General features: G+C 48.4%; 5 protein-coding genes, 1 non-coding gene and 3 pseudogenes across 33 annotated transcripts; 5 read left to right on the top strand and 4 right to left on the bottom strand.

The window, feature by feature from the left end:
- Positions 1-3,957: 3,957 nt before the first annotated feature.
- NDUFB11 (NADH:ubiquinone oxidoreductase subunit B11) lies at positions 3,958-6,961 on the bottom strand. The gene is made up of 3 exons (XM_010366120.2): positions 6,203-6,961; positions 4,355-4,485; positions 3,958-4,182 (listed from the first exon to the last, which is right to left on the bottom strand). Exons 1-3 carry the CDS (start codon positions 6,608-6,610, stop codon positions 4,059-4,061), a joined length of 663 nt encoding a protein of 220 aa, XP_010364422.1. The 5' UTR covers positions 6,611-6,961; the 3' UTR covers positions 3,958-4,058.
- Positions 6,962-6,968: 7 nt separating this feature from the next.
- Positions 6,969-49,470, top strand: RBM10 (RNA binding motif protein 10). 10 transcript variants are annotated; one of them, XM_030933704.1, is made up of 24 exons: positions 6,969-7,267; positions 9,095-9,236; positions 31,661-31,844; positions 33,372-33,602; positions 35,446-35,515; positions 37,320-37,393; positions 38,807-38,893; positions 41,433-41,493; positions 41,648-41,824; positions 42,210-42,370; positions 42,542-42,639; positions 42,749-42,836; positions 43,535-43,721; positions 43,824-43,963; positions 44,066-44,183; positions 44,268-44,359; positions 44,488-44,652; positions 47,714-47,863; positions 47,961-48,026; positions 48,101-48,289; positions 48,377-48,451; positions 48,728-48,834; positions 48,915-49,044; positions 49,131-49,470. In XM_030933704.1, the coding sequence occupies exons 1-24, from the start codon at positions 7,198-7,200 to the stop codon at positions 49,254-49,256; spliced, it is 2,988 nt and encodes a 995-aa protein (XP_030789564.1). In that variant the 5' UTR covers positions 6,969-7,197; the 3' UTR covers positions 49,257-49,470. The 10 variants fall into 10 exon arrangements, with proteins under 10 accessions (XP_030789564.1, XP_030789569.1, XP_030789567.1 ...); XM_030933709.1 differs by having other exon boundaries at positions 6,972-7,236; positions 42,210-42,367; XM_030933707.1 differs by having other exon boundaries at positions 6,972-7,236.
- LOC115898734 lies at positions 18,654-20,379 on the bottom strand (annotated as a pseudogene).
- Positions 49,471-53,556: 4,086 nt separating the features above from the next.
- Positions 53,557-78,189, top strand: UBA1 (ubiquitin like modifier activating enzyme 1). Of its 11 annotated transcripts, XM_030933571.1 has the most exons (28): positions 56,407-56,924; positions 59,269-59,382; positions 59,585-59,937; positions 61,746-61,862; positions 61,991-62,049; positions 62,152-62,320; positions 62,423-62,557; positions 63,868-63,974; positions 64,248-64,338; positions 64,450-64,582; positions 65,128-65,225; positions 65,334-65,480; positions 65,612-65,788; positions 65,913-66,017; positions 66,106-66,186; positions 66,511-66,666; positions 68,969-69,134; positions 69,269-69,465; positions 72,713-72,777; positions 73,018-73,213; positions 73,930-74,004; positions 74,129-74,318; positions 75,489-75,577; positions 75,838-75,930; positions 76,055-76,246; positions 77,390-77,491; positions 77,598-77,698; positions 77,855-78,189. In XM_030933571.1, the coding sequence occupies exons 3-28, from the start codon at positions 59,920-59,922 to the stop codon at positions 77,988-77,990; spliced, it is 3,195 nt and encodes a 1,064-aa protein (XP_030789431.1). In that variant the 5' UTR covers positions 56,407-56,924; positions 59,269-59,382; positions 59,585-59,919; the 3' UTR covers positions 77,991-78,189. The 11 variants fall into 11 exon arrangements, with proteins under 11 accessions (XP_010364425.1, XP_030789431.1, XP_030789433.1 ...); XM_030933573.1 differs by lacking the exon at positions 59,269-59,382 and having other exon boundaries at positions 59,863-59,937; XM_010366121.2 differs by lacking the exon at positions 59,269-59,382 and having other exon boundaries at positions 59,860-59,937.
- A 2,996-nt stretch (positions 78,190-81,185) lies between these two features.
- CDK16 (cyclin dependent kinase 16) lies at positions 81,186-92,972 on the top strand. Of its 7 annotated transcripts, none has more exons than XM_030934037.1 (17): positions 81,444-81,690; positions 85,255-85,336; positions 86,543-86,750; positions 87,372-87,505; positions 87,605-87,730; positions 87,821-87,877; positions 87,975-88,089; positions 88,748-88,842; positions 88,940-89,002; positions 89,254-89,377; positions 89,561-89,681; positions 89,790-89,887; positions 89,970-90,075; positions 90,157-90,199; positions 90,353-90,443; positions 91,541-91,618; positions 91,703-92,972. In XM_030934037.1, exons 1-17 carry the CDS (start codon positions 81,638-81,640, stop codon positions 91,738-91,740), a joined length of 1,632 nt encoding a protein of 543 aa, XP_030789897.1. In that variant the 5' UTR covers positions 81,444-81,637; the 3' UTR covers positions 91,741-92,972. The 7 variants fall into 7 exon arrangements, with proteins under 7 accessions (XP_030789899.1, XP_030789897.1, XP_030789898.1 ...); XM_030934040.1 differs by lacking the exon at positions 81,444-81,690 and adding an exon at positions 81,704-82,131; XM_030934041.1 differs by lacking the exon at positions 81,444-81,690 and adding an exon at positions 81,704-82,131 and having other exon boundaries at positions 85,255-85,374.
- Positions 92,973-95,825: 2,853 nt separating this feature from the next.
- USP11 (ubiquitin specific peptidase 11) lies at positions 95,826-111,625 on the top strand. Of its 2 annotated transcripts, none has more exons than XM_010366128.1 (21): positions 95,826-96,173; positions 102,600-102,709; positions 102,881-103,011; positions 103,324-103,441; positions 103,834-103,979; positions 104,122-104,183; positions 104,309-104,411; positions 104,812-104,985; positions 105,076-105,234; positions 105,616-105,840; positions 105,973-106,056; positions 106,161-106,255; positions 106,659-106,865; positions 107,759-107,811; positions 107,943-108,185; positions 108,278-108,348; positions 108,632-108,744; positions 110,341-110,490; positions 110,573-110,688; positions 110,914-111,002; positions 111,096-111,625. In XM_010366128.1, exons 1-21 carry the CDS (start codon positions 95,875-95,877, stop codon positions 111,231-111,233), a joined length of 2,886 nt encoding a protein of 961 aa, XP_010364430.1. In that variant the 5' UTR covers positions 95,826-95,874; the 3' UTR covers positions 111,234-111,625. The 2 variants fall into 2 exon arrangements, with proteins under 2 accessions (XP_010364430.1, XP_030789386.1); XM_030933526.1 differs by having other exon boundaries at positions 95,854-96,173; positions 107,946-108,185.
- Positions 111,626-114,650: 3,025 nt separating this feature from the next.
- On the bottom strand, positions 114,651-115,402 carry LOC115898586 (annotated as a pseudogene). Its single transcript, XR_004058275.1, has one exon. The product of XR_004058275.1 is annotated as a 60S ribosomal protein L10a pseudogene (transcript).
- Positions 115,403-137,843: 22,441 nt separating this feature from the next.
- LOC104664597 lies at positions 137,844-141,433 on the bottom strand (annotated as a pseudogene).
- A 205-nt stretch (positions 141,434-141,638) lies between these two features.
- LOC115898922 lies at positions 141,639-141,742 on the top strand. The gene has a single exon (XR_004058571.1). It is a non-coding gene; the product is annotated as a small nucleolar RNA U13 (small nucleolar RNA).
- Positions 141,743-203,348: the final 61,606 nt, after the last annotated feature.

Here is a 203,348-nt window from a genome sequence, read left to right as displayed (position 1 = left end):
AAAATACAAAAAACTAGCCGGGCGAGGTGGCGGGCGCCTGTAGTCCCAGCTACTCGGGAGGCTGAGGCAGGAGAATGGCGTGAACCCAGGAGGCGGAGCTTGCAGTGAGCTGAGATCTGGCCAGTGCACTCCAGCTTGGGTGACAGAGCGAGACTCCGTCTCAAAAAAAAAAAAAAAAACAAAAACAAAAACAAAAAAAAAGTCAGCCATCCCCAGCCTGACCAACATGGTGAAACCCCGTCTCTACTAAAAAAAAAAAAATACAAACAAAATCTTGGTGGGTGCCTGTAGTTCCAGCTACTCAGGAAGCTGAGGCAGGAGAATCGTTTGAACACGGGAGAAGGAGGTTGCAGTGACCCGAGATCGTGCACTGCATTCCAGCCTGGGCAGCAGAGCAAGACCCTGTCTCAAGAAAAGAAAAAAAAAAAAGTTCGGTAATCCACCAGAATGGCTACAGTGAAAAAGACCGGAAATGCCGAATGATGGGGAGTCACCTCTAGGAAAGTGTAGATTGGAAAATTGGCATGATTTACTGAAGCTGATTGGTCACATGTCTACCCAATGACTTAGCAATTCCATTCCTAGGTATATACCCAAGAAATGAGTGCATATGTCTATCAAAAGATGTGTACAAGAATGTTCACGGAATTATTCTTAGCCAGGCACAGTGGCTCACCCCTGTAATCCCAGCACTTTGGGAGGCCAAGGCAGGTGGATCACTTAAGGTCAGGGGTTCAAGACCAGCCTGGCCAACCTGGTGAAACCCTATCTCTACTACAAATACAAAAATTAGCAGGGCCTGGTGGCTCACGCCTGCAACCCCAGCTACTCAGGAGGCTGAGACACGAGAATTGCTCGAACCCGGGAGGTGGAGGTTGCAGTGAGCAAAGATCACACCACTGTACTCCAGCCTGAGCGACAGAGCAAGACTCTGTCTCAGAAGAAAACAAAATTCTTAATAGCCCCAAATTATAAAACAACTCAAATGCTCAGCAACGTAAGAATGGCTAAAGTCTGGTCTGTTCATACAATGAAATAGACTACAGCAATGAGGATGAACTAACTACTCACGTATGTGATGATGTTGATCAGTCTCACAAACATTGTGCAGAATGAAAGAAACTGGACACAAAACCAGACCAAAGTAACCTAACATTGTTAGAAGTCAGGAGAATGGCTACCTTTGGTGGGGAAGAGGGAAGACCTGAAGGGAGCTTCTGGGGTTTGCCATGTTGTGATTTTTGTTTGATTTTGAGACAGGGTCTCACTCTGTGGCCCAGGCTGGAGTGCAGTGGCATGGTGCGATCTCGGCTCACTGCAACGTTTGCCTCCTAGGCTCAAGCGATCCTCCCACCTCAACACCCTTAGTAGCTGGGACCATCAAGCCTCGTTAATTTTTGTATTTTTTGTAGAGACGAGGTTTCACCATGTTGCCCAGGCTGGTCTCAAACTCCCAAGCTCAAGACATCAGTCCGCCTCTGCCTCCCAAAGTATATTTCTTGACCTAAGTGTTGGTTATATGGGTGTGCCCAATTTATAAAAAGTAAATGAGCTTTGTGCACTTTTCTGCATGTATATTTTAATTCAATCATTTATAAAGTCAGCCAGTGTGGCTGGGTCACGATGAGGGAGGGAAAGATAGTATTGTAGTCAGAATGGGGCCAGGGCTTGGATTTTAGGATTAAGTCTAAGTGCAGCCTTTTGTTTGACCAGAATGGAGGCTTCTGGAGAGCCCTGGAGCTTGATGAGGCAGAGCAGAGGGGAATGAGAAGTGTTCATCTTCAGGGGGTGTAAGCCAGAAGGCAAGGATGGGTGTGGGATGTCACCCACACAGGAGGTATCAATACCAAACGTTTACCAAACACATACCGTGCCAGTCACTGCTGTAAGTGAACAGAACATATGTGAATACCTGCCCTTCTGGAATTTACATCCTGGGGGGGAGTGGAGAGAATGTGCTCTCTGGGCACCAGGCTGAGGCTTATTATAGGGGTTATTGCTCCAATATACCCAGGTACTTGGTGGCTGGGGTAACATGCCCCTTTCACTTCCATAGTCCCACTAACTTCAGGGGGGAGGGTAGAGAGTACTCCCTTTACACATCAGTACTCTCTGCTTTGGGGTACACTCGAGTTGGGAGACTGGCCCCACAAAGCATCGCTGGGGCAGGGGAATCCCTCAGGGTCTTCCTCACTTGCAGCAAGGCTCATGCAGATATGGCTCCTGCCTCAGCCACATGTAAGTGGATTTGGGCTCTCCTGAGACCCAGTAACTAGAAGTAGGGCATTGCCTCTAGTGGTGAATTTGGCAAGCCAGATTTTCTTCCTGTAGCCAGTGGCTGGAGGCTCCTATACCCTTCGAAGCCCCAGGCAGGGACAAGCACAGAGATTGTAGCAATGAATACATGAGGTGGTGATTTGAATGTGGGAGCTGTGGAAGGAAGAGATGCCAGGAGGGTGAAGGGAAGCCCATACTTAACAGAGATGCCTCTGAAAGAAACAAACTCAGCCAGGGCCAGAACAAGTCCCCTACTCCATCTGCCAGACTGAGACAGCAACCCTGGTGCAAGGAGACAGCCTATTTCCACAGAGGAAGAAAGTAAGGGAGAAAAGACTTCTTGATTTCGAGACACAGAAAGACAAAGACAGGAAAGGGGGTGAGAAGCAGACACACGTGCACATACATACACACACATACAGATGCGTACCTTGAGTTAGAAGTCATCCAGATTTGGGGCAGAAGGGAATACAGGCATCCAGACTCACCAACACACAGGACAGGGGCAAAACCCAAAGCCCAGGGAGAAGCAGAGAACATAGGGAGGAGAGACAAAACACCCACCCTTAGCAACAGAAAGCCCTGCACTCACTCTCCACCTTAATCCCTGGTTGCCCTGGCCTCTCTTCAAACGTAGGAGGTCCCAGTGAGGTGGTCTGGCTCTAAAGATAGGTGCCAACAATTTCTTCCCATGTGCCACACTCTCATCCAGAGGAGCCCCAAGCCATCATGTAAGAAGCCGAGGTTAGGCTGGGTGCAGTGGCTCATGCCTGTAATCCCAGCACTTTGGGAGGCTGAGGCAGGTGGATGATCTAAGGTCAGGAGTTCGAAAACCAGCCTGACCAACATGGTGAAACCCCAACTCTACTAAAAATAGAAAAATTAGCTGGGCATGGGGTGGGCGCCTGTAATCCCAGCTACTCAGGAGGCTGCAGCAGAATTGCTTGAACCTGGGAGGTGGAGGTTGCAGTGAGCCGAGATCATGCCACTGTACTCCAGCTGGGTGACAAGAGCAAAACTCCTTCTTAAAAAAAGAGGCCGGGCACGGTGGCTCACGCCTGTAATCTCAGCACTTTGGGAGGCCGAGGCGGGCAGATCACTAGGTCAGGAGATCGAGACCATCCTGGCTAACATGATGAAACCCCGTCTCTACTAAAAATACAAAAATTAGCTGGGTGTGGTGGCAGGCGCCTGTTGTCCCAGCTACTCTGGAGGCTGAGGCAGGAGAATTGCTTGAACCCGGGAGGCAGAGGTTGCAGTGAGCAGAGATCATGCCACTCCAGCCTGGGTGACAGAGCAAGGCTCCGTCTAAAAAAAAAAAAAAAGTCAAGGCTGTTCTGCTGGAGAGAGGCCATATGGAAGAGGACTGAAGTGCCAGACATGTGAATGAAGAAGCCATCTTAGACACCCGGCCCAGTTGAGCCTTTAAATGACTCCAGTCCCAGCCACCATCTAACTACAACTACCTGAGACCCCAAGAAGAGCCACCTTACTGAGCCCAGTCAACCCACAGGGCCATGAAAGAGAAGACTGGATTGTGGTTTTAAGCCACTAAGTTTTAAGGTGTTTGTCACACAGCAATATATAGCCAGAACACCCAGGGAAGGCTGCAGCAGCCCTTTTAAAGCTTCTGACACCCCTACCCCATATCCCCTTCACAACACAATCAACATTAGCGAGTCGGACTTTCAGCCCCTTTAATTAGGTGCTCTGAGAAGAGGTCAGAATGGCAGGCAGGAGGTGGGGAAGGTGGTACTTCTTGAGCCCCACTCAGCAACTGGTCACTCATCCTCTGGCAGCTGGATCTTGCTGGGGTCGAAGTAGTTGGATTCCATGATGGGAAGGCCATTGGCCTCTCGGTATTTCACAAGTCTCTCAGCTTCGCGGCGGGACCACTCTTTCATCCTGGCAGTGCAAACAGCAGGGGTAGACGTGAGGGAGCCTCAATTGACACCAATCCCTCATCTCAGCTCCCTATTCCCAATGGTGCAGGAATAAGACTCCTGCAGAATCCCCTTCAACCTCCATCCCTGCCTCTGCCTCCTACCCATCCCACGCTCTTGGACACCCCATGCACCTGTAGTCAGGCAGATAGGCCACATAGGTGCTGCCAAGGACCAGGACGATGGAGACGCCAAAGAAGAAGACAACTCGCATGTTCCAGACATCTAAAATGGGGTCCTTGTCATAACCATGGGAGTCTGGGTTCTGTGGAGAAAGAGAGGTCAATGAGGGCTTCCTGCTGCTCCACAAAGCCTTATTCTGGCCCTGCATAACTTGGTCTCCATACGCCCCTCTCACTAAATTCCTCTGTTTCCATTCTTGGGATATGTCAAGCTCCTTCCCACCGCAGAGCCACTGCACTTGCTGCTCTCTTTGCCTGGAAAGCCTTTCTTCCAGCTCTAGTCATGGCTGGATCTGTCTCCTCATTCAACGTTTTGGATTCATCACCACTTCCTTCAGGAGGCACTCCCTAGTTACCTTGTCTTTCAAAGTTGAAGCATAGGAAACTGCTATTTTTATAGGTCACAAATGGTTGAATACTGGCAATTTCTTATGGCTCAACCTAATGAAATAGCCCCCTACACCCAAGTCATCCTCTATCCACTTACCTTGCCTAACTTTGTCTTCACATCCTCTCTTCCTTCCGTGTCTCTTTCTAGCCTATGTTTACCTAAGTAGCACACCTTCCCCATTCTCTGTATATCATACATTCTCACATTATATTATCTATTATACTACTCTGTATTATTGTTTTCTAATATTTTACGTGTTTATTTTGTCTTCTGCACTATCATGTAAGCTCTATGAGAGCATGGGCTTTGTCTGATTTCCACACTGCTGTATCCCCAGGGCTCTGAACTGAGCCTGGCACACAGCAGGCCCTCAATACATATTTACAGAATGAACGAGCATCCTATACATCCAAGCCCCTTAACCAGAGGTTAGTATTGATGAAGTACTTATTATGTGCCAGTCTTTTCACATAGACAAACCTCACAATATCTCAGTGAGATGAAACATGGCAATAATAAACACATTCTAGTGCTGAGTACATACTTACGAAGCGCCAGCTGCTGTTCCGACCATTTTTACTCATTTAATCACATAAGGCAAGTGGGGTGTCTTACTTTTTAGGTGTCCTATTACTGTCCCCATCTTACAGAAAAAGAAACTGAGGCACCAAGGGTTTATGCTACCAAAATCACATGGGTAGGTAACTGTCAGTGCTGCCTGATTTCACAGCGTCTGCTATTAATACAGCACAGCAGACCTGGTAGCCCTAAATTCAAATACCAGTTCCACCTCTACCATGTATTCAGTTATGTGAGCTAGGGCAATCCACTTAACATCTCTGTGCCTCAGTTTCCTTATCTGTAGGATGAGTATAATAATAGTGCCTATCTCGAAATGGGGTTTGTTTTGAGGATGAGTTAATGCACGTCAAGTGTTTAGAACACAGATGGGGCCCAGAGCGGCGGCTCATGCCTGTAATCCCAGCAGCTTGGTAGGCCGAGGCGGGAGGATCGCTTGAGCCAGGAGTTCGAGACCAGCCTGGGCAACATAGCGAGATCTCGTCTCTATTAAAAAAAAAAAAAAAAGAACACAGCAACGAGCAAGTGCCATATCGGTGTTTAGTATTATCGTTGTTTTACTATATTGCTTCTAATGCGTTTTGAGCGCTGTCCACTTGAGGCGTGATTACTGTCTGCAAAATAAAATCAGTCCTGCCTCTGGCCCTGGAACGCGGATATCGACAGATAAAGGAGGAACACAAGGAAGGCAAAATTCCCAAGTCTTCTAGGCTTTCGCCGGCCGCGCAGGCCTCTACTGCCTAAGAACGTCCTCTACAGCGCCCCACCTGCCGATCCCGGATTGACCCCTTCAGGGTTCCGTTCCCCCCCCCCCCCCCCCCGCCTCTTACCGTCTCATAAAAGTTTTCGTCTTCGGGTTCTGGGTCCTCTTGCCACGGTGTGGTCGGTTCTGGGGCCCGCTTTCCCGCCACAGCGGACGGGGCGATCACAGTCCTGGTGGAGAAGCTAGATTCCCAGCGGACGCGGGCGGCCGGGAGCCCTCGCGTTGCCGCTGCCGCCAAAAGACGGCGAGCGCTCAAACCAAACAGCCCAGCCGCCATGACAGATGGTGCTGCAGGGTCTGAGGGGCGGGGACGGAAATGCGACTGTGCGCAGCTGCAGTGGGTGAGAGCGCGACAATTATCGCTCCCCCTCCGCCACGCTATATAGGTCCCAGATCTGATTTTGTTTTCCAGTGAGGCGGGGCGTTGAGCAACCGTCTTTGCCTCCAGTTGTCGTGGCTTCGTGGGGCCAACCATTCTCTCCCCCTTTCGGCCAGGCTGAGAAATTTCTTATTGATGGATCTGCTCATTTCCCGGATAGGAAGAAATCGGGGACATTGGGTGGATATAGTTCCCAGCCAATCGCCCAGAGCTCCCTCGCCCTTTGGGGAAAGAGGTGGAGCTTCCGCTAGTCTTTCATCTTCAAAGGAAATCAAGCTTCTAAAAAGCGGGCCCTGCCGGATTGGCCAATATCTACTCCTTTTCTCCACTAGGGCAGCGTTCGCACGGGTGTGGGGAGGTGTGGGGAGGTGGCCAGCGCTTGCCAATCAGAGGAGGCCAGGGCTGTCCCCTGGCGGGCGGTGACCAATCGCCGGGGCCGGCCAGAGCGCGCTTCCTTAGTAGGTGGATGGTGGTCGGAGCGCCGACTCCCTTCTCGTCGTCGCCATTTTGAGCTGGTGACTGTGGCCGGCTGGGAGTAGGCGGCAGTGAGTTTCCTTGGGAGGGCAGCGCGCTTGGCGCTTCTCCCCTCCCCCCGATCTGCCTGCAGTCTCGGACTTGGTAGTTGCGCGCTCCGGCTCCGGCTGAGCTGGGAGAGTTGGAGGAGGTGGCGGCGGGCCGAGGTGATGTCTGGGAGCCCTCCCTTGACAGCCCGGGCCGAGAAGGTGAGCGTCGACGCTGGTCGTGGGGGCGGAGGTAAGGGGCCCGGGGCGGGGACGTAGAGGAGGCGCGAGGGCGGACTTCGGGTCGGGGGGATGCGCGGAACGGAGGGGTTCGTGCAATGTCTCTACCCGGGAGGGTTTTTTTTTTTTGGTGGTTTTTTTTTTTTTTTGGTGTGAGCAAAGGCGCGTGCGCGACTGGGACATGGGATGGGTGCGTGCGGGTTGGGGGAAGGGAGGGACGGATGGGAGTGGGCTACTGTGGATCACTGTGTCGGCTACACCGAAGTTTATCAGTGGAGAAGCGGTTGTCTGCGACTTGTGCATAGGAGAGGGGATGCTGCTCTGTGTTACTCTGGTGTTTATCGATCCATTGGGAAATGTTCTGTGGTTCTGGTCTCTATTCCTGGGGGATCGGAAGGAGGATGCGACTCTGGTCTTTACCCTTTGAGGGGGGGTGTCTGTGACTCTGATCCTTATCCATGGGGCGGGGCTTGGGGGACGACTGTCTTGTGATTGACCCTAACCCACTTATTGGGTGGGGAGGGGGATGCAGGGGATGTGTGTGTGACTCATTGCCCCTTCTTTTGGGGAGTTTGTGAGAGTGACGCTCATCCATGGAAAGGGGACCCAGTGTGTAATTGTGGTCCTTACTGTGGGTTCCTTCTGTGATGTGGGCCCCTAGTTATTTGGGGCTCATGTCTGTGACTGGCCCTTGGCTGTGGTGGATGTTACTGTGTGACTCTGGCCCCTTTGCCAGAGTCTCTTGAGGGTTTTTGTGCTCTCAGCCGCCAGTGCCTCTGGTGTGATTCTAACTGTTGCCCACCTGGGAGCAGGTAATTCGGGTTCCCTGTGGCTTGAGGAGGAAGAGAAAGTTGGAGTGTGTGTCTGTGTGTGTGTATGTGTACGCGCGTAGAGCAAAGGCGTGGCAGCAACCTAGTGTTGGGCAGGTGCTGTTTTTGCCTGGCTTTACCTGATTCCTGTTCAGAGGGTGGGGCCTGAAGATCTGAGATTCATCCCGACCTCTGGCTGGGTCACAGGGTTCTCAGGACTCCTTGAGTTCTCACCACAGCCCTGAGGGTTGGATGAAGTGGCTGCTGCTCCATCCCAGTAGAAGAGCACAGTGGTTCAGAACAGCCTCCAAAAGGGCCCCTTTTGCCTCTGGAAAACGGGCTTGAGCCCTGGGGAGGGAACCACCTTGGGACCTGGCTGCACATAAGAGACAGGGCTCAGGGCTGAGCCAGTTGCTGTGTGAGGGCCAAGGCTGTGTTGGCCAGGAGCCCAGGGAGGTAGCAGCTGTTTCGTTGCCAAGTTAGCCCCTTCATACACACCCCCAAGAACCTTTCATGGTCTTTTGCTGCCTTATAGGGGACAGCCAGCAGCTTGTTGGGAGGATGAGATGGTCCCTTGGGGCCCATGGAAGGAGCCTGGTGGGTGCCTGGGGCCCCCATTGTTGTGAAGTCTTGCCTGATGTGCTGAATCTCAGGCAAGACTTTCAGCCCTGAGAGTATCCGTACCGCCACCCTGGGATGCAGCCCCAGGCTTGAATTTGTCTACCTGTCTTAGGTGGCAAAGCCCTGATCACACCGTGGGTGGCCCCGCCAGGTCTCTCTGCAAGATGCCCCATCTGCTGAAATCTTTGCTGTTTTCTAGGGCAGTGGGCTCTAGCCTCATGTTTGCGGGGAAAGGGAGGAGCAGGCCAAGTAGGGGCTACCTTCACACTATGATGCACAGGCGTGCTGGGAGCTAGAAGACAACGTCCCTGGGCTAAGGGGCGGCAAAGAGCCTTGACAACGAGGGTTTCTCAAGGAGGCCTTCTCTGTCCCAACTGTTTTGACCCCTTTTTTCCCTCCATTCTCTGCAGAGTCCCTGCAGGAAACATCACCCAGGCTGGCAGATCATGGTAGCACCAGCGGGGGTGGCTGGGAAGTGAAACGGAGCCAGCGGCTGAGGAGGGGCCCCAGCAGCCCCCGAAGGCCCTATCAGGACATGGAGTATGAAAGACGGTGAGTTATCCGTTCCCAGCCTCCCAAACAGCCTAGGCTTGCCTCTGTGAGAATTGATCCAAGAAGGTGCTAGGATGGGGCTTCTGGGTAGAGGAAACAGCAATAGCAGATGAGGAGTTTCTTTTCAGCAGACAGGTATTTGGCACCTGTTGTGAGCCAGGACTTGCGCTAGGCTCTGAGAGTGCAGTGATGAATGAGACATGAGATTGCATCCTTCTGAGTACTCATGGTGTCGCAGCGAGGCTATGCAGTTAACAGGTGGGAGGTTGAGGTTGGGGCTATAGCCTGGGGTGTGAGGGATGGGTGGGAATGGCACCATCAGAGTCAGGATTTGCCCAGTACCACTAGGGGACAAGTCAGGTTAGATAGTGGGAGATTCCAGGGACAGTATGGGCTACAGTTGGCATGATACTTGCTTGGAATGGATACTCTCAGACAGTTATTTCTTCAGCTCTGCTATGAACAAGGAATAGCTGGAACACTGGGTAAAATACAGAAATTCTGAGTAAAATTCAGTGATCCCTTGCCATCCAGGTGATTCCGAGGCAGGTGACCCAGCCATGACACTTGAAGATTGCCTAGAAAAGCAGACCTAACTCTCCCAGAAAGCCTCTATTAAGACTCAAGAGTCGATAGCTTCATAAAAAGAGAAAATAATTTTTAAAATGTCTTACAAAGGGTTTCCTCTACCACCACCCCTTTTAAAAACGTAGAATTGTAATATTTTGTTTTCTGAAAAATGAGCCCAAATTTGAGATAAGGTCATCACCTAGTGTTATTCAGTCTTGGCTTTCATTAGAAACGTTTTTTGAAAGACATTTGATTTTGGATGGTATTCACTAGAAGTGCTCTGTGGCCATATCTGAATTTGAGTAGCTGACATACATACTTTGTTCAAACTTTATTACCAAGTAAATCCATTGACTTTTAAAAGGCCTCAAGTGCAGAGGTTTGAATTCATCATACTTTCCAGTTCAAGGTAGGTTTCTGTCATAGGTCAGCACAAGGCTTCTTCTTGCCACGTTTATTTTTTCATTTTATTCCCAATTCCCACCTCTGTGGGCAGCTGCTCTGTGTGTTTGATATGTATCCTTCTATGATACATATCGTAGAAAATGTATCAGATTTATTATATACATTGTTTTCATATAAATGTATCATATAGATACATGTATCTGTAAATGTATCATAGATACATGTATCATATAAATATACATACGTATACAAATGTATCACATAGATACATGTATCTGTAAATGTATCATAGATACAATGTATCTGTAAATGTATCATATAGATACAATGTATCTGTAAATGTATCATATAGATACATGTATCATATAAATATACATACATATACAAATGTATCATAGATACATGTATCTGTAAATGTATCATATAGATACAATGTATCTGTAAATATATAGATACATGTATCATATAAATATACATACATATACAAATGTATCATATAGATACATGTATCTGTAAATGTATCATGTAGATACATTTTCATAGAAAATGGAAATATGAAGTGTTGTTTTGAGCGACTGTGTTTTCAGTTGACACACATGGCATAGTGCCACAGTCTTCATTTTGTTTCCTGAACTTTGTATTACTTAGAGTGGGAGTTTTTTTTGTTTTTTGTTTTTTGTTTTGAGACAGGGTATCTCTGTGTTGCCCAGGCTGGTCTCAAACTCCTGGGCTCAGGCAATTCTCCTGCCTTGGCCTCCCAAAGTGCTGGGATTAAAGGCATGAGCCACTGTAACTGGCCAACAGTGCTGTTTTTTTTTGTTGTTGTTTGTTTTGAGACGGAGTTTCGCTCTTGTTGCCCAGGCTAGAGTGCAATGGCACAATCTCGGCTCACCGCAATCTTTGCCTCCGAGGTTCAAGTAATTCTCCTGCCTCAGCTTCCCAAGCAGCTGGGATTACAGGCATGCGCCACCATGCCTGACTAATTTTGTATATTTAGTAGAGATGGGGTTTCTCCATGTTGGTCAGGCTGGTCTCAAACTCTCGACCTCACATGATCCACCCAAAGTGCTGAGATTACGGGCATGAGCCACTGCACCCAGCACAGTGCTGTATTTTTAACATCTGTCTGTATTGCCATGTGTATGTTACTGCTTTGTTTCCAATTGCTGGCAAGGGCATCATGGGGCATGTCTATTGCATTTTACTTAATAATTCCCCCAAGAGTAGATGCCTGTTGTTAATTTTGATGTGCTGACATCACTTTTTTTTTTTTTTTTTTTTTTTTTTCCGGAGACAAAGTTTCACTCTTGTTGCCCAGGCTGGAGTGCAATGACACAATCTCAGCTCACCACAACCTCCACCTCCTGGGTTCAAGAGATTCTCCTGCCTCAGCCTCCCAAGTAGCTGGGATTACAGGCATGCACTACCACGCCCAGCTAATTTTTTGTATTTTTAGTAGAGATGGGGTTTCTCCATGTTGGTCAGGCTGGTCTTGAACTCCTGACCTCCGGTGATCCACCTGCCTCGGCCTCCCAAAGTGTTGGGATTACAGGCGTGAGCCACCGCGCCTTGCCCAACATCACTTTTTTTGCCTTATCTTTTAACGTATAGTTGCTTTTGCTTGTTTGTTTTTTGAGATGGGGTTTCGCTCTGTCACCCAGGCTGGAGTGCAGTGGCACGATCTCAGCTCACTGCAAACTCCGCCTCCCAGGTTCACGCCATTCTCCTGCCTCAGCCTCCCGAGTAGCTGGGACTACAGGCGCCCACCACCAAACCCAACTAATTTTTTGTATTTTTATTAGAGACAGAGTTTCACCATGTTAGCCAGGATGGTCTTGATCTCCTGACCTCGTGATCCGCCCGCCTTGGCCTCCCAAAGTGCTGGGATTACAGGCGTGGGCCACCGTGCCCTAATGTATAGTTTTTACCTTTTGCATTCAGATCTTTAATCCATCTAGATTCCACTCTTGAATATGGCATAAGGTAAGCTCTGGTTTTATTTTCTTCCATATAGTAGGCAGTTTTTCTAGTACCACCTCCTAAGTAGTCCATTCTTTCTTTATTGATCTGTGGTACCGCATCTGATTTCAGGTTCCCTCATGTACATGGATTCGTCTTGAGCGATGTAATTTGTTCCGCTGGTCTATTTACACATTCTTGTGCCAGCACCTTACTGGTTTTATTATTATGGCTTTATAGAATGTCTTAATAGCTCCTTTGCACTTATTTTTCAAAGTTGATTTAATCATTCGTGGGGCTTTATTCTATATCAAAAGTTATCAAAGTCCCTCAACAACAACAAGAATTTTGATAGATATTGCACTGAACTTCTCTATTAATTTGGGGAAAATTATCTTTGTACATAGTCATCTCATCTAAGACCTGTGTAGAGAATATTTTGAAATTTATGTGAAGAGCATAAAAAGCTTTCATTTTCATAAATAGAAATACAAGTCTTATGTATTCTTTTTTAAAGTAATCCCTAGGTACTTCAGTCACTTTCATTATCTTTTTCTTTTTCTCGAGACTTGGTCTTGCTGTGTCACCCAGGCTGGAGTGCAGTGGCAACCTCCATAGGCTCAGGTGATCTTCCTACCTCAGCCTTCCAAGTAGCTAGGACTGTAGGCACCCGCCACCACGCCCAGCTAATTTTTTGTAGAGACAGAGTTTGCCATGTTGCCAAGGCTAATCTTGAACTCCTGAGCTCCAGCAGTCCACCCACTTTGGCCTCCCAAAGTTCTGGGATTATAGGCCGTTATCTTATTTTTTGAAAAATATTTTTTATGCTGGTATTTGCTGGGGTAGAGGAAAGCTGTTGATTTCTGTAAGTTACCCCTGCTGTATGCCCTTGTTATTTCTAATACTTCATTGTTGATTCTGATGTTCTTTCTAAGTAGTTGGTCATATTGTGTGCAAATCTATCCTGTCACTTATTTATTTTTCTTCATTTATAGCATTGTCCAGGACTTTTAGTACCATATTAAATAGTATAAGTGATACTGGGTGCACAAATTACGATTTACTTTGGCTAGTTATGGCAGAAAATCCAAAGAATAATGGCTTAGACAAGATAGTTTACTTTTCTTTCCTACAAAGGCAGTCTGCAGAAGAGCAATTAATCTAGGGCTGACAGGCAGCCCCTTCTGTGTAGCCATCCTCAGCACATGGCAGTTGAGATAGTAGAAAGAATGGAGAGGAATAAAAGGGAATGTGTCTAAAGTTTCTCCATTAAGTATGATGCATGCAGTAAGTTTTTAGAATGTATCCTTTAATAAATCAAGAAAATTATCTAATCTTCGTTTGCTAAGATTGACCATAAATAAGTATTAAACTTCAAAATCCTGTGCTTTTTTCTCCCCTTGTCCATTAATTTCATAAATTGTGGCCTGGCATGGTGGTGGATCACAGCACTTTGGGAGGCCAAGGTGGGCGGATCGCTTCAGGCCAGGAGTTCAAGACCAGCCTGGCCAACATGGTGAAACCTCATTTCTACTAAAAATACAAAAATCAGCCAGGCGTGGTGACGCATGCCTGTAACCCCAGCTACTGGGGAGACTGAGATATGAGAATCGCTTGAACCTGGAAGGTGGAGGTTGCAGTAAGCTGAGATCGTGCCACTGCACTCCATCCTGGGCAACAGAGCGAGATTCCATATCAAAAAAATAAATAAAAATTTCATAAATTGCATTAAATTATATCCTTGGCATTCTTGAGCTATACCCCACTTGATCATGGTATGTATGTATATGTTTATGACTTCTTACTTTGAAAATAAAAATATCTCAAATTTACAGAAGGGTTGCAAGAAAAAGTACAATGAATTCCCATATATCCTCTACTCAGAATTATTTATCGTATTTTGCCACATTTGCTCTATCACTCTATATCCTTTTTTTTTTTTTTTTTTTTTTTTTTTTTTTTTTTTTGAGACAGAATCTCACTCTTTCGCCCAGGCTGGAGTGCAATGGCGTGATCTTGGCTCACTGCAACCTCCGCCTCCCGGGTTCAAGTGATTCTCCTGCCTCAGCCTCCCAAGTAGCTGGGATTACAGGCGCCTGCCACTACGCCTGGCTAATTTTTGTATTTTTAGTAGAGACGAGGTTTCACCATGTTGGTCAGGTTGGTCTCGAACTCCTGACCTCAGGTGATCTGCCTGCCTCAGCTTCCCAAAGTGCTGGAATTACAGGCGTGAGCTGCCGCACCTGGCCCACCCTATAGCTCTATATCTTTACATAGACACACACACATACACACACAATTTTTTTTTTAATTGTTTGAGTTGGTGGCAGACATGCCTTTTTTTTTTTTTTTTTTTTTGAGTCAGTTTCACTCTTGTTGCCCAGGCTGGAGTGCAATGGTGCAATCTCAGCCCACTGCAACCTCTGCATCCTGGGTTCAAGCAATTCTCCTGCCTCAGTCTCCCAAGTAGCTGAGATTATAGGCATGCACCACCATGCCCGGCTAATTTTGTATTTTTAGTAGAGACAGAGTTTTTCCATGTTGGTCAGGCTGGTCTCAAACTCCTGACCTCAGGTGATCTGCCCGCCTCGGCCTCCCAAAGTGTTGGGATTACAGGCGTGAGCCACGGCGTCCAGTCTGACATGACCTTTTAAGTCTGGCAGCATGTATGTCCTAAGAACAAAGGTGTTCTCTTCCATAACCACAATATACTTATCAATATCAGAACATTTAATAATTATATAGTACTTTTATCGTATTCAGATGTTATCACTCTTCTCAGTAATGTCCTTTATAGCGGTTTTCCCCAACCCAGGATCCAGTCCAAGATCATGTATTGCATTGAACTCCTTGTCTCCTTTAATCTGAAACAGTTATTCTATCTTTGTCTTTTATGACCTTGTCATTTTTTTTTTTCCTGAACCTATGGATTATACTGAAAGCATGTTTTAAGGTTAGTTGTTTTGTAGAATGTCTCTCAGTTTGGATTTTTCTAATGCTTACTCATGAGTTTTTGGCAGAAATGTTAGTGATTTATGTGTATTTTTAAAACCTTGTTAGATTTTATTAGCTATTGTATCATCTAGGATATCTACACCTGTATTTATCAGTGAAGTAGTCCAATAGTTTTATTTTCAGTATTTATCTGGCATTGGAATTAAGGTAGCCTTATGATATGAGTTGGGCAGCCTTTGTTATTCTCTCTTTATTGGAGAAACTTGTAGAAGAATTATCTGTACCTTGAAAAACTTGGTAGAACTCACCTTTAAAAGCATCTGGAGGCTGGGCGCAGTGGGCCAAGGCAGTTGGATCACTTGAACTCAGGAGTCTGAAACCATCCTGGGCAACATGGCAAAACTCTGTCTCTACAAAAAATACAAAAATTAACTGGGCATGGTGGCAGGTGCTTATAGTTCTAGCTACTCAGGAGGCTGAGGCAGGAGGATCACCTGAGCTGGGAGGTTGAGGCTGTGGTAAGCCGTGATCATGCCACTGCACTCCAGCCTCAGTGACAGAGTGAGACCCTGTCTCAAAAAATATAAAAGCATCTGATGAGCTGGTTTTTGATTACCATTTCATCTCTTCTGCCAATTTTAACATTTTATATTTTCTAGAAATACTCATTTTGTGAAGATCCTCATATATGATTATTCAGTCCAGCATCCTAGAAATACTTTATAAAAGGGGTATGCCTTTGGAAGGTGTTTGTTCAGAGTGCTCTGGTGGCCAATTAAAAGTATTCCTTTCTATCCAAATATGTTCCCTTCCTGAGTTTAGATAGCAAAAGTTCAATACCTGAATTTATTTGGTTTGGATATTGGATGTCAAGAGAGTTCAGGATAATTTCGTCTGAAAATTTATAAATTTATTCGTATCTGTTCAGTTCTTGATTTTTTTTTTCCTTTTTTTTTGTTTTTGTTTTTGGAGATAGTCTCACTCTGTCTTCCAGGCTGGAGTGCAGTGGCGTGATCTTGGCTCACTGCAACCTCTGCTTTCCAGGCTCAAGGGATTCTTGTGCCTCAGCCTCCTGAGTAGCAGGAATTACAGGTGTTGCCACCACGCCCGGCTAATTTTTGTATTTTAGTAATGACAGGGTTTCACCATGTTTGCCAGGCTGGTCTCGAACTCCCTACCTCAGGTGATCCACTCGCCTCAGCCTCCTGAAGTGCTGGGATTACAGGCATGAGCCACTGTGCTGGCCCCAGTTCTTGAATTTTGATGACTGCAGTTCAAATCGATTGTATCAAGAACCTTAAAACTACTCATACCACTGACAGTGATTTCTTCTCCAGGCATTTACTGTAAGGAAACAATTTGGGGCCAGGTGTCGTGGCTCACGCCTGTAATCCCAGCACTTTGGGAGGCGGAGGCGGGTAAATCACAAGGTCAGGAGTTTGAGACCACCCTGGCCAACATGGTGAAACCCCATCTCTACTAAAAATATAAAAAATTAGCTGGGCGCGGTGGTGGGCGCCTGGAATCACAGCTAATCGGGAGGCTGAGGCAGGAGAATTGCTTGAACCCGGGAGGTGGAGGTTGCAGTAAGCTGAGATCCTGCCACTGCACTCTAGCCTGGACGACAGAGTGAGACTCCATCTCAAGAAAGAAGGAAACAATTTGGGTTCCAAGCTGAGTTCATGGGGACAGTGACTTCATTTTGTTCACAGCAGTATTCCCATCACCTAGAACAGTACTTATTATATAGCAAATGTTGGGTTAATATTTCTTGAATGAATACATGAACAAATAATTGTTTTAAAAATGGAAATCCACATTTTTTAAAGAGACAGTGTCCAGTGGTGTGATCATAGCTCACTGCATCCTCCAGTTCCTAGGTTCAAGTCATCCCTCCTGCGTCAGCTTCCCCAGTAGCTGGAACTACAGGTGTGTGCCATAACATCTGGCTTTAATTTTTTCTGTGGGGTCTCGCTGTGTTTCCCAAGCTGGTCTTAAACTCCTGGGCTCAAGTGATCCTCTGCCTCAGTCTCCAGAGTATATGGGATTGCATGTGTGGGCTACTATGTCTGGCTGTTCACATTTTTGAGCACTATTTGCTTGTGAAAAAGTATAATGAAGTGGTAGTTTTCATTTTTACTGTGTCTCATGTTTTGTATATTTTTGTTTTCATCAACTAAGATGCACTGCAACATATATGAAATCTGGATATATTATCAATGGTTTGTCATAGTTTTGTTAGCCATACATTACCTTATAGTGGTGCCTAAAATAATGGTATGGTTGTGAGGTGATCTTAGAGTTGATGAAGCATAGTATGCAGGTAGGCCTAATGGAGGAAGATGGTACTATAAAAGCAAGAAGTATTTTTTTTTTCATAATGACTGAACGCTGTTCTATGGATGACCTACCATTTCCTTTAAACATGATTCTCTCACTTCTAACTCCAAACTTGCTCAACTAATCCTTAAAAATAAACTTGAGGTGGAATTTGAAAAAAAAAAAAAAAAAAAAGGAAATCAGCCAAAATGTTTGGAAACATGTTTAATGGATATTTGCCCCATTTGTTACTTATTGTTATGGTGTTTTCCATATTTTAGTGTGAAATTTCAAGCGTGTAGCAAAGTTTAAAGAATTTTACAATGAACACCATGTATACCCATCCATTAGATTCTTTTTCTTCTTCTTCTTCTTCTTTTTTTTTTTGAGATGGAGTTTCGCTCTTGTTGCCCAGGCTGGAGTGCAATGGCACAATCTTACCTCACCACAACTTCCACCTCCCGGGTTCAAGTGATTCTCCTGCCTCAGCCTCCCGAGTTGCTAGGATTACAGGCATGCGCCACCACACTTGGCTAATTTTGTATTTTTAGTAGAGATGGTGTTTCTCCATGTTGGTCAGGCTGGTCTCGAACTCCTGACCTCAGGTGATCCGCCTGCCTCGGCCTCCCAAAGTGCTGGGATTACAGGCGTGAGCCACCATGCCTGGTCCACTAGATTCTACTATGAACGTTTTACCATACTTGCTTTATTACATATTTATTTCTAAGTTTCTCATATTTTTTACACTCTATAGAGATTTATAATTTTTACAAAGCCAGATTTATTCATTTTCCTTTTATGACTGCCGGGATGTGGCTTGCTGAGGAAGACCTACCCCACTCTTTAAAAGATACATTTTTTTCTTATGATTTCTTTCTAATATTTGTTTTCTTTTTTTAAAGTTCAGCTTTTATTATAGGTTAAAGGATGCACATACAGGTTTTGTTTTGTTTTGTTTTTTTAACTCAGTGAAGAAGTCTGCACAGCAGGAATCAGGTGGGATGGCCCTTTTCCCCTACGCTGGACCACTTGATGTTCTCTTCCATCTTCCCCCAACCCTCATTTAGATCATGACGTCAGAAAAGCAGGTTAAAAGTTAAGAAAAAGAATAATCAGATCATTAGGGATTCTCAGTAGTAGCAGTGCCATTGGGAGCTGCTAGCCTAGCGGGTATGCCCCATGCCACCCCTCTGGATCTTGGCTACATGGCTACTGGGAGGAGGTCTTGTTGGCCAGGGAGGCCATGCAGTGCTGCTAGAAGCTGGGCGACATGCTGGCGGTGCAGCGGAGTCTTGGGTGCGGCAGCTTGGAGGTACCACCCGCATAGGCGTTGGCCTTCCAGGTTGCGTCCTGGCCCATCATGCTGCTGCAGCAGCCGGGGCTGGCGCTGCATGTTCACTCGCCTGCTAGGTTGCCCACCGGCTTAGCCAGGAGCTTGCTGTGACTCAGCAGGGCCACATCCCCCATGGCTGCTGTGGCTGTGCTCTGGTCTTGCAAAATGGTGGTGATGTGGTGCCGGAGGTCTGTGAAGAGCTTGCTCACGCCCTCGTAGCCTGGGAAGGCGCTGATGTCGATGACGGCATGCTGCCCCATCTGGTTGTTGATGATGATGTCGGTGCCGAGCAGCAATATTCCCAAGCCTGCCGCAGGGCCTGGGGGAGTTCCCAGATGACCTTTTTGCTCGGCTGCTCTTGAACAGACCAGACCCCTCAATCTTGTCCAGCTCCGTCAGGACCAATGATGACTCCAGCTTTGACTCCTCGTGGCTATTGAGGAAGATGGATTCGCGGTCACATTGTGTCCATGGAGTTCTTGAGCAAGGGTGTCTGGACCACAGTGTAGGACTCGCCGACCATGAACACCTTGTACAGAACGGTGTTGTGGTTGATGAAATTCTAGACCACACAGGGTGACTGGATGCCGTTCAGGCCCTCCTGATTGAACGCAATAGCCATCTCGTGAGAGTTGGTGCTGTGAGCCAGTCTGGTTTTGCAAATGAACAGGAAAGCCAGGCCATTCTTCTCCAGTAGCCACATGGTGTCATCCCCGCACAGGCTCCTCCATGAAGGGCAGTGAGTAGATCCTACCATCTTCCATGTAGACCTCAATCTTCCAGATGTGCTTGCAGGACTTGGAGCGGTCAAGCAGGGTTCTGATGGCAGGGGAGGAGTCCAGGACGATGGTTTCAGGGTGGGCATCAATGTACTCCTGAAACCTGTGCACCAGCTCCAGGGACTGGCTGTCATTCTGGTCGGCTTCAAGGATGACACTGGTCAACTTGTGAATGATGAATTCCAGGGGTCCCTGTTCCTCAGTTGGTGGCTGGCTGAGGTTCAGCTGCATGACTTCTTTTTTTTATTTTTTATTTTTTTGAGATGAGGCTCACTCTGTCGCCTAGGCTGAAGTGCAGTGGCGTGATCTCGGCTCCTTGTAACCTCTGCCCCCCGGGTTCAAGCGATTCTCCTCCCTCAGCCTCCCGAGTAGCTGGGATTACAGGCGCTTGCCACTGGGCATTGCTAATTTTTGTATTTTTAGTAGAGACAGAGTTTCACCATGTTGGCCAGGCTGGTCTCGAACTCTCGACCTCAGGTGATCCACCCTCCTCAGCCTCCCAAAGTGCTGGGATTATAGGCGTGAGCTGCCACTCCTGGCCTCAGCTGCACTTCTGTCCTTCGCTTCCTGCACAGCTCCGCCAAGGCCTGGAAATTGAGCTTCTTGATTTTCTTCTCACGCAGCCATTAGCCAACTTTCTTCCCTTTCAGAAAAGTCTGCCATCTTCCTCCTTGGGCAAGGAGCCTGGGTCCTGAGGAAATCGCCCATAGGCCGAGTCTGTTGACCAGTGAGCACTGGGAGCATGTGGGCACCTCTGGTGGCAGGGATGTGGAAAGGGCTGGGGTGCGGGATTAGGGCCACCTGGTGTCACATTCTCCACCATCCCCCTCCCCACCCCCGCCCCAGGCCGGGGTGGCCCTGACCACCCAGCTGTAGCTCGCGGGCCACATACGGGTTGCTGTTGTTATTTTTTTCATACGCAGTTTCACTCTGTCACCCAGGCTGGAGTGCAGTGGGGCGATTGGCTCACTGTAACCTCCGCCTCCCTGGTTCAAGCAATTCTCGTCCCTCAACCTGCACAGTAGCTGGGACTACAGGCGTGCACCACCACATCCAGCTAATTTTGGTATTTTTTAGTAGAGACGGAGTTTTACCATGTTGCCCAGGCTGGTCTCAAACTCCTGACGTCAATGATCCTGCCCCCTCGGCCTCCCAAAGTGCTAGGATTACAGGCGTGAGCCACCACACCTGACCCGTACAGGTTTTTTTACATGGGTAAATTGCGTGACACTGAAGCCTGAGGCCCTGTTGATCCCATCACCCAAGCAGTAAGCTTAGTTCCCAACAGATGGTCCTTCAGCCCACGCCCCCCTTCCCACCTTCCCGGTCTAGTGATCCCCAATGTCTGATGTTCCAATATTTGCATTCATGTACATTAAACATTTAACTCCCATTTATAAGTAAGAACATGCAGTACTTGGTTTTCTGTTTTTGTGGTAGGTGGCTTAGGATAACAACCTCCAGCTCCATCCATATGACTGTGACAGACATGATTTTGTCTTTTTTATGGCTGCATAGTATTCCATGGTGTATATGTACCACATTTTTCTTTATCTTCTCCACTATTGATGGGCATTCAGGCAGATTCTATGTCCTTGCTATTGTGAATAGTGCTGCAACGGCCAGGCGCAGTGGCCCATGCTAGTAATCCCAGCACTTTGGGAGGCCAAGGTGGGTGGATCACCTGAGGTTGGGAGTTCAAGACCAGCCTGACCAACATGGAGAAATGCCATCTCTACTAGAAATACAAAATTAGCCAGGCGTTGTGGCGCATGCCTGTAATCACAGCTACTCGGGAGGCTGAGGCAGGAGAACCTTTTGAACCAGGAGGTGGAGGTTGCAGTAAGCCAAGATTGCACCATGGCACTCCAGCCTGGGCCATAAGAATAAAACTCCGTCTCAAAAAAAAAAAAAAAGAAAAGGAAAAAAGGTGCCGCATTGAACATATGGGTGCATGTGATAGAATGAATTATTTTCCTTTGGGTATATACCCAGTAGCAGGATTACTGGGTCGAATAGCCAAAGCAATCCTAAGCGAAAAGAACAAAGTCAGAGGCATCACATTGTCCAACTTCAAACTATTCTATAAGGCTACAGTAATCAAAATAGCATGGTCCTGTGCAAAAACAGACACATAAACCAGTGGAACAGAGTAGAGAATGCAGAAATAAACCCGCACACATAGAACCATCTGATCTTTGACAAAATCAACAAAAGTAAGCAAGGGGGAAAGGACTTCCTGTTAAATAAGTGGTGCTGGGATAGGTGGCTAGCCATATTCAGAAGAATGAAACCGGACCCTTAACCTCTCACCATATACAAAAATTAAGATGGATTAAAGATTTAAATGTAAGACTTCAGACTATAAAAGTCCTAGAAGGCCAGGTGTGGTGACTCATGCCTGTAATCCCAGCACTTTGGGAGGCCGAGAGTTCAAGACGAGCCTAACCAACATGGAGAAACCCTGTCTCTACTAAAAATACAGAATTAGCCAGGCGTGGTGGTGCATGCCTGTAATCCCAGCTACTTGGGAGGCTCAGACAGGAGAATCACTTGAACCTGGGAGGCAGAGGTTGCGGTGAGCCAAGATTGCGCCATTGCACTCCAGCCTGGGCAACAAGAGCGAAACTCCACCTAAAAAAAAAAAAAAAAATCCTATAAAGAAAACCTAGGAAACGCCCTTCTTGATACAGGGTTTGGCAAAGAATTTATGGCTAAGCCCCCAAAAGCAATTGCAACAAAACCAAAAATTGACAAGTTGGACCTAATTAAAGAGCTTCTGTCTGCACAACAAGAGAAACTACCAACAGAGTAAATGGACAACCTGCAGAATGGGAGAAAATGTTCACAAACTACGCATCTGATAAAGGTCTAATATCCAGAATCTACAAGGAAGTTAAATCAACAAGCAAAAAGCAAAAGTTCCAGTTTAAAAATGGGCAAAGGACATGAACAGATACTTCTCAAAGGATAACATAAAAGTGGCCAACAAACATGAAAAAATGCTTATCATCACTAATCATCAGAAATGCAAATCAAAACCACAATGAGACACTGTCTCATGCCAGTCAGATGACAATATTTAAAAAGTCAAAAAAAAAAAAAAAACCATTGGTGATGCTGCAAAGAAAAGAATGCTTATATACTGTTGGTGGGAATGCAAACTAGTTCAGCCATGGGAGAAAGCAGTTTTGAGATTTTTTTTTTGGGAGAGAGAGATTTCTTTAATATTTTTATGGTTTCTATTTGGGAATTTAAGTTTTCACCCATCCAGAGTTTATTTGGCATAAGAAGTAAACAACTTTGTTTTCTTTTTTTTTTTTGAGACGGAGTCTTGCTGTGTCGCCCAGGCTGGAGTGCAGTGGCGCGATCTCGGCTCACTGCAAGCTCCGCCTCCCGGGTTCCCGCCATTCTCCGGCCTCAGCCTCCGAGTAGCTGGGACTACAAGCGCCCGCCACCGCACCCGGCTAGTTTTTTGTATTTTTAGTAGAGACGGGGTTTCACCGTGTTAGCCAGGAGGGTCTCGATCTCCTGACCTCGTGATCCACCCGCCTCGGCCTCCCAAAGTGCTGGGATTACAGGCTTGAGCCACCGCGCCCGGCCACAACTTTGTTTTCTTAGCGGGCAACACTAAGTGGCAAAGAAGTAAACACCTTTGTTTTCTTAGTAGGCAACACTTTTCTGTAAAGGATCAGATGGTAAATATTTTTGGCATTGCATTGCAAGACCGTCTCTGTTGCAACTAAACTGAAAGCAGTCACGGACAATTTATGAATGAATGAATGGATATAGCTGTGTTCCAGTAAAACTTTATTTATTTAATTAATTTATTTTTTGAAACAGGATCTCGCTGTGTTGCCCTGACTGGCTGGAGTGCAGTGGCGCGATCAGAGCTCACTGCAGCCTCTGTCTCCCTGGCTCATGGGATCCTCCCACCTCAGCCTCACACGCCACTAATTTCTTTTTTTCTTTCTTTCTTCTTTTTTTTTTTCTTTTTCTAGTAGAGACAAGGTCTGACTACTGTGTTACCCAGACTGGGTCTGGAACTCAAGGGTTACTCCTGCCTTGGTCTTCCAAAGTACTGGGATTACAGATGTGAGCCACTACACCTGGCCTCCACTAAAACTTTATTTAAGGAGACTGGATTTGGTCCACTGGCTATAGTTTGCTGATCCCTAGGCCAGATAGTTATTGTAACTATTATTTATTGACTAATTCATTTTCCCCTTGTTAGTTTGAAATATAACCTTTGGCTTATACTGAACTTCCACGTGTGTTTTTGTATGCTGTAGATTCTATTCTATGTCACTGATCTGTCTATTCATGTTTTAATTCATTTACCTTTATGATTTTTGTTTTTGTTTTTGTTTTTTTGGGGGGGTGTCTGGCTTTGTCACCCAGGTACAGTGGTGCAATCATGGCTCACTGCATCCTTGACCTCCTGGCCTCAAGTGATTCTCCTGCCTCAGCCTCCCAACTAGCTGGGGATACAAACACACACCACCACGTGTAACTAAATTTTGTATTTTTTTGTAGAGATGAGGTTTTGCTATGTCACCCAGGCTGGTCTTGAACTCCCGGGCTCAAGCGATCCGTCCACCTCATCCTCCCAAAGTGCTGGGATTAGGGGCATGACCCACGGCCCCTGGCTTATCCTTTGTTTTTTTATTTTGTTTGTTTGTTTGGAGACGGAGTCTCACTCTGTTGCCAGGCTGTAGTGCAGTGGCGCAATCTCAGCTCACTGCAACCTTGGCTTCCTGGGTTCAAGAGATTCTCCTGCCTCAGCCTCCTGAGTAGCTGGGATTTCAGGCGCGCGCCACCACACCCAGCTAATTTTTGTATTTTTTGTAGAGACGAGGTTTCACCACGTTGACCAGACTGTTCTCCATCTCCTGACCTCGTGATCCGCCTGCCTTGGCCTCCCAGAGTACTGGGATTACAGGCTTGAGTCGCTGCGCCCAGCCTATCCTTTGTTTTTTTAAACAGTGCTACAGTAACTTTTTTGTATATGTGCAAGTATATGTATACTTTAAATTCCCAGAAGTAGAACTGTGGGTCAAAGGGTATGTAGATTTTTAGTTTTGTCAGCTGTTGCCAAATTCTCCTCCATAAGTATTATTCCATTTTTAACTCCTACCAGTAATATGAAAGTGCCTGTTTTCCACACAGCCTTGCTGTTTGTTTTCAAACATTGGACTGTTGTAAATCTGTTAGAATAAAAATGTTCTATCAAATCTTCCTTACAGAAGAATTCTAAATAATAGTGATTATTGTATAGTACAATATAGTATTTAATAGTTATTATAAATAATAATTTTTATGTAATTCCAAATAATGTAGATATTCCCTCCTCCAGGAGGTAGAGCACAATTACCCTCCTTTTGACTGTGGGCTGGTCTTGGGAGACTCACCTCTAAAGAATAGAGTATGGAGGCCGGGCGCGGTGGCTCACGTCTGTAATCCCAGCACTTTGGGAGGGCGAGGGGGGTGGATTGTGAGGTCAGGAGATCGAGGCCAGCCTGGCCAACATGGTGAAACTCCGTCTCTACTAAAAACGCAAAAATTGGCTGGGGGTGGTGGCGGGTGCCTGTAGTCCCAGCTACTCAGGAGGCTGAGGCAGGAGAATTGCTTGAACCCGGGAGTCAGAAGTTGCAGTGAGCTGAGATGGTGCCACTGTACTCCAGCCTGGCAACAGAGTGAGACTCCATCTCAAAAAAAAGAATAGAGTATGGAAAGAGAAATAGAGAAATTTTACAGGGGAGAAACCTGGCAGACACCACCTTAACTAGGTGATCATGGTTAACATCACCAGAGATAAGTCATGTTGTTATCATGTACTCTCTTCTGTGATATGATCGGAAGGGCATCTCACTATCTCCCTTCTGTTGTATGCTTCTCCAAAAAAAAAAAAAAAAAAAAAAAAAATCCATAATCTCAAGTCTAATCATCAGAACACATCAAACAAAACCAGTTAAAGGGCTTTCTACAAAATACCTGGCCAGTGCTGTTCAGGTCGTTAAAAACAAACAAGGACAGACTGATAAACCTTCACAGGCCAGAGGAGACTGAGGGAATGTGACAACTACATGTAATGTGATATTTAGGATTAAATCTTGGATCAGAAAAAGGGTATTAGTGAGAAAATTGGTGGAATTCTAATATAATCTGTAGTTTAGTTAATTCCTTAGTTTTGACAAATTTGCCCTAGTTTTGTTACTATTAGGGAAAGCTGGGTGAAGGGTATACAGGGATTCTTTGAACTTTTCTGTACATGTAAAATTATTTCAAAATAAGAAGTTTGACTTCATCAAAATTAGAAACTTTTGTTTATTTTTATTTATTTTATAGCAATGAGGTTCCGCTATGTTGCCCAGGCTGGTCTCAAACTCTTGGGTTCATGTGATCCGCCCGTCTTGGCCTCCCCAAGTGCTGGGATTACAGGTGTGAGCCCACCATGCCTGGCCAAGATTAGAAACTTTTGGAAGTCTCTCTGAACCTATTCTGGTTCAGGGACTGCTGGTAACAACAACAAAAGATTAGAAACTTTTATACTTCCAAAGACACTATCAAGAAAGTGAAAAGACAACCCACAATGGGAAAACATAATTGTAAATCATATATCTGGTAAGGGATTAACATCCAGAATAAGAACTCTTAAAACAACACAATTACCCAATTTAAAAATGGGCAAAGGGTTCATGACCAGCCTGACCAACATGGTGAAACCCCTGTCTCTACTAAAAATACAAAACATCAGCCGGGTGTGGTGGCAGGCGCCTGTAATCACAGCTACTTGGGAAGCTGAACCTGGGAGGCGGAGGTTGCAGTGAGCTGAGATCGTGCCACTGCACTCCAGCCTGGGTGACAGAGTCGGACTCCATCTCAAAACAAAACAAAAAAAAAAATGGGCAAAGGACTTGAATAGACATTTCTCCAATAAAGATATACAAATGGCCAGTAAACACATGAAAAGATGCAAAATAACAAGTGTTGGTGAGGATGTGGGGAAATTGGAACCCTTGTGCAACACTGGGTTCTGTGTAATGTAAAATGGTACAGCTCCTGTGGAAAACAGTTTGGCAGTTCCAGAAAAAGTTAAACATAGGATTACCATGTGATCCAGCAATTCCACTCCTAGGTATATACCCAAAAGAATTGAAAGCAATAATTCAGATACTTGGACACCAGTATTCATAGCAGCATTATTCACAATGTCCAAAATAACCAAGGGGTGGAAGCAGCTCAACTGTGTATGAACAGATGAATGAACAAAATGTGGTGTGTGCATACTACAGTAGAAGAGTATTATTCTGCCATACAAAGGAAGGAAATTCTAACATATTGCCTTGTGGATGAACCTTGAAAACATGCCAGGTGAAATAAGCTAGACACATAGGGACAACTATTATGATTACAGTTATATGAAGTACCTAGAATAGGCAAATTCATTGAGACAGAAAGTAGAATGGAGGCTGTGGGGTGGGGTGGGAATTGTTTAATTGGTACAAAGGTTTTGTTTGGGATGATGAAAATTTCCTGGAAAAGGTGATGATTGCATAACATTGTTAGTATACTTAATGCCACTGAATTAGATAATTAAGAATGGTTGGGTGGGCGCGGTGGCTCATGTCTATAATCCCAGCACTTTGGGAGGCCGAGACGGGTGGATCACCTGAGGTCAGGAGTTTGAGACCAGCCTGACCAACATGGAGAAACCCTGTCTCTACTAAAAATTAGCCAGTGGTGGTGCAGGTCTGTAATCCCAGCTACTCGGGAGGCTGAGGCAGGAGAATCACTTGAACCCGGGGGGGGGGGGTAGGTTGCGGTGAACCGAGATTGCGCCATTGGACTCCAGCCTGGTCAACAAGAGTGAAACTTGTCTCAAAAAAAAAGAGGCTGGGCGCAGTGGCTCACACCTGTAATCCCAGCACTTTGGGAGGCCAAGGCAGGTGGATCACCTGAAGTCAGGAGTTCGAGACCAGCCTGGCCAACATGGTGAAACCCCATCTCTACTAAAAATACAAAAATTAGCCAGGCATGGTGGCACACACCTGTAGTCCCAGCTACTTGGGAGGTTGAGGCACAAGAATTGCTTGAGGCCGGGCGCAGTGGCTCACGCCTGTAATCCCAGCATTTTGGGAGGCCAAGGCAGGCGGATCACGAGGTCAGGAGTTCGAGACCAGCCTGACCAACATAGTGAAACCCTGTCTCTACTGAAAATACAAAAATTATCCAAGCATGGTGGTACACGCCTATAGTCCTAGCTACTCGGGAGGCCGAGGCTGCAATGAGCCGAGATTGTGCCACTGCACTCCAGCCTGGACAACAGAGCAAAACTCATCACCAAAAAAAAAAGAAAAAGAATCGCTTGAACCTGGGAGGCAGAGGTTGCAGCGAACCGAGATTGTACCACTGCACTCCAGGCTGGGTGACAGAGCGAGACTCCATCTTAAAAAAAAAAAAAAAAAAAAAGGATGGTTAAATGGTAAATGTATATTTTACCACAATAAAAAAAAATCTAGAAAAAATATACAGAAATTAAAATTTCAAGTTTATTTTAGGCCATGTGCAGTGGCTCACGTCTGTAATCTCAGCACTTTGGGAGACTGAGGTGAGAGGATCACTTTAGTCCAAAAGTTCAAGATCATGCTGGGCAGCATAGTGAGATCCTGTATCTATAAAAAATTTGAAAATTAGCTGGATGTGGTGGTGCATTCCTGTAGTCCCAGCTAGTTGGGGCTGAGATGGGAGGATTGCTTAAGCCCAGGAGGTGGAGGCTACAGTAAGCTATAGTTGCACCACTGCACTCAGCCTGGGCAGCAGACCGAGACCTTGTCTTAAGTAAAATAAAGTTTATTTTAAAACAGTCTATCCAATGTAGTTTTAATTCTCATCTTTCTCTTGAGAGGGAGTCTCACTCTGTCACTCAGGCTGGAGTGCAGTGGTACACTCATAGCTCACTGTAACCTAGAAGTCCTAGGCTCAAGCAGTCCTCTCGCCTCAGCCTCCTGAGTAGCTGGGACTATAGATGTGCACCACCATGCCCAACTAATATGTTGTGGTGGTGATTGATGGTGGTTTTGTAAAGACGGGATCTTGCTATGTTGTCCAGGCTGGTCTTGGCCTCAAGCGATCCATCCTCCCACTTTGGCCCTGCAAAGTGCTGGGATTACAGGATGAGCCATCTCACCTAGCAAAATTTTCATCTTTCATTGTAAGTGAGATAGAGCATCTTTTCAGATACACACAGTTTATATTTTTATCTGTGAATTCTGTTCACTTCCTTTCCCCATATTTTTTCCTAGTTTATTGTCTTTTGACTTGGTTAATGACGTTTTTTGTTTTTCTGTTTTTTTCTCCAAGCAAAAGTATTTTATTTTTATGTAGTTGAATTTAGTAATCTTTTCTTTTGTGGCTTCTGGATTTGGATTATAGGTGTCCCCATTTCAAGATTATAAATAAATTATTCAATTATTCCATATTTTCTTCTTTTACTTTCATGATTTCATTTCTTTCTTTGTTTTCTTTTTTTGTTTTGTTTTGTTTTGTTTTGTTTTAAAAACAGAGTCTTACTCTGTCGTCCAGACTGGAGTTCAGTGGCTTGATCTTGGCTCACTGCCGCCTCTGCCTCCCGGGTTCAAGCGATTCTCCTGCCTCAGCCTCCCAAGTAGCTGGGATTACAGGCACGTGTCACCACACCCGGCTAATTTTTGTATTTTTAGTAGAGATGGGGTTTCACCATGTTGGCTAGGCTGATCTCGAATTCCTGACCACAAGTGATCTGCCCACCTCAGCCTCCCAGAGTGCCGCCCATGCCTGGCCTATGGTTTCATTTCTTTTTTTTTTTTTTTTTTTTTTTTTTGAGACGGAGTCTGGCTCTGTCGCCCAGGCTGGAGTGCGGTGGGCGGATCTCAGCTCACTGCAAGCTCCGCCTCCCAGGTTCACGCCATTCTCCTGCCTCCGCCTCCCAAGTAGCTAGGACTACAGGCGCCCGCCTCGTCGCCCGGCTAGTTTTTTGTATTCTTTAGTAGAGACGGGGTTTCACCGTATTAGCCAGGATGGTCTCGATCTACTGACCTTGTGATCCGCCCGTCTCGGCCTCCCAAAGTGCTGGGATTACAGGCTTGAGCCACCGCGCCCGGCCTTCATTTCTTATATTTAAATCTTTGAACTGTTTGAAATATATCCTGAGGCCGGGCGCGGTGGCTCACGCCTGTAATCCCAGCACTTTGGGAGGCTGAGGCGGGCGGATCACAAGGTCAGGAGATCGAGACCACGGTAAAACCCCGTCTCTATTAAAAATACAAAAAATTAGCCGGGCGCAGTGGTGGGCGCCTGTAGTCCCAGCTACTCAGGAGGCTGAGGCAGGAGAATGGCGTGAACCCGGGAGGCGGAGCTTGCAGTGAGCCGAGATTGCGTCACTGCACTCCAGCCTGGGCGACAGAGCGAGACTCCACTTCAAAAAAAAAAAAAAAAAAAAGAAATATATCCTGGTATATATGTGAAGTATAGTCATTATATCTTGCACATGTCTAGGTATTTAACCTTTTTGATGAATTGTACTTGGGACCTTTCTATTTTCTAAACAGCGGTTACATTAATTTGTACCCAGCATCCTTACTGATTTATTATTTATAACAGTTTTTTCAGTTGATTCTCTTAGGCTTTGCAGGTGTACTCTCTTTTCATTTACAAATAATGGTAATTTTACCTTCTCCTTTCCAGCTTTTAACCTCTTTTCTTCCTTCCCTGTTTAATTGTTTTAGCTAGTGTCTTTAGAATAATGTTAAGAATGCTGTTGATAACGGACATTCTCATGTTGTTCCCAACCAGAATTGGAATCCTGTTGGTATAGTAGCATTCTTCTATGTCATCTAGTTTTTTCTATTTTAAATAAACATATATTGGTTGCTCTTAGAATGCTTTTTTAGTCATTATTTGTTCAAAATAATTGTTGAGCGCCTACTGAGTGCTAGGGAATATGGCAGTGAGCCAAGGGTCCCCTCATTTCCTGGAGCCCATATTCTAATTTTTTAACTCATCAAAGAAACACAGATTAGGCCATGCACAGTGGTGGAGGCCTGTAATCCCAGCACTTTGGAAGGCTGAGGTGGGTGGATCACTTAAGCCCAGGAATTTGAGACCAACTTGGCAATGTGGTAAAACCCCATCTCTACAAAAAATACAAAAATGAGCTGGGTGTGGTGGCACGTGCCTGTGGTCCCAGCTACTCAGGAGGCTGAGGTGGGAGGATGGCTTGAGTCTGGGAAGTTGAGGCTGCAGTGAGCCCTGATCATGCCACTGCCCTCCAGCCTAGGCACCAGTGCCAGATCCATTCTCAAAAAGAAAAGAAAAATGCAGATGAAATCAGCTTTGAGATAAATATTTTCCAGTTATTGTGGTAGGAGAAATTTTAATGAAAGAGCTGCTAGTGTCGGCAAGGTGACAGTGAAGCAGGGGCAGAGGACGTGGTACAAGACAGGGAGGAGGGGCCTCACCCTTGGCGATCCTGCAAACTGCATGGGACCTTGGTGAGCATTTTGGTGTTTGATCCTGAGACTGAGGGGGAACCACTGAAGGGACTGAGATGAGTTTGAGTGGCTTTGCCTTAGAGAACACTCACATTTGGGATTTGGGATGTAGAGACTGAACTGAGGAGGTCCAGGTAGAAGTGAGGAGACCAGCCAGGCCACAACCAAGGTGCTCATGAGAGAAACCAGTGGCATGGACCGGAGAGTGACATAGGACCAGAGAGAGGCGGGTTGCACTTCAGAGATGTGGAGTAGGTATTTAGGAATCCCTGTCCCGGGGCAGGCCTGAGGGCTTCCAAAGAATAGAGTAGAGGGAGGGAAAATGAAAGTTTACAGGGGAGAAACCTGGCAGACACTGCCTTAACCAGATGACCAAGGTTAACATCACCAGAGCTAAGTCATGGTGGTAGCATATACTTCCTTATCTGATAGGATCAGAAGGGCACGTCACTTCTGTTGTATGCTCCTCCAAAAAAACAAAACCCTATAACCATGAGAACACATCACCTGGGCCTCTTGCACCTTTTAGAAAGGGCAACCTCTGATCCCTCCCCATCCTTCTTCCTCCACTAGTGGTGGTCGTGGTGACAGGACTGGCCGCTATGGAGCCACTGACCGCTCGCAGGATGATGGTGGGGAGAACCGCAGCCGAGACCACGACTACCGGGACATGGACTACCGTTCATATCCCCGCGAGTACGGCAGCCAGGAGGGCAAGCACGACTATGACGACTCATCTGAGGAGCAGAGTGCGGAGGTGAGGAGGGGGCGAGCTGCGCCAGGCCTGACTGGGATGGGCTCCCAAGGGCCCTCTGTGTCTGGCTGCAGCAGGGTGTGCAGGCGGCTCTCCACTCCCATGCCTTCAGACTGTGCTCGGTGGCTTTGCCTCACCTGGAGGGCCTGTTCCCACTCCCCTCTCTGAGGGCTGCTCTCCCAACCTGAGTCTCCCTGGCTTCCACATGCTTGGCTCTATACTTCTGAGGGCCCCTGGCCACCACTCTTTCCTTCTCCCTGTTGTTCAGTTCGGGCCCATGACTCACCGTGAACCCCGTACTGCCCGCTCCCATCCAACTTGGGCACTTGAAGAGCCTCTTCCATGGGACCCGGCGTCGGGGGTTGGGAGGACAACCAGGGGAATGCAGACTACCAAGCTGAGGAGCTCTGGGAGGCCAGCCATGGACATTCCCAGTGGTAACAGAGCCCCTAGACAGAAGGGAAGGACACTTCTGGAAAAGCCAGTGCCATGTTGGGTAGTTCACCCTAGCCTGAGGGATGAGGCATGATGTTTACACCATCAGGGAGCCCCTACCCGAGGGGAACAAACAGGCTTGCCTTAGGGGAATCCCAGTTGGAGGGGCAGTCAGGGCCCTGGTCCATGCAAGCAGGCAGCTCTCCTGTCCAGCAGGCTGGGAAGGGTGTTCTTGCAAGCCCAGCCCTAGGGGGCAGGCTGTGAGCTGCCCACTGCCCTCTGGAGGGTCCAGGGCGAAGACTCCTTTGGTGGACTGCCTGGCTTCTCCAGTGGCAGCTGTCAAGCTGTGCCCAGACGTCTCCAGGAGCACTGGGCCCTGGCCAGGGTGAGAATGGAGCACCAAGTTATCTGGCGCTTCCCCACTGTGGGTGGGAGGGCTTTGGCCCGAGGCCTGGTCTGCTTAGTCCTAGAATAGATGAATGGGCAACAACCCAGAGCCCAACAGCCATACCATTTTGAGCGTGGTGTGTGGTGGAGGACTGACCAAGGCTGAGGATCAGGGACTGAGGAGGGAGTGTCTGCAGCCCTCATACCACCTCTACCAGCTCCTGCTGGCTGGCTCTGGCCGAGATCTGAAGCGGTTCTTATGCCCCCAGCTTGGTTGCAGGGTGGAATCATAGGAGACACACAGCCTTTGGTGGTACAATGAGCAATTGAGCACACCCCCTGAGCTGGCCAGAGAGGAGGGGAAAATCAAGGGTGGGGTCTGGTGTGCTGACCCCAGGCCATCTTGCCTCAAGGAGGTTTAAGCTGTGTTTTGTCAGCTACCTTTGAGAGATCCCCCCCCACACCAATACTGCCACCTACCTCTCCCCACCCCCTGAAGGCAGTCCCCAAAAGGACCCCATGGAGAATTTCCAGCCCCAGAAGGATTGCAGGCCAGGGCCTACCCACCCTGCCTGCCCGAGCCTTTAGCCGGAGCCCGCACATCCCTGGCTTTCAGAGCCTGCCCGCCTCACAGAGCCAGCGGCCAGCTCCTAGGCCTGCCCAGACTGACTGCCCGTCTGGTGTCACTCATCTCATTCTGTCGGCCAGGATTCCTACGAGGCCTCCCCGGGCTCCGAGACTCAGCGTAGGCGGCGGCGGCGGCACAGGCACAGCCCCACCGGCCCGCCAGGCTTCCCCCGAGACGGCGACTATCGGGACCAGGACTATCGGACCGAGCAAGGGGAGGAGGAGGAGGAGGAGGAGGATGAGGAGGAGGAGGAGAAGGCCAGTAACATCGTCATGCTGAGGATGCTGCCACAGGCAGCCACTGAGGATGACGTACGTGACCCCCATGGCCCCGGGCAGGAGGCCAGGCTGGGTCTCCTCCAGGGCCCTCAACTTTTCCCCACCCCTCCCTCACCCGCAACCTCAGTGCCTTTCATCCCTTCTCCCCCTCCAGCTCCTATCCCCCAGCACTGATCCGTCCTCTGTGGGCAGGTCCCATTGGCCCCCCCTGGTCTGGAGGGAGGAGTGTCAGAGAGGCCGGCTTGGTCAAGGGGCAGCGGCTGTGGGTATCCGGCCGTGGTGGGTTTGGGCGGGAGAAGAGCAGTCCTGCACATTCCACTGGTCATCCAGCCATTTTGCATGTGTGCATCAAGGGCCAGATACTCACCGGGCCAGTGCTGGCTATTTCTGGTAGCAGAGATGACACTGGGGCCCTGCAACCATTGGGGGAGGGGTGGGATTTTCTGAAATTTCCTTTTCCTTTTTCCCCATCCTCTTTTGTCAGCAGCCTGGCCTGGCCTCAGAGCCTTGGGTGGTTGTTAACAGCCTCCCCGCCTGCCTCCCTTTCCTCGTGTTTCCTTTTCATACATACTTCTCATGACAGCCACACTGAAGCCCCATCAGGCCTACCAGAATAACCTCCAAGAATAGTCTCCCTGATCCTGGTCCTTCTTAGTCCACTCCGCCGCCCCTCAACCCCCACCCCCATGAATTCTCTGAAATTCCCCCACCCCCTAGCCCTCCTCTGAAATCTGCTAGCTGCTCATTTTGTAGCAGAGAAAATCCCACTTGTGTATTTGAGGGTTTCTAAGGTCTGGCCCACCTGCCCTGTCCAGGGTCAGACAGTAGCTGGTTGCTGACATTTGTTGAGAATGTATCTCAGGGTGGGCCATGTGTTAGGTGTGATTCAGTCCCCATGGCATCCCAACAGGGAAGGTACTGAGTGGGAATGTGAGTTGCCCGAGGTCTTACAGCCAGTGAATGGCGGAGTGGAGCTGGAGTCTGAACCCGGGCAGCTGGACCCCAGAGCACACTTTTTGCTGCTTCCTCAGCCTTCCCTGAGTTTGGAGTCCTGATAAGCTCTTCTGTGTGTTTTTCCTTTTCATCCTGTGTATGGGTGTGTGTAAGTCTAATCTCCTGTCTTGTTTAACCTGGTGGGGAAACTGAGCCCAGAGACATGAAGACTCCTTCCCAAGAATGGTTGGCATAGGCTCCTGGTCCTCTGTGAGAGACCTCACTGGCCTAGAGACCCTGCCTCACCTGGTCCAAATCCCGAATTGCCTCTGCAGTCTCCCTCTGGCCTACTCCATCCAGGAAGCAATCCCCAGGACTATATTTTTTTGCTTTTTGTCTCCACCCTAAGTTATTGCTGCAGTCATGGTCTAGGGTACATGGCTGGGATTTGCTCAGACTCCTGTTCTCCCCAGTTTGGCATTTATGTCATGGATCTCTTTTGACGCAAGCTGCAGGTCAGCGGGGCAGGGGTGGGGGCGTGGGTTATCCCCTTGCCAAGGGCAAGAATTGCTTCCCAGGTTTCCTTACTTCATGGCTGCCACTGAGCCCTTTGTCAGATCACCCTGCCCACCATTCTTAAGTGGCTGGCTCACTTGCTTTCTTGTTCTCTGTGCCCCTGAGGGTCGTCCTGCTGCCATGCTTTACCTTGCTCTGTGCCCATTTCTTCATTTGATTCACTTTCTGCAAGTCTGGGGCTGAAAGTCAAGACTGAACTGGTGTGGGCCTGGGGCTGTTGTCACTCAGGGAAAAGCTGCGAAAGAGGCAGAGGAGACTGTGTGCACATCACCGATGACCCCTCGGGATCCAGAGGCCTCCAGCCAGCCTCAGGTACCCAGCGGCACCATTGTGCTGAGCCTGCCCCACTCTGTATCTCCCCGTATAGATCCGTGGCCAGCTGCAGTCCCACGGCGTGCAAGCACGGGAGGTTCGGCTGATGCGGAACAAATCTTCAGGTGAGCTTTTGTTCCCAGTGCCCTCCCCTTCCAGTGGCCAGCCTCAGCCTCGGAATCTCCCTCCTACCTCTGCCTTCTCCCCGACTCCCTCCACCACCTTCCTGCCACAGCTGGGAATGGGCAGTGTGGGGGGTGCCCTCTCTTCTCTCCCCCTCCCCACACTCTCCTCACAGCTCCAGCCAGAAGCCTCTTCAATGGGGCTGTCGGGGCAGGGGTGCAGCTCTGAGCTGAGCTGGGTGCTCCCTGGGGTCAGGGCCAGGGCCAGGCTCCCAGGCATCTCCTCTCTGGGACTCTTGAGTATCTGAGATGGTAACCCCCTCCCATACACTCCCTTCCCTCTCCTTTCTTCTCCTTCCTCTGCCCCTCACTTTCCCCTACATTTTTTGGTAACAGCCTCTGACCAGAAAGTAGCTCTGACGTGGTGGTCCCACGTGTGTGTCCCAAGGGGGAAGCAGGGGATGGCTCTTATCCAAGGACACATCCCAAGGAACAGCCAGGACTTCCTGGCCTCGCCTGTTCCCTCCCTCCCTCTTGCAGGCTGCTTGGAGCTGGCCTGAGGTTAGCAGGGTGGTGGTGGGGGGAGTTGTCTCTACAGGACCTCTGCCCAGGCTCCCCAAGGCAGGCACAGTGGGGCCTCACTCTGCCTGGGCTTCTCTCTCCATCTCTCAGTCTCTCCTCCCCACACCTCCATCTCTCTCTCTCTTTCTCTCTCTCTCTCCCTTTCTCCCTCTCTCTCTTTCTCTCTCTGCCCCCCCATTTATATTATTCATTCCATCCTCCTATGCATCCTAACGGTTATTCTTTTGAACATTAAGCATGCCCCCCCAAGCCCCTCTCATCCAAGCCCTCCCCGTGTATCTGCCTCTAAAGGACATGCTATCCTGAGGCCTCAACCCTGAATCCCTTTCCTAAGCCTGGAGTCTTGGTTGCATGTAGGTCTTGCTCTGCATCACCCCAACTACACCACACATGGACAGCTTCTGGGTCTCTCTCTCCACAAGGAGGTGTTACAGGTGCAGCCCCCTCGATGGCCCTGGGCGCTTCTCCCAGGCACCCATTGATTCTTACCTCTAAGGTCCTCCTGGCCAATCGTGGCCACCATTCTCCTTTTGTCCAGGGAAACCTGGACTGTTTGTGGCTGTAGTCTCCACCCTGTAGCCCTGAGGTGGCTCCCTAGCGAGGCCCACCTCCCCTGCGCTGCGGTGAGGCTGAGATGAGGTCGTGTCTTTAACCGCCCCTGGTTCTCAATGGGCCAAGAGCCTTGCTAGCCTCACAGAGCAGCCTGGCCAGCTTCTCTTTTGCTCCTGTGATTCAACACCTGTTACAGGACCCCTCCTGGGTGCCCCTGGCCTCGAGCCGGGTCCGCCCTGGAGTTACGTATTGTGGCTTGTGTGGAGCCAGCAGCCTGCCCACCGTCCCCTCCCTCCTTCTCTGGAGGCAGATCTCTCGTATTCTTTCCCTCCTGGCTGCTTCTCTCCGTCTCTGTCACCCCAGGCTGGCTCGGCAGGTCTGCCCGAGCCCCATCTCTCTCTCTTCCCAGTTGGTGTGTGTGTCTCTCCCCCTACCGACCTCTGGCCTCTGTTTTTCTCCCTCCGCCTTCCCTGCCCCACCTGGCCATCTACCTTGCCCCCCACACCCGCTAGTCTTTCTCTCTCTGATTGCCTCTTTCTCTTTCTTCCTTTCTCCTCTTCCCCTTTCCCTCTCTCTGCCCCCGTCCTCTCCCCTCGGGTCCCGCCCCCGGGAACGCCGTGTGTCCAAAGCTGTTGACTAACCCACTGCGTCTGTATCTGAATGCTGTCTCCAGGTCAGAGCCGGGGCTTCGCCTTCGTCGAGTTTAGTCACTTGCAGGACGCTACACGATGGATGGAAGCCAATCAGGTTGCTTTGCCGCACTTGAACCCCCCCCCAAACAAATACTACTTTGTAATCGAGCGCTCCCCATCGCCTGATTCTTACGGACACAGTTCCCTGCCCTGTGGCCCTGTGTCCCATCCCCCCTGCCCCCTCTCTCCCCTTCCTGACCCTCACTATCTCCTCTTCCCATCTCTCGCTACCCCACTGGGCTTCCCATCCAGAGCCCACACTCACCACTGGCCCCTTCCTACCACCAGGCACTAGCACTGCCCCTTCACCTCTCCCAGCTGACTGTTCAGAGAAACAGCTGCCAGGGTGGGTTCTTTCACCTAGCTTCCCACTCCCCCCCGGGCGGGGGTGGGGGTGGGGCACCCCTCTCTGAGGTTAGCCAGAGCCAGGACCTCATTCTACCCTCAGGACCACTGGAAGTCCTGCCAGTGAGGAGCTTAGCTATTGGCATAGTCACTAGCAAGACTCATTTTGTCAGCCCCCTCCCTGCATGTGAATTTGGCCCTTTGATTTTCATGCAAGGGGACAGCACTGCTCCATTGATCTCAAGTTCCTGTCGAGTATGATAGTTTTATCAACACCCTGGCCTCACTTCGCCGCCCCTACCCTTTCTATCACATCTCCACGCTCACAGGAGGTACCACCTCAGGCAGCTCCGTCTTCTCGGCAAGGACCCGTGCACAGTCAGCCCCCGGGGGAGCCTCTCCCCCAAGCCTGGCATGGGATCCCAACTCAGCAGCTTTGGGACCTCCGAGACCCAAAGATCTGCCTGGACACCCACCCCTACCCAGATCCCTGGTGTAGGGCACTGGAGAGAAGTTTCAGGGGAGGAAGGGGCAGAGGTGGTAGAATGGGGGATCCCGGCAGAGGCAGCCCTGGAGCCGTCTCCTCAGGGTCGGTAGGCTAGTGCCACGGGCCCAGGACCCAGACATCCATGGGAAGACGGCCTCACGGCAGAAACTTCCATCTGTTCGAAATGGCTCTTTCTTTTTCCCCTTCTCCAGCACTAGCGCACCTGCGCTCTCTTTCTCTTTCTCTGCCCTCTCCCTCCCCCTCCCTGTCTCCCCTCACCCCCCAAGTGTAACCTGTGTAGTCCTGGCCCTGGGTGTGGCCTGGCAGTGTCAGGGCCGAGTGGGGGTTTCTCCCCACTGTCCGGCAAGCGTCGGTCAGCCGAACACTGTGTGCCTGGTGGTGTGTGTTCACATGTGTGCGTGCGTGTGCCCGGCAGAGCAGCAAACAGCTGCGCCCGAGAGCTGTGGCGCTTTCCCTCCCTACCTCCCTTCTTCCCTCCATCCGCTCTCCGACCTCCCTCCGTTCCCTGTCCCTCATCCATCCAGCTGAAGGGCTCGCTCACTCTCTTCTCCTGTGCTGAAACGGTGCGTGGGGCACTGCTGCCTGGGCCTCACTGTGCTCTGCTTTTTCCTGCAGCACTCCCTCAACATCCTGGGCCAGAAGGTGTCAATGCACTACAGCGACCCCAAGCCCAAGATCAATGAGGACTGGCTGTGCAATAAGGTACAGGGGCGGTGGGCAGCAGTTGTCATGGACAGAGACAGCAACACAGCAGTGGCGGCGATCCCTCCCTCCCTCCCTCTCCCACTCTTTCTCCCTCCATCTCTCCCCCTCCCCCAATCTCTCTCCTCTCCCTCCCTCCATCTCTCTCTCTCTCTCTCTCTCTCTCTCGCTCTCATTCTCTATCCCTTGATCACTCAGCTTGAGTAGTCACCATTCCTAACCAGCCGTATACAAATGTGTAGTGAGCATTCACTTGATGCAGGCTCTGTCCTAAAATGCAGTCTTGCCTGGAGTTCCAGTAGACTTTAAGGAAATATGTACGTGGATGATGAATTAGTGACAGTGTAGGCTTGAAGTGGTGGTGTGGAGAATGTGGGCTTCAGAGCCAGACTGGCTGAAATGAGACTATCCTAGATCGGCCTTGATTTTGGCCAAGGTGCTTAGCCTCTCTTTGCCTCACTTTCCCCATCTCTAAAATGTGAATATTAATGACACCTCTCCCTGAAGGTGGTTGGGAGGATTCAGCTGTGTTAATGAGAGGGTAACACTCAGAACAGCACCTGGCCCACAGTTAACACAGTCGAATTGTTAACTAATCATGAAAGCAAAGCACAGAGCATTCTGAGAGCCCATATCAGGTAGCTCAAACCTGAAGGCCACTCTGACCAGGCCACGTCAAAACTGAAACTGGAGGCTATGGTTTTGTAGTCACCTCTGTCTTCCCTAAGGGGAAGTTGAGGCTCAGAGAGGTGGAACCATGGGTGAACCTTTAGCTGTGCCCTGTGCCTTGCTCCTGATCACAGGAACTTGGATGCCATAGTGGCTTCAGGTCTGCCCTGGGGCCAGCATTGTGATTCCACGGTTTGTAGAGGCCCCAACCCTCTCCCCAGGAAGTACTCTGCCTAGTCAGGGAGAGTGGCGCATCTGTTTTTTTTTTTTTTTTTTTTTTTTTAAAGTCCTATCAGAGGATTGGTGCTCAACATTTCTGGAGAAAGAAAGACAAAGTGACAGTGGAACTCCTTCCTGTATTTCCAGATAGCCTCAAAACCAGGGAATTTTTTTTTTTTTTTTTTTTGAGACAGGATCTGGCTCTGTCACCAAGGCTAGAGTGCAGCAATCTGGGCTCACTGGAACCTCTGTCTCCAGGGCTCAAGCCATCAGCCTCCAGAGTAGCTGGGACCGTAGGCACATGCCACCATGCCCACTAATTTTTGCCTGTTTTTTTTATTTGGTAGAGAGGGTTTCGTCATGTTTGCCAGGCTGGTCTTGAACTCCTGAGCTCAAGCAGTCCTCCCACCTCGGCATCCCAAAGTGCTGGGATTACAGGCATAAGCCACCACGCCCAGCCCCAAACCAGGGAATTCTCATGAACTCCTTCCCCTCCCCTGCATCCTGTTGGCCACCAGGTCCTGTCACTTCCATCACAGAAACGCCACTTTCCCTCCCTCACCATTCCTGCTGCTCATGCCAATCGTCACGCTCTCACCTGCTCGCTCTGGAGCCCTCTCTGGTATGCCGGCCTCTTGTCCTCTTTCTCCCACGCCCTCACCTGGAACATTCTTCAAAACCACCTCTGACCACCCACGCCCATCCTCCTCTGCTTAACCAGCCCCAGCTCAGCTTAAGCATAAGATCCTCCATTACCTAACTGACTTCCTTCCCTGGCCTTGGCTTTTGCTTCTCCCCTTACTCTCCCACACCAGTTTTGGAAAGTCCATTGTTCCCTCCGATAACAATTCCTCCCCAGCAAGGCTTAACAAAATGAAACTTCTGGGCATCCCAGGTCAGACCTCCCTGCTTCTGTGCAGGGACTGTCCCTGCCAAGTAAGTGGCACCCCACCCCCAGCCCATTTCCCTCCCCGAGCCCCTGCTGGATGGTCCACACAGACCGACCTGCCCCTCTTCATGCTGCATCTGCCCCCGTGCTATTAGGCCATGAGGGCAGAGACCATGTTCTGGCCATGTGCAGCAGGACCTGGCCCAGGAGTGGTGCTTAGTACCTGAGTCTGGAACAGAGATGGAATGTGGTAGAAGCTGGGTCTCCAGATGCTGGAACATTCAAGGAAAATTTCTCAAGCAAAGCAGGATCCAACCCAGTCCTAGAGCTAAGAGGAGGGGTGCAGGTCTGGCCAGAGGCTACTGACTTCTAGGGCTGAAACGCTGAAAGGTTTCTGAATAGAGAAGCAAGTTTCAGGGAGGGAACCTAATAAAGGGATTGAATACGTGAGGCAGGGAACAGTCCTGGGAATTGGTGGCCTTAAGAAGGCAGAGGAAGGAGAGGAGGAAGTTGTAGTAACAAGGCGGGAGTTGTTCATTCCTGAGCTGAGTGGGCTGGCACAGAGAACAAATGAGAGTCTGGAAAGGGAAGATGCACAGTACTGAGAACCACATCAGAAGGTTCAGAAGGCACCTGCCACCCTTGCCTGGGGACTTTCCTTCCTGGGGCACTGCGGGGTCCCTGGGAGATCTCTGCATCCAGGTTTGGAGGGTGCAGTGGGAAATCCCTGCTCCCTCTGACGGCCTGGCCTGTGCCTCACAGTGTGGCGTCCAGAACTTCAAACGCCGAGAGAAGTGCTTCAAATGTGGCGTGCCCAAGTCAGGTGAGGCCCACCTACCCCTCGCACTCCCCAGGGCGGGGCGATTGGGGAGAAGGGAAGGTGAGGGGTCTGTGCTCAAGGCTTGGTATAGGGAGGAGGGTGACCAGTCATGGAGCCTCCCCCTTATCACCAGCCTGTCTCCCACTGCCCCTGACAGAGGCAGAGCAGAAGCTGCCCCTCGGCACGAGGCTGGATCAGCAGACACTGCCACTGGGTGGCCGGGAGCTGAGCCAGGGCCTGCTTCCCCTGCCGCAGCCCTACCAGGCCCAGGGAGTCCTGGCCTCCCAAGCCCTGTCACAAGGCTCAGAGCCAAGCTCAGAGAACGCCAATGACAGTGAGTCAGTTGTTCCTTCTTCCTCTGTGCCCTAGGGTGTCTGGGCTGGGCTCACCAAGACCAGAGAAATGGCAGTGAGCAGGACCTCATCCTCATGGAATCTCCACTTGGTGCGGGGATAGACATTTGATGTAGGGAGAGCAGAGGGAGTGGCAACATCCCACCTGACTTTGGGGGTGTGTTGGGAAGGTTCTCAGTAGACAGGCAGCCAGGCTGGCACCTGGACCGCCAAGCAGAGTTGATCCCGGAGGAAGCAGTGAGGGAAGTGGCAGTTGCAGAGGCACGGCGGGGTGGGGGCAGAGGAAAGGGAGCAGTGGGGGGCATTGAAGGGCAGGGCTGGCAAGAGTGCCGGGGGCGTCCTCTAACACTGGGCCCCTTCCCACAGCCATCATTTTGCGCAACCTGAACCCACACAGCACCATGGATTCCATCCTGGGGGCCCTGGCACCCTACGCAGTGCTGTCCTCCTCCAACGTGCGCGTCATAAAGGACAAGCAGACCCAACTGAACCGCGGCTTTGCCTTCATCCAGCTCTCCACCATCGTGGTGAGGGCGGCACAGTTGGGGGCCGGGCAGCCAGGGTCCCGGCCCCCAGGGTGGGGAGGAGGGTCCCTTTCCCCAGCCTCCAACCGCGGCCCCCAGCCTGGAAACCGGGCAATGGAGCCGGGGGCCTCCCCGGGCCTGACCCTTCTGTCCCTGCCTCACCTCCTCCCACAGGAGGCAGCCCAGCTGCTGCAGATCCTGCAAGCCCTGCACCCACCACTCACCATCGACGGCAAGACCATCAATGTTGAGTTTGCCAAGGGTTCTAAGAGGTCAGGGCCCCACCTGTGTGCCTTCCCACCCTTCCCCTCCTCACCCTCCCACTTCCCCCCACCGTTTGGGGCCTCCCATCTCACTCCCAGTCTCTAACATCCTCCTCAGGGACATGGCCTCCAATGAAGGCAGTCGCATCAGTGCTGCCTCTGTGGCCAGCACTGCCATTGCTGCGGCCCAGTGGGCCATCTCACAGGTACTCAGACCCCTTGTGCCTCCCAGCGTCCTGAGACCTGGGCTTTCTCAACCCTCCTGCACCCTTTCTGAAGCAGGAAGGCTGGCTTGCTATCCATGGATGCAAAACCCTCTCCCAGTAGCTGGCATGGCCATTCTACCTTGCTCCTAGCTCTCTAGACCCCCTGGGACATTCCCCTTCATCATCACCGCAGCTTTCTTCCCAATTGCCTCCCATGCGCTCATGTACGACGCCATTGTGCCTGGCATTCTGTTCTGTTTGGTGGGGTTTTTATTGTCCTGAATTGGTATGATATACACATATCCTTATATGTAATATATACATATATGATATACATATATCATATGTTCCCGAATAAAAATAATGTATAAGTGGTTGAGAGAAAATTGGGAGAAGAGAATAAAGAAGTGAGAAGATGGTGTCTTCCTTGGCCTGACACCCAACACACACAGCAGAATCAGCAGAATCAGCCCTGGAACATTTTGGCGTTCGTCTGTTTTTATGTCTTGTGTTTGCCACTGGCCTATTTGTTCTCTTGTGGCCAGGCAATCCTTGCTTTCCACTTGTCTTAGGCTGCATGCTTTTCTGTCAGGTAGAAACACTAGCCCCACGTGTGGGACAGATGCTTCTAGCAGGTTCCCAACCTCCCCATCCCCACACCTTCCTGTTCTAATGAACCCCTCCCACCTGACCTTCAGGCCTCCCAAGGTGGGGAGGGTGCCTGGGCCACCTCCGAGGAGCCGCCGGTCGACTATAGCTACTACCAACAGGATGAGGGCTATGGCAACAGCCAGGGCACAGAGTCTTCCCTCTATGCCCATGGCTACCTCAAGGGCACCAAGGGCCCTGGCATCACTGGAACCAAAGGGGACCCCACCGGAGCAGGTGAGCCCCAGCGTCTCTCTCTGCAGCTGTGGTGGGGGCCAGCAGGCATAGAGTCCCCGGCCGCATTCACAGGCATTCTCCCTGCCCTGTCCTTCCTTACAGGTCCTGAGGCCTCCCTAGAGCCTGGGGCTGACTCTGTGTCGATGCAGGCTTTCTCTCGCACCCAGCCTGGTGCTGCCCCTGGCATCTACCAACAATCAGCCGAGGCGAGCAGCAGCCAGGGCACTGCTGCCAACAGCCAGGTGAGTGATCCCTGTGGGTATGTATCCCAGGGAGGCAGGCAGGTGGCAGGGGTGGCATGGGCAGACACTGAGCCCTGTTCTCCTGTCTGTCCCCATGACCAGTCGTATACCATCATGTCACCCGCTGTGCTCAAATCTGAGCTCCAGAGCCCTACCCATCCTAGTTCTGCTCTCCCACCGGCCACCAGCCCCACTGCCCAGGAATCCTACAGCCAGTACCGTGAGTAGCCACAGCCTGTGGGTAGGGGTGGGGAGTTCTTAATAAAGCAGGGAAGACTGTGACCCCGCTCCCCTCACCCCCTAGCTGTTCCCGACGTCTCCACCTACCAGTACGATGAGACCTCCGGCTACTACTATGATCCCCAGACCGGCCTCTACTATGACCCCAACTCCCAGGTGATAGGGCAGCCCAGAGAGGGCAGAGAGGGATGGGGTCGGGTCAGGTCGCGTCGGGGGCAGCTGGCCCTGCAGGTTCCCTTCACAAGTTCTTCCCTCACATCCCCTCTTCCCTCCTCCTCCCTCAGTATTACTACAATGCTCAAAGCCAGCAGTACCTGTACTGGGATGGGGAGAGGCGGACCTATGTTCCCGCCCTGGAGCAGTCGGCCGATGGGCATAAGGAGACGGGGGCACCCTCGAAGGAGGGCAAAGAGAAGAAGGAGAAGCACAAGACCAAAACAGCTCAACAGGTGAACACCGGGGTCCAGCAGTCACTGGCTGGCTGTGTGGTATCTTCCAGCAACGGCACTCTGTCAGCTCTCACCCTCTCCTGCTGAGGGTGATGGCAGGCGGGTGTGGATGTGGGCAGTAACTGCTTAGCAGACCATGCTCCTGCTCCAGCTCTGCTTTTTTGCTGAATGGCCTTGAGCCAGAGCAGTCTCCTCAGTGCGTGACAGGGTTGCCCAACTCCAGGAGGTGGCTTGTGCCATCCGAGTGAGCCCTGTCAGGTGTCTTCTGTCCCATGGTGGGGACCCTTACATGCTGCTGGTGGATATATATATATATGCCAGAGAAATTCTCACAGGCCCATAAAGGGGTGGGCAGGAAAAAAGCCCTGCAGTGTTTTGTGGGAGTAGGCAAATGGAGGGCACCTCAGCGTCTGTCTGTGGAGAAAGGGTGTGACACTGTGAGCATAGCATTTACAAGCAAGCACAAAGTGTTCCCTCAGCAACCTGGTGAATTCTAAAAATGGTGCTGTGCTGGGGGGGGAAACATGGAAATATAGAATGTGGCATTGTGGTCATGCATATAAATTCAAATTATACACAGATAAACATTCCTATGCATTTTAAAATGATAAAATGGAAATGCACAACAAATGTGACAGCATGGGTATGTGTGAGGGGAAGAGGAGTGTCTTCATCCATTTGCTGCTCTATAACAATACCACAGACTGGGTAATTTATAAGGAAAAGAGATTGATTTGGCTCACAGTTCTGTAGGCAGGGAAGCCCAGTGGTGTTGGCATCTGGTGAGGGCCTTCTTGCTGCATCATAACATGGCAAAGGGCAAGAGAGCATGCATTAGAGCAAGAGAAAATTGGGCCAAACTCCCCCTTTTTATCTGGAACCCACTGTCAGTGATGGCATTAAATGGAGACTCAAAAGGTGGAGGAGGGCCAGGAGCGGTGGTTCACGCATGTAATCCCAGCACTTTGGGAGGCCGAGGCAGGCAGATCACCTGAGGTCAGGAGTTCGAGACCAGCCTGGCCACATGGCGAAACCCCGTCTCTACTAAAAGTACAAAAATTAGCCGGGCATGGTGGCAGGCGCCTGTAATCCCAGCTACTCAGGAAGCTGAGGCAAGAGAATCGCTTGAACCCAGGAGGCAGAGGTTGCAGTGAGCTGAGATCATGCCATTGTACTCCAGCCTGGGCAACAATAAGCGAGACTCCTTCTCAAATCATATATATATATAAAGGTGGAGGAGGTGGGAGAGGGTGAAGGATGAGAAATTACTTAATGGGTATGATGTACATTATTTGGCTGATGGATGCTCTAAGAACCCTGACTTCAGCACTATACAATCTCTGCATGTAACAAAAGCACTTGTTTATTTTATTTATTTATTTATTTTTTTTTTTTTGAGATGGCGTTTCACTCTTATTGCCCAGGCTGGAGTGCAGTGGCGCAATCTCGGATCACTGCAGCCTCCACCTCCTGGGTTCAAGCAATTCTCCTGCTTCAGTCTCCTGAGTAGCTGGGATCACAGGCATCCGCCACCATGCCCGGCTAATTTTTTTGTAATTTTAGTAGAGACGGGGTTTTGCCATGTTGGCCAGGCTGGTCTCGAACTCCTGATCTCAGGTGATGTGCCCATCTCGGCCTCCCAAAGTGCTGGGATTACAGGCATGAGCCACGGCGCCCGGCTACAAAAGCACTTGTTACCCCATAAACTTAGACAATTTTTTTTTTTTTTTTTTTTTTTTTGAGACGGAGTCTCGCTCTGTCGCCCAGGCTGGAGTGCAGTGGCCGGATCTCAGCTCACTGCAAGCTCCGCCTCTCAGGTTTACGCCATTTTCCTGCCTTAGCCTCCCGAGTAGCTGGGACTATAGGCACCCGCCACCTCGCCCAGCTAGTTTTTTTTTTTTTTAATGTATTTTTTAGTAGAGACGGGGTTTCACCGTGTTAGCCAGGATGGTCTTGATCTCCTGACCTCGTGATCCACCCGTCTCGGCCTCCCAAAGTGCTGGGATTGCAGGCTTGAGCCACCACGCCCGGCCGACAATTTTTTTAAAAAGCAGCCGTGATCTCTTGAGGAGGGCAGAGCCTTCGTGACCTAATCACCTCTGAAAGGCCCTGCCTGTCAACACTGTTGCATTAGGGATTACATTTATTTTTTGAAACAGAGTTGCATCCTTGTTGCCCAGGCTGGAGTGCGATGGTGCAATCTCAGTGCACTGCAACCTCTGCCTCCCAGGTTCAAGCAATTCTCCTGCCTCAGCCTTCCAAGTAGCTGGGATTACAGGCGTCCGCCACCACGCCCAGCTAATTTTGTATTTTTTTAGTAGAGCTGGGGTTTCACTATGTTAGCCAGGCTGGTCTCGAACTCTTGACCTCAAGTGATCCACCCGCCTTGGCCTCCCAAAGTGCTGGGATTACAGGTGTGAGCCACCGCACCCAGCCAAGATAAAGGCTCACCTGTCAACGCTGTTGCATTAGGGATTACATTTCTGACACATGAACTTTGAGGGACAAAAACCATAGCAGAGAACACAGCCAGAGAGGGGCTTGACAAGAAGCACTGGTGACTGGTGACAGAAAATAGGAACTTGTACTACTGTGTCCCTCACCTTCTGCTTGTTCTGCCTCAGCTTCCCCTCATCTGCCTCCCAGATAGACCTGCCACTCTGTCCACACTGCTTCTACCACCTCACCATTATAGAGACCAGTGGGGGTAGGGGCACGGGGTGTGTTCAGTGATGAGATCAGGAGTAGCCAGGTGCCAAGTGCCTTGCAGGCTGTAGTTGCGAGTTTGAGTTTTTTCTTGGTGTGATGGGAGGCGAAGGAAGGGTTTTAAGGGCATTGTATTTGGGGGTGGGAGTGGCTTATACTTCGTAAAAGAGTGCTCTACTGGGAGAAGGGGTCAAGAGCCATAGCTCAGAGGCCAGATGAAGCCTTCTGCAGTGGTTCGGACTAGGGATAGTGGCCGGCCTGTGTTTGAGGATACAGGGCAGTGGGTCAGCAGATAGAGTTAGTAGCCCCAGGAGCATAAGCGCTCTGGGAACCTCACTTCCACTCTCACCCCCAGATTGCCAAGGACATGGAACGCTGGGCCCGCAGTCTCAACAAACAAAAAGAAAACTTCAAAAATAGTTTCCAGCCTATCAGCTCCCTGCGAGATGACGAGAGGCGGGAGTCGGCCACTGCAGATGCTGGCTATGCCATCCTCGAGAAGAAGGTGTGTTGGGGCCACCCCCTTGCACCCTGCCCCACAATCTTGTCCTTCCTTTGGGCCCTCTGCAGAGTCCCTGAATTTCTGTGTCCCTCCACCCCAGGGAGCACTAGCCGAGAGACAGCACACCAGCATGGATCTCCCGAAATTGGCCAGTGACGACCGCCCAGTGAGTGCCCAAGGCAGAGAGGGGTGGGGGCTCTGATCTGGCCAGGCCTGACCACCCACCCTCACCCTCTATAGAGCCCTCCGCGAGGGCTGGTGGCAGCCTACAGCGGGGAAAGTGACAGTGAGGAGGAGCAGGAGCGTGGGGGCCCCGAGCGGGAGGAGAAGCTCACCGACTGGCAGAAGCTGGCCTGTCTGCTCTGCCGACGCCAGTTCCCCAGCAAAGAGGCGCTCATCCGGCACCAGCAGCTCTCAGGGCTCCACAAGGTAACTGAGCGGATGATTGGCAGGGCATGCTGGGGCTTGGCCCATTGAGGCTCAGCCTCTTCACTTCTCATCCTGTCCCCCTTACAGCAAAACCTTGAGATTCACCGGCGAGCCCACTTGTCAGAAAACGAGCTAGAAGCACTAGAGAAGAATGACATGGAGGTGAGGTGTGACCTGCCCCTGGGCTCCCTCCCCTCTGTCCCTTCCAATTCCCCATCACCTCAGGCAGCTGGAGTTCAATTTCTCACATGGTAACCCCATGAGCCTTCTTCCCCATTCTCCTACCTCGGCTGCTTGTGCCTGTGATGGCCTGACCCTCAGGACCTGAGCCTCATTAGCCAGATGGCACACGCTGTGGGACCCCACTCCCCATGCCTGTGTTGCCTGAGAAAAGAGACCAGCTCCCCAACATTCACACACACACACACAAACTTTCAGCAAATGAAGTACCGGGACCGTGCAGCTGAACGCAGAGAGAAGTATGGCATCCCCGAGCCGCCAGAGCCCAAGAGGAGGAAGTATGGCAGCATATCCACAGCCTCCGTGTGAGTGGCTGGACCAGGTGAGGGGGTCTGGGGCCTGGGGCTGGCAGGCCAACCACTCATGCTATGCACCGCCCCTGCAGAGACTTCGAGCAGCCTACTCGGGACGGGCTGGGCAGTGACAACATTGGCAGTCGCATGCTCCAGGCCATGGGCTGGAAAGAGGGCAGCGGCCTGGGCCGCAAGAAGCAGGGCATTGTAACGCCCATCGAGGTGAGTCTCAGGCAGTCCTGTCCCATCCCCCAGCACCCCTCACAGCATCCCCCACCAGCCTGACAGAGCCTGCCTCCCTCACACAGGCCCAAACACGGGTGCGGGGCTCCGGCCTGGGTGCACGGGGCAGCTCCTACGGGGTCACCTCAACCGAGTCCTACAAGGAGACACTGCACAAGACAATGGTGACCCGCTTCAACGAGGCCCAGTGAGCAGCTTCAAGAGCAACTTCTCCACATGTCGGGTGTCCATCCTGGGGCAGGGAAGGACAGAGTGTTGGATGGCTGGGACGGAGCCTTGCTCTTGTCGGCCAGCCCACTCCCCAGCCAGAGAGGGCTTGACCAAATCAAACTGAGGTGGTGACTTTTGTTGGAAAATTGGGCTGGGATCATGTCCTTTTTTGTAATAAAAGCTGAAAAGCCTGCACATTGGCCTCTCCTCTTTCTCGTGCTCTAGCACAGTTGTGTAGTTTATAAAGACACGGGGACCCAAGCAGATGGACAGGAGGCCTTATCAGGCCAAGGTGGATGGCAGTGGTGGCATTCACAGTACCTGGAACATAGTGGCTACTAGAACATGGGGTTCTGACCTGTACCCCAACCCATGATATCCTGCTTGTGACCGCTCTCCCTTGTTGGGTCCAGCAGGTTATGCTGTACCAGGAAATCCAGTATCACCACGCATGAAGCCCCCCGATCAGAGCTAGGACTGGGAATCCCCATCCCCTGTCCTTGCTGCCCCCCAGCTGTACTTAGCCTTTAGTCCCAAGGCTAAACTGCAATTTGCGTCCCTAGATCTCGGGATAATGCCCTCAGGCATTTCCAAGTAGAAGACAGCAGGTACTCAGGCACCAGTTGGCCCAGAGCCCTCAACATGCTGATGACCTCAGAGCGGGGGGAGGTGGAGCTCGGCCTGCAAATCCAAGGCCAGGTCCCAGGGATGCCCCTTGAGAACGATTCAGGCCTACCTTCTCTGTTGTTACCACAGCACCCCACCCCTCTAGTCACTGCAACACATGATTCCCAAGTATGTGCTTGTGCCCTCAGCAGAGGTTCTGGGTATAGTGGACTGTGACGCTGGGGCTGCCCTCTTCCAGGCCTCAGAGGGCCACAGTGTGAAAGGGGGATGGTGCTAGAAGACCAGTTGGTGCAAAGCCCCTCCCCCATTTATTAATATACATTGTGACCACCCTGCACCAGTCATGGGAGGTGGGGTTAGAAAGAAGGGACCCCTAGAGGTAGGATGGTGCTGATCTGGGGTGGCGGGTGTTGCCCAATGAAGGAAGGTGATGGGAGAAAAAAGGGGTGAAGGAAACAGGAATAAAAAGAGGCCTCTTAGGCCTGGGCACAGTGAGTTGCACCTGTAAGTAATCCCAGCACTTTTAGGAGGCTGAGGCAGGCAGATCACTTGAGCTCAGGAGTTCAAGACCAGCCTGGACAACATAGCCAGACCCTGTCTCTACAAAAAAAAAAAAAAAAAAAGGCTGGGCACAGTGATTTCACGCCTGTAATTCCAGCATTCTGGGAGGCCAAGGCAGATGGATCACTTGAGCCTAGGAGTTTGAGACCAGCCTGGGCAACATGGTGAAACCCCGTCTCTACAAAAAAAATGTACAAAAATATAGCCAGCTGTAGGGGCGCACACCTGTAATCCCAGCTACTCGGGAAGCTGTAGTGGAAGGATTGCTTGAGCCTGGGAGGTGGAGGTTGCAGCGAGCCGAGATCGCGCCCCTGCACCCCGGTTTGGGGGACGAGAGTGAAACCCTGTCTTGAAAAAAAGAGCCTGCCCTAGTCTCAGGATGGGTGTGTCTTTTAGCAGAGACGCCTCCACATTCCCTTTCCTCTTCCCACCCCAGAGCACTGCTCCCAAAATCCCACAAGGAACCCTCATACCTCAACTGGCAGGAGTGCAAAATAGTACAGCCACTCTGGAAAACTGGCTGCTTCCTATAAAGTTAAAGTATGCTTAACCTATGGCCCAGCAATTCTACTCTTAGATATTTAGGCCCAAATACATGAAAACATGTCAACAAAAGACTTGCATACGTATATTTGTAGTAGCTGTATTCCTAATAGCCAAAAACTGGGAACAACCCAAATGTCCAACTAGAGAAAAATGGATACAGTGTGGTATATTCAAAGGATGGACTACAGCTCAGCAATCAAAAGGAACAAAATGCTGATACAGATATCAAAGGATGAGCCTCACATGGTGAGATTGTTCACATGGTGAAAGAAGCCAGACACACAAAAAGCACATAATGTTTCATTCCGTTTATATGAAGTTCTATGTCAGGCAGAACAATTTTATGGTGATAGTAGAAGAGAGTTGAGGTGGGGAGGGCGTCACTGGAAAGGGTTGCAAGGTAGCTTTCTGGAATCATGAAAAGTTTGTGTGTCTTGATTGCGGTGCTCGTCACATGGGTGTATACCTATTTAAAAGTCCAACAAGCTGTATAACTAAAATCTGAGTGTTTTATCGTATGTAAACTATACAAGAAGTTGGAAAAAGACCACCACAGCAAACCTCAATAAGAAGGAAATAATGAACAGAAATTGATGATATAGAGAACAAAAAATGACAGATTAATAGAAACCAAAAGCAGAAATCTGAAAACAAAAATTAAGAGGAAACACTTGTGGCAAGACTGGTCAATTGAAGAAGACAGAAGATGCAAATGCAACAAAGGTTTTAAAAATGAAGAATGTATCTGAAAATCTAGATGAAATGAATATATTCCTAGAAAAATATCAAATGCCAAAACTGTTCCATGGAGAAACTGATTACTCACATGGAGCAAGTAGTAATATAGAAATTGAAATGGTAGTGAAGATCTTCCGTTTTCCCACCAAAAAAAAAAGGGCCCAGATGATGTGTGTGTGTTTCTTTCTTTCTTTCTTTCTTTTTGCATTGGAGTCTCACTCTGTCACCCAGGCTGGAGTGCAGTGGCGTGATCTCAGCTTACTGCAGCCTCCACCTTCTGGGTTCAAGCAATTCTCCTGCCTCAGTCTCCTGAGTAGCTGGGACTACAGGTGTGCACCACCACACCCAGTGAATTTTTTGTATTCTTAGTAGAGATGAGATTTCGCTATGTTGGCCAGCTGGTCTTGAACTCCTGACCTCAGGTGATCCATCCGCCTTAGCCTCCCAAAGTGTTGGGATTACAGGCGTGAGCCACCTCGCCTGGCCCAGATGGTTTTTCTAAATGCATTCTACCAAACTCCCAAGGATTCCTTTAAGTTAATTCCTTTCTTATTAAAGTTTTTCTAGATATTAGAAAAAATAAAAGATGTCTATTTTAAGAGGCTAGTGTTAGGCTGCGCGCGGTGGCTCACGCCTGTAATCTCAGCACTTTGGGAGGCTGAGGCAGGTGGATCACCTGAGACCAACCTGGCCAACATGGTGAAACCCCATCTCCACTAAAAATACACAAAATTAGCTGGGCGTGGTGGTGGGCGTCTGTAATTCCAGCTACTCAGGAGGCTGAGGCAGGAGAACTGCTTGGAAGCAGTGGAAGTTGCAGTGAGCTGAGATCATGCCACTGCACTCTAGCCTGGGCGACAGAGTGAGACTCTGTCTCAAAAAAAAAAAAAAAAAAAAAAAGCCATATCCTCGGTGAAGCTGCAAAGGAAGAGGCGCTCTCATACATTGCTGGAGGCAATGCAAAATAGTACAACCCTCTCTTCCACCCTCCCTCTCCCTCTCCTTTGTCTATTTTCCTGGTGGTGGTGACGGTGTGTGTGGAGGGGGATGGGGGGTGGGGGTGTCTCACTTTGTTGCCCAGGTTGGTCTTGAACTCCTGGGCTCAAGCAATCATCCTGCCTCGGCCTGCCAAAGTGATGGGATTATAGGTGTGAGCTACCGCGCCCGGCCAAGACTCCATTTATTAAAAGGCTGAAGAATTTTGCCGGGTGCGGCGGCTCACGCCTGTGATCCCAGCACTTTGGGAGGCGGAGCAGGCCAGGCCGTATAGCCTGAGCTCAGGAGTTCGAGTCCAGTCTGGCCGACATGGCGAAATCCCGTCTCTACTATGGTAATATATGTAAACATGGAAAAGATAACAGTAAAATTTTCTGTGTTATAGGACCGTTGACCGAAATGTAATGCAGCACATGATTGTATATACATAATTTATATTACTGTGTGTAGTCACAGATATCTATTATAATACGGATTTGTATGTGAAACTATAATTTCACTTATTTTTATGTTTATGGTCTGTGTCTCTTGCTAGAATGTCAGCTCCATGAGCTCAAGGAAGAATTTCCAGCACCTGGCCCATGTCAAATGAACTATTTTGGCCACCTGAGTCTCGGTCTCCCCATCTGTAGGATGGGTGTGTCTTTCCATGTGGAGGCACCCACACATTCCGTTTCCTTTTCCCACCCTACAGAGCACGGCTCCGGCATTCCATAGCCCAGGCTTACATTTTCCCATATTCTGGACGCTGATGCCCACCACGTGCACCAGGCACTGGCCAGACAGGACTACCACCCCCAGCATGCCGCGCGCATTTGGGCCGTACCACAACCTGTAGGGGCATCTGGGTCTGAAATGGGCACCAGCGACGCGGGAGCAGGGACCGACGCCCCTCTAGCAGAACATCTGTGGTACATCCCAGACCCCGGGCTCTCCAAGGCCCCGCGCTTCCGAGCTCCGCGCAAACTCTGGCTTCTCTTGTACGACGGAGGTGGTTTGCTCTTCCGTTGCCCCGTGGCTTCAGCTCATCTTTGGCAGGAAGGCGAGGCTTCCGCCCGGCACAGGGGGTGAGCTGGAGCACCGTGCCCCCAAGCCTCTGGACAGCATTTGGAGGAGGGTGCTTTCCTAATCCCAACTTCGGGGATCCCCTCATGGGCGTATTTGGAGCCTCCAGGCCCAGGGTGATATTTAGGGGGCGTCTGCTTTTGAGGAGACCCTTAGGGGGTGCCGTTTGGGGACTCTGGGGTGGGATTTGGGAGTCTGTTTTGGGGAGCACCCCTCGGAGACAGGGTTTGGGGGGTTTTGGGGAGATTCTTAGGGTCCGTGTATGGGCACCCTTGTCCGTGGAGCAGGATTTGGGTTATTCTTCAAGGGGAGAAGCAAAGTTTGAGGTTACTAAAGTCAAGGCGGGACTGGGGGAGGGCTTGTTTCGGGACGGGGTCCTGGTGACAGTGAGAACAATCGGGACCGACGTGGCATAGTGGAGGTGTCAGGCCTTTGTGACCCCTGGCTCTGTGATGAGGTCCTCCACGCGCCTGGAGGCTCAGGACTGCGAGACTGGACACGTCGGGGGCCCAGATGTTTCTAGGGAGAGGAGCCTCTCAGCTCAGGCTGGGGAAGGGACGCCGGAGCCCGGCTCTTCCTGAGCCGACGCGGCGCCACCCGGCCTTCGTTTGGTCGCGGCTTTATTCATTATTCATAAGGAGGTGGGGCTGTGGTAGGAGGCAGTTTTTTGCCTCTTTCGCACCTGGTCCGCAGAAGGGAAGGTATCGGCTTGTGAGTTATTCACGAAGGGCGGATCAGCGTGCTGAAGGGGCGTTCTGAAGTCTGCCGCGCAAACGTGAGTTCATTGATGATTCGCAAAAGTTAAGTAGCACTCTGAGTTTTCAGTGCTTTTCTAGGGGTTCCGTGCTTAATTCATGAGGAGCGTGGCTTTTGCAGCTTTATCTGCATGATCCGCGGTTAGCTTTCCCTTACGGGTACCAGAGTTAAAACCTGGCTTCTAGCGAAGGGATGTGGCCTCCTACATTGTTCATTTCTTGTGGCCTGGTAATCTCAGATAATCAGCCGGGGCTCTGGATTCAAATCCCATCGATCCTTTCCAGTTGTGTGATCTTTGGCAAATCGTTTTGTAAGCCTGAATAATGGGTAGGAGGATAATCATAAGATTAGCTTACACTCCTTTAGCTACTTAGCGCATTTAATCTTCACGACAATCCTAGGAGGTAGGTTATTATTACCCCCATTTTATAGATAAGGAAACTGGGGCACAGGAAGGCTAAGTAATTTGCCTTAGGTCACACAATCAGTGAGTGGCTGGGCCGGGATTCAAATTGGGGTCTAGTTCCGCAATCTGTAGTCTTAACCAGATGCCATAATGTCTCCCCTCCCCACTGCCCCGCGCCGCCGTTTAATAGTACTACTACTAATATAACACTTAATATGTGCCAGGCATTGGTCTAAGCCCTTTCTACTTATTTCTTCATTTAAACTCCATCGCAAGGTAAGTTGCTGTTGTTATTCCTGTTTTATGGATGGGGAAGCAGTGGCCCAAGTTGGGGGTTTCTCTTGTGGCTGAGTATTCATAATTAATTTTATATTAATGTAAATATATATTTACATATCTTAACATATTACCTTTATATTAATATACAATGTTTTAAAATTTTAACAGTGCCTTGTGCCAGCAACGTTCTAAGACTCATCCCATAATTTATATTCTCTGATTTTCTTTTTTTTTTTTTGAGACGGAGTTTCACTCTTGTCGCCCAAGCTGGAGTGCAATGGCACAAGCTCGGCTGACTGCAACCTCTGCTTCCCGAGTTCAAGGGATTCTCCTGCCTCAGCCTCCCCAGTAGCTGGGATTACAGGCGCCCGCCACCACGCCCAGCTAATTTTTGTGTTTTTAGTAGAGACAGGGTTTCACCATCTTGGCCAGACTGGTCTCGAATTCCTGACCTCAGGTGATCCACTCGCTTCGGCCTCCCAAAGTGCTGAGATTACAGGCGTGATCTGATTTTCATAATAACACATCTCTATGAGGTGGATGGGCTCTGTTACTATCCTCATTTTACAGTTGTGAAAACTGAGGCACCTGCCAAAGACATGTAATGAGTTTGGGTTTGATTGGACCAAGGCAGCCCTTGTTCCTGAGGCGGGGAGAATGGAGGGAGGTGTGGGGAGGGGAGGCGGGGGCAGAGAGAACACTTCCCCTGGGTTTTCTGGTGACACTGCAGTGACATCTTTCATTATTCATGAACAGGAAGGCGTGCTCACTTTGCCTTGGCTATAGCATCGTAATCCCTATTTGCTGGGTAGGGCAGTCTTGGGTGTTTCTTCGCCTTATGCATAATTCATAAATTGGGTGGAACCTTTCTTGACCTCTCTTGAGTTTCCAGGTTGAGCTACTGCAGCAGCATAATTCATTATTCAGAACCTGGGAGAGTGTGTTTTCTCTGCAGTAGCCCCATTTCCCTGCTTATAGTGTATTAGGTGCAGCAATAGGTGGGCGTGCCCCTTTTATTCCAACCCACTGGGTCTTATGCATTATTCATGAGTAAATTGTGGCCTGGGTCTCCTTGGATTCCGGGCCCCTGCAAGATCATCATTATTCATGAATGGAGGTGTGTGACTTCCATGTTTTAACATCTGCTTTCTGGTTGCTGGTTGTTAGTCTACCAACCACTCAACTTTATGCATAACTTATAATCAGGAAGCGTGACCTTAATGGTTTTTCTTCGCTTCCATGACAGCCTGGCTGCAACCATTCATTATTCACATTCCATGAGGCGTGGCCTCTGTTTTACCTGTTTTCGTTGTTACTGCCACAATGCCCACCAGGTGGTACTGTTCCACTTCTAACCGAATGAATCGCAACCGGACCGGGAACTTTATGCATGATTCATAAGTAGGCGCGGCCCGCTTGCATCCGGGTTTCTGGAGGTGGGGCCCAAGGTTTTGTTCCGGCCCCAGGCTCAGTGGTCGCCATCTTGTGTCGGCGGCTCTGCTGAAGGAGGTGGCAGGGACAACCACAGCCACAGCGGCCGGGGGAGGAGAAGGCGGCAGCGGCGATTCTAGGCGGCCCAGGCGGCGGGGAGGAGGAGAAGGAGGAGGGTGGCGGCCGGGCTTGGCTTCGGCTCCTTGAGGAGTTGGCGGCGGCGCGACCCGGGGAACCGGCATTGGTAAAAAACGTCCTTTCACTGCGCCTCGCCCGGGGCAGGGGTTTCGGGGAGGCACTGGAAGGGCCTGAGCCACGCTGCTGTCGGGGCGGGCCGCGGTGACTCGGGCGCCAGGAATCAGCGGAGTAGAGAGGGGGAGCAGAGCCTGGGGCGGGGCCGACTTTCCCCAGCCAGGACCACCCCGGATCCCTCTAGTTCCAAAATCTGACCTTGGAGTCGGACCCCCACGATGTGCTTTTAGAGACTCACGCCCAACATCTCCAGTCTGGGACCTGACTCCGTCCCGAACCTTGCATCTCAGATCAGAACTCTCCCCAGTCTCCAATAGAGATTTACGGGGATCAGCATTGCTGATCAGAGCTTCTCACCATTGAATGCCATTCAAGACTTGCCCCAGAATCTCCTTTGAGGCGCCTCCTAGCCTCTCAGTATTTGCCGTCAAGGCTTCCAAGACAGGCTAGACCTGGAAGGGGTCCATAGGCTCTTTATGTCTGTAAGAGAGTCCTCTTTTGCATTTTCCTTCAGACCCCCCATCCCACACACATGTTAGCCACGCTCAGAGCTTCCAGGGGTACTAGACCCTGTGAAAGGCCATTTGGGCCTGGCCTTTGTGTCGGGGAACCCTCTTCGCTGCACCTCAGGTCTCCTAACCCCACCCTGGCCCTAGCGTCTTTCATCAGAGACTCTGCCCAGTATTTCTACTCAGAGACCCCTCTTAGCATCTGCCTTGAGAGACTTCAATTCCTAGACTCCGTCCTTTGACACTTTCTCTACTTTTACGGAATTTCTCGCTTTTCATACTCCCAGTATTCAGAGACTACTGAGAGGCCTCAGCATCTTCCCCATCAGGCACCTTGAACCCCCAGAACCTTCCAGTGCACCAGATACCAGGGAGGAACTGTTTGGATACATAATCCTCCATCAAAGAGCCCCTGCGGGCATCTGCTCTTGCAGTCCCGTTTGGCTTCTAGCCCCTTCCATCAGAGACTCGCCTCCCCTACCCCACCCTAGACCCAGCCTCTGCCTTCAAAAGACAACCCGGGTTCTAGCTGCTTTTTTCAAAGATCCCTTATCCTCACATCAGGCCTCAGAATCTGCCCTCAGATACTTTCAAGGTCCCTAATGTCTGCAGTCAGGGGTTTTCAGCTTCTGCTTTCAGACTCCTTGGACCCCAGGATCATTGTCAGATGTCCCTTCCACCCACAGGCCCTCTTGTTTTCTTTTTTCTTTCTCTTTTTCTTTTTTTTTTTTTTTTTTGAGACGGAGTTGTTTCACTGTGTCGTCCAGGCTGGAGTGCAGTGGCGCCATCTCGGTTCACTGCAACCTCCACCTCCCTGGTTCAAGCGATTCTCCTGCCTCAGCCTCCCGAGTGGCTGGGATTACAGGCATGCACCACCACGCCTGGCTAAATTTTTGTATTTTTAATAGAGATGGAGTTTCACCATATTGCCCAGGCTGGTCTCGAACTCCTGACCTCAGGTGATCCACCGCCTCGGCCTCCAAAAGTGCTGGGATTACAGGCGTGAGTCACTGTGTCCGGCCATGGCACTCTTGTTTTCTACCGCAGTAGAAAACCCTCTTCTTAGCATCTACCTTCAGCGCCTCCATGGGGTCCTACATAATTGGTCAGAGAAACCCAACCCCATTTGGGGACCTAGCCAGTGTTTGCTTACTAACCTTTTTAAGGCCTGAACTATCTGGGCCCAGCTTCCCTTTTCCACCCCCTCAGAGCAGCTGTGATACCTAGCATGTCCTGTCAGAGATTGACACAGGGCCTTTGTGTTCCATTAGAAACCTCTCCCAGCTCCTCACCATCCACCCTCACAGCCTCCTGGGACTCTGTAGTAGGAATGTCAGATACAGCTCTCCTCTTGCATGTCCCTATCTATTATTTTTGGTTGAAGATTTCTCTCTGCTACCAGCATCTGTCTCCAGAGACCTCCAGAGCCTCAACATCCTCCTGATGGAGACTACCCCTCCCCCCAGACCCCAATGTCTTCCTGCTGCCTCCTCAGACTCTAGAATCCCCCACCCATTCCCTTTGCAGCTTCCATGGGGCCCAGCAACTGTCCTCCTACCTCTTTGCAGGCTCTGGGGGCCTCCACTGCAATTTTTCAGCCTTTCTCCAAAAGATCCTTTTCCAGAGATCCAAAATTTGAGTCTTCCTAATACCCTAGCCTAGTCCCTTCCCTCCCAGGACTTCTAACATCTCCTTTCCCATTTGTCTCAGAGCTTCCTTGCTCTTAGACACCCACTTCCTGATTTTCGTCTCACGTTCCCATGGACTTCTCAGTTAACCCCTCCCGGAAAGCTTGACATGCTCCAGCTCCCCTTCTCTATGCCCTAGCTTCTCCATCCTGCTAACCTGCCTCCTCTCACACCTCCAAGACTCCTCCCTCAAACCCTCTGGTTTGAGAATAGAGAATGCTTACGCTTGAAAATCTTCAGTTTGGAGACTCAGGTATGTTTAGAAACTAAGCTGCAGCTCAGCTTTGCCAAACAGTTCACAGTGTGTATGTTATAGTGGGGGCCTGAGCAAATGTTGAGGGAGGAAGGGTGTAGATTGTTTTTCTGCTGGGGGTGGGGGATCTTTAGCTCCTCTCCAGAGCTTCTGTCCCAGACTCCTGCTTGCCTTGAGACAGGGCTGTTCCAAACCTTTGCAGTCGAAATCCAGTTGAACAATCATCTGAAACTTCTTAGAACCTTGCTGCCTGCACTAGGGATCCAGAGGGGAAATGTCTAGAAGTTCAAGTGCTCTCTGGACCTGGATCATCTCTAATTTACGGAGTGAGGAAATGGCGTGTCCCAAACAAACTGACCAATGACAAGGCAAGGAGATAACTAAGTAATGGAGGCCACTACAGGTGCCCAGGGAGGAACTCACATCCTCAGGTCAGTGAGTTCTGACCACAGACCTTGGCTTCTTTAACCCTGCCAGCAGCCCCTTGAAGACAGTTTCGTTTGTCCCAGCTTTTGGAGAAAATGAGGCTCAGAGGAAATGAGATCTCTACCCCAGGTCAGTCAGAGAGTCAGTAAATGGAAAATATGGTTCACCTTTGTCTCTACTAACTCACCAAGTCTCTTGCTACCCAGGTTGGCTCTTAGCATTCCAAGCAATTCACCTGGCTATCTCAGGGGCTCCAACCAGCCTCCTGCCTCCCCTCATCTCCCATTTCTTAGTCCTCTGGACTGGGCCCTGAGCCCAGGGGCGTTTGGCAAACAGTCCCCCACCAGCTGCATGCCTCTGGGCGAGTGAATGGGGTTCTCTGAGCCTTTGTTTTCTCATTTGTGATTTGGGCATAGGGTTATCTGGGTCATGGGGATTGTTAAGATTAGACAAAGCCCTTTCCTCTTTGATTGACACGCAGTATGCTCTTGGTAGATAGTAGGGAGCTCTTGTCATTGTGGTTGGTGCTAGTGACAGGTGCCAAGATGGAATCTTAGGTACATTGGGATACTTAGTGTCATAAAAGTCTCAGTGTAGGAGGACTTGTGTGAACAGAAGACTCAGTGCCTAGAGGAGCACTGGGGGTGAGGGGAAGTGACGCTGGGTCCTCCCATCTCCAACATCTGGACCCAGTCACCCGCACCACCAGATTTCACTTCCATAGGAGGCTGTATTATTCTGTCTCTGGGACCTAGCAGTTGACCCTGGGCGAGTTACTTCACCGCGTGAGCTCACGTTTTCTCATTGTCCAGCAAGGACGTTAAACTCTGCCTTGCTGGGTCAGGGTCGTGGAGGGGATGAAACGTGATAACATGAGGAAGCAGCTTGGGCTCTAGAGTCAGCAGATCCTGGTCTGGTCCCATCTCGGCTACTGTGTGGGAACCTTGGTCACTGAACGTCACTGAGTGAATTTTTTTCCTTCAGTTTAAAGTTGGGGGGTATTATTGATAGCAGTCCAAACCCCCCAGGAGTGCCCTGAGGACACAGTGAGACAAGGCTTAGAGAAGTGCTTACTATGGCATCTGGCACGGGGAGGACTCCTAATAAGTCTCATACTCATTTATCATTGTGGTTAACCTGTTAAAGGGAGTCCACATGCAGATGAGGCTTGGGATGTGTTTGTTTTCTCCCTTGCTGCAACCTCTTTTATTGGTCCGTGTCGGTTTTCCCCTCCCAAAGCTGGGGGCAGGGTTGGGCTTTATAAAACTTCCCTCCGTGAGCCCCTCTGGGGACTGGGTTCTCAGCAAGTTACTGCTCCTGCCATCATGCCACCCTGATGGATGTCCAAGCCTCACTTCCCTCCTGCACTCCCCTCTCCCGCCGCCATCCCTGGGATTAAGGGAGAGGAGAATGGCTGCTTGTTACTGCCTACCTACTCTGTGCCAGGTTCTGTGCTCTGTGTTATTTATCATCTCGATAACCCCATGGGGAAGGTAAGTGGTATTATCACCCCTGTTTCACAGGTGAGAAAACTGAGACCCACGGTGGTTAATTATTCCTGTTAGTGGCAGGCTCAAGATTTGAAACCAGGTCTGTCCTGAATCCACATCCTTCCCCTGACCTCTACACAAGTACATTCTTGTCATTCCTTTCACTCCAGGATTGGAGTCTCTCCCTCATTGTCCTGTGTTGGGAAGAAGCAAATGGCTTAGTGGTCAGCAGTGTGGACTTGCAAATCAGACCACCTGGGTTCAGATCTTAGCTCTGACCACTGTGTTACCCTGGGCAAGTCCTCACCTTTCTGTGCCTGTCCCCTTTTTGCTGTAAAATTGGGGTACTAATACTTGTCTTCCCTTCCCCCACAGTTGCTACTAACAAACAGAAAAACGGTACCCATGTGCCCCAGGGTCACCTCTGTCCTTCTTTTTTTCCTCCAGATGTCCAGCTCGCCGCTGTCCAAGAAACGTCGCGTGTCCGGGCCTGATCCAAAGCCGGGTTCTAACTGCTCCCCTGCCCAGTCCGTGTTGTCCGAAGTGCCCTCGGTACCAACCAACGTGAGTGTCCTCTCCCTGGAGACTGGCAGACGAAGTGGTGGGTGGGAAAGTCTTCTGTATCACTGCCTGTCTATCCATGCTCCACTCCTGTGTGTCTCCCTGAACTTGTTCTTTCCCTCTATCCCTAGGGAATGGCCAAGAACGGCAGTGAAGCAGACATAGACGAGGGCCTTTACTCCCGGCAGCTGTAAGTGGGGCCAAGGCTGGGCCGAGGGGTGTGGAATGGGACATTGAGAGGATAGGGTTGGGTGGGGCAGGCCCTGACCTAGAGTACCCCCTAACCTGGCAGGTATGTGTTGGGCCATGAGGCAATGAAGCGGCTCCAGACATCCAGTGTCCTGGTATCAGGCCTGCGGGGCCTGGGCGTGGAGATTGCTAAGAACATCATCCTTGGTGGGGTCAAGGCTGTCACCCTACATGACCAGGGCACTGCCCAGTGGGCTGATCTTTCCTCCCAGGTACCTCTTCCTAGCACCCTTCCCCCTTCCCCCCTTCCCGAGGCACCACCGTTCCCAGTGCCTCAGCCATTTCACCTTTTTCCCTACTGCACACCCTTACAGTTCTACCTGCGGGAGGAGGACATTGGTAAAAACCGGGCCGAGGTATCACAGCCCCGCCTCGCTGAGCTCAACAGCTATGTGCCTGTCACTGCCTACACTGGACCCCTCGTTGAGGACTTCCTTAGTGGTTTCCAGGTATCTTGGGGGTACCACCCAGCCTTCTGCCCAGTTCTCTCAGAGCCCATCTCTGGTTTGTTCAGTGGTGTTCAATATTGATTTAATGGGTCGGCCTGAATCCTAGGTTTTGTGCTGGGGGACTAGAGTATGCAGGCAGCAGTTAGCCTCTGGCCCTGCCTTTTCTTTTCTGTTCTGTTCTGTTCTGTTCTTTTTTGAGACAGAGTCTTGCTCTGTCGCCCAGGCTGGAATGCAGTGGCACGATCTCGGCTCACTGTAAGCTACGCCTCCTGGGTTCACGCCATTCTCCTGCCTCAGCCTCCCGAGTAGCTGGGACTACAGGCGCCCACCACCACACCTGGCTAATTTTTTTTTTTTTTTTTTTTTTTTTTTTGTATTCTTAGTAGAGACGGGGTTTCACCATGTTAGCCAAGGTGGTCTCGATCTCCTGACATTGTGATCCGCCTGCCTCGGCCTGCCAAAGTGCTGGGATTACAGGTGTGAGCCACCGCGCCCGGCCTGGCCCTGCCTTTTCAAGTGGGGAAGATGTGTACAGACAGTCCGGCATAGTGGTTGTGGGCACAGACTGTGGAGGGAGCCATACTGCCTTGCTGCGGGCCTCCAGCCTTGGTAGTGTGACTTCAAGCAGGTTGCTTCATTTCCTGTACCTTAGTTTTCCTGTTCATAGTCAGTGCGTGGTAGCAGCACTGCTACCACTTTTTGTGAGGGTTAAACACGTGGAATTGCAGCTGGCACGTAAGAACTGGATGGGTGTTTGTTAATTAAAAAGTCCAGGCCAGAAAGAGGTGCTCTGGAAGCTGAGAGTCGGCCCTGGGGTATCCCAGGTTGCCAGGGCACTGCAGCTAAATCCGGATGGAGGAGTAGGAGCTCACCCTGGTGGGGAAGGATAGACATTCAGGCAGAGAGCAAAATCCCAAAGATCATGCGGAGCAGGCATTGTCTTGGGAATTGGAAGCAGGTGGGTGTGGTAGGAGTGAGCTCAGACTTTGGCTGGAGACAGAGTTTTACTCCAATGTCTCACAGGGCATGGCAGGCAGACAGCAGCGGGTGTTTGTCAAATAAATGAGTCAGCTCTTCTCCAAACTCCGTCCTCCCACCTACCTCTTCACCTTTCCTGGTATAGTCCAGGAGTTCATTTTTGACCCCCACAGAGTCTGATGCACAGTAGGTGCTGTGTGTTTGTGAAAGAGGCTGACCCAGCAAAGCCTGGATGTGTCTGCCTGGAGGACTGCCTGAGTCCTTCACATCAGCCCTCCACCATTTTCTCCCCTTCACCCCAGTGCTGGGCCTGAGCCTCCATCTCTCCACAGGTGGTGGTGCTCACCAACACCCCCCTGGAGGACCAGCTGCGAGTGGGTGAGTTCTGTCACAGCCGTGGCATCAAGCTGGTGGTGGCAGACACAAGGGGCCTGTTTGGGTGAGTGGCGGCCCACCCCCCTCCCTGTCCCCTTTTCCTCCAACTCCTACCAGGCCCAGGCCAAGACCTCTAGGCTCTCCCTGCCCTCGTCCCTCAGCTACCCAGATTTTGGGTTCTTTGTGTTCATCTCTCCTCATGTGGCACAAGTACCATCTTACATCCCAGCAGTGATAGGCTGAGTTTGCTCAGCAAGTTTTCACTACATCTTGAGGGACCTGTGGGGCCTGTTTGTGCATGGGACACGGGCATCAGCCCTATTGCTTCCCCCTACAGGCAGCTCTTCTGTGACTTTGGAGAGGAAATGATCCTCACAGATTCCAATGGGGAGCAGCCGCTCAGTGCTATGGTTTCTATGGTTACCAAGGTAAGGAGACCAGCCCTAGGGTTCCTGGCGGGCAGGTGGGCTGTGGTAGTCCTTCCTATCTGCTCTTGGTACCCTGGGCGTGTTTCTGAGACTCACTCTTCCTTTAACCAGGACAACCCTGGTGTGGTCACCTGCCTGGATGAGGCCCGACACGGGTTTGAAAGTGGGGACTTTGTCTCCTTTTCAGAAGTACAGGGCATGGTTGAACTCAACGGAAATCAGCCCATGGAGATCAAAGTCCTGGGTGAGCTGGGACCATGGGGGAAGCAGAGGGGAGCTAGGAGATATGTTCCTGGGTTCTGGCTGGGGAGTTGAAGGGAGGAGACGTGGCCCTTGGTTCAGATTGGGGAGACACATCCTATTGTTTAAGATGAACTACAGACAGAATCCCGTGGGGTCCAATAAGAGCTGGTGGGCATGGGGGAGAGGTGTTGTGTTCGAGCTATTCCTGGGAGAATGTGTCCCTGATATCTGAGCTGAGGGGGAAAAGGTCTCTGGTGTTTGAACAGGGCAGATCAGAGGATCTACTTGTGTGTGAGCTGATTTGGGTGGGAAGCAGATAAGGTCTTCCCGTGTAGACTTGGAGCCAGGGACACAGGGTCTCACGGGGTCTGAGCTGAGTCTGGGGCACAGGAGAGATGGTTTCTGATGTCCATGTGGAGCCTGGAGCAGAGGGGAGATGGCGTCTGATGTCTGAGCTGAGTCGGGGCAGGAGGTTCCTTATCTTGCAGGGATTGTGGATTTTAGGGAGAATGGGTAGACTGATAGCTCTCTTCCTGCCCTCTGTAGGTCCTTATACCTTTAGCATCTGTGACACCTCCAACTTCTCCGACTATATCCGTGGAGGCATCGTCAGTCAGGTCAAAGTACCTAAGAAGATTAGCTTTGTGAGTGTGTCAGTGGGAACAGTGGGCTATGTGGGATAGTTCTAGGCATTCCCGAGTTCTCCATTCCTCTCTTCTGGTTCTGATGACCTCCCCCTTCCCCCGCCACAGAAATCCTTGGTGGCCTCACTGGCAGAACCTGACTTTGTGATGACAGACTTCGCCAAGTTTTCTCACCCTGCCCAGCTGCACATTGGCTTCCAGGCCCTGCACCGGTTCTGTGCTCAGCACGGCCGGCCACCTCGGCCCCGCAATGAGGTGGGTGGGTGGGCAAGCCAGCCAATGCAGACATGCCTGGCACTGAAGGCCCACCATGCTTCTGCCTGTCCACACTCCCTGCCCTCATTGTGGCCTGACAGATCTTCTTTTGGTTCTTTCTGGCCCACCAGGAGGATGCAACAGAACTGGTGGCCTTAGCACAGGCTGTGAATGCTCGAGCCCTGCCAGCAGTGCAGCAAGAGAATCTGGACGAGGACCTCATCCGGAAGTTGGCATATGTTGCTGCTGGGGATCTGGCACCCATAAACGCCTTCATTGGGGGCCTGGCTGCCCAGGAAGTCATGAAGGTCAGCATGGGTTGGGAGAGGCAGGATTGGGGTGGGCCAGGTGCCTCCCTGACTCCATCACTTGCTCTCTGTGTCAGGCCCCTGTTAACCACTGACCACCCCCTCTCTCCCTTCCCCTCTCCAGGCCTGCTCCGGGAAGTTCATGCCCATCATGCAGTGGCTATACTTTGATGCCCTTGAGTGTCTCCCTGAGGACAAAGAGGCCCTCACGGAGGACAAGTGCCTCCCAGTATGTGGGTGGGACCTGTGGGGAGGGCATCATTGGGGGCATTTCTGGGGAGGCCTCTCTCTGACCCTCCTCCCTTTGCATTCCTTAGCGCCAGAACCGTTATGATGGGCAAGTGGCTGTGTTTGGCTCAGACCTGCAAGAGAAGCTGGGCAAGCAGAAGTATTTCCTGGTGAGTGGTCCCCTTGGATGCCTGCTCCCCTCACCTTGGCCTCTGACCATCTGCCCTGGGGCTTCCTTCAGCATTTCAATGCAACCTGTGGGGCATTCCCTTTGCCATTCTCCTTATCTTGAAGGGAAGCCCAGTGCATCCCTCGTTTCCCGCTCTGGTGCCTCCTTCCTCACATGACTGCGTGTCATTTCTTAGAGTCCTGGAACCTGAAGATGTGGTGTTAGCCCCTCTTCCCATCTCTCGGGAGTGAGGGGTGATGGGTAGCCTCACACTAACCTGCATCACCCTGACAAGCCTCTGCCTGTCTTCTTGGTTGCCTCTTAGGTGGGTGCGGGGGCCATTGGCTGTGAGCTGCTCAAGAACTTTGCGATGATTGGGCTGGGCTGCAGGGAGGGTGGAGAAATCATCGTTACAGACATGGACACCATTGAGAAGTCAAATCTGAATCGACAGTTTCTTTTCCGGCCCTGGGATGTCACGGTGAGTAGGGTAGGAGGTGGGGCTTTGTCATCTCACTTTCCTCCTTTTTCTTTCTTTTTTTTTTTCTTGAGACAGAGTTTCGCTCTTATTGCCCAGGCTGGAGTGCAGTGGCGTGATCTCTGGCCCACCGCAACCTCTGCCTCCTGGGTTCAAGTGATTCTCCTGCCTCAGCCTCCTGAGTAGCTGGGATTACAGGCATGCGCCACCATGCCCGGCTAATTTTGCTTTTTAAGTAGAGACAGGGTCTCTCCATGTTGGTCAGGCTGGTCTTGAATTCCCGACCTCAGGTGATCCGCCTGCCTCAGCCTCCCAAAGTGCTGGGATTACAGGCGTGAACCACCTCACCTCGCCCCTCCTTTTTCTTGTTCCCATTCTTTCTGTCAGAGATCTTTCCACCTCGGCCAGAAGCCTTTCCCAGCTTCTGTATCTTGTTTTTTTTGGTTTTTTTTTTTGCCTTGACCTTTTAGTGCTGGTTGGGACGGTATGTCTGGGGTCCTCAAAACCACTCTCAAGCTCAATTCACCAAGAGAACTCATGGGACTTAGCATACAGTCGTGCTTGTGGCTACAATTTATTACAGCAAAAGGAAACAGACCAAAATCAGCAAAGGGAAAAGGCTGGTGGGGTGAAGTCTGGGGGAGCCAGGTGCAAGTTTCTAGGAGTCTTCTCCCTGCGGGAGTTAAACAAGGCGGCCTTTATTTCCCCAGTAGCAACAGTAACTACAGGAATAACAGCAACAAAGTGTAACAAGATGTGAAATGTTGCCAACCAGGGAAGCTTGTTAGACTCAGCACTATCGTGAAATGTTGCCAATCAGGGAAGCTTGTTAGACTCAGCACCATCTCTTTTACTTAGGGCTGGTCATGTGGGCGCCCCCTTCCTGGCACATACCAAAATTTCCAGACTCCCAGAAGGAAAGGTGTTTAGCATAAACTGTATTGTTTGTAAGAACAGTTTAGGCACAGTGAACCACTGATATCAGGTAGGGAGTGGTGGGATTCTTCCCGAATTCCAAGTTCCCAGACTCCAGCCAAGGGTGGACCTTGGAAGCAGGCCTTTCCAAGGGTTGCAGTTTCAGTTTCCTAGGCTTACACTTCTCTGTCCATATGGAAACTGGGTTGGTTATGCAGGGATCTCTGAGAAGCCTTCTGTAGGGAACAGTGTCATTTTTGCTTACCCAGGATTTATTCCCCCTTTCATTCATTTCATTTATTCACCAAATAGTTACTGAGGTACTGTTTTAGGTATTGGGGATATACCAAGGAATAAAACAAGATTCCTGAAGGGGGAGGGGAACGGACAGCAAACAATAGACACAATACGATCGTGAGGTATATAGTTAATGTTGGTGATGAGTGCTCCTCAAAGAAAACAACAAAAACCAGACAAGGGAAGTCAGGGTGTCAGGGAGAATGGTTTGTAGTATTGATGACAGTGGTTAAGGAAGGCCTGAGTTCTGCAGAGACCTCAAGGATATGAGGGACTAGAGCGCCCTCTGCTGCGGAAGAGCCCACGCAAAGATCCTGAGGTGGGAGGGTCAGGGAGCCAACTCCTTTTACGGTAAGTGGAGGTGGGATCCAGGGGAGGATTCTGAGCAGAGGAGGGACGTGGCCCACCTTGGGCTTTGCAAAGATCCTGCTTGTCTGTGTGCTAGCATCCTAGTGCTGGTTGGGGGAGTCTATATCAATCCTGGGTGCTATTACCTGAAAAAATAGTAGGTGTTAGATGAAAGAACAGATGTCTGGCCCATTGTCTCCAGTCTGTTCCTGTCCACAGCTTCCCTTTCCACTGATCCCCTGCCACATGCGTCATCATCCTGGCCATGTGGCATTGTCACAGACCATCTCTCCTGCTAGCCTCCTAACTCAGGGCCTGGGTCTTCCCCAGCATTAAGTAAATCCATCTCAGGCAGGCAACCCTTTATAGATGTTTGGGCCAGGTGTGGTGGCTCACGCCTGTAATCCCAGCTCTTCGTGGGGCCGAGGTCTTTGACCTCAGGAGTTCAAGACCAGCCTGGGCAGCATGACAAAACCCTGTCTCTACCAAAAATACAAAAATTAGCCACGCATGGTGGTGCACACCTGTGGTCCCAGCTACTTGGGAGGCTGAAGTGGGAGGATGGCTGGAGCCTGGAAAGTTGAGGCTGCAGTGAGCTGTGATCATGCCACTGCACTCCAGCCTGTGTGATGGAGAGAGACCCTGTCTCAAAAAAAAAAAAAAGATGTTTGTTGGGTGAATGCACAGATAAGTGAGCTCTGTTCCCCCGTCCCCACCCTGGAACTGCACTTTCTTAACCCTTTAGAAGTTAAAGTCTGACACGGCTGCCGCAGCTGTGCGCCAGATGAATCCACATATCCGGGTGACAAGCCACCAGAACCGTGTGGGTCCTGACACAGAGCGCATCTATGATGACGATTTTTTCCAAAACCTAGATGGCGTGGCCAATGCCCTGGACAACGTGGATGCCCGTGAGTTTGGAGGCGGGTGAGGTGGTCAAGGGCAAAGTTGTGTGTGTTTCTGTGTGTATATACCAAGAGGAGTGTCTATCTTCCTGTCCTCTCCTAATGTTCCTTTCCCGGCTGTCGCTTTGTCCTCCCCGCAGGCATGTACATGGACCGCCGCTGCGTCTACTACCGGAAGCCACTGCTGGAGTCAGGCACACTGGGCACCAAAGGCAACGTGCAGGTGGTGATCCCCTTCCTGACAGAGTCGTACAGTTCCAGCCAGGACCCACCTGAGAAGTCTATCCCCATCTGTACCCTGAAGAACTTCCCTAATGCCATCGAGCACACCCTGCAGGTGATAAGCTGTGGGAGAAGGGAAAGAGGCTGGGCATCTGGCCAGGCCGCTGCCTCTCTGCCCCCAGGCCCTTGCCTTGCCTTCAGATGTTGCGTGCCTAAGTGTAAGATGTACCTTTTCTCCAAACCTCCCTCCCTCTCTTCCCACCAGGCAGCCTAGGTTTCTAGAATGACTCATTCTTTTCTCACTTTTACTTTGAATTTTTTTTCAACACATAGACAAATATTAAGAATATTATGAGGAATACTCAAATACCATTCCTCACCTAAATTTAACAATTCTTAATGTTTTGCCACATTTTCTTCTTAGATATATATAGATTTTTCTTCTTTGTGCTTAAATGTGTCACAGACATTACAGCCTTTACTCCCTGCTATTTCAGTGCCTCTGCCAAGTGAGGATATGTTGCTATAGAACAGAGTTTCTTAGCTTCAGCACTGCTGACATTTGGGGCTGGTTATTTCTTTGTCATGGGAGAGGGGATGCCCTGTGCACTGTAGGATGTTTCTCAGCATTCCTGACTTCTTATGTCAATAGCACTCCCCCTCCATCATGACATCTAAAATGTCTCCAGACATTGCCAGATGTCCCCAGGGGTGCCACATCACTCCCAATTGAGAACTACTTCTATCTAACAGAAACATCACTTTCATGCTCAACAAAATTAACAATCATTCTTACCATCTCTTCCAGTTATTTATTTGTCTCTAATAGTCCATATTCAGGTTCTCCCCAGCTGTTACTTAAAATGAGTTTAACAGCTGGTTTGTCAGAATGATTCTGTGTATATGGTGCATGTACCTACAGAACAGTGCACATATTATCTAGCTCAGGGGTGTCCAATCATTTGGCTTCCCTGGGCCATATTGGAAGAATTATCTTGGGTCACTCATAAAATATACTAACACTAACGATAGCTGATAAGCTGAAAAAATAAAAGAAAAAAAGATCTGTGCATAAATCTCATAATGTCTTAAGAAAATTTACAAATATGTGTTGGGCAGTATTCAAAGTCATCCTGGGCCGCATATGGGCCACAGGTTAGACAAGCTTGATCTAGCTGAAGTTTTACAAAGTGAACACACAAGTGACTACCACCTAGGCCAAGAAACAGAACCTAGGGATTACCATTGTGCTGTCAGAATAATTCTTAGTGCAGTGTTTGAGGCCAAACCATTTAGAATAGTAGGAGTATGAGGGTGGGAACAAAATAGGGAAGGGGAAAAAAAAAAACCAGTTCCATCTGTCACTTTCTCCCTTCTGACACTGCAGTTCCAGAGTGGGTATGTTTGTATTTGTGCACCCACCACAGTCTTACTAGGTCATGTGTGACCTCTCTGTGCCTCAGATTCCTGTTCTGTAAAATGGGAATGACAGTAGCATCTACCTCACAGGACAGTTGTGAACCACTTGGCATTTACCATGTGCCTGGCACTGTTTTAACCAAGCTTTAAATACATACGTAATTGCTCATTTCTTCCTAGCAACCCCATGAAGTAGGTATCACTGTTGTAACATCTGTTTTAGAGATGAGGCACAGAGGTAAAGATGTTATCCTGTGTGCCTGAAGTCACCAGACTAGGTAATATGTGGCATAGCTGGAATCTGAACATGAATTTCTCACACCTGTACACCCCAAACCACCTCGCTAATGACTGCGAACTGTCCTAGGAACTCTCAGAGGCCAGAACCTCTGTCTTGTTTGCTATTTTATTTTTTGAGACAGGGTCTCATTCTGGTACTCAGGCTGAGGTGCATTGGCAGTCATAGCTCACTGCAACCTTCAGCTCCTGGGAAGTGTGTGTGCGCACACGCGTGCCTGTTACATTGACCAGGCTGGTTGCAAACTCCTGGGCTCAAGTGATCCACCTACCTCAGCCTCCGAAAGTACTGGGATTACATGTGTGAGCCGCTGTATCCAGCCTCTGTCTTGTTTTCTGCCGAGTCCTCGGGGCCTGGATAGGGATCATTTTTGGTTTGGTCTGAGTTTTTTCTTTTCTAAAAATTGTGGTAAGATACACTTAGTTGAAGTTTTTCTTTTTTATGGAGGCATAACATATCTAGAATAAGGTACACAGTTTTTTGTTTTGTTTGTTTTTGTTTGTTTGTTTGTTTTTTGAGGTGGAGTTTTGCTCACGTTGCCCAGGTTGGAGTGCAGTGGCACAGTCTCGGCTTACTGCAACCTCTGACTCCCAGGTTCAAGCGATTCTCCTGCCTCAGCCTCCCAAGTAGCTGGAATTAACAGGCGTCTGCCACCACACCCGGCTAATTTTTGTATTTTTAGTAGAGACAGGGTTTCACCATGTTGGTCAGGCTGGTCTTGAACTCTTGACTCAGGTGATCCACCCGCCTCAGCCTCCCAAAGTACTGGAATTACAGGCGTGAGCCACCTCGCCCGCCCTGGTACGCAGATCTTAATATATTTTTAGGCTGGGCTCGGTGGCTCACACCTATAATCTCAGCACTCAGGAAGCCAAGGAGTGACGTTTGAGCCCAGGAGTTCAAGACCAGCCTGGGCAACATAGCAAGACCTTGTCTCTACAACAAATCTTAAAAATGAGCCGGGTGTGGTGGCATGTGCCTGTGGTCCCAGCTACTCGGGAGGCTGAGGTGGGAGGATTGTTTCAACCTGGGAGGTCAAGGCTGCTGTGAGCTGTGGTTGCGCCGCTGCACTCCAGCTTGGGTGACAGAGTGAGACTTTGTCTCAAACAACAAAACAAAACAGTTTTCCATATACACAGCACTATTGTAACCACTGCCCAAATCAAGTTCATTGGTTTTTCTTTTTTTTTTCTTGAGACGGAGTCTTGCTCTGTCGCCCAGGCTGAAGTGCAATGGCATGATCTCGGCTCACTGCAACCTCCGCCTCTCGGGTTCAAGCGATTCCTCTGCCTCAACCTCCCGAGTAGCTGGGATTACAGGCGTCTGCCACCATGCCCGGCTAATTTTTGTATTTTTAGTAGAGATGGGGTTTCATCATGTTGGTCAGGCTGGTCTCGAACCCTTGACCTCAGGTGATCCACCCACCTTAGCCTCCCAAAGTGCTGGGATTACAGGTGTGAGCTACTGCGCCTGGCCTGGTTTTTCAATTGAGGTGGGGAAATGGGGAAGGCTGGGGAGCTTCCCCACTTCCAGAGTAGCTGTGAGCCTTGTACTTGGTTTATTCACTGATGGTCCTTCTAATAATGCCTGCGGAAACCCATTTTGTCAACTGTGGCCACATGTAATCTGTTTGCTATGTCTGCAGTGGGCTCGGGATGAGTTTGAAGGCCTCTTCAAGCAGCCAGCAGAAAATGTCAACCAGTACCTCACGTGAGTAACTCCAGTGCCCTCTCGCCCTATCCTTGTCCACCAGCCAAGGCATCCCGCCCTCTTTCCTCATCACAGTAACACTTGGCACCAGGCACACTTTTCACATGAATGAGTGGCTGCTTGGGCCTCGTATTGTTTGGGGTCGGGACTAGTTTTCCATGGAGAAAATAAGATTGCTCTGGAGCCCACTCCTGAGGCTGACGTGTAATCCTGTCCTCTGTCCTCTTCGATTCCTGATAGAGACCCCAAGTTTGTGGAGCGAACACTGCGGCTGGCAGGCACCCAGCCCTTGGAGGTGCTGGAGGCTGTGCAGCGCAGCCTGGTGCTGCAGCGACCACAGACCTGGGCTGACTGCGTGACCTGGGCCTGCCACCACTGGCACACCCAGTACTCAAACAACATCCGGCAGCTGCTGCACAACTTCCCTCCTGACCAGGTAATGCCCAGTTGTTGGGTCCATTTGGCAGAATGTATTTCCCTGAAATGGGAGCCTGCAGTGTGGGTCCTCCCACTGCGGAGTCCAGCTGTGGCAGGTGCCCTGAGGCATGGGGATCTGAGAAGAGTGATTGACCCTAACCTGCCTTTTCCTCACCCTAGTTCCTTTGAGCAAAGAGGCTTGGTTGCTGTTTACCCTGACTGTGGTGTGGGCTGCGTCATACCTGATTCCCAGTCAGGGCTGTAGGGGTTATGGGGGAGAAATTCTGGAGTTAAGTGCACAGGAATCAATACGGGTTCGGGTTCAAATCCAAACTCTACTTGAACAAATCATGTAACTTCTTTGTGTACCTCAGTTTCCTTGTCTGTGAAGTAGAAATAATAGTGATCTACGTCATGGGGGGTTTGGGGAGGATTAACTGGTATTTATTAATATGAAGTTAGTACAATGCCTGGTAATCCATGAGTTTGTTAAATGATGGGCTGTCTAGCACAAAATCACTACCCAGGGATTGGTAGTTGTTCTCTCAGCCAGATCTGTGGTTCAACCTGTGGGACTCTACAGTTGGGGTATTTTGTGATTGGCTCCAGTCCCCATCGAGTGCCCAACCCGAGATAGTGAGTTGGGGGCACCTCTGGGGCCTAGGTGAAGTGCCAAGATTGTCATAGAGGCCTTTACTCTCAGATCCTGTTCTCAAAAATCTCTCCATCCCTTAGCTCACAAGCTCAGGAGCCCCTTTCTGGTCTGGGCCCAAACGCTGTCCACACCCGCTCACCTTTGATGTCAACAACGTAAGTCTCCTTTCTAGGGTCTTCTGGGGTCAGGTGGAGGGTAGGGTGAGTAGGTGGGAAGGAGGTGGTGGCTCCCCACTCAAGGGCTGATGTGCTCACCCTTCCCTGCCCTGCCTTCTCCTAGCCCCTGCATCTGGACTATGTGATGGCTGCTGCCAACCTGTTTGCCCAGACCTACGGGCTGACAGGCTCTCAGGACCGAGCTGCTGTGGCCACACTCCTGCAGTCTGTGCAGGTCCCCGAATTCACCCCCAAGTCTGGCGTCAAGATCCATGTTTCTGACCAGGAGCTGCAGAGCGCCAATGCCTCTGTTGGTGAGGGTGTTTGGCCAGTTGGCCAGTAGTCACCCCCAAATGTCCCTGGCCTAGTCCAGCCTCCCCACCAGTCCTCTCCCCCTGGCTCTGCTCTGCTCTGTGACCCCAGGCCTGAGGTTTACCCACACCTTCCTTTGAGCCTCCCTTTGACATGAAGAGGGTAGGTTGAGGCAAATTGTCTCCCTCCCTCCTCCTCTCCACTCTCTGGCCCTCAGGAGAACTTGCTGTTTTACTCTTGCTCTGTGTATTTCCCTTAGTTTTGTTCTTTCTTCTTGATCTGTTCATCTAAGACGTATGATCTCTACCAGTGGTCTCTCTCCCGTGATACCTTCCTGCCTTGTCTCCTTCCAGATCTGCCCCCATCTGTACATCTATCCCCATGTTTCTCTATGCATCTTCACCCTCCATAGTTTGGGGCTGTGGTTTACTGACACCCCGGCCCCACCCCATCTACATATTTTTTCACCATCCCTCCCTTCTGTATATAATGCTTCTGTAACCCTGTAATGCCCCCTACATTTACCTTCCTTATATCTCATTCCTCTTGCTCTCCATAGATCTTCTCCCATTTCCCCTTCCATGGTCCCCATCTTCCTTCTGAAATATCTACTCCTTCATATTCCTCTATGTACGTCTTCCAATCTTTCCTTCCATATCTCTCATCACCTTCATATATTTCTCCTCCCACCTGTCTCACCCTCTGTATACCCCCACTCTCCCCTTTTATATCTTCTCCCTCTCCCCCCATATCTTTTCTCTATGTCCACATCTGTACATTCCCCCCAACTTCCCCTCCATATATCTTTTTTACTCCCCTTTTCCTCCCTGTATCCTCTGTGTTCCCCCCATCTCGCTCTACATCATTCTTCCCAAGATCTTTATGTTTCCCATCTTGATCTCTCCATCTCCACTTTCTCCTAACTCTTTCATTTCCATTCCTTAGTGTCTCTAGAGAGATCGTTCTTGATAGCCTCAGCTCTTTCTCTGTGTTTTTCAGGTTTGTATTCTGTTCTCTACCTCTCCTCCTTGCCCCTTTTCTCTCCCAGGATGTCTTTCCTTTCCAAATCCTTTTTCTACCTGAATACCTTTTGCCCCACCCTGGGCTCCCATTTCCACCTCAAACCTTAGCCTGGGATCTAAAGGGCTGACAGTGTCCCTCTCTTCATGCAGATGACAGTCGTCTAGAGGAGCTCAAAGCTACTCTGCCCAGCCCAGACAGGCTCCCTGGATTCAAGATGTACCCCATTGACTTTGAGAAGGTACAGGGTGGGGGCCCAGGACAGGGAAGGGAGGATGGGCAAAGCATAGACAGGCTGGAGAAAAACAGGAGGAGTATCTGGAGACAGCCCTGGGCCTTTGTGGGGATCAGATCGTGGGCCTGCCACATGGCTCTGAATGAGTAAGTGTTCCCAGCCATCCCTTTGTGATCTGGAGACTCCAGCAGGCAGTTGCAGTGGATACACATTTTCTTTATCTAATTCTCTCCCCACTGCCTTCACACCCTCCCCACTCATAACAGGATGATGACAGCAACTTTCATATGGATTTTATTGTGGCTGCATCCAACCTCCGGGCTGAAAACTATGACATTCCTCCTGCAGACCGGCACAAGGTGAGGGGAATGTAGACCTGATGTTCCACCCTCCTCCAGGTTTGAGTTGTCCACACTCAGCCCCTCTGTAGACCCTGAGGCTCTTGTACTTAACTACCACCTTTTGTCCCTTCCTGTCTCTCAGAGCAAGCTGATTGCAGGGAAGATCATCCCAGCCATTGCCACGACCACAGCAGCCGTGGTTGGCCTTGTGTGTCTGGAGCTGTACAAGGTTGTGCAGGGGCACCGACAGCTTGACTCCTACAAGAATGGTTTCCTCAACTTGGCCCTGCCTTTCTTCGGTTTCTCTGAACCCCTTGCTGCACCACGTCACCAGGTGGGGGCCCGCATAAGAAGTGGGGTTTGGGTGGGGTATGTCTGTGTAGATTCTGGTTCTAATTCACGTCATACCCTGTCACCAGATGAGGGTTTCTATGTGTACCTACCCTTTTTATGCATCCTTTTTCGTTTATTTATTAATCATATTGTTTGAGAACATGCAAAAAGATGGGATATTTGAATTGTGTCCTGGGAGATTATTAGTATTATTAACTACACAATAATGGCAGCCAAAATTTATTGGATGCTTCCTACGCTTAAGTGCTTTGCTTGCTTCATGCATGAATTCACTCAAATATTTATTGAGCACCTGTTGTGTGCAGGTACTCTTCTAAGTTACGTTCCTCAAGTAGATTATATAAATAACCTATTAAATGATCTTGGAATCAAAAAAGGATAAAAAGAGGCTGGGCACGGTGGCTCACACCTGTAATCCCAGCACTTTGGGAGGCCAGGGCACGTGGATCACCTGAGGTCAGGAGTTCGAGACCAGCCTGGTCAACATGATGAAACCCTGTCTCTACTGAAAATACAAAAAATTAGCTGAGCATGGTGGTGGGCACCTGTAATCCCAGCTACTCGGGAAGCTGAGGCAGGAGAATGACTTAAACCTGGGAGGCGGAGGTTGCAGTGAGCCGAGATCGTGCCACTGCATTCCAGCCTGGGCAACAAGAGCAAGACTCCATCTCAAAAAGATAAAGAGGACTTGAGAATACCAGGGGGCGAGGGGATGTGTTTGAGATTTTGTGTGAGATGGTCAGAAAAGGCCTTGCTGAAAAGATGACACTTGAGATCAGACTTGGAGGATGTGAGGGGGCAAACCGTGCAGGCTTGGTGGTGAGTGGGGACACATTCCAGGCAGAGGGACCAGTTCTTGAAAGGGTACCAAGATAGGGGTGTGCCTGGCAAGTTGGAGAAATTCAAAGTCCACAGAGTGAGTGTGAGATTGAGGAGAGTAGGAGATGAGAAGAAAACAGAATTTCAGTGCTTGGGGTGAGATGGGAGCCACAAGAGGATTTCGAACAAAAGAGGATTGTGATCTGACTGAATACGTCTCCATGGGGGTGAGGGGGATGGAGACAGATGGGGGCTGGACCCTCTGGGATGGTCTCCATCTTACACTCCCCTCTTTGTCCTGCAGTACTATAACCAAGAGTGGACATTGTGGGATCGCTTTGAGGTACAAGGGCTGCAGCCTAATGGTGACGAGATGACCCTCAAACAGTTCCTCGACTACTTTAAGGTAAGGCCCCTCCCTCTCTCTCACCCCACCTTGGGGGGCGAGGTGTGCAAGGTGACTTGCTGGCCTGTCCACCCCCATGACCCTGCTGTTCCCCCTACCTCTCCAGACAGAGCACAAATTAGAGATCACCATGCTGTCCCAGGGCGTGTCCATGCTCTATTCCTTCTTCATGCCAGCTGCCAAGCTCAAGGAACGGTTGGATCAGCCGTGAGTTGGCCACTGGCCAGGCTGGGGGAGGCCCTGTATGGGTTGGGGAACCTCAATATCCAGCTGTCCCACTCCAGTTCACTGCCCCCACCTACCTGCCCATCCTCTCTTGCTTTCTGCCCTCCTGACCCTATGCTCCCATCCCCCTGTCCCCAGGATGACAGAGATTGTGAGCCGTGTGTCGAAGCGAAAACTGGGCCGCCACGTGCGGGCGCTGGTGCTTGAGCTGTGCTGTAACGACGAGAGTGGCGAGGATGTCGAGGTTCCCTATGTCCGATACACCATCCGCTGACCCCCGTCTGCTCCTCTAGGCCGGCCCCTGTCCATCCCTCTCCACACCCCTTCCAGCCCAGGGTTCCCATTTGGCTTCTGGCAGTGGCCCAGCTAGCCAAGTCTGGTGTTCCCTCATCATCCCCCTACCTGAACCCCTCTTGCCACTGCCTTCTACCTTGTTTGAAACCTGAATCCTAATAAAGAATTAATAACTCCCACGTCGCCTGCCCTGCTGGTTCCAGGTAAGGAAGGGACTTCCTGGAACTGTCTAGTTCAGATGGTAACTCAGAGGGCTCAGCCCCACCACACCTGCCAGTTTTCTGGGCAAAGAAAATGTAATTGCCACCTCTTCCTGCCCTCTCTGCCTCCGAAGAGATGGAGGCACCAGTGAGGCCAGTGAGCAGGTACTTGGGTCCATGTGACTATTAATTTGAGCTGGGTTCAATTCTCACCTTCTCCATGTCCTAACTCCCTGCTCTGTGAAGAGGAAAGTTGTGACCAGGCTGCTAGGGCATGGCCAGTATGCCTTATGTCCTTAGGGCAGATCCCCTCCCACCTGGCTCAAAGCACTCAGACCATGGGCAGCCTTTTGTAGTCATGGTTCCCAGCACCAGGAATGCATGTGGTGCTCTTAGTTCAATTTCCTTGCTGCAGGGGTGTCTTAAACAGCTCTGCTGAATGCCAGTGCCTGCAGGCATACTTTGCAATTTTTATGGAAATATTTGAGAACCTCAGTAGAGGAAAAGCCCCTTGCTTGTCTTACGCTGCCCCCCTCAGCCCCAGGTCTGCCTGTATTCCCCTTGATCTTCAACCTCCTACCTTGGAGAAGACAGCTGGCAATGGGGACTGAGGGGTGTTCATCGCTTAGAGCAGGTTGCAGGAGGCCCAACACCAGCCCCACCAGAACTGCAGAGCTACCGTGCTCTGTCCTTGGTCTTCGCTGAGCGCTCCAGACGATTGAAAGCACCAGTCTGACCACTGCCACATCTTTGCCTTCCTCTATTGTACTGGCTTCTGGTGCCTGAGGAATCCATTCATACTTTTGTCCCTCAACTAACCAGACAATAATTTATCTACCTTATTAGAAACAAGATCCCTCACTCTTCTACTCAAACTTGAGTGTAAGGAATAGCTCAACCTGTTCTGAACTGGCCTGATTGCCATCACAGCCTGTGCCCACATCTGCTGTCTCCTGGGCCAGTAGTTCCTGGTCCTGGGCACAGTATATGCCCTTGCCCACCTCCTTCTGATCATTTTATTTTCTTGGCCTGCTCTGCTTGGGTGACCTCATCCTTCCAGTTTCTTCTTCTTCCCCACTAGGACACTGAGGACAGAGGTATTTTCCCTTTGGTATCTAGTGGTGATGCTGTCAAGTGGAAAGTTTTTCCCACCACAGGAACTTTCCCATTATTGCTCTAGAGTATCCTAGACACTCCACACCGCAGTCCACTGGTCACACCACTACAGCAGCTGAGGCTTGAACACAACTGTTGTCTTCTTTCTCCAGTATGCCAGCTGCTTTGCGGATACTCTGTAGACACCTTGTTCACTGCACCTCCCCCATTACAGCTCCATTTCTTCCCTACCACAACTCCTGGATCTCCTTGACACCTTATTCGTACCTGACACCCTTCTCCATCAAAACAAGCTTTTGAGTCACGCATGAATCCTGGTTGTATCTTAGTTGTTCTCCCTCCACCTCATTCCATTTTACTTCTGCAGTTTGTCTACCATTACACCACCAGCCAGAGATCAGGGCTCAGCAGGCGGGGGTTGCGTCAATTGCACCGAGCCCCCTGCACCCAGCAGCCACAAAGGATAGGGTGGGAAAAAGGTTTCTCTTGTCACTGCCTGGAACTATTTGCCCACCTCTTTCTGATCATTTTATCTTTTTGGCCTGCTCTGGCAGGCATTCAACAAACATTTGTTGCATGCTGTGTGCCAGTCACTTTCTAGGCACGTCAGACAGCAGTGGATAAAAGAAAGATCCTTGTCTTCTTGGTGTTTATGTTCTGCTAGCTTGAGACCCAGAACAGACTATAAGCACAGTAAGCAAATTGTACCTTAGAAGTTGATCAGTGTTCTTCAAAAGGCGAGGAATAGAGCCCGATCTGGGGATCTGGAATGATGGCAGTGCAGGTAGGAATTTTTAAATAGGAAAGGCTTCATGGAGATGACTTTGAAGCAAGCACCTGGAAGAAGTGAGAGAATGAGGCACGTGGATGTGGGGCAGGAGCATTCCAGGCAAAGGGAACCACAGCAAATGCAAAACCCCTGAGGCTGGATTGTGCCCGTTTCACTCAGAAACAGCTAGAAAGAGCACTAGTATGGTGGCAGTGAGTCAGGGGAAGAAGAGGAAGAGATGAGGTCAGAGAAGTGATGGACCTATTCTAGGCCAAGGGGAGGACTTTTGGCCTTGTCAAATGTTTTCACTCCCATCATGGCTCGGGAAATCTTCACTAATACAAACCTTACTGAAAATCCTAACTGGTGTGACCAAGGCTGCCCTAAAGGGAAGCCCAGAAGAGGCGGGAGGCTGCTTTGGAACAGGATAGTGTAAGGATGTGCCAGAAGGCCTGCTGGAGGTTGCAGCCCTTTGAGCGGGACTTCGGGATAGTGTGGTTTTCCAAGCAGAAGGAAGTGAGGTCGACCTGGTAGTGCTTGTCACACAACAGGCGCCCAATAAATAAAATGGAAATAAAACCGCGGAGTGTTCTACTTGTGTTGACTGACATCAAAACAAAACAAAAAACCCGCAGAGTGAGGGAAGGCACGGGCGGGGCTGTGGCGGGCAAGAGAGGTGGCAGGAAAATCCAACGCACGGCCGCCTATGCAAATACTCGTGTGAGGCAGAAAAGAGGCTCCGCCCGGCTCGAAGTTTCAAGCATGCGCAGTAGCGGCTCCTGCACCTCTAAGGATCCGCCTTTTTCCTCCTTTCTCAGCCTCGGTTCCACCCCGGGAGGCCCGCTGTATGAGATGGAGGGCGGGCTAAAGGCGGGACGAGACCCGATTGAGCGCAATTTTGTCCAATCACCTTGCGGAATATTCGGCCTATAGCTAAGGAGAAGCTCGGAACAAAAAAAAGACCCCACCCCCACTGACGGTGAAAACCTATGAAACCCGGGCAGAGGCGTGTGGAGTTGGGTAGAGAGCGAAATCACGCCTCTTCAGTCAGCCACGCCCTTTATTCTTGCTCGGCCTCGCCACAGAGAGCAAATCCGATTGGCTGGGCGACAACCTCAAAGGGCGGGGCTACACACGTTCACTATGGGAATAAGGTAGCGGTGGGGGGGGGGCAGTTGGGCGGGGATACGCTGCCCTAGGTAAGGTGGTAAAGGCCAATAACTCTTCAGGCTGCCTCTCCTCAAAAAGTCATCTTCTCGCGAACCTTTACAATGCCTTCCTCCCCAGGCACTTCAAGGGACTAGAACGGAGTGCTTCATTTCTCTTTTTCCTCCTTGTAAAAGTCCCGTTTGCCACCATGGGGATGTACCAAGTGAGACCGAGTAGGGGGAGCCAGTGGTGATGGACGCGCCAGGTTACTGGCCGCTGCTCACCTAGGCGCTAGCAAACTTCTGCCAAGATCGGAACTGAGTACTAAACAGCCTCCACACTTCTCCCTGGTGCCGTCCCCGGCCTGGCGCCGCATCCCTCTGTGGGCTCGCGATGGCCGCGTCCCCTCCCGCTGCGGACGGGTCCTTTGGTACAGGCAGTCCGAGGTGAGTCCCCTCCTTTCCACTTCACCCTTCCGAGCGCCTGCGTGCGCATGCGCGGAGCGCGGCGCGCGCGGCGGTTGGGCCGTTGGCTGTTCGGCCCTGGGATCCGCCGCCACTCCGCGATCAGCCGGCTCTGAGCCGCGAGCCGCCGTGAGCACTCGGATTCGAGCCGGCGCCAACGAGCCCGGGGGCATCGCCCGCAGCGGCCAAGCTCATGGCCGGCTGAGCGGGACGCCGCCTCCGCCTCAGCCACCGCCGCCGCCGCCGCCTCCTCCTCCTCAGCCGGCGGCGGCCCGGGCCCAGCAACCATGGCTGAAGACTACTGGGACGGGCGCCTGCGGCGAACAGGAGGAGAAGGAGGTCGCGCGGCCTCATCCCGGGCCGCCGCCCCAGGCGCCACCGCGCCGGCCCCGCGGCTCTGAGGTTGCTCGCGCGCCCCCGCCGGTGAGCGCGTCCCCGAGGCGTGGGGGCTGCCCCTCCTCCTTCAGAACCCACCCCGGGCGGTGCCCAGGGGTCTGGGCTGCCGGGCTGGCAGGTGCCCCCACCCCCGGCGAATTTCCCAGAATGCACCGGGGCGGGGGTCATTTGGGGCCTCCCTGACCTTGGCCCCGCCCTGGGCCCGTCCTGGGAGCTGGGGTGGGAAGTGCTGTGGGTGCTAATGGGGGTCAAAGGACCAAAGGGTGTGGAAATGGGTGACAATGGGGTGAAAGACTTGGGGGGGGTTGCTAATGGGGGTCGGAGCATGTGGCAGTAAGCCTCATGCCAATAAGCCGTGCAAGGTTCAAGGCCCCGTGTGTGCTTGTGGAAGGAGGGCGGGGTGCGGAGCGGGTGAGGGACCCGAGGGTGTATAACGGGGAGTGTCGAGGAAGTTCCAAGACATGCTCATAGGGGTTATGTCCGCGGAGAGGCCCGGTGTGTGTTCATGGGGGACAGGGTGGCACAGGTACCAGAACGTGTGCTGATGGGGTCAGGGCTCTGAGGCCTGGCGTGTGGCAGAGAGGCCCGGGATGCTGTTAATGCTGCGTGTCTGTCCCTGGGGCCTGCGGTGTGTGAGAATGCAGTGTGTGCTTTTGGAGGGCAGGTAGTTGAAGGACTCGAGTGAGGCGTGTGTGCCAGTGGGGGTCATGGCTGTAGAGTGTATGCCTGTGGCCTCGAAGGTCTAGGTAGTTTGGGACCCAGTATATGCTAATGAGGGCAGAATGGAGGAAGGACTGGGGAAGACCTGAGCCTGGCCTAAGGGAGATGAGAATTGTGTGTCTACCTGGGCCCGGGAAGGGGTGGTGGGGAAGGAAGTGTTTTAGCACCGTCAGAGGCTCAGTGGACGAAGAGTCAAGGTGATGTGAGGTGTGAGTGTGTCCATGGACACGGAATGTGAGTCTCGAGGGCACACTAGGAAGGAGCAGGGTAATATAAGAAGTTCTGGTGGTTGCTAATGTGGGTTTAGAGCCATAGAGGCTCTTCAATGTGTGCCATTGGGAGAGTCAGCTGTGTAAAGTCTGGAATATGCTAATAAGCATCAGAACCTTGCAAAGATTGTGCCCTTGTGTCCGCGGAGGACCGGAGTATGTTGAGGTTCCAGGGGGTGCTACTTGGGAGTAGTGCTGCAGAGGGGATCTAGTGTGTAATAAGGGGGATCAGGGCTTTCATGAAGGGATCTAAGTGTGAACCAACAGGGATTATATCTGTGGAGGGGTCGGAGCAGAGAGCAATAGAGGACAGGAATGTGTGATGATCTCGGTGTGCTAAAGTGGATTACAGCTAGGGAGGGCTGAAGTGTGTGCTAATGGGAGTCAGGGCTGAATGGAGACCTGTGTGCACTAATGAGGGTCAGGCCATGGTAGAACAGTGTGTTCTTGTGTCCCTGGGGAATAGGGCTGAGTAAGGGTTCAGAGTGTACTAACGGGGAGGCAGGACTGTGTGAGGCCCAGCGTGTGCTAATAGAAATCAGGCCTGAGTAAAGACTCAGTTTGTGCTGACCGAGGGGACAGGACAGTGGAAGGACTGGAATGTGTGTTAAGATGGTCATAGCTGTGAAGGGGCCTGAGTGTGGGTAACACCGGCTAGAGATCTTTCTGTAAGGTTCACTTTATGTTAACAGCATTCAGAGCAGCATGAAGAAGGTCCAGTGAGTGCTAACGTGGGTCAGCTATAGAGTACCCCAAGTACATGTTAATAGAGGTCAGAATCATGTAAGGGGAACAATATGTTAATGAGGGGAGTCAGTGCTATGGAGAAGGTAACAAGAAGCTAGGCCAGGGAGGGGCCCAAGAATGTGGTGGCAAGAGTTACTTAGAGGAGGCTGAGTGTGTGCTGACAGAGTTCAGGGCGGTATGTTATGTGTTAGGGCTTTGAATGCTGATGGTATATGAGATAATAGCAGGTAAGATGTAGTGAGGCCTCCTTGAGGGTGTAGCGTGTATTAATGGGGATCAGGACATAGAGTGCGATGACCAGGTCCTTAGTGGTTGGTGTGGTTAGTATCCTTGAGTATGAGAGTAGTCTGAGGATGGGTGTATGTCTTTGGGGATCAGGAAGAGTCAGGCAGGACATGTGCCCTTTTTGGGGTAAAGTTTTATGTCCAATTTCTTGCTCCCTCCTTCACTTTTTTGAACTCTAAAAAGCTCAGTCAACTGAAATGATATTTAAAAGTTTCCTTGAGTATAAATGTTCAATTATCTCTGTTCACAGGGGCTTGCCTGAGCCCCCCCCCCCATCCCTCTTTCTGGGAGTGTCATGTGATATACAGATTTTACACCCCATCTTCCTAAAATCCCAAGAAACTGAACTCCAGAGCATGTCCAGCCCTTGGGGTTTCCAGTTAGAGGTCATGGACCCATGGCTCCTCCTGGCTCCCTCCCCATCCTCCATTCAGCCCTACTTCCAGTCTCCCCCAGCCCCTCCCCTACTCCCTGTCGCAACATGCAAAGCAACTGGGTATCTGTGCCATATGGGGACACAAGGTTGTCTTTGGGAGCTGGCCATGCTTTACCTTCCTCGCCTTAGGCCCAGTATTCAGCCTCCCAGGTCAGGATGTTTTGTCATCATCCTGGGTTCTCCATGGATGGACCTCATCCTGTATCTGAGGTGTTTCTGCTAGGGTGGCCCCTACCCCTCCTGGGGATAGTGAGTTCAGCCAGGTGGGGGTGGGAACTGCTGGAGGAAGCACCTGATTTCAAGGTAGCAGATGACCCATTTCTCTCCTCAAATCCAGCCCCAGTCTCATCCTCGACCTCCTATCTAGCTCTACTTCCCTTGGGCCCGGGGCCATCTTAGGCCCTGCTGTGAGTCCAGATGGTTCCTGGGCCAGGTCTTTCCCCCTCCTTGCTGGCCCAGAGCCCAAGAGGAAGCAGAAGACGGCTGGCCTAAGCCTTTTGGTGGCCCCGTTCCCTTCAGCAATCCATCTAGGTCATCTTCCTGTCGATGCCAGCATCCCTGGGCTACCTTGTTTAGGGTTGTTCAATGAATAGCAGGGAATCATCACCTCAGCAGAGGTTGGTCCTAGGCCCTCAGCCCCCCGATTCACTTATTTCTGCCATAAGCACTTTTTGAGCATCTACTCTGTGTCAGTCACTATTCCAGGTCCTCAGGATATAGCCGTGACCTAAACACAGAAATCTACCCTGGCGGAGCTGCTCTTCTAGTTGTGGCGGTGAGGAGATAGACAGTAAAGACTAAAGAAACCAATAAGTAGGTGGTGTCATTTCTGAGGAGGTAATGAGTGCTGGGGGGATAACTGGCAAGGTAAGGGAGCTCGGGATGGTTGAGATTTTAAATAGGGTTATTCATGGAGGCCTCATGAAAAGGTGACTTTTGAGCAATGGCCTGAAGGGAGAGGGGAGTGAGCCATTTCGAAATTTAGGGGAAGGGTGTTCCAAGGTACCAGGAACAGCCAGTGTGAAGGCCCTGAGGTGGGATTCTGCTGGGTGTGGTTGCAGAGCAGCAAGTAGGAATGGTGGTGGGGCGGTTGGGGGGGTGGGGGGTGGGCAGAGAGGTAAGAGGGCCAAATGAGGTAAAGAAAGACCTGTGGGCCACATTGAGGACTGGGGCGTGTATTTGGGGTGATGGGAAATGTAGTACATTCTTGAGTAGAGGAGAAACGTGACCTGGCTTGTAAAAGTCTAAATTGGACCCTAGGGGTCCTAACCTGATCAAACCTTTCTGGCAGTCTTGAGAACAGCTGGTATACACTGAGACCCCCCCACACACAATCCCACCCAGTGGGTGGGTCTGGGCAGGACACCCTGACACACACTCCCCCCCCCCCCCCACCCACCTGGGTAGATGAATGGGATGATGCAGTGGTTGTCATGACGATGAGTGCTAGAGAAGTCAGGAGGAGGGTCCCTGTGGCCACAGGGAATAATCTGCCTTGGCCTTTGAGGGTGGTGCCAGGGGAACTATGCCACTCTATGGGCGTGCTCGAGGCCATGTCACCCATCCTTCAATTCTCGGCACACGCCCTGGCCGACCCATGGCTGGGCCCATCACTGCAGCTGTACCTGAGAAGATCTGCTGTGGAGCCTTCTGCTCCTGCAGTGGGGCTTTTCCCCTAGAGGCCAACAATCCATCGTTTGGGCCCTTGCCCTCAATCAGCCACCTAAATCTGAGAGCTCAGGTGGGCTACTTAGGAGCAGGGTCCCAGTGGAGCTGGCTGTGTGGGTGGGCAGGTACTTACAAAGATCCCGGTCCATGTTGGGTTTCCAGAAATCCTGAGTGGCTCTGGGGTCCATATTGGTTGAGTGAGCACTGACAAGTTCATGTCAGTGCCCCCTGCTAGACTGTGGGCTTTAGGGGACCCATGGTGATCAAGCAAATGTTAATATGAGACCCATTTCCATCCTTGTCCCTTGTTCAGATCGCCATGGATCGGATGAAGAAGATCAAACGGCAGCTGTCAATGACACTCCGAGGTGGCCGAGGCATAGACAAGACCAATGGTGCCCCTGAGCAGATAGGCCTGGATGAGAGTGGTGGTGGTGGCGGCAGTGACCCTGGAGAGGCCCCCACACGTGCTGCTCCTGGGGAACTTCGTTCTGCACGGGGCCCACTCAGCTCTGCACCAGGTGGGTCCACTGGCTACCCCCTCTCCCATATGACCCCAGGCTGCTTCCCAGGTGTTGCCTCGTGGCCACATTCCTCATTTTCCTCTCAATTTTCTGCCCTTTCTCTGCCCCCCATGTGCTGTCTTCTCCGCCTTCCCTCCCATCTTCTCTCAACACCCTCGGTCTATCTGTCCATCTGCACTCCTCTCCTTGCCTTTCTGCCCAGGCCCCGTTGTAGGGGGGCAGAGGGTGCCTTGCCTGTCACAGTTGCCCCAAGGCTCCCTCTGCCCTTCTGCCCTCTGTGATGGCCTCCTCAGGCCTCTGGTACCTGCCTGCCCTGGGCCTGCCTTCCCAGGACCCTTGGCTTCCCCTGCCACCACCTAGCTACCAGTTCTGAGCTCAGCTTTCCCTTGGAAGGAAGGGCTCCACCAGGTGACTTTTGCCTCCCCACCCCCCAGTTGAACCTGTCCTAGATGTACCTGAGCTTTCCTGGGCCCTATCACCCTCTCCCCGAGGGATTCCAGGTTTCCTCTGGGGGCCATGTGCACACATGTGTGATGATGGAATATGTCTCATGGGGGAGGGGTTGTCCTGTGGTTTCTGACCCCACCTGGCCTGCCCTACCCCTCTCCCTGCCACCAGAGATTGTGCACGAGGACTTGAAGATGGGGTCTGATGGGGAGAGTGACCAGGCTTCAGCCACTTCCTCGGATGAGGTGCAGTCTCCAGTGAGAGTGCGCATGCGCAACCATCCCCCACGCAAGATCTCCACTGAGGTGCTTGACCCAGTCTGGATGGTGGAGGAGCTGGAAAAGGGGGTTGGACCTGGGGAGGTGGAACTCATGATCCTGTTTCTCTCTCGCCTTACCTGCTAGGACATCAACAAGCGCCTATCACTACCAGCTGACATCCGGCTGCCTGAGGGCTACCTGGAGAAGCTGACCCTCAATAGCCCCATCTTTGACAAGCCCCTCAGCCGCCGCCTCCGTCGTGTCAGCCTAGTAAGCACCTTCTGTTCCTGTCCTCTCCTTTTTCTCCTCCTCTCCCAGACCCTTCTGAACTTGCTTCAGCCTGCCTCATTTGTCCCACAGTCTGAGATTGGCTTTGGGAAACTGGAGACCTACATTAAGCTGGACAAGCTGGGCGAGGTGAGAGGCAGCTAGGAGGCCCATGGTGGGGATAAAGGTCAGTGGGAACTCCTGGAATCTCATAGCACCTCTCCTGTCACACTTCCTCACATTCCAGGGTACCTATGCCACCGTCTACAAAGGCAAAAGCAAGCTCACAGACAACCTTGTGGCACTCAAGGAGATCAGACTGGAACATGAAGAGGGGGCACCCTGCACTGCCATCCGGGAAGGTACACACCCCCATCCCATCTGCCCCAGGCTTCCCCAACTCACCCCTGGTGCACACACTCCATAATGAGAACAAAGACTCTGGGACCCCCTGCAAAACACTCTGGCTTTCATGGGAATGCCTGTCACGCACATACCCAGGTAATAATCAGGGTAACCAGGAATCTGTTCCCATTTGGATAAAAGGTGGATGAATTGCAAACCAGGGTTTGGTTCCGAGAACACCCCTGAAAGTGTTCACCAATTTATTTACTGTAACAATTTCTAGTCAGAATATCACATGGAATGAATTTGAATTGCACTGAAATTGAGTGTGCAAATTCAATTTCACATGATGCTGCAGGCCTGTGTACTGAGGGTTGGAGCCAGGCCCCTTCCCAGAAACCAAAAACAGGTTGTGAAAATCTAGTGTCACATGAGCCTGGGGCTGCAATCCCAGGTTCTTGCTCCATATTCTCCTCTGAGTCTTACTTTCCACATCTGCAACATGGAGACACAACTTGCATGAGGTGGGTTAGAGCTGGTGGCTCCGAGGCATTACCCTGAACTGTCTGGAGAAAGAAAGAAAACCTGGGCTTGTCCTTTTCTAGTCCTTGTCCTCACCTCTGTCCTGAGGGTAGGACCCTGACTCTTCCCGTCCCACTCCCATGCTTCCTGCAGTGTCCCTGCTCAAGGACCTCAAACACGCCAACATCGTTACGCTACATGACATTATCCACACGGAGAAGTCCCTCACCCTTGTCTTTGAGTACCTGGTAAGGTTGGGTGGCACTGGGTCCTGGGGGAGGTGGGGAGAAGGCCAGGAGCCGTAGGAGGTAACCCTCATTCTTGTACCACCTCTTCTTTCCTCAGGACAAGGACCTGAAGCAGTACCTGGATGACTGTGGGAACATCATCAACATGCACAATGTGAAAGTGGGTGTGGGGCAGGCAGCAGGGGCACAAGGGGGCCCCCACTCACCCACTCCAACCCACAAATCTCCCAGAAATGGACTTTTCCCTTTGGCTTTTTTTGCTAGGAGCCCTTGGAGGGCACTGGGACCCTGTCCTCTATCGTGTGACAAGGCTCTGGGCCTGGTGTCTGTGTTTGGGAGGGGAGCAGTGCCTGCTGGGGGTCGGGCTAGTGGATAGTCTTTGATCTCTGCCTGCCATTCCTGGGTCCCCAGCTGTTCCTGTTCCAGCTGCTCCGTGGCCTGGCCTACTGCCACCGGCAGAAGGTGCTACACCGAGACCTCAAGCCCCAGAACCTGCTCATCAACGAGAGGGGAGAGCTCAAGCTGGCTGACTTTGGTACCACTGGCCTCCCCCTTCTTCTCATTGGCTCACCAGCCTCCTACTTTCCCATGACCACTTAGTCTCACTTCCCTTCAGCCTTCCCAGATTTTGCCTAGGACACCCTCAGTCTCAACTGCACTCTCCCCCAGACTTTGCCCATGATCCCCTCACTCTAGCTGTCCTTTGTCTGATTTCCAGGCCTGGCCCGAGCCAAGTCAATCCCAACAAAGACATACTCCAATGAGGTGGTAACACTGTGGTACCGGCCCCCTGACATCCTGCTCGGGTCCACGGACTACTCCACTCAGATTGACATGTGGTAAGGACAGGTGGAAGTGTGGCAGGGGCCACGTGGTATAGGGGGTGGCTTGGTCATAACAGCCACCCAGTCAGCTGCCTCTCTATTCACTGTGCCCTCCCTGCCCAGGGGTGTGGGCTGCATCTTCTATGAGATGGCCACAGGCCGGCCCCTCTTCCCGGGCTCCACGGTGGAGGAACAGCTACACTTCATCTTCCGCATCTTAGGTGAGGAGGCATGGGCCCTAGACGCTGTGGAGACACAGAGAGGACCTGTGAGATGCTTGGGGTAACTCCTCTTCCCTACTAGGAACCCCAACTGAGGAGACGTGGCCAGGCATCCTGTCCAATGAGGAGTTCAAGACATACAACTACCCCAAGTACCGAGCCGAGGCCCTTTTGAGCCACGCACCCCGGTGAGGCTGGTGGGTGGGTGGACGTTAGGGGCCAGAGTGTCCAAACTCATTTTAAAGCAGGTCTCTTTGTCCTTGTGGCAGACTTGATAGCGACGGGGCCGACCTCCTCACCAAGCTGTTGCAGGTGAGACCACCTTGGGTCAGCCTTGGGGGTATGGGATTCCAGGTGTGGGGAAACAGGGACCCCCGCCTCAAACCAGGGGCAGGGTCTGAGGTGGGCAGAGAGACCTACTCATTGAAGATAATCAATACTATCCCCCACCCCACCCCCACTCAGTTTGAGGGTCGAAATCGGATCTCCGCAGAAGATGCCATGAAACATCCATTCTTCCTCAGTTTGGGGGAGCGGATCCACAAACTTCCTGACAGTGAGTGGAGCTGGGGAATGAACCGGCCAGTGTGGGGACTGGGAAGCAGAACTGCTGGGGCCAGCTGGCGGGTTGTGTAGGATTCTGGCTATGCTACTCTAAGTGGGGGGGGTGCATCTTGTTCACAGGTGTGATGGGTTGTATTTGTTATGAAAACATTTTTTAGTTTTCAGTTCCTTTTACCTTTCATGAAAAATTTAAAACATACATAAAAATATATGCAATAGCATTTTACCTTTTTTAAAGTAGACATTTCCTTACATGCGCTAAAAAATGCACAAATCGTAAGTATACTATACAATGAATTTTCATAAATGAAACGTATCCTTGTAACTAGCACAAAAGTCAAGAAACAGAATGTTAAAAGCTCCCCACCCCCAGCTCCCTTGCATCTCCTTCAGTTATTCCCAGCCCCTCCCCAAAGGGTGACCACTGTTTTGACCTCTAACAGCAAGGATAAGTTTTTTTCTGTCCTTGTACTTTATAGAAATAGAATCACATGTGATGTTCTCTTTTTCTATCTGACTTTTAAAAACTTTTTAATATGGATATTTTCAAATATATGTATTTATATATTAGTCAAAATAATATGATGAGTCCCTAAGTACTCCAATAAGTCATCAATTCACGGTCAATCTGGTTTTATCTGTATTCTCTCTGATTATTTTGAATCACATCCAATCTCAGACATCATAGCATTCATCCCTAAATAATTTCAGCATATACCTATAAAAGATTTTTTTTCAAACATTATTATCAAACCTACAAAAAACATTTGCTCACTTTCCCTATCTCCCCACTGGATTAATACATAAAGCAAACCCCAAACACCACCCATCACCTAGACTTAACCGGTGGTAACTGCAATACCGTAATCCACTTGACAAAATTAATAATAATTTCTTTGTGTCATGTAATAGTCCATATTTTATCTTCCCTGGTTGTAGCTGGTTTGTGTATGGAATTGTTTGACAGATGAAGATCAAGCCTCTCAGAGAAGGGGCAGCGTTTTCTAATTCTTCCAGTGGGGTCATATGGGGCTGGTCCTGAATGACCTCATGGGTCATCCCCCACTTCTATGTCTCCCCCATCTGTAGCTACTTCCATATTTGCACTAAAGGAGATTCAGCTACAAAAGGAGGCCAGCCTTCGGTCTTCGTCGATGCCTGACTCAGGTAGGTAAGCCCCTTGTCTTCCTCCCCACCCCACCCACCTACCTGCTTACCACCAACAGCCATCTGCTCTGCTTTCCCCTACAGGCAGGCCAGCTTTCCGCGTGGTGGACACCGAATTCTAAGCCACAGACTGAGGCCCCAGCAGGCAGCGGCTGGAGGGATGCCACACCCCTCACAGGGCAGCCCCCAACTACATCTTCCCTGCTTACTCTGCCTACCTGCCTGAGCCATGTTCACCTGCCCACTTGTCCCTTGCTGCCTGTCCAAACACCCGACCATTGGCCTGTCAACCCACCCATTGGCCTGTCTGCTGGGTGCTAACAAAGCTCTCATCACTCCTTCACTTGGTCTGTCTGTCTGTCTGTCTCTATCTTGGTAGTTGCCGGTGGACAGCATGGCCGTGCCAGCCTCCCACACTGAGGCCAGGCCTACCCCTCATCATACCATCCCCCAGGACCACTACCCCACGGCCAGCCAGGGGTCCAGAGCTAGCTCAGGCTGGGAATCTCGACTCAGACAAGATGGTGACAATGCCTTGAGTCTGAGGCATCCCCTGCCTGCTTTCCTCCCTGCCCCACCTGCCTCATATTGTGTGGGCCTTTTTTGGTTTGTTTCATTCATTGTTTTTTTTTTTAATTATTTTAAATGAGGTTTTCATTTTTTTAAATGCAATATCTCTGTATACAGATTGCCTGGGCCCCACCCCCTGCGTGTGGCCCTCCCACAGTATTTTGTGCAATGAAGCCCTGCTCCCAGCCTTTCAGAGACAGGGACACAGCCCCTATTTGGAACCCTGATCATCACCAGACCCTGGGATCGGCTATGGGAAAGCATGCCACGGCCACTCGCCTTCCTACCCCTGCCTGCCATCCCTAGCTGCAGGAGGATCTGGGGACTACCAGAGACTCTGGGAAATGGACAAGGTGGGGGGCCCCACTCTTTCTCTCCTGCAGTCCCATAGCTGGGGCCTCCTTCCTTCTCAGGGTCTCCCCAGCTCAGCCCTCTTGCTCCCATCCCACTCGGTGCTGTTGGGTAGGGGCCCTGCCAGGAACTGACCAGCTCAGCAAGGAGCCATAGTGTGCATATGTGCACAAGCAGGGTTGGGGGAGGGGGTTGTGGGGGGTTGTGCCCAGGTGTTGCCCTCTATCTCCTGGGGAGGGTGAGGCAGGGCAGGGACAGTCTCCAGGGTCAGTCCCTAGATGGGTGGTTACCTCCCCTTCCTCCACCCTAAGCCCTGGGGCCCTGAAATGGGGTGGGAGGGCAGGGGTGGGAGCCCTCCTAGTGGGTTTGGGGGGTTGGGTTCCTGAATGCACCATAATCGCTGTATGAAATATTAAAAAGTCTAAAGTGAAAAGCCTGCTTGCAAATCCCTGTAGGGGTAGAGGGTGGCCAAGCTGGGGTGATTACTGGGACCTTGGAGAATTCATACCTGATCACCACTGTCTAGGAAAACACTGGGAGTGGACCAGGGACACGTCACAACTATGAAAAAGGCATCTGAGGTATTGCACATGTAACAGTAGAACATGGAATTGAAGCAGGTAGGGCAGGCTGAATGGTGTTGATGGGCTGAGAAGCAGAAAGGGGAGTTAGATTTGCCCAGGAATGTGAGAAAGAGGGTGGAGACAGGGGAGTGGAGAGATGATGTTTGAAAGACACTGGAAGGCCCAATAGAACCATGGATGGGAAGATGAGGCAAAGGCCCAGTATGACCACCACAGCATCTGACTAGGAAACCATGAAGAGGAGGGAATCTTGACGGTAAAGGGTAGATTGTGGACCACTGAGTAGGTAGAGAAATCCTTAACCTGGAAATTTCAATTATTAGTGTCCAGGAAGTAACAGAAACCATGGGCATGGGTGAGAGAGTTTGCAAGAGGCCAGGGATCAATGACACAACCTGGGATTTGCTCTCAGGTATGAGGATAGTTGAGACTTTTATTTCCTTTGTCCTGTGAGTTCCAGCCCCAGTCCCACCATCTTGGGCAAAGCCAAGGATTATTTTCCAAGCAGAAGAGGTGGGGTGAGCAGGGCCAGGCAAATACTGCAAGTAATGGCAAGCCTAATTAAGTGGCCATTTACTAAAGCCCAGTGGTGGGGCCCATGGACTTCTAATCACTCTACTGTGTTTTGTTTGTTTTTTGAGACAGTCTCTGTCGCCCAGGCTGGAATGTAGTGGCACAATCTCGGCTCACTGCAACCTTTGCCTCCTGGGTTCAAGCGATTCTCCTGCCTCAGCCTCTGAGTAGCTGGGATTACAGGCATGCGCCACCACACCCAGCTAATTTTTGTATTTTCAGTAAAGATGGGGTTTCACCATATTGACCAGGTTGGTCTCGAACTCCTGACCTCAAGTGATCCACCCGCCTCGGCCTCCCAAAGTGCTGGGATTACAGGCTTGAGCCACCAAGCCCAGCCTCTACTGTGTCTTTGTAAGCACTTTAGTGATGTTTCAGCTTGCAGCCTCATGGTGCCATGATGACTGTCATGTCCCCAGAGGTGGAAAAACAAGCAGGGAAAAAACAAAACACCTTCCTTACCTGCCTGTTTTCTTTTAATGGCTGGAACTTCCACAAGCTCCTCAGCAGACTTCCGGTGCCATTTCTTGGCTAGAATCAGATGACATGGCCACTTCTGGCAGCAACGGAGGATGGGAAAAGGAGGGCCTTGCAAAGGGGGACAGGATTGCCAGGGTGGATTTAAAAGGATTAGAATTCACCCAACTGCTCTGGGAAGTGGTAGGGTCACTGGTGTGGGCAGAGGTTGGCCTCTGGAAGGTGAAAAAGCGGTCTAGGGCTGGAGGTCTCTTGGATTTACCTGGCTGCCCAGATAAATGGGGAGGGGGAGTCTGCAGAGGGGTAATGGGGAGAATCCATTCAGAAAATCTGACAAGATTCAACTGGGCTTAAAGAGCAGCTATCTGCCATGTGTCTGACTCAACTCAAATGCCACTTTCTTTGGGGACCCTTAACTGAAAGGGCTGCTCCCTTACCTCACCCAGAGCTTACAAAACTGACCCCTCATCTATGCCAGGTCTGGGCTGGGGGCTGAAATCAGAATAATAATCTATGTCAGGTCTGGGCTGGGGGCTGGAATCAGAGTAATAAAGACACAATCCCTGCCCCGCAGAGGTTAACTGAAAATAGGTAAATTATGAGATTGTGAGGGGGAAGGGAGGTTCTAAATTAAAGTCATCACCAACAGGGCTGGCAGCCCTGGCAGAGAAAGGAATAGCATAGCCTAGTGCAGTGGTTCTCAACCAGAGACATTTTTCCCCCAAAGGACATTTGGTAATGTCTGGAAACACTTGGTTGTCCTGAGGGGTACTACTTGGTATCTAGTAGGTAGAGGCCAGGGATGCTGCTACACATTCTGCAATGCCCACAATAAAGAAATGACAGTGCTGAGGTTGAGAGACCCTGGCCTAGTGCAAGGCTTCTCAAACTCTGGGCCTCGGGATTCCTTTATGTTCTTAAAAAGTTTAAGACATTCAAAAGAGTTCTTGTTTATGTCATATAGCCTCTGGATTCAGAAGCCTCTGGATAATTACACTGTACACCCCGAGAGAATGAGAGTGAAAAAGTATTGTGAAAATAGTTTTCATTTTGTGAACCCCCAAGACGAGTTTTGGACCGGTAGACAGGCTGGGACCACACGGTTGGAGAATGTTTGACCTGGTGTTTAAGGTCATAGCTCTGGAACTAGATTTCTCAAGTTTAAACTGCAGCTCCACCACTTATTAGCTGAGGGACGTTTCTGGTACTCAAGAGTCCAGTTGTTACCCATGGGTGATAAGGACAGTACCTGCTGCCTGAGGCTACTATTTTAGTCCAACAAAGCACTTAAACTGGGCGGACAGTTAGTTTAGTTATGATTGCTATGACTCCAACAAACATAAGGCCTGGGGCTAACTTGCCTTCAACACCTTGTCTAGTGAATAAATCTAGTTCAGGAAGAGAAACAATGACCCGCAGGCCTAGGTGGGTCTCTGGAGGTGGAAACCTCTTTTGCATTGGGTTTTGATGGTTAAGGGTAGTACAATGAAGGGCATTCTGATCAGGCTAACAAAAACGCTGCTCCCAGGGTAGGAGTCCTCGCCCACTTCGGGAACCTCAGCCTCCACTTTCCATGCCACCTGTGCCCTAACTCTACAGGGTGTTGGAACCCCACAAGGCACTTTTGTCTTTCTTGGTTCCCACTGAAGATTTTACCCCACCTAGCCCTTCGACGCGTCTGTGCGCGGGGCCATTTCCAATATGGCAGTAGCCCCGCGACTGTTTGGGGGGCTCTGCTTCCGTTTCCGGGACCAGAATCCGGAAGTGGCTGTTGAGGGGCGTCTTCCAATCTCGCACAGCTGCGTTGGCTGTAGAGGAGAACGGACAGCGATGGCGACGGTCGCAGCAAATCCAGCTGCTGCTGCGGCGGCTGTGGCGGTGGCGGTGGCTGAGAATAGAGAGCCACAGCGCAAGGAGCTGCCAGGCCTAGACAGCCAGTGGCGCCAGATAGAAAACGGCGAGAGTGGGCGAGAACGTCCACTGCGGGCCGGCGAAAGCTGGTGAGGCTGGGCTGCGGTGAAGCCTCGGCAGAGGGGACGGTGGGGGCATTGAAAACCGCTGGAGATTCGGCGGCCGAGGGCCGCGGGAAAGCTGCTGCGGGGTCCGGGGGCGGGGGAGTGGCCGGCGGGACAGCGGGCTAAAGGGGCGGGGAAGTGCCTTTGAATGAATCGCAACGTCTGGAAGAGGGGCGGGGCTTGTGTGGTGCAGTCTGACGCCTGAGAACAAAATGGGGTTTGTTGTGATGAGACCGGTTTCAGCCCTGGAGGTGGGGCCGGGCCTGCGTAGTGAAACTGCGTAGGAACCTGGGAAGAAGGTGGGTTCTGCGACATAAGGCGGGGGCGCGGCCTGCGCTGCGTAATGCAACTTTTGGGGGCGGGGAGCGGTCTCCGATTGCTCCGGGGCGGCTGGGAACGAGGCGAGCTTTGTGACGTCAGCAGAAGAGCGGGACGGAGCCGAACGGTCCGAGGGAGGGAGCGGGGACCTGCGTGGGGGAGGAGCCTGGAGCCTGGGAACGAGGTTAGGTTGCTGACGTGAGCCGAGGGGCGTGCTCTGAGGCCGAGGGACGACAGTGGAGGGGAGGTGGTGCCTATAAGGCAGAAAATGGCGCCTGCGAGTAAGCAAAGTTTATAACGCGCAGAGGTTTTTTATTCTGGCAGAAGCCTTCCCGAGTGGAGAGAACGTGCAGGTGATTAGCACGGGAGGGGCCTTCCATGTTCAATTGATTTTCTGTCTTGGTACTGTTTTGTTTTTAGAATCAAGAAAAAGTCGTTTTTTAAAAAACCGATATTTTTGATAAATCGGGTTGTTTTACTGATTTCTTGCCAAACAGTGCTTCTTGAGATTTACTGCTTCTGGGTTCATTTTATTTCTGGCCGAGTTGCATCTGGTTTTTTAATTGTGAAATACGTAAGACCTAAGAAGATTATATAAAACATTTACGCAGCCCGGATTGACGAACATCCTTTTAAAATAAACGGCTACACTCTTCAAAAATGTCAGGGTCGTGAAAGACAAAGGCTGAAGAACTGTTCTAAATTGAAGGAATTAATGCGATTTAACGAGTCATGATAACTAAATGGCACCATGTGATCCTCGATTGGATCCTGGAACAGAAAAAAAATAAATTATTTTAAAAATCAATTTTTTATCATAAGATTATTTTTGTCTTTTACTGTAAAAGGCAATGGAAACATCGGTGAAATTTTATTAAAGTGGGTAGATATTAGTACTACTAATTTCTTAATTGTGATCATTGTGGCATGAAAAATAATACCCTTGTTTATAGGAAATGCTGAAAAATTTAGGGATAAGAACTCATTGTGTAAGCAGTTTATTCTCAAATGCCTGAAAAATTCGCATATATAAATTTATATATGGTGAGGGGAAAGGGGAAATTGGGGAGATGTTGGTCAAAGGATACAACATTTCAGTTAGATAAGAAGAATAAGTTCAGATCTGTTGTACAACTATAGTTAATAAATTCATTGTATACTTGAAAATTGCTGAGAGAAGATTTTACATGTTCTACCACCCCCCAGAAAATTGATAAGTATGTGAGGTAATGGATGTAATTAATTGCCTTGACTTAGTCATTCCACAATGTACACATAAGTCAAAACTTCATGCTGTACACCATAAATATATACGATTTTTGTCCATTTTAAAATAAATAAAAATACCAAAAAAGAATGCATGTAAAGAAACAACGATTGAGCAAATGGGTAAAATATTAGATTTGGAGGATCTGGATGTAGGACATGTGGGATTCTCTGTATTATTTTTGCCATTTTTCTCAATCTAAATAATAATTAAATAAAAACGTGTGAATTCACCACCCAGGTTAAGATTCAGAACACTATCTTTAGAAATCCTTCTTTGCCCCTCCCAGATGGAAATTCCCCTTCTTGCTCCATGGGAAACTGTTATCCTGAATTTTGAGTTAACAGTCTCTTCCTTTTCTTTAATGTTTGACCACAACTGTATGCATCCCTAAGTAGTATGTATTGTCTAAGCTTTCACTTTATACATATATGAAATATATATATAAAATTCTACTGGATGCATACTGTGAGCCCTTCTCTTCCTGTCAGGTGATACATGGTATCCACACGACATCATTCGTGATGTTAACCTTGATCACTTGGTTATGGTAGTGTTGGCCAGGTTTCTCAACTGTAAAAGTACCATTTTCCTCTTTACATATGCAATAATTGTTTTTAAAACATGTATCATGTCCAACGATTCCTCAAAAGACTCCTAACAGCTTCCCATCTCTTGCAACGTAGATGCTAAAATCCTTACAATGAATTGTAAGGCTTTATGAAGCTGGTGTCCAGCTTTTATTCTGAGGTCTTCCCAGATCTCTCCTCTGATTACGCACTCTCTCTCTGTCTCCATCCAGGCCGGCCATATTGGACTCTTGCTGTTCCTCAGACACATCTAATCTTAGGGCTTTTTCGAGTGAGGTTTACTCACTACAGAGTTCTTTAATAACCACACCAGTGAAATGCGTATCTCTGTTACTGGGGAGATGAGTTGAGATTTTCCAGATCGGGAATACAAACCCAAGCCGTGTTTTTCTGCCATTACGTCATACCTTTCCTGCAAGAAAAAGCCTCATTTCATCCTGAGAATAAACAAAATAACCACAATGTTTTATAACCCATTTGAAGATGTTCAAAAGGGCCTTGAGGCTTTGGTCCTTGCCTCCTCCTACCTTTGTGGCCTTGTGATTGTGTCACTGGTAGATAGGACATTACATCCTGTCATCCTTGACAATACCCTTTAAAATTACCCCGCCAGTACTAGATTTTCTTTTGGGATGATGAAATATTTTGGAACTAGGGAGAGGTTGTGGTTATACAACATTGTGAATGTTCTAAGTGCCACTGAATTGTTCACTTTAAGGTGGTTAATGTTATGTGAATTTCACCTCATTAAAAAAATTACCACACAAGTGTTGGTTCAGTATTGAAGCTGGTTTGTCTCTGCTGTCATGGGTATTATCATGAAGCATTTTTGCTAAACTCCACTTTGTTAATGCTTCTCTATTTAGATAAGAGCAAAGCATCTCAAGGTTCTTTATTGCTGTCCATTTTCCATTTTATAGGGGTTTGCTGAAGTGGCCAGGATATATGTGTTTATAAAGCATTTTGAAATCATGGACTAACCCCAAATCATATATCTTGTATCAGTATTAATATTTGCACCTTCTGTCTTTCGTCAGCTGTTAGATTTGGGTGAGAGTAGTTAATTAATTTGGTAATCACAACTGAATTAATTTCTGGGAGAAGCTTATATTTTAAAGCAAATTCAAATCTGTAATAATATAGCCTCCTTGGAAATTTTCACTTTTTCCTTTTGTGGGATGAACCATCTTCAAACACAGACACAAGAGAAAACTAGAAGAGAGAAAGTAAAGAATTGTTTAGTGACTTTTTTCCATAAGCACATATTTCATATCATTTCAACAAATTTGAGGAAGCACAAATAAACTTAAGTGACTTTAGCAAGATCAGTTGTATCTGTATATACTGGCAACAAGAAACTAGTAAATTAAATTGTACTATACCATTTATGATAGGATCTAAAAAATTGAATTACCCAGCTGTAAATATAATAATTTGGGTGTTATTGGTACAGACCATGACACCTTTGTTGTGACTGCCACCTGGCCTGACAGAGATTGTGAGACATCCTGATACCAGAGATGTTACAATGATTTTTTTAAAGTGTCTTTGACTTGAAGCAATATGGTAATAATATTCTGTGAAAAATTATGTAAAACGTCAGTCCTCCATGAAATCTATAGAAATTCAGCCTGTGGCCAGGTCTGGAAGTTTTGCTTACCACTGTACAGAGTGATTTTAATGTTAATTTTTGTTCAAACTCTGCTTTTAAAAGGAAGTTGAGCAATTCCTACCTTTGCATTGGAAGGTACTGTTAACTATAGCTTTACTGAACAAATTAATTTCATAGACTGGCTACGGAGGCAAGTAAAGCCACAAAGCGTGGATGGTGGTGTGTGTGGTGCAGGGTTGGGTTTGAGCACTGAGCCACCGGCACAGAAGGATTTGTTTCCCTGGTGTGAGTGATATGGCAGGGTCTGTGGGGGTCAGTGCAGCAAAAAAAACAAACAAAACCAACAAAAAACTCACAGAAATGTTTGCCTATCCAGGTGACTTGTGACTATTCCAAGATTTATCTGTCCCTCCATCCTCCCACCTCTCTGATCCTTTCATGAACAAGGGAAAGTTGACATTTTAAAGAATCACGTTAATGAGGTTAAATTGGGAGAATCACTTGAACCCGGGAGGCAGAAGTCGCAGTGAGCTGAGATTGTGCCACTGCACTCCAGCCTGGGCGACAGAGCAAGACTCTGTCTCAAAAAATTATGATAATAATAGGTTAAATTGCTGGAAAACCAACCAATATAATGTTATATGTATTTCATCAAATTTGGTTATTTTTTAAAAAGCATTTATTTGAGGCTGCTCAATATTTGGGATAGCCTTTTATGTGTCAGAAATGCCACAGTAGAACAGGTGTATGTGTTTGTGTGTGTTCAGGCAGGAGGAGGTTTATGTCTGTGAGCTTTTATGTCCAAGCCCTGAAGTCCAAGCTGTCAGAATAATGACAGCTAAAATTCATTTAGCACTTACTATATGTCAAGTATTTTCCACACTTCAGGATTTCTCACAAAGGCAGATTTCAATATAGTTCTAAATGGTTATCCTTGTAGTACATATAAGTTTCACCTTTAAAAGAGAGCTAGTTGAACTGTATACTGAAAAATGGTTGATGGTAAGTTTTATGTTACGTGTTTTTATCACATTTTTTTTTTTTTTTTTTTTTTTGAGACGGAGTGGCTGGAGTGCTGTGGCGCAAACTCGGCTCACTGCAGGCTCCGCCTCCCGGGTTCACGCCATTCTCCTACCTCAGCCTCCCAAGTAGCTGGGACTACAGACGCCTGCCACCACGCCCGGCTAATTTTTTGTATTTTTAGTAGAGACGGGGTTTCACCGTGTTAGCCAGGATGGTCTCAATCTCCTGACCTCGTGATCCGCCCACCTCAGCCTCCCAAAGTGCTGGGATTACAGGCGTGAGCCACTGCGCCCAGCCTTTATCAAAATTTTTAAGAGAACCATACGCTCAGAAATTTATTATAAAGCCAAAATAAATTCTAAATTAAAAAATGAACCATAGCAATATGCAGTTCTTTTTTTTTCTTTCTTCCTTTTTTTTTTTTTTTTTTTTTTTGAGACAGAGTCTTGCTCTGTCGCCCAGGCTGGAGTGCAGTGGCCGGATCTCAGCTCACCGCAAGCTCCGCCTCCCGGGTTTATGCCATTCTCCTGCCTCAGCCTCCAGAGTAGCTGGGACTACAGGCGCCCGCCACCTCGCCTGGCTAGTTTTTTTTTTTATATATATTTTTAGTAGAGACGGGGTTTCACCATGTTAGCCAGGATGGTCTCGATCTCCTGACCTCGTGATCCGCCCGTCTCGGCCTCCCAAAGTGCTGGGATTACAGGCTTGAGCCACCGCGCCCGGCCTCTTTCTTTTTTTTTTGAGATGGAGTCTCGCTGTGTCGCACAGGCTGGAGTGCAGTGGTGCAATCTCGGCTCACTGCAACTTCTGCCTCCAGGGTTCAAGCGATTCTCGTACCTCTGCCTCCCAAGTAGCTGGGATTACAGGCACGTGCCACCACGCCTGGCTAATTTTTTGTATTTTTAGTAGAGACGGTTTCACCATGTCAGCCAGGCTGGTCTTGAACTCCTGACCTCAGGTGATCCACCAACCTTGACCTCCCAAAGTGCTGGGATTACTGGCGTGAGCCACTGTGCCCTGTCTTTTTTTTTTTTTTATTTTGTTTTTCATTATGCAGTTTTTGAAGGAAAACCTTATGGTTCTTTTTAGCATTTTAAATTCGTTGCTCCTTTTAAGCAGATTTTCACGATTTATCAATCCAGTTCTTAGCTGAAGAATTATGCTTCCATTGATATATCCTTTAGAAACAAACACGTAATGAATGGCTAAAGCCTTATAAAATCAGCTGCAGATGGCAGATATCTTGAGCCTGACTTAACTGGGTTATCCCACAGACTAATTCAAATGAATTATCTTTTATTCTAGAATAAAACCCCATGTTTCCTAGCACTATAAGTATGGACTTTTTGTTGGTTTGTTTGCCATTGTTGAGCACATTTTCTGTTTTTAATCAGATTTCTTTTTTAATACTAAGAAGTAATCTAACATACAAATCTGAGCTTCACTGAATAAATTTTGCTTCTAATTTATTTTTATATGATGCTGAAACTTTTCATCTTAAATTATAATGTGTCGATACTTTCAGTCTGATGGGCATGGGAAGTTGTATAGCTAACCCTCAGCTACCCATGTAATACCCTTGTTACCTGTCTGGGCCCCAGGTTCCTTGTGGAGAAGCACTGGTATAAGCAGTGGGAGGCATACGTGCAGGGAGGGGACCAGGACTCCAGCACCTTTCCTGGCTGCATCAACAATGCCGCACTCTTTCAAGGTACAAGGCCTCTGCCTCCTCCTCATCTCAGCCCTGGAGTTCTTTTCCCTTCCATCCCTACAGATGATCATAAGCCTATTCTGTGTGCTAGGTCACTGGTGGGGTGGCCAGAATTATTTGTCAGTTTCCTTTGCTAATTCTTCCTCTGCCATCTCCACCCCCGCCCCACAGATGAGATAAACTGGCGCCTCAAGGAAGGACTGGTGGAAGGCGAGGATTATGTGCTGCTCCCAGCAGCTGCTTGGCATTACCTGGTCAGCTGGTATGGTCTAGAGCATGGCCAGCCACCCATTGAACGCAAGGTATAGTGGATGGGGAGGGTGCATGGTGGGGAGTGGGTAGTAAGAAAGCCTTGTAGGCCCAGCATGGGTCCAGATCCTTGTATGCTGGGTAGGTACACATATGTCTGCTCTCTTCCCCCTCCTAGTTCATCATACAGGTATCTTTGTGTGTCTGCTGTGTGTGTTCCCCTGTGTGGCTCCCTTTACAGACCATTGTATATGTGTGTGTGTATGCTATGTGTGTAAAGCAGAGTGTGTGCTCCTCTTAGCTTAGAGGTCATAGCGCCGTGTCTGTGTGGGTACACCTGTGTCTGCACCCCTCTACCCTTACAGGTCATAGAGCTGCCCAACATCCAGAAAGTCGAAGTGTACCCAGTAGAACTGCTGCTTGTCCGGCACAATGATTTGGGCAAATCTCACACTGTTCAGTTCAGCCATACCGATTCTATTGGTGAGTCTGAGGGTCACAGAATGGGTTGGTGTTCCTAGCTACTGGTCCCAGCTCAGTGACTTGAGGATGCATAGAGTTAAGCTGTAGCTGACTGAGAAGGCACTGGTCAGACTTTGGAAGACCCAGAAGGCATTGGCTAAATTGGGTGGAGGCACTGAGGGGATCTCCTAGAGTCCTGAGGGTATGTGAGCTACAATCCAGTGGCTTACATGGTGTGGCAGAGTGTATTTGCTGGAAGTCTCCAGTCTGGAGTTGTGGGCCAGTCATTTGGAGACTGAGGACACAGGTGTTGAGCAAGCATGTGAGGTCTGTAGGGATGTCAGGTATGCCCAGATGAATCGATCATTTTGGGTCTCACAAAGATCTTGAATGCACTCCATCACCCTGCACAGGCCTGGTATTGCGCACAGCTCGGGAGCGGTTTCTGGTGGAGCCCCAGGAAGATACGCGGCTTTGGGCCAAGAACTCAGAAGGCTCTTTGGATAGGTTGTATGACACACACATTACGGTTCTTGATGCGGCCCTTGAGACTGGGCAGGTAAGGATGGGGAGGGCTTTTCTGTTCAGGTGGACTGGCAGATAGATTCATCTGGCAGTACTCAGGTTGGGGGAAATTAAGGCTAGGTACCCATAATGTTCTCCATTTAATACTTTTTCTTCTTTCTCTTTCTCCAACCCAGTTGATCATCATGGAGACCCGCAAGAAAGATGGCACTTGGCCCAGCGCACAGCTGCATGTCATGTGAGCCCTTGGGGTATCTGGTCCAGAGCGGGGGCGTCCCACAGTAGGCAAAATGATTTAGCCCATGAGCACATTACACTCCCATGCAGCAGGCCCTCAGCTGACAGTTTCTCATGCAACCCCAGGAACAACAACATGTCGGAAGAGGATGAGGACTTCAAGGGCCAGCCAGGCATCTGTGGCCTCACCAATCTGGGCAACACGTGCTTCATGAACTCAGCCCTGCAGGTTGGGCCATTATAGTTGTGTCTGGCACAGCCACGGGGTTGGGCTTTGAGAGCTAAGGATTGGGGACAGAGCTGGGGTCCTAAGGGGACTACGGGGCAAGGGGTCAGGCTGAAAGCTAAGGCCCCACAAGTCTGAAATGACACGTCCACATTCATTCCTGAACTATCAGCCTCTTCTTCCAGCTTGTCCTTGTTTTCCCTCTTCTCTCCCCTGCTCTCATGTTCTTCCTTCTCGTGAAATCCTAATGCCTTCTCTCCCTTACTCTCCTGCTCCTCTCTCTCCTCCCTTCCCCTTCCCTCCCATTTTCCTCTCTCTTCCCTCCTGGCTTCTTTTTCTGTATCCTCACTTTGAACCTTCTGTCTCCCCTCTGCCTCATTCACCTGACCCCTGGCCCCTGCAGTGCCTCAGCAATGTGCCACAGCTCACCGAGTACTTCCTCAACAACTGCTACCTGGAGGAGCTCAACTTCCGCAACCCACTGGGCATGAAGGGTGAGATTGCAGAGGCCTATGCAGACCTGGTGAAGCAGGCGTGGTCTGGCCACCACCGCTCCATCGTGCCACATGTGTTCAAGGTGTGGCTCAACCCTGGGCATCCCCGACCCCCTACTTCTCTTGGCTCTCCTGACTCCCTCTCACTCTGGTGACCCTGCCCATCTTCTTAGAACAAGGTCGGCCATTTTGCGTCCCAATTTCTGGGCTACCAGCAGCATGACTCTCAGGAGTTGCTGTCATTCCTCCTGGACGGGCTGCATGAGGACCTTAATCGGGTGAAGAAGAAGGAGTATGTGGAGCTGTGTGATGCTGCTGGGCGGCCGGATCAGGTAGGCTGCCCCCGCATTTGCAGTCCCATTAACACCACTAAGGCCTCTGCCTCGGGGATTTTCTGGCCTCCCTGGGATACTAACACAGTACCATTTTCTGTTAAGTTCCTCTACCCTGACGTCAACTCCAGCTTCACTCCTAACCTTAGCTCCAATACCATATCTGCCGCCACACTCAACCCAGAGTGAACCCCAGCCCAGTCTCATGCCCTAAATACCCCCAGTCTTGACCGTGAACATAGTCTCCGTGTATCCCTAGCTGGAGCTCTGCCTCTGGACTTTAGCAGTGGCCTTCCCCTTCACCCCATTTGAATGCAGCCCAAGGCATGATTTCCTCCTACCCTGGGCAAGCCCCACCACCCACCATGACACTATCAACAGGAGGTGGCACAGGAGGCGTGGCAAAACCACAAACGGCGGAACGATTCTGTGATCGTGGACACTTTCCATGGCCTCTTCAAGTCCACGCTGGTGTGCCCCGATTGTGGCAACGTATCTGTGACCTTCGACCCCTTCTGCTACCTCAGTGTTCCACTGCCTATCAGCCACAAGAGGGTCTTGGAGGTCTTCTTTATCCCCATGGATCCGCGCCGCAAGCCAGAGCAGGTGTGGGGCAGTGGGGGCCTGGGGACATGATGAGGGACACGTAGAGTTTGATTAGCTGCCATAGCTCAAGGCTTCCTGCATTAACTCACCACAAGCCCTTTTGGTCTTTTGTGGATACTGTTTCTCCCTTAGCACCGGCTCGTGGTCCCCAAGAAAGGCAAGATCTCGGATCTGTGTGTGGCTCTGTCCAAACACACTGGCATCTCGCCAGAGAGGGTGAGACTGCAGAAGGAGGCTGGATGGGATTCTGGGGCAAGGAGGCAGGAGGGCCTGGAGAGGCCATGCAGACTAACAGCCCCCTCTCCGTATCCCATTCCTAGATGATGGTGGCTGATGTCTTCAGTCACCGCTTCTATAAGCTCTATCAGCTGGAGGAGCCTCTGAGCAGCATCTTGGACCGCGATGATATCTTCGTGTGAGTGGGGATGACGTGGAGATGGCAGTCCCTTAGGAACTTGGTCCACTTCCTTTTGTATGGTCCTGCCTTAACCACCTTCTCTCTTCCCTGCTCTGCCTCATTCACTGGGCACCTGCCCTGCGCAGAGCTTCAGCCACGTGCCTTGGGAGGCTGAGGCAGGATAATGGCATGAACTCGAGGGGCGGAGTTTGCAGTGAGCCGAGATCATGCCACTGCACTCCAGCCTGGGCAACAGGGTGAAACTCCATCTCAAAAAGAAAGAAAGAAAGAAAGAAAGAAAGAAAGAAAGAAAGAAAGAAATACTTTCAGGCTGTGAGGATGAGTGGGTGGGGCAGCCACGGCAGAGTTAGGGAGTCTCTGGGGGCCCTGATCAGGTGTGCCTGCTCTCCACCCCCCACAGCTATGAGGTGTCAGGTCGCATTGAGGCCATCGAGGGCTCGAGAGAGGACATCGTGGTTCCTGTCTACCTGCGGGAACGCACCCCTGCCCGTGACTACAACAATTCCTACTATGGCCTGATGCTTTTTGGGCACCCCCTCCTGGTATCAGTGCCCCGGGACCGCTTCACCTGGGAGGGCCTGTATAACGTCCTGATGTACCGGCTCTCGTAAGTGTCCTCTTCCCCAGGGGCGGGGGTGGTGGGGTCTGAACTCCAACTTGGGTGTTTAGCTGCTTGTTTGACACCTCCCCTGCAACAAACGAAAGACAGTCCAAACTTTACACGGACATAGAAGAACTTGTAGGGTTTTTTCTGTCTCTAGACCTCTGGCTTTGCTACTGCCTCTCTTGGGTGCTAGGGATACAGAGGTGAACAAGATGCACAAAACACAGACAACTTCATCTTGTCTTCAGTTGTCTCTCCTGGGGTCAGTTGTCCTTCCTGGGAGAGTCTTGGTCTTTTGTCTTTTTGCTGACAAATTTTCATTGTGCCAAAAATCTACAGTCTTTACCGTGGCACACAAAACATTGTGTTATCAGAATTCTAGCCCCTCATCTTGCACTCAGAAGTCACTCCTTAGAGGCCTTCCCTGATGGGAAGTTACAGCTGGCATGTGCCTGTCTAGCAGTGGCTTATTAGACTAAAAGTCCGCGTTCCACACACTTTTTTTTTTTTTTGAGATGGAGTCTTGCTCTGTTGCCCAGGCTGGAGTGCAGTGGCACAGTCTGGTTCACTGCAACCTCCATCTCCTGGATTCAAGCAATTCTCCTGCCTCAGCCTCCCAAATAGCTGAGATTACAGCCGTGCGCCACCACGCCCAGCTAATCACACTCCACACCGCTGACTGGGACACAAGTTCCTTTATTCTCAGGCCACTGCTGACAGCCTTGGCCTCTTCGTGCATTTATGCATCACCCCCTCAGCCCTCTCACACCTCAAATTCAGAATGGTTTACGTGTGGGTCTACCAATGGCTTCCCATTATCATCTAAGTAAAATCCTGGGCTCTATCCCCACTGTCCTTGTACCCCTGTCTTGGGAGTCTCCTCTGCTCTGTTGCAGACGCTATGTGACCAAACCCAACTCAGATGATGAGGACGATGGGGATGAGAAAGGTGAGGAGGCTAACAGTCAGTGGGCGGGGGCTCTGGGTTAGGTCTGACCCACACGGGGTTCGTCTAGGTGTGCATTGCAACTTAGCACTTGAGGCTCACACCTTCCCATCTCTCACATCCTCCTGTCCTAGAAGATGACGAAGAGGATAAAGATGACATCCCTGGGCCCTCAACTGGGGGCAGCCTCCGAGACCCTGAGCCAGAGCAGGCTGGGCCCAGCTCTGGAGTCACCAACAGGTGCCCATTCCTCCTGGACAATTGCCTTGGCACATCTCAGTGGCCCCCAAGGCGACGGCGCAAGCAGCTATTCACCCTGCAGACGGTGAACTCCAATGGGACCAGTGACCGCACAACCTCCCCTGAAGAAGTCCATGGTATTCTCCTTTGGCTATCAGCGAGGGCTGGGGAGGCCGGAGGGGAGATTTCCTGGCAGCAGGAACCATGACCATCTCTCCCTCGCCCCCAGCCCAGCCATACATTGCTATTGACTGGGAGCCAGAGATGAAGAAGCGTTACTATGACGAGGTAGAGGCTGAGGTAAATGAGATCCCAGGGATGGGGGGTACTTTCAGCTCTTGCCCCTCAACTCGTCGTACGTCCTCCCCACAACTCCTCTAGCTGGGAACAGAGCCAAGAGATCCAGGTCGAGCCTGGTCTTGGGGCCTGAACACCTACTGAGAGCTCCAGGGCCTGAGGTTCCTAGCTTCAAAGTCGGTGCTCTGACCCACTCGGTGTGTGTCTCCCCTCCTGGGCCCCTACTCCCCATTTCTCCACCCGTCCTCACACCCGGCCACCTGGCCGTCTGCTCACCCAACCCTAGGGCTACGTGAAGCATGACTGCGTTGGGTACGTGATGAAGAAGGCTCCCGTGCGGCTGCAGGAGTGCATTGAGCTCTTCACCACTGTGGAGACCCTGGAGAAGGAAAACCCCTGGTGAGGGCCAGAGCGGGGCCTGTGTGTGGGGGTTTCATTGGATGGCACTACTATATTTAGCTTTTTTATTGTTTTTTTTTCCGAGACAGAATCTGGCTCTGTCACCCAGACTGAAGTGCAGTGGCGCAATCTCGGCTCGCTGCAACCTCTGCCTCCCAGGATCAAGCAATTCTCCTGCCTAAGCCTCCTGAGTAGCTGGGATTATAGGCACCCGTTACCATGCCTGGCTAGTTTTTGTATTTTTAGTAGAAACAGGTTTCGCCATGTTGGCCAGTCTGGTCTCGAACTCCTGATCTCAGGTGATCTTGTCTTCATCTTGTCTTCAGTTGTCTCTTCCAAAGTGCTGGACACTTCCAAAGTGCTGGAATTACAGGCGTGAGCCACCGCATCCGGCCTATATTTAGCTTTTTAAATATATCTCTCTCCTCCCTCCTCCATGCTCAAACCTTTCTTGCTACCCTGGCCACCGATCCCCTGAGCAGACTCCTACCCCAGAGCCTTGACCTGGGCTGTTCCTTCTCCGGGAATGTTGTTTCCCAATGATCTATAGGACTTCACTCCTTATGATGCTCAGGTCTCCGATCAAACATGACCTCATCAGAGAGACCTCCTCTGACTACCCTGTTAAAAATCACCCTTCCCCACCATCCCCCTCCATCCCCTCTCTGTGCTCTTTTCTTCCTAGCCAAGCATTACTTTCTAGCTCTGCGATGCCACTTGATGTCATGTCTTCTATCCCCTTTTGTGTTATTTGTCATCGTTACAGTCAACTCCTTGAGGGTGAAGACTTAAGTTCACTGTGTGTTGCTTCTACCTGTTTATAATAGTGTTGAGTGTTCGGTTCATGCTCAGTAGGCACTTGCAGAATAAACAAAAAGAGAATCAAAACCATACTCTCTAGTCTCAGAAATAAGAGCAGCATGTCCGTGGAGCAGAAATGGAACAAAAATACAAAATAGTTCCAAAGGGTTAAGCAATCAATAAATACTGCTGAATGAATGAATGGCTAAAATATGAAGAGAGGAAACTAGAAGGATAGAGGTGGGCTCTAAAATAAGACTAGCATCTCATGGAGCAGAAATCAAACAAAAATGCAAACAGTAGTATGAGCGCATATAGAAAAGACAATCAGTAAGCACTTGACGAGTGAGTGAAAGGATTTTAACAGGAACAGAGCAAACGAGAATACTTGATGGGCTAATAGTAAGAGCAGTGTCTCTGTGAGCCAGACATGGCACATGAGAGGCAGTACAAAGGGCACACAGTAGGTGCTCAGAAAGTCTGTTTTGTCTGGGCATGCTGGCTCATGCCTGTCATCCCAGCACTTTGGGAGGCCGAGACAGGTGGATCACCTGAGGTCAGCCTGACCAACATGGCGAAACCCTGTCTCTATTAAAAATACAAGAATTAGTCGAGCATGGTGGTGCATGCCTGTAATTCCAGCTACTCGGGAGGCTAAGGCAGGAGAATCCCTTGAACTCAGGAGGAGGAGGCTGCAGTGATCCAAGATCGCGCCACTGTACTCCAGCCTGGGCAACAGAGCGAGTCTCTGTCTCAAAGAAAAAGTCCATTTGCTGACTTGGGCTCTGTCTGTAGGTACTGCCCCTCCTGCAAGCAGCACCAGCTGGCCACCAAGAAGCTGGACCTGTGGATGCTGCCGGAGATTCTCATCATCCACCTGAAACGCTTTTCCTACACCAAGTTCTCCCGAGAGAAGCTGGACACCCTCGTGGAGTTTCCTATCCGGTCAGGGGCCAGGGAGAGGATGGCTGGGGGAAGGCAGGGAAAGGAGGGGGTATACCAGTATTAACCCTTTCCCCACCCACAGGGACCTGGACTTCTCTGAGTTTGTCATCCAGCCACAGAATGAGTTGAATCCAGAGCTGTACAAATACGACCTCATCGCGGTTTCCAACCATTATGGGGGCATGCGTGATGGACACTGTATGTGCCAGGCTGTGGGTGGGGCCTGCCGTGGGGGGCGATCAGGACACTGTATGTGCCAGGCTGTGGGTGGGGCCTGCTGGGGGGTGATCAGGACCTTCCCAGTGAGTGACTAGGGATGTGAGTCAGTGGTGAGGTTATCGTGGTGGGAGGAGTGACAGAGTGAATCTGGACACTTCTGAGAGGCAGGAAGGGTGGATGAGGATAACTGTTCCTCCCTTTCAGACACAACATTTGCCTGCAATAAGGACAGCGGCCAGTGGCACTACTTTGATGACAACAGTGTCTCCCCTGTGAATGAGAATCAGATTGAGGTGTGACTTCCATCCTCCCTCATCCCCTTCTTCCCTTCTGACTCCACCTTCCCACCCCTACAATCCACACTGACTCCTGTCCTCTCCCCACAGTCCAAGGCAGCCTATGTCCTCTTCTACCAACGCCAGGACGTGGCGCGACGCCTGCTGTCCCCAGCCGGCTCATCTGGCGCCCCAGCCTCCCCTGCCTGCAGCTCCCCACCCAGCTCTGAGTTCATGGATGTTAATTGAGAGCCCTGGGTCCTGCCACAGAAAAAAAAGCTCTCTCTGCAATCTCGCTTCTCGTGTCCGCCCCTCTTCTCTTATTCGTGTTAGGTGCCCCCGCCAGACATTGCAGGCTTAGTCGTGGCTACTGTTTTCCTGTGCCGCTGCATCGCTCTCTCCCAGGAAAGAACAGGTCGTGTCTCCTCCTGGCAGTGCGCGCCCCGCCTGTGTTTGCCCTTCCCAGCAGTTGACCCTCCCTTGTAGTCTTTATTTATGGTCGTGCCCTTCCCTCTCCTCAGCCCGAAGTGTTCTGCGTGGGTGGTGATGGGGGTTCACCTGAACACAGAGTGTATTTTCTTATTGAGGACCTGTACCTTCTGCTGTCTGTGTGTATATATAAAGCGCCAGTCTGCTCCCCACTCAGCAGTGTGGTTTTTTCCTCCGTGGACTTAACTAAGCACCAGTTTTGTGCCTGTGTTCTGTGTTCTTATCAAAGGCCAGGTGTGTGATGGGTGCAGCTCTGAGTGATTAGTGAGCACCAGCTGTGGGCTGGGTGCTGCCGTTCTAAGTGCTTTGAAAGCACCCTCTGTGTGCCAGGCACGATTCCAAGCACCAATGGCATGCCTAGTTTTTTCCAAAACATTTTCCAAATACTGATACGTAATCCTCACAACAATCTCATGCAAGAGTTGTCATCGCCAGTTTCGGATGGGGATACTGAGGTACAGAGGTCACAGAATTGCTCACGGCCTGTCAGGAGGTCAGTATACCTCATGTGCTGCCCTAGAGTCGGTGCCTGGAGGGGGTGCTTGGCTTGTCTGGACCCAGGACTGCTACTTAATCTGCAGACATGAGCTGCCCTACAGGCAATGTGGAAATGGAGCACGTGGAACAGATGCATCCATGTGGGCAAATTTGTGGTTTGGGAACATAAAAATACTCTCAGGCCAGGTGCCACCTGTTATCTGAACACTTTGGGAGGCCAAGGCAGGAAGATCACTTGGGCCCTGGACGTTGAGGTTGCAGTGAGCTATGATCGTGCCACTGCACTCCAGTCTGGGCCACAGAGTAAGACCCCATCTCAGAAAAAAAAGGATGCTATTCCCCAGATCACCTCACAGACCCCCAGTAGTGACCTCTGAGATTTTTGTCCCCCTGAGACCTCCTTTGGAGATGGTACATGCACTTGGCAGACCAGCCAACCTGCCAGGACAAATGTGCTGTGTATGTGTGGCCCCTGTTGTCAGCCCCCTCTCCCATCATGACCCCAGCTCCCACACCAGACAGGTTCCCTCCAACCTCACCCCAGACGACACTGAACACCTGCCCCAGGATCGACATAAATTAGCCATCCAACGCCTCACACTGATGGATGAAGGGAATCCTGATCGGTGGCAGCTGAGGGACCATTCCTATGGTCAGGGCCTCAACACTCCCTCCAGCCTTCTGCCTTTGCACTGGGTCTGGGCGTACCCACTGTGAGGGTCACTCAGCCCCAGCATTGCCACCCACAAACCTCCCAGTCACTCTGCTGACACAGGCAGGAATCAAGGCAGTTGCTGTGAGGAGCCCAGCTCAAACTGACTTAGCAAAAGTAAGAACAGAAATACTAGTTTCAGGTATGACTGGATCCAGGAACTCAAAAGCTGTCATCGAAGGCTCATGAAGACCCTATGACTGAAGCACTACAATCAGTCACCCCATTTTGCAGATAAGGAAGCAGGCATAAAGAGCTAGGTGAGAATGGGCTCTAAGGGCTGGGCACAGTGGCTCACACCTGTAATGCCAGCACTTTGGCAAGCCGAGGTGGGTGGATCACCTGAGGTCAGGAGTTCGAGACCAGCCTGGCCAGCATGGCAAAACCCCATCTCTACTAAAAATACAAAAGTTACCCAGGCATGGTGGCACACGCCTGTAATCCCAGCCACTCAGGAGGCTGAGGCAGGACAATTGCTTGAACCCAGGAGGCGGAGGCTGCAGTGATCTGAGATTGCGCCACTGCACTCCAGCCTGGGTGAGAGTGAGACTCTGTCACAACAAAAACAATGAACTGTAAGTACAGGAATGTCTCCTTACTGGTAATCAGTCCCAGACCAAGCCCACCCAAAGTAAATCCATTTGAAATAACTTCTCTGATCTAACCAGACATCTTGAATCAAGACCTGCCTAAGACTCAGGAGAAATAAGAGACAACTGGCTCACGCCTGTAATCCCAGCATTTTGGGAGGCCGAGGCAGGCAGATTATTTGAGGTCAGGAGTTTGAAACCAGCCTGTCCAACATGGCAAAAACCCATCTCTACTAAAACTACAAAAATTAGCCAGTCATGGTGGCACGTGCCTGTAGTCCCAGCTACTGGGAGGGTGAGGCAGAATTGCTTGAACTGGGGAGGCGGAGGTTGCAATGAGCTGAGATAGCAACACTGCACTCCAGCCTGGGCAACAGAGCAAGACTCCATCTCACAAAAAACAAACAAACAAACAAAAAAAAAAACAGATATCATACTAAAGAACAGAAAACAGGTGGACAAATAGAAAGCACATACATAACAATTTGCAAATAAGATCTCTGCTCCCTCCAGTTCAAGGGAGGGAACTGAGAATGAGGCAACTGCTTTGAGACTGACCAAGATTGCCATCGTGCCAGGCAGACAGTGAGGAAGGGCAAGTAAAATGCCACAATACTCCTATTTTGAAGATGGCTTTTTCTTGGTTGGACAGTTGCTGTAAACTTTTGACCATTGTATTAGTCTGTTCTCACACTGCTATAAAAAAATACCTGAGACTGGGTAATTTATAAAGAAAAGAGGCTTAATTGGCTCATGGTTCTGCAGGCTCTACAGGAAGTATGGCTGAAAGGTCTTAGGAAACTTGCAATCACCGTGGAAAGGTGAAGGGGAAGCAGGCACGTCTTACCTGTCCTGGAGCAGGAGGAAGAGAGTGAAGTGGGGAGGTGCCACACACTTTTAAACAACCAGATGTCATGAGAAGTCACTATCGTGAGAACAGCAAGGGAGAAATCTGCCCCCATGATCCAATCACCTACCAGGTCACTCCTCCAACATTGGGGATTGCAATTCTGTATGAGAGTTGAGCAGAGACACAAGTCCAAACCATTATCAACTATTTTCCAGCACTCCGACACAGTTAGCTCTAACAATTCTTGCTTTTTGATGATTCTGTTAAGGAGCCAGAGCCTGGAGCTTCTTAGTCTTTCATTTTGGTGACATCACTCCTCTTTCTTTTTTGTTTGTTTTTGTTTTTTGTTGTTGATGGTTTTTGTTTGTTTGTTTGTTTGTTTGAGACAGAGTCTCACTCTGTTGTCCAGGCTGGAGTGCAGTGGCACAATCTTGGCTAACTGCAAGCTCCGCCTCCCGGGTTCATGCCATTCTGCCTCAGCCTCCCAAGTAGCTGGGACTACAGGTGTGTGCCACCACACCCAGCTAATTTTTTCTTTTTTTTTTTTCTTTTTTCTTTTTTTTTGGTAATAGAATTTATTCAAATGTGCCTTAATATAGGCGCTGGGGCTTGCCCATGGTGCTCTTGATATATAAGGCCCGGACATTCTGCTGGTTTTTCTTGAGCAATGACACCAAGAAGTTGACAGCCAGGTGAATGTTATACACAAGCTCATCATCTGTCATCTTCACGTGACCAACAGCTACAGCCAGACATAACACCTTCTTCATTTGGAACTTGATTGTGGACTTCACCTCATTCACTTTGGCCACCACGTTTTCGTTGTGTGTGAGCAGGGAAGGGAACTTTCCTGCCTTATTTAGTCCTGGGCCAAGGATTTGTGGAATCTGCTTGATCAGAGACTCTGAGGCCAAAAACGCATCATACTTCTTGGCCAGTTTCTTGACCAGTTTTTTATTCTTGTTGAGTTTTTTCAGCGCCTTGATGTCCATGTAGGGGATATCCACGGGCTTGGCCTCGTCACAGTGCTGCTGGTCCCCCAGGACACACACAGAGAACTTGGGGCGGGGAGTGGACTTAAGCCTGACGGTGCCCGAGAAGCGCTTGTCTTTCTGGGGGTCATAGTTCTTCAAGCTGATCTGCAACTCCACTGTCTCCAGGAATTTGCGGCGCTTGCGCTGGTTCCCGTGCAGGACTTCCCGCACCGCCTCGTATAGGGTGTCGCGAGAGACTTTGCTGCTCATGGCTTCTCACGCCGCTCTAACCGGAAAAGAGCGTATTTTTTATTTTGGAGGCAGAGTCTTGCTCTGTCACCCAGGCTGGAGTGCAATGGCGTGATCTCGGCTCACCGCAACCTCTGCCTCCCGGGTTCAAGCGATTCTCCTGCCTCAGCCTCCTGAGTAGCTAGGATTACAGGCACGAGTCACCACACCCAGCTAATTTTTGCATTTTTAGTAGAGACAGGGTTTTACCATCTTGGCCAGGCTAGTCTCAAACTCCTGACCTCGTGATCCACCTGCCTCAGCCTCCCAAAATGCTGGGATTAGAGGTGTGAGCCACCGTGCCCGGCCTAATTTTTTGTATTTTTAGTAGAGACAGGGTTTCACCATGTTGGCCAGGATGATCTCAATCTCGATCTCATGACCCGCCCGCCTTGGCCTCCCAAAGTGCTGGGATTACAGGTGTGAGCCACTGTGCCTAGCTGACATCACTCCTCTTGTGTCTTATGGGTTTTTTTTTTCCCCACACACAACATGGATTTTATCTTTTTTTTTTTTTTTGGATATAGGATCTCACTATGTTGCCCAGCCTGGTCTCAAACTCCTGGGCTCAAGGTATCTTCCCTGCCTTAGCCTCTCAAGTGGCTGGAATTATAGGCCTGAGCCACTCCACTATGCCTAGCCCGCTTTATCTTTTCTTGGCTTATCAACCATAACTCTTGGATTTTTGGTTTGAGTTTCTTTTTTAATTTTTAGAGATGGGGTTTTACTCTGTTGCCTAGGCTGGAGTCCAGTGGTGCAATCACGGCTCACTGAAGCCTTGGCTTCCTGGGCTCAAGCAGTCTTCCCAGTTCAGTCCCCCAAGTAGCTAGGACTACAGGCGTGTGCCACCATGCCCAGCTATTTTTTATTTATTTTGATTTTTTGTAGAGATGGGGTCTTGCTATGTTGCCAGGGCTGGTCTCAAACTTCTGGGCTCAAGTGAGCCTCCTGCCTCAGCCTCCCAAAGTGCTGGGATTACAGGCATGAGCCACTATGCCCAGCCAACTGTTGGTTTTATTTTACTGATTGCTTTAGTGTTTATAGTATTCACCTTTAACTTATCATAGTCTACCTTCAAGTGATATATACCACTTTGCATACAATATAAGATGTTTAGTGTACTTCCATTTCTTCTTGCTCAGCCTTTATGCTGTTGTATCATGCATTTTACTTTTACATATGTTATAAACCCCAAAACACACTGTTATTTTTATTGGAACAATCAATTATCTTTTTTTGTGTGTGTGTGAGACAGGGTCTCACTCTGTTGTCCAGGCTGGAGTGCAGTGGCAAAATCATAGCTCCCTACAGCCTTGAACTCCTGGGCTCAAGCACTCTTTCCATCTTACCCCCCAAAGCACTGGGATTCTATACACATGAAATACAATTTTTTGGCCATGTGCAGTGGCTCACACCTGTAATCACAGCACTTTGGGAGACTGAGGTGGGCAGATCACCTGAGGTCGGGAGTTTGAGACCAGCCTGACCAACGTAGAGAAACCCCATCGCTACTAAAAATACAAAATTAGCTAGGTGTGGTGGCGCATGCCTGTAATCTCAGCTAACTTGAGAGGCTGAGGCAGGAGAATCGCTTGAACCTGGGAGGCGGAGGTTGTGGTGAGCCGAGATTGTGCCACTGCACTCCGGCCTGGTGACAGAGTGAGACTCCGTCTCAAAAAATATATATATACAATTTTTTATAGAGAGCGGGGTCTCTGCAAAAAGCTACTGTGTCCCGACTCACCTTAGTTTTTGAAAGATATTTTCATGAGTATAGAATTGTAGGTTGACAGTTTTTTAAAATTTTTTTAGTACTTTGAAGATTTTTTTTTTTTTTTTTTTTTTTTTTTTTTGAGATGGAGTCTTGCTGTCTCACCCAGGCTGGAGAGCGGTGGCGTGATCTCGGCTCACTGCAGCCTCTGCCTCCCGGGTTCAAGCAATTCTCCTGTCTCAGCCTCCTGAGTAGCTGGGACTACAGGTGTGTGCCACCATACCCGGCTGATTTTTGTATTTTTAGTAGGGACGGGGTTTCACCATGTTGGCCAAGCTGGTCTCAAACGTCTGACCTCAGGTGATCCACCTGCCTTGGCCTCCCAAAGTGCTGGGATTACAGGCGTGAACCGCCACGCCCGGCCACTTCCCAGTCTTCTTGTTTGCATTGTTTCGAGTGAGAAATCTGATGTCATCCTTCTCTTTGTTCCTATGTACATAACATGTCCCATTTTTCCCACTGGCTGTATTTAAGATTTTCTCTTCAGCACTGGTTTTGAGCAATTCAATTATGGTATGCCTTGGTGTAATTTTCTTCATGTGTTTGGGGTCCTTTGAGCCTCCCGGATCTGTAGGTTTCTGGTGTTCATCAAATTTGGAAAAATTTTGTCTGGTATTTCTTAAAAAACATTTTTTTTTCTGAAGTTCTCCTCTATTTTCCTTCATGGATACAAATTACTCCTAAATTAGGCTGCTTGAAGTCCCATGGCTCATTGATACTCTTTTCATTTTTGGAGTTTTTTTTCCTCTGTGTTTTGTTTTCAATTGTTTTTATTGCTATACTTTCAAGTTAACTAATATTTCCTTCTGCGATGTCTAATGTGCTATTAATTCCATTCAATGTATTTTTTATATCCTCAATGTCTCTATTTAACTTTTTTAACATATGGCATACTCTGAACTGTTTTTCCTCAGAACACTTCTGATACTAAATGTGTGGGTTTTTTCCATACCAACAACCAGTTCGCCAACTCTCCAGATGCCAACTGAGTGTCCAGCAATTCAATTCAATTCGAACACTAACTACCTGGCATTGGTGTCAGACCCCACAAGTTAAGGGCTTGGTCCCACATAACTGCCTCCACTTGAGACACCAATTGAAAACCCCAGGCCTCCCATACCTCTGATTGATCGGCTATAAATCAGGGGTTCCCACAACCCCTTCCTCAGGTTGAATAATTTGTTAGAATGGCTCACAGAACTCAGGAAGGCACTTTATTTACTATGACTGGTTTATTATAAAGAATACAACTCAGGGACTGCTAAATGGAAGAGATGTATAGGACTAGATATGGAAGGGGCACCCTCCCAGCATGTTGATGTGTTTACCAACCCAGAAACCCTCCAAACCTTCATTCAGGAGTTTTTATGGACTTTTCTTTTTTTTTTTTTTTTTTTATTATACTTTAAGTTCTAGGGTACATGTGCATAACGTGCAGGTTTGTTACATATGTATACTTATGCCATGTTGGTGTGCTGCACCCATCAACTCGTCAGCACCCATCAATTCATCATTTATATCATGTATAACTCCCCAGTGCAATCCCTCCCTCCTCCCCCCTCCCCATGATAGGCCCCAGTGTGTGATGTTCCCCTTCCCGAGTCCATGTGATCTCATTGTTCAGTTCCCACCTATGAGTGAGAACATGCGGTGTTTGGTTTTCTCTTCTTGTGATAGTTTGCTAAGAATGATGGTTTCCAGCTGCATCCATGTCCCTACAAAGGACGCAAACTCATCCTTTTTTATGGCTGCATAGTATTCCATGGTGTATATGTGCCACATTTTCTTATGTAGGCATGATTGATGAAGCCATTGGCTGGAGATGGATGATTACCTCAATCTCCAGACCCTCTCCCCTCCCTAGAGGTCCAGGGTGGGGCTGGCAAACAGCCCTCATTTGAAGCCATCTAGGGGCCCTCCAAGAGTCACCTCATTGGCATAAACTCAGGGATGATCATAAACTCAGGGATGATTGAAAGAGGCATGTTATGAACAACAAGATGATCCTGTCACGTCATCATTCAGGAAATTATAAGAGTTTTAAGAGCTCTGTCTCAGGAACCAGGAACAAAGACCAAATGTATACTTACTCTTTTTTTTGAGATGGAGTCTCTGTCACCCAGACTGGAGTGCAGTGGCACGATCTTGGCTCACTGCAAGCTCCGCCTCCGAGGTTCACGCCATTCTCCTGCCTTAGTCTCCCGAGTAGCTGGGACTGCAGGCGCCCGCCACTATGCCCACCTAATTTTTTGTATTTTTAGTAGAGACGGGGTTTCACCGCGTTAGCCAGAATGGTCTCGATCTCCTGACTGCCTCAGCCTCTCAAAGTGCTGGGATTACAGACGTGAGCCACCACACCCGGCCTACTTACTCTTTTACCACAATATCACACATAAAGTTATAATAATAGTTGTGTTAATGTCCTTCACTGCTAATCTAACATCCTTGTCAGTTCTGAGTCTGTTTTGATTGATTGATTATTCTCCTCATTATGGGTACTTTTTCCCTTCAAAGGCATTCCTGGGTAATCTTTGCTTGGATCTCAGACATTGTGCATTTTACCTTATCGATTGCTGGATATTTTTGTATTCCTAAAAGTATCCTGGAGCTTTTGTTCTGGGATGCATTTCATTGTTTCTTTCTTTCTTTCTTGACTGTTGTGAATAGTGCTGCAGTAAGCATGGGAGTGCAGGTATCTCTTCAACATGATTTCATATCCTTTGGATATATACCCAGTAGTGGGTTTGCTGGATCATATGGTGGTTCTACTGTTAACTTTTTGAGGAACCTCCTACACTTTTCCATAATGTCTATACTAATTTACATTCCCACCAACAGCCTGCAAGGGTTCCCTTAATGCCATATCCTCACCAACACTTGTTATCTTTTGCCTTTCTGATAATAGTCATTCCACCAGTAATATCTCATTGTGATTTTGATTTGTATTTCACTGATGATTAGTGATGTTGAACATTTTTCTCATATACCTGTTGGCCATTCATATGTCTTCTTTTGAGAAATGTCTATTCAGTTTCTTTGCCCTTCTTTTTTTCTTTTTCTTTTTTTCTTTTCTTTTTTTTGAGATGGAGTCTCACTCTGTCGCCCAGGCTGGAGTGTAGTGGCACAATCTTGGCTCACTGCAACCTCTGTCTCCCGGGTTCAAGTGATCCTCCTGCCTCAACCTCCGTAGTAGCTGGTACTACAAGGGTGCACCACCATGCATGGCTAATTTTTTTGTTTTGTTTTGTTTTTGTTTTGTTTTTTGTTTTTGTTTTTTTGAGACAGAGTCTTGCTCTGTCGCCCAGGCTGGAGTGCAGTGGCACAATCTCAGCTCACCGCAACCTCCGCCTCCTGGGTTCACGCCATTCTCCTGCCTCAGCCTCCCGAGTAGCTGGGACTATAGGCCCTCACCACTACACCCAACTAATATTTTGTATTCTTTAGTAGAGACAGGGTTTCACTGTGTTAGCCAGGATGGTCTCAATCTCCTGACCTCATAATCTGCCTGCCTTGACCTCCTAAAGTGCTGGGATTATAGGCGTGAGCCACCGCGCCTGGCCAATTTTTGTATTTTTAATAGAGATGGGGTTTCACCCTGTTGGCCAGGCTGGTCTTGAACTCCTAACCTCAAGTGATCCACCCGCCTCAGCCTTTCAAAGTGCTGGGATTATAGGTGTGAGCCACCGCGCCCAGCCAACCTTACTATTTTTGTGCAAGATTTCTTGGCTTTTAGGAGCCTCTCTCACTCTCTTCCCCCCCCAACCCCTTTTTTCCTTTTTCCTTAAATCCAGGGACAGACTGGATATTCTGGGTCTTTTGTGATTCCATATAAATTTTAGGATTTTTTTTTTTATTTCTGTGAAGAATGTCTTTTTTTATTTTTATTTATTTATTTATTTATTGACACAGCATCTCGCTCTGTCACCCAGGTGTGATCTTGGCTCACTGCAACCTCTGCCTCCCAGGTTGAAGCAATTCTTATGCCTCAGCCTCCCGAGTAACTGGGATTACAGGCACCTGCCACTATGCCTGGCTAATTTTTGTATTTTTAGTAGCGACGGGGTTTCACCAGGTTGGTCAAGCTGATTACGAACTCTTGACCTCAAGTGATCCACCCGACTCAGCCTCCCAAAGTGCTAGGATCACAGGCGTGAGCCACTGCACCCGGCTGGTATTGTATTTTTGAGACAGAGTCTCTCACTCTGTTGCCGAGGCTGGGGTGCAGTGGCATGATCACGGCTTACTGCAGCTTTGATCTCCCGGGCTCAAGTGATCTTCCTGCCACAGCCTCCCAAGTATTTGGGACCACAGGTGTGCACCACCACACCTGGCTATTTTTTTTTATTTTTTTATTTTTTTGTAGAAACAAGGTCTTACTATATTGCCCCGGCCAGTCTCAAACTCCTGAGCTGAAGAGATCATCCCACCTCAGCCTCCCAAAGTGCTGGGATTATAGGCGTGAGCCACTGCACCCAGCCAAATTCTTTCTTCTGAGGAGGCAAGAATTGAGGTTGCTGCAGAGCTGGATGGATTTGCCACTGCTAACAGGCTTACATCATTTGTTTCCGCTGTCCTCCATTTTCTGATGTTATTGTTTTGAAAACCGTCATTGCACGTACTTTGTGTAAATCTATTGTTTCAAGCAGGTAGTAAGTCTTGTCCCTGTTACTCCATCTTGGCCAGAAGCAGAAGTGCTTTCCCACAACTTTTACAAATGTACTTTGCTCTTCTTCTTTTTCATTTCTGGAGATAGAGGCTTACTTAGCTCAGTAATTATTCAAACTTTTTGCCTCGATATGTTTCTAATCATAGATACTAAAAGACAGTAAAAACTCCATTTACATACATGTATTACTTTTAACACTGTTGGATTTTTATAATTCTTTATATCCAAAAAAGGTAATCCATTTTGTGAAATGCTTACAGTATTTTTTGTGTGTGCCAGCATAGGTCTCATCATTAAAAAAAATTTTCTTAACAATCGGACAAAAATTAATATCAACATGGGTATCTATATGCTTTTAAAGTTTTTCTTACTGCACCTTTTAAAAGTTGCACATTCTGGCCAGGGGCAGTGGCTCACACCTGTAATCCCAGCAATTTGGGAGGCCGAGATGGGTGGATTGCTTGAGGTCAGGAGTTTGAGACCAGCCTGGCCAGCATGGTGAAACCCCCATCTCTACTAAAAATACAAAAATTAGCTGGGCGTGGTAGTGTGCTCCAGCTATTTGGGAGGCTGAGGCAGGAGAATTGCTTGAACCTGGGCGGCAGAAGTTGCTGTGAGCTGAGATTGCACCACTGAACTTTACCCAGCCTGGTCAACAAAGTAAGACTCTATCTCAAAAAAAAAAAAAAAAAGAAAGAAAGAAAGAAAGAAAAAAGAAGCTGGGTGCAGTGGCTCACACCTGTGATTCTAGCACTTTGGGAGGCTAAGGCGGGCGGATCACGAGGTCAGGAGTTCGAGGCCAGCCTGGTTAATATGGTGAAACCCCGTCTCTACTAAAAATACAAAAATTAGCTGGGCATGGTGGTGTGCGCCTGTAGTCCCAGCTACTCGGGAGGCTGAGGCAGGAGAATCATTTGAACCCAGGAGGCGGGGGATGCAGTGGGACGAGATTATGCCACTGCACTCCAACCTGGGTGATAGAGCAAGACTCCATCATTTAAAAAAAAAAAAAAAAAGTTGCACATTCTTTTTTTTTTTTTTTTTTTTTTTTTTTTTTTTTTTTTTTTTTTTTTTTTTTGAGACAGAGTCTCGCTCTGTCACCCAAGCTGGAGTGCTGTGGCCGGATCTCAGCTCACTGCAAGCTCCGCCTCCCGGGTTCCCGCCATTCTCCTGCCTCAGCCTGCCGGGTAGCTGGGACTACAGGCGCCGCCACCTCGCCCGGCTAGTTTTTTGTAGTTTTTAGTAGAGACGGGGTTTCACCGTGTTAGCCAGGATGGTCTCGATCTCCTGACCTCGTGATCCGCCCGTCTTGGCCTCCCAAAGTGCTAGGATTACAGGCTTGAGCCACCGCGCCCGGCCTAAAGTTGCACATTCTTTCAGTGTAATAAGGAGATAGGACAGAGAGAGAAATACAGAAATTAAAAAGAGAAGAAGGCAGATGAAAACAAGGAGAAGGGGGAATAGAAAAGTAGGGAAAATGAGTAGCACATGGATGACCTTTACAGAAATGGCATGTAACCCCTCACCATTTCTGAATCTTCAGTTAAAGTTTCCATAGAATGCAATGCATAGCTGGTCATGGTTCACACGCATTTGCCACCCACCCCACTGATCTGATCACTACCTGTGTTAGCCACTCTATAAAATGGTAAAAACAATATGTAACAACACCATAGAAGAAAACTTAAGTGTGGATATAGCTTTTTGGTATTGTTAAAAATGAACAGTGTCTGAAACCATGGTTCCAAGGGACCACCCAGGTTTTTCCCATTGCCACAGAAAATCTATGTCCTAACTTCTGAGCAGCTCTAGAATCTTGTTTCTTTTCATCCTAGAACCCAACAACATTTTGGTGTTGGTTTGCTATAGCACTACCTTGGCTGAGGGTATTTTTTGCTTCTCTTTTTCCCAGGCAGTAGGCTTCTCTGTGCCTAGCTGGTAATGGGGCAGAGGTGGAGAGGATTCTTCTCTTTCCAAAAGGAAATTGTTCTGAAGGCAGCAGATTTTGTGTCCTCTTGGTAACACTACTGCCTCTTCCCCAGTTCCTGCCCGTCTCCAGATTTAAGCTCATCTTTTCTTTTTTCTTTCTTTCTTTCTTTTCTTTTTCTTTCTTTCTTTCTTTCTTTCTTTCTTTCTTTCTTTCTTTCTTTCTTTCTTTCTTTTTTCTTTTTTTCTCTCTCTCTCTGTCTCTCCTTCCTTCCTTCTTTCCTTTCCTTTTCTTTTCTTTCTTTCTTTTTTTTTTTGAAACAGGGTCTCATTTTGTTGTCCAGATTGGAGTTCAGTGGCACGATCACAGCTCACTGCAACCTCTGCCTCCCAGGATCAGGTGATCCTCACATCTCAGCTTCCCAAGTAGCTGGATCTATAGGCGTGTGGCACCATGCCAGGCTACTTTTTATATTTTTTGTAGAGACAGGGTCTCGCCATGTTGCCCAGGCTGGTCAAGAACTCCTAGACTCAAGCCATCCTCCCACCTTGGTCTTCCAAAACGTTGGGATTACAAGCCTAAGCTACCAAAATACTTTAATAATTATTAAAAACTGTGCACTGCTGACTGGGTGCAATGGCTCACACCTGTAATCCCAATACTTTGGGAGGCCGAGGGGGCAGATCATGAGGTCAGGAGCTCTAGACCAGCCTGGCCAACATGGTGAAACCCCATCTCTACTAAAAATACAAAAATTAGCTGGGCATGGTGGAGCATGCCTGTAATCCCAGCTACTCAGGAGGCTGAGGTAAGAGGATTGCTTGAACCCAGAAGGCAGAGGTTGCAGTGAGCTGAGATCACGACACTGCACTCCAGCCTGGGCAACAGAGGGAGACCCCATCTCAAAACAACAACAACAACAACAACAACTGTGCACTGCTCTAATGACATAAAAGCAATAATGTATACGGGACTTCAGAAATTACAAAGGGCGGCCAGACACGGTGACTCATGCCTGTAATCCCAGCACTTTGGGAGGCTGAGGTGGGCAGTTTGAGACCAGCCTGGCTAACATGGCAAAACCCTGCGTCTACTAAAAATACAAAAATTAGCTGGGTGTGGTGGCGGACACCTGTAATCCCAGCTATTCGGGAGGCTGAGGCAGGAGAATTGCTTGAACCTGAGAGGTGGAGGCTGCAGTGAGCTGAGATTGCACCACTGCATTCCAGCCTGGGCAACAAGAGTGAAACTCCATCTAAAAGAAAAAAAAGAAAAGAAAAGGAAATTACAAAGGGCTTTCAGGTGGATTCTTGTTTATCCCCTGTGATAATGCTCTGGGATGTGGTATTGATCATTCTCATGTTACAGATGATGGAGCAGTCACTTGGGAGGTTGGGCATCTCGCCCAAGGTCATGTAGCATGTAAGGGGTATCTTTAGCTAGGTCTTCTCTCCAGCGCCACGCCCTTTCTACTGTGTCGCTTCTAACATGTACCTAAAAGCAATTTTATTTGTTTACAGAAAAAGAAACTACTTTTCAGTTCTCCTAATGAATATGATTATATGTAAGCTTAAAAAAGTAAAAGGAAATGTGAGCCAGGCATGATGGCTCATGCCTGTAATCCCAGCACTTTGGGAGGGGCAGGTGGATCCCTTGAGCCCAGGAGTTGGAGACCAGCCTCGGCAACATAGTGAGACCTCATCTTTACAAAAAAATAAAAAAATAAAAAATAAAAAATTACCAGCTGTGCTGAAGTGCATCTGTAGTCCCAGCTACTTGGGAGGCTGAGTCAGGAGGATTGCTTGAGCCCAGGAGATTCTAGACTGCCATATGCCGAGATGGTGCTACTGCACGCCGTCCTGGGTGATAGAGTGAGACTCTGTCTCAAAAAATAAAAATAAATAATTTTTTTTTTTTAAACGGAGTCTCGCTCCGTCGCCCAGGCTGGAGTGCAGTGGCACGATCTTGGCTCACCTCAAGCTCTGCCTCCCAGGTTCACGCCATTCTCCTGCCTCAGCTTCCTGAGTAGCTGGGACTACAGGTGGCCGCCACCATGCCCGGCTAATTTTTTGTATTTTAGTAGAGACGGGGTTTCACTGTGTTAGCCAGGATGGTCTCAATCTCCTAACCCCGTGATCTGCCCGCCTCGGCCTCCCAAAGTGTTAGAATTACAGGCGTGAGCCACTGCGCCCGGCCAATAAAATTTTTTTTTTTTTTTTAGAAAAGAAGTGTATTCCTATTATTCAAAGGGGTGAGCCATGTGAGTAGGGTCAACTCTTCAGAAACCAGTTAGTTACTCTAGATCAGCAGTCCCTAACCTTTTTGGCACCAGGCACCGGTTTCACGGAAGACGATTTTTCCACAGACTGGGGGTTGGAGGGGGATGCTTTCAGGATGATTCAAATCATCGCATGATTGTGCACTTTATTTCCATTATTATTATTACATTGTAATATATAATGAAATAATTATACAACTCACTGTAATGTAGAATCAGTGGGAGCCGTGAGCCTGTTTTCCTGCAACTAGACAGTCCCATCTGGGGCTAATGGGAGACAGTGACAGATCATCAGGTATTAGATTCTCATAAGGAGAACCTGCACAGTTCACAATAGGGTCCGAATTCCTATGAGAATCTACTGCTGCCACTGATCTGACAGGAGGCAAAGCTCAGGCGGTAATGCTAGCTCACCCAACACTCACCTCCTGCTGTCTGGCTGGTTCCTAACAGGTCATGGACTGGTACCCACCCACGGACCAGGGATGGGAACCCCTGCTCTAGGTCATCTTATTCTTTAGCTTTACCTCTTTCTACCCTACCATGGTGGGATTAATGACATCTTAGCTTATGAAGGGCATTCCATCACAGGATGGGCAAGGCAGCAGATGTTATGAATTTGCTGGGATTGCTACTTTATTGGTGGTTCTGGCATGAGGTTTGAAAGCAACCAGTTTAGGAAAGCTAACTGACTTTCTCTAGGATTTTTGTTTTCAAATTTCAGCTATTTGCAGTAGCTCTTTGTCTTAATCCAGAATGGAAAAACTGGAGGTTGTTATTATGTTGCTAGAGCAAAGAGAGAACATCACCTGCTTTGACTGCTACAATGTATTTCATCTATGTTTCCATTCCTACCTCCCATAACCACCAAGGTCACAGGACTGCCTCCCCATTTTTACAGGACATAGAAACATCAAGAGCCTCAGATTGTGCTGTTGTGGAAATAGCCAGCGTTCAAGTGAACACTGACAAGAAAATAAGCTAAAAAGATTATTTTTTGTATTTGGAGAATGGAGTTTGTAATAATCATATTCCAAAGCTTACATCTCTTCTGATGTTAAAACAGCTGAAAGCTGCAACAGAGGCCGAGCACAGTGGCTCACGCCTGTAATCCCAGCACTTTGGGAGGCCGAGGTGGGCGGATCACTTGAGGTCAGGAGTTTGAGACCAGCCTGGCCAACATGGCAAAACCCCATCTCTACTAAAAATACAAAAAATTAGCTGGGTATGGTGGCAGGCGCCTGTAGTCCCAGTTACTCGGGAGGCTGAGGCAGGAGAATGGCGTGAACCTGGGAGGCGAAGCTTGCAGTGAGCCAAGATTGCACCACTGCACTCCAGCCTGGGCGACAGAGCAAGACTCATCTCAAAAAAAGAAAAAAAAAAAAAAAAAAAAAAAAGCTGCAACAGAAACTTGGAGATGATACAACAGAGAACTGCTCAGTAGCATCAGACCCCAGCAAGGAGGCTACTTTGATGGGATTTACTGAATTAAATAGATAACAAGGAAATGTATTCAGTGCATGTGTTACTTGTCGTTGACCACATCTAAAGCCCTAATGGCAGCAAAGGGATCTGAGCATGCAAGGAGAGAGTGCACTGAGTCCACAGCTGCTATGTTCTCCAGGGAGTTTGTTTGTTTGTTTGTTTGTTTGTTTGTTTGAGACAGAGTGTCTTACTCTGTTATCCAGGCACAATCACAGTTGCAGGCTTGACAACAACTGCCAGGCTCAAGCAATCGTCCCACCTCAGCCTCCCGAGTACCTAGGACTACAGGTGTGTGCCTGTACAAAACACATCTGGTTAGTTTTTTATTTTTGTAGAGACAGGGTCTCCTTCTATTGCCCAAGCTGGTCTTGAACTCCTGGGCTCAAGCAATCCTCCTGCCTCAGCCTCCCAAAGTGCTGTGATTACCGGTGTGAGCCATTGTACCTTGCTCCAGAGAGACTTTTGTTTTGTTTTGTTTTGTTTTGTTTTGTTTTGTTTTTGACGGAGTTTGGTGTGTTCCCCTAGCTGGAGTGCAGTGGCATAATCTCAGCTCACTGCAACCTCCGCCTCCCAGGTTCAAGTGATTCTCCAGCCTCAGCCTCCCTAATAGCTGGAATTACAGGCCCCCACTACCACACCCAGCGAATTTTGTGTGTGTGTGTGTGTGTGTGTGTATTTTCAGTAGAGACAGGGTTTCAACGTGTTTGCCAGGCTGGTCTTGAACTCCTGACCTAGGGTGATCTGCCTGCCTCAGCCTCCCAAAGTGCTGGGATTACAGGTGTAAGCCACTGCACCTTGCTCCAGAGAACTTTTTTTTTTTTTTTTTGAGACGGAGTCTCGCTCTGTCGCCCAGGCTGGAGTGCAGTGGCCGGATCTCAGCTCACTGCAAGCTCCGCGTCCCGGGTTCACGCCATTCTCCTGCCTCAGCCTCCCGAGTAGCTGGGATTACAGGCGCCCACCACCTCGCCCGGCTAGTTTTTTGTATTTTTTAGTAGAGACGGGGTTTCACCGTGTTCGCCAGGATGGTCTCGATCTCCTGACCTCGTGATCCGCCCGTCTCGGCCTCCCAAAGTGCTGGGATTACAGGCTTGAGCCACCGTGCCGGGCCACTCCAGAGAACTTTTTGAGGGAAGAAGAGACATATTTAATTTCTCCTTCTCCTTCTCCTTCTCCTTCTCCTTCTCCTTCTCCTTCTCCTTCTTCTTCTTCTTCTTCTTCTTTTTTGAGACAGAGTTAAGCTCTTGGCACCCAGGCCCGAGTGCAGTGGTGCAATCTTGGTTCACTGCAACCTCTGCCTCCTGGGTTCAAGCGATTCTCCTGCCTCAGCCTCCCAAGTAGCTGGGATTACAGGCGCCTGCCACCATGCCCTGCTAATTTTTGTATTTTTAGTAGAGACGGAATTTCACCATGTTGGCCAGGCTGGTCTGGAACTCCTAACCTCAAATGATCCGCCTGCCTCGGCCTCCCAAAGTGTTGGGATTACAGGCATGAGCCACTGCTCCCGGCTGCCATCTTTAATTTCTTATTGGACTGCTGTGATGTTTCTCATTTCTCTCACTCTTCTAGCATTCTGTCTGCTCCCTTCCCCCGCTTTTCCTCCAACAGTCTCCTGAATAGGATTTATGGAAAATATGTTTGGTTGTTTTTCTAAGTTAGAATTTTATGAGTATTCCCAAGGAATCAGGAGTTATGTGTCTATTTTGGAAGCACAATTTTAAAAGCTACAGCATTCACTTAACACTTTCACTGAAAGTATAGCTTCAAAAAGTGATATTTGCACTCTTAAAACATTTAGATGAGTGAATAGAGATAAAGGAACAATTCACATCCCAGAGCTCCGTAATGTCCTAAAAGAGGTGCTTTATATGTCACAGACATCATTCTCAAATGTCACCGAGTCTTTCCTTGGTCTGAAGGTCGCATTTCTCCAGTGTCTCTTCCATACCATCTTGCTCTCAGGAAAAGGAGAATACTTGGGTTCGGTCAGAGCCCTCCTCCTAACCTCCATTTCTGGCCTTGATCTCATTCTCTACAGCTGTAAAAGTAATAAATTGAAGGATCCGCTGAACAGAGAGCTCCTGTAGCTCTGAGTTTTCATGGTTCCAAGAGCACAAATGAAATAACAACATGACCTAAATTTTATAGGAACGTGACACTCACTTGACTGTGTCTAGACTGTGTGTGCGTGTGTGTGTTTTAGTATTCTGGGAAGACTGAGAATTGCAGTGAATGCGCTTCCAAGCAACCATAAGCAATAAAACTCGGCGCAATATGGCTGACCGTCTCTATGGCAACCTCTGTTGACCCTGTGTATGCATGTTTTACTCATTTTGGTGAATCACATTTTAAAAGATAAATGATCTTATGTTGATGATCATGATTTTGTGACCATCAATTATTTGTGACTGTGATAACTCTGCTATTGTTTCTGCTCCGGAATCAGAAAAGCTGTGGAGGAGGTTGGGGGAGGACACACTGGGAGAGAGATGACTCATTTTAACCTTTTCTGGAACAAACAAGTGATTACTTCAGAAAAAGATGACTTCAGCATGTACTTCCTCCCACCACCCCCATGAGCTGTTCATGGTGATGTAGACATGCCTGTCTGCACTGACCCTGTCCTTTAAGCACTGCCATCAGGCTGGGGCTTTGTTCTTTTGTTTTTGAGACAGGGTCTCACTCTGTCACACAGGCTGGAGGACAGGGGCACAATCACAGCTCACGGCAGCCTTCATCTCCCAGGCTTAAAGGATCCTCCCACCTCAGCCTCCTGAATAGCTGCGACTACAAGCATGCACCACCTTGCCCAGCCAATTTTTAAATTTTTTGTAAAGATACGGTCTCACTACTTTGCGCGGGCTGGTCTTGAACCCTTGGGCTCAAACAGTCTTCCACCTCCACCTCCTAAATTGCTAGGGTTACAGGCTTGAGCCACTGTGCCGGCCAACTTCTGTTGTTTTCTTTCTTTTCTTTTCTTTCTTTTTTTTTTTTTTTTTGAGACGGAATCTCTCTCTGTTGCCTGGGCTGAAGTGCAGTGGTGCAGTCTCAGCTAACTACAACCTCTGCCTCCTGGGTTCAAGCAATTCTTCTGCCTCAACCTCCCGAGTAGCTGGGACTACAGGTGCCCTGCCACCATGCCAGGCTAATTTTGTTTTTTGTTTTTGTTTTTTTGTTTGTTTGTTTTTGTTTTTGTTTTTTGTTTTTTTGAGATAGAGTCTTGCTCTGTCACCCAGGCTGGAGTACAGTGGCACAATCTTGGCTCACTGCAACCTCGCCTCCCGGGTTCAAGAGATTCTCCTGCCTCAGCCTCCCAAGTAGCTGGGACTATAGGAACCCGCCACCATGCCAGGCTGATTTTTGTATTTTTAGTAAAGACAGGGTTTCATCACGTTGGCTAGGCTGGTCTTGAACTCCTGACCTCAGGTGATCCACCCACCTTGGCTTCCCAAAGTGCTGGGATTGCAGGCATGAGCCACTGCACCCAGCCAATTTTTGTATTTTTAATAGAGACAGGGGTTCACCACATTGGCCAGGCTAGTGTCGAACTCCTGACGACAGGTCATCCACCCCCTTCAGCCTCCCAAAGTGCTGGGATTATAGATGTGAGCCACCACACCCAGCTCAGCTTCTGTATTTAAATTAGTCTGGAGGAAATTTTTTGGTGAGACACTGGGTTGTCCTATTCTTGTTGGAGACAACTCTTTGAGGGCCTCGATTTCTAACATCTCATCATGGGAATTTAAGAACTGCTAAGAAGCATCTTCATCAGCCCCATTAAACCAGATGGCCACACAGACTCTAACATGACAAATCTGAGGCTTCCTGGGGTCACAACTAGGACAGTGAATTATAGATTCAGATCCTGGCTGGGTGTCGTGGCTCACAACTGTAATACTAATGATTTGGGAGGCCAAGGTGAGAGGATTGCTTGAGACCGGGAGTTCAAGACCAGCCTAGGCAACATAGTGAGACCCTGTCTCTACAAAAAATTAAAAAATTAGGCAGGCATGGTGACATGCACCTGTAGTCCCAGCTACTTGGGAGGCTGAGGTGGGAGAATTATTGCCTGAGCCTAAGAGGTTGAGGCTGCAGTAGGCCAAGTCTGCACCACTGGACTCCAGCCTGGGTGACAGAGCTGGGCCCCGTCTCTTAAAAAAAAAAATAGATTCAGGCTGCTACATCTGCAAGACACCAGCATTTCAGAAGTCGCTTGTCTCCATGGCCTGGCACTGGTTTTCATCCTGGTATTAGAAATGCATCAGTGCTCCCTGGAGAAGGGGCCAGTTTCACCAGCACCTGCCCCATGAGCCATGAAAATGCACATTCTAAGAAGGAGCCAGACAGGGCCTGAGTCCCTCTGTGACTCATGGGCCATGATAAAGGTGTCATGTTGGCCACAGGAAGCACGATTGTTCTCTCCTTGTGCATTGCAGAGGCTGGAGGTTGAAGGCGCTACCTGTACTGTTGTCCCAGGAGCCGGGGCTTTCTCAGAAGTCCTTTTCTTGTGATGTCCAAACAACCACGCAGAAAATGCTAATTGGTTACCCTCCAAAACAACTATGAAAAATGATCCTTTGAGTTTCAAAGTCCCATCACAGCTTTTATCTCACCAAGAAACCCTAGGCCAAGCTTGTGCACAAGCTGGGCCACATGCGGCCCAGGACGGCTTTGAATGAGGCCCAACACAAATTCCTACACTTTCTTAAAACATTACGAGATGTTTTTGCCATTTATTTTTTAGCTCATCAGCTATCATTAGTGTTAGTGTATTTTTATGTGTGGCCCAAGACAATTCTTCTTCTTCCAGTATGGTCCAGAGAGGCCAAAAGATTGGACACTCCGCCTGGGCTTTTCCGATTTAGCCCTCCTGCATTTCCCAGAGCAGGACAGTCCCTCACACCAGTCTCAAGGGCCAGCAGGGCTTTTCCTCACAGACTGAGCTGTGGTTGCTGAAGTGTTCAGAAGTGGTAATAACATAATGAAGACTCTTCCTTAGGGCTTGAGGGTTCCAGCAAACATCTCTGCCATCTGTCTGCCTGCTTTTTCTGTCACTTCTGAAATTCTGGTATCATGCTTATGGTCAAAGCAACTAACTTCTGTGGCTACTAGAACTTTCTTCCTGCTTTTCTCATTCTGTGCTTCCTGCTGCTGTCGATGAAACTCAGCTTCTTTTTCCCAGGCACTCTCAGAGTGAGGATCCATAGGAGGCTTTGATTCTCAGGACAGATAACCCCATCTTTCCTCTGGTTCTGACCTATTTTTCTGTGTCCTTGTTACTGTGGTCATACCCAGAGAAGTAACATTTTGTCTTGCATTTGTAAAAATCTCTACCTTTCCCCACAAAGGGATTTCAGCACAGTGGCTGTTTTAACAGATATCGGGCAACACTTACCACATGGTCCCTTCCTGAGTCCTTGAAAGTAATTTTCAGCTTTTGATCAGCTACATTGTTCTTCCCAGCTACATTTTTGGGAATTCCAGCAGAATAACTTGTTACTCTTTTAAAGGTCCTAATGATAAAATGAAACAAAACATCCCCTTTTTATCATCACCCACAAAGCCCTAATGCTTGCAACAAAGATTGTGAAATGGCCAGGGAACAGTTTGTGAGACAGAAAGGATGGCTTTGTTGATTAGCAAAAAGCTACAAGGTGGACACCGGCAACACAACAGGATTGTGTTGCTTCACGTGAAACTTGCTTCAAGTGAAACAAAGTTGGAATTATTTTCACTTTTAGTGTTAAATGGGCTTTTTGTTTGTTTGTTTCCAAATTACTTGAAAAGTTACTAATCCAAGCTGGTATGAGTGGTATCATTTTAGTAATTAGATTAATGCGCTACCAGATCCTAGAATTTCCCACTTTACCAAAGAAAAGAATGTCCTGTGGAATTCTGCTAGACCAAGACAGGCTTTTCCTCTGAGCAATAGTGATAAAGTTGTCTAAATACATGAACTGCTGGCATTTTTTAAAAAAGTAATAATGTTTTTGTTTTTGTTTTTTTTTTGAGACGGAGTCTCGCTCTGTCGCCCAGGCTGGAGTGCAGTGGCCGGATCTCAGCTCACTGCAAGCTCCGCCTCCCGAGTTTACGCCATTCTCCTGCCTCAGCCTCCGGAGTAGCTGGGACTACAGGCGCCCGCCAGCTCGCCCGGCTAGTTTTTTTGCATTTTTTTAGTAGAGACAGGGTTTCACCGTGTTAGCCAGGATGGTCTCGATCTGCTGACCTCGTGATCCGCCCGTCTCGGCCTCCCAAAGTGCTGGGATTACAGGCTTGAGCCATCGCACCCGGCCAGTATAATCGAGAGGTGGTCTTGCTATGTTGCCTAGGCTGGTCTGGAACTCCTGGTTTCAAGTGATCTGCCAGCCTCGGCCTCCCAAAGTGCTGGGATTACAGGTGTGAGCCACCGTGCCTGATGGTGGCATTTTGTCTTCTTCAAGGAAAAAGTTAAAAGATGAGTCGGATGACATTGTGAACAACATAGTGAGACTCCGTCCTTTCAAAAAAAATACCAAAAATTAGCCACACGTGGTGGTGTACCCCTGTAGTCCCAGCTATTCGAGAGGCTGAGATGGGAGGATCATCTGAGTCTGGGAGGCCAAGGCTACAGTGAGCTGAGATTGCACTGCTGCACTCAAGCCTGGGTGACAGGCTGAAACCCTGTCTCAAAAACGAAACAAAACAAATACTGCCACCATGCCTGCCTAAGGTTTTTTTTTTTTTTTTTTTTTTTTTGGTAGAGATTGATGGGAGGGTCTCACTATGCTGTCCAGGCTGATCTCAAATTCCTGATGTCAAGTGATTCTCCCGCCTTGGCCTCCCAAAATGTTGGGATTACAGGGATCTTTAAATGCTGGGGATCAGCATATTTAAAACGAACACACTGTTTTAGTTTAAGAGACTAAAGAGGTGCATGTGTATGGAATAAATGAGCCTGGACTGAATCTTGTCTTTTAAAAAAGTTATAAAAGATGTATGGGACAACTGGGGAAAATTAAATATGGACTGGATATTAAGTGATATTAGGGAATTATTGCTAATTGTCTTAGGTGTGTAAACATAACATGATAATGCAAGAGAATGTACTTACTTTTAGGAGATGCATGCTGAAGAATTTAGAATTGAAGGGGATTGTTGTCTGCAACTTACTTTCAAACGGTTGGAGGCCGGGCACAGTGGCTCACGCCTGTAATCCCAGCACTTTGGGAGGCCCAGGCAGCGAATCACCTGAGGTCAGGACTTACAGACCAGCCTGGCCAACATGGTGAAACCCTGTCTCTACTAAAAATACAAAAAATTAGCCGGGCATGGTGGCGAGCACCTGTAATCCCAGCTACTCGGGAAACTGAGGCAGGAGAATCGCTTGAACCCGGGAGGCAGAGGTTGCAGTGAGCTGACATTGCGCCATTGCACTCCAGCCTGGGCAACAAGAGCGAGACTCCATCTAAAAAAAAAAAAAAAAAAAAAAAAGCAACCTTGCAAGAAAAAGTACAGAAAAGACTGTAAGTCATATACAGACACATGATTGAAATTAAATCATATAAACATTTCCTTATATCTGTACAGAGAAAGTTTCATGTAGTAATTAAGATTCTGGAGCCAAACTGCCAAGGTTCAAAGTGAAGCTCTACACTGGGCTCGAGCCTGTAATCCCAGCACTTTGGGAGGCCGAGACGGGCGGATCACGAGGTCAGGAGATCGAGACCATCCTGGCTAACACGGTGAAACCCCGTCTCTACTAAAAAATACAAAAAACTAGCCGGGCGAGCTGGCGGGCGCCTGTAGTCCCAGCTACCTGGAAGGCTGAGGCAGGAGAATGGCGTAAACCCGGGAGGTGGAGCTTGCAGTGAGCTGAGATCCAGCCACTGCACTCCAGCCTGGGCGACAGAGCCAGACTCCGTCTCAAAAAAAAAAACAAAAAACAAAGTGAAGCTCTGTCACAACTGGCTGACTGTATGGCCTTGGGCACGTTATTTTTATTTGCTGGGCCTCACATGACCCCAGTGCTCAGTCTGGAAAATTTTGCCTTGTGACATTTTACAAATTATTAAATCTGGACGGTGGACATATAAACATTTATTGTACCAGTCTCTGTACAAAACTTTTAGTAAGCTGGGCACAGTGGCTCATGCCTGTAATTCCAACACTTTGGGAGGCCAAGGAGGGTGGATCACTTGAGGCCAGGAGTTCGAGACCAGCCTGACCAACATGGTGAAACCCCATCTCTACTAAAGGTATAAAAATTATCCGGGTGTGGTTGCAGGGGTCTGTTATCCCAGCTACTCTGGAGGCTGAGGCAGGAGAATTGCTTGAACCTGGGAGGCGGAGGTTGCAGTGAGCTGAGATTGCACCTCTGCACTCTGGCCTGGGAGAAAGAGTGAAACTACCTCTCAAAAAAAAAAAAAAAAAAAAAAAAAAAAGTGTGCAGATGACCTTGGTTAGTGTTTTAAAATATATTACTTTAAAACAATCCCAAACTTACAGAAAAGTCACAGGCATAGTACACATAACTTTTCTCTCTGAACCACTTAAAGTTAAGGTGTTTAGTCACATACTTTTTGGGTTGAAAAAAAAATTAAGGCCGGGCGCGGTGGCTCAAGCCTGTAATCCCAGCACTTTGGGAGGCCGAGACGGGCGGATCACGAGGTCAGGAGATCGAGACCATCCTGGTCTACACGGTGAAACCCCGTCTCTACTAAAAAATACAAAAAACTAGCCGGGCGAGATGGCGGGCGCCTGTAGTCCCAGCTACTCGGGAGGCTGAGGCAGGAGAATGGCATGAACCCGGGAGGCGGAGCTTGCAGTGAGCTGAGATCCGGCCACTGCACTCCAGCCTGGGCGACAGAGCGAGACTCCGTCTCAAAAAAAAAAAAAAAAAGAAAAAAAAATTAAGTTGTTAACCTGAGGCCTGATCATCCCTGAATACTTTAACGTGTATTTCCTACAAATAAGAATGGTGGCCAGGCGCAGTGGCTTATGCCTGTAATCCCAGCACTTTGGTAGGCAGAGGTGGGTGGATCACCTGAGGTTAGGAGTTCAAGACCAGCCTGACCAAACATGGTGAAACCCCATCTCTACTAAAAATACAAAAATTAGCCAGGTGAGGTGGCGGGCACCTACAGTCCTAGATACTCAGGGGGCTGAGGCAGGATAATTGCTTGAACCTGGGAGGCAGAAGTTGCAGTGAGCCAAGATCATACCACTGCACTCCAATATAGGTGATAGAGGGAGACTCCATCTCAAAAAAAAAAAAAAAAAAAAACAAAAAAAAAACATTCTCTTATATAACCAAAATATAGCCATCAAAATCAGGAAACAATGTAATATGTTGTTACCACCTAATCCTCAAACCCCATCATTCAAGTTTTATCACTTGTCTCAATAATGTCCTTTAATCAGGCATGGTGGCTCACATCTGTAATTCTAGCACTTTAGGAGCTAATACTTTTGAAGGTTAGAAGCCTGTTATTTTGTAGCATGTCCCTCAGTTTGGGTTTGTCTGATGTTTCCTTGTGGCTAGGTCAGGTTCTGCATCTTCTTCTTCTTTTTTTTTTTTTTTTCCTTCCACAAGTATTTATTGATCTTGCTGCATACCAGGCCCTGGGCTGAGGACACAACCATGAATGAAGCATGGTCCCTGCCACCACAAGGTCCTCTTCACTCTCACACACTGAGGACTACTGCTTCATCACCCTTTCAGAAGCAGCTGAGTGGGGCTATGTAAGAACTCATGGATGAGAGCAGAAGGTGACCACCAAAAGGTCACTGAACTCCCCCAAGAAAACTGTTGAGTCGCACACATGTCCAGTTTTCCAGGTCCAAGACATACAGCAGCACTACTTCATAATAGCCACCAGGGGCGGAGCCAGGAAGAACCAGAGGGAAACAGGGTTTTCTCACATGAAGGAAGAGCAGCCTGCATCACTTAATGGTTGTCTTGAGTTAATGGAGGAATATACATGGAACACGTTCTAGTACGTCAGCCCAACCCAACTGCACTGAGGTGAGGGAGCAGGCAGAAGACAGGAGTGTGCATGTTGGCAAGAGGGGCAGAGGGCACTCAGGGATTCTTAGTAAGTACAACTGACTAAAGTGTTTTTGGGTAGAAGGAAGAATTGAGCTGCAGCCAGGCGAAGACAGAGCGCCCCCCTGCCAGGAGCTCTTGCTGAAGCAACACAGTAAGTCCCGAGAATCTTGAATCTGTGAACATCGCCCAGACAGAACAGGCATGCAGGCAACACTTGGAATGCACAGGAAACACACTTTGGCCTCTGGTGGCCCAAACAAGTCTGAGTGGGCACAGAAAGGCCAATATCTTGGCTAGGAGCCACGATTCAAGTGTAGGAGAGCAAGTTGAGGTCATAAAAGCCATCCACATCAAAGTGTCTGATACTTGCGGAGGTGTGACTGGCCCAGATCATCTCTGTCAGTGCCCACATCTGCTGCACCTTGGAGGATACCCTGCTGGGGTCTGGGAGCCCCTCATGGAGGAGTGCAGGTTGTTCACAGGGCACTGGGGGAGAGAGCCACTTGGGGGAGATCATGGAGGGACTCTTTGGTCCCTGCTGATAGATCTGCAGCTCCTCCACTGTGAAAGACAGCCACAGTGGTGATGGTTGCCGCAGAATCAGGCGTAGCTCCGATACTCTGGCCATGTCACACAGTATCTGATACTTGAAGAGTGACACATATTCCTGGGCTCCTTCCTCACTGTGTAGGTCAGGCATCAGACAGTAGTCCTGTAGTCAAGTCACCCACTTGGCTGGTGTGTGTGCTGAGGTGTGCTGACAGACACGGATGCTCAAAAAAGCTGTGTAGTAATTCTTCTTTTTTTTTTTTTTTTCTTTTTGAGATGGAGTTTCGCTCTTTTTGCTCAGGCTGGAGTGCAATGGCGCGATCTTGGCTCACCACAACCTCCGCCTCCCAGGTTCAAACGATTCTTCTGCCTCAGCCTCCCGAGTAGCTGGGATTACAGGCACCCACCACCGCGCCCAGCTATTTTTGTATTTTTAGTAGAGATGGGGTTTCACCATGTTGGCCAGGCTAGTCTCGAACTCCCGACCTCAGGTGATCCACCTGCCTCGGCTTCCCAAAGTTCTGGGATTACAGGCATGAGCCACTGTGCCCGGTCTCTCTCTCTCTCTTTTTTTTTTAATAGAGACAGTCTCACCATATTGCCTAGGCTGGTCTTGAACTCCTAGGACCAAGCAATCCTCCTGCCTCCCAAATTGCTGGGATTATAAGTGTGAGCTAGTGCACATGGCCTGTAGAATATATTTTCTTTTCTTTTCTTTCTTTCTTTCTTTCTTTCTTTTTTTTTTTTTTTTTTTTTTTTTTTTTTTTTTTTTTTTTGAGACGGAGTGTCACTCTGTTGCCCAGGCTGGAGTGCAGTGGCATGATCTCGGCTCACTGCAACCTCTGCCTCCTGGGTTCAAGCAATTCTCCTGCCTCAGCCTCCTGAGTAGCTGGGATTACAGATGCCTGCCACTGCGCCTGGATAATTTTTGTAGTTTTAATAGAGACAGGGCTTCACCATGACAGGCTGGTCTTGAACTCCTGACCTTGTGATCCACCCTTCTCGACCTCCCAAAGTGCTGGGATTTTAGGCGTGAGCCACCATGCCTGGCCAACAAAGCCATCCTTTCTGTCTCACAAACTATTCCCTGGCCATTTCACAATCTTTGCTGCACGCATTAGGGCTTTGTGGGTGATGATAAAAAGAGGGTATTTTGTTTCATTTTATCATTAGAACCTTTAAAAGAGTAGCAAGTTTTTTGGCTGGACTTCCCAAAAATGTAGCTGGGAAGAACAATGTAGCCAATCAAAAGCTGAAAATTACTTTCAAGGATTCAGGAGGGGAACATGTGGTACCTGCTGCACGATATCTGTTAAAATAGCCATTGTGCTGAAATTCCTTTGTGGGGAAAGGTAGAGATTTTTGCAAATGCAAGACAAAATGTTACTCCTCTGGGTATGACCACAGTAACAAGGACACAGAAAAATAGGTCAGAACCAGAGGAAAGATGGGGTTATCTGTCCTAAGAATCAAAGCCTCCTATGGATCCTCACTCTGAGAGTGCCTGGAATAAGAAGCTGAGTTTCATTGACAGCAGCAGAAAACGCAGAGTGAGAAAAGCAGGAAGAAGGCAGGGCGCAGTTGCTCACGCCTGTAATCCCAGCACTTTGGGAGACCGAGGCGGGCGTATCACCAGGTTAGGAGTTCCAGACTAGCCTGGCCAACATGGTGAAACCCTGTCTCTACTAAAAATACAAAACATTAGCTAGATATGGTGGCACGTGCCTGTAGTCCCAGCTACTTGGGAGACTGAGGCAGGAGAATCACTTGAACTTGGGAGGCGGAGGTTGCAGTGAGCAGAGATCCACGCCATTGCACTCCAGTCTGGGCAACAGAGCAAAACTCCATCTTAAACAAACAAACAAACAAAAAAAAAGCAAGAAGAAAGTTCTAGTAGCCACAGAAGTTAGTTGCTTTGACCATGGACACGATACCAGAATTTCAAAAATGACAGAAAAAGCAGGCAGACAGATGGCAGAGGTGTTTGCTGGAATCCTTAAGCCCTGCACTCCAGCCTGGGCAACAGAGTGAGACTCTCTTTCAAAAAAAAAAAGAATGGCTTTTGTTGATTAGCAAAAAGCTGGAACAAGGACACCGGCAACGCAACAGGATTGGGACCCTCCTTTTTTCTTTTCTTTTTTTTCTTTTTTTTTGAGACAGAGTGTTGCTCTGTCATCCAGGCTGGAGTGCCGTGGTGTGATCTCAGCTCACTGCAACCTCCACCTCCTGGGTTCAAGTGATTCTCCTGCCTCAGCCTCCCTAGTAGCTGGGATTACAGGCATGTGCCACATCACCCGGATAATTCTTGTATTTTTAGTAGACATGAGGTTTCACCATGTTGGCCAGGCTAGTCTCGAACACCTGAGCTCAAGTGATCCACCTGCCTCGGCCTCCCAAAGTGCTGGAATTACAGGTGTGAGCCATCGTGGTGGCCATAGATACCTTTTTTTTTTTCTGAGACAGGCTCTCTCTCTGTCTTCCAGGCTGGAGTGTAGTGACGCGATCATGGCTCACTGCAGCCTCAACTTCCTGGGCTCAAGTTATTCTCCTATCTCAGCCTCTTGAGTAGGGACTACAGGTGCACCCCACCACGCCTGGCCAATTTTTGTATTTTTTGTCGAGACGAGGTTTCACCATGTTGGCCAGGCTGGTCTTGAACTCCTGGGCTCAACCCATCCTCTCACCTTGGCCTCCCAAAGTGCTACGATTACAGGTGTGAGCCACTGCCCCTGGCTGGATTGCTTCATTTTAAACACTATAAAATAAATATCTCACCCTCCCCCGTAAATACACATTTCTACCCCCTACTCCATTTTTAACACTACAGGGCAACATTTTGAATTGAAATATTCCATAATATTAGTTTTTGTTACTCACCTGTAATAGCGTAGACACTGGCTGGGCACAGTAGCCCACGCCTGTAATCCCAGCACTTTGGGAGGCCAGGGCAGGTGGATCATCTGAAGTCAGGAGTTCGAGACTAGCCTTACCAACATGGAGAAACTCCATCTCTACTGAAAATACGAAATTAGTCGGGCGTGGTAGCACATGCCTGTAATCCCAGCTACTCGGGAGGCTGAGGTATCCCTCAGAATTGCTTGAACCCAGGAGGCAGAAGTTGCGGTGAGCCGAGATCACAGCATTGCACTCCAGCCTGGGCACCAAAAGCAAAACTCAGTCTCAAAAAAAAAAAAAAAAGAAAAAGAAAAGTATAGACACTAGATTATAGTTGCAGAATTACATCACAATGGAAATATGTTCAGGCTGAGTCCTTCCTTTGGCATGTTTGCATTGTGTGAACACTGGAATGAATCCATTTTTGTTACCATTACCATATGTTTTTCCCATCCCGTATGGTTTTCTCAGTACGTAGCGTCATGTAAGCCACTCTAACACTGGAGTTCAGAGAACTGGTTTGAGTTCCAGCTTGCTAACCAGGTGGTGCTCAAAACACAGCCATGGCCACAAAAGCCCATTCTCTGAAGTTGGTAATCATAGCCTAATTCTCCTTTTGACTCCTCAACACACTGTTTCAAAAAGATGGTAGCCAACCACCCTTTTGTGGTTCATAAGTGTGGTGGTTCAGTTTTCACGCTCATGTGTGAGATGTACCTCCCTCCAACCTTGTTACAGCACAAGCACATTACCCATCTGACATGAGGGGAAAAAAGGTTATGGTTCTAAATGTCATTTTTGGAAAAGAAAAATTCAGCCAGGAGCAGTGGCCCACGTCTGTAATTCCAGCACTTTGGGAGGCCAAGGTGGGCGGATCACTTGAGGTCAGGAGTTTGAGACCAACCTGGCCAACGTGGCAAAATCCTGTCTCTACAAAAAAAAAATTAGCCATGCATGGTGGCAGGCACCTGTAGTCCCAGCTACTCGGAATGCTGAGGTGGGAGGATCGCTTGAGCCTGGGAGGTGGAGGTTGCTGTGGGCCAAGATTGCACCACTGCACTCTAGCCTGAGTGACAGAGTGCAACCCTGTCTCAAAAAAAAAAAAAAAAAAAAAACAGAAAAGAAAAGAAATCCAAAGACTGTGATACTTTCTTCATAATTCCCTAGTTTTAACATGGAGGGAGGGTATATATTAAAATATATTTGTATTTCATATTATATATGTTATATATGACACACACATAAAACGTATGCACAGGACAAGAGACAAGCCAGGGCAGCATAGACTTTAGTACTTCAAATACAGCCATCACTTTTGCCATATCCATGTACCAAATGAACATTATTTACTTAACATGTTTCTTTAAATTGGTGCACATTTTATTTATTTATTTATTTATTTGAGATGGAGTCTCAATCTGTAACCCAGGCTGGAGTGCAGTGGTATGATCTTGGCTCGCTGCAACCTCCGCCTGCCAGGTTCAAGCGATTCTCCTGCCTCAGTCCCCTGAGTAGCTGAAATTACAGGCACCCGCCACCACGCCCAGCTAATTTTTGTATTTTTGGTAGAGACGGGGTTTCACCATGTTGACCAGGCTGGTCTCAAACTCCTGACCTCAGGTGATCCACTGGCCTCGGCCTCTCATAGTGCTGGGATTAAAGGTGTGAGCCATCACTCCTGGCCCACATTTTAAAACGTAAGTAAAACTGCATTTATTTGTCTCTGATGGAGTTAATGGGCACAGCAGGAGACAGATGGTACCTTCCCCAGTTTCTTTCAGCCTCCATGGTGTATATCTTTTTTTTTTTTTTTTTTTTTTTTTTTTTTTTTAAGAGACAGGAGCCAAGCAAGGTAGCTTACACCTGCAATTCCAACATTTTGGGAAGCTGAGACAGGAGGATGACTTGAGGCCCAGAGTTTGAGAACAGCCTGCACAACTTAGTGAGTCCCCTGTCTCTACAAGGAAGGTGTGGTGGCTCTCACGTGCAGTCTCAGCTACTCAGGGAGGCTAAGGTGGGAGGATCACTTGAGCCCAGGAGTTCAAGCCTGCAGTGAGCTATGATTGTGTCACTGCACTCCAGCCTGGACCAGAGATTGAGACCTTGACTCTTAAAGAGAGAGAGAGATGCCGGGCATGGTGGCTCACACCTGTAATCCCAGCACTTTGGGAGGCCTAGGTGGGCGGATCACAAGGTCAGGAGTTCAAGACCAGCCTGGCCAACATAGTGAAACTCCGTCTCTACTAAAAATACAAAAAAGTAGCCGGGCCGGGCATGGTGGCCGGCACCTGTAATCCTAGCTACTTGGGAGGTTGAGGCAGGAGAATCGCTTGAACCCGGGAGGCAGAGGTTGCACTGAGCTGAGATTGTGTCACTGCACGCCAGCCCCTGTGACAGTGTGAGACTCCGTCTCAAAAAAAAAAAAAAAAAAAGGGAGAGGCCCGGCGCGGTGGCTCAAGCCTGTAATCCCAGCACTTTGGGAGGCCGAGGCGGGTGGATCACGAGGTCAGGAGATCGAGACCCTCCTGGCTAACACGGTGAAACCCCGTCTCTACTAAAAATACAAAAAACTAGCCGGGCGCGGTGGCGGGCGCCTGTAGTCCCAGCTACTCGGAGGCTGAGGCGGGAGAATGGCGGGAACCCGGGAGGCGGAGCTTGCAATGAGCCGAGATCGCACCACTGCACTCCAGCCTAGGCGACACAGCGAGACTCCGTCTCAAAAAAAAAAAAAAAAGGGAGAGAGAGTCTCACTGTCATCCAGGCTGGAGTGCAGTGGTGCAATCATAGCTCACTGAAGCCTCAAACTCCTGGGCTCAAGGGATCCTCCTGCCTCAGCTTCTTGGGTAGCTGGGATTACAAGCATGAGCCACCGCGCCTGGCCCAGTACATCTTTTGACAACAGAAGAGCAGATTTCACGCCCAGAGCTTCCGCCAAACAGAGTATTCAGCTAAAATTCAGTAGCTTTTGTTTTTGTAGTATTGACCCCAGTATAGAAAGGAAAAAAACAAACAAAAAACAAACAAAAAAACCAATAACTTGGAAAAACGTTTTGTGATTACACAAACATTCTCTTTTAAGGACATAAATTATGAAATAAAGTTAATTTTCTTTAAAAAGATATAAGTTAACATGTTAGACATCAGCATATTGCTATCACTTTAATTTAATCAAAGTGATTCAGTTATTGTAGGGATATTTTCAAACAGCCACATTGCAACTCAGAAAAGAAACTAAAGCCAGGTCGAGAAGGCAGACCTTTCTAGTATTTTACTTCTCATGCAAATATTGAGACTATGTTTGTTATGTAACTCACTATAAGTAGCCATGTAACTTGTTCAATAAGTGTGATTAATGTGTATAATCAAAAATTGCAAAGAAAATAAATATTTGGCTCTCTTACTAATATCCCTCTACAAACCCAGAGAGACATCTGAATATGCAACATGCAAGGGTGGGTGATGGCCTCAGAACAGAGATCAGGAGTGAGAGGGGGGCCAGCCATAGAAGCGAAATCATTACAAACACTGGCACAGTGGCACACAGGCAAGTGATGCCCTTCTCGTGTGAGTACCGAGAGAAAGACTATCACTTGCACGCTAGTATTGTACCTTTAAAACTACCAGTGCTATAGACTAGCATTTGCCACATTCCCAGAGCATCCCAGATAGTCACATTTTTAGGGCATATGTTTTCTTTTTGTTGTTGTTGTTTTGTTATTGTTGTTGTTGTTGTTGTTGGACAGTCTGGCTCTGTCGCCCAGGCTGGAGTGCAGTGGTGTGATCTCGGCTCACTGCAACCTCCACTTCCCAGGTTCAAGTGATTCTCCTGATTCAGCCTCCCGAGTAGCTGGGACTATAGGCACACACCACCATGTAGGGCATATACTTTCTATAAGAGTGAAAAATGTCATGTGTTGGCCTGCCTTAAGATTTTGCTTAATGCAACAATATGTTTTAACTTTTCTTTCTTCCCTTCCCCCTTTTCCTTCCTTCCTTCCTTCCTTCTTCCTTTCTCCCTTCCTTCCTCCTTCCCTTCTCCCCTCCCTTGCTCTCCCCTCCACTCCACTCCCCTTCCCTTCCCTTCCTTTCCTTCTCTCTCTGTCTCTGTCTTTCTTTCTTTTTGAGACAGAGGCTTGCTCTATTGCCCAGGCTGGAGTGCAGTGATGTGATCTCGGCTCACTGCAGCCTCAACCTCCTTGGCTTAAGTGATCCTCCCAGCTCAGCCTCCCAAGTTGCTAAGACCATGGGCACGCGCCACCACACCCAGCAATTCTTTTTTTTTTTTTTTGTATTTTTTTGTAGAGAGAGGTTTTCACTATGTTGTCCAGGCTGGTCTCAAACTCCTGGCCTCAAGCAATCTGCCCGCCTCAGTCTCCCAAAGTGTTGGGATTACAGGCTTTTTTAACTTTTCAAAGGGGAAAAGAACTGCAAACTAAAAACTGAGAGTATATTCTTTGTTGTAGGTGTACGTGTTTGCTCACAGACCCTTACACAGCTTGTGTAAGGAGCCCAATTTTTGGTGGAAGAAAGGGAAACTGTCAGTCTCAACTGCACAAGTGAGATATTGGATAAGTTACTTCACAGTTCGGTGTTTCCGTTTCCTGACCTGTATGACAGATACAAGACTGTGTACCCATTTGGTTTAGTTTGGTTTTGGGCTTAACTAATCTCCAAATACCCTTTTTACTGTGAAATGTCTGTGATCTGCATTCTTAGGTTACACTGATTACTAATTTCTTTGCACTGCAGTTTTTTTTTTTTCTAGTAAAAGTACAGTTACGGTTTCTTGTCTTCCTTTTTAGAATATCTTAAGTAACACCTCACATCCAAGTTTCCAGTGGGTTTCCAGTCCTAATATGGTTCAGAGTTCCATAGTGCTCAAGGGTATTGATGTATTAGGGCAATGTGACCCAGGAAACTGCTGTGGAAAATTGTAAGGTAAGGTGACATTAGAAAAATGTTTCATCAAAATGCCAAAGTGTTCGAGAGCGTATCCTCCCTCGCGTTTCTGCACATTTGTGTCAAGTGGTCAAGCAGTTCCTAAGCAACGGTGCGGAGGTGGTTGCTAGGCTGGCTTGTCACGTGTCCACGGATTCAGCCGCTAAAGAAATGGTGGGCCCAACTGCATTCAGACAGTTTATTGTTTAAAGAGACAGTAAGACCATCAAGGTGTCAGCTCCAACATCCCTAGTCCCACAGGATGACACTGAACCAGAAGGGCCAGGTGACATTGAAGGGCCAACTCAAAAACAACCACAAGCAGTTTTGTAATAGACTTACACAGAAGCCTGCAGCTGAAATATAAGTCTGGGCAAAGTAAAAAGCCCGATACCACACCAGAGCCAGGGAGGCCGATGAGAAATTGCCTCATGGTGGCTCCTCAGCAGGCTGCTTGTCTTGCCCAGTTCCAGGAAAAAAATCACAGGACGTTCTGCCAAGACTCAAGTCTTCAGGCAAGCCTTTGCCTTTTGCCCACGTGGAGATGTGCTGGTCCCTACAACTGCACTGCCTGGCCTTTTGGGTAACCAGCTAAGAATTTGTTTTCAAGAAGCACAGGCCAGGCCGGGTGTGGTGGCTCACACCTGTAATCCCAGCACTTTGAGAGGCTGAGGTGGGTGGATCACCTGAGCTCAGCAGTTTGAGACCAGCCTGGCCAACATAGTGAAACTCCATCTCTACTAAAAATACAAAACATTAGCCAGGCGTGGTGGCAGACGCCTATAATCCCAGCTACTTGGGAGGCTGAGGCAGGAGAATGGCTTGAACCCAGGAGGCAGAAGTTGCAGTGAGCCGAGATCACACCACAGCACTCCAACCTGGGCAACAAGAACAAAACTCTGCCTCAAAAAAAAAAAAAAAAAAATCAGCAAGCATGCTGGTGCACGCCTGTAGTCCTAGTTACTCGAGTGGCTGAGGCGGGAGAATCACTTGAACCCAGGAAGCAGAGGTTGCAGTGAGCCGAGATGGTGTGACTGCACCACAGCCTGGATGACAGAGCAAGATTCTGTCTCAAAAAAAAAAAAAAAAAGAAAAGAAAAGAAAAAAAAAAAAGAAAAGAAAAGCACAGGCCACTCTATCAGATGCCCCAATTAATTGTACTGTGACAGGGGCATGGATGAAATCCTTTTTATTGGTATTAAGTGACATCAGATAAGAATAACTGTGGCTATGATCAAGTAGAATGATCAGATCCACCTGGAGAATAGAACACAGTCAGGTTCCTGGTCAAAGCCAAGCCAGCTAAGTTGGTCATTAATCCAGGTGCAGCAAGAGGTGTCAGCAACTGCATACAGCCAGCCCTGACTGCCGGCAGGAAATCCGGGGCAATATGACTGCTCCTCACCACTCATGTTGGAGAGCTTAGTCTGGTCTGTGTGTGCAAGCAAGTATAGGCCTGATGTCCATGAAAGAAGAGGTCCCCTATTGGGGCATGAACTGTAGCTAGAGTTTAAGACCCTGGTTTTTTTTTTTTTTTTTGGCTTTTTTTTGGGTGGGGGGTGGGGGGGTGGGGGTGGAGTCTCACTCTGTCTCCCAGGCTGGAGTGCAGTGGCGCAATCTCGGCTCACTGCAGCCTGTGTCTCCTGGGTTCCAGTGATTCTCCTGCCTCTGCCTCCCAAATAACTGCGATTACAGACACCCAACACCACGCCCAGCAAATTTTTTTTTTTTTTTTTTTTTTTTTGAGACGGAGTTTTGCTCTTGTTGCTCAGGCTGGAGTGCAATGGCATAATCTTGGCTCACTGCAACCTCCGCCTCCTGGGTTCAAGCGATTCTCCTGCCTCAGCCTCCCAAGTAGCTAGGATTACAGGCATCCACCACCATGCCCAGCTAATTTTTTGTATTTTTAGTAGAGACAGGGTTTCACCATGTTGACGAAGCTGGTCGAGAACTCCTAACCTCAGGTGATCCATGCATCTCGGCCTCCCAAAGTGCTGGGATTACAGGCATGAGCCACCGTGCCCAACCAATTTTTGTATTTTTAGTAGAGATGGGTTTTTGCCATGTTGGCCAGGATGGTCCTGAACTTCTCACCTCAAGCAATCTACCCTTCTCAGCCTCCCAAAGTGCTGGGATTACAGGCATGAGCCACCTTACCGGGCCCTTTTTTTTTTTTTTTTTTTTGAGACAGGGTTTTGGTCTGTCACCCAGGCTGGAGTACAGTGGCATGATAGCTCACTGCAGCCTCTGTAAGAATTAAAGAGGAGAGAAACACGAAGGGTGGCTCGACAGTCAACAGATTTATTTTAAACCTGGGAGGGACTTCTGACCCTTTTGAATTAGGTCAGAGCCACACTCTTACAGACTAAGAGTTTTTAAAGATTTAAGGTGGGAGAGTTTATCAGAGGCTTGGACTGCTTCTGTGTCTCTGTGTTGTGCTTATCTGGGAAGGAGAGTTGTGTGTCTGTTCCAATACATCTTTCTGCAGCTGCAGGCATCCTGAGTCTGTCTTTAGCTTCCCTATCTTAGTGAACCTGAAGGGAAAGGAATGTGCTTATTAAGGCCCACTGTTTCACTGGGGCCCCTTGTATGAGGGTGAAGTTTGGCAGTTACCCAAGAGACTTTCTTCCCGCCTCCCTCTGTGCCTGTGCTGTCTTATCTGTGTTTTACTGTCTGCTCTTTTCTGGCTGCTTGTAGTTAGAAGAAAAGTGATTTCCTTGAAATTCATGAGGCTAGAAAGGGAGCTGGAACTTAAAGTGGCGGTGTTTGTCAGAGATGACGGTGCTCCTGCTCTGTCATTGCAGACCCTATAGTTATAAAAGGATGAGGGGGCGACGTGTTCTTTCTGGCTACTTCCTGCTGACGGGGGGCGGAGAGTTTCTTGGTCTCGGATTGACTGCAGGAGTAACACCATCTGTAAATGTTTATGGGTGGTTGCAAAACGGCCATGATTCTGTCAGTTAAAAATTTTTGAAAAAGGTTAATTAGGCAGGATAAAAACATTAGTCCTAGGCATATTACTAGGAGAGGACCCAGGAATGGGATGACTCATGCTATGATTTTGTTTTTAAACCAATAATTTATTTGGTTGTTTTGGTATTCCCTTAGCTTTTTAATCCTTCTTTTTAGTTTTTCAGCAGCATTTCTTACTAGGCCCGATTGGTTGAGATAGAAACAACATTTCTTACCCAATGAGAGACAGAGGCCCCATTTTTCAGCCTTTATAAGATTTAATCCCTGTTTGTTTTGGAGGACTACTCCAGCCAAGGAGTCTAGTTGGTCATGGACTCTTATAAAGCTTCAGGCTATATCTTCTAAAGAGCTCTGTAGTTTTGTTGAAAGTGCCTTAAAGTATGTTAAGGAGGTGGCTAATCCGCTTGCTCCCAATCCAAGTCCAGAGGTTATACCTAAGGCGGCCATTAAAGGAATGACGTGGATGGGCCTTCTTTTTCTAATGTATTGGACGGATGGGATGGGCAAAGGCTGATTAGGAGGAACTAGTCCAATGGAGGGAGATAGATAAACTAGGGTACAGGTTCCAGTCCAGTTGGTGGGGAGACAAAGATAGGTGTTGCTGCCACACAAAAAGAGTAAGACTTTGTTGTAAACACAGGCAGAAATATGGGAAGAGAACAAGTGAATTAAAGATGGGGTGTTTTGTTGTTGTTTTTCTGTTTGTTTTGTTTTGTTTCCTGTGGCTCATTACTCCAGACTGACAAAGAGGAGGCCAGGGAGACACCTACTATAGTAGAGATACAGGAAGAGTTACTTTTTACACATTTAATGCGGTCGGATGTTGCGCCATTAATATTGAGCCATGGAAAAAGGTGGGCATTAGGGACAGCACAGGTTAGGCCAGAGGCATTGGTTAAGGGAGAGGCTGTGAAACTAGCCGGTTGCAGAAATGTTCCCATTTGCTTCAAGTGACACTTGGTAGTTAATTTGATTAGTTTGGTGGTCAGAGGGGTGTTTAACAACGATAGTGCAGTTGCATTGGTTAAATGTTAATGAGCCTACAGGGATATTTCCCTTAGAGGCTGAAAAGTAAAGTGAAGCTTGTTGAAAAAGGGGAGTGTGTTTAGTTATAGGCCCTTCAATGGGAGGGCCTTGGGGCTTAAGTCGTTGTAGGGAGTTGTAATAGGTTTGAAATAATTTGTTAGCTTGATTGGCCCTGGAAGTGGGATAACCACCGATTAGAGTGTCAACTTTTTTAAAAAGGGAAACTCCTTTTTGGAGTTTATAAATTAGGGTTATATTTCCAGTTAAAAGGTCATGAAGGAGTGCAGAAAGTGCTGAGTAAGCTGAGGAAGACAGTGATAAACACATCCAGCATTCTGAAGCAAGGGAAGAGTTAGCTGACAGTAAGAGGGATTGTGTAAGGTTTATAGAGCGTTTGAGCTTGAGAGCAGTGAGGAGCGGTTGCATTGGTGAGATTGATGTACTTAGGGAATTTATATTAAAAGAAGCAAGCAAAAAGAGAAAAAGGTTATTTGGGTAGCAGTAAAGTCCTGGAAAGTTCCTTGAAGCCATAGGTCCCATAAAATAGTAAGGAGCTGATCAGGATGTGCAATGGGAGCTTCGTAAGGGTACCACTGAAGGTCTGCAGCAAGGCAGATTAGGAAGCGATGAAAGTTTGGAAGAGAAAGAGACATAAGCGGCTTATGTGGAGTTTTCCTTTTTTTCCTCTGGGATTCGGGTGAGGCAAAGGGAAGCGGGTCCTGTGGAGACACAAGAAAAGTCTGAAGGAGTTTTAGACTCAGTTGTTTGAGCATGTGGTGAAGGGAAGTTTATTTTTTTTGAGAGAAGTATAATGAATCCAGTTAGGGAGCCCCTGGAGTTTTGCTGCTGTAGGTGTGGTGAGGATGATCTGGTAAGGTCCCTTCCATTTAGACCTAAGCGGGGATTTGGGGATAGGACTGGGAATTTTTATGAGAACCCAGACAGGTTGTGGCAGGTATTTGTCAGCATATTCCCAAATGAAATGGTGGACAGTAAGTAGAAGAGGGCAAACGGGAGGAGTTGGTTGAGGTGGTGCTTGGCCGTGAGGTGGAACAAAGGGGGCGAGTGGTCTCCCACACATGAGCTCAAACGGGCTGAACGTTAAGGGTTTACATGGGAGTGCCTGAATTTTTAGGAGGGCCAAAGGCAAAAGTGTAACCGAAGGTAAAAGTGTAACCCAGTCTTTATGTGTTTGGAGTGAGTGAGTAGCTGGTGAGGTGTGTTTTGAATGCCATTCATTTTTTCAACCTTCCCTGAAGATTGAGGTCGATAGGGGATGTGTAGCTTCCAGGTGATTTGTAGAGCTTGTGCAAGTGTTGGAGTAATTTGAGAAATGAATTCAGGACCATTGCTGGATTGAAAAGAATGAGGCACCCCGAACCTGGGGATGATTTCTGTTATTAATTTGGAGGTGACAGTAGAAGCTCGTTTGTTGGTTGTGGGGAAACGGTATCGACCAGAACTAAAAGAAATTTAACCTTTTTTACTGGGGGCACATGGGTAAAATCAATTTGCTAATCCTGTCCTAGAAGGTGTTCCCTGGCCTGATGGGTTGGGAAAGAAGGGGGTTTAGTGTTGGAATGCGGTGAAGTGTTCTGGCAAATAGAGAATTGATGGGAAATGGCTTTTAACTGTTCCTTTATATCTGGGGCTATGTGTATATGGGAACTTAAGAAATGTTGTAGAGGGGAATGGCTAGTGTGGAAGAGGTTGTGAATGTCCCGTAAAAGAGTTGTTTTTTCAGGGTCAGGTAGGACTAATTTGTTTTCTATGAACCAGTGTGGGGGGTTGAATTGTGCCCCCACCGTGATTAGTTGTTGTGTTGGTGTTTTGCATAAAAGGAGGGGATATGTTGTATGAGGGGAAATAGGTACTGGGGAATTGAATGAGTGATTGAGGCTTCTTTTGCCCAACAGTCAGCTTTACAGTTTCCCAAAGAAATGTAGCTGTTATTTGATTGATGTCCTTTGCAATGGATAACTGCAAACTTTTCTGGGAGTAAAGCTGCCTTTAGCAAATGATGGATTGATTTTTCACGAATTATCAGAGTTTCTTTAGCCATGAGATAGCCCCACTCGCTCCAAATTTGGGCATTGGAATGGATGATGTTATAGGCATATTTAGAATCGGTGTATATATTAACTTGTATGCTCTTTGCTAGGGTTAATTCTTTTATTAGGGCAATTAATTCTGCTTGCTGGGAGGATGTGCCCAAAGGCAAAGGGGCAGCCTTTACAATGCTTCTAGGTGGGAGAGAGTGAGTATTATTATGATATTCCTCAATGATGGCATATCCTGCTTGGAGGATAGGGTTTTTTTGATGTGCTGCCATCTATAATCCAATCTGGGGCTCCCTTTATGTGAGTGGAAGTAAGGTGGTGAAACATGGTGAGCAAACTTTCAATTAGATTAGAGCATGAGTGTTGGTCGGGGTCCAAAGTCGGTGTTGAAGGTAAAAGAGTGGTGGAATTTGGGGGGGAGCATTTATGAAGAGAGATAGAGGGTTGAAGGAGAGTTGAATGTAGGGCTTGCAAGCGAGAGGATGAAATTGAGGTGAGCACCTTACGGCTGAGCATATCTTGTAGACTGTGAGAAGAAAATACCTGAAGGGGTTCATAGAACGTGGGTTTTTGTGCCTCAGGGATGATAAGAGAGGCTGTGGACAAAATTTCTAAGCAAAGGGGCCAGGTTTTATAAATGGGGTCTAGTTGTTTTGAAAAATATGCCACTGGTTGGAGAGAATATCCCATAGGTTGGACTAATAGTCCAAGGGCCTGATTATGAGAACTGTGTATATATAGGTGAAAGGGTTTCAGGGGGTTTGGAAGGTCTAAAGCAGGGGCCTGTAATAAGGCACGTTTTAGGTGACAGAAAGCATGATAAAGGTCTGGGGTGGAAATGAGTGGTTGGTCAAGATTTCCTTTTGTGTGTTCATAAAGGGGTTTAGCAATAATGGCAAAATTTGCTATCCATAATCAGAAATATCCCACTAATCCAAGGAAAGAAAGTAAGTCCCTTTTTGTTTTGGGAAATGGGATTTGTTGAATGCCTTGCTTTTGTGACAGTGGAATTTCTTGGGTATTTGGAGTTATGATTAGTCCTAAATATGAAACTTTTGGGGAGATCAATTGGGTCTTCCCTTTTGATACCTGGTACCTGCATTCAGCCAAAAAATTTAAAAGCCTGGTGGTGTGTTGAATGCAATGTTCTAAAGAGGGGCTGCAAAGAAGTAAGTTGCCCATATATTGAAGCAAAATGCTAGGCTATAGAGATAGCTGGCAAAGATCCAATTGAAGTACCTGACTGAAATAGTGAGGGCTGTCCCTAAACCCCTGAGGGAGGACAGTCCATGTGAGTTGTTGGGAGCAGCCTGTGTCAGGGTTAGTCCAAGTGAAAGCAAAAAGGTTTTGAGTGGAGGGATAGTTTAAAAAAAAAAAAAAAAAGGCATCTTTGAGGTTTAATACAGAGAAATGGCTAGTGTTGGGAGGAATTCGTGGTAGGAGGGTGAAGGGGTTTGGGACAACAGGATAAACAGGAACAACAGCAGAGCTGATTTGTTGCAAATCCTGAACCAGTCTATAGGAGCCATCCGGTTTTTTAATTGGGAGAATCGGAGGTATTGTGGGGAGAACGGGTGGGGATTAAAATATTGGCAGCCAAAAGTCAGCAGATGATGGGTTTGAGTTCCCGCAATCCACTAGGGTTGAGGGGGTATTGTGGGACCACTATATGGCGCTTAGGATCCTTCAGTGAAATTTGAATTGGAGAATAGTGGGTAGCTATTATGAGGGAGTTAGTGTTTCATACCATGGAATTTACATGGCAAAGGAATTTGGGGTTTAAGTCTATTTGATGTTGAGTGTCTGAGGAGGGGTTCTGTTATTGATGTAATAACAAATAAGGGTGGCTTTGGTGTAGGGCTGATAAATGGATGATTCTCCCTAATTTCTGTAGGATGTCCCTTCCTAGTAAAGGAAGGATGACCAAGAAAGAGTGAGTGAAGGTGACACCCTGAAATGAGCAGTATAGCGGTGGCGTTTTGTGTGGGGTTTTTTTGTGTGCCCTTCATGGCAACAACAGAAATGGATGAGTGTTTTCATGGGCCTTGATACTCAGTTAACATCGAAAGACTCGCCCCGGTATCCAAAAGAAAGGAAATAATCTTACCGGACACCGTCCTAATTACCCTGGGTTCCGTGGACTCACTAGGCGTGGAGGCGAAGGATCCCGGTCACCCTCAGTCTTCTGTTGTCAGCACCAGCAGTGAAGAGATTTCCTCCTATGATGATCAGGGGGCTTTATTATGAGCTGCACCCAAACGGGGAGGGTGTCCCTGTTGGGGGCAGTCCACTTTCCAGTGTCCCCAAAGACCACAAGCTGGACACGGTCTGGTGGAGGTCCGGTAGTTAGGACAAGCCTTTGCCCAGTGTCCAGAGTTGCCACATTGGAAACAGACTCCCAGAGGCGTCGGGGAGTTTTATTTTGGGTCATTGGGAGGCTTTTGTGTAACTGACTTTTGGATAGCAGAGGCGAGCATCTGGGTTTTTAATGAGAGATGTTTGTCTTTTTGAATTTTTTGTTCCTCCTCTCTGTTGTTAAAGACACGAAAGGCTACATTTGGGAGGTCCTGCCAGGATGTCTGGGGACCCTCCTTTAAGTTTTGCAATGTTTTCCAGATATCTGGGGCAGACTGGGAAACAAATTGGAGGTGGAGAAAAGTTTGACCTTCTCTAGATTCTGGGTCCAAATTGGTATATTTTAGCATAGCTTCAGTGAGGCGTGATAAGAAAAGGGCAGGATTTTCTTGGGGGTCTTGTGTAATTTCTCTGTTTCTCATAATTAACTGCCTTATGGGCATTTTTGTCCATACCCACAAGGAGACAGAAAATCATGTGGTCTCTTCATCTGATGCCATTGTCTCCCTGTTGGTAAGTCCAATCTGAGTCTCTACGGGGGACTGCATCATTAGCCACTGGATTTTGTATAGGGACTTGATTATGGAGTTCATCTGCGTGGGCTTCAGCTGAATGTCAGATGAGCTCTTTTTCATCAGGAGTGAGGGTGGAGGTTAGAATTATATAAAAGTCGTGCCAAGTTAAATGAAAGGATTGAGTTATGTGCAGGAATTTCCTGTGATAATGAGATGGATTTTCAGAGAAAGATCCCAGATGCTGTTCAATTTGCAGCAGATTAGACATGGAGAAAGGAACATGAACGCAAGTAATGCCTTTAACTCTAGCCACTTCCCGGAGAGGGAGAATGGCAGAGGTGGTTTGACTGGATGGAGTAGTTTTTGAATGGGTTACAGGTGGAGAAGGAGGAGGGGCAGGGTTAGGGGCTGCCGGGGTGGAGGGTTCGGACAGGCGAGGAGCAGGTGCAGGGGGTTGAGAATATGGAGGGGGTTCATTTGCAGGGTCAAAAGGAGCTTCAGAGGAAGAGGTTCCAGGGAAAGGAGAGACCTGGGGAGGGTTTTCACTAAGAAGAAGAATTTCATGAGGGGTGAAAGCTTGACATAGGGAGGGTCGGGATCTAAGGTAGAAAAAAGCCTGAATATAGAGAATCTCTTGCCATTTGCCATTCCTGGTTATAAAGTTGTCAAGATCCCTGAGAATTTGAAAGTTAAAGGTGCCATTTTTGGGCCATCGTCTGTTGTTATTTAATCTGTATTGGGGCCAAGCCGTGTTGCAGGAGAAAATTAGATACTTTGGCTTTAGGGTCCCCTGTAAGCCAAGTTTGGTAAGGTTGTGAAGGAGACAGCCCAGTGGGGAGGACATAGGAATGTAGGATTGTTTGGCACCCATGTGGACTGGTAAGAGGAAACCGAGGGTGTCTGTTTTGTTTTAGGCATCCCTAGACAAAAGACAGAGACCCAGAATCTTCTTTCCAAAAGAGGATGGTTAAGCTAAGAAGAAACTGGGCTTCCCCAAGATTTCCTCTAGCTTAGTCCTGTTGGTCCTCTGAGGACCTGGATGGCAGGTTGGACTTTTTCTGGTACTGGGAGAAAGCCAGGAGAAGGCAGATCTTACCAGTCAGCTGAATTAGTGTCCGATGTTGGATGTTCCGGTTGGAATCAGCAAGGGGCCTCCCAGACTGGAGCCACACAAGGGAGAGAGAAAGAGAGAGAGAGAGAGAGAGAGAGAGAGAGAGAGAGAGAGAGAGAGGGAGAGAGAGGAGAGAGAGGAGAGAGAGGAGAGAGAGAGAAAGAAGAAGGAGGAAGAGGGAGCAAGGGTTAGGGAGTGAAATACCTGTTACAGGCGGTCGGAGGTGAATTCCTGAAACCCGAGGGTTTTGAAAGCTCATGGGGGAGTAGCCCCAGCCTGAGCCTTGCAGTCCCCTTCAGGTCAGTTGTCCTCCTCATGCAAATCACTAGAAAATTGAAGTGAAAGAAAAGACTGGGAGGGTGGCCAAAGACCCTCAGGATCCGGGAGTTAATTCAGGATGCGCTGCCATTGCCCATTGGTTCCTGGGTTGCAAGAGAGTCTGCCCCCAACACCCGTCCCGGGTTTCAGCATCAAATGTAAGAATTAAGGAAAGAGGAGAGAAACACGGAGGGTAGCTTGACAGTCAACAGGTTTATTTTAAACCTGAGAGGGACTTCTGGCAGAGTTAGATCAGAAGCTGCACTCTCTTACTTTAAGGGTTCAGGGCAGGAGAGTTTATCAGACGCTTGGACTGCTTCTGTGTCTCTTTGTTGTGCTTATCTGGGAGGGAGAGTTTTGTGTCTGTTCACATACATCTTCCTGCAGCTGCAGGCATACCCCCACCCCCCCGAGTCTACGTTTAGCTTCCCTATCTTAGTGCACCTGAAGGGAAAGGAATGTGCTTATTAAGGCCCACTGTTTTACTGGGGCCCCATTGTACGGGGGTGAAGTTTGGCAGTTACCCAAGAGACTTTCTCCCTGCCTTCCTCTGTGCCTGAGCTGTCTTATCTGTGTTTTACTGTCTGTTCTTTTCTGGCTGCTTGTAGTTAGAAAATAAGTGATTTCCTTGAAATGCATGAAGCTGGAAAGGCAGCTGGAATTTAAAGTGGCAGTGTTTGTCTGAGATGACGGTGCTCCTGCTCCGTCAGCCTCGACCTCCTGGGCTTAAGCAATCTTCTCACCTAAGCCTCCCAAATAGCTGAGACTACAGGCATGCAGAGCTAGTTTAGTTATTATTAATATTATTATTAACTTTTATTTTATGTTCGGGGTAAATGTGCAGGTTTCTTATATAGGTAAACTCATGTCATGGGGGTTTGGTGTATAGATTAATTCATCACCCAGAGGCCTAGTACTTAATAGTTATTTTTTCTGATCCTCACTCTCCTCCCACCCTCCACCCTTAAGCAGGCCTCAGTGTCTATTGTTCCCTTCTTTGTGTACATGAATTCTCATCATTTAGCTCCCACTTATAAGTGAGAACATGTAGTATTAGGTTTGCTGTTCCTATTTATTATTATTTTCTTTTAGAGATGGCATCTCCCTATGCTGTCCAGGCTGGTCTTGAACTCCTGGGCTCAAGTGATCCTCCTGCCTTGGCCTCCCAAAGTGCTGTGATTGCAGGCATGAGCCACCACACCTGGCCTGAATCATTTATTAAAACAGGAATAAACCAATTGTGTATCCCTCATAGGAAACAAACTCTTTGAGCAGAATTAAATAGCTGGAGGCCAGGTGTGGTGGCTCACGCCTATAACCCCAGCACTTTGGGAGGCTGAGGTGGGCAGATGACTTGAGGTCAGGAGTTCAAGACCAGCCCGGCCAACATGGTGAAACCCTGTCTCCACTAAAAACACAAAAATTAGCCAAGTGCGGTGGCACATGCCTGTAACCCCAGCTACCCAGGAGGCTGAGGCAGGAGAATCGCTTGAGCCCAGGAGGTGGAGGTTGCAGTGAGGCAAGATCGTACCACTGCACTCCAGCCTGGGTGACAGAGTGAGATTCTGTCTCAAATAAAAATAAAAATAAAAAATAAAAAAGTAAACAGCTGCAAGGCAGGCTGGAGTGCTTCTGAAGAGGACGATGAGGCTATCACTGTGACCTGAATATTTGCATCCTCCTGACTCCCAAAAATTCATCTGTTGAAATCCTAACCACAAGGTAATGGAATTAGGAAGTGTGGCCTTTTAGAAGGTGATTGAGTGATTAGGGACTAGTGTCCTTATGAAACAGGCCCAGGGAAGCTTGTTGGCCCCTTCCACCATGTGTGGACACAGTGAGAAGGTGCCATCTGTGAACCAGAAGGAAGGTCCTCACCAGACACTGAATCTGCTGATGCCTTAGTCTTGGACTTCCCAGCCTACAGAACTATGAGAAATCCATTTCTCTTGTTTACAAGCCACCTACTTTGTGGCAGTTGGTTACAGTAGCCCAAACAGACTGAGACAGCCCTTAGAGTCAGCAGGGCCCCACCACTATGGCCTCCTCAGAGTGCACTGGATTTTGTTAATAGGTTCGTTACCATCTCAGCAGCAGCATTTTTTTTGACTTAAGGTCTAGGACAAGGTTACCAAAGCATTTGGAGACAACAGGTCAGGCCAGGAGACAACTGTAAGCAAGAGCCCAAGAGAGACTAAAATGGTTCCAGCTCTACACCTCTCCTAGGCCACTCGCAAAACCCAGAACCCAGTTTCCATGAAGTGGGCATGGAAGGCACAAAGGTAGAGTGGAAAGGATTCCTTGTGTGGTTTGGCTCCTACAGCCACTTTGAGCCTCTCCCTCTTCCCCTTGAATGCATAATTAAACATTTTATCCAAATGGGAAATGCTTTTTGGACAATTGCCACATTTTAGAGCCTATATTGCCTGTTTTAGATATATACTTTGCTAGGAGCTAAACTGTGGTGATCCAGTTATCTTTTTTTTTTTTTTTTTTTTTTTTTTTTTTTTTTTTTTTTTTTGAGACAGGGTGTTGCTCTGTTGCTCAGGCTGGAGTGCAGTGGCACAATCATGGCTCACTGCAGCCTCAACCTCTGGGACTCCAGTTATCTTCCCTCCTCAGCCTCCTGAGTAGCTGGGACCACAGATGTGTGCCACCACATCCAGCTAATTAATTTTTCTTTTATTTCCTTCCTTCCTTCCTTCCTTCCTTCCTCCTTCCTGCCGTCCTTACCTTCCTTCCTTCCTTCCTTCCTTCTTCCGTTCCTTCCTTCCTTCTTCCTTTCTTTCTTTCTTTCTTTCTTTCTTTCTTTCTTTCTTTCTTCTTTCTTCTTTCTTGTCTTTCTTTCTTTCTTTCTTTCTTTCTTTTTGTACAGACAAGGTCTCCCTATGTTGCCCAGGGTCGTCTCAAACTCCTGAACTCAAGTGATCCTCCTGCCTCAGCCTCCCAAAGTGCTGGGATTACAGGTGGGAGCCACCACTCACTGCCTTTTTAACTGTTAATTTAGAAATAATAAGCCAGGTGTGGTGGCTCACGCCTGTAATCCCAGCACTTTGGGAGGCCAAGGAAGGTGGATCACGAGCTCTGGAGATAGAGACCATCCTGGCTAACACAGTGAAACCCCGTCTCTACTAAAAATACAAAAAATTAGCTGTGCGTGGTGGCAGGCGCCTGTATTCCCAACTACTCGGGAAGCTGAGGCAGGAGAATGGCGTGAACCCGGGAGGCAGAGCTTGCAGCGAGCCAAGATCACGCCACTGCACTCCAACCTGGGCGACAGAGCGAGAGTCCATTTCAAAAAAAAAAAAAAAGAAATAATGATACATTCTGTTGAAGTTGGAAAAAAAAAAGTACAAAGGTTCTGTGAATAATTTACGCAATTTTTGCATAACTATAGTATAATATCAAAAGGAGGAAATTGATACTGGTACAATCCACCAATTTAATTCAAATTTCTTCAGTTTTACAAGCACTAATTTGTGTGTGTGTGTGTGTGTGTGTGTGTACTGCTATGCAATTGCACCACACACATATACACACACAAATAATTCGTTACATGAATCACATGCGTAGATTCATGTAACAACCACTACCATTGAGATTCAGAATCATTCCCTCAGCACAAAGAGCTGCTGCTAGCCTTTCATAGCCCCTTTTCCCCATCCCTGTCTCCTTGACAACCACTAATCCCTTCTCCATTTTTGTAATTGTGTTATTTCAAGAATGGTACATAAATGGAATCACACAGTACAAAACCTTTGAAATTGGCTTTTTTTCACTCAGCATAATTCTTTTGAGATCCAACTAAGCTGTTGCATTTATCATATGGAGGTACCACCATTTGTTTAACCATTCACTCACTGAGCAACATCTGGGCTAATTCCAGTTTTTGGCTGTTATGGATAAAGCTGCTAAAGCCATTCATTGTACAGGTTTCTGCATGAACGTAAATGTTCATTTTTCTGGGATAGATGCCCAGGAATGTAATATTGGGTCATATGGTAGTTGCATGTTTAGTTTTATAAGAAACTGTCAAAATATTTTCTGCCAGTCTGTAGCTTGTCTTTTCACTCTCTTCAAAGAGTCTCTCTGAGCGCAAAACTTTTTGGTTTTGAAGCCCAATTAATCACATTTTCTTTTTATGGACTGTGATTTTGCATCATGTATGACACTTCGTCAGGCCTGAGGTCATGAGGATTTTTTAGGCTGGGAGTGGTGACTCACGCCTGGAATCTCAACACTTTGGGGGTCCGAGGCAAAAGGATGGCTTGAGCTCAGGAGTTTGAGATCAGCCTGGGCAACATAGTAAGACTCTGTCTCTATAAAAAGTACCAAAGGCTGGGCGCGGTGGCTCACGCCTGTAATCCAAGCACTTTGGGAGGCCGAGGAGTGTGGATCATGAGGTCAGGAGATCGAGACCATCCTGGCTAATGCGATGAAACCCCGTCTCTACTAAAAATACAAAAAAATAAAAAATTAAAGTACCAAAAAAATGAGCTGCGCATGGTGATCCATGTACACCTGTAGTCCCAGCTACTGGGGAGACTGAGGTGGGAGGATCGCCTGAGCCAGGGAGGTTGAGGTTGCAGTGAGCCAAGATTGTGCCAATGCACTCCAGCCTGGGTGACAGAGCGAGGTCCTGTTTCAAAAATAAATAAATTAAATTAAATAATAAAAAATAATAGTGTACTCTATTGCAAAGGTTTCTGATCAGCTTGTGACAGGCTATTAGTGTTGTCACTTTCCTATGTTACTCATCTCTAAAGCAAAACCTATTCTTTTTTTTTTTTTTTTTTTTGAGAGGGAGTCTCGCTCTGCTGCCCAGGCTGGAGTGCAATGGCTGGATCTCAGCTCACTGCAAGCCCCGCCTCCTGGGTTTACACCATTCTCCTGTCTCAGCCTCCCAAGTAGCTGGGACTACAGGCGCCCGCCACGTCGCCCGGCTAGTTTTTTGTATTTTTTAGTAGAGACGGGGTTTCACCATGTTAGCCAGGATGGTCTCGATCTCCTGACCTCGTGATCCGCCCGTCTCGGCCTCCCAAAGTGCTGGGATTACAGGCTTGAGCCACTGCGCCTGGCCTGCAAAACCTATTCTTAAACTAAGAATGCTTTTTCTTCTTAAAGTACTAGGACATTTCCATAAGTTCTGGGTCTTTATTCAGTTAGTTAACATTATTACCTTGTTCCCTCAACCATGAACATCTTGTGACCAAGAGTGCCCAACCCTCGGGGAATGTAACCCAGCAGGTTTGGCTTTTTCTGGCCTTTATTTTTTTTGAGACAGAGTCTCATTTCGTCATCCAGGCTGGAGTGCAGTGGTGCAATCACTGCTCACTTACAGCCTTGATCTTCTCCCGGGCTCAAACAATCCTCCTACCTCAGCCTCCTGAGTAGCTGGGACTATAGGTGCATACTATCACATCTGACTAATGTTTGCATTTTTTGCAGAGAGAGGGTTTCACTATGTTGCCCAGGCTGATCTTGAATTCCTGGCCTCAAACCATCCTCCCACCTAGGCCTCTCAAAGTGCTGGGATTACAGGCGTGAGCCACTGCGCCCTGCTCCTTTCTACCGTGTTGTCTTCCAATCCGTGAACATGATATGTCTCTATTTATCTGGATCTCCTCTGATTTCTTTCATTTATATTTTGTAATTTTTTTTTTTTTTTCGGAAGGAGTTTCACTTTGTCACCCAGGCTGGAGTGCAATGGCGAAATCTCTGCTCACTGCAACCTCAGCCTCCCAGGTTCAAACGATTCTCCTGCCTCAGCCTCCCGAGTAGCTGGGATTACAGACGTGCACCACCATGCCTTGCTAATTTTTGTATTTTTTAGTAGAGATGGGATTTCACCAGTTGGCCAGGCTGGTCTGGAACTCCTGGCCTCAGGTGATCTGCCCGCCTCAGCCTCCCAAAGTGCTGGGATTACAAGCATGAGCCACCATGCCTGGCCTATATTTTGTAATTTTTAAAATACTAACCCTTTACATGTTTTGTTAGCTGTATACCTAAGTATTTTATCTTCTCTGGAGCAATTATGTATGGTATTGTGTTTCAAATTTTGGTGATAATATATAGAAATGCTAATCATTTTTTGTGTTCCAATAAAACTTTATTTACAAAAGCAGAGGTCCACCAAGGTCAGGAGTTTGAGATCAGCCTGGCCAACATGGTGAAAACTGTCTCTACTAAAAATACAAAAATTAGCGGGCGTGGTGGCGGGCACCTGTAATCCCAGCTACTTGGGGGGCTGAAGCAGGAGAATCACTTGAACCCAGGAGGCAGAGGTTGCAGTGAGCCGAGATCATGCCATTGCACTCCAGCCTGGTCCACAAGAGCGAAACTCCATCTCAAAACAAAAACAAAACCAGAAACAGTGGTCCATATTTGGTCACAGGCCATTGTTGGCTGGGCCCTACTCTAAGAGAACATAACAATAACTTGGCCAGGCACGGTGGCTCATGCTCATAATCCCAGCACTTTGGAAGGCCGAGGCAGGCAGATCACCTGAGATCAGGAGTTCAAGACCAGCCCAGCCAACATGGCGAAACTCCGTCTCTACTAAAAATACAAAACTTAGCTGGGCGTGGTGGTGGGTGCCTGTAATCCCAGCTACTCGGGAGGCTGAGGCAGGAGAATCGCTTGAACCTGGGAGGCAGAGGTTGCAGTGAGCCGAGATCGCGCCATTGCATTTCAGCCTGGGCAACAAGAGCAAAACTCTGTCTCAAATAAGTAAGTAAATAAATAAATAAAACTTAAAGCAGATATACTCAGGGTGTCTTCTCACAGGCAGAGTTCCATTATTTCTAAATAAGCAAAAAATGACAATTATCTTTTCCATTAAAAAATTTTTCTTGGCCGGGCGCGGTGGCTCAAGCCTGTAATCCCAGCACTTTGGGAGGCCGAGACGGGCGGATCACGAGGTCAGGAGATCGAGACCATCCTGGCTAACACGGTGAAACCCCGTCTCTACTAAAAATACAAAAACTAGCCGGGCGAGGTGGCGGGCGCCTGTAGTCCCAGCTACTCGGGAGGCTGAGGCAGGAGAATGGCGTAAACCCGGGAGGCGGAGCTTGCAGTGAGCTGAGATCTGGCCACTGCACTCCAGTCTGGGCGACAGAGCGAGACTCCGCCTCAAAAAAAAAAAAAAAAAAAAAATTTTTCTTTTCTTTCTTCCTTCTTTCTTTCTTTCCTTTTTTTTTTTTTTTTTTTTTTTTTAAAGACAGAATTTTGCTTTGTTGCCCAGGCTGGAGTGCAGTGGTGCAATTTCAGCTCACTGCAACCTCTGCCTCCCGGGTTCAAGCAATTCTCCTGCCTCAGCCTCCCAAGTAGCTGAAATTACAAGTGCATGCCACCACACCTGGCTAATTTTTTATATTTTTAGTAGAGACAGGGTTTCACCATGTTAGCCAGGCTGGTCTTGAACTCCTGACCTCAAGTGATCCACCCACCTCAGCTTCCCAAAGTCCTGGGATTACAGGCATGAGCCACCACACCTGGCCCATTTTTAGAAATTTCTAACATATGACTGTCAGAAATATTATGATTAGTCCAGGTGCGATGGCTCAAACCTGCAATCCCAGCACTTTGGGAGGCCGAGGTGGGAGCATCATTTGAGGTCAAGAGTTCTAGATCAGCCTGGCCAAGAGTTTGAAACCAGACTTGGCAACATAGTGAGACCCTGTCTCTACAAAAATAAAAAATGAAAGAAAAATTAGCCAGTCATCATGGCATACAACTGTAGTACCAGTTACTTGGGAGGCTGAGGGGGGAGGATTGCTTGAACCCAGGAGTTCAAGGCTGCAGTGAGCTATGACCCACTGTACTCCAACCTGAGTGACAGAGTCAGACTGTCTCTAAAAAAAAAAAAAAGCTGCGGGCCGGGCACAGTGGCTCAAGCCTGTGATCCCAGCACTTTGGGAGGCTGAGGCGGGTGGATCACGAGGTCAAGAGATGGAGACCATCCTGGCCAACATGGTGAAACCCCATCTCTACTAAAAACTACAAAAATTAGCTAGGCATGGTAGGCACACGCTTGTAGTCCCAGCTACTTGGGAGGCTAAAGCGGGAGAATCACTTGAACCTGGGAGGCAGAGGTTGCAGTGAGCTGAGATTGTGCCACTGCACTCCAGTCTGGTGACAGAACAAGATTCCGTCTCAAAAAAAAAAAAAAAAAAAAGCTAGGCGCAGTGCCTCATGCCTGTAATCCCTGCACTTTGTGAGGGTGAGGCAGGTGGATCACCTGCAGTCGGGAGTTCAAGATCAGCCTGGCCAACATGATGAAACCCCGTCTCTACTAAAAATACAAAAAAATTAGCCAGATGTGGTGGCGGATGCCTGTAATTCCAGCTACTCAGGAGGCTGAGGCAGGAGAATCACTTGAACTCGGGAGCTGAGATCTCGCCACTGCACTCCAGCCTAGGCGACAAGAGGGGAACTCCTTTGAAGAAGAAGAAGGAGAAGAAGAAGGAGAAGGAGAGAGAGAAGAGGATGAGGAGGGGGAGGAGGAGTAGGAAGAGTGGGAAGGGGAAGGGGAAGGGGAAGGGGAGGGGGAAGGGGAAGGGGAAGGGGAGGGGGAAGGGGAAGGGGAAGGGGAAGGGGAGGGGGAAGGGGAAGGGGAAGGGGAGGGGGAAGGGGAAGGGGAAGGGGAGGGGGAGGGGGAAGGGGAAGGGGAAGGGGAAGGGGAAGGGGAAGAAGAAGAAACAATATGGTTAATTTTAGGCCAGAGTCACATAGGCTAGCACATATCTCCATGACGAAACCATATCAATTCTGAATCCCTTTTATATATCTCCTCATCAAATGAAAATAATCTCTTTTATGCTTTTTCCCCTGGATGAAACCTTTAGATGGAAGATCACACATGGCCAGAAATTCAAGTGTGGGGGCCACAGGCTGTTGGCCCTCTAAAGGTTCACTGAAAATCACTGACACGAGGTGAATGGATTGACAGGAGAAAAGGCATCCAGATGTATTTAACATGTGTACACAGGAGCCTCCTTAAATACCACTTTGAGGTTACAGAAAGAATGGAGTTTTAGATTCTGGTCACCCAGATTATGGGAGGGGGAGAAGAGGCTTGGCTGGCAAAGGTGGCCTTGTTATGCAGATGAAGTATCCTCCCTCAGAGAGAATTGATGGTGAAGGCTTTTTTTTTGAAACAGAATCTGTTGCCCAGGCTGGAGTTCAGTGGTGCGATCTCGGCTCATTGCAACCTCCGCCTCCTGGGTTCAAGTAATTCTCCTGCCTCGGCCTCCCAAGTAGCTGGGATTACAGGTACGTACCACCATGCCAGGCTAATTTTTGTATTTTTAGCAGAGACAGGGTTTCGCCATGTTGGTCAGACTGGTCTCGAACTCCTGACCTCAGGTGATCTGGCCTTCCTGGTCTTCCAAAGTGCTGGGATTACAGGCATGAGCCACCACACTCAACCTGATGGTGAAGACTTTTAAAGGTGCCGGATTCGGCCGGGCGCGGTGGCTCAAGCCTGTAATCCCAGCACTTTGGGAGGCCGAGACGGGCGGATCACGAGGTCAGGAGATCGAGACCATCCTGGCTAACACGGTGAAACCCCGTCTCTACTAAAAATACAAAAAACTAGCCGGGCGAGGTGGCGGGCGCCTGTAGTCCCAGCTACTTGGGAGGCTGAGGCAGGAGAATGGCGTGAACCCGGGAGGCGGAGCTTGCAGTGAGCTGAGATCTGGCCACTGCACTCCAGCCTGGATCCAGGAAAAGGCAGAGAAAGGGAGGGGACATGGATGCATTCGTGAAGATTCTCTACAGATGCACATTTTCCCCACTTCAGACAGCTCTGCTAGGCCGCTGCTGTCAAGATGGCCAAGCGGCAGCCATTTCAAAATATGTCAAAGAAATGTATTCTGGGGTAAAATATTTTCATTTTTTTCATAGGCAACCTGTTGGTCTTTGTTATATACATAGCAAGTTTGTTGTCAAGCCCTTTTGTATCATCATATGTTGTATATCAATTCTTTTTTTTTTTTTTTTAGATGGAGTTTCACTCTGGTATCCAGGCTGGAGTGCAGTGGCACGATCTCGGCTCACTGCAACCTCTACCTCCTGGGTTCAAGTGATTCTCCCGCCTCAGCCTCCCGAGTGGCTGGGATTACAGGCATGGGCCACCACGCCCAGCTAATTTTGTATGTTTAATAGAGACGGGGTTTCGCCATGCTGGTCAAGCTGGTCTCGAACTCCTGACCTCAGGTGATCTGCCCACCTCAGCCTCCCAAAGTGCTGGGATTACAAGCATGAGCCACCACACCCGACCTATATGTATCAATTCTGACGTTTACCTTTCTTCCCCTTGTGAAAGGAAACTAAAAACGCAGGACCCCAATTCACTCTTCCAAAAGGAAAAAATTAAGATGAAAGCTGAGTCATGCAACTAGCTGTCGTTCCTTTTGTTCCTAAGTCAATAGCTACAGATAGAAGGTTAAATATCTGTAGGGGTAGCTACTCTGTGCTCCCTTATCTAATGTAAAGTGATTTACTGAGATGAATACATAATTGACTCTTCCACTGCCTGTTCCTTTCCTCTTGCAGCATGTGGATGACCCATACCCTCCTCCCTCTTTTCTCTCCAGTCCGCTTTTCCCCTTTAAATATTGAAGCCCTCAAAATCGTCTTTGGAGAAAGGCACAGATGTGTCTCCTGGGCATTGTCCTTAACCTTGGCAAGTAAAAAAAAAAAATTTTTTTTTTTTTAATTGAGACGGAATCTTGCTCTGTCACCCAGGCCAGAGTGCAGTGGCACAATCTCGGCTCACTGCAACCTCCACCTCCCAGGTTCAAGCGATTCTCGTGCCAGCAGATAGCTAGGGAGTAAGACTCGAGAAATGACATAGTGCTGAGCCCTGTGGGTTTTCTTACATATCCAAGACCAGGTGCTGGAGAAACCAGCAACCCAGAACATCAAGCAGTGCAGACAAAAAAGACCCAGGAAAGCCTGGCGGGCACGGTGGTGCGCACTTGTAGTCCCAGCTATCCAGGAGGCTGAGGCGGAAGGTTCGCTTCAGCCTAGGAGTTCAAATCCTACATGGGCAACATAGTGAGACCCCCATCTCTAAACAAACAAAGACCCAGAGACCCAGGGAAACCTCTTCGCCTTAACCAAAGGACCAGGTAAAGAAGGGGCAACCTCGTAAAAGGATGTAAACCAAAAAGTATCTCAGACAGGTCTCAATCAGTTTCGAAGCTTACTTTGCCAAGGTTGGAAAAAAAATCATGTACATTTAAAGTAATTAGTAATATATGTTTTTTATTTTTTTATTGAGACAGAATCTTGTTCTGTTACCCAGGCTGGAGTGCAGTGACGCAATCTCAGCTCACTGCAACCTCTGCCTCCTGGGTTCAAGTGATTCTCCCGCCTCAGCCTCCTAAGTAGCTGGGATTACAGGCATGCCCACCACACTCGGCTAATTTTTGTATTTTTAGTAGAGACGGGGTTTCCCCACATGGACCAGGCTGGTCTTGAACTCCTGACCTCAGGTGATCCACCGGCCTCAGCCTCCCACAGTGATGGGATTACAGGCGTGAGCCACTGCGCCTGGCCAAAAGTATCCCAGACAGGGCTCAATCAATTTCGAAGTTTACTTTGCCAAGGTTGGCCAGGCATGATTGTTCATGCCTGTAATCCCAGCACTTTGGGAGGCCGAGGCGGGCAGATTACCTGAGGTCAGGAGCTCAAGACCAGCCTGGCCAACATGGTGAAATACCCTCTCTACTAAAAATACAAAATTAGCCTGGTGAGGTGGCGCACACATGTAATCCCAGAGACTCTGAAGGCTGAGGCAGGAGAATCCCATGAACCTAGGAGGCGGAGGTTACAGTGAGCCGACATTGCACCACTGCACTCCAGCCTGGGCGACAGAACGAGATTCCATCTCAAAAAAACAAACAAACAAAAAAATGTGCATGCTAAGTAATTAGTAATATGTTTAGGCTTGTGTCTGCCATTTAATTTTATTTTTATTGTAAATTGGCAAATTATAATTGTATTTGTCTATGGGGTTCAAAGTGATATTAGGATATATGTATACAACATGGAATGATTAAATCAATCTAATTAACATATTCATCACTTCAAATACTTGTCATTTCTTGTGATGAGAAATTTGAAATTCACTCTGTTAGCAATTTTAAAATATATAATATGCTATCATTAATTACAGCAATCATACTATGCAAAAGGTGTTAAAAAAACTTTTTCCTGTCTAACTGAAACTGTACCCTTTGACCAACATCTCCCCATTCCCCTCACCTTCAGCCGCTGGTAACTATGATTCTATTCTCTGCTTCTATGAATTTGATTGTTTTAGATTTCATACATAAATGAGAACATGTGGTATTTGTCTTTCTGTGTCTGGCTTATTTTACTTAGCATAGTGTCCTACAGGTTCATCCATGTTAGTGCAAATGACAGAATTTCCTTCCTTTTAAAGGCGGAATAGTGTTCCATTGTGTGTATTTACCACATTTTCTTTATCCATTCATGCGTTGATGGACGCAGGTTGATTCCCTATCTTGGTTATTGTGAATAATGATATCATGAACATAAGAGTGCAGATATCATTTTAACAGATTGATTTCAAATCCTTTGGATGTATACCCAGAAGTGGGATTTTTAATTTTTAAGGAACCTCCATACAATTTTCCATAATGGTTGTACTAGTTTACATTCTCCCCAACAGTGTGTAAGTGTTCCCTGTTCTCCACATTCTCACCAACATTTGTTATCTTTCATCTTTTTAAAAATTGCATTTTATGGTCTGGGTGCGGTGGCTCATGCCTGTAATCCCGGCACTTTGGGAGGCCAAGGTGGGTGGATCATGAGGTCAGGAGTTCAAGACCAGCCTGACCAATATGGTGAAACCCTCTCTCTACTAAAAATAAAAAATTAGCCAGGCATGGTGGTGCATGCCTGTAATCCCAGCTGCTCGGGAGGCTGAGGCAGGAGAATTGCTTAAACCCGGGAGGCAGAGGTTTTGGTGAGCTGAGATCGCACCACTGCACTTCAGCCTGGGCAACAGAGCAAGACTCTGTCTCAAAAAAAAAAAAAAAGGAATTGTATTGTATTTTTTTTTAGAGATGGGGGTCTCACTATGTTGCCCAGGCTAGCCTAGAACTCTTGGGCTCAAGCAATCCTCCCATCTCAGCTTCCCTAGTAGCTGATACTAAAGGCATCCACTGCTGTGCCCAACTTCATCTTTTGGATAATAGCCATTCTGACAGGTGTGAGGAGATATCTCATTGTGGTTTAAATTAGTATATTTTATTATTTTTTTCTGTTTGTTCCCTCTGATTCTCATTCCTTTGTTTCTCTCCCTTTGCCTTCCTTGGGGTGGGTACATGACCATTGTTTTTAGAATTCCATTTTGACTTATTTATATAATTTTTGAGCATATTACTGCTATGATTTGAATGTTTGTGTCCCTTCCAAAAATTCATGTCTTTTTTTTTTTTTTTTTTTTTTTTTTTTTTTTTTTTTGAGACGGAGTCTAGCTCTGTCGCCCGGGCTGGAGTGCAGTGGCCGGATCTCAGCTCACTGCAAGCTCCGCCTCCCGGGTTTACGCCATTCTCCTGCCTCAGCCTCCCGAGTAGCTGGGACTACAGGCGCACGCCACCTCACCCGGCTAGTTTTTTGTATTTTTTAGTAGAGACGGGGTTTCACCATGTTAGCCAGGATGGTCTCGATCTTCTGACCTCGTGATCCGCCCGTCTCGGCCTCCCAAAGCGCTGGGATTACAGGCTTGAGCCACCGCGCCTGGCCAAAAATTCATGTCTAAACTTGATCCCCAATGCAGCAGTGTTGGGAGGTGGGGTCTTTTGGGAGGTGTTTAGGTCAAAAGGACTCTGCCCTTATGAACAGATTAATGTTGTTAGAATAGGGCTTGATGGAGGGAATGCCTCCCTTTTTGCCCCTTCCTCTTTTTTGCCATGTGAGGACACAGTGTTTCCCCTCTCCAGAGGATGCAACATTCAAGGCACTGTCTCAGAAGCAGAGAGCAGCCCTTCCCAGATGCCAGACCTCTTGGTGACTTGATCTTGGACTTCCCAGCCTCCAGAACTGTGTGAAATAAATGTGTTTTATAAATTTTCCAGTCTCAGGCATTCTGTTACAGCAGCACAGAATGTATTACAACAATCACTTTGTATGGTCTTCTTAGTGATTGCTGTGGGTATTACAACCTGCAACTGTGTAACTTATCAGTCCACCCATGTCAGTGTTTCACCACTGTAATTGACATGGAGGAATTTACTTGCCTTTAGATCCCTTTACTCATCCTACTTTCAAAATGTAACTGTCCTAAGTATTCCCTCTATATACATTGAGAACTGTATCAAATGTTGTTACAATGTTTTGCTTCAACCATCAAATATGTTTTAAAAACCTCATGAGAAAAAAAAAAAAAGCTTATGAGGAAAAGAGTATTTACTCCTATTTTAACCCATTCTGTTGTTCTCTTTTCCTTTCTGAAGTTCCAAGTCTTCGTCTGTTATTTCACTTCTGTTTGAAGAACTTCCTTTCACCTTTCTTTAATAGCAGATGTCCTAGAAACAAATTTGATATAGACTGAATTTGTCTCCCCCAAAATTCATGTGTTGAAGCCTTCACCCCCATGTGACAGTATTTGGATGTGGGACTTTGGGGAAGTAATTGGGTTTAGATGAGGTCATCAGAGGCCCTTGTGATGGGATGAGTGCCCTTATAAGAGACATGAGAGAGCTTGTTCCCCTACCCTTCTCTCTCCTCCCACCATGGAAGGACACAGCCAGGAGGCAGCCCTCTGTAAGCTGCGAAGAGAGCCCTTTTTTTTTTTTTTTTTTGGAGATGGAGTCTCCCTCTGTCGCCCGGGCTGGAGTGCAGTGGCGCCATCTCGGCTCACTGCAAGCTCCGCCTCCCGGGTTTACGCCATTCTCCTGCCTCAGGCTCCCGAGTAGCTGGGACTACAGGCGCCCGCCACCACGCCCAGCTAGTTTTTTGTATTTTTTTTTTTTTAGTAGAGACGGGGTTTCACCGTGTTAGCCAGGATGGTCTCGATCTCCTGACCTCGTGATCCGCCCGTCTCGGCCTCCCAAAGTGCTGGGATTACAGGCTTGAGCCACCGCGCCCGGCCAACGAAGAGAGCCCTTTCTGGGTACCAGATCAGCCAGCATCTTGACTGAGGACTTCCCAGCCTCCCGAACTGTGAGAAATGAATTCATGTTGTTCAAGCCACCCATTCTATGGTATTTCGTCATGGTAGCCTGAACTGATTAACACAGACTTGTTTTAGTTTTCCTTCGCCTGAGAATGCCTTTATTTCCCTCTCATTCCTGAAAGATACTTTTGCCCAATGTAGGACTCTCAGTTGACAGTTCTTTCAGTACTTGAAGAATATCATGCCACTTCCTTTTAGTTTCCCTAGTTTCAGATGAGAACGCCCCTGTCATTCTAATCAGTATCCCCTATGCCTCGTGTGTCGTTTCTCTCTAGCTGCTTTCAAGGGTTTTCCTTTGTTTTTAGTGTTAAGACGTTAAATGATGACGTATGGGCGTGGTTTTCGTTTGGTTTATCCTACTGGGGTTTGCTCAGCTTCTTCAATTGGTAGCTTTATATCCTTTGCCAAATTTGGGAAACTTGGGCTGGGTGTGGTGGCTCATGCCTGTAACCCCAGCCCTTTGGGAGGCCAAGGCGAGTGGATCACCTGAGGTCAAGAGTGAGACCAGCCTGGTCAACATGGTGAAACTACGTCTCTACTGAAAAAAAAAAAAAAAAAAAAATTTGCTGGGTGTGGTGGCGTATGCCTGTAGTCCCAGCTACTGAGGAGGCTGAGGCAGGATAATTGAGCCCAGGAGGTAGAGGTTGAGTGAGCTGAGATTGCACCACTGCACTCTAGCCTGGGCAACAAAGGGAGACTCTATCTAGGGGAAAAAAATAAAAAATATAAAATATATATACATGAAGCTTTCAGCCATTATTTCTTCCAATATTTTTTCATCACTACTCTGTTTCTTATCTACTTGTAGAAGTCCAGTCCAGTGATATAAATCTTAGATCTTTGTTATTGCTCTGTAGGTCTCTGAGACTGTCCATCTTTTTTTCAGTGTATTTTATCTCTGTTGATGAGATTGGACAATTTCTACTGTTCTGTCTGCAAGATCACTTCTCTGTCACATTCATCCTGCCATTGAACCCTTTGCATTAGTTTTAACTTTTTTTTTTTTTTTTTTTTTAGATGGAGTTTCACTCTTGTTGCCCAGGCTGGAGTGCAATGGCACAATCTCAGCTTACCACAACCTCCGCCTCCCAGGTTCAAGTGATTCTCTTGCCTCAGCCTCCCGAGTAACTGGGATTACAGGCTTGCGCTACCACACCTGGCTAATTTTGTATTTTTAGTAGAGACAGGGTTTCACCATGCTGGCCAGGCTGGTCTCAAACTTCTGACCTCAGGTGATCTTTTTACCACAGCTTCCAGTCTGCATAATTGTCAGTCCCTGGCATTCAAAAGGCCCATTAGGCCTGACCTGCCCAAGTGTGATGGCACTCTGTATATCCCGTTGGATTTTTTATTCAGAGCACTGCCATCTCTATGAGGTTTTTTGTTTAATACAATGATCTTCTCCCCACCCCTCCTCCGTCTTATGTTATTTTACTGATACCTCATGGTTGGGCGGAGGAAGCCAGATGGACTCCTGCTTGTGTCCTATCCCGCGACTGCTGTTTTAATTGTAGCATTCCTCCATTGAGAACATCTCATATAATCTGGAGAAGGTGGGCATAGTGGCTCATGCCTGTAATCCCAACACTTTGGGAAGCTGGGGTGGGAGAATTGCTTGAATCCAAGAGTTTGACACCAGCCTGGGCAACATAGCAAGACTATGTTTGTACAACAAATACAAAAATTAACTGGGCATGATGGTGCACACCTGTAGTCCCAGCTACTTGGGAGGCTTGGCAGGATTGCTTGAGCCTGGGAGGTAGAGGCTGCAGTGAGCCATGATTGTGCGCTGCACTCTAGCCTGAGCAACAGAGTGAGACCCTGTCTGAAAAAAAAAAGAAAAAAAGAAAAAAAGAAAACCAGGAGCAGTATTACACATCTATTATTACAGTACTTTATTTATTTATTTATTTATTTTTCTGGAGACTGAGTCTTGCTCTGTTGCCCAGGCTAGAATGCAGTGGAGCAATCTTGGCTCACGGCAACCTCTGCCTCCTGGGTTCAAGTGATTCTCCTGCCTCAGCCTCCCAAGTAGCTGGGATTACAGGCATGCACCACCAAGGGCTAATTTTTTTTTGTATTTCAGTAGAGACGGGTTTCAACATGTTGGCCAGGCTGGTCTTGAACTCCTGACCTCAGGTGATCTGCCTGCCTTGGCCTCCCAAAGTGCTGGGATTACAGGCTTGAGCCACCGCACCCAGACTATTGCAGTACTTTTAGCAGCATCAGTGCAAACCATTCTCCCCTGATTCTTCCCTTGGGGTGGGCTGTCCCCATGCACAGTGGCCTGCCACACCTAAAAGGGGCCATATGCACACTGTGTTTACTGGAGTTGTACGCAAGCTCACTTGAGGCATTCTTCCCTTACCAGCTGAAAGGTCAGTACCAGTTAAACTCCGCCTCTTAGTGCGCATGCTTGAGTCAATTTGCCCAACTCCTGGGATCTTATCAGAAAGCTGCTGATCTCCAGTTTCAGGTGTTTTCTATTTATTGGGAGACCACCTTTCCCTGGTGCCAACCTCAACCAATTACCATTTTAGAAAAACAGTTTAACAACCACCTGACCGTCACCTGATGGTCGCCTGACATTCCTGGGGGTGGGGAGTGGGGGTTCTCCTGCCCTGCTCGTGTCTGCCTGACTACCTACTGTAACAGTATCAACCATAGTGAGGCACCCTTGAGAACCTGAGAGGGTGTCACAGGTTCGATGTGGTCAATCTATTAGGAGCAGGTGGGGGCCAATGCCTAGTGTAATTGGGACTCTGTAACCACAAGACTAATGGACTGATGGTCTGGCATCCGAATCAGAAATGTAGAGTTCTCTACTTTGTAACAAACAGCAATTTTTCCCCCTCTTGGCTTCCAGAGAGCTGAGTATTTTGAATCCACCCCTGCAGATTCAGTATAAGAAACTTTACTTGGCAAGCAGGACTCTGGATTTTGTTGGGGTTGACCAGCTACCCCTGCTGGTGGCGGCGAGACAACACCTTAGTTGGGGCTGTTGAGGCTAAGGGTTTTTTTTTGTTTTGTTTTTGTTTTTTTGAGATGGAGTCTCATTCTGTCACCTAGGCTGGAGCGCAGTGGCGCAATCTCGGCTCATTGCAACCTCCACCCCTTGGGTTCAAGTGATTCTCCTGTCTCAGCCTCCTGAGTAGCTGTGATTACAGGCACCCATCATCATGCCCGGCTAATTTTTTGGTACGTTTAGTGGAAACGGGGTTTTGCCATGATGGCCAGGCTGTTCTCGAACTCCTGACCTCAAGTGATCCACCTGCCTCATCCTCCCAAAGTGCTAGGATTACAGGCGTGAGCCACTACGCCCAGCCACGACTAATGCTTTTGAATTGCCACCCAACAGAACATCAGCTATGTAGTGAAAGCTCCGGACATCAGAGGGTAGAGGCACTTGCACTGAGAACTCACCCACTGGTGACAAATGGTAGTAGAGTTTTCCCTGTGAGGGCTTTTTACGTGTGGCAGTGCCCTGAAAAGAGAAAAAAAGCATGTGTGATCAGACCTGGGCGGCGGTGAGGGGCGTGGTGGGGGATGGACGGTGTCTCCTCATTGCCCTTAACTTGGCTTGCAGAACTCCTCTGTCTTCTCTCCAAAAAGACATTGTGACCTTACTTGGCTTCACATTGGATGCCAATTTGTCAAGCGGCCATGCAGTTGTTAAGCAGCAGCACAGTAAAGCTGGCTTGTCACATTTCTATAGATTCAGCTGGTAAGGAGACAACAAACTCATTTTTATTTATTTTTATTTATTTATTTTTTCAGACAGTCTTGCTCTGTCACCCAGGCACGAGTTCGGTAGCACAATCACGGCTCACTGCAGCCTCGACCTTCCAGGCTCAAGCGATCCTCCCACCTCAGCCTCCCGAGTAGCTGGGACTACTGGTATGTGCCACCATGCCTGACAATTCTATTTTTTTATTTTTTTATTTTTATTTTTTTTTTGAGACGGGGTCTCGCTCTGTCGCCCAGGCTGAAGTGCAGTGGCGCGATCTCGGCTCACTGCAAGCTCCGCCTCCCGGGTTTACGCCATTCTCCTGCCTCAGCCTCCCGAGTAGCTGGGACTACAGGCGCCTGCCATCTCGCCCGGCTGGTTTTTGTAGTTTTTAATAGAGACAGGGTTTCACCGTGTAGGCCAGGATGGTCTCGATCTCCTGACCCCGTGATCCACCCGTCTCGGCCTCCCAAAGTGCTGGGATTACAGGCTTGAGCTACTGCGCCCGGCCTATTTTTATTTTTTGTAGAGATGGGGTCTTGCTATGCTGCTTCAGCTGGTCTTGAATTCCTGGACTTAAGCATTCCTCCTGTCTCAGTGCTGGGATTACAGGCGTGAGCCACAGCGCCCGGCTTAAATGGGCAAATCTTAAATTTAGCTGCTTAAAGGAAAAAAAAAAAAAAAAGGTGAGAACAGGTGCAGTGGCCACGCCTGCAATCTCAAGCACCTTGGGAGGCTGAGGCGGAAGGATCGCTTGAGTTCAGGAGTTCAAGGCTGCAGTGAGCTATGATCGCACCACTGCAATCCAGCCTGGATGACAGAGAGAGGCCTTCTCTCAAAAAAAAAAAAAAAAAAGAAAGAAAAGAAAAGAAAAAAACGAAAACTAAAAACTAAAAGTCCTTTGCATTCTGACATTTTTCTTTTGTACAGTTGCTGTGTATTCATAGCATAGTGACTTTATTTTATTTTATTATTATTTTTTTTTGAGACAGTTTCGCTCTTGTTGCCCAGCCTGGAGTGCAATGGTGCCATCTCGGCTCACCGCAATCTCTGCCTCTCGGGTCCAAGAGATTCTCCTGCCTCAGCCTCCTGAGTAGCTGGGATTATAGGCTTGCGCCACCACACTCGGCCAATTTTTGTATTTTTAGTAGAGATGGGCTTTCTCCATGTTGGTCAGGCTGGTCTCGAACTCCCGACCTCAGGTGATCCACCTGCCTTGGCCTCCCAAAGTGCTGGGATTACAGGCGTGAGCCATCGCACCTGGCCATAGTGACTTTTTGCAAACCCTCAAGGGCTGTAAATAAAGCAACTTTCCATTGCCAGAGAATTATATTTAAATCAATGTTACTATCCAAACATCTAAATGTCTTTTTTTTTTTTTTTTTTTTTTGAGATGGAGTCTTGCTGTGTCGCCCAGGCTGGAGTGCAGTGGCGCGATCTCGGCTCACTGCAAGCTCCGCCTCCCGGGTTCCCGCCATTCTCCAGCCTCAGCCTCCGAGTAGCTGGGACTACAGGCGCCCGCCACCTCGCCCGGCTAGTTTTTTGTATTTTTAATAGAGAGGGGGTTTCACCATGTTAGCCAGGATGGTCTTGATCTCCTGACCTCGTGATCCACCCGCCTCGGCCTCCCAAAGTGCTGGGATTACAGGCTTGAGCCACCGCGCCCGGCCCAAACATCTAAATGTCTTTTAACACATGGTTACTTGTTTATTTCTTCTCTATTCTTCTATGCAGGATAAATTCAGACTCTTGTCCTCAGGAGTCCGTATTAAAAATATACTTTGTATTGCTGGTAATATTGTCATAAAATTAAATTTTCTTAAAAGGATACATTAAAAAGCACAGGGAGTGTTGGGCTTGGTGGCTCATGCCTGTAATCCCGGCAATTTGGGAGGCTGAGGCAGGCAGATCACTTGAGGCCAGGAGTTCAAGACCAGCCTGGCCAACATGGTGAAACCTCGTCTCTACTAAAAATACAAAAAACATTAGTGGGGAGTGGTGGCATGGACCTGTAATCCCAGCTACTCAGGAGGTTGAGGCAGGAGAATTGCTTGAACCTGGGAGGCAGAGGTTGCAGTGAGCTGAGATCACGCCACTGCACTGCACTCCAGCCTGGGAGACCCTGTCTCAAAAAAAAAAAAAAAAAAAAAAAAAAAAGAACAGACAAAATGAATCTACGGTGCAACAGGTGAGGAAAGTGGTTACTTTGAGGCGGTAGGAGGCAAATGCTTGGTAAGGACACAAAGGGAGGTTCCGGGGGTGCTGGTGATGTTCTGTTCCTTGACCTAGGCATTGTCACTGTGGGGAGTGTGTATTCACTTTGGAATAATTCGGTCAGTTGGACCCATGGGTTGTGTATATATTTTTTCCTGGCAGCTGAGTGGTTACACACTCCACTCCTTAGTGGATTTTGGCTTCCATGGCTACCATCCCGCTGCTTTGTACATTTTTCTGATAAAAGCTTCAGTGAAAGGTTTTACGAATCAACCGAAAGAATAAACTATGAAGAGGAAAATGGCCTGGGAAAAAAAATGATTTCATACAGATAAGCTTCCCAGACGCTCTTGTTTCCTGGCTCCCGTCCAAGCGCGGTGACCAGCCATCTAGGCAGCCTTCCTCAGGCTTTCTCTCGGCTTCCGCCTTTGTCTGCAGCCCTCCTTTCCTTTCACTCCAGGGGCTCTTTATTGATCTCCTTGCTGCCATGCCTTCTGTTCCCATGGTAACGCAGGGGCTGCCCCATGCTGTTATGCACTTTTCTCTCCTAGGCTCAAAACAAGCATTGCAGAAACGGTTCTTTGGAACGTGAGTCCCCCTAGATACTCTATGGAAAGAGAAACCAGTTCGTGGTCAAAATAATTTTCGAGGGGCAGATATGGTGGCTCACGCCTATAATCCCAACACTTTGGGAAGTCGAGGTGGGAAGATCGCTTAAGGCTAGCAGTTCAACACTAGCCTGTGCAGCAAAGTGAGAGACCACCGCCCCCCACCCCCACCCCCCCCGCCGCCACACACATACAATCTCTAAAGATAAATAATGAATGCCCTTACTCTTGGAATTTCCCAGTAGATATTAGCATCTTAAAGGCTCTGCACCTGTTTAACCAAAATTTTCCCTAACTTCTTTGACCCTGGAGAGCCCTCCCACCGCTTTCCCTTTAACATTTGCTGGTGTCCTGGGGGACTATCTTTTGTGGCAATCTTTTTGGGAAACGCTGCCCTTAGCCCTTTTATGTAACTATTTGATGGATAGCTCTATCTGGATGTCACAAAGATACGTCAAACTCATCTTGTTCAAAACAGATCTGATACTGTCTCTATAATCTTCAGTTCCTACATCTAATCAGTCCTCCAACCCTAGGATTTACTTTCTTCAATGTCTCTCAACCCCCTGACACACCTCATGCTTACTGCTTTTTTTTTTTCCCCAATGGGATCTCCCCCTGTTGCCCAGACTGGAGTGCAATGGCACGATCTTGGCTCACTGCAACCTCTGCCTCCTGGGTTCAAGCAATTCTCCTGCTTCAGCTTCCCAAGTAGCTGGGATTACAGGCGCCTACCACCACGCCCAGCTAATTTTTGTATTTTTAGTAGAGATGGGGTTTCACCATGCTGGCCAGGCTGGTCTCGAACCTCCAGCCTCAGGTAATCTGCCGCCTCGGCCTCCCAAAGTGCTGGGATTACAGGTGTGAGCCACCATGCCCGGCTGCTCACTGCTTTTTTTTTTTTTTTTTTTTTTTTTTTTTGAGATGGAGTTTCGCTGTGTCGCCCAGGCTGGAGTGCAGTGGCGCGATCTCGGCTCACTGCAAGCTCCGCTTCCCGGGTTCCCGCCATTCTCCAGCCTCAGCCTCCGAGTAGCTGGGACTACAGGCGCCTGCCACCTCGCCCGGCTAGTTTTTTTGTATTTTTTTTAGTAGAGACGGGGTTTCACCGTGTTAGCCAGGAGGGTCTCGATCTCCTGACCTCGTGATCCACCCACCTCGGCCTCCCAAAGTGCTGGGATTACAGGCTTGAGCCACCGCACCCGGCCTACTGCTCACTGCTTTTTTAAAAAATTAATTTATTGATTTTTATTTTTATAGAGACGGGGTTCTCCATTATGTTGCCTAAACAGGTCTTGAACTCCTGGCTTCAAGCAATCCTCCTGCCTCAGCCTCCCAAAGTGCTGGGATTATAGCCAGGCACTACCATGCCCAGCTAATTTTTGTATTTTTAGTAGAGACAGGGTTTCACCACATTGCCCAGCCTGGTCTTGAACTCCTGGGCTCAAGTTATCCACCCACCTCAGCCTGCCAGAGTGGTGGGATTACAGGTGTCAGCCACCACACCCGACCTAATACTCCAATTTAACAAGCTCTGACTTTGCAAAAGAACACCGAGATCTTGGTTCCAGTTGTCAAGAAAAGGTTTCCCTGGGGTCAGGGTGTATGGGCCAGGAGGTGCGCATGCAGTGAGCTAACAGGAAAACTGGCTAAGAGTGCTCCCTATTTTTACTTCAGGCCTTGATTACATTTTGCACCTGAACTACTGCAGTAGTATCCTAAATATCTCTCAGATCCCCACTTCTCTCCCCCTCCTTAAATGTACACTTCGCACTGCAACGTGACTGCTGGAAATACACCGTGATTATGCTATTCCCACTAGTTAAAACTTCCCATTGGGCCAGGCACCATGGCTCACACCTATAATCCCAACACAGGGAGGCTGAAACGGGTGGATCACTTGAGGTTAGGAGTTAGATACCAGCCCAGCCAACATGGCAAAATCCCATCTCTACAAAATATACAAAAATTAGCCAGGTGTGGTGGTGCGTGCCTGTAATCCCAGCTACTCGGGAGGCTGAGGCAGGAGAATCACTTGAACCCAGGAGGAGGAGGGGGATGTAGTAAGCCGAGATTGCACCACTGCATTACAGCCTGGGCGACACAGCAAGACTCTGTCTCCAAAAAATAAAAAGCGAAAGAAAGAAAAAGAAAAGAAACAAGGTCGGGTGTGGTGGCTTACGCCTGTAATCCTAGCACTTTGGGAGGCCTAGGTGGGCGGATAAAATCAGGAGTTTGATACCAGCCTGGCCAACATGGTGAAACCCCGTCTCCACTAAAAATACAAAAAATTAGCCAGGCGTGGTGGCAGGCACCTGTAATCTCAGCTACTTAGGAGGCTGAGGCAGGAGAATTGCTTGAACCCGGGAGGCAGAGGTTGTAGTGAGCCGAGATCACGCCACTGCACTCCAGCCTGGGCAACAGAGCAAGACTCTGTCTCAATTAATAATAATAATAATAATAAATTTGAAAAGAAACAAACCTCCCATTGGTTTCAATGAAAAGCTTGAATTCCATCAGCTCTGAAGCCTCTCACGCCCCACCTTCTCTTCCCCTGCCCCGTGTACAGATCACAGAAGGTAGCAAATGTATTTCCACCCTCCACTCACTCTGCCTAGAATTTCTTTATCATCTTTACAGATTAGTAGAGTCAGACCTGGATTCAAATCCCTGCTTTACATCTTGCTAGTTATGTGACCTCATGCAAAGTATTTCAGCACTACAGACCTAATTTTCCTCATCTCTAAATTGGTAATCATCATAGACCCGGTGCTTAGCAAAAACAAGCAAACAGGCCAGGTGCAGTGGCTCACGCCTGTAATCCCAGCAGTTTGGGAGGCCAAGGTGGGTGGATCACATTAGGTCAGGAGTTTGAGACCAGCCTGGCCAACATGGCAAAACCTTGTCTCTACTAAAAATACAAAATTTAGCTGGGCATGGTGGCATGCGTCTGTAATCCCAGGTACTTGGGAGGCTGAAGCAGGAGAATCACTTGTACCCGGGAGGTGGAAGTTGCCGTGAGCCGAGATCGTGACGTTGGACTCCAGCCTGGGCAACAAAAGCAAGACTCCATCTTAAAAAAATAAAGAAATAAATACAAATAAAGCTGTGGCCGGGCACAGTGGCTAATGCCTACAATCCTAGCACTTTAGGAGGCTGAGGCGAGAGGATTGCTTGAGCCCAGGACTTCAAGACCAGCCTGGGCAACATAGCAAGACCCTGTCTCTATAAAAAATACAAAAATTAGCCGGGTGTGGTGAAGTGTGCCTGTAGTCCCACCTATTCGGGAGGCTGAGGTGGGAGGATCACCTGAGTCTGGGGAGTTGGAGGCTGCAGTAAGCTGTGATCGCACCACTGCACTCCAGCCTGGGCCATAGAGTGAGACCCTGTTTCAAAACAACAATAACAACAACAACAATTTTAAGACTTAGTGTTTTGTATACAGTCCTTATTCTAACTCTGAATCTAATATTTACCCAAAAGTTACACATCTCAAGCCAGGTTCACCCAGAACACTGCTAGAGAGAATCAACCACCTTAACCTCACCCAGCTTCAAGCTTTACAAGGAGACCCAAGCTGCACACAGGCCTCTGCTTACAATGCAGAAGAGAAGGTATGTTGTGAGCCTGCATGCCCCTTCACCCTGAGATCTGATTCCCTGTCATCTCCGACATCCTCTCTTTCTTCTCTCTTTCTGGTCGCCCCCCTCCAACTTCCCTCAAGCCCCATGCCTCTATTACACCCAGTAACTTCTCACTTCAAGCCTTTGTGTTTGCTCTTTCCTAGGTGCCTCGGTGGCTTCCTGCTCCCTCCTGTCTTTGCTCCAATATCACCTCTGCATGGAGGCCTGCCTTGACCTTCTTTCCCCAAGTCAGAAAGCCATCATCCAGAATTTGAAAATGATAGCTTTTTGTTGGTGTATCTATACTGATGGATCTATTGATTTACCTATTGATAGATATAAGTGCCCTCTTTAACTTTCTTTTGGCCTGACCTGTCTGGAGTGCAGTGGCATGATTTCAGCTCACTGCAGCCTCCACCTTCTGGGCTCAAGCGATCCTCCCACTTCAGCCCCCTGAGTAGGTGGGATTACAGGCATGCGCCACCACGCCCGGCTAATTTGTGTATTTGTAGTAGAGACGGAGTTTTGCCATGTTGCCCAGGCTGATCTGGAACTCCTGAACTCAAGTGATCCGCCCCCTCGGCCTTCCAAAGTGCTGGGATTACAGGCATGAGTCACTGCACCTAGCCTTGAGGAGATTCTTAATGTAATTGTTCACTTTACTTTACATAAAAATGTAAAATGATTACTTTCTATATAATTATATATGTATATCTCTAAATTTATAATTTCTCGGTTTCCCATGTTGATATAAGAGCTGTTTTTTTTTTTTTTTTTTTTTTTTTTTTTTTTTGAGGCGGAGTCTCGCTCTGTCGCCCGGGCTGGAGTGCAGTGGCCGGATCTCAGCTCACTGCAAGCTCCGCCTCCCGGGTTCACGCCATTCTCCTGCCTCAGCCTCCCGAGTAGCTGGGACTACAGGCGCCCGCCACCTCGCCCGGCTAGTTTTTTTGTATTTTTAGTAGAGACGGGGTTTCACCGTGTTAGCCAGGATGGTCTCGATCTCCTGACCTCGTGATCCGCCCGTCTCGGCCTCCCAAAGTGCTGGGATTACAGGCTTGAGCCACCGCGCCCGGCAAGAGCTGTTTTCTTTCTTTAATTAATTTTTTTATTTGAGACGGAGTTTTGCTCTTGTTGCCCAGACTGAGGAGCAATGGCATGATCTCAGCTCACTGCAACCTTCGCCTCCCGAGTTCAAGCGATTCTCCTGCCTCAGCCTCCCGAGTAGCTGGGATTACAGGCATGCGCCACAACACCCAGCTAATTTTGTGTTTTTTGTAGAGATGGGATTTAGGCTGGTCTCGAACTCCCCACCTCAGGTGATCCACCCGCCTCGGCCTCCCAAAGTGTTGGGATTACAGGCGTGAGCCACCGCGCCCAGCCTTCTTCACTTTAAAAGTATGGTCTGCCACTGAGATTTTATTAAGTTAACCATGTTCTTAAACCTGGCACAATCCCCATAGGCTCCATCTAGGAAGCTGACAGTCTCCTTCGGGAAAGCTCACTGGGGATTTGCGGTTGTAGACGAGGGGAGTAGGGGGCGATTTCAACCAACAGAGCCCTCCGGACAGCGGTGCTATTCATCCTTCAGCATCCTTTGCCTAAACCTCAAACAAAATGGCGGCGCCCACACTGTAGCCTTCCTCGGGAGCCGCCATGTTGGATGACTTTTAGCTTCTCCCTCCCCCGAGTCAGCTCGTTTTTAGCCACGCCCACCCCTGGGCTTGCGTGATTCCCCCTCCCCCAGATGCTCTGGGCCTCAATCCCATCCTCCTCACCACACCTGGCCAGGCCTGGGTCCTATCCAGTCTCCAGGACAGATGTACTCTGCAGAGCATTCTGTCTCTGATCCTGACCTCCAGGCCTCAGCGTGACCTGCCAAACGTTCCCAGGGGAGGTCCGAGGCCTGCATTGCTAGTGCCCCCACTGTAACTAAGGGGCTGGCTTGTTGCTAGGAGTTTCCCTGTAGCTAAATTCCAGTTTAGGAACTTAAGCTGCTTGATTGCAGGACAAGACCCTAAATCCCAGGCCTAAGCGTAGTGTTAATGTCAGTCCCTAGACTGATCACCAAGCCCAAGCTTGCGCCCCTCAACCGATTAGACACCCACACACCAAGGGGAATGCCTTGCCTGAGTCCACTCTCAGCACTCCCAACGTCACCCCACCCCCGCTAGCGTGGCACTCTTGACTGTCTGAGCCTCCGTGTGGCCACCTGGTCCCATTCAGAGGTGGAGAGCAAGTGGTGAGACGCACAAGAGTTTATTCTGAGCTCCTTGCGTTGGCCCCTCGCACACCGCTCAGTAGCTTTGTCTCGAGGCTTTCTCTGTCCTCGCATAGTGAGCCGCGAGCAATGATCGGCTTCTGCAGTCTGCCTGGGCGGATCATGCACACTGAGAGGAGAGACATGGTACCTGCGGGGAGAGCAGCTGGGGGCCGCTGAGGAGAAAGCGAAAACAATACAAGGGAGGATGAGGGCCAGGACACAAACATCCCTACACTCTCTCCTCAGGCTGTCCCCTTCGCCTTAGGACACTGTCTTTCCCTCCTCCTCCCTCCCACACTGCCTCCCAGGCATCCCTCCCTGCTCCTGGGGACAAGCAGGTCCCTGACATCATTTTTGGCCCTTCAGGCCCACGCACAAGTGCCAACCTGTTCTGGCTGCGGTTCACAGGTCAGCCCGGGGAAACAGCTTTAGCTCTTATACAGGAGCACACACCTCTCATGCCCATCCAGGAACGAATGGGTGAGCCTCTGCTTGAGTGACCAACATTCACCACCGCCACCCAGGACCTTCAGAGACGTCTTGAGGCAGGAACTGGCGTCTTGGGAGGTGATGATCATGATCGTAGTGTCCCTGAGACCTGCCCACTGATATTTGTCATCCATGAGACTGTTAATGCCCACTGGGGGCACAGTGGGGGAGGACTTGCAATTGTCATCAGCAGCAAGAAGTTACTTCTGGGGTAATGACTCATTTGGAACGCAGTGGCTCATGCCTGTAATCCTAGCACTTTGGGAAGCTGAGGCGGGGGGAATCAGTTGAGGCAAGGAGCTCAAGACCAGCCTGGGCAACATGGTGGAATCCCTTCTCTACAAAAGTACAAAAACCAGCCAGGTGTGGTGGTGGGCACCTGTAGTCCCAGCTACTCAGGAGGCTGAGGCGGGAGAATTGCTTGAACCCGGGAGGCGGGGGAGGTGGAGGATGCAGTGAGCCAAGATCACCGCACGGCTCTCTAGCCTGGGCAACAGAGAGACCTCAGGTGATCCACCCGCCTCAGCCTCCCAAAGTGTTGGGATTACAGGCGTGAGCCACCACACCTGGCCAGCTCACATTTATTTCAGTATTTGATATGAGAGGGGTTTGGGGTCCTTATTTAGAAGTTTGGTGATATTTTGGTGATCAGAAATATGCCATAGGAGCTTAACTCTTGTTATGTCAATTAGTCTATGGAAAGATTGGTTTTTGTTATATGTCGTTTCTCCTAAAGTCAAAGTTTCCAAGAACCTATGGAGAATGTTAAGTGAGGACTTCCTGTATACCAGATGAGTTGAAGAAAATTTCAAGATGTGAGTGAGAAAGCAACTAGGGTTTTACAATGTGATCTTATCTTTGTAAAAAAAAAAAAAAAAAAAAAAGACCGGGCATGATAGCTTACACTTGTAATCCCAGCACTTTGGGAGGCTGAGGCAGGCGGATCACCTGAAGTCGGGAGTTCAAGACCAGCCTGACCAACAAGGAGAAACCCCATCTCTACTAAAAATACAAATTAGCCAGGCATGGTGTCACATGCCTGTAATCCCAGCTACTCGGGAGGCTGAGGCAGGAGAATCGCTTGAACCCGGGAGGTGGAGGTTGCAGTGAGCTGAGATCGCGCCATTGCACTCCAGCCTGGGCAACAAGAACAAAACTCCATCTCAAAAAAAAAAAAAAAAAAAAAAAACAACCAAAAACAGTTCAAATATGTGTTGGTTGTGTGCCCTTGAGAATTTCCTTAGTTTCTCTGTTTGGCAACACCATGGCGATAATAATAGTATGGGGTTTTTGTAAAATATAGTATATATGTAAAGTCCTGGTTCTTGCTTTGTAGTAAACATTCAATACATGTCAGCAACTTATCAGAAAAAGGCATGGTAGGACATTTGCCAATCGAGAAAAATGATAAGATAAGTCTCAATCATTTTAGAAGGTTTATTTGCCAAAGGTAAGAAAGTGTGCCATGACACAGCCTCAGGAAGTCCTAATGACATGTGCCCAAGGTGGTTGGGACACAGCTTGGTTTTATACGTTTTAGGGAGACATGAACATCAATCAATATATGTAAGAAGTACACTAGTTTCATGCAGAAAGGCAGGGACAGCTCTTGAAGCTGAGAGGGGGTTTCCAGGTCACAGGTAGGTGAGAGAGAAATGGTTGCATTCTTCTGGTTTCTGATAAGCCTTTCCAAAGGAGGCAATCAGAATATGCATCAATCTCAGTGAGCAGAGGGATGACTTCGAATAGAATGAGGCAGATTTGCCCTGAGCAGTTACCAGCTTGAAGGGGCCCAAGATATTTTCCTTCCACAACATAAATCAAGATGCAGAAACTGGTTACCAAGTGGAAGGAGGAAAGAAAACAAAATAACATTAAAATAGATAGCTGTGAAAAATCATTATAATAACATAAATATTATGATCCACTTTGGTAGAATTACGTGTGTGTGTGTGTGTAGTGCTAACTGTACGGTGGTAGGATTTCAAGTCATTAATACTTTTTTCTTTTTTTCTTTCCTTTTTTTTTTTTTTTTTTTTTTTGAGGTGGAGTCCCGCTCTGTCACCCAGGCTGGAATGCAGTGGCATAATCTCGGCTCACTGCAACCTCTGCCTCCCAGGTTCAAGTGATTCTCCTGCCTTAGCCTCCCAAGTAGCTAGGATTATGGGCCCATGCTACCACACCCGGCTAATTTTGTGTTTTTAGTAGAGATGGAGTTTCACCATGTTGGTCAGGCTGGTCTTGAACTCCTGACCTACAGTGATCCACCCAACTCGGCCTCCCAAAGTGCTGGGATTACAGGCATGAGCCACTGTGCTTAGCCTTTTCTTTTTCTTTCTTTCTTTTTTTTTTTTTTGAGACGGAGTCTTGCTCTGTCACCCAGGCTAGAGTGCAATAGTGTGATCTCGGCTCACTGTAACCTCCGCCTCCTGGGTTCAAGTGATTCTCCTGCCTCAGCCTCCCAAGTAGCCAGGATTACAGGTGCCCATCACCATGCCCAGCTAATTTTTTGTATTTTTAGTAGGGATGGGGTTATGCCATGATGGCCAGGCTGGTCTCAGAGTCCTGACCTCAGGTGATCTGCCTGCCTTGGCCTTCCAAAGTGCTGGAATTACAGGCATGAGACACCGCACCCAGCCCCAAACCATTTGAAAGTTAGTTGCACACAGTAATACCCTTCAAGTCTAAATAATTGTAAATAATTCCTTAATATTCTAAATAACTCCCTAATATCGCTTGATATCCAGTCCATATTTAATTTTCCCCAGTTGTCCCTTTTTTTTTTTTTTTTTTTTTTTTTTTGAGATGCAGTCTCACTTTGTTGCCCAAGCTGGAGTGCAGTGGTGAGATCTCGACTGACTGTAACCTCCACCTCTCGGGTTCAAGCAATTCTCCTGCCTCAGCCTCCTGAGTGACTGGGACTACAGGCATGTGCCACCATGCCTGGCAAATTTTTGTATTTTTAGTAGAGACAGGGTTTCACTATGTTGACCAGGATGGTCTTGAACTCCTGACCTCGTGATCCGCCCGCCTTGGTCTCCCAAAGTGCTGGAATTATAGGCATGAGCCACTGCACCCGGCCCCCATACATCTTTTATAACTTTTTTTAAAACACAAGACTCAGTCCAGGCTCATTTATTCCATACGGTTGCACCTCTTTAGTCTCTTAAACTAAAACGATGTGTTCATTTTATTTTTATTTATTTATTTTTTTGAGATGGAGCCTCTCTCTTGTCACCCAGGCTGGAGTGCAGTGGCACTCACTGCAACCTCTGCCTCCTGGGCTCAATCGATTCTCTTAGCCTCAGCTTCCCAAATAGCTGGGACTATAGGCACCCACCACAATGCCCGGCTAATTTTTGTATTTTTAATAGAGACGGGGTTTTGCCATGCTGGCGAGGCTGGTCTCGAACTCCTGACCTCAGGTGATCCACCTGCCTCGGCCTCCCAAAGTGCTGGGATTATAGGCGTGAGCCACTGTGCCCGGCAGTGTGTTCATTTTAAAGATGCTGACCCCCAGCATTTAAAGACCCCTGTAATCCCAGCATTTTGGGAGGCTAAGGCAGGCGAATCACTTGAGTTCAAGAGTTTGAGATCAGCCTGGACAGCATAGTGAGACCCCTCAATCTCTACAAAAATAAAAATAAAAAAATTAGGCAGGCATGGTGGCAGTATTTTGTTTTGTTTTGTTTTTGAGACAGGGTTTCAGCCTGTCACCCAGGCTTGAGTGCAGTAGTGCAATCTCAGCTCACTGTAGCCTTGGCCTCCCAGACTCAGATGATCCTCCCATCTCAGCCTCCCGAATAGCTGGGACTACAGGGGTACACCACCACGTGTGGCTAATTTTTGGTATTTTTTTTTGAAATGACAGGGTCTCACTATGTTGTTCACAATGTCATCCGACTCATCTTTTAACTTTTTCCTTGAAGAAGACAAAATGCCACCATCAGGCACAGTGGCTCACGCCTGTAATCCCAGCACTTTGGGAGGCCGAGGCTGGCAGATCACTTGAAACCAGGAGTTCCAGACCAGCCTGGGCAACATAGCAAGACCACCTCTCGATTATAACAATATTGCTTTTTTTAAAATGCCGCCAGTTCATGTATTTAGACAACTTTATCACTATTGCTCAGAGGAAAAGCCTGTCTTGGTCTAGCAGAATTCCACAGGACATTCTTTTCTTTGGTAAAGTGGGAAATTCTAGGATCTGGTAGCGCATTAATCTAATTACTAAAATGATACCACTCATACCAGCTTGGATTAGTAACTTTTCAAGTAATTTGGAAACAAACAAACAAAAAGCCCATTTAACACTAAAAGTGAAAATAATTCCAACTTTGTTTCACTTGAAGCAAGTTTCACGTGAAGCAACACAATCCTGTTGTGTTGCCGGTGTCCACCTTGTAGCTTTTTGCTAATCAACAAAGCCATCCTTTCTGTCTCACAAACTGTTCCCTGGCCATTTCACAATCTTTGTTGCAAGCATTAGGGCTTTGTGGGTGATGATAAAAAGGGGATGTTTTGTTTCATTTTATCATTAGGACCTTTAAAAGAGTAACAAGTTATTCTGCTGGAATTCCCAAAAATGTAGCTGGGAAGAACAATGTAGCTGATCAAAAGCTGAAAATTACTTTCAAGGACTCAGGAAGGGACCATGTGGTAAGTGTTGCCCGATATCTGTTAAAACAGCCACTGTGCTGAAATCCCTTTGTGGGGAAAGGTAGAGATTTTTACAAATGCAAGACAAAATGTTACTTCTCTGGGTATGACCACAGTAACAAGGACACAGAAAAATAGGTCAGAACCAGAGGAAAGATGGGGTTATCTGTCCTGAGAATCAAAGCCTCCTATGGATCCTCACTCTGAGAGTGCCTGGGAAAAAGAAGCTGAGTTTCATCGACAGCAGCAGGAAGCACAGAATGAGAAAAGCAGGAAGAAAGTTCTAGTAGCCACAGAAGTTAGTTGCTTTGACCATAAGCATGATACCAGAATTTCAGAAGTGACAGAAAAAGCAGGCAGACAGATGGCAGAGATGTTTGCTGGAACCCTCAAGCCCTAAGGAAGAGTCTTGATTATGTTATCGCTTCTGAACACTTTAGCAACCACAGCTCAGTCTGTGAGGAAAAGCCCTGCTGGCCCTTGAGACTGGTGTGAGGGACTGTCCTGCTCTGGGAAATCCGGGAGGGCTATATCGGAAAAGCCCAGGCCGGGTGTCCAATCTTTTGGCCTCTCTGGGCCATACTGGAAAAAGAAGAATTGTCTTGGGCCACACATAAAAATACACTAACATTAATGATAGCTGATGAGCTAAAAAAAATCACAAAACATCTCATAATGTTTTAAGAAAGTGTTGGGCCACATTCAAAGCCATCCTGGGTCACATACGGCCCGCGGGTTGAGGGTTGCACAAGCTTGGCCTAAGGTATATTGGTGAGATGGAAGCTATGATGGGGAATTGAAGCCCAAAGCATCATTTTTCACAGTTGTTTTGGAAGGTAAACAATTAGCATTTTCTGTGTGGTTGTTTGGGCATCACAAGAAAAGGGCTTCTGAGAAAGCCCCGGCTCCTGGGACAACAGCGCAGGTCACTCCTTCAACCTCCAGCCCCTGCAATGCACAAGGAGAGAACAGTTGTGTTCCTGTAGCCAATATGGAAGCATGATTGTTCCAAAACCTTTATCACGGCCCATGAGTCACAGAGGGACTTGGGCCCTGTCTGGCTCATTTTTAGAATGTGCATTCTCACAGCTCATGGGGCAGGTGCTGGTGAAACTGGCCCCTTCTCCAGGGAGCATTGACGCATTTCTAATACCAGGATGAAAACCAGTGCCAGGCCAGGCCATGGAGACAAGCGATTTCTCAAATGCTGGTGGCTTGCAGATATTGTGGCCTGAATCTATTTTTTTTTTTTTTTTTTTTTTTTTGAGACGGAGTCTTGCTCTGTCGCCCGGGCTGGAGTGCAGTGGCTCGATCTTGGCTCAATGCCTCCGCCTCCCGAGTTCAAGCAATTCTCCTGCCTCAGCCTCCCGAGTAGCTGGGACTACAGGCGTGCACCACTACACCCGGCAAATTTTTGTATTTTTAGTAGAGATGGGGTTTCACCATGTTGGTTGGCCAGGAGAGTCTCAATCTCTTGACCTTGTCATCCACCCACCGTGGCCTCCCAAAGGGCTGGGATTACAGGCTGAGGCTCCACGCCAGCCTTTTTTTTTTTTTTTTTAAGAGACATGGTCTGGCTATGTCGCCCAGGCTGGGGCACAGTGGTGTGACCTTGGCTCACTGCAGCCTTGACCTCCTGTGGTCAGGCAATAATTCTCCCACCTCTACCTCCAGAGTAGCTGGGACTACAGGCACATGTCACCATGGCTGGCTAATTTTTTAATTTTTTGTAGAGACAGGGTCTCACTATGTTACCCAGGCTGGTCTTGAACTCCCTGCCTCAAGGGATACTCCCACCTAGGCCTCCCAAATCATTAGGATTGCACTTGTGAGCCACAATACCCAGTCATGGTCTGAATCCGTAACTCACTGTCCCAGTTATGACCCCAGGAAGCCTCATATTTGTCATGTCGGAGTCTGTGTGGCCATCTGGTTTAATGGGGCTGATGATGATGCTTCTTAGCAGTTCTTAAATTCCCATGATGAGACGTTAGCAATTGAGGCCCCCAAAGAGTTGTCCCCAACAAGCATAAGACAACCCAGGGTCTCACCAAAAAACTTCCCCCAGACTTACCTAAATACAGAAGGTGGCAGGGTACAGTGGCTCATGCCTGTAATCCTAGCAGTTTGGGAGGTCAAGGTGTAAGGATTCCCTGTTCAAGACCAGCCTGGGCAACATAGCAAGACCCTATCTCTACAATAAATTAAATAATAATACTAATGATAGTAATTAGCCTGGGCTGCAGTGAGCCATGAAGTGAGGAGACTTACTTGAGGCTGGGGTGTTGAGGCTGCAATGGGCCATGATCATGCCATTGCATTCAGGCTGGGTGACAGAGGGAGACTCTGTCTCAAAATAACAATAATAATAATAATAATAATAATCTGTACATAATCTGTACATTATGTCACTGCACTTACTCCAGCCTGGGTCCACTCCAGCCTGAGTGAGAGAGCGAGACTGTGTCTCAAAAAAAACAAAATAATATATATATATATATATATCTTGGTATACACAAAGTATGTACAGATTTTTAACAAAATGTGTACAGATTTTTCTTTTCTTTTTTTCTTTTTTTTTTTTTTTTTGAGACAGAGTCTCGCTCTGTCGCCCAGGCTGGAGTGCAGTGGCCGGATCTCAGCTCACTGCAAGCTCCGCCTCCTGGGTTTACGCCATTCTCCTGCCTCAGCCTCCCAAGTAGCTGGGACTACAGGCCCCCGCCACCTCGCCTGGCTAGTTTTTTGTATTTTTTTAGTAGAGACGGGGTTTCAACGTGTTAGCCAGGATGGTCTCGATCTCCTGACCTCGTGATCCGCCCGTCTCGGCCTCCCAAAGTGCTGGGATTACAGGCTTGAGCCACCGCGCCTGGCCAGATTTTTTTTTTCTTGAGACAGGGTATCACTCTGTCACCCAGGTTGTTGAATGGCACAATCATGGCTCATTGCAGCCTTGACCTCCCAGCCTTAAGTAATTCTCCCTACCTCAGCTTCCCAAGTATCTGAAACTACAGGTGTGGATCATCACACTCTGCTAATTCATGTTTTGTTTTGTTTTGTTTTGAGTAGAAACTGGGTTTTACCATGATGCGCAGGTTGGTCTCGAACTCCTGGGCTCAAGTGATCCGCCCATCCTTGGCCTCGTAAAGTGCTGGGATTACAGGTGTGGTGTGGCTAACAGTTTTTTTTTTTTTTTTTTTACTTTTTTGTAGAGATGGGGTCTTGCTATATTGCCCAGGACGGTCTTGAACTTAAGTGATGCTCCCACCTCGGTCTCCCAAAGTGCTGAGATTACTGGCATGAGCCACTGTGCCCAGCCCATGTACAGAATTTTTTTAAAATGTATTATTTATTATTATTTTTGTATGTACAGAATTTTTATGATAATAATTACAAAATGCCAATGCAAGAAATCAAAGGACAAAATCAATGTAGAGATATGCCATGTCCAAGACTTAGTAAAGTCAATACAATAAAGATGTCAGTCCTCCTAAAAGGATCTACAGGCTTAATGCAATTCCTAGCAAAATCTCAGCAAGGTTTTTTTTTTTTTTTTTTTTGAGACGGAGTCTCGCTCTGTCACCCAGGCTGGAGTGCAGAGGCGCCATCTCAGCTCACTGCAAGCTCCGCCTCCCGGGTTCACGCCATTCTCCTGCCTCAGCCTCCCGAGTAGCTGGGACTACAGGCGCCCGCCACCTCGCCCTGCTAGATTTTTGTATTTTTTAGTAGAGACGGGGTTTCACTGGGTTAGCCAGGATGGTCTTGATCTCCTGACCTTGTGATTCACCCGTCTCGGCCTCCCAAAGTGCTGGGATTACAGGCGAGAGCCACCGCACCTGGCTAGCAAGGTTTTTTTTTTTTTTTTTTGTAGGCACAAGCAAGCTTATTGTAGAATTAATATACAAAGGCAAAAGAACTAGAATGGCTGGCACAATTTGGAAAAGAAGAATAAAGTGAGTGGGCTCACTCTACTTGATATTAGGGCTTACTGTATAGCTATAGTAATTTGGGTGGTGTGGTATTCGTGCAGGAATAAACATATAGATCGGCGAAATGGAATAGAGCCCAGAAATAGATCCACGCACAAATCTGATTTTTTTTTTTTTTTTTTTTTTTTTTTCTGTGATGGAGTCTTACTCTGTCACCCAGGCTGGAGTGCAGAGGTGCAATCTCGGCTCACTGCAACCTCTTCCTCTTGGATTCAAGCAATCCTCCCACCTCAGCCTCCCAAGTAGCTGGGATTATACAAGTGTATGCCACCACACCTGGCTAATTTTTGTACTTTTAGTAGAGAAGGGGTTTCACCATGTTGGCCAGGCTGGTCTTGAACTCTTGACCTCAGTGATCTGCTTGCCTCAGGCTCCCAAAATGCTGGGATTACAGGCATGAGTCACCACACCCAGATTTTTGACCAAAGGTGTAAGAGCAATTCAGTGGAGGAAATACAGCCTTTTCAACAAATGGAGCTGGAGCTATTGGACATCCACGGACAAAGAAAAAAAAAAAAGCCTTGGACACACTTTATAGAAAAACTATCTCAAAGTGAACCAGAGGGCCGGGCGCGGTGGCTCAAGCCTGTAATCCCAGCACTTTGGGAGGCCGAGACGGGCGGATCGCGAGGTCAGGAGATCGAGACCATCCTGGCTAACATGGTGAAACCCCGTCTCTACTAAAAACTACAAAAAACTAGCCGGGCGAGGTGGCGGCGCCTGTAGTCCCAGCTACTCGGGAGGCTGAGGCAGGAGAATGGCGTGAACCCGGGAGGCGGAGCTTGCACTGAGCTGAGATCCGGCCACAGCACTCCAGCCTGGGTGACAGCGTGAGACTCCGTCTCAAAAAAAAAAACAAAAACAACAACAACAAAAAAACAAAGTGGGCCGGGCGCGGTGGCTCAAGCCTGTAATCCCAGCACTTTGGGAGGCCGAGACGGGCGGATCACGAGGTCAGGAGTTCGCGACTATCCTGGCTAACACGGTGAAAACCCGTCTCTACTAAAAAATACAGAAAGCTAGCCGGGCGAGGTGGCGGGCGCCTGTAGTCCCAGCTACTCGGGAAGCTGAGGCAGGAGAATGGCGTAAACCCGGGAGGCGGAGCTTGCAGTGAGCTGAGATCCGGCCACTGCAGTCCAGCCGGGCGACAGAGCGAGACTCCGTCTCAAAAAAAAAAAAAAAAAAAAAAAAAAACTAAGTGAACCAGAGTTAAATGCAAAATGTCAACCTGCAAACTTTTAGAAAAAAATGTAGCAGAAAATCTTTGGGGTCACAAGCTAGGCAGACTTCTTAGACTTGACACCAAAAGCATGATCCATAAAAAAATTGGATTAACTGGACATCATCAAAATTTAAAACTTTTGGCCTGGTGTGGTGTGGCTCATGTCTGTAATTATAGCACATTGGGAGGCCCAGGAAGAGCTGCTTGAGACCAGGAGTTTGAGAGCAGCCTGAGCAACATAGTGAGACCCTGTTTCTACAAAACAAAGAAACAAAAATAAACAAAAATCTTTTGCTCTGCTGAGGACCCCATTAAGATGATGAAAGACATCTGCAAGCTACATACCCTATGAAAGACTTGGATTTTGAATATATAAAAAACTTTCAAAATTCAATAGTAAACAAAAAATCCAATGAAAAAGTCTCCACAAGAGATGAACAGACATTTCCTAAAAGGATATATAGATGAAAAATAATCACATGAAAATATATTTTAAGAGCTGTGTGTGCTGGCTCACCCTTATAATCTCAGCACTTTGGGGGGCCAAGATGGGAGGATCACTTGATCCTAGGCGTTGGAGGCCAGTGTGGGCCATATGGTGAGATGCTGTCTCTAGGAAGGAAGGAAGGAAGGAAGGAAGAAAGGGAGGGAGGGAGGGAGGGAGGAAGGAAGGAAGGAAGGAAGGAAGAAAGGGAGGGAGGGAGGGAGGGAGGAAGGAAGGAAGGAAGGAAGGAAGGAAGGAAGGAAGGAAGGAAGGAAGGAAGGAAGGAAAATTAGCCAGTCATGGTGTTGTGTTCCTGTGGTCCCAGCTACTCTGGAGGCTGAGGTGGGAGGATTGCAAAAAATACAACCCTGTACATGAATGTTCATAGCAGCTTTATTTGTAATAGCCACAAAGTGAAACAGCCTAAATGCCTTTTCTTTTTCTTTTTTTTTTTTTTTTTTTTTGAGGCAGAGTCTCGCTCTGTCGCCCAGGCTGAGTACAGTGGCGCCATCTCGGCTCACTGCAAGCTCTGCATCCCGGGTTCACGCCATTCTCCTGCCTCAGCCTCCCGAGTAGCTGGGACTACAGGCACCCGCCACCAAGCCCAGCTAATTTGTTGTATTTTTAGTAGAGATGGGGTTTCACCGTGTTAGCCAGGATGGTCTTGATCTCCTGACCTCGTGATCCGCCCGCCTCGGCCTCCCAAAGTGCTGGGATTACAGGCTTGAGCCACCGCGCCCGGCCCCAAATGCCTTTTCAACATTAGGGATGAATGTTTATCTCTGTGATATGTCCGTACTATGGAACAGTGCTCAGCAATACAAAGGAGCAAACCCTTGATACATACAACGATTTGGATGGATTTCCACGGGATTATGCTGAGTGAAAAAGCCAATCTGAAAAAATTGCGTATTGTATGATTTATTTTCTACAATAATCCTGAAATAAGAAAATAGAGATTAGGTGCTGCGAGGGATTAGGTTGGTGGAGAAGGTAGGTGTCTGTTCCGTTTATAAAGGGGTAGCACAAGGGAGCTTTATGGAGATGGAAGCCTTCTCTGTCTTGAATGTGGTGGTGGTTACAGGTGAAATAACTGAATGGAATTAAACTCACACAAATAAGTGCACATAAAGCTGGTGAAATCTGAATACACTCTGGATTTCACCAACATCAATATCCTGGTTTTGACATGGTACTATAGTTATGCCGGATGTTACCAATTGGGGAACTGAGTGAAGAGTGCATGGCTCCTCCCTTATAATTTTCGTTACCACTGCATGTAAATCTATAATAATAATAATTATTATTATTATTTTGAAACGAGGTCTCACTCTGTCCCCCAGGCTGGAGTGCAGTGGCACAATTTCAGCTCACTGCAACCTTCGCTTCCCAGGTTCAAGCAATTCTCCTGCCTCTGCCTCCCGAGTAGCTGGGATTACAGGCAAGTGCCACTATGCCTGGCTAATTTTTGTATTTTTAATAGGGACGGGGTTTCACCATGTTGGTCAGGCTGGTCTCGAACTTTTGACCTCGTGATCTGCCTGCCTCGGCCTCCCAAAATGCTAGGATTACAGGCATGAGCCACAGCACCTGGCCTTACAATTATTTTAAAACAAAAAATTAAAAATCAAAATAAATAATAAAAGGAATGAATTATAACGTATTGAAAAAAATAGAAAACTGCGAGTCCATACTGCCATAAATAAATTAATGAATAAATGGAAAGTTTGATGAAGAATGGGGTACTGATATAGCCTCAAAGTACCTCCTCACTCCATATTGAAATAGGAAAATAATAACTTCAATGTAGAGAAACTTGGCAAATACCATCTTAATAAAGGAATCAAAATGAATATCACCAGTATGAAAATCATGTGCCACCTCATAGGCTGAAATGAGAAGGATACAGCATCACTTCTGTGATCTTCCTATCCAAGATGAGAACCTGAACCTAACCACAAGGAAAGGTCAGACACACCCAGACTGAGGGACATTCTACAAAATAACAGGCTTGTAATTTTCAAAAGTATCAAGGTCACAAAATCAATACTTTTTTTTTTTTTTGAGACAGAGTCTGTTGCCCAGGTTGGAGTACAGTGGCACGATCTGGGCTCACTGCAACCTCTGCTTCCCAGGTTCAAATGGTTCTTCTGCCTCGGCCTCCCAAGTAGCTGAGATTACAGGCGCCCACCACCATGCCCGACTAATTTTTGTATTTTTAGTAGAGATGGGGTTTCACCATGTTGGTCAGGCTGGTCTTGAACTCCTGACCTCAGGTGATCTGCCCATGTCAGCCTCCCAAAGTGCTGAGATTACAGGCATGAGTGAACTTTTTGAATTACCAGTTTATTTATGTATTTTTTTTATTTGAGTCAGGGTCTCACTTTGTCGCCCAGGCTGGAGTACAGTGTCGAAATCTGGCTTGCTGCAGCCTTGACCTCCCAGACTCAAGTGATCCTCCTACCTCAGCCTCCTGAGTAACTGGGAGTACAGGTGTGCACCACCACACCTAGCTAATTTTTTAATTTTTCTGTAGAGACAGGGTCTTACTATGTTGACCAGGATGGTTAAACTCCTGGCCTCAAGTGATCTTCCCACCTTGGCCTCCAAAAGTGCTGGGATTACAGGCATGAGCTCAACCTGATTGTGTTTTGAACATCTTCTATAACCTTGCTGATTTATGTCTAGTAGTTGTATAAAATGGGGAGCAGTGGGTATTGCTGTTTCCAACTATAATTGTGGATTTAAGAATTTCTCCTTTTAGCTCTATCATTTTTTGCTTAATGTATTTTGAGGCTCTGTTGTTTAGTGCGTAAATAATCGGGATATTTATGATTTGCTGGTGGATTGATTGATACTTCTATCATTATCTTTTTTTTTTTTTCTTTGAGACGGAGTCTCGCTCTGTCGCCCAGGCTGGAGTGCAGTGGCTGGATCTCAGCTCACTGCAAGCTACACCTCCCGGGTTTACGCCATTCTCCTGCCTCAGCCTCCCGAGTAGCTGGGACTACAGGCGCCCGCCACCTCGCCCGGCTAGTTTTTTGTATTTTTTAGTAGAGATGGGGTTTCACCGGGTTAGCCAGGATGGTCTTGATCTCCTGACCTCGTGATCCACCCGTCTCAGCCTCCCAAAGTGCTGGGATTACAGGCTTGAGCCAGCGCGCCTGGCCCATTATGCAGTATTTCTCTTTTTCTCTAATAATTTTCTTTTCTCTGAAGTCTACTTTATCAAGTTTTAATAAAGCCACTTCATTATTTTTCATTAATATTTGCATGGTATAGCTTTTTGTGTGTTTTGTTTTGTTTTGTTTTTCTTGAGACAAAGTCTTGCTCTGTTGCCCAGGCTGGAGTGTCGTGATGTGATTATGGCTCACTGCTGCCTCGACCTCCTGGGCTCAAATGATCCCCCCACCTCAGCCACCTGAGTAGCTGGGACCACAGGTGTGCACCACCACATCCGGCTAATTTTTCGATTTTTTTGTGGAGATGAAGTCTGGCTGTGTTATCTGGGCTGGTCTTGAACTGCTGGACATAAGCAATCCTCTTGCCTTAGCCTCCCAAAGTGCTGGGATTACAGATATGAGCTATCCGGCCCGGCTAAATGTCTGTCTTTGAATTGGGTATTTAGACCATTTACATTTGAGGCAGTTATTGTTATGTTAACACTTGCGTCTTTTATTTTATTATTTGTTTTCTGTTTGTTTTCTTTGGTTCTTGGTCCTTTGTTTTTCTTGTCTTACTGTGGGTTACTGGAATACTCTTTAGAATTCTATTTTGATTTATTCAATGTTTTTGAGTGTATCTCCTTCCTTATATAGTTTTCATAGTGATTGTTCTGGGTATTAAAATATGCCTGTGTCTCTTAGTCTCATCACAGTCTACTGTGTGTTTTTATTTTTTTTAGAAGGAGTTTTACTCTTCTCTTGTCGCCCAGGCTGGAGTGCAATGGAGCGATCTCGGCTCACTGCAACCTCCGCCTCCCCAGGTTCAAGCGATTCTCCTGCCTCAGCCTCCATAGTAGTTGGGATTACAGGCGCCTCCCACCACGCCCAGCTAATTTTTTGTATTTTTAGTAGAGACGAGGTTTCACTATGTTGGCCAGGCTGGTCTTGAGCTCCTGACCTCAGGCAATCCACCCGCCTAAGCCTCCCAAAGTGCAGGATTTATAGGCATGAGCCACCACGCCCGGCTCAGTCTACTGTGTCAATAATGGTGTCTTTTTTTTTTTTTAATAGTGGTAACCTTCCTGCTATTAACCGTGTCTTTTGCTTTCTGTTTTCTGATCCTTTACCATCTGGAGCCTTCCTGACTATGGAGGGGCTGTCCCTTTCAGGCTTCGCCAATTCCTAGAGATAGTAGGCAACTTGTCCCTGGGTGTGCCTTTCAAACGCAAACCAGCTAATCCAGAGTCCGTAACTCCAACCATTTCTTCTGTGGGGCTGTCACATTCTTGGCCACTATGCCCCTGTCCTAACCTTGCCAGGGGCAGGCAACTAGAAACTACCCCTATGCCCCGTATGCTGAAATTATTCAAACAAGCTAATGCTAAACCTTCTTACCCTGCATTGTCAGAGACAGAGAGATGGAGATGCACGTTATGGTGTCTTTTTTTTTTTTTTTTGAAACAGAGTCTCGCACTGTCACCCCAGCTGGAGTGCAGTGGTGCGATCTTAGCTTGCTGCAACCACTACCTCCCGGGTTCAAGCAATTCTCCTGCCTCAGCCTCCTGAGTAGCTAGGATTAAAGGTGCGTGCCACCATGCCCGGCTAATTTTTTGTATTTTTAGTAGAGATGGGGTTTCACCATGTAAGCCAGGTGGTGGTTCTTGAACTCCTGACCTCGTGATCCACCCGCTTCGGCCTCCCAAAGTGCTGGGATTACAGGCGTGAGCCACCGTGCCTGGCCCTTTTTCTTTTTCTTTTCTTTCTTTTCCTTTCTTTTCTTTTCTTTCTTTCTTTCTTTCTTTCTTTTTTTTTTTTTTTTTTTTTTGAGGCAGGGTCTCACTCTGTCGCCCTGGCTGGAGTGCAGTGACATGATCTCGGCTTACTACAACTTCTGCCTCCCAGGTTCAAGCAGTTCTCCCACCTCAGCCTCTCCAGTAGCTGGGATTACAGGCATGCACCACCATTCCCAGCTAATTTTTGTATTTTTAGTGGAGATGGGGTTTCACCATGTAGGTCAAGGTGGTCTTGAACTCCTGAGCTCAAATGTTGCACCCACCTCAGCCTCCCAAAGTGCTGGGATTACAGGCATGAGCCAAAACACCTTGCCTCATATTTTAAACCTACAGGTACTAACAATTTTTCACTTTATGTGAAATGTGGAAACCTCACTTTCATTTAGATCCTTTACCTAACCCACTTTTAAATATCATTGCTTTAATATCAAATGCTATTATAATTTTTGTTTTAATAATCAAATATGGTATATAAAACTCATGAAGAAAAGGAGAGTCTATTTTATGTACCCATATTTCTGCTGTTTTCATTGAGCGTTTTTCCTTCCTGATGCTTTAAGAATTTTTTTCTTTTTTTTGTTTTTCTTTTTCTGTTTTTTTTTTTTTTTTTTGAGACAGGGTCTCACTGTGTTGGCCAGGCTGGAGTGCAGTGGTGCCATTATAATTCCCTACAACCTTGAACTCCTGGGCCCAGGTGGTCCTCTTGCCTCAGCCTCTGGAGTTACTGAGACTACAGGAGTGCACCACCATGCCTAGCTAATTTTGAATTTTTTTGTAGAGATGGGGGTCTTGCTATGTTGCTCAGGCTGGTCTTGAACTCCTATCCTCAAGCAATCCTTCAGCCTCAGCCTCCCAAAGTGCTGAGATTACAGGTGTGAGCCACTGCACCTGGCTGAATCTGTCTTTTCTCATTTTCTTTTTCTTTCTTTTTTTTTTTTTTTGATGAACTTCCTTAGCCAATTGTTAAGGGTAGGCCTGCTAGCAACAGATTATTTCATTTTCCTGTCTGTGTCTTTATTTCCCTTTTTACCTGACAATTTCACCAGATATAGAATTGGTAGTTGACAGCTCTTTTCTTTCCAGCACTTTGAAAAATGTTATGCTACTTCCTCCTGACCTCCAGATGAGAAATCTCCTGTCATTTATCTTTATTTATTTATTTATTTTCCCACTCAGGAAAGGAAGAATGCTGGCATTTAAAGTGGTGTTCTGCTATGAGTAACGCTTGTTTCTCTCTGGCTGCTTTCATGTTATTTTCATTTTCTTTAGCTTTTAAAAGTGTTTTTTATTTGTTTGTTTGTTTTAAGATGGAGTTTCGCTCTTGTTGCCTAGGCTGGAGTGCAATGGCATCATCTCGGCTCACTGCAACCTCCGCCTCCTGGGTTCAAGAGATTCTCCTGCCTCAGCCTCCTGAGTAGCTGGGATTACAGGCATGCACCACCACGCCTGACTAATTTTGCATTTTTAGTAGAGACAGGGTTTCACCATGTTGGTCAGGCTGGCCTTGAACTCCCAAACTCAGGTGATCCACCCACCTTAGCCTCCCAAAAGTGCTGGGATTACAGGTGTGAGCCACCATGCCCGGCAAAAGTTTTATTATAATAGACATGGACTTCTTTGAATTTATCCTCTTTGAGGTTCCCTCTGCTTCTTGGATTTGTAGGTTGGTGACCTTTGCCCAATTTGGGACATTTCATTCATTATTTCTTCAAATACTCTTTTGGCCTCATTGCCTTTCTCTTGTCATGGGACTTCCATGGTATGAATACTGGGTGATACAGTTTGGCTCTGTGTCCTCATCCAATTTTCATGTAGAATTGTAATCCTCACATTTCAGGGGAAAGACCTAGTGGGAGGTGATTGGATCATGGGGGCAGATTTTCCCCATGCTGTTCTCTTGATAACTAGTGAGTTCTCACAAGATCTGATGGTTAAAAAGTGTAGCACTTCCCCTCTTTGTGTGCTCTCTCTCTCTCTCCTGCCACCATGTAAGACGTGCCTTGCTTCTCCTTCCCCTTCCACCATGATTGAATTGTAAGTTTCCTGAGGCTTCCCCAGTCATGTGGAACTGAGTCAATTAAATCTCTTTTCTTTTTTTTTTTTTTTTTTTTTTTGAGAAGGAGTCTCACTCTGTCACCCAGGCTGGAGTGCAGTGGCCAGATCTCAGCTCACTGCAAACTCCGCCTCCCGGGTTTACACCATTCTCCTGCCTCAGCCTCCCGAGTAGCTGGGACTACAGGTGCCTGCCACATCGCCCGGCTAGTTTTTTGTATTTTTTTAGTAGAGACGGGGTTTCACCGTGTTAGCCAGGATGGTCTCGATCTCCTGACCTCGTGATCCGCCCGCCTCGGCCTCCCAAAGTGCTGGGATTACAGGCTTGGGCCACCGCGCCCGGCCTCTCTTTTCTTTATAAATTACCTAGTCTCAGGTAGTTCTTTATAGCAGTGTGAAAACAAATGAATAAGGCTGGGTGTGGTGGCTCATACCTGTAATCTCAGCACTTTGGGAGGCCGAGGCTGGTGGATCACCTGAGGTCAGGATTTCGACACCAGCCTGACCAACGTGGAGAAACCCCGTCTCTACTAAAAATACAAAATTAAAAATACAAAAAAATTAGCCAGGCATGGTAGCAGGCGCCTGCAGTCCCAGCTACTCAGGAGGCTGAGGCAGGAGAATAGCATGAAGCTGGGAGGCAGAGCTTGCAGTGAGCCGAGATCATACCACTGCACTCCAGGCTGGGTGGGTGACAGAGCAAGACTCCATCTGAAAAAAAAAAATAAATAAATAAATAAACAAAATTAGCCAGGCATCATGACTCATGCCTGTAATCCCAGCTACTTGGGAGGCTGAGGCAGGAGAATTGCTTGAACCTGGGAGGTGGAGGTTGTGGTGAGCCAAGAGCCACACCATTGCACTCCAGCCTAGGCAACAGAATGAAACGCCGTCTCAAAAAAAAAGAAAAAAAAGAAAGAAAAAAAGAAAAAGAAAACGAACGAATACACTGGGTCTTTTGTTGTTGTCTCACAGGTTTTCGAAGCTCTGTTCAATATTTTCTGCCAGTTTTCACTCCTTTATTCGTATTGGGTGAATTTTACTGATCTGTCTTCAAAAGTTAACTGATTCTATCTTCTGTCATCTCCATTCTACTATTGAGCCCATCCAGTGAGAGGTTTTTTTTTTATTTTTTTGAGACGGTGTTTCATTCTTGTTGACCAAGCTGGAGTGCAACGGTACAGTCTTGGCTCACTGCAACCTCTGCCTCCCAGGTTCAAGTGATTCTCCTGCCTCAGCCTTCCAAGTAGCTGGAATTACAGGCATGCTCTGCCACACCTGGCTAGTTTTTGTATTTTTAGTAGAGACAGGGTTTCACCATGTTGGCCAGGCTGGTCTTGAACTCCTGACCTCAAGTAATCTGGTCTTGAACTCCTGACCTCGGCCTCCTAAAGTGCTGGGATTACAGGTGTGAGCCACCACACCAGGCCCCAGTGAGATTTAAAAAAAAATTTTTTTTTTTTTGTTATTTTGTTGTTGTTGTTAATAGAAATGGGGTCTCACCATTTTTCTCAGGCTAGCCTCTAACACCTGGGCTCCCCACCTCGGCCTCCCAATTCTGGGATAACAGGTGTGAGCTA

This window comes from Rhinopithecus roxellana, chromosome 7 (genome assembly GCF_007565055.1).
Source record: "Rhinopithecus roxellana isolate Shanxi Qingling chromosome 7, ASM756505v1, whole genome shotgun sequence".
Classification (NCBI taxonomy): domain Eukaryota; kingdom Metazoa; phylum Chordata; class Mammalia; order Primates; family Cercopithecidae; genus Rhinopithecus; species Rhinopithecus roxellana.
Note: the sequence above shows the minus strand (reverse complement) of the source record. Positions and strands in the feature narration are given on the sequence as shown.

Bases quoted from the DNA above. Each gene is read 5' to 3' on its own strand.
- NDUFB11 (XM_010366120.2), bottom strand. From the start codon at position 6,610: ATGGTTGGCCCCACGAAGCCACGACAACTGGAGGCAAAGACGGTTGCT. The intron at 4,486-6,202 runs GTAAGAGGCGGG...CTTTCTCCACAG, and splicing joins ACGAAAACTTTTATGAGACG to AACCCAGACTCCCATGGTTA. The intron at 4,183-4,354 runs GTGCATGGGGTG...TTGCACTGCCAG, and splicing joins GCCTATCTGCCTGACTACAG to GATGAAAGAGTGGTCCCGCC.
- RBM10 (XM_030933704.1), top strand. From the start codon at position 7,198: ATGTCTGGGAGCCCTCCCTTGACAGCCCGGGCCGAGAAGGTGAGCGTC. The intron at 33,603-35,445 runs GTACGTGACCCC...CTCCCCGTATAG, and splicing joins AGGCAGCCACTGAGGATGAC to ATCCGTGGCCAGCTGCAGTC. The intron at 48,027-48,100 runs GTGAGTGCCCAA...CACCCTCTATAG, and splicing joins TGGCCAGTGACGACCGCCCA to AGCCCTCCGCGAGGGCTGGT.
- CDK16 (XM_030934042.1), top strand. From the start codon at position 86,087: ATGCCACTCTATGGGCGTGCTCGAGGCCATGTCACCCATCCTTCAATT. The intron at 88,090-88,747 runs GTACACACCCCC...TGCTTCCTGCAG, and splicing joins CTGCACTGCCATCCGGGAAG to TGTCCCTGCTCAAGGACCTC. The intron at 91,619-91,702 runs GTAGGTAAGCCC...TTTCCCCTACAG, and splicing joins TTCGTCGATGCCTGACTCAG to GCAGGCCAGCTTTCCGCGTG.
- UBA1 (XM_030933568.1), top strand. From the start codon at position 61,149: ATGTCCAAGCCTCACTTCCCTCCTGCACTCCCCTCTCCCGCCGCCATC. The intron at 61,302-61,745 runs GTAAGTGGTATT...TTTTTCCTCCAG, and splicing joins TCGATAACCCCATGGGGAAG to ATGTCCAGCTCGCCGCTGTC. The intron at 64,339-64,449 runs GTAAGGAGACCA...TCCTTTAACCAG, and splicing joins TGGTTTCTATGGTTACCAAG to GACAACCCTGGTGTGGTCAC.
- USP11 (XM_010366128.1), top strand. From the start codon at position 95,875: ATGGCAGTAGCCCCGCGACTGTTTGGGGGGCTCTGCTTCCGTTTCCGG. The intron at 106,057-106,160 runs GTGAGACTGCAG...TCCCATTCCTAG, and splicing joins CTGGCATCTCGCCAGAGAGG to ATGATGGTGGCTGATGTCTT. The intron at 108,349-108,631 runs GTAAATGAGATC...ACCCAACCCTAG, and splicing joins ATGACGAGGTAGAGGCTGAG to GGCTACGTGAAGCATGACTG.